Source organism: Molossus molossus, unplaced genomic scaffold (genome assembly GCF_014108415.1).
Source record: "Molossus molossus isolate mMolMol1 unplaced genomic scaffold, mMolMol1.p scaffold_m16_p_24, whole genome shotgun sequence".
Taxonomy (NCBI): domain Eukaryota; kingdom Metazoa; phylum Chordata; class Mammalia; order Chiroptera; family Molossidae; genus Molossus; species Molossus molossus.
This window is the reverse complement of record NW_023425360.1, coordinates 11,368,902-11,610,202: the sequence shown is the minus strand read 5'-3', so window position 1 is coordinate 11,610,202 and position 241,301 is coordinate 11,368,902. Positions and strand designations below refer to the sequence as shown.

General features: G+C 54.5%; 1 protein-coding gene across 1 annotated transcript; it reads left to right on the top strand.

The window, feature by feature from the left end:
- The first annotated feature begins 18,492 nt into the window (after positions 1 to 18,492).
- On the top strand, positions 18,493 to 231,802 carry ADAMTS17 (ADAM metallopeptidase with thrombospondin type 1 motif 17). Its single transcript, XM_036278118.1, has 22 exons — positions 18,493 to 18,640; positions 19,123 to 19,487; positions 27,252 to 27,417; positions 59,910 to 60,082; positions 69,592 to 69,675; positions 70,373 to 70,530; positions 74,875 to 74,918; positions 105,745 to 105,850; positions 124,520 to 124,660; positions 127,021 to 127,171; positions 140,248 to 140,349; positions 141,784 to 141,929; positions 153,387 to 153,553; positions 159,450 to 159,577; positions 166,114 to 166,234; positions 179,839 to 179,996; positions 182,791 to 182,950; positions 185,113 to 185,248; positions 215,139 to 215,343; positions 218,345 to 218,497; positions 230,243 to 230,420; positions 231,629 to 231,802. The coding sequence occupies exons 1-22, from the start codon at positions 18,562 to 18,564 to the stop codon at positions 231,799 to 231,801; spliced, it is 3,294 nt and encodes a 1,097-aa protein (XP_036134011.1). The 5' UTR covers positions 18,493 to 18,561; the 3' UTR covers position 231,802.
- Positions 231,803 to 241,301: the final 9,499 nt, after the last annotated feature.

The following is a 241,301-nucleotide window of genomic DNA, read 5'->3' as shown; positions in this document are numbered from 1 at the left end:
GTGATCCTTGCTGCTGGGAGAGCCATGCACCACGCGGGTGATGTCACGTCACCGAGGGCCTGGCTGCGGAGTCATCACGAATCTCTTATCACTGTCGTTTTGGTGGAAGAAGAGCCCACGGAGATACTGTCGTATTTTGTTTTCAGTTAGCAGAGTGTTTTTTCCTTTGGTTTATTTGGGTCTTGTCTCTGTACCCAGCGCCTTCTGGCTCAAGGTAAAACCGTGTTATTGGCTGCTCTCTCCTCCGGTTCTGTCCTCATTCGATGCTGCAGGGGGAGGTCAGGTGCCCTTTCCAACCATCCCTGAGACAGCGGAACGCAGACCGCTCCCAGGAGGTAGATGGGCGCACTTGTGACATCCTCTGGGGCTTCTGGTTGACGTTAAAGTGACCTCCACAGGAAACCAGGGCTCAGACTGTGCCAGGTGACTATACAAGCGCACTTCATGGTGCCACCAGAATTATGGTAACGGTCACGACTTACAGCGAAACAGACAGGATCCCGCGTGCGTGGGGCCTGGGCAGGCTCAGCACACGCCTTGGCTGGCATGGAACCGATCCCCCCCCATCCTCAGCAAGCGCCCTGCCGGGAAGCAGAGCGGGCGGAGCCCAGGGAGGGCATCGGCTGCTGGCCTTGGGTGCCAGCACCAGACAAGAGGCAGCGGGTTCGTCTTGACCGGGGTGAGCCTCTTGGCTCTGCACAGGGTGTAGACAGACAGACACTCACGGGCTGGGATCGAAACGAGGTGGCGGCATCAGCACCCTGTGTACCAGGCACTGCTGAGGTGCCAAGGAGGGCGGGCCCTGGAGGTGTTTTCTCTGCTGCCTTTCAACGGTAGAGGAGGAAATAGGGCCCAGGTCGGAGGTCGCCGGGCTGTCCTTCAGAACTACCCACGGAGCTGAGCGCACACCCTGCTGCTTCCTGCTGCCCGATGTGAGCCAGTGCCTCTGGGGTGAGACGGGATCTGCATCCAGCCACGTCTGGGTGCTTCCGAGAGCAGGGAGGACTCTGGGCACCCCCTGCTGCGTCCTACCAGTGAGGACAGGGGGCACCCCCTGCTGCGTCCTACCAGTGAGGACAGTGGGCACCCCTGCTGCGTCCTACCAGTGAGGACAGTGGGCACCCCCTGCTGCGTCCTACCAGTGAGGACAGTGGGCACCCCCTGCTTCATCCTACCAGTGAGGACGGGGCACCCCCTGCTGCGTCCTACCAGTGAGGACAGGGGGCACCCCCTGCTGCATCCTACCAGTGAGGACAGGGGCACCCCCTGCTGCGTACTACCAGTGAGGACAGGGGGCACCCTCTGCTGCGTCCTACCAGTGAGGACAGGGTCACCCCCTGCTGCGTCCTACCAGTGAGGACAGGGGGCACCCTCTGCTGCGTCCTACCAGTGAGGACAGTGGGCACCCCTTGCTGCGTCCTACCAGTGAGGACAGGGGGCACCCCCTGCTGTGTCCTACCAGTGAGGACAGGGGGCACCCCCTGCTGCGTCCTACCAGTGAGGACAGTGGGCACCCCCTGCTTCATCCTACGAGCCGTTTCGCACACTAGTAGGTGGGGACCTGCCATGACACAGAATATTCTATCCAAAAGAGATCTGTCACTATTAGGTAAAGCAGACATTGGACAGACAACAAAAAAGTATCATGGGTTACCTCACATCAATATATTTGAAGGTGTAAATAAAATGTATAAGTTCCTCCAAAAAATAAAACAAAACTTGTCAAAATGAGTTCAAGAGGAAATAGCTGTTTAAATAGTGTTCTCTATAAGACAAAATTAAATCTGAAATTCTGAAATTCACACACACACACACACACACACCCAAAAGGGTCTTCAGGCCCAGCGATGGAGAAGTGTAGTCATCGACACTGTGAAAAAATGCGTTGTCATCAGTTCCTGAAATTGGATATACGCACATGTTATAACCCTGCAGCTTCTGTCCTGGGAACACATGCAAAAGGCATGCACGTGGGTTGTCCCATCAGCAGTGTTCATGGCTGCCCAGCAGGACACTTCCCGAAGACGTATCAGCAGAAGACTGGACGAGTAAATTGTGGTATGTTTCTACTGTGGGCTGCGATAAAGCAACAAATGAGCTCGCTGGTACTTGCGAGTGTAGCTTTTTTTAACAATCATAATGTTTCGCCAAAGGGTCTCATGAAAAACGAAGACGTAATGATTTAAGTACTGTGATGGTAAAAGTCTAGGTAGTGGGTCACCAAGGGGAGAAGGAGGGACTGAGCCTGGGCCGAGCCCCAGGGGTCTTCGGGGTACCAGTGACATTCTGCTTCTTGACCTGGGTGGTGGTTACGTGAGCGTGTTCAGTTTGTGATAAATCATCACACTGTACCCTTACGATCTGCATGCTTTTCTGTATGTATATTATAATTCTTCCAAGTTAAAAGCAAAAGCTAGCGACTTCTAAGTCCTTACCTTCCTGAGATAGCTGGTGTTATTGACCACAACCTTTTCTTCTTCATAAATGCTTTTAATATCAAAAATGTCTTTAAAAGAGCCCATAATCTCACGATCGGATAATCCCTCTTGGCATTTAAAATAATAGTAATAATGGAAATACACATGCAGAGTCAGCACATTCAAATAATGCAAAAATAATGCGAAAAGCTCCCTCTGAACAGTCTTTCTCCCATAAGGAAACACTTTTTTCCTTAAATTTATCTTTATTGTTGAAAGTATTACAGATGTCCCTCCTTGACCCCCTCCTCGCTCCTACCCCACAACCCACCCTCCACCCCACCCCCACCTTCACAGCACTTAATTTTTTTCTTTATTGATTTTTTAGAGAGAGAGAAAGGCAGAAGGAGAGAGAGAAATAAACATCTAAGAGAGAACGTCGATTGGCCGCCTCCTGCATGCCCCTCACTGGGGATCGGGCCCACAACCTGGGCATGTGCCCTGACCGGGAATTGAACCGGCAACCTCTTGGTGGATGGGTCGATGCTCAACCACTGAGCCACACTGGCTGGTCTTCACAGCGCTGTTGTCTGTGTCTGTTGGTTATGCATAGAGGCATATAAGTTCTTTGGATTCTCTCTTCTGGCCCTCCTGCGCCCTTCCCGCTGAGGTGTCGGTCTGTTAGGGGCGCACTCTGAACGCTCATTGTCATTCCCTCCAGGTACATGCTTGTGCCTGTGTCGGCCTGAATCTGTTACTGAGCGCTGCCCCGCAAACATCCCCAGCTCGGCCCGCTGCTGGGACCGAGAGCTAGGCCGGCGGCAGGGCTCAGAGCGATAGGCCAGCCCGCACTGTCTGGAGAATCTGGGTCTGGCTCCTGGGTCTTTCTCTGCTAAGGTTCGGCTGGTCCGGACCAGCGCGGATCCTGCTGGCACCGTTCGGGACTGGCGGTGGCCAAGGCGCAGCTTTTCAGGGGAGGGGTTCAGAGAGCCATCACTTTCTTAGGAGGTACACGGTCTGGAAGGGTGGATGGGCCTCGTGGGAAGGCCCAGAAATGAACAGTGAGATAGAGCAAAGTTACGCCAATGTCTCAGTAGTTAGGTCATAATAATGAAGACAGTGGGCTGTGGGGGGTGGAGGTTAGGGTATATGATGGTGTTATCTGTGTATATATTTGCGTTACCTATACATTCTGCTCTGACAGAACCAGTGATGGGGAATGAAGGCATGCACACCCCTGAGCTGTGAACACCAGAGGGGGCGCCTGGGACTAACCTGCAGCAAAGCTCCCTGGAGACTGACAGCTGGGCCTGCACTGTGTTCTGCCCCTGCTTCTTCCTTATTCGTTACTGGGGAGATCTTCCCACCTCCACAGACCCCCTCAGTTCCCTGGGAGCTGCCCGTAAGCCTTAGAAATCTATCATCAGTGTTTGACCATCTGGCGTTGTTGGCCTGGGGTTTCCCACCAACCCTGGGCGGGCTCCCCACACTGTCTGCGGCCTTGGGAGAAGGCCGGGCTTCGTCCTCTGTCCCCACCAACAGAGGATTCGATTGGACTTAGGAACACAATGGGCCACCAAGGAGAAGGGTGGGGTGGATTTTTTAAAAAATAAGACAACTGAAGCCCAGCTGGATGAAGGGACTTGCCCAGTACACAAGGTCACAGTTGGTCATCTGGGTGCCTTCTTTTACCTTTTTTTTTTTTTTATCCTCACTCGAGGACATTTTTCCATTTTTGTTCAGATAGAGGGGGTGGGGAGACAGAGAGAGAGACAGAGACATTGACGTGAAAGGGACACATCGAGTGGCTGCCTCCCGCACGACCCGACCAGGGCCGGGAATGAATCGCAACCAAGGTACGCACCCTTGACCGGAATAGAACCCGCAACTCATTGGTCCTCGAGCCGATGCTCCAACCGCTGAGCCAAACTGGCCGGGGTTCTTTTACCTTTTGGTAAAGGACGCAGCCCCGTTGCTACGGCCGCTGGGGCTCGGCCAGGATTCATGGATCCTGCAAAGAGGCTAAAGTTTCCCCCTTGCAATCTGAACAGGAACCACGAGGCCTTCACCCCAGGCCCTGGCTCTGAACCCCCACACTGCATGCAGGCTGCTTAGTCTGGTGTCGTTTTGGCCTCTGCCACCCCACCCCCTGTGACAGCCCTGTCCCCTCAGACCTGCACCTGCTGACGACCCCCAGGTCCCCGTGGACAGTCCTGCTCAGCCCAGACTGGGAGCAGTAACTGCCTCAGCCTGTCTCGCAGGTGCAAAGGCTCCTGGCCCAGAGAACGGTCAGCACTGGGGGTACATCTGTCCCGGGGACCCCGTGAAGCAGACACACCTCCCCCCGGTCCTTCGAGCAGCTGCTTCCTCACACACAACCTGTTGCTTTAAAGAGGCCTTTTGCCAAGTTGCCAAACCCTTTGTCCTTGTGAATAGAACCTTCCCCAGCCTTCCACCAGGTGGCCCTCAAGCCCCGGTGAAGGAGAAGAGGTGCGAGGACAAAACTCCTAGGTGTGTAAGGGAGAGAGGCCAGAGGTGACCGAGGAGGAGGGAAATGACAGCGTCCCGACTAGGGCTGCTCTGGCAGACGCCTGTCCCTCGGCAGTTGCCTGGGGTGCCCGGCAATTCGCCTGGGATTTGGGACAAAAAGGCTGGGGACCCTTGGCCGGTCCTGCTTCCACTGGTCACTGCTGATGGGTCTGCCTTAGCACTTGGCTCAGCTGACCGGCCCCTGTGCCTGTGGTCTGTCTTTCCTGAACACCCATTGCTGATTTAAAAAAACAAAAAGCACTTAGAAAATCAGCAATTAAATTTCCTTACTCTGACAAAGTGCATCCAAAATGTAAAAATGTTCACCCAGCAGCATACGTGTTGGTGAAGTACTGAAAACGTTCTCCCTGGGATTCAGAAAGAGGCAGCCCTGCCTCCATCACTCCGTCTGGTCACTGTGTATGGAGGGGTAGCTAGCAAACGTGGTAACACTCTTACAGACGCCCAGAGACCGTGTTTCATCGGGGACCCCGTGGCCCGTCAAGGTTGACACGTGCAGTTAACCATCACGGGGACAGCTTGCCACCCTGCCTGACTGGTGCCCCGGAAGGAGACGTTACCCCTGTGATCCGGGGCAGCAGGGACATTGGTTGGTAGGCAGGTACTGTCTCCACCGTCCAAAGCTGTTGGCTGCACAGATGTCCCGGAAAAGACAGTCTGGGACCAAAGTGATCAGCGTCTCTTGACGACAAACACAGACATGAAAAGGCCCCTGGGAATCATCTTCCAACAACTCCGCTTAGCCCCAGAAACAAAATTATTAAGCATCCCATCTTCTTTTCTGCATCCTACCGAGGGCAGACCAGTGCCGGGCCACACCACCCCCGTGTCACCAGAACCTGATCATGATCTAGTTCTCATACCTTCCCGGAAAGGACCCCTGAGAGTCTCAGGTGAGCCTAAATCCAGCTCTGACCTCAGGACCCTGCGCGTCTCTTCTCTTGAAAGCCTTCCCCTCGCAGGGGTGTACTGCTTTCGTGTACACAGAAGTCAACCCTGTTTCGTCTGGGTGCGCTCTTAGGTAGGAGGGATCCGAGAGGAAGGCAGAAGGCCAGACAGTGGTTGCCTCTGAGTGGGGGAGGAGGTGCATGGATCTTGGAGCACGGAGGGGCTTCTGGGGCGCCGTGTCGCTCTGTCCCTTAGCCTGGGGCACAGGTCTGTGGGTATTCCTTTCATTATCGCATTCGCGCTCCGTATAACGATGTTGCAGTGGACGACAGACCGCGTGTGCGATGACAGTCTCATAAAATTATAATGGAGCTGAAAAGTTCCCTTAGTGACATTGTGGCCATAACATCCCAGTGCAACGCGCAGCTCGCCGTGTGCGGGGACGCTGGTGCGCACCGGCCGGCTCCGGTCCCGCAGAAGCGCAGCGCGCAGCCCCCAAGCGAGCGGCGCGGCCCGGTCCGGTCCGTGGAAGCACCGCCCAGACAGTCACCCAGGATGCACCTCTCAGGACGCATCCCCGCCGGGAAGCAGCGTGCGACTGTCCTTGCCGAGTGTGCGTGCACCTTGCGCGAACTCCTCTGTACACTTGGCGCGCCTCCCGTTTGGAAATGAAGAAGGTCAGAGTGAGCGAGGAGAGGTCTGGACTCAGGGAAATGGATGCCTGCTCCCCAGTGTCGGGGGCCCTGGTGAGTTCCTCTTGACTCTGCAGCTCAGCTTCTGTGCTATAAACTGGGGGTGATGGTGCATGCGGCACAGCTGCCCAGTGTGTGCAGTCAGGGACCCCGGGCACCGCGAGGCTGGGACCCCGGGCACCGCGAGGCTGGGACCCCGGGCACCGAGAGGCTGGGACCCCGGCCACCGAGAGGCTGGGACCCCGGGCACCGCGAGGCTGGGACCCCGGGCACCGAGAGGCTGGGACCTCGGGCACCGCGAGGCTGGGACCCCGGGCACTGCGAGGCTGGGACCCCGGCCACAGAGAGGCTGGGACCCCGGGCACCGCGAGGCTGGGACCCCGGCCACAGAGAGGCTGGGACCCCGGGCACCGCGAGGCTGGGACCCCGGGCACCGCGAGGCTGGGACCCTAGGCACCATGAGGCTGGGACCCTGGGCACCATGAGGCTGGGACTCTGGGTACCATGAGGCTGGGACTCTGGGTACCATGAGGCTGGGACCCTGGGTACCGCGAGGCTGGTACTCTGGGTACCATGAGGCTGGGACTTCCATGGCCGAGAGGCTGGGGTTCCGGCCACTGATACAAGGAGGTCTCTCCTGCCCCCTCCAGTAATGGCACTGGGCTCAGAGGGTGAGGACAACTGTTTTCTGGATCCCCGCTTCTATGAAATGGGCCGTGCCAACCATCTCATTCTACCCATCTCTAAAAGAAAACAAAAAACCCTGAAACCCTGGAACAATTTAATAAACCAAGTCAACGTGACGGGCTTTGGGTCCAGGGGGGCCATCCAGGGCCACAGCGGCCGATGTGGTCCCCCTGACTAGAGCGTCTCAGGAACACGCCTGGCCGGTGTCCACTGTGGGGACAGAGTCTGTGGCCTCTTGCAGGGCCCGGCTCGGCCTCCCAGGCACCCGGGACAGGCGCCTACCTGAGCTGCTCACACGGCCCGGGCCTGGGGGTCAGAGAGCGTGGGACAGAGGGACTGCCCGCAAGCGCAGTGACCAGGGGGAGCAGAGCAGACCAGACAGAGAGGGACAGAGGACAGAGGTGGGTGTGAAGAGCCAGCAGGTCTCTGAGCAGAGTCGGCAGAAGGTCCCTTTCCTCTTCCCCTTCTCCTGGGTCTTCCTACTTCTCCTCCATCCACTGTCCCTCCATCCCCACCCACCGGTCCCTGGCCTCCGCCCGTCCCCCTTTCTAACCCCACCCCCACCCCATCCCTGACCTACCCTCCCACCCCTTGTTCTCAGCTCCTTCCGTCTGTCCATCTGAAGAACCCCATGTGCGCTTGGTTGTCTGCCCCTTGGATCTTCAGTTCCTGGAGCCCGGTTTTATCATAATGAAAGATTTCCAGACTGAAAGGGTGTGGCCTGCCCATGCCGGCTGGAGCACGCACCCGCCAGCCAAGTTCGAGGCCCCCCCCTGCCTCCCACCCACACCCCCCTTCTCGCTCCCAGCACCCCCGCAGGCAACCCTAGCAGCGAGGCCTTGGCCCATGATGGGAGCAGTAAGAAGGCTCCCGGTGGGGAGGCTGCTTCAGGTGGTCCTGGGCTGCGACCGCCCTGCTCTTAGGACCCGGAGGAGCCAACAGGGTGAGTCAGGCAGGAGGGCGGCAGAGAGATGAGCCAGGGGGAGGCACCTGGCAAATAGAGGGGTGCAGGCAGAACTCCTCCTCCCCCACCCCCACCCTGCACCATTCGCTGGGGCGCTGGATGGGCTGGGCCCCCCAGGGAAGGGTACAGGGCCACCTCGGCCCCCTCTCCTGGCTGCATCCGGAAAGGGAGGGAAAGGAAGGGACCCTGTGCACCTGGCCTGGCCTTTGAGCTGAGGCTGCGGGTCCATCCCAGCCTTCAGGGTTCATTGTGAAACCCCTGGTCCTAACTCCCGTGTCCCACCCCTACTGCGGCAGGAGCTCGAGGGTCCCCGGGGAGGAATAAAGTGAGGAAACCAGGAAATCAGGTCCAAGGGCGAAGAAGAGCGAGAAAGGGATGGATTTCCCCCCCTTCTGTTCTTGGCAACCACTTCCAGGGGCTCCGGGGAAGGGGAATTTGATAACCATGTAACTTCACCCTTCGATAGCCCAGGCGCTGTCTGGCCCTCGGCCGAGGACGTGTGTGCAGAGTGGAACGGGAGAGTCATGTCTACAAAGTCCATTTGTCTTCCAGCTTGGTGTGTCTGTCTGTCCCCACACCCCTCTCTTTCCCCTTCTTTTCCTCCCTCCCTCCCTCCAGCTCTCTCCCACCCTTCCCTGCCTCCCCCAGGATGGATCTCACGTGGACTTGGATTTGGTCACAGGGCCACCCAGGGCTCCCCTCCCCTCCACTCCCCTCCCCTCTCTTCTCTTCCTCTTCACTCCTCCCCGTCCACCCCCCAGGAGGGGGATCCTGCCTCTACATTTAATGTCTGTCTCACTAGTCTGCTTTCTGCCTTCAGCACACAGTGTGGTTTTGAGCTTTCGTTACATAAAAATAGTGTTCAATGATTTGCATTTTAACTTTTATTTTATTTTTTTTAATTATTTTTCTTTCTTGATTTTAGAGAGAAGAAAGGAGAAGGAGAGAGAGATAGAAACATCAATGAGAGAAAACAACGATTGGCCGCCTCCTGCACGCCCCCCACTGGGGATTTGGCCCACAACCCGGGCGTGTGCCCTGACCAGGAATTGAACCGGCGACCTCTTGGTGCAGGGTCGACGCTCAACCACTGAGCCACATGGGCCGGGCTGATTTGCATTTTAAATTCAACATTGCCTTCTGCAACAACTTTATTGAGATAGAGCTGGTATACTATCTATGACTGGCGGCGGTACTTGAAGTGCACCATTTGGTAAGTTCTGACAGGTGTGCACTTGAGAAGTGATCACTGTGATCAATACAGTGAAGCCATATCGATCACCTCCCAAAGGTGCCTCCTGTCCCTTTTCCATTCCTTCAGCTTGTTAGTACTGTGAGCTGCAAGGGTGACTTTAGAATATTCATTAAATACCCCTGGCCGGTTTGGTTCAGTGGTTGGAGCATCAGCCCGCGGACCAGAGTTCCGGGTTTGGTTCCCGCTAAGGGCACGTACCTTGGTTGCAATTGGTCCCCGGCCCCGGTTGGGGTCGTGTGGGTGGCAACCAGTTGATGTGTCTCTCTCACATCGATGTTTCTCTCTCTCTCCTCCTCCCTTTTCCCCTCCCATTCTATCTGAAGATAAATGCAAACATGTCCTTGGGTGAGGATTAAAAGAAAAAGAATATTCAATGAATAATCTTGTCATGCACACGTCCTTGTGTGCACACTTCAGCTTAGTGAACTTCGGATGCTAGCAGCCCAGGGTTTTGGACAAATAGGATCCAGTTATTGAGATGTGGAAACACATCTGCCCAGCTTTGTATTTCAAACTTCAATGAGTCAAGAATGAAGGAATCGCCCTGGCCGGTTTGGCCAGCGGTCGGAGCGTCAGCCTGCGGACCAGAGTCCCGGGTTCGGTTCCCTCTAAGGGCACGTACCTCCGTTGCAGTTTGTCCCTGACCTTGGTTGGGTCATGCGGGTGGCAACCACTCGATATGTCCCTTTCACGTCGATGTTTCTCTCTCTCTCTCTTCCTCTTCCTCTTCCTCTCTCTCCCTCCCACTCTATCTGAACAAAAAACGATAGGATGTCTTTGGGTGAGGATAAAAAAAAAGAACGGAGGAATCTTGCACTGTGGGTGGTTTGGCAAATGTTTGTCGAGCCTCTGCTGTGGGCAAGCAGTGCAGGAGCTGAATGGCCCTTTCCTGAGCCTCGCACCAGCCAGGGGTTGTTGCGGACAAATCCCACAGTGACTCATGTAGCGGAGGCCTGTCTGATCCTTCCCCTTTCTAGCCCGCAGGAAACACTTCTTGACGTGTGGGCCTTTGTGTTTTGAAATCAGACCCCCACGAACCTGGTACGTGAGAAGTGTTCTGGGAGAGAATGCCAAAAGTGAACCCGCAGGTGGGGTGGTCTTGATGCTGTGTCATCTCTGACCACCCACCGCGTCTTAAAGGCTTTGGAAGCCTCTGATGTCATCCGATCATTCTCGTTCTTTATTGACGTATTCCATCAACACGATCCACTGCCCACAACATACCGGGACTCTCCCAGGTCCTTGTTTCCATTTCCCAGGGCTGGGCTCAGGTCAAGTTCAAGTTCGAGGGGGAGAGGGTCGAGACCGGAACAGCCGAAATCGGCTCACCGTGTTTCCATTATGATGGCTTTGTAAACACTGTTCTCTGCAGAGACAAGCGCGTACTCTAATGATGTTTCCTTCTTGTGTACCGGTTTGGGTGTTTTTAAAGTGTTTCTGCTTACCTTCTGTGTCCTGGGATTTTGAGGTTTTTCTCTTATGATGCCAAACACACGTAGGCAGGGATCCAAACTAATACACTCATTGCTCCCCTGAGCCTGGGCCAAGCCTTGGGGGAGGGGCCGTGCACAGGACCAACCAGCTGGCTGGCTGTTGTGTGGGTGTAAACCCCGCCCCCCCATCATCCTGCAGTTGCTTCTGGGTGTACCAAACTCCTAATGGCCACCCTCAGGCCGCCATCAAACGAATGTGTTCATAAAAATCTTGAATCTCTTGGAATTAATTTGAGTGTGTGTTATGAATCTGTATTCATTGCCCCCAAACTTACTGGCTTAAAACCCTAATTATAATTTCTATTCTCTTGGTTTTTGTGGGTCACGGATTCAGCCAGGGCACCCCAGAGGTGGCTTGTCTCTGCTCTTGATGTGTGGGATGGACGCTGAGGCTGAAATCATCTGAAGGCTTGACCGAGGCCGGGAGACCTGCTTCTGAAGTGGTTCATCCTGCCCTGGCCGGTTTGGCTCAACGGTCAGAGCATTGGCCCATGGACCAGAGAGTCCCGGGTTCAGTTCCCGCTAAGGGCATGTACCTCGGTTGCAGTTTGTCCCTGGCCCTGGTTGGTCGTGCGGGTGGCAGCCACTCGATGTGTCTCTCTCACATCAATGTTTCTTTCTCTCTTCCTCCCTTTCTCCCTCCAGCTCTATCTGAAGATAAATGCAAAAATGTCCTCGAGCAAGGATAAAAAATAAAAATAAAAACAAAGCGGTTCATTCACATGGGTAGTTAGTTGGTTCTGGGAAGTTAGTTTCCTTTCCTTGAGGGACTCTCCACACACGGGTTTCTCCATAGGGCTTCAGGGTTCCTGGTTTGCACCAAAGTAAATGATGAGAGAGAGAGAGAGAGAGAGAGAGAGAGAGAGAGAGAGAGAATTCTTTTAATGTCCGAACTCCAAAAATCACAAAGCATCAACGCCAACACATCCTATTGTTTTGGAAGCGAGTCAGTGATCTTTCTAAGAGGGAAATTACATTCTACCTGTGGAAAGAGGGTCACAATTAGTATCACAGAATCTAACTTAGGTTGTGTCCGAGTTTATAGACAGCCGTCCAATACCACATATTGAATACCCATCCCTACTGCAGCCATTGAACAATCACTGTGTACATGTACTAAAATCCAACGTGAATGTGGGTCAGTTCTGATTTCAGCCTGTACTTGCGTTACAGTCTAGCCGAGTGGATCCCTCCAGCTGCTCTCCCTGGGCAAGGGAACAAAATGAAAAGAACTGAGAGAGAAAGAGGGGCATGCAGGGGCATCGGGGAGATGGGAGAGATCTATCGGAGAAGGCCAAGGTGAGTTACTGAGCACCAGAAAAGAGAGTGCTTTTTTTTTTCCTTTATTGATTTTAAAGAGAGGAAGAGAGAGGCAGAGATAGAAACATCAATGAGAGAGAACATCGAGTGGCCGCCTGCTGCATGCCCCCCACTGGGGATCAGGCCCACAACCTGGGCAAGTGCCCTGACCGGGAATCGAACCGGCGACCTCTTGGTGCAGGGTCGATGCCCAAGCACTGAGCCACATCGGCCAGACTAGATTGCTGTTCTCAGTTGTCATTTAGGGACAGGAGTTGGTTGAATGGGATGCAGCTCTGTGCTCAGCCTGAACTCTAGCCCTCGTCCCGCTCATTCAGGAATGCAGGGGTTGTCAGAGGGTGCCCCGGCCCCCTGCAGAAGGGACATGCAGATACACTTGAATTGTCAACAACAGGAACGTTAGACAGCCATGGTGCTCAGCTCCACGGCGGGGGTATGAGTCAGGATGTTAGGAAAGAGGAGGGTTAGAGATACCTCCGTAGACACCCCGATAGGACTAGTAACAGCTAGACTGGAAAATCGGTGTGTTAAGTACTGTTCATCTGGGCTTGTTCCAATATCCCTACAAGGGCCCGACTGGGTGAGCAGGAATTTCCAGACAGTGGTGCTTCCCAGAGCCAGGCAGGGGTGGCTTTGGTGGCTGGGGCACCCTTGCATGGTGAAGCAGACCCTGCCAGCACCGTGGAAGTGGGGGTATGCGTGCAGACCCCACAGGGAGAGGTTGGCAAGATTCGCATGCTGGCCAAGTAGCTGCATTAAGGGCTGGGCTCCAGGCTCAACAGGGAAAGGGTGAAATGAAAAGCCGAAAACGCAGGCTTTTGGAGCAGAGAGGGAGCCGATGCTCGCGTTTCATAGGAGGTCTGGTTCAGGGAGACAGAACTGATGCCAGGCGCCCCCTGCTGGAGGGCATGTGACATCTCATGGGCTGGGTGGCTCAAGAACCCAGGGAATTTGCCTCCCAGAGGAGGTTGTCACAGGAATCCCCTCTTACCCTCTCTCCTCACCTCCCTCCCTGGACACTGTCTAGTGATCTTTAGAACATGGGACTTTTTTTTTTTCACCTATAAACGGATCAAGTGTACACACAGGTCTAGGCACCTGTATTCACCAATCACCAGCTCAAGAGAGCCCGGATTGGGGATTTAAAGAGGATCAAGTTTGGCCTAAGTATCTGCAGTCCTGTTTATACCACCCAGTCTGTGTTGCTTTAGGGGCTGTCTGTTTGCAATAACAATAGAACAGGGATGATGGCTACCAGCACCCAAACAGGACGGTCAGGCGTGAAGTGTCCAAGAGAGGCCTGTGACCGCCCTGCTGGTCAGGTCCAGCGACACGATGGGAGAGATCTCTGCCCACCGGAGAGAGTTGTTCACAAAACACAGGCCGGCCCGCTGAGAAATTGAGGAGCTTGGTCAACTGGGAGCCAGCAAGGAATTTTTTTTTTTTTAACTTTTATTATTATTATTTTTTTCACTTAGACCTTTGTTTATTGCTTTTGGAGCTCAAACTGAAACAAGTTCCCCATGATTTTTAATTTTTTTTCTTTATTGATTTAAGAGAGAGGGAGAGATAAACATCGATGAGAGAGAACATCAATTGGCCGCCTCCTGCATGTCCCCCACTGGGGATCAGGCCCACAACCGGGGCATGTGCTCTGACCAGGAATGGAACCTGCGACCTCTTGGTGCAGGGTCAATGCTCAGCCACTGAGCCAAACCCAGAGCCAGCTAAGGTGAGCGGCCCTCTCCTCACATTCAGACCTCTGCTGCCCCCTGTAGGGCTTCAATCTGCTTGTTTGCCTTGTTTTACATCCCCCGCCCCCAGCCTTGACTCCTCCATCTGTGAAATGGGTTTAAGCTCTGCCCTTCCAAAAAAATTAAGACGAAGCAAATTGTGTGTGTTAGCATGAAAGGAGATGATAGCCAATAGTGACTGACTGATTGATTTTTTTATCCACACCCAAGGACATTTTTGCATTCATGTTCAGATAGACAGGGAGGGAGGAAGGGGGAAAGAGAGAGAGAAACATCAATGTGAGAGAGACACATCGACTGGCTGCCACCCACATGACCCCAACCGGGGCCGGGGACAAACTGCAACTGAGGTACACGCCCTTAGCAGGAACTGAACCTGGGTCTCTCTGGACTGTGGGCCGATGCTCTAACCACTGAGCAAAACCAGCCAGGGCACTAGTGATTTATTTTAAAAGCATTTTTATTGTGGGAAAACGTATATAACATGATATTTACCAGTTTAACCATTTCAAGTGTACAATTCAGTGGCACTAAGTAAATTCACGTTGTTGTGAGACCATTTTCACCATCAATCTCTCCAGAACTCTTCATTTTCCCAAAGGCTCTGTCTGCATTAAAGACCAACTCTCCATCCCCTCCCCCAGCCCCTAGTAACCACCGTTCTACCCTCCATCTCTAGGAATCTAACTACTCTGGATAGCTCAGCTAAGAGGACTCATTCAACATTTGTCCTTTTGTGACTTAGTTCACTTAGCAGAGTGTCTTCAGATATATACACAGATGTAGAATTGCTGGATCACAGGTCGTTCTATTTTTACTTGTTTGAGGAGCTTCCATACTGTTTGCCGTAGTGGTTATATCATCATATTCCCCCCAACAGTGCACAAGGGGTTTCTTTCCCCACATCCTCACCAACACTATTCCTTCCTGTTTTTTCGGTGATGGCCATGCTAACAGTTGTGAGGTAGTTTCGATTTGCATTTCCCAGGTCACTGGTGAGGTTGAAAGCCTTTTCATATGCCTGTTGGCCATTCCTATATTTTCCATGGAAAAATGTCTATTCTGGTCTCTGTCCATTGGAGTTTGTGTGTGTGTGTGTGTGTGTGCGCGCGCTATTGAGTTATATGAGCTCCCTAAATATTTTGGATGTTAACCACTTATCAGATATGTAGGTTGCCTTTTGACTTTGTTGACTATTTCTTTTCCTGTGCAGAAGCTTGTAGATTTGATGGAGTCCCACTTGTTTATTTTGCTATGTGGTTGGTGCTTTTGGAGACACACACACACACACACACACACACACACACACACACACCATTGCCGAGACCAATGTCAAGGAGCTTTTCCCCTGTTTTTCCTTTTATGAGTTTTTCAATTTTAGGTTTTACATTCACATCTTTAATCTATTTTGAGTTGATTTTTTGTGCGTGGTGTAAGATACGGGTCCAATTTTCTTATTTTGCATGTGGGTATCCAATTTCCCCACTACTGTTTTTGAAGTGACTGTCCTGTTTCCTTGAGTGTTTCTTGGCTCCCTTGTCAAATATTATTTAATCACAGAGGCATGGGTTTATTTCTGGGCTCTTAATTCTGTTCCATTGGTCTACATGTCTGTTTTCACACTGTATACCATATGGTTCTGATCATGATAGCTTTGTAATATAGTTTGGAATCACGAAGTGCGATGCCTCCATCTTTGTTCTACTTTCTCAAGATTGCTTTGATTATTTAGTTTTTGTGTGTGTGTATGTGGTCCCATACAAATGTTTAGGCTTTTTTATTTTTCTAATTATATGAATAATCCCCATGAAATTTTGATAGGCACTGCATTTAATCAATAGTTCATGTTGGGAGGGAAGCTTAAGCTTTGAATGTGGACCGATGAACACAGGGATGAGGAGCAGAGAGAATTCTGACTCATCCGGGCCAGGTTAAGACCTCTGCTTAGAGGGTCTGTCTCAGCCCCACGTGTCTGCTCTTATGTTGAAGCTGTCTGCCTTTTTATTGTTGAAGCTGAAAGTCTGCAACCTACATGCTCTAAGTCTATTACATTTTTTTAGGCGTTCTGTTAGGTTCTGGTAGGACAATAGATGGCAAGAGACGGAGGTATGAGTCCAGGGCAGCAGGTGTTGGAAGTTTCTGGTGTGACCGTGGGTATGGGGTCCTGGTCAAGGTCTCACCTATGGTAGATTCGGAACCAACGTACAGTGGTTTCAATAGAGCAGCCGCAAGCACAGGCCTCTGTGGTTAAAACGCACCCCAGGGGCAGGGACGGCATATAATAGCTGAACCTACTCTTTTAGCCCCTTCCAACCTTTGTAATCAATTCTCTGTTAAATTTCCTCTGCTGGAGACACCTAGAATGCTTTTAGTTATCCTTGCTGGACCCCAACGAAGCTTCCTTTCATGCAATTTAATATAAAAAGACCACTAAATCTTAAACACGATGGATTTGTATCCTCTCTGACTTTTCTCTATGATTTTATCATGCAACTTATTTAGTATTGTGTGTTCGCATAAGTAGTATCATTTTACATTATTATTTTGCAACTTGATTTCTTTTTAAAAAATTGACAAATAGTCTTGGAGGTCTCTCCATGTGGTTATAAATAGGATATTACATTTTTATTAATTTATGCCTGATGTTCTGTTAGCCATGTATGTGATGATGGACACACAGGTCTTTGCAACTGTTTGCTCTGAAGAGTGTGCCGTGATTACCATTATTTGTACCCGCGTCAGTGTTTCTTCGTGGTAGTTAACCAAAAGGGGAATTATAGAGTTGCTGGCTGTGCGCATTTTTAATTTTACCACAGATTTCCCAATTGTTCTTCTAAGTGCCTCTGCCGATGTACACTCCCTCCCATGGGCCGAAGAGTGTCCGCTCCAGTATTTGATATTTCCAGGGTCTTTAGTTTTGCACAGTCTAGGGGATGTAATGCTATCTTGCTGTTGCTTTAGCTTGCAAGCATCTGTTAGGTTGACAATGACTACTTCAGGCTGACTTCAATGACAGAAGTAATTGTTCTGTGGCTTCTACTCACTAGCTTTCAGTGGCAGACCTTTGGAGTGGCTCGTTTGCCAACCAAGCTGCACCCGAAAGCTCACCATGATTTCTTGTGCCACCAGAAGGTGCTGCTGAGCCTCCGGTTGACTGAGGCTGCTGTCCAGAGGAAGGACAAAGCCCCAGGCTGGCCGTGAGCAGGTGTGCTGAGGTTTCTAGGAGCTGCAGGTGCCTAGCCGTGGCCAGCAGCTGCGGAGAGCAGAAGGGATTCCACCAGCCATGCCGCTGTTGATACACAGAACAACCAGTTTGCAGTAGTGAGTGAAAGTAACCGGCTTCATTGAGAATCAGTGACACAGCCCGCTCCCTGGGTTCATTGAACATCATGGAAGCTGGACAGTATTGGCTGCTTGATTCCTTCTGATATGTAATTCTGTGATGAGTTCGAGCCCCAAGCAGAGTCCAGTAGAAACGCTGTGACCTGTCTGCTCTGAGAAAACAGGATATAGGGCAGGTGACATAGAATGGTTACACTTTGATGAATTCGGTTTTGTTGTTTTACAAGATGCTCCTCGGGAAGCTAAAGAAATCACCTTTCCTGAAGACCTCAGTTATAATGGGGGTGGGAAGGACAAGCTCATTCTGTTGCTGGAAGAAGACTTGTGTTCAAGTTCAGGCCTTGCCACTTGGAACCGCAGCTTCCTAACCAGGAAAACCGGGCTAATATTCCCTTCTGCCTGCCTTCCAGGGCTCATGCTGTTCCCAGTGAGCAGCCCGGGGCTGGAAGTCAGCACCACTCATTCTAGCTCTTGCTCGAACAGCAGTTCACTAGGTAACTTCGCAAGCTCTTTAAACTCGCTCTCCCTCAGTTTCCCAATCTGTAAGAGGGTGAGATTACACGGGTTCCACTGTCCTCTGTGAGGATAAAGACGACAGGCGGTGTGTAGGGTTTGGATAAATACTGCTGTATCCGATGCAGCCGTCAAGCAGGTGCAAACACAGCTGTGCAAAAAAAGTGCCCAGCTGCAAACAGCCAAAACTAGTTTCAGTTCAGATGCAGAGAGAATGTGCTTTTATGGATGAAACGGTTGGCCGGGACGATTTCAGGCCTGTCTTCTTGTGCAGCTGGGCAGCAGGGTCAGAGAATTTCAAAAATGAGGATCAACTCCTGATGAATCCTCCCGGTGTTCTCCCAAGGTGTTCTCCCGGGTCCTCCGGGATCGTGCGCCACCTGGTGTCCGGTCTCCGCCACTGCCCAGAAACCACGTGTAAGAAAGTGCTTACAACCTAACTACGCACCCTGGTTTTGACCCGTCCTAGCCAATAGGGAAGGGGGAGGCGGGGCACGAGAAAGCAAGAGCCCAATCACCTCCTGCTCTTCGAGGAGAAGGCGGGGCTTGGGATTTACCACGTTGGGTTTGTCCGCAGCGCTAATTACTTTTTCCAAAGGCTGGAGGGTTTCACTCCGGCTGGCGCCGCCGCCTCGCGCGCTCCTGCTCCGCCGCGACCGTCCGGGAGGCTGCTCCTCCCAAGTACCATGTGTGACGGCGCCCTGCTGCCTCCTCTCGTCCTGCCCTTGCTGCTGCTGCTGGTTTGGGGACTGGACCCGGGCACAGGTAGCGCGCCCTCTCCCACCGTCCCTTTTCGCTGGTGCCTCCCGCGACCACCTTGCTTCTGCGCTCCGAGGCGTCCTAGCGGCCCCCGCCGGCCGGCGCAGCCCGGCTCCGGCGGCGCACGGCTGACAGCGCCCGGGCCGAGGAGGCGCAGGCCGCAGCCGCAGGACGGGGCTCCGAGCCGGGCGGCCGCGCGGGAGACCTTCCCCGGGTGGTCGGGCCCGGGCGGAGGCGCTGGCGGGCATGGAGGTGCCGGCGAGGGAAGGGAAGGGAAGGCAAGGGAGGAGAAGGGGAAGGAAGGAAGGGAAGGGAAGGGAGGAGAAGGGGAAGGAAGGGAAGGGAAGGGGGCGCCCGCTCGGGCCGCGTCGTCCCGGTGCTGGCGCGGCGTGCCCAGCGCTGGACCCGCGCGCGGCGGGCGGCCGGCCGGCGGGAGGGCGGGCGGCCGGGCGGGCCCCGCCGCTGACGCGTCTCCTCTCTCCCCTCAGCTGTCGGCGACGCGGCGGCCGACGTGGAAGTGGTGCTCCCGCGGCGGGTGCGCCCGGACGACGTGCACCTGCCGCCGCTGCCCGGTGTCCCCGGGCCCCGAAGGCGGCGGCGCCCCCGCGCGCCCCCCGCGCGCCCCCAGCCCGGCGAGCGCGCTCTGCTGCTGCACCTGCCGGCCTTCGGGCGCGACCTCTACCTGCAGCTGCGCCGCGACCTGCGCTTCCTGTCCCGGGGCTTCGAGGTGGAGGAGGCGGGCGAGGCCGGGCGCCGCGGACGCCCCGCCGAACTGTGCTTCTATTCGGGCCGTGTGCTCGGCCACCCGGGCTCCCTGGTCTCTATCAGCACCTGCGGCTCCGCCGGCGGCCTGGTACTGCCTGCGCCCCCTCCGGGTCTGCCTGTCGGTCTGTCTCGGCTCAGGGGGTGGTCCCGAGGAGGGCTGGGATTCGGTGGGGGCGCCTCGGTGGGAACTTCAGCCCCCAGGGGTGCCCCACCACAGACCTAGGGGGGACTTGCCTCATCCGGTCCCGGGCAGTGCAGGTCTAGCAGTACCTGTCAGGCCGCTAGGCTGAGGGGTGCACTTCGTCCAGGTGTGGAGAGTACACTGTTTGCATGTGCACAGGTGTGTATGTGTGCATGTCACGGGGAACACCTGGATGTGTGTATCTCACCTCTTCATGGATGAGGGGATGGGGTGATGGGCACTCACCTCCCTTCTGTCCTTTTGAGTCCTCTGTACCTGGGAAACGAAGTTTGGAGGGCTCCCCTGACAGCCCACTAATCTACTCTAAGTCTCAAGGTGAGGACCAGGAGGGGGAGGGTGTTCATACCCTTGTTCCCTTATGCTACAAGTAGGCATTTGTGTGGCACCCACCTGAGCCAGGCCTGAGGGGTGCTTAGGGGATAAGACTCCCTGTCCCCGGAAGCTCCCTTGCTGTGGCAGTAGCTCTTCCTGTGTCCCCAAGACCCTGCCCTGCTGCATAGGAGACACCTGTGACAGGTGTGCTGTGGGGCAGGGGAAGTCCTTGCGCACCTCTGCCCTGCCTGGACTCAGTCATCTCTCGGCTACGCGGGTGCCCAGCCGAGTGCTTCTCCGCCTCTCCATGGTGCCTCCAGGGGCGCACATGGTTGGCAGATGCTCTGCCCCAGCAAAGCCTGGTGTAGGCTCAGGGCATGGAACACACAGCTGTTTCTCTATTCACTGTCATGACTGACTGCTGCGGAAGCAGTTTCTGACACCATCTTCTGTCTGTCCTTCCCGGGCACAGGAAACTGCTGGTCCCGCTTCACCTTCTCTGGTTGCACCGTGCAGAATTCCCCAGCCCTTACCCACACAGTCTGCAACAAGTCGCCTAGACTCTGCAACAAAGCCGGAAAGCCTGGGGGAGGGGGTCCAGGTTTTTATGAGACTTCTGCTTTCTTCTGAGCAATGTAGGGGACCGTGGGGGTGATCCTAGGACTGGCCCTCGCCAGTGTCCCTTTCAGGACTTGTCTGTGTCCCGATCAGAATGTGATCAGCTGGGAGAAATTGATTTCTTTGGTTAAACTAGGGCAATGGACGGTGGAGGGGACAGAGAATGTGGGCTGGGGGTGAGGAGGCTTAAGTAGGAAAGGCTCAGATCACTGTCGGACTCGGGTCAAGGCTGTATCATGTTCTGGGAGGGACTCGAAGGCCCACATCATTTTTGCTGTTTTTGCCAAAGTGTTTAAAGTCTAGGTCACATCACTGTACTGTACATGGAAACATCTGAATCCCATTTGCTGCGGTTTAGTGAGTTTCTGTAGAGGTCAGAGTTTATACTTCTTGGTGTAAAGTTTCCAGCGAGCAGCTATCTGTGAAAGAGCCGGGGGTGGAAATCTGGATAACATCGATTTAAATCCCCACGGAGGGAGTGCTGGGCCCTCTCACAGATGGTATCTGAGCAGTGAGGGTTCACTCCAGGCCTCTGGGTTTTCGGGACTGTCCTTCCCTTCGGCGCCATGTGAGGGCGCTGTGCTTTAGATAAAGGAACCAGGCCAAGAGGCTGAGCTCAGCTGTGCCAGATGCGGGTGGACCTCTAAGACTGGAGATTCTGAGTTCTTGCTCGAGCAGATGCTTCTGTTGTTTAGTCTGCCTTGCTCATCCTGTCCCTGTGAGCTGGGTGTTGGGCCCTTCCGAAGTGCGCTATGGCTGCAGGCCGCAGGGAAGGGTGACCTGGAGTGGACATCTGGGTTGCGAGGGGGTCCTGGGATGCACAGAGAGAAGAGAGAACAGGAAAGTAGGCTCGCCAAGTTGGCATCGTGCTTGAGACAGTTCAGGTGGGTGGGCACGTGCTGGTCCCTCCTGACCTGGGTGGAAGCCTTGTGTGGAGCCGTGGGCTGTGCATGTGTATGTGCATGTGCGTGGCGTGTGTCAGGACAGGCTCCAAGGCGTGGGAGCCGGGCAATGTCACGGAGATCGTTTTCGATGGCCACCGATGGCGGCCTTGCAAAGCCTTCTGCATCTCGAGAATCCTGTGGAGCTGGCATGGCAAACTCGGTCTGGAAGAGGCCACACAGTCAGTATTTCAAGCGTTGCGGGCCATGTGGTCAACACCGTCCTTTTAGTGAGAAAGATGGACGTGGCGGTGTTCAATAAAACTTTATTTCCATGTCAAGTGTCAGTGAACTCCTGCCACAGCTAACCTCCCCATGCAGCTTGGAGGAGAGATGCAGGCTCGGCTCCTGGCGCCTGCGCGCCACCGTGCTGTCTCCAGAGATGCTTGAAGGAGGGGCATGGCTAGAAGATATCCTTCCGTCACCGTTTAGGGACATGAAGAGTAAACAGCAGGCTCCATTTTGCCCCCACCCCCTGCAGCTGGCAGTGGGCACAGGCGTGGGCGTATGGTGTTTCCTCTCTCGGCGTCTTATTTTAGAAAAGCTGGGGAAGCTGCACTTTCTGGATCTACAAAGACCACGGGCTCAAGTATTAACTGTTTTCTGTTTATGCTGCTGCTGCTTATTTACATTTCTGAGAGTCCTCGGATATAGCGTAAGGTTTTGGAAGAGTGTCTGCAGCAGTCATTTCAAAGCAGTGACGTTTGGGCATACGAGGAAGGTATTTCCTGCCCCCCAAAATTGACGTCATTCTGGGCCAGCCACCTCCTGTGAATAGGGCCAGCTTGTGGGATGCCAGCAGAACTGGAATCAGGGTAAACCGCCGCAGAAGTCGCGGAGGGGGTGGCACTTCAAGGGACAGAATGCGTGCAGCCTTGGAAAGGGCTCCATGCTACTTGTCTGCAGGCGGGGGTGAAGGGGCTGTTTTGCATCGCTGCCCAGGAGGAGAAGTGGACAGGGGAGGGCGGCTGACAGGGGCCCTTCTGCATTAGAGGAATATGGACAGACCAGGCAGTCCCCCCCTTCTGGGCCGAGGCCACGCCTGCCAGGGGCGTGCTGCGTGTGAGGTGTTGGACCAGACCAGACATCCAGGAGCTCTGGACTGTGGGAGGTTAAGGAGCTGTGCCCATTTTGCAGGCCACCCCAGAGGGACAGAGAGGTGGTCAGGGACGCTCCTAGCATGCCTTCTCTGGGGTCCCAGCCCCAGCCCACGGGACCTTTGCTTGGAGTCCCCTCATCCAGGCTGGTCCCTGGGGTTGACCCGATGGCCCAGCCCACCCGGCTCGGGCTGGTCACCCCCACGGCAGTGCAGGTGTTTTGGTAGCAGCCGTGGCGCTCACTCGTGGTTCTGATCGCTCGTTTGCAGAATGCTCACCTGTTCCCCGGGGAAGTGTGGTCCTGGGAGAAGAGTGGGCAGCCGAGGTCAGCCAGCCCGTGAGCAGGCAGCTGAGTTGGGAAGAGTTGGGGGACCTCATTCTCAAGAAGGCAGCCTTGAGTCCTATGATGAAGGGGCAGGTCTGGGCTGCTGCCACCTGTCCCTAGAGAGTTACCGGACTCTTGATTGCTTATAGAATTGCCGCTTCGTTAATGCAACAATCACTTGACGACACGCAGCAGAGCAAGAATTCGTCTTGGCAAACATTCTACGGTGTGGAGACCATTTGGAAGGGAACAGAGAGACCAAACGGCAGTAGCCCCCCTTGTTACACTGATGCAGGTGTTGGGAAGGTGCGTGGCCCTCCGTGACTCCCGCTCCGTGACTCATCAGTGACTGTTACATACGGGCAGCATGAATATATTTGGAAAATGCAAAGCACATTTTTAAAGCTCTGTGAAGAGGAGCCGGTGAGTGGAGGTTAAGGAAAGGAAGAAGAAGGCAAAGGACAGTTGTGAAATTTGGAAGGATGGAGGAACAAAAGGGAAGAGCTTGGATCAGAGCATTCTAAGGCCTCCAGCGTCCCGGGAAAGGCGTCACAGGGCCTCACGGTGACCGTCTACACCCACCACCGCTCCTGAGCCTCAGGCCGCCCGTGGCCGGCACGGAGGGTAGGGAACGAGATTCCCTCATTTGAACTTTTGCTTCGTTGGCAACATTTTAGAAAAGAAAAAAGGAGTTTGCGATGGGATGATGAACTGAAGACATCCTAGACTGATTGCATTCTTGGAGTTTATTTCCTGAACCCTGAAATGCTCCAGCTGCCGGACCTTGGATGTGTCCAACGGGAGATGTTTTTGCAGCCAGCACGGGGGAGGGAACCACGCGGCGCCACCCGTAACCTTCCCAGCACACGCTCCACGCACACGCACGTGCACACGCACACACACGCACAGTCACACTCCCGTTCTTTAGGAACAAGCCTGCTTACAGCGGGTCACTCAGCTCCTCGGAACCTCCCTTCCTGCAGCCCCACGGAGGGGCGGGGCAGGGGTGGGTGGATACCATCGGCCTCGCATGGCGGGTGACAGTGAAGTAGATGAAGTCTGTGAACTCATTAGGTGAGAGCTGGCACGTGGAGGCATGGGTGACTTGGCCAGTTACACATCAGCCAGTCAGTCATCACTGTCGACCGAAGGACAGGTCACTGTCACACACCTGCCGTGAGCAGGGCACCCTGGCAGGCTCCCATCAAGCCTCAAAGAAAAGCCCATGCACGAAGGACAGTCCAGACTGGCACAGGACAAAGGTGCCGTGTGTCTGCCGGGTGGCGGGGGGTGCCAGAAGGGTCAGAGCCGATGGGCTGGGTCTCAGGTTAAAGAGGGCGGATCATGGCCAGGTCCGCCCCCAGAGAAGGGCCCACAAGTTGGCTGTGGGACAGGGGTGGGGGGGATTCTTCTAGGAGCTGGCGGCAGATGAACAGGTGGACAGGTGGTGGACTAGGTGAGGCTGGGCCCTGGGTGCCAGCCTGAGGCACTTAGACCTTATCCTAGAGCAGCGGTGGCGTCAGAGTGCCCTGGAGGACTTGTGACGGGGTGGCCGGGCCCCACCCAGGCCTGAGCGCTGGAATTTCTAGCAGGTTCCCAGGTGCTGCTGGTCTGGACCTCGTTGTTGAGGATCACTGGCCTAGGGGCAATGAGGAGCCTTACTGACTATTGACTGGGGAGTCTCTGGTGATAGCAATGGGGGGGGCAGGAGGAGGTGACGAGCCAGCATGTGGGTCCCTCCAAACAAAACCTAAAGCCAAACCTCCCCAAGGGGCTAGACCGCGTGTTAGTGCCTGTAGGGTTTCTGAGCGGGGTGAGTCTCCCGATGTTGCGTTCCGTTGGAACTCCCTGCTGACTGGCCTTTCGCTGGGCCACCTGTGAATGCAAACGCTGGGCTGAAAGTGTGAGACCCGAGGGGGCCCTCGGCCTGAGCCTTTCTGGAGGGTCCGGCCCTGTTAGGGTTGAGGATCTCCTCCCCGGAGCACGGGCTCCTCCGGCTGGAACGCATCCATGCCTCCTGCCACACCTGCCAACCTGATTTGCTGGGGAAGTTTTCACCTGTGGTCACTGAGGGTTTCCACGTGAACTCTCTGCACACCAGCTCCCGTGGGCCCCCCGCAGCCCCCCTCTGCCTTCACCCCGTCAGGCTCCCCCGAGCGCTGGAGTGGACACACCCAGGCTGCCACTTGGAGGGAGAGAGAGGGCAGTAGGCCCTGTTCCCCTGCAGGTCAGGCAGTGCCACTTTAAGAGTTTTATTTGGGCAGTAAAACCTCTGAGTTGTTCTTGGCAGACGTTGTAATGAATTAGAAGCCTTGAAATCTGCTTAGAGCGGTAAGTGCAGGCTCACCCCGTGTCCTGAGGACTGGCGGTTATAGGCGATCTTCCCGGGTGATCTGATTGGCTTTCGAAGAGGCTTGGTGTGGATGCAGCCTTTCGGGAGGTGGAGGGGTCCGGACCGTGTGGTTTCAGTTCTGTGCCGGATACTGGAGGAATCACCACGGATGGAAGTGCTTCTCGACGTGTGGTCCCCCGACGGCAGCGTCAGTATCACATGGGGACCTGTTAGAAGGGCGTGTTCTGGGCCCCACCCAAGACGTCCAGGGGCTTTGATGGGCACTGGGGTTTGAGAAGGAGTGATGTAGTGTGTCATCGCTTTTAAACAACAGTGGTGGGACAGAGAGAGAAGGGATGTTTGGGACAGCCTAAGACTGACCCTCCTGCTCTGCTGAGTCAGACATCGACCCCGGCGGGGCATGGACGGCAGCCTGGTGTGCAAACATGAGTCCTCCCCGCCCGCGGGGTCCCTGGGGGAGGTTTCCCTGTCCTCTAGACGCCCAATCAAAGGGGAGCGAGCTGTGTACCCTGGGGAAGGACCCTGGGGAAGGACCCTCAGTTCCGAGCAAGGGGACTAGCTCTCTGCTTCATATGTACGGATGTATTTTTAGAACTAATAGTCATTCTACTAAAGCAGCCAATTAAAAATCCTAGTTCTTGCATTTTTCATTCCATTTATAAATCGCGTTTTCTTTATCATCTAGCAACTTGTTGCGATCTCTGTGAAGGAGTCTTGGGGCCCATTTACAGATTTGGTGATTAACAGCTTTTTCGACCCTTTCCAACTGCGTTTAGAAATTTAACGTACTCAACTTCATTTTTCAGTTCTTTGATTAAAGAACAAACCCTTGTTTGCACATACTTAAGTGATTCCTATAAACCTAATAAATTAGTCTTATAAACATGGGAAGTCTTAAGTTCTCTTCTATGTTCTTATAAACTGAAGTGCTGCTTATAATCCTAAGAAGATTTTGAGATCCCAAGTCTAAATTAGAGTTACAAATATCACCCATTGGATACTTTGTCTTAAATGCTACAATTTCTGGGGGAAAAAAAAAAAGTACAAACCCCCTATCATAGAGCTAGTGACCATGCAGGTCTGACTGACCATCTTCTATTTAATTCTAAATGTCCCCAGAGAGAGAGCCATTTTCTCATTAAGGATATAATTGTCATTCCCAACACGGTTAGGGTTGCCTCCTCAGGTGGACTTTTGGGGATGATTTAAAAAATTAATTTAAAAACCAAGTTTGGCCCTGGCCAGTTTGGCTCAGCGGTTAGACCGTCAGCCTGTGAACCAGAGAGTCTTGGGTTCAGTTCCCGCTAAGGGCACGTACCTCAGTTGTAGTTTGTCCCCAGCCCTGGTGGGGGTCGTGTGGGTGGCAACCACTCAACGTGTCTCTCTCACGTTGATGTTTCTCTCTCTCTCTCTCCCTCCCATTCTCCCTCCCACTCTATCTGAAGATAAATGCAAAAAAATGTCCTTGGGTGAGGATAAAAAACAAAAACAAAAACAAAAACACACCAGGTTTGGCCCTGGCTGGTATGGCTCAGTGGGCTGGGCGTCATCTGTGCACCAAAAGGTTGCCGGTTTGATTCCTGGTCAGGGCATGTGCCAGGGTTGTGGGTTCGATCTCCAGTAGGGGGCATGCAGGAGGCAGCTGATGTTTCTCTGTCACATCCATGTTTCTCTCTCCCTCTCTCTCAAAATCAATTTAAACAACCCTTTTTACAAAGTCCAGTTTATTTTAATGAATAAATATTCTAAGGCAAATCCGGAAAGTGGGTGCTGTTGCCCATCCCTGTGCCCCCACACCTCGTGCCCCCCTTCCCAACACAAGTGCTGGTCGGGTGCTTCAGGCCACGTCGCAGCTCCTCCCTGGGTGCGTGCAGCCTGCAGAGACAAAGCCCGGATGTGGATCCAGGCCATGGCCACGGGGCCTGGCTGCCCTTGGGCTGTTGGGGTCACGGGCGAGTGAGTGAATGAAGGTGACCGACACCCCATTTCCCTTTCTCTGGGCAGGTCGGCGTCATCCAGCTGGGCCAGGAGGAGGTGCTCATCCAGCCTCTGAACACGTCCCAGGGCTCGCTCAGCGGGCGGGAACACCTGGTCCGGCGCAAATGGTCCTTGCCACCCAGCCCCTCCAGCGAGGCCCAGGAGCCCGGGCAGCTGTGCCAGGTTCTAACAGGTGAGTCTGGAAGACGGGGTGACTGACTCACATTGGCACCGGCGCCTGTCCACCGACCACCCCCACTGGCGTGTCCCCAAATGCACCGAAGTCAGGGAAGCAAGAACTTAACCTCTTCTTGTACTTGGAAAGCTTTTTAGATTCCCTTACGGGCCTCTGCTCTTTCCTTTATCTGTGGATTAGTGTCAGCTTTTCCTGTGCAGCAGCCCTTTGAAAGAGGCATTTCTGGAAGGCACCCAGGGTCTCATGAATGCGGTGTCTCAGTTGCAGGTTGAGGCTCGAAAACTTCGATGGCTTATTGTTATCAGACCTCAAGCTGCTGCAAAGCTGAGGGGAGAGTCCCTCCCGTCGGTATCCTGGCCAGAGCTTGCTTTTCTAAGACAGTGGTCCTCAGCCCTGGCTGCGTGAATCAGTCACCTGGGCAACCCACGAAACAGTGGTTCTCAGAGTGTGGCACCTGGCCAGCAGCATCAACATCACCCGGGAACGTATTCTCAGAACCTGCTCCCCCATCAGAAACTGTGGGGGGGGGGGGGTAGGTCCAGTCACAGTACCTTCGCAGGTTGTCCAGGTAAATCCGATCACGTGAAAGTCCAGGAAGCACGGCTTTAAAAAATGCCACGCACTGACCTGTCCCCGGGACCCTGATCCGATTGGTCTGGGGGCAATGGGGTGTCAGTGTTTTTAAAGGCGATTCTAATAAGCAGCTTGAGGGGAGAACCCCGTCTTCTTACATTCTGGGTGTGCCTCTGTTTGAGCAAGCTGTGGTGTTTGGAACTTTTCATGGCACTGTGTCCCTCGTCAGCTTGCGACTGTCCCCTGATGAAGACAGACGTCCTGCTGCTCACAGGTGGCATTTCCTACCTGGAGACCACGGGACCCCGTGGCTGAGCTCTGAGTGCTGTGCTTTGTAGTTTAGAGACGTCTCTTTCTAGAAGGGTATAGTGTGTGTCGGTTTAGCATCCCGGTGATCCTGTAAATAATCAGAATCCTAAATAATCAGTTATGTGGCTCGCATTTAGGACGCTTTTTTTGTTCAGAAATGAGCTTGCTGCCCAGCTCAGCTGTTTCTCGGTCCTGATCCTGTGCAGGTGGGCGCCCTCCTTAGCGTCACCTGCAGTCATCAGGGAGGTACGGGAGGTGATTTTGCTGGACTCCGGCCGTCTCTGCAGCCTCTGGAGAGCTCGGAGTGGTCAGTGAAGAGGGGATGCCATTAAGCTTTGGGGTGTGCCTGCTCCTTCCCGCACCCTTACAAAAGCAGGGAGGATAGACCTCCGCAGAACATTACCAGGCCCTAGAACACACCATGGAATCCAAGGGCAAGAGTGTTTTCACCTCATTTCCCCTCCAGTCAAAGCAGCGCTCAGCAGTGGCCAGTCGGGGCGCGTGGGTGATGTCACGGCCTGTCTGTCTGATTGCCCGCTGCCCTCCTCTTGAGGGGGGGAGCGAGGGTTGCTGACACAATGAGACACTGCGCTTGCGTCTGCATTTTGGTCCCTGGGGTTAGTGGGCAGGGTGTGATGGAAACTAAGTTAAAACGAGCGGTCGTGCAAAGGTGCAGAGAGACATTTCTGCTGAGCCAAAGTTAGTTTTTTATCCTTACCTGAGGACTTTTTTTTTTGCATTTATCTTCAGACGGAGCAGGAGGGAGAGAGGGAGGAAGAGAGAGAGAGAGAAACATCGATGTGAGAAAGACACATCAACTGGCTGCCACCCACACAACCCCAACCGGGGCCGGGGACTAACTGCAACCAAGGTACGTGCCCTTAGCGGGAACCAACCCGGGTCTCTCTGGTCCGCAGGCCGATACTTTAACCGCTGAGGCAAACTGGCCAGGGTTTGAGCAACATTTCTGATGTTGCTTTAAAAATAATCTCCCATCCCTGCCCCCACATCTCACATCAGTGTGCTTTGCCACGCGGGAGACACAGGCCTGTGTGAGGCTCTGGCCTGGGCAGGAACGCAAACAGGAGAAAGGTATAGTTTTCCTTCTGGTCCTTCCTCCTTTGCATGAGGCACTGTGAGCTTTGTTGCTGTGCTCAGAAGGACATCGGGCCTCTTACTAGGCTTCGTGACTAATCATCGAGCATTGGGAGTTCAGAAAACTAATTTACTGAGACAACAGCAAAAGGCATTGTTGAAGTTTCCTGGAAAGATTACTCAGAGGAATCCAAGCTTCCCCGTGGGAACATGTTCCTTGTGGCTAAACATGGTGGCCATAGGGGTCACTGGGCCTTGTCCTTAAGTGTGTGTCTCCTCAGTCTTGGACATGGTGTAGGAGTAGCCAGCTGGCTCATGCAGGTGGGGGGTGTCAGATAACTCCTCCTCCTCCTCCCCTCTTCCTCTTCCTGCTTCTGTACCTCTTCCTCCTCTTCCTGCTCCTCTTCCTGCTCCTGCTCCTCTTTCTCCTCCTGCTCCTCCTCCTTCTCTTCCTGCTCCTCCTTCTCTTCCTGCTCCTCCTCCTCCTCCTCCTCCCCTCTTCCTCTTCCTGCTTCTGTACCTCTTCCTCTTCTTCCTGCTCCTCTTCCTCCTCCTGCTCCTCCTCCTTCTCTTCCTGCTCCTCCTCCTCCTCCTTCTCCTGCGCCTCCTCCTCCTTCTGCTGTCCCTTCCCCTGCTCCGCCTCCTCTTTCTCCTGCTCTTCTTCCTCCTGCTCCTCCTCCTGCTGCTGCTCCTCCTCCTGTTGCTCCTCCTGCTGCTGCTCTTCCTCCTCCTGCTGCTCCTCCTGCTGCTGCTCCTCCTTCTGTTCCTCCTCCTGCTGGTGCTTCTCCTGCTCCTCCTGCTGCTCCTGCTCCTCCTGCTGCTCCTCCTGCTGCTGCTCCTCCTGCTCCTCCTGCTGGTCCTGCTCCTCCTGCTGCTGCTCCTCCTTCTGTTCCTCCTCCTGCTGCTGCTCCTCCTCCTGCTGCTCCTGCTCCTCCTGCTGCTCCTCCTGCTGCTGCTCCTCCTGCTGCTCCTGCTCCTCCTGCTGTTCCTGCTCCTCCTGCTCCTCCTGCTGGTCCTGCTCCTCCTGCTGGTCCTGCTCCTCCTGCTGCTGCTGCTCCTCCTTCTGTTCCTCCTCCTGCTGCTGCTCCTCCTCCTGCTGCTCCTGCTCCTCCTCCTGCTGCTGCTCCTCCTCCTGCTGCTGCTGCTGCTCCTCCTCCTGCTGCTGCTGCTCCTCCTGCTGCTCCTCCTGCTGCTGCTCCTCCTGCTGCTCCTCCTCCTCCTGCTGCTGCTGCTCCTCCTCCTGCTCCTCCTGCTGGTCCTGCTCCTCCTGCTGCTGCTGCTCCTCCTTCTGTTCCTCCTCCTGCTGCTGCTCCTCCTCCTGCTGCTCCTGCTCCTCCTGCTGCTGCTCCTCCTGCTGCTGCTTCTCCTCCTGCTGCTCCTCCTGCTGCTCCTGCTGCTGCTGCTCCTCCTGCTCCTCCTGCTGGTCCTGCTCCTCCTGCTGCTGCTGCTCCTCCTTCTGTTCCTCCTCCTGCTGCTGCTCCTCCTCCTGCTGCTCCTGCTCCTCCTGCTGCTGCTCCTCCTGCTGCTGCTCCTCCTGCTGCTCCTCCTCCTGCTGCTGCTGCTCCTCCTCCTGCTACTCCTGCTGCTCCTCCTCCTGCTCCTCCTTCTCCGTGAAGCACTCAGTCTACCTGAGAGTTGGGGAAGGTAGGCTGCCATGCTCTCTATGGGGAGACCGACGAACACAGGGAAGGCCTCCTGGGGAACCACTGCCTTCTCTTGGGTCCAGCTGAGTATTTCTAGAAGTCTTTGGGGCTCCCAGAGAGGGGACAGGCTGGTCCTATTTCTGTTATAGCTCCTTATTTTTAGGACCTTATAAACTGATTCATAAAATATCACTCCAGTTTGGAAGGCTAGAACTTGGCAGGGAAGTATGGAGTCTGTGTGAGCCTTTTTTCCCCCTTTGGGTGAGAGCTTGAGTTTTTGAAGGTTTTTTGGCCACTCTCAACAACTAAAATGGTACATGGGATATTTTGAAATGTTTTTTGATTTTTAAGTGGTTATTTTTAGTTTAAAACTTTCTGTTTGTCCTGCGTGGTCATTTTAATTTCTCCTCTCGGATGCGATTTAGGGTCTTCCACGTGCATTTTCGTGGTCTCTTGTGGCCATCTGAACTTCGGTGTCTTCCTCCTCCACGTGGCAGAAGTGACACGTGATAGTAGCGCTAGATGGTAAAATAGTAAAACAAAATTGCATTTGAGTTTCTCTCGCTCTGTGTGTGTGTGTATATTTATATATTAATGCTCACCTGACGATATATTTTTAGTGATTTTAGAGAGAGAGAAAGGGAAACATCAACGCACCTCAACGGGGGATCAAACCCCCAACCTAGGTATGTGCCCTGACCAGGAATCTAACCTTTGACCTTTAGTGGACGGGACGACACTCCAACCAACTAAGCCACACTGGCTAGGGCCCTGTGTTACTATTTTTAGCATTTATTTTACATCAAAAATAATTAACTCCAAAAGCAGACACCAGTGTTTTAAGAGTTATTATCCCAGGAGAGAGGAGAGTCACACCGGAAGCCAGCTCTGTCTTCCTCTGTTGTGACCCCCTCTGTCTGAGTCTGCGACGGCTGTTGGAACAAGGTAACACAGCCTGGACGGCTGAAACAGCAAACATTTATTTACTTCTTCACAGTTCTGGGGCTGAATGTCCAAAATCGAAGTGTTGGCAGGGTTGGTTTCTTCTGAGGCCTCTGTTCGTGGCTTGTTGATGGCCACCTTCTCTCTGTGACTTCACAGGGTCCTGCCCCTGTGTAGCCTTCTGTCCTGTTCTTACCTGAACACCAGTCAGATGGGCTGATGGCCCACCCTAATGACCTCATTTTCATTTAATTGCCTCAATAAAGAGCCTATCCGCAAACATGGTCGTATTCTAAGGTGCCTGCTGATTGGGCACATGTTTCAGCCCATCACAGCCTCTGTTTCCTCATCTGTAACGCTGAGATGCTGCTGCTGGTCCTGTCTGCTTCTCGTGGTTGTTGCTAAGGAACACGTTACAGCTCCCAGCTGCACTGGGCCCGGAGGACGTGTTCACGAGACACCTCACACATGCCTAAAAGGTAAAACCCAAATTTAGAGGAAATTAGAAGTGGGTCCTATAGAGGGGGACTCTTCCTACAAGAATAGGTGTCGTAGTTGGCTGGTCATCTATTTCATTTTTTGTTGTTGTTGTTCTCTTGAGAATATTAAAGGAGCTGTGTAACTCTAGACAAGTTAGCAAGGAGTGGGCTACTCTGAGCTTTGGTTTCATCATCTACAACTGAGTAATATCGTCTGCCTCTTAGGGGACTTTGTGAGTTTTATTTTTATTTTTTTAACTTATCTTTAGTGTTGAATGTATTACAGATGTTCCCCATTTTTCCCCCATTGACCCCCTCTTCCCCACTCCCACCTCCCTCCTGCCTTTTCCCACACTGTTGTCTGTGTTTATTGGTTACGCATATATGCATAAAAGTTCTTTGGTTTGTTTCTTCCCACCCCCCTTCCTCCTGTGGTTTGTCAGTCTAACAACCAATTTGTACTTCTTAATCCCTTCACCTTTTTCACCCATTCCCCCAACCCCCCTCCCATCTGGCAACCAACAAAATGTTCTCTGTATCTATGAGAATCTTTCTGTTCTGCTCATTCATTTTGTTTGTAGATTCAATTGTCGATAGATATGTATTCATTGCCATTTTATTGTTAATAATTTTTATCTTTTTCTTCAAGAAGACCCCTCAGCATTTCATATAATAATGGTTTGGTTAAACTCCTTTAACTTTTTCTTGTCTGGGAAACTCTTTATATGGCCATCGATTCTAAATGACAGCTTTGCAGGATAGAGTAATCTTGGTTGTAGGTTCTTGCTTTTCATCACTCTGAATATTTCTTGCCACTCCCTTCTGGCCTGCAAAGTTTCTTTTAAGAAATCAGTTGACAGTCTTATGGGAGCTCCCTTGTAGGTAACTAACTGCTTTTCTCTTGCTGCTTTTAAGATTCTCTCTTTGTCTAGAACCTTTTGCATTTTGATGATGATGTGTCTTGGTGTGGGCCTCTTGGGGTTCATCTTGTTTGGGACTCTCTGTGGTTCCTAGACTTGTATATCTGTTTTCTTCACCAAGTTAGGGAAGTTTTCTGCCATGATTGTTTCAAACAGGTTTTCAATTTCTTGTTCTTGCTCTTCTCCTTCTGGCACCCCCAAGATGCGAATGTTGGCACACTGGAAGTTGTCCCAGAGGCTCCTTACACTATCCTCATTTTTTTGGATTCTTTTTTCTTTTTGCTGTTCTGTTTTGGTGTTTTTTTCTTCTTTATATTCCAAATCGATGGTTTGCTTCTTGGCTTTACCTACTCTACTATTGAATCTCTGTACATTATTTTTTATTTCAGTTAGTGCCTCCTTCATTTCTGACTGGTCCTTTTTTATGCTCTTGAGGCCCTCACTAAGTTCATTGAGCATCTTTATAAGCAGTGTTTTGAACTCAGCATCTGTTAGGTAGCTTATCTTCATTTTGCTTAGTTCTTTTCCTGGAGTTTTGTTCTGTTCTTTCATTTGGGACCTGTTTCTTTGTCTCCTCATTTTGGCTGCCTCCCTGTGTTTGTTTCTATGTATTAGGTAGAGTTGCTATGTCTCCTAGGCTTCCTAGGGTGGCCTATTGTAGTAGGTGTCCTGCAGGGTCCAGTGGCACAGCCTCCCTGGTCACCCCAGCTGGGCCCTCGAGGTACACCCCTCGTGTGGACTGTACACCCTTCTGTTGTAATTGAGTCTTGATTGCTGTTGGCACATCAATGAGAGGGTTTTACTCAGGCTGATCAGCTGCAAGGACTGGCTGTGCCCACTGGCCAGTGACCTCTGACCACCTTGGAGGATCAGCTGTGTGGGGGCCCACCACACAGAGCAAGACTTACTTCAGCAGGGCTCTGGTACCCACTGAGTCCACTCACTGAGTGTGTCACTTGTGGAGCTGGTTGGGTGGTGATGCTTCGACGTGGTCTGAAGCTGTCCACTGGGTGTGCTGGCTCAGGGACCACGTCAGCCACTGCCTGTGTTCTACCCGGGGCCACCCGGCATAAGCTACAAAGTGATCTGCTGATGGCTGCTTCTTGTGCTGGGCTTGGAGGTGCCCAGGCAAAGCCAAGTTGTGAACCAAGGCTGGCTGCTTCTAGTGCCAGGCCTGGGGCCACTTAATAAGAGGTCTGGGGCTCGCCGAGACCAGATGCTGCTTGTTTGAAAGAATTTAGGAAAACCTGAAGCAGGATCCAAGACAGGCCAATCCTATGGATAAGCAACTGGCAACAGCTTGGGTGGGCCTGAAAGTTGGGTGGGGCGGGGCCTCAGGGAGTCACCAGGGCGGGGCTACCAGTGTGAGCCAGGTTGCTGGAGTCCCAGATATGGCGGGTGTCTGACGCCCCAGGGGAGGGCTCACCAAAAAAGGCCTTTGATAGCAAGTCTGTCCAGGAGAAAGCTGCCCCTTCAGCCCACGCTCCAGTGCCAAACAGCTCAGTTTTTCCCTGTATGTCTCTGGTGCCCCTCGAGCTGCCTCCCCCATGCTGGACCCTGGAGGGTGCGAGTCTGAGTAAGTCCGTGTGCAGGCCCTTTAAGAGGAGCTGCCTGGGGCTCCAGCAGCCTTAGCCTCCCTCAGCCTCAGTTCCCACTGGTTTTATTTACAGCCAGAAGTTATGGGGATTCTCTTCCTGGCCCTGGAACCCTGAGCTGGGGGTCTGGTGTGGGACAGGGACCCCTCAGTCCTCAGGGAGGACCTTCCCAGGCGGGGTGTCCCCCTGATTTTTATCCACCACACGTGGGTGTGGGACCAGCCCTCGCACCTCCGCCCCTCCTACCAGTCTCCATGTGGCTGCTGCTTTAATTCCGTAGTTGTAGGACTGCCATTCAGCTCAATGTCAGGTGGTTCTGAATGATGGTTGTGTTGTAGTTTAGTTGTAACTTTGATGTAGTTGTGGGAGGACGCGATACCACGTTTACCTACCCGCCATCCTGACCCGAGGTCGACTTTGTGAGATTTAAATGAGAGAGTGCACACTTGTCACTCACCAGCTAACGCGTATCAGCTACTGTTGCAGCTGCTGTGGTTATAAATACTGTTCTTTGTACCTCCAATCTCCATCGACAGACCACTCGAATGTCTCCTCTGTTTTTAATTGGGAAAGAAAGAAAAACCCTGAAGAGACCTGGGAGCTGAAGGCTCTCGTTATTATTCCTGAATCCATCATTCTGGCCTCTTGAGCAAATCTGTAATGACATCAAGGGATCTGAGTGTTTCTAGATCAGAATTTACCCCTAAGGTCAACTCCTTGCATTTTCCCTCAAGAACCACGTACCCCCAAGCATTCAGACTTAACCCATGTGACGATTTGCTTCAGAATGTTTTTCTGAGAGAATCTAACATGCATGGATATGACTGAGTGTCCTTCGACTCCATCCCTAACTTACTCCCCAGAGGAAACCACCATCCGAGGTTGGGGTGAATCCCTCCTATCCACTTTTTACACTATGATAATGTTTGTGGTTTGGAGTCATAAACTGCGTCTTGTATTGTTTTGTATGTCTTAAAATGCACCTAAACGGTTTCGTTCTGTGCAACTTGCCTTTATTACAATAATATTTCCCAGGTTTGTCCGTGTTATTAGATGCAAATTTAGTCCATTAATTTCAGTTGTAGAAATTTGTCTATTATGTTAATCTTTGCAAAGCACTAGCATTGGTTTTCATTTTTTTCTACTGTTTATTTTATTTTATTATTTTTTTCTTTATTGATCTTTAGAGAGAGAGGAAGGGAGAGGGAGAGAGAAATAGAAACATCGGTGAGAGAGAACATCGACTGGCTGCCTCCTGCATGCCCCCCAGTGGGGATCGGGCCCACAGCCTGGGTACGTGCCCTGACCGGGAATCGAACCGGCAACCTCTTGTTGTATGGGTCGACGCTCAACCACTGAGCCACACTGGCTGGGCTATTTCTTTTGTTTGTTTGTTTTTCATTTCTTCTTTTAATTTCTATTTCCTTTCTTTTTTTAAAAACGTTCTCTGGATATAGTCCTGTTGCTTTTTTCCTGACTTCTTTAGTAGAATACTAGCAGATTAAACTTGACTCTTTCTTCATTTTTACGGTGCGTATTGAAGGCTATACATTTTTCTGGAAGCATACCTTCAGCTCCGCACACATTCGGATAGGTACTGCTTCCAGTACCCAGTTCTAGATATACTCGGATTTCCAAGAGAGTTGCTTCTGGCCAGGCAGTACGGTGCGGTCGTGAAGAACTTACATCTTAGCCTAGTAGGGTTGAATTCCTGACATCACCTCCTGGCTCGAGGGACTCTTTCGTGCCTCAGTTTCTTTATTCGTGGAAAGGGGGACAATTGCACGTGCGTTATGGAATTACTGGATGTCTGTATAAGTTAATCAGCGGTGGCACAGAGTGCTGTGTAGGAAGTCATCCTGATGCTTCTGTAAGCGAAATGCCTCTAATAACACCAGCTTTCCCACAGGCTGACGGACACCGACTGTTAAGTTTCCAGGCTGCTCCATTAGCATTAGAACAAAGGGATATAAACCTGGAAGGAAGGGTGTTATTTGAGGATGCGCTGTACATTGTCACCTGTCATTATTATTATACCTGTAAGCGATTTGAATTTTTATATATATTTTTTAGCATAACGGGTTTTTCCCACCGTTCACAGATTTCTGTATATAGGAATTTGGAGAATGCGGCTCAGAGGACATGTCCACTGGTCCTTTTGTGCAGTTCTAGTACCTGAGCAGCGAGTCCCCAGCTCTTTACCCGTCGGGTGCCTGGGGGGCACTCAAGCCTGAGGACCCCGGTGGTTACTGGAGTTTGGCCCCCACTAGGCTGCCTCAGCCCCATGCTGGTCTTTTCTTCCAGGTCCCCCTCATCTTCCTGCATTGCTCCCCCCGTGGGACACAGCAAAGGGGCCTGCAGGTGACTTGGCTGGGAACCCTGACCATCTAAAATGTTAACAAGTTAAGAAAGCTGGTTAACGTTCTAAAGATTCCTGCACCTCCAGTCATAAGAAATCTTTCTGCGTCAGCAGTCCGTCGATCTGTGCGACCTTCCTCCCTTCTCTCTTCCGTCCTTCCTTCCTTTCAAACCCTGGGTGCTTCAGCAAGAGTACCTTCGAGATCTCCAAAGGGGGGGCCACCTGGAAGGGGCTCCCGGTTGCCTGGAGGGACCCACCTGTGCTCTGTGCTTCCCTCTGGAGCCTCTGTTTTCTGAACTGATCACCGGAGAATCTGGGAAATTGGGTAAGCCAGGACCAGGGGCAGTGTGTGAACAAATGTTTATGTGCTGTTTATTATATTTTGTGTGCCTTTATGCTGTCAGTAACTTGGTGGTGTGCGCTTTAAATCGGCTTGAGTAGATCTTATTTTTAGGGCTCAGTATTTAAACTAGTAATACGTCATTATCCGGGCAGTGACTTATTCACCGGGCCCATGTTTGCTTCTGGCTGTGGCGGCCCAGCCCTGGCCACTGGGACTCCCTCAGTGAACCGAGACACACGTCCCTGCCCTCACAGAGCCCGCGTTCCAGGGGCTACTGCGGACACTTGGATTGAAAGCTGATTAACAGCCCAGACGGTGTGGCTCAGCGGTTGAGTGTCAACCCTGCACCAAGAGGTCACTGGTTCGATTCCTGGTCAGGGCACATGCCCAGGTTATGGGCCCCATCCCCAGTGGGGGGCATGCAGGAGGCGGCCAATGTTCTCTCTCATCGATGTTTCTCTCTCTCTCTCTCTCTCTCAAAAGTCAGTAAAGAAAAAAAAATCAATAAAAACATTTATAAAAAAATATTTTTTTAAAGAAAGCTGATTGACAGTCTTGTCCAGGATGCATTCTCGGGAAAATAGTCCCCAGTCCCCACATCCCCCCTTCCTCCTGTGACAGTCTAGGGGACGTGCAGGTGGGAAGGACTTTCTGATTCCCAGTGGCGTTTGCTGGGCCCATGGAGGGGGGAAGGGAAGGGAGTGAGGACCAGGCCACCAGATGGACAGCCGTGACTTTGCAAGATGAAGCAGGGGTGTCCAGACATGGGATGGGGTGTCCTGAGGTTGGAGCCCGGTGCCCAGGTGGGAGTCTTGCTCCCCACATGGCCTGCTCACCTGCTGGCTGCCTGTTCAGCTTCCTAGGACCCTTTCACATCTCTGAGTTCCCTTCCCCGCTGGGACCAGGTGGGCTCAGTGGGACAGGTGTCCCCTCAGAATCCCACCCCGGTCCGTGCCATCGAAGCATTTTCTTAGGGGCATTGCCAGCAAGCACCCCTCGCTCCCTGTGCTGTCTACTGGCATAGTGTCCCAAAGCCAGGCCTTTCCAGGGTGCCTCTGGGGTCACAGCTGCTCCTTTTACTCATCGCCTTGGGTCCTCTGCGTTTCCACCCTGGAGCGGTCCCTGTCACTGTCTCTAGCCCCTCCTCTTCCCGCGCTGTGGCATCTGTTAGCTTCTTCGTTTGATACAGTTGCAAAGAGCTTTGTTGTACCCATTACCCAAATTCATCAGTTGTTAACATTCCCCCAGTTCTCTTCCTCCACCATCTGCTTCCTCTCCTCCCTCCCCCTCCCCATCATCTTTCCTCCCAACTTCCCCAACCCTCCCCCCAAAACTCTCTTTTTTTTCTGAACCACCTGAGAGTAATTTGCAGACATTATATTCCTTTATCCATAGATACTTTTATGCATATTTCCCAAGCGTTCTTACTAACCGTCAGTTATTTATCGAACTCAGGATAGGAAATACTGACACAGGACTACTATCTCGCTTAGCCTTTGGATGTAAGTGTTGTCAGTGGTCCCAGTAATGTCTTCTACAGCCTTCCTTCCTCGCTCCAGAATCCAGTTGAGAAAGACACTGCCTTTGGTCGTCGGGGCCCCTTTGCTCCTCCAGTCTGGGTCAGATACTTAGTATTTGTCTTTCCTGACCTTCACAAGTCTCCAGAAATAAAGCACAGTCTCCTCCTTTTGTAGGAGGTCTCTCTAAATTTGGTTTCGTCCGATGCTCCCTCAGGATTGGACCTCGGTGAAGCCTTTTTGGCAAGAACCCCACGGAGCTGCGTGTTCTCCGTGGAGCTTACCTGGAGCCGCACGCTCTCATTTTGTCCGTCACGGGGGACATCAACTTTCGTTACTTGGTCCAGGTTAATCTGCTCTAACGCTGTTGTCTTCCCACCGATAGTCAGCAAGTGGATTGTGGGATCTTTTGAGAGCGTATACACGTCCTGTTTTGCCTCAACCTGTCACCCATGGGATGCAACAGCTCTTGATTCTCCGCAGACTCTGTTATTGTTGTAATGGCTTTAAGTGGTGCTTTCCTTTGAAATAATTTTTTATATTTTTTATTGAGTTTTTAGAGAAAAAGAGAGAGAGAAGCATCGATGTGAGAGAAAAACATCAATGGGCTGCCTCCTGCACGCCCCCCACCAGGCATGTGCCTGCACCCCGAGCATGTGCCCTGACCGGGAATTGAACTGGGACCTCTCAGTCTGTGGGACGATGCTCCATCCACTGAGCTGGGCAAATGGTGCTTTTCTAACTCCAGTATTTCCTCCACTTTTTTAATCGCAGTTCTCCTGAAGGAGCATGTCCCCTTCTCCCCCACTGACTTATTTATGTCTGTGTGGACTTGTAGATTCTTATTGTACCCCATGGATATTGATTGGTTGATTGATTGATTCCTTCATTTATAGGCTCAGATGGTCTCAGATTTGGCCATTGGAGGGTAACTTACAGAATCAGACATGGATTCCCTGAAGACTTTTGTAGCATTGTGGAGGCAGGCGTGCGAGCTCTCTCCTTAGATGTGTTAATGTGGTACACGATGTGAATGGACTTCCTAATATCACACCAGCCTTGAACTCCTGGTGTGAATTTCCTTTGGTTGTCATGTATCATTTCCTTAAAGGGATCTCACGTTCTGTTTGTTTGCATCCATGTTCCCGCGCCATTGTGCTCCGCAAGTTTCTTTTCTATGTGTGAGCCGTCCCTGTCCGTCGAGTTGGCACAGTTACACTAGTTTTCAAAACCTGTGCAGGTTTCCCTTTGTTTTCAGTGCTCTGGACGAGTGTGTGAGTCACTGAGGTCATCTGGTCCCCTGGGACTGTCTCTGCCTGGTGTGCTTGTGTGGTTGGCATGCTTTTATAACTCTCTCTGTTGTTTCTTCTCCAGAAGTTGGCCTGTGTAAGTTTCGTATTGCCAACGGGATCGATTTTGATGAATTACATAGTCCTAGTAAATTTCATCTAGATTTCCAAATTGATGTGCATAGAGTTCCCCCCTTACTTGATATGTTAGAACAGCGGTTCTCCACCTTCCTGATGCCGCGACCCTATAATATAGTTCCTCATGTTGTAGTAACCCCCAACCATAAAATTATTTTCGTTGCTACTTCGTAACTGTAATTTTGCTACTGTTATGTCTTAGGCGACACCTGTGAAAGGATCATTCGACCCCCAAAGGGGTCACAACCGACAGGTTGAGAACCGCTATGTTAAAGAATCATGATTTAATGTGGTTCAAACTAGATTGCAAATTCCTAGGTCATTGGTAAGGTAGACCTTGGCTTATGGAACTGTGTTGAATGACCTTTTTGTGTCTTTTTACTGCTCTTGAAATCTACTGTGTGGTTTGAGGGCCAACATAGATGCCACCTCTTTCAGGAAGCCCACCCTGATTGCCTCATTTGGTTTTCGGGAAATTTCAAGGTGCTTTGTCTACATTCTGAATAGTACACTTGTCCCTGTGCTGTTTGTTGTCTTAGTTGTGTCTAATGCACTCTGAGTAGAAGGCAAGACTCACAGGTGACCTTTCTGTTGCCACTGTAAGTTTGTGGTAACTTTTGTGGCTGACAGCAACAGAAACCTATTCCATTTCAGTTCTGGAGGCGAGTAGTCTGAAACCAGTTTCACTGGGCTACCAGGGTGTCGGCAGGCCTGCCTCCCTGCCACAGGCTCTAGGGGAGAATCCAGTACCTTGACTGGTCCAGCTCCTTGGTCCTCAGCCTCATCCTCCGGCTTCGAAGCTCGCACAGGGCGTGGAGTCCGGATGCATCACCGTGAGAGTTCCCTTCAATACTCAGTGCTCTCTGCATCCCTCAGAGGAACAGGAGTGGCTGCCTCAGGCCTGACTGGACTCCAGGAAGGTCTCCCCTTCTCTGGATCCTTCACTTAATCACCTCTGCAAAAGCCCCTTTTATTATCTAAATTAACATAGTCACGCAGTCAGGGCATCAGGACCTGGACGGACATCTTTGGCGGGGGGATGTTATACAGCCTCTCACATTCATAGATCTGTTTCCTCTGAAACACATTTCATAAATACGTTTCTTCCATAAATCCCAGCACCGTGAGCACAGCCACTATGTTATAATTAATTTGCTGTCTTTCCCCTCTCCCATGACTTTTGGGCATATCCTCTGCGAGAAGGCGGCAAAATCAGCAAGCACACTGGCCCTCTTCTTGAATATTCCCATTACTTGATTGAGAAAGAAACTCTAAAACCGAAGCGTGGAGACAAAAAGGGAAAAGACACCCGGCCGAGTGTGTGTGCGTGCGTGTGCGTGTGTGTGTGTGTGTGTCTGAATCTGAGTGCCTTTTCCCTCTGCCGTTCCCCCAAGCAGAGGAATTGGACGAGAAGCGTGTTGTCTCTTCCCAGTTCTCCCCTGTGCTCTTATGCAACACACACCCGCCCCACTTCAGTAACTCAAAGCAGAGCCGGCCTCCAGCTTAAATAGGAAAATCTGCCTCGAGCCGCAGACGGATCAAGAATGCACAGTTTATTATTTAAAGTGCACGCTGGCTGGGACTGTCCAGGTGGCTCAAGGAAGCTCCTGGCAGCCCGTTCAGCCCTGAAACGGGGAGGAGGGATTGTGGTCCCCAGAAGGCACGGGCCGGGTGGCCGAGGTGCTGACTTGGTGTTCCAGGGGTGGTGGGGGTGGAGAGCGCGGCCCCTGCCAATTCCGGCAGAAGTGTCTGATATTTGAATCAGCAGTGTTCCTGTTTCCTCCGAGGGGGAGAGCTGGAGAGAATGTGTGACTGAGCTCAGGAGCATGCCCGGATTCCCTCCCAGCAGGAGGACTCCGGCCAGAAAGCCCCACAGAGGACGGACGGGAAGGGGAGCAGACACCCCGTTGGAGTGACTGTTTGGTCTTTTTAAGAAAGGACTTTAGGGTTGCATGTCCCTCCCCCTCTGCAGAAAGGTCTGGCTTTCGCGGTCCACTCGTTTCTCATGGAAAAGCCCAGCAAAAAAAAAAAAAGTCTCATCAGGACATCTGCTGCCCAGTTTTCTTGGTGTTCCCCAGCCAGGAATTGGGGTCACTTTGCATACCCTTCCTCCAGGGCGAGGCATTTCTCAGGGGTTGGCTGGCTGGGCCCACGCTGCCTTTGGGCTGGAGGAGCCCGGAACTTCCTCGGTCCGTTAGCTCATAGATCGAGCCCCCTGTGGGTCTGGACAGACTGGACAGTGAGCCGTAGGGGAACAGCCCAGTGAGGCTGGGAGTGTGCCCGCCTAGTTGAACAGAAAATATCAGGTGTAATTCATTGGTGGCCCGGCTGTGACGGTGGTAGGGATGGAGCCTGGCCAAAGCCCCTGGGGGGGGGGGGTGCTGCAGGGAGACCACACCCACAGCTGCCATGGGCGTTGGTTGATGCTACTCCCTGCTCAGGACACTCAGGGGTTGGGGACTGGAAAAGGGGCTTTTCTTCTCTCCAAGGAGACAGGCATTATTGAGGGACAGAGCTTACGGCCAGGGCCCATGATCCCTCATGGAGTCCGCACTTGGCTGTCTGGGTGCTCATACCGGTAACGAGTATTCTCTGTGTCAATATTTAAAGAAGCACAACTTTCTCCCAGAAGATGGACTGGAAGCCATCACTGCAGGGCTGGCCGCGGCTTTTCTGACGCCTTTTCGGGGGACTTTTCGATCTCCCTTGACTGTCTCGGACCCCCTGACTCTGTGCGGGGCTGACAGGGGGCAGGGGACAGCAGCCATTTGGGCCTCGTGCCTGGCTTTCCTGGAGGGTATCATCCGAGTCCCATCTGGCCTCTTGGTTTTCTTTGTGGAGCAATTCATCTTTTTTTTTTTTTTTTTTGGTGTAGAGTGTTTGGAGCTGCATGGGGGCCCAGGCCCCTCAATTAATTTCTGTCAGGGGCCTGTTGGCTTGCCTCTGAGTTAGAAAACTGCCTCTCTCAGTACAAATGAGCGGTTCTTGGCGGCCAGGGTCGTCTCGGCCGTTCCAGCGATGTGAGCATCTGCGCTTCAAACCCTCCAGGAAAACGTCCCTGGTCAGCAAGGCATCAGCCCCCAGACCTCCCGTGATTTCCCTCCCCGATGCCCTTCCCAGAGGGTCTTCGGCTCCCTGAGCTTCCCCCGTGAAGACGGAGATTTTGCGCTCAGACGTCGCAGAGGAATCGCACAGGGGTTCTCTTCCCCGGCCGCAGAAGCGGCCCACGGGGCCGTCGGGAGCCCATTGGAGCTCATCGAAGATGCTCCGTTCCTCTCCCTGTGTGTCCAGGTCGTCCCGTGGGGCCAGGCCCTCACAGGCCACTGCGGAGGCGGGCAGGGTCCTGGGGAAGAGTTCCCAGAAACCACTGAGTCACAGGGGCTCTGGCTCCCTGGCCCAAGCTGGGCTGGGGCTCTGAGGGGACAGGCAAGGGCTGTGGGAGTCACTGGGCGTGAGGTTTGAGCTGCGCCTGAGCACTGTTGGACTTCAGTGGATTTGCAGGGTAGGCATTCCAGAGAAGGGGCAGGTCCTGTCTGGCCCTTTGTACACTGTCACATGCCTGGCACCTTCCAGGTGGGAAATCTCGCAGCTGGGGGCGTCGGGAGGGGCCCGAGGCAGAGCCTGGAGCCACGGAGGCCTGAGCGTGAGGCTCCAAGGGCGCACGTCCTATGTGACCTCGAGCGGGATGCTGCCCCAGGCCACCGTCTCCTCGGGTGGTGGCTGGGAAGGCTCCGTCCTGGTCACTGGCAGGGTCCCGGGCAGCGCTGGCAGCCGGGGAGGGCTGTTGGCATGCAGCTTCCAGCCGTGGTGGAAAATGGGGTCACGTGCTTAAAAACACAGCTTTCTTTGGGCCATTCGTGTTGTGAGAAATCAGTTTCCCAGCAAAAACGCCCTGCTGGCCTCGGGGCTGGGTTCAGGGACACAGTGACATGGGAAGGAACGAAAACGAGGACAAGGGTCCAGTGTGGCTTCCTTCCTGCCTCATCCAGCTGGGCGTCCAGTCCCTCAGGTGCATGCCCATGTGGGGAACACTTGTCCCTGCGTCTCAGGTACGTGCCACCGGTCAGGCCCCCCAGGGCTTCCTCGGTGGACCCTCCAGCAGAGAAAGCAAGGGGGAGGGGAAGCCAGAGCGAACGTGGCACCCGGGGTTCTGTTTTCCTTTCCCGTGACCCCTGCTCACGACTCCAGCGCCGGCCGGCGTGCCGATGTCTCCGTGAGACTCCGGGCTCAACCAGCGTGAAGGGTGGCTCGTGGGAGTTTCAGGCGGCCTACCTGACCGGGGAAACATTGAGCAACAGCCAGAAAGGAAGGAGACCGGTCACGCCGCAGTGACAGTGGAGCTGTAACCCCTGCTGGCCCGAGCCCCATGGCACTAGGTCCGTCACCCTGCCTGTGGGGGTTGGGAGACGCAGCTGTCATCACCTCCCTTCCCATCCTGCCGTCTGCGGCCACAGCCCCGAGCAGCCTGCGCTCCAGACAGCGGGACATCGCTTCTGGCCGCCAGATAAAATGGGATGCTTCCTGATAACTTTCTGACAAGGCTGTTCTCGAAGACATCTCTTTCACGCGCGCGTGTGTGTGTTGTGATGTTTTTGGTCACAGATGCCACTGAAAAGTCGTTTCAAAAGTACGATTGTTGCCGAGCAAACCAGATTTTAACTGAAACCTGTGAGCTTGCCATTGTAAGGGAATCTGGGGGGGGGCCTGTAAAGGGGTGACATTTTTAGCAGGAGACGTACCAGCTTCTCAGAATGTACTTCGCAGTGGTTCCTTGCTTTTTCCCCTCATAAAAGAGGATAATTGTGTGTCTTCATCAGACCTGTGATTTGGGGGGCTCTCCGTGTGGCACGTCTGTGGTGGGTACAACTTTCCCAGGCGTGGTTCTAGTCCGTGTGCATGGTTCGGGGCCGGGTTGAAGCTGTGGCCCAGGAGGCAGCCCTGTGTGCAGAGGGTTGTGGGAGCTCATACTGGTGAGCTGTGCACAGGACAGGTGTGCGGGTGAGGCATGTGCAGGTGAGGCGTGCACAGGACAGGTGTGCGGGTGAGGCATGCACAGGACAAGTGTGCGGGTGAGGCGTGCACAGGACAGGTGTGCGGGTGAGGTGTGCACAGGACAAGTGTGTGGGTGAGGCATGCACAGGACAGGTGTGCGGGTGAGGCGTGCACAGGACAGGTGTGCGGGTGAGGTGTGCACAGGACAAGTGTGTGGGTGAGGCATGCACAGGACAGGTGTGCGGGTGAGGCGTGCACAGGACAAGTGTGCGGGTGAGGCATGCACAGGACAGGTGTGCGGGTGAGGCGTGCACAGGACAGGTGTGTGGGTGAGGCGTGCACAGGACAAGTGTGCGGGTGAGGCATGCACAGGACAAGTGTGTGGGTGAGGCATGCACAGGACAGGTGTGCGGGTGAGGTGTGCACAGGACAAGTGTGTGGGTGAGGCATGCACAGGACAAGTGTGTGGGTGAGGCATGCACAGGACAGGTGTGCGGGTGAGGCGTGCACAGGACAAGTGTGCGGGTGAGGCATGCACAGGACAGGTGTGCGGGTGAGGCGTGCACAGGACAGGTGTGTGGGTGAGGTGTGCACAGGACAAGTGTGCGGGTGAGGCATGCACAGGACAAGTGTGCGGGTGAGGCATGCACAGGACAGGTGTGCGGGTGAGGCGTGCACAGGACAGGTGTGTGGGTGAGGTGTGCACAGGACAAGTGTGCGGGTGAGGCGTGCACAGGACAGGTGTGCGGGTGAGGCATGCACAGGACAAGTGTGCGGGTGAGGCGTGCACAGGACAGGTGTGCGGGTGAGGTGTGCACAGGACAAGTGTGTGGGTGAGGCATGCACAGGACAGGTGTGCGGGTGAGGCGTGCACAGGACAGGTGTGCGGGTGAGGCGTGCACAGGACAGGTGTGCGGGTGAGGCGTGCACAGGACAAGTGTGTGGGTGAGGCATGCACAGGACAAGTGTGTGGGTGAGGCATGCACAGGACAGGTGTGCGGGTGAGGCGTGCACAGGACAAGTGTGCGGGTGAGGCATGCACAGGACAGGTGTGCGGGTGAGGCGTGCACAGGACAGGTGTGTGGGTGAGGCGTGCACAGGACAAGTGTGCGGGTGAGGCATGCACAGGACAAGTGTGCGGGTGAGGCATGCACAGGACAGGTGTGCGGGTGAGGCGTGCACAGGACAAGTGTGTGGGTGAGGCATGCACAGGACAAGTGTGTGGGTGAGGCATGCACAGGACAGGTGTGCGGGTGAGGCGTGCACAGGACAAGTGTGCGGGTGAGGCATGCACAGGACAGGTGTGCGGGTGAGGCGTGCACAGGACAGGTGTGTGGGTGAGGTGTGCACAGGACAAGTGTGCGGGTGAGGCATGCACAGGACAAGTGTGCGGGTGAGGCATGCACAGGACAGGTGTGCGGGTGAGGCGTGCACAGGACAGGTGTGTGGGTGAGGTGTGCACAGGACAAGTGTGCGGGTGAGGCATGCACAGGACAGGTGTGTGGGTGAGGCATGCACAGGACAGGTGTGCGGGTGAGGTGTGCACAGGACAAGTGTGTGGGTGAGGCATGCACAGGACAGGTGTGCGGGTGAGGTGTGCACAGGACAAGTGTGTGGGTGAGGCATGCACAGGACAGGTGTGCGGGTGAGGCGTGCACAGGACAGGTGTGCGGGTGAGGCGTGCACAGGACAGGTGTGCGGGTGAGGCGCGCACAGGACAGGTGTGCGGGTGAAGCGCACACAGGACAGGTGTGCGGGTGAGGCATGTGCAGGTGAGCCATGCACAGGACAGGTGTGCGGGTGAGGCGTGCACAGGACAGGTGTGCTGGTGAAGCGCACACAGGACAGGTGTGCGGGTGAGGCATGTGCAGGTGAGCCATGCACAGGACAGGTGTGCGGGTGAGGCGTGCATAGGACAGGTGTGCTGTCCACAGGACACGGAGGACAATAGCCACACACCTGGCACAGTGCCAGGCACATTACATTCATTATCTCATTTTATCCTTCTTTTTTTTTTTTTTTTTGTTAATCCTCACCTGAGGATATTGTTTTCCCATTGATGCTTAGAGAGAGTGGAAGGGAGGGAGGGAGGGGGAGAGAGAGAAACATCGATGTGAGAGAGACACATCCACTGGTTACCTCCTACATATGCCCCAACCAGGGCTGGGGATCGAACCTACAACCTAGGTGTGTGCCCTTACCTGGGAATCGAACCTGCAATCCAGATACGTGCCCTTGACTGGGAAGCAAACCCACGACCCTGTAGTGAGCGGGCTGGTGCTCTAACCACTGAGCAACACCAGCCAGGGCAGTGTCCGCTCTTAAATGCTCAGCTGTTTCCATCTATGGGGTCCCACATCAGCTGCGCAAACATGAAAGAGCATTTAGGGACCAGATGCAGGAGGGGACCCTGCATTGGTCTGGCCTCTCTCTCTCTCAAATTAAGCCAAAAAAGGGAACTCATTGGCTCATTGAAAAGTCTTTCAGGTACTCTAAGCTTCAGCCCCATCAGGCTTCATCAAGTGGCTCGTGGTCCTGCTTGGGCCACGTGCCTGCCAGGGACCAGTCGCTCTGTCCACGTCACGTGGTCAGCACGTGGTCCCAAGGGGCCGAGTGTCTGTGGTCAGGATGGGGCAAAGCCACCCCTGCCCCCACGGGTGGCCTAGGTCATTTTGTCAATCTTGACCTTTTTCTCCCGGGCTGGCCTTTACCCAGGGGCGTCTGTGCGGTGCTGCGGAGTCTCCTGCACGGTCCCCACTTGGCCTTCTCCTCCGTGACTCTGAGGGCACTGGAAGAAGGAAGCCATGTCCACACTGGGGCTGCCCTCCGAGAGGGGTGCTTTGGGCCTGTGTCCTTGTAGGGCGCCCGGTACATAGGTGTCTGGGGAGCACAGCAGGGCATGTGCTTAGCTCAGCATGAGCGCACCCAGCAAATGATGGCCTTTACCTCTGTATCCGTTACTGCTGCCGAGCAACAAGCCGCCCCCGTGCTCAGTGCCTAGCAACTGCCGCAGGGATGCTCCGACCCCGAGGGCCAGCGCGTGTCTGCTCCGCAGTGTCTCAGCTCCCCTGGGAAGACCTGAGTCTGGGGCTGCAGTGATGGGACACTCCTTCCCTCCCCCCGGCTGGTGCTGGGCGGATGACTCGAAGGTAGAATGACCGATCGCAACACTGCGCCCGGCCTGTGCGGCACCCCCTCTCCTGGCGGTGGTAGTCAGCCTTCTTGCGTGGCATCTCAGGGTTCCAAGCGCAGGACTTCCAGGAACCCAGCGAAGCTCCCCGCCTTTGAGGTTCAGCCTCCGAAATCAGAGCATCGCTTCCCCTGCACTCTGTTGGCGGGAGCAGTCACAAGCCTGCCTAGGTTCAAGGGGGGAGGAGATAGGCGTCACCTCTCAAGGTCAAAGGATGGAGAGGCCTCATTCAAAACCACTGTGAACTTGCAGGAAGTCTGGACGCTGGTCCCCGTCCCTTCTGCAGGAGTCTTTCTTTACCGTTGGCTTGTTGGGTGACTCAGAGACTGTTTCCACCGAGTGTTGTTTCTCCTTGCAGAGCGAATCTGTTAGGGTTACTCCTTAGGAGTAGCCTCGGGCACGTTCAGTCACCCCAGGGTGGCAGCGGTTTAAGCAGGGCCTGCCTCTAACCGTCCCTTTCCCTTCTCCCTTGCTACGCCGGCTGCCTCATTTGGTATCGCATCCAACATCTAGGTCCTGCTACTTGCTGGCCGACTGCCTGCCGGGACCTCCATTGTGCCACAGTCTGATCCAACCAAATTCAGCTAGGGTAGTTTTTGTGACAAGTCCTTGACATGTGTCCTAACCCCGGAGGGCTCTCCTTTGCGGTCTGTCTTCCTGGTTGTCTCTGGGGGTCCGAGCTGGCCTCCCAGGGAGCTCACTGTGTGCTCGCACTAAATCCCCATTGTTCCGAAGAGAGGCCTGAGGCCTGATCTTTCCCACAGTCTGTTGCAAAGAAACCCAGTTCTTTGGGGGAGAACATAAGAGCTTTTGTTCCTGAGCCTGCCTCAGCCCCTGGGGAGGGTTTCTGAGCCACTTGCAGTGAGCAGGTCGATAGCCCCTGGTCTTTTCAGCTCCTCTCCTGGCGGGGAACAGGTGCCTGTGACCACGCCGACACGAGGTGGTTGGCCAAGTGCTCTCTTGGGGTGCAGCCTTCTTCCTCTGAGTGCGGGCTGGGTGAAGGAAGGGAGCCTCCGTCTCTCCGAGGCCCTCACTCATCAGGAATTTGCATTCTGTAATTTGGACTTGGAGGGGATGAGAAATACCGGTGGCCGGCCCCTCCTGGGGAAGTAACACTCTCTTCGATTGGCAGCTGAAGGACAAGGGAGCCCCATCTTCTTGGCCATATTCTGCTGGAGAGGGGCTTCCATCTGGCTGAGCCGGGGTGGGAGGGAGGGAGCGGTGGTTCTTATTCTTCCAACCCGGCGTCCGTAGATTTTCTTGAGTGACTGTTTCTTCATTTGCTGTATGTCCTTAGGAACAGTTCCAGCGACTTTCAATGGTTGTTATTTTTCTTCTCCTCCTCCTCCTCCTCCTCCTCCTCCTCCTCCTCCTCCTCCTCCTCCTCCTCCTCCTCCTTCTTCTTGTTTTTATCATAGAACTGCTCACATTCTCCTCCTGAAGTGGAACGTAACTAGCTGTTTCTAGCAGCTGATAGGTGGAAAGAGGAAGGTGATCACATGAGGAAAGTGATCACGTGGAGATCACAGTCGCTTGGCTCTCTGGCTGTGGCGGGAACGTGGAGGGTCAGGAGGTGGGGTTAGCTTGCCCGTGGCGGTTGAGCTGGGGAGGTAACATGGAAGCATACTTTCTGCAAGTACAGTGTGTGGTCAAGGATCCCTTGAAGGTTCCTCAGAGCGAGAAAAGCCCACTGTTGGTCGTGAACAAGGAACATGGGCTTTCACTACGGGTGTCTTGAAAGGGTGCATTCCAGAAAGAACACCCCCTGGGGTTGTCCCCAGAGCCGGGAAGCAGTTCAGCCCTGGGAACCAGCTGCTGACTTCTAGGTTTCCCCGCTGGACTCCACCCTGCCTCAGGCAGCGCCCAAGCGAAGAGGGGCCCGCCCGACCTGTGGTGGGACCAAGGGGTGGGCTGATGTGGCTGCTGGTGCCCTGTCCTAGGCTCCTGCTGGGACCAGGAGGCAGGCGTGGTTCCAGGCCAAAGGCAAACACACAGCTGGTCCCAGACCGCTGTGCTGATGGTGACCCAGTGTGGTCGCCGCAGGTCAGAGTCCTGCCGGAAGTGATCAGGATCCGTGGTGGCAGGATCTGTCCCGGAAGACGGCTTCCCGGGCCCCGTCGTAGGGTGTCTGCTCTCAAAGCTTCTAGAGCAGTAAGTCCGGGTAGTGGGAGTGTTTTCCAAGGATGCCGGTCACTTGAATAACGACAAAGAAATGGACTGGGTGCCTCCTGGAGGGAGGTGTCCCCAGCAGCGGGACGGCCCTGGGGCCGCTCGGGGGGGCCAGTTTGTGCAGTGGACAGCCGGCTTGGGTCTGCAGATCAGAGCAGAAGTCACAGGAGCCCGGCTCAGAAGTGATGTGCAGTGAATACGGGTGGAACGGACATGGGGGCGGCGAGGGAGGACGTGAAGGGGCTACCCCGTCTCAAACACAGGCAGACCACCCTAAAAAGAGCTCATCATGGCCTCAGGAGGTGCTGGGGCATCTCAGCTCCAACTGGAATTGCCTGGTGGGAATGTCGTCTCCTGGAGCTGGGGGCTCAGGCTCTCGGGCTTAGGGCTTCTTGGTCCTCTTGTAAAGGTGGGCGGAGCTTAGGACAGTCCCGAAGCGTATGTGATGAGCATCCGCACAGCAGCCGCCGATGCAAGTACCGCGCCCAGGAGGTGACACACGTGTGGAGTCAGAGGCCACAGGACACGGGCTCGTTGATCTCTGGACGACTCGGGCACGCGGGGCAGAACGGGGTCTGCTGGCGGCACGGTCTCTGGTTGAACACGGCGTCCTCCCCACGGCGCTTCCCGTGTGATGGTGGAAAAAGACAAAAACACACTGAGTGGAACAGGAACTAGGCGATCCGTCGTCAGAATTGGCGGGGGCGTGGATGGATGAGGGCACTCGGTGGCCAAACCCTGCCCGTCTGTAAAGGGCAAGAAGAAATACTTCCCACCTCCACCGGCTGGTCGTTGGCACTGAGTTGCAGAGGATTTATGATGCGTAGGAAACCGGCCACCCGTCCTCCTCGGCTTGGCGTTAGGTGGTGTTCTGTAGTCACTTCGCAGCCAACGCCAGGACAGCCCTGAGGCAGGAGGCATGTTGCTGGCATTGCCCTGTGGACAAGAGACCCGTAGATTCCGATTCCAGGGTTTCATCAGTGAAGAAGGGACGGTACCTGTCCCCATGGAGGTGACGCCCACCACAGCCTGGCCGAGCTGAGCAGGCATGTCCTACAGGACATGGCGCTTGTCCACCCATCGAGGGAGACCCCTTCAGTCCAAGTTGGTGCTGCCTCTCAGTAGCCCTGTCCTGAGTGGATGAGATTTGACAATAAGAAGCTGGTGCGATAATAAAAGCTCAGAAAGCTGGTTTGCTGTCGCAGAATGAAAACCCCCCAAGAGGTGATCCCGAGAGCAGATGACATCACAGCTGAATTGGTGATGTGGAGAATAAATGAGAGACGCTTCTTTAGGAGCAAAGGAAAGAAAGAAGACAGTGGCGAGAAATAAAGCAATGGAAAAGGGTTCCAGAAAATGGAAATCCGATTTGAGAATCTCTGGAGAAGGAACCCCTCCCCCCAAGTTAGAATAGGGGCATTAATCAAAGATTTATAATGAATGAAGACTTTCGGAACATTTAAAAAAGGTCTCCGTGTACAGGATAAAAGGCTTACTGTGTTCTGGTCAAAATTAATATACATAGACCCCGCAGTTATTTATTCTGGCAAAATTTGTGAATTACAAGAGTAATGAAAAAAAGTTGCACAAGAATTCAAGCAGACAAAACAGGTTACTTAAAAGAAGCGAGACTCTGGCAGGTCTCGGATACTACGTCCCCAAAGCGGGGGAACCGGACTGCGGTGTTGGTGGGAGAAATGGTTGGTCGGAGGATCTGACTCAGACAAATTGTTGGTCAGGTGTGAAAGGTGTTCTTAGATATGGAAGAGTTGAGGAACTACACACCCACTAGCCCTACTTCTAGGAGGAATTTCTGTAAGACAGGATTACAGTCGATTCTGGGCTGATGCAAAATTAAGAGGTTAGATTTGGGGAAGTCATGATATAAAGAGTTGATGTCTGAAACCTTTTTTTTTTGGTTAATCCTCACCAAGGATATATTTTCCATTGATTTTTAGAGAGAGTGGATGGGAGTGGGGGAAGAGGAGGGAGAGAGAGAGAAACATTGATGTGAGAGACATATCGATTGGTTGCCTCCTGCACGCCAGGGTTCAGACCTCCATCCCGGGTATGTGCCCTTGAACGAGAATCAAACCTGTGACCCTTGTGTGCGGGCTGACACTCTAACCACTGAGCCACACCAGCCAGGGCTGAAACTGGTTTAACATCGAGTTAAGCTCAACGGATGCAGATACAGTTACCAATGGAATGCAGTACTTTACAAAATTGGGGGAAGGGCAAAGACCTACATGTAAGAGCTAAAACTATCACGCTCTTAGAAGAAAACACAGGTATAAATCTTTGTGACCTTGGAATAGGCAGTGAGTTCTTAGATATGACAAGAAACATACAAACTACACACACACACACACACACACACACACACACACACACACGGATATATAGGACTTCATTGAAATAAAAAACTACTGTATTGTGCTTTTAGTTTTCCGTTAAAGCCACACAATAGAAGTTGGCCGTCCTGGTCCATGGAATGGCCTGCCCTCCATCAGAGTTGGAGGACACTCTCCAGTGTCTTGTGCTTCCTTGTCAAAGACAAAAGACCACCTGCTAAAAGCCACAATGCCCAGGGTCCCCCTGTGCCCTGGCCCCTCTGTTCTAGGCAGCCCTGCGGTTGTGAGGTCCCTGAGGGCTGGTCTGGGACCACGGATTCCCAGTGTCTCGCCTTTGTTCTGAAGCTCCAAGTCCACATCCAGCAGCCAGCCTGACCTCTCCACTTGGGTACACCAAAGCCCCCGCAACTTAACTAGGCCAAAACTTGCAATGCCTTTTTTCTTTTTTATAAAAGATCTGGTCCTTCCTAGTGGCCTCTGATTCCGTGGTCAGCACCACCGTTCACGCCGGGAGTTACCCTGATAGCCTTTCCTCTGTACTTACCTAGCTATTCCCGCACTGGCTCCTCCCGAGCCCCTCCCGAACCTGTTTGCTGTTTTCACAGGGACCTGCCCCCCTTGTCCAGGTCCGTCCTAAAAGGTCTGAGCGGCGGGAGGTCACATCCACACGCAAGGCCGGCGTAGAGCCAAATGGCTTTATTGCATGCGCCTGGGTGCAGGCGGGCTGAGCCAAGAAGGGGTCAGCCTCGAATTAGGGTTGGGGTGTCGGTTATATACCCTAATTCCAGCTTCCGGCAATTCCTGCCGACGAACTCGGCACGGCCCATTGCCCACCTTGCCGTTGGGCTGGTCTGGTCTCTCGTCTGGCACCTGCTGGGTTATCCACCGTCTCGCGGATAATCCAGATAGCCCTTGTCCGAACTCAGCAGTAGGCCGAGCGAAGGTCCTACAAGCATCACAATTTCTGTAGTTTCTGCCTTTTACAAACTTTTCCCCATTTAAACGTCACTAGCCCTTTCGTGTCCCTTCACCTGCGCTGCTCTCGTAGTCGTCTGCCCAGCGTGTCCCCGTTTCTGTGCCGGCCTCTGGAATCTGTTCTCCCCGCAGCAGCCAGGGCGACAGATCCAAAACCCAAGCCCTGGGCGGCTCCCCCGCTCCTGGGATGAGGACGGAAACCGTAAGCGTCCACGGGACCCTCCGTGGTCGCCCCTGCCCGATGCTCCAGTCTCTTCGCCAGGCGCACTTTCTCTGGCCTTCCTGCAGTTTCTGGAACATGCCCTGTTTCCTTCTGGCCCCGGGCCGGAGCACAGCTGCCCCACAGCCTGGACCGCTCCTCCCTCCGGTCCCTCCCCCACCACCAAACGCATCCTTGCGACCTCAGCCCACGGGTCACTTCCGACGGAACCTCACCGCCACGCCTATTCTTTCTTGCAAGCATGTGCTGCAGATATAACTCGTCACAGATCACCTGTTCATTTGGATAATGTCCATTCCTTCTAGATGGTCACGCACGCACGCTGTGGCCTCGCACACAGAAGTCCTCAGTCACTGTTGGTTGACCGAATGGAGGTCTTCGCGTCACTCATCGGCAGCTGTGCCCCGCTGCTCGGGGACGCTGTGGCTCTCAGCGTGAGTGGGAAGGACAGGTGGGGCCAGCCTGGGTCTGCTGCCCCTGGTCCTGCTGCGTCCTGGCCGGGGTAGGGGTCCTACCTCCTGTCTCATGCAAGCACTGTATTTTAAACTCCAGGTTGATTAGTTCTTCATTTGGGATCTTAAGGAGAAAAAAAAAAAAAAAAAACTCTTATTTTTTCACCTTCTTTTGTGAGGAATTTACATGCAAAAGATGCCTTTTGTGAAAATGACTTGGCCTTGGGGGAAGTTATTTAAAGAATTCATCCTTGGAGAGCAGAACTTTTTTTTTTTTTTCTTATTTTCCTTTTTGAAGAAAGGAACTAGAAGGCCATTATTTTTCAAGGATGCTGGATTTCTGCAGCTGCCGCAGAGTTCACCTGGCTGGGCACTCTTCCGTCCACGTGGAAACCCTCATGTCCAGTGGACAAGGCTGTTTTTCTATCAGCGAACCCTTTGCTTCGGCGGAAGAAAAAAGGTGGTCAGAAAATAATTTTGGAGGGCCTGAGAATTTTTTTGGAGAGCACGGTGTTTGTAAGTGCATGTGCGTGCAAACTTGAAAATGTCACCTGGTGCCCAGCCGATGTGGCTCAGTGGACTGAGCAGTGTCCCGTGGACTGAGAAGTCCTGGTTCGATTCCCGATCAGGGTCCATGCCCGGATTGTGGGCTCGATCCTCAGTTCGGGGCATGCAGGAGGCAGCCGATGGATGTATCTCTCTCACATTGATGTTTTTAATTTCTCTCTCCTTTCTTCTCTCTGTAAAAACAGTCAATAAAAACATATATATATATATTTTATCCTCACCCGAGGACATTTTTCCATTTTTTGTTCAGATAGAGCGGGAGGGAGAGATAGGAAAAGAGAGAGAGAGAAACATCCATGTGAAGGGACACATTGAGTGGCTGCCACCCGCACGACCAACGAGGACCGGGGACAAACTGCAACCGAGGTACGTGCCCTTAGCGGGAACTGAACCCGGGTCTCTCTGTACCGCAGGCCGACGCTCCAACCGCTGAGCCAAACCGGCCAGGGCAATAAAAACATATTTTTAAAAAATCTTACCTGGAAACCACTGCTGGCTCCCGGGGGCTCAGGAGTCTCCCTCCAGGACTTCCCCGAAGTTGACTCTGCCAGGCAGTGTCCCCAGGCCCTTGGCTGTGCAGGATCAGGTTGGGAGAAGCCTGTGGCCGGCGCTGGAACTTGCATTTCCCTCACGGGGCAGCCTGCGGATCGATTCTGTTGAGCCTGACTCTGAGGTTGGCCAACACCCTGCAGGTGCAAACAGGTGTCCCAGGAAGAGCTCCAGGCTGGGGAGAGAAAGGGGGGAGGTGCATTCCAGGACCAGGGAGCTGGGGGCCGGGGGCTGGGGGGCTGGGGCTTGGACCTCTCAGGGGGCAGATAACCAGCCTACAGGAAATGGCGACTGTTCTGTTCAGGGCACCTTGCCGGAAGGACATCACCATCAGGCCAGGTGAATAGCGAGTCCCCAGTTCCCAGCCTGAAGGTATTTTCATGACACCCAGGACTGTTTATTTAAGGGAAGTCAATGACAAAAGACACACTCGGACATACAGTTGAAACTGCGAGTCTTTCTGCTTCTCCTGCCGTGGCCGGCGTGGCCCGGCCCCAAGGAAGGGCTGGCGTGGCAGTGAGGTCTGTGTGCAGAAAGCCCCCCCGTGGCCACAGTCGGTCTCCCCCGAGGACACAGACGGTCTGCTTCTCATCTTAATGGAAAACACTCGCGCTTTGTTCTTCCACCTCGTGTGCAAGACCGTTACCATTTCATGGTTGAAGTCGCTGGTTTCGTGCACGGTCCTGTTTTATGTTCTATCATGTTCCTCGTGACGAAAGGGCTCCCCCTCGGGAATGTCGGGCGGTCTGCTGGGATGTGGAGCGAGAGTTGCAGGCCACCCCCCCCCCCCCACTCCCTCGAAGATGCTGTTTTCGTATAATTTCCTGTTGCGTGGTTGAGATGGTCTTAGAGAAATTCAGTGCCCACTGAAAGATTGATCAGAGACGGTAAGTGGATGGGGGAGCCCCTACACGAGGGTCTGGGTTGGAAAGAGAGCTTGAGAAGTCAGAATTCTGTAGGATGTGTCCACGCCTCCAGGTTCACTTTTTGGTCCTGGGACCATGCAGAGTTTTCAAACAAGTCTTTAGACCCTGATAGTTAACAGCAAGGAGAGTCACGTAATGATAAGGAAGGGTGACTGGCCGCACGATCGGGGTGTGTGATTATCTCCCCGGACCCGGATTAGAGGCTGAGCACATGTGTCTTAGGTGCTCCCTGCATCCACCCCCAGTGGAATAATTACCCCTTGTTTCATAGACAAGGAAACGCGCCCTCGGTCACCCTGGCGGTCTGTGGGCAGATTCTAAACCCTCTACTCTGCCCCAAACCACAGCCCTGTTTTCCATTCTTGTCGTCTGCTGCCACCCCTCTGGGGACCTCAGGGTGAAGAGCTCCCATCCCCCGCGCTCGTGCTTGGCACCCCGGGCTGACTGGCATAGCCACCCAGATTCCTGCCAGTGTGGGACCCCCCGCCCCACACCAGAAGGGACTCCTCAGCCCAAGACTTACGAAAGGTCTATCTCAGGGAACTGGGTGCCCATCCGAGCCTGTGCCTCAAGGTGAGAACAAGGGACAGGTGACCGTCCCCTGCCCACAAGTGCATTCTCTGCACCACTCCCAACGGCACGGAGGACTTCGGAGAGCATTGCCCTTCTCCTTCCCACAAGAGTGCTACAGAGAACGTCCGGTTCTGGAGTCCCCCCGTGGTCCAGGGTTCTGGCTGCCCGCTTGTGCCCTGCGGGGCACACTCCTGTATTAGACCCCGCAGGCTGTGCGTGGGAGACGTTTGCTTCTGGCTTCACTGACACTAACAGAGTGTCTTCCCGTCAACTCTCTAAGCGTGTTGGACACTGAGCTCCTAGGTCTTTGTCTGCTCGGGCTGAGGCCTCCGCCCCTTGTCTCCAAGTGCCCGGTGCCCTTGAGCAGCTGCTCCCCCTTTCCTCCGCCCGTCCTCTGCCCTGGCACAGAGTCACCTGCGGTCCCTCTGGAACAGCACTGCAGGCTCGGAGTAGCCAGGACCCTCTCCTGCACGGGCAGTAGCCGCTCGGAGACAGCTTCCGGCTGATGGACCCACATCACCTGTTTCGTGATCTACGCCTTGTGTTCCCCTCGTAAATGCCTGCACACTCCACTGCTTTTCAACGGAAGGAATATCTGTTGCACTTAGAGCTTGATAATTCCTAACGCAGACTTTCAAAGATGTTTCAAGTGCAAAGCTGGTAGCTACAATAACATGTTACGTACCGGTTCAGCATTTTCGGTAATCCCCAAACTCTTAGCATGAATAGTAACGTTGTTATTCTGAAAGTACAACATTTAGAATGTCCTTTGTTTCTTCCTTGCCTTTTTTCTCTTTCTCCAAAAAAACAAACAAACTGGGTTATCTTACATAAATACACGGGCTGTTCTTTCTTTAAGGGATAATTGCGGTAAAGGGAAAATAAATGTAAGAGAAATCTTAGGAAGCCAGAGACTGAAAATCGACCTCGTCAGCACCAACTCCAGCAACGTGTTGGCAAGAGAAACTGCTGGGCAGGACGTGGGGATGATCCCCAGTGCTGGGGACAATCGGAGAAGGTCTGGGACCTCCTGGGCTGAGGTCTGTTCTCATCCGTGGGGTGAGGGCTGGCGCTCTCGTTCCCAGAGCAGCTGGAGACAGCTGGCCGCTGAGCCAAGCTTGGACGGGTGCCCACCCCGCCTGTGCGTGGGCCTCTCTGGTGAGGTCTGACGTTGGCAGACATCTGAGCAGGGTCCCCGTCGCCGATGCTGCACCGTAGAGCTGCGCTCTGTCTACCTGGTCAAGTCCTACGTCACGCAGTAGCCAAGTCAGGTCATTGTGCTCAACACGGGGTCCTTTTCTGCAGTTGTCTGCGGTCCCTCCCCACCCTCAAGGTCAAGTTCACATGGCTGGAAGGCGGACTCATACACGGGGCCATGCAGATGTGGGGAGCTGCAGCGGGGGGAGGGGCCCTGGGAACTAAGTCTGATTTCAGCTCTTCCCTGGGAGATGGGGTTCCACGCAGCCACCACCCTGCGTGCCAGGGCCGGGCCGTGAACGGAAACAGTGCGACCGTCATCGTGAAAACCCTTGGCAGCCACAGGGCACCTGACCGCTGCGTCGTACCTGTTACTTAGGGTTCTGGGCATGTCAGCCCCACAACATTTCACCCTGCAGAACGTTCATTCGCTCTCCAAGGCCAGCAGGGAGGGCGGGGCAGGTGTTAGGAGTCCTGCTTTCTCTTCTTGGGAGACGGATGCCCCGCGGGGCATTTCGAGGTTTAAATGTCCCGGAAGGACCTGCTGTCCTGATCTGCGAGCGATGGTGACATTGCTCAGCTAGTTGAAACTTACATGTGAAACTCACCGTCTCCCAGAGAGACAATGAATAGGTCGTTTAGGCCAGGTCCACATTGCCGTGCGCTAACCGCTGAGCAAGACCACCCAGGGCAGTGTTTACGGCTCTTCTTTCATGACCCTCAGAATCGCCACGGGGATGCCAGCCTCCGGGGACTGTCCCGTCCGTGTCTCCCGGGTCTGTTTCCTTGGTCCCAGTTGTCAGCAGTGGGCGTGGCCCTCCCAGAAAGCCTTGCTAATTGTGTCCCTGACCCGAGGCACTCTCTGATCCCGCTGGGCCTGGGCTTCTCCCTCCACAGACCTCGTGCCGCTCCCCACCTGCCTCTTCGCGCTGAGTCCCATCCACCTGCTCAGCTGTGACGGTGGACACGCGAGAGCCGTGCCATCCAGCCTCCTGGCCCTCGCTCTGCCCCGTCAGCCAAGCCCCAGGAGCAGGGACCCGTGGTGCAGACCCACCACGGTCACAGGGCGCGCGGTGGAAGTCACGGCCCCAAGGCCTGCGCTCACGTCCTCCTTGTTTTCTAGAGAAGAAGAAGCCGAGGAAGGGCAAGCCCTCTCGGGACGGGCGGGAGCGGAGGAACGCCATCCGGCTCACCAGCGAGCACACGGTGGAGACCCTGGTGGTGGCCGACGCGGACATGGTGCAGTACCACGGGGCCGAGGCCGCCCAGAGGTTCATCCTCACCGTCATGAACATGGTGAGTCTGCAGCGGGGTCCCGGCCCCGGTGGGCTGTCCTCGGCCGAGCTCCGGGCGTGGTGCCGTGTCCTCGTCTCCTCCACGGTGTGAGCTCCGGGCAGCGAGCACCGCGGGGGGCTGGTGGGTGTCTCTGTGCCGGAGGGCCTGCCGCCGACCTGCATGCTGCTCAGTGGGTGGGCGCCGCCCCATCCTTTCCAGAGCCTCGTATGTGGGACCCTCCTGTGGGATCACAGCTGAGCGAGCTCTGAAGGGGTCCGGTCTAGTAGGAGAAGCCAAGGTGAAGCGTCAGTGCAAAGCAGCTTCCCTGTGCGGCGAGGCTGGGTGGGCAGTGATGACCCTCATGAGTGGAGTCCTGCAGCTGCGTCCTTTGTGACTGGCTTGTTTCCCTGAGCACAGCGTCCCCAAGGTCCCTCCACGCTGTAGCAGGGGTCAGGCTCCTTCCTTCCTCGGGCTGAAGGGTCGTCCACGGACGGAGCACATGGTGTTGACCCGTGTGTCCATCGCCGGCACCGGGGACTCCCATGTTTGGGCTCCCGTGAGCCCGGGTGTGCGGATGTCGGCCTGAGTCCCTGCTCTGGGCATCTTGTAGGTGAACATCCAGAAATGGAATTGCTGTTTTTAAAACGTAATGGTGCGTGTCCCTGGTCTCTGAGTATTTCTCTTTCCTTTGCTGGAACCCGGGTCCTGCTGGTGGCTGGGTAATGATGAGCTGTCGCTCTCCGGTCCGCCCCGAGGAAGCCTGGGAGGCGGCCGGGGGCCTGGCCCCGCCCCAGACTCTCCCATCTGCGGATGATTTCATCTCATTTATTTTTTAATTGTTGAGGGCAGGAGGGCAATGCATAAGCCTTCGCTACAGCCACTAGAGTAGTCGTAAGTCATAGCTCCTCTTCCGACATTTCTTTTATCATTTGTCATCAGGACAGGGGCAGGGAGGAGGGTGGACGTGGGAACCTTGCCCTCCCAGCCTCCACGGGCCCTGAGGACGAGGCCAGGGGCTGAGCGGTGGCAATGCTCGGCGTCCGTTCCACTGAGCTGTGCTTGTGTAAGTCGTTGGAAGCTCCAGGCCCAGGGCCAAGCACACTAAGCCGGGATGGAGATGTCTCCTGAAGGGGCCTATCAAACAGGAGCGCGGCCGCGGGGGTGGCACGCGTGTCCTCACCCTTCGCCCTCTGGTCCAGGGCCCCGGGGCTCCTTGGCGGGTCTGAGCCAGCTCGTGACTGAAAGCAGAGGCCTCACCCGCTCACACGTGCACCCCTGGGGGCTGGTCCTGGCGCGCTCGCCACGGGGCACCGTTCTGCACGTTGAAAAACAGGGTCCATTCAGACCTTCCCCTTGTTTTCAACAAGACCGCCTGTCACCCCCAAGTCCAATCCCTCACACTTGAGTTTTGCAAACCCAAAGGACTGAGTCCTGCCTGTGGCTGTTTTGGGAAAGGGGTTGCTTTTCGTTAGCAGGTGAGATCCTCTCTCAGGCGGAGGAGGGGAACGGATCAGACAAGGCCCCAGGTGCAGCAGGCAGGAGGGAGGGGCCGCCAGCCCTTTCCTGTCCCCTCAGTGTTTCCTGGGCCCCCGGGTCGGAAGTGGTTCTCCTTAGCTTCCCGGGATCTAGAGGGAAGTCTCGGGGGTAGTTGCCACCTTCATTCCGATGAATATCTCTCCAGGCGGCGGGAAGTAGCATCATCGGTGCCGACGTCCAGGCCTCCCCTGCTCCCCACCTCCCACTTGGGTCACTGTGGGCAGAGGCCACTCCCTCATGGGTGCTGCTCTGACCCTGAGCCTGAACCCTGTGGCAAGCCGGGGGGCTTTTGGGGCCTTGGTGGGTGACACGTGTCCCCAGCTGGGAGACCTTGGTGTCCAGTGCTTGCTCCCAGTTTTCGTAGCATCTCATGCTCGTGAGGTAGGAGGTCAGTGTGGCTCAGTGGCTGGTGCTTGAGGTGGGGACGAAGAGGATGTCTGTGACGAACCGGCCCCCCACATGGCAAGGGTGACTTCGTGTCAGTTCCTCTGCGCGCCGGAAGAAGGAAGTGAAGGCTGGGGGCAGGGACGGGGCCAGGGCGCCGAGCCTGTGACTTCACAGCAGGTGACCACCCGAACCCAGGGCTGGTCAGAGAACAGAGAGCCCAGAAATAAACCCTGACTTACCTGGTCTGGTGGTTTTCAACAAGGGGCCAAGGCCACTCAGTGGGGACGTGCCTGTCTTTCCAACAAATGGTGCTGGAAGAAATACCCACGCGCAAAAGAATGAAGTGGGACCCGTGCCCAGTGCCGGCAAAAATGAACTCAAAATACATCAAGGACCTGAGCATGAGAGCTAAAACTAGAAAACCCGTAGGGGGGAAGCTTCATGACATTGCATTTGCCCCCGAGCTCTTGGATGTGACGTCAGAGGCACGGCTGACAAGAGCAGAACAGATTGGACTTACATTTTAAAAGCTTTTGTGGCCCTGGCCAGTTTGGCTCAGCGGTTAGAGTGTCGGCCTGCGGTCCAGAGAGACCCGGGTTCGGTTCCCGCTAAGGGCATGTACCTCGGTTGCAGTTTGTCCCCGGCCCTGGTTGGTCGTGCGGGTGGCAGCCACTCGATGTGTCCCTTTCACGTCGATGTTTCTCTCTCTCTCTCTCTCCCTCCCACTCTATCTGAACAAAAAATGGAAAAATGTTCTCAGGTAAGGATTAAAATAAATAAATAAATATATAAATAAATATATAAAAGCTTTTGTGCCTGAAAAGCTACAACCAGCAGGGTTAAAGGGGAGAAAATACTCATAAATTACATATCTAATAATATCCAGACTATGTAGAGAACAAACTCAATAACAGCAACACATAAACCTGATTTAAAAATGGACTTGAGCCCTGGCCGGTTTGGCTTAGCAGCTGGAATGTTGGCCCACGGACCCAAGGGTGGTGGGTTCGATTCTGGTCAAGGGCATGTACCTCGGTTGTGGTTTGATCCCTGGTCCCGGTTGGGGTCATGTAGGAGGCAGCCAATCGACGTGTCTCTCACATCGATATTTCTCGCTCGCTCTCCCTCCCACCCTCCCATTCTTTCTGAAAAAAGAAAAAAGAAAAGAAAACAATGGAAATATATCTCAGGTGAGGATTAAAAGCAAAAGGACTTGAATAGACATTTCCCCAAAGAAGATGTACAAATGGCCAATGAAAGCCCATGGAAAGATGTTTAATGTGACTAATCATTAGGGAAACAAATCAAACCACAATGAGATGCCCTTACACTCAGCAGTATTTTAAAAGAAAGAACGCCCTAAAATGACAAGTGTCGGCGAATATGTACAAATTTTATAAACTAGGGACACAGTGTCCTCTAAGGAGCCAGCCCTGGGGAAGGGGGGCCGGGCCAGCCTCGCAGGCTGGTGCCCCAGGGCATGGGGCCTGGGCTTCCCTGCCCTGCATTGGGCAGCAGGGGGTCACATGCACAGATCTGAAGATTCCCTCCTGGCCCTGGCCAGTTTGGCTCAGCGGTTAGAGTGTCAGCCTACAGACCAGAGATTCCCGGGTTCGGTTTCTGCTAAGGGCACGTACCTCTGTAGCAGTTTATCCCCGGCCCCGGTTGGGGCCGTGTGGGTGGCAGCCACTCGATGTGTCTCTCTCACATCGATGTTTCTCTCTCTCTCTTCCTCCCTCTCTCCCTCCTGCTCTATCTGAAGATAAATGCAAAAAATGTCCTTGGATGAGGATAAAAAAAAAATGATTCCCTCCTCACCCTGGCTAATGTGCCCAGTGGTTAGAGCATCGGCTCGCACACCAAAGGGTCACAGGTTCGATTCCCTGTCAAGGGCATGTACCTGGGTTGCAGCAGCTTTGATCCCTGTCCCTGGTCTGGGTGCATGTGTGAGGCAACCGATTGATGTGTCTCTCACATCGATATGTCTCTTTTTCTCCCTCTCCCATCCTCCCTCCCTCCCTTCCACTCTCTCAAAAATTCAATGGAAAAAATATCCTTGGGTGAGGATTAACAAAAAAATAAAATAAAATAAAAATAAAAGGTCCCTCCTCCTGGCTCTTATCCGGGGAGGTGGAGTCCTGCTCCATGCCTCCCGCGAACCCGTCACCTGCCCAGGTGCAGGCAGAGGAGAAGCCCGGTGAGCCCGCGTGGTCCCCCATTGGGCAGGGAGCCGCAGGGCGGGCTGCTGTGGCCCGGCTTTGGACGATTTTCCAAACCTTCTGTGGTGTCTTTTTCCATGCGTAACTTGATTTTCCTCTGGTTGGGGGTGGTGGTGACCCAGGAGCCGGGATATTTTAAAGAACAAATTGTAGACGGGGACTGGAGGTGCTGACACCAGAAACCTGGGTCTGGGCAGCCCAGCTGGAAAATGGGGCCACTTGACAGAGCTTTGGTTGTTTTTAGCTTCCTTAACAACCACCGGGTGGAGTGAAACCCTGAGCCGTTCCAGGCCGGCTCTGTGTGGAGGGAAAATGACATCAGTTGTGCTCAATTACCATGCGAAGCAGACGCGCAGCCTGGTGACCAGAGGGAACAGTGGGAGTTAGAACACGGGCTGGTGCTCAGCCCCCGCAGCCGCCACGGGAAGCCGCTGGGGGGCTTGTGACGCGCAGGCGGTGGGGCCCACCCCAGGGTCTCTGACCTGTGGGCCTGGCTCGGGCTCCAGGCCATGTTGGGCTGCTGCTCCAGGGACCCCACTCAGAGGCTCTGTGCTGGGGTACACATCCCCGGCGGTCGGTGTGGGGTCTGCCGGGCGCCCTGTGCTGCAGCCCCGTCCGCCCCTGGGGGGCCCTGAGTCACCAAGGTCGGTGGTGCTTTTGTGAAAACCCCTCTTGACCGTGACCAGCTCCTCCCCAGAGGCCCCTGTCACCTGCTCCTTCGCTGCTCCCTGTCTGCCCCTCCCGGACCATGTCCCCGGTCGCCCGGCCAGCAGAGCCGCAGTGTGCTGCTGGAAGTGACTCTGCCCAGCTCGGCCCCTGGGCTGCCAAGGAAATGTGGCGCATGCAGCCAGGGCTGGACGCCGGAGACAGATTTCCAGACGATTGGCCGCACTGTTCCTGCCCAACCAGGTGTCTCCCTAAACATCAGATGGTCACTGCCTCCAAGACTTCTCCTGAGCATGAATTTCCATGGGAAAAGAGTCGGGAGGCTTGGTTACATGTCTGCTGCCTCCTGCTCTCTGCGTTGTGGCTGTTGTCCGGTCTGCGTCTGGCTGACCTGGCTGGTCGCTGGCTGGTCGCTGGCTGCCAGGGAGGTCCTGCGCGCCCGCCCTGCGCCCTGCTGAGCTAGGCAGGACGTGGTGCGGCTCACGTCAGGTGACGTGCCTGCTCTCCCGGGAGTGACCCCTCGAGGGGAAACGCCTCCCTACAGCCTTCAGACAAGTGCTGTTTCGAGCATGAAGCTTATTTTTTTCCTGATTCATTGAAAAGTTTTAATTTGGTCAACCACGCATGCAATTTACCACCTTAGTCAGTTTCCAGTGTAGGGTTCGGTTTGGATGAGCCTGTGCACATTGTGGTGTAAACCCCATGAGAGCTTTATCATCTCGGGGAGCATCTCTGCTCATCAGACAGCAGCTCCTCATCCCTCCTCCCTCCCAGCCTTGAGCATGAAGCTTTTTCTCCCCTTCAGCGCACATTGTGTGTGTGTGTGTGTGTATGTGTGTGTGCATGCATATGTGTATTTGTGCATGTGTGTATGTGTGCACATGCATGTGTGTGCACTGTGTATGTGTGCATGTATTTGTGCATGCGTATTTGTGTGCACATGTGTGTATGTGTACACTTGTGAGCATGCATGCACACGTGTGTATGCGTGTATTTGTACACGGTGAGCATGCATGTGCTCATGTGTGTACACGTGTGGGCATGCATGTGTATGTGTGCGCGCGTGTATTTGTGTGTGTGTGTGTGTGCGTGCGTGCATGCACATTTGTTCCAGGGAAGCTCTGAGCCTTTCAGGGGGTGCATGGAGTACGCAGAACCGTCACCAGCCCAGCGTGTGAAAGGGGGCGATTCGGACAAGGGGTTCGTTCCTGTAGTTGGTCCTTCCTGGGATATGCTGGTGCGGTGGAGGTTCTTTACACTCCTTTCTGGGCCCTGTCGGAACACCACGAGAATGCTCCCGCGTCGCCTCTGACCTCTGCAGCCTCCTCTCATGCCTTTGGCCGGTGTCGGCGCTACAGGCTGTTTGGACACCGACACCCCGTGTGGTTCACAGTTTCTCCCTCCCAGCTCCACGTTTCCATTCTGCCTCATTCTCATGTTTTGAATTGAGGTTTTCCAGTCTGGGCCCAATCCTCATGCTGAATATTTCTGGAAAAATTTGAATTACAGCCATTGGGTGGTTCTCAAAATATCAAAACATGGGAAAAGTTATATGGTGGGGTTTTTTTTTTTCTTCCTCCCCCTTCTTCACCCAGGTTCGGGGATGGGTAATTAAGACATGACCTCAGAATTGGCCCAGTGTAAAATATGACGGCTATTTTGTTATTGAGGAAAGGAAATTGAGGGAGGGGGGTAGTAAAAACAGAATAACTGAACATGTCCTGTTTTTTTCTCGTGGGAAAGAATATTAAATCACTCAGAGTTTTGTTTTTCAAAGGGTAAAATTCAAGCCATGACACGGCTAATTCCTTTGTCACAGACACTCAGACACCGCGCGCCTGGCTTCTGACATCTGTGTGCGGACGCGGTGCCCAGCTTCACTGGGCGTGAACGGACGGTGGCCACTCGGTCTGCTGTGGTCATCGTTTTACGTGGCTGCCATGTACCGATAGACACAGCACTGATGGGAGGAACTTTCTGGAACATTCTCCCTCTAGATTATGTCTACCAGAAAAAAACAAAATAAAATATTCCAAATCAAATTAAGTAAGTCAGAGAAAACGAAGAATGGATGCCATTTATGCGTGGGACCTAAAAATGATGCAGAAAGCAGACTGGCCGTTACCCAGGTCAGGGTGGGGGGTGGGCAAAATGGGTGAAGGGAGTCAAAAGGGATGAACTTCCGGCCATAAAATAAGTAAGACTGGGGATGTAAAGTATAGCATGATGACTATGGTTCATAATACTGTAGTTAATAATACTGTGACATGTGTTGACGTTGCTTACAGACTGGATCTTAAAAGCTCTCATTGCCCTGGCCGGTTTGGCTCAGCGGTTAGAGCGTCCGCCTGTGGTCCGGAGAGACCTGGGTTCGGTTCCCGCTAAGGGCATGTGCCTCGGTTGCAGTTTGTCCCCAGCCCTGGTTGGTCGTGCGGGTGGCAGCCACTCGATGTGTCCCTTTCACATCGATGTTTCCCTCTCTCTCTCTTCCTCTCTCTCCCTCCCACTCTATCTGTACAAAAAAAAAAAAAAAGCTCTCATCATGGGAAAAGAATTACAACCGTGTGAGGTGCTGGGTGACAGAGAACCTGATTGTGATAAACATTTCACAACAAATACATCAAATCAACGTGTTGTACACTTAGAACGAATAGTGTTACATGTCAGTTGTATCTCATAAAACTGAAAGCAAAGCCCGGCCGGTGTGGCTCAGTGGTTGAGCATGGACCCATGCACCAAGAGGTCGCGGGTTCGATTCCCAGTCAGGGCACATGCCCAGGTTGTGGGCCTGATCCCCAGTGGGGGGCGTGCAGGAGGTGGCCACTTGATGTTCTCTCTCATCGATGTTTCTATCTCTCTCTTCCTCCCTCTCCCTTCCTATATCTCTAAAACCAATAAAAAAAATTTTTTTTTAACTGAAAGAAAAAATAAAAACAGGGCATAATGAAACAAGTAAATGCATTTTCTAAAGAAAATACATATTTATGAGGGTCTCAATCCTGTTCCCACTATAGCCACCAGCTTCATCCCCTTCCCTGTTGTCCCCCCGTCCTCTGCCACCCCCCCCCCCGATTTCTCCATATTGTGGAAAAGGACTTGAGGGTCACAGTGACTGGAGATTGTCACACCCAATGGGCTTTCTCCCCTTGACACATCCATTATTTGAGGGTTCCTCTCTTCCCCCTTGAAACACTTTCCTTCGAGTTCTCAATATTGAAGTTCTAATGAAGTTCTACGAACAAGAAATGCAAAACTAGGAGGGACCTACCTTTCTCTGTCACTGTAACGTGATCTCAGTGATCGACGTTGGGTAGAATGAGGACTTCAGGGAGGGAAGAAGGAATGTGGTGGTCTCTCTGGCTGGATAATCCTGAGTTTGAATGGGAGTGGCCACTGACTGGCTGCAGGCCTGAGCAGGTAGCTCCATCTCAGTGGGCCAGGGTGGTAGATACCAACCTCGATGGGTGGTGGTGTGGGGTGGAGATCATACAGAGTGTCTCACGGCCGATGGCCACTGGCATAGACCCCTGCCTTCCCTTCAACCTCCGGCACGAAAGCCCAAGGCCATCCAACTAACATCAGCTTCTTTATTTCCAAAATAATCTGATCTGTACATTATTTTTTTTAATTGATTTGTTTGGAGAGAGAGAGAGAGAGAAACATTGATCTGCCGCCTTCTGCACGCCCCCTAGTGGGCATCAAGCCCAAATCCGGGCACATGCTCCGCCTGGAATTGAACGGGGACCTCAGTCCACAGGACAACGCCCAATCCACTGGGCCACACCGGCCGGGCTGTTCTATACATTATTTTTAACCAACTGATTTTCAGCTTAGCTTTGTGTGTATGCGCATCTCTGCCCATGGGTGTGAGTGATTCTGGAATTTTCTGTCATCTACATATTTCTTTTGGGGAATTCATATTTATGGGAGGCTTTTTCTTTTTTTTGGTCTCAGAAGGCCTTTTAAAATAATATCTGGATTATATTTTTCACATATGTATTTTTTGTTCCAATCAGACTTGATGAACCCTGAAATTTTAATTTCATGTAATGAGCCTTTCTTTAGGTCTCATTTTTGTACTAGAAGAGCACAAGCTCCTTTTTAAACATTAATTTTTTTTGTTGTTGTTATTAATCCTCACCCGAGGATATTTTCCCATTGATTTTTAGAGAGAGTGGAAGGGAGGGAGGGAGGGGGAGAGAGACCAACCTCGATGCGAGAGACACACTGATTGGTTGCCTCCTGCACAACCCTGACCAGGGCTGGGGATCAAACCTGCAACCCCAGGTAGGTGCCCTTGACCGGGAATTGAACCCACAACCCTTTGATCTGCAGGCCGAGGCCCTCACGGCTGAGTCACATTGGCCAGGGCTGAACATTAATTTTTAATTCACATCTTTTTTAACAAACAGAACTTACATTTTACGATTTGTTTATAAATAAATGAATTTATGTTTCATTCATTTATACTCTGTTTTAGATTTATAGAAAATTGGACACAGAGAGAGTTCCCGTACAGTGTCACCTGTCAGTAACATCTTATGTTAGCGTGTTTGTCGTAACTGATGGATCGGTGTTGACACGTTAGTAACTAACGTCCATGGCTTCTCAGATCCCCTTGGTTTTTACCTGACCTCTTCTCCGTTACAGGACCCCATCCAGGACCCCACTGTATTTCTAGGCATTTTTATATTTGCACCTTCATCTCTTCTCTCTCTCCAGGTGTACAATATGTTTCAACACCAGAGCCTTGGAATTAAAATCAACATTCAAGTGACCAAGCTCGTCCTGCTGCAGCAGCGTCCTGTAAGTCCCCGCGGTGCCCTGCACCCAGAAAATGTCACTGGCCTCGAAGCTGTCTAGTTGCCATCGGGGCTGAGGAGCCAGGGGGTTGTCTGCCTTCCCCACCCTCCTAGGCTTTGCGGATGGCAGCAGTGTGCCCGGGGCCAGGACCAGGGTGTCCAGGAGAGATGGACAGGCCCACCCCTGGGAGCTGTGGTGTGCGCGATCTGCTCAGAATCTCGAGGGCACCCTGAGCTGCAGGCCTGTGCACTCCCCTTCTCCACCTGCACCTCTCATCCATGCCCAGCGCCCTTCTGGAGCTCGGCCTGAGCTTAGCACAGACTTGGACGCACTCAGCATCATTCCCTGGGCGTTCGGTGGACTGCATCCCCCTGTGAGGCTCCTGCGTCCCCCTGTGAGGCTCCTGCGTCCCAGGCCGTGCGCATGACAGCCAAGGACCGTTATGTTCGGTTCGCCGCGAAGAACACTTCCTTTTTTTAAATAACGCCGTCTTCATTGAAATGTAGACGTAGACCCCTGATGCCGCCGTCTGGGCCCCTACACATACCGTCCAGCGTTAGATCCGTATTTGGGGGAGTGCGTGTTGAGTGAGACCCACTGAGCAGCTCTTTCCACCTGCACACCGTGGCCTGCGCATACGCTCTGGCCGCCCTGGGTCTTTGCTTCTCTAAATGCACCCCCTCGCCCCGATTTCTTGTAGGCCAAGTTGTCCGTTGGGCACCATGGAGAGCGGTCCCTGGAGAGTTTCTGCCACTGGCAGAATGAGGAGTATGGGGGTGCTCGGTACCTCGGCAACAATCAGGTCCCCGGCGGGAAGGACGACACGCCCCCCGTGGATGCCGCTGTGTTTGTGACCAGGTAAGGGGGGACTGGGCCCGCCCCTGACGATGCAAGAGGAGAGAGCCATTCGCTCTGGAGAGGGAAAAGGGCAGTTTGCTGGGAATCCAGACCTTTGGCCGCCTGTGAGCCTCGGTTTCCCCATCCGGCCAGTGGGGATACATGATAGTACCTGCCTCCGAGGTGTGAGGGTTCAGTGAGCTGGGAAGTACTTCTCGGAAGGGCACAGTGGGTATTAGCCAGTATTGCCGTTGTTACTATTTTCTAATCTAAAAGGACTGAAATCTAAGAGTGTTGCAGTGCCCAGGAAAATCCATTATGATACGGAACGGGAAGCGACCCAGGTGTCCGTCAGTGCACGAGTGGACGCACGAAAAGCCGTCATCTCTAAGATGGAAATGCCACTCGGCATTACAAAGGCAGGTGTTGTGACACCTGCTACAATATGGATGAACCTTGAAGACTCTGTACTGAGTGACGTAAGCCAGTCACAAGACGGGTGGTCCGTGATTCCACTTACGTGTGATGCCTGGCGTATTGGGATCCACAGAGACAAAGCAGCACGGGGTGGCCTAGGGAGGGGTCTGTTGTCGGGGCAGAGGTCCAGTGGTACAGGCTGAGAGGCATCGTGGACGCCGGGTGCACAGCCAGTCAGTGTGCTGGACTCGACGGACCCACGTACTCGAACGCGGCTCAGATGGTCCATTTCGTGTTCTAGCGAAGTAAAAGCGGTTGTAAGAATGTTCTTTTCTAACTGAGCACATTGCTGGGGCCCCGATTGCACTCTGGTGGGTCTGAGAGGGTGCTGGGGAGGGGAGTGACAGGCGGGCAGGGCCCAGGCCAAGGCCTCGGGGTCGCTGTGTGACCTGCCGCGTGCTGGGGAGCTGGCCTTCTCTTCCTCCGTTCAGTGCTGACACCTCGTGAGTACCTGAGCAGTCCCGATCCCCCTGCTACCGAGGGGCTGCGGACTGACCCGATCGGCCGGTCCCACCCTCCGTCCTCGCACGTGTTAAACCGAAAGACCTCCCAGCAGCACGGGGAGTGGGGGCTGGAAGCCAACTTGGCTGAGAAGCATTGTTTAATAATTAGAGGTTGAGAGCTGCAATTCCCTGGGCTGGGATAATAATGGGCTGATGTTTTCACACGGATACCGGGTGTGAAGCCGCTGCCGCTCCGGGGAAGGTGTTCTTTCCTCCCCGGGCGACCCCAGCCCAGGGCCACGCCGGGGACGGCGCCCTCGGGTCCCGGGACGGACACCGGCCCAGGTGCGGGTTTCTCCTCCTGTCGCCACCCCCACGCCCCGCCTGCTGGCCTGTGGCCGAGCCCGAGAGTGTGCGCTCCTGGACGCCCACCAAGCCTGCAGGCGGCCAGCCCTGGAGATGTGAACATGACATCATGTCCAGCAGGAGCTGCCGAGCCAGGAGCGGCAGGAGCTGGGGCAGGGAGAACCTCCGAGGGGACGAGTCTGGCTGCCTGGGGGCCACACAGGACGGTGGATCCAGGGGCTCCGGCACCTCACACAGCTGGATCTTTGCCGCCGTGTCTCTCTCAGGGAGCCGGGAAGGTGGGCCTTTCCCCCCACACCCAGTTCTGTGCTCTGGGGAGACCCCAGGAGCAAACAGTGCAGGGCTTGCCCCAAGCATGACCCCTGGGGATGCCTGCAGCCCAGCTGTTTGTCAGCCTTCCCTCCACATCACTCCACCCAGCTCCCAGGAACGACCTTCCTTCCGACCTTCGGACCACGGGCCTCCTGCAGGCTTCGCTCACGGGGAGACCTCCGTGCGAACCTGCTTTCCCGACGTGAAGGACAGACCAGGCCGCCTCGCCAGTGGGCTTGCAGGGCACTCCGAAAGTGGTCTGGAAACGTATGTCCACGGTTCACGACAGGGCCCAGTACTCATCACCCAGGTATCTGCCGGGCAGTCGGTTATGCCCAGGTCCAGCTACACAGCTGGCGGGGCTCAGTGCAGCATGAGAACGTGGGACCCCGTGTTCAGAAATTGTTAAGAATGTCAACAGCGGAGCATCGAGCCAGGTTCGGGGCTGCGGCTTCTGAGTGGGGGCCTGGACCACGGTCACACCCATGACGCCGGCCGGGCACGGGCTGCCGCTCGGTCATCTTTCTCTGGGGGAGCGGACGGTGGCCCCTGGACGGACTCAGGGACTGGAGATCAGCTTCTGGACCCTCGGTTTCTGTGTTTACCTGAGTTCCCCAAGTGAACCCCACAGCCTCCATCTGTGGGCCGTCGTGCGTTTGTGGCGGGAGCCGGCTCACCGGGAGGTGAAGCCGCCCCCCCAGGCCCCCTGCTGTTTTCTGAGAAAGGCGCTGGACCAGGAAGGACGGACAAGATGCCGACTTTTTGGCTGACCCTTCCCAGCCGGGCCTCTGGTTGAACGTGGTCCTCCTGGGCACACTGCACCTCCCTCCTCTTCCTCCAGGGGCATTGCGGGGTACACCTCTGGGGACCCGCGGTGACCTTCAGGGAGGCCGTGGGATGGCAGCCACGAGCCAGCAGAGTGGGGTTCTCCATTGGGGTTCAACACGGCGCCCCCTTCTGTCCCGAAGGCTCCGCTCCTTCTCCCTTTACCCAGGCGATGGGAGGGAACTCCCCCCTGCTGCTCCCTCCGCCACGCCGTGCGCGGGTCTCGGTCAGCCTGGTGTTGGTGTGTGAGCCGGAGGGCTTCAGATCGAGAACGTCGGGTGGGGTCAGAGGGCTCCCGGGCGGGGAACATGTCTGTCCCGGGGACTGTTCTCGCCCGCCGCCTGTGCTGCTTGCCGGTTGCGCTCTGCTCCCTGCTCACCGTCCTCTGAACGGTCGTGTCGGCCAGAAGACGTCACGTCGTGGCGGATCCCTTCTCAGCTCCTCGGCTGGCTCCCCGGAGGTCCCTTAGGTTCCGAGTGGGTGATGCCGAGTGTGGGGCCTCCAAGGCTCTCCTTGTCCCCTCTGTTAAAAATAGTTTTACAATTGATTGCCAAAAATATATGCTTGTTATGGAAAAGCTCGAAGCTCGAAGTGAGCAAAACCTCTGTGAGCTGCTGATAGGATTGGCCCTGGCTCCTCCTCACCGTCTCTCTGGCCAGTTTTGGGGTCACACCTTCCAAGCTGTCACACCTACCCTGGCTGCCTGCCCTGCCTTCCCTTCTGGGTTTGCAGGATGGTCAGGGCACCTGGTAGGACTTCTTTGGCCTGAGACAGTGGCCCTGGGCCTGGGGATCTGTACATCAGAACCTCCGATGGGATGTTTCAACCCTACGGACCAGCAATCTGTGGGTCTGAATGGGGGGTGGGATCTTTGATAACGCCCAGGGGAGCCCGAGGCCAGGCCAGGGCTGGGCGCACAGGCTCCGGGCTCCACCTACGTGGACGGCCACGCAATGCTGAGAGGTGTCCAACGTGGGTCGCGTCTTGGAGTCCACACAACGGAGCGTGCTGTGACTCGGAGTGGGGGCGGGGAGAGGCGACTTGAACACATCCCAGGGATGCCTTTGCATCCTGGGCCCCCGCCGGACGCCGGGTCTGCCGCTTGCTTTGAGAAGAGGTTCTGACGGGAGGGACATGAACACAATGGAGGGACATGGCTTCAGGACAAGCCTTTTTCACCCCGCAGCTGCTCCGGAGTGTGCTCAGAGAACCGCAGCTGAGGAGATGCTTTCTACCAGCCCCGGGGGGCCCTGCTCCCTCACCCTGTCCCAGGCGGGCACTGCCCCAAACTGCTCTGTTCCGCTCCTGCCTGTGGGGACTTGAGGAAGGAATCATGGGAAACTCCGGTCGCAGAAAAGGGCCCAGAGCCTGCCTTTCACCCCCGAGCGGCCAGAGGCCAGAGTGAGACTCCTGACCTGCAGCACGGGCTGGACCAGGCTTTGAGTCGCTTGCTCTCACGCGTCCACAGCCGTGTACCTGGGGGCCGGGGAGCGTCAGAGGAATGACATTCGGAAGCGACGTTGGCACTGTCGGACTCCAGCATGTAAAACCGGCTGCTGCCAAGCCAAGGAGCTCGGGGGGGTCCTGCGGGTGGATGATCGTGACTAGTAATTGTTTCTGATCCATGACTTGGCAAACAGACTCCTCCCAAATGTTTTCAGCTGTTGGAAGGAGTCCCTCCAGCCAGCGAGTGTTACGTATGGAAGAGTTTAGCTCTGACCCCGCGTGGGGTTAAGTGGGCGTTCCCGTTGGAGGCCCCGAGGGGTGCTCTGCTCCGGGCCAGCGCTGCTGGTCCTTCTTGCTCCCCGCAACCTGGGAGGGTCAAGCCAGAGCCTCGCCGTGGGCAGGACGGCAGGCCGAGATCCCCCGACCGTGTCTTCCTCTCCCATTCCCGGGGATACTGCGTCCACGTGACTTTTATTTTTATTTTTTTTCTTTTCAGGACAGATTTCTGCGTGCACAAAGATGAACCGTGCGACACCGTTGGTAAGTTCGGAGTCCAAACCGCAGTCGAAGGGGCTGAGGTGTGTGTGTGTGTGTATGTGTGTGTGTGTGTGCGTGCGCGTGTATATATATATGCCTTTGGATCATTCCTGCATTTTCTGTTGCCTCTTTTCTTGTCAAGTGATTCTTTGACTTGATTCTACTTAAAGTTTTGAGGTCGCTTATGGCAGAAGGCATGTAGGCCAAGGGTTAATAAGGAAGAGATGAAATGTCAAACTGGGGGAGGAGCCCCGAGGTACCCCAAATGTAGTCAGGGCGCATTTGTTTCTGAGACTCTTGTCACCAGTGCAGGAGGGGGACCCCGCCGAGGTATGCGGTTGTCACGAGACAGAAGCTTACTGGTTTATTCTCATGTGCCTGGATGGTTATTCGAGGTGTCCGAGGTGACGTGTGACGTTCTCCTCCACCAGGCTTGACACAGGGCTTACTGCTTTCCAGTCCAGTGGTAATACCACCAACACTTCCTGCTGGAAAAACACACTTCCCTCCCTCCCCTTCCCTCCTCCCTCTCCCCAACCCCTCTCCCCTCCTCATTATATCTGGTTTGCTCTTGACTTCTCCTAGGTTTCAAATCGGAACCATTCTTTGAACATCGGGACAGACTGCTTGGTTAACGGGACCCCCAGAGGGTTTGCGATTTGCTGCTGTAGCCCAAACCTTTCTTCCCCAAGAGGTCGAAATACCGCACCACCCGCGGCGAAATTCTGAATCCGATGTACTTAGGATTATAGGGAAATCGAAGGAAAACCGTACGGGACTGAAACCTATAGTCGTGGATTCAAATGCTTAAACCTGTGCTCCCCGTGGGGTCCTCATGGCAGGTCACCCCGAGCCTTCTCTTTGGGTAAACCCGTGTGATCCATAAAATGCTCCCTTCGGCCTACGTGGCTTGTAAGGCCCTTCGAACATCTAGCAAAATGGCAGCGAACAGGAAGTCATTCTTTGTGTGCTGTGCTGTATCAATCCTCTGAGCAAGTCTGAGAGCTGGATGTTCCAAATCGGCCCGCCAGCGTGTGCGTCCTCTGGGGGCTGCCTCCGTAGCGGAGTGACGGGTCAATGCAGTGCCGTGGGCCGCAGTAGAGGGCAGTGGACACACGCCGAGTCTGGGTGGGGTGTCAGTGACTAGTTCACGTTGACCTGTGTCCGCTGGCGGAGCTGCAAGGCAGGGGCTGTCTGGAGGAGCGGCTGCTCCTGCCCAGTGCCCACGAGTCGGCTTGGATGGCCGCCAGGAGGGGCCTCTGCTCCACACCCCTCTTCTCTGAGCTCGTCCCTGTGGAGGCACCGATCTGTCATGTTCCTCTGAGGACCGCACTACAGGGACATGGGCATTTCCTGTGTCTGTCCCTCAGCACCTGCGCGGGGTTTGAAAGGCTTAGTCCATGTGGTTGATGAATGATCAAATGATTGGATGAATGAATGAATGAACAAATGATTGATTGAAAGAATGAATGAGTGAACAATTGAACCAAGGAATGAATGAATGAGTGAATAATTGAATGCGTGATCTATTAAATGAATGAATGAGTGAATGAATGAGTGAATGATCGATCGAATGAATAAGTGATTGAAGTGAATAAATGAGTGATTGAATTGAATGAATGAGTGAATGCATGATTGAAAGAATGAACGATTGAATGAATGGATGATAGATTGAAGAAACAGCTGAATAAATGATTGAACTAATGAATGAGTGAACGAGTGATCAAATGTGTGAATGAATGATTGAATGAATGAATGAATGAGTGATTGACTGGATGAATGAATGATTGGATGACTGGCTGAGTGAATGAGTGATTGATGGAATGAATGAATGATTGGATGACTGGATGAGTGATTGATTGGATGAATGAATGATTGGATGACTGGCTGAGTGAATGAGTGAATGATGGAATGAATGAAGATGCAAGAACTCCCATGTTTCCCGCAGTGAGCTTCTACTTACCTGCTTTTCCTTCATGTGGTTTAGAGCGGGCTTTTATTTATTTTCTTTTGAGTCTATAACTTTCATCTCTGCCCTCCGTTTCGATGATGTCCTGTATTTCAGTGTCGGAAGGAACCCTCCCTAAGTTCCGCTTCTGCCGAGACTCTCTGGGTCCTGTCTCCGCGGGGCTGTGGGCCCCCCCAGCTCTCACCGTGCTGACCGGGCTGTCGGTGCGCACGCAGTCCTGTCCCTGTCCCCACAGTGTTCCGCGGGTCGAGTCCATGAAAATGACTAGATTTGGGGTTTTTTGAAGCCAATTCTACTTAAGACTTCCCCTTCCAAGTCCCCACTGCTTCCCTCTTGTCCAGTTCCATCATGCCCCGATGTTTTCTATTGTCTCCGTCTCCTGGACCCATGGTTACAAAATCAAACAGGACCAAACAGCTGTGCAAGGGCCGCGGCGGGGGTGCCTGGGGGCCATGGGGTGGCCTCTGCTCTCCACCTTGGCTGAGCTGCTGACTAAATGGAAGGGTTCCCGGAGACGGGGCGAGGGGACCGGCCGAGCCCCTGGGGCCCGCGTGCCGGGCTGGTCCGCAGGACTTCCTTTGCCACAGGGCTCCCGTTGCCAAGATAAACATCAGTTTTGAGATCAAGTGGAAACCCCAAGAGGTTTTCATCTTGGAAAAATAAATCCAGAAGTGTTGGGCCAAGAAGTCCTTTTCTTCCACGCCCAGATCTGCACAGGCTGCGTGCGAAGCCGGCGGGGGCGGAGAAGGAAGGGCCTTGGGCGCCCCAGCCCCGCGGCCGGTCACCGGGCACCAGGGGCTCCCGGCGTGTGACCTTGGGCCTGCGCCCTTCCCCGCCCACCCGCAGCACCGCGGAGGGACTTCTGTGCGCCTGCGGTGATGTCAGGATTGAGTACGTGAACAAATCAATGCACAGCGATTGGCGCAGCGCCAGCTGCCTCAGGAAGCCGCCGCTGCGGTTTTATTAGCTGCTCCTAGAAGCTGCCCGGCTGTTGGATGGTCTTCGTTTGGGAAGGTACCTGCCTGATACTTCTAGTCCATCGGCAGTTCTTGCCCACTCGGCCTTCAAAGTACAGTTAGCCCTTGGCCAACACTGCTCAAGGGTGCTGACCCTTGTCGTTCAGGTCAAAATCGGGTTATAACTTTTGACCTTGGGGGATTGGTTCCAGCATCCCCCCCCCCAGATACCCAAATCCAAGGTGCTCAAGGCTCCTGTGCGTCTGTGGGTCCCCAACTGCAGGTTGAAAATACGGAGTGCCGACAGCGTATTGACAAAATCTCCACGTGAATTGCCACACGGTTCGTACCCGTGTTGTTCAAAGGTCAACCGTGTGTTCTTAACCAGACCTCCTTCAGCCACACCTGCATTCCCACCTTAGTTCAGGCCTCTGTCACCCTACCTGCTGGTCCCCCGGCCTCGGTAAGAATGCACAGTCCTGGCCCTGGCCGGTAGCTCAGTCAGTGAGAGTGTCATCCGATGCACCAAGGTTGGGGGTTTGATCCCCAGTCGGGGCACATAAAAGAACCAACCAATGAATACATCAAGAAATGGAACAACAAATCGATATTTCTCTTTAAAATCCATGAAAACACATCCTTGGTTGAGGTTTTTTTTTTTTTTATAAAAAGAGTGGTGTTTCTCTGGGGGCTGACATCCAAAGTGGCTTTTTTTCCTGGGAGACCACGGACAGCGAAATGAATGTTCGCAGCCTCGACCACAGGTCCTGAAATGGAATCAAAACAGGGCCTGTGTGGATGGAACGAGAGGAGCCCGGACATGCTGCCTGCAGGGGCTGGAAGCCCGGTCTGTGTTCTCCCCCATCAGGCGAGAGGAGGGACCCCGTGTGGTGACCCCCAGTTCAACCCCTCCCCATGTTTCCCAGCGCAGGGAGGGAGGGGGTGGCCTGGACAGCGCCTGTGCCCCACCAGCTGGGTTTTGGTTCAGAAGAAAGTGGGCTTGTGGGGAGACCATGCAACCTCTCGCCCCGACTTGATGTTGGCTGACGGGAACCAGACTGTTTGTCCCATGCCTGGTGCTGTTTCCCTTCCCCCCAGGCTCCCAGAGCTCACGCATGTGTCCACACCCAGGACTCGGACATCACCTGTGCCTTTGCGGGGTGACCCAGGTTAGGGGGTGGGAGGGGCTTGCGCCCTGACTGCCCTGCCGGCGGTCCCTGGAGACACCGGCTCCTGTGCCGGTGGGGGCTGTGTTGGCTGTTGGGACAGTGTGTCTTCTGAGATTTGTGACGGACTTTTGGCACTGCCTCTGGCCTGCTGTCCCAGCCCAACCCGGTTTTTCTGCCTACTGGATTCTGACCGGGAATTTCTTCATGACGTAGGTCTTGACTCTCAAGACCATCCAAGTGGGGCGAAGGTCTCCTTGATTCACTTTTGTGAGCCTGTCCAGTTCTGGAGTAAGTACTGCGACTGAGACCGAGGTGTGGGAATTCGAGGTGAAGACCAAGGAAGGAAGGTGACGCCAGACGCTTCTGTGTCTGTGCACAGCCCACATTTGGGCTCAAAAGAAAAAAAACAAACAAACGACGAAGAATGATTACGCGGCATTGACGTGTCTGGGTCCTGCAAGGTCACGCAGTACACTGTGGGCGCGTCCGAGGCCAGAGGTTGCGCACTCAAAGGCCGGGAGAAAGCGGCCAAGAGAAGACCCTTTGGACAAGATTTAATGAGTTGAGGAAAATCTGGCACCCGAGTGACCAAGGCCGTGACCCAAACACCTCTGCCCTGAGCATGCCAGGGGCATGCTGGGAAACGGCTCAGCGTGTGACCCCCGCTCCGGGAGGGCTGTTGCATCCCAGCTCAGAGATCTGCTGGTGAAATAGGTAGAAAATGTGGTTTGATTGCTCGTGGTCCATGCAGAAGGAAGCAAGGACCCCGGCCAGGGCTGAGGGGTGCCGGTCATTCCTGTAAGGAGCAGTCATCGTCTGTGAACTTCCAGTGGCTGGTCCCTGAAGTTAGAAGCCAAGGCACCCTGGGACGTGTCTTTCATGAGATGAGAAAGACCAGGGAGTTAGATGGAGGAGAGGCATTCATCGCACTGAAACCCAAATTAAACCTTTCGTTGGATTGTCGGAGGATAAGTAGTTGCGCCTCGGGGATGTTATTGTCTTTGATGAACGGCAGGGGTTCAGAATGGAAAGGGGGCCCTCACGAGATACAAAGCCACTTAAATTACCCCGCCGGAAGTATTTACCTTGAAGCCTGCTTCCGGTTCTTTCTCCCGAAGATGTGTGCGCTCCGCATCAGCGCTCCGGCGGGAAGGGCTTCCAACCGCGAAATTCCTCTCGGTGCCAACGGAGTTCTTGGCGCCCGGGGGAAGGGTGGCCGCCTTCCAAGGCGTACCTGTCAATCTCTCTGCCTCCCCACAGACCAGCCTTGTCCCCTAGCTGCTGGGAGACAAAGGGATGGCCTTCTGCCTGGGTCAGCAGGCAGGGTCAGAACACCTGTGTCCGGTGGTGGTCGGTAAAAACAAGGCACTGTGCTGCTGCTGAGATCCTTCCCGTGCTGTGTGCGTTTGCGCACAGGTGTGTATGTGTGTGCATGCGTGCACATGCGAGCATGCATGCACGTGTGTGCGTGTGCATGTGCACGCTGCATGTGTGCGTGTGTGCATGCACGCACGAGTGTGTGCATGTGCACGCTGCATGTGTGCATGTGTGCGTGTGTGCATGTGCACGCGCATGTGTGTGTATTTTTAAACTGTTTTTGTAATTACCTTTCTTCCAAGTGTTATTGTTACTCATGGCACACCTTCATTTAAACAGTCAAACCTTCCATCCAAGATCCAGTACTTCCTAAGCGTTTGCAGAACGGCCAAACGTGAGGGAAAGGGCAAATACCTGTGCCAGCTCTGGCCAGCCCGGGGCAGACATGAGGTGCCACTGGGCAGTTGGGCTCTCAGCCCCAGGCAGGCCTCTGAGAAAGCAGGTGAGGGCCGGGCCTGCTCTGCAGAGGGGAGCTGGCCAGCACAGCTGTGCGGAAAGGCTGTGCAAGGCGAGAAGACCCCTGGGGAGGGCCCGGGCAAGAAGAAACTGCTGCATCCCAGGGACCAGAGGAGCCAGATGGTGGGAAGTAAGGTTGAGAGGGAGGCAGGGCCATCCCCACAGGGGGATGAGTGGGTGCTCTTACTCTGTGCAGAGGTTCGTTGTTAAAGAGCCTGGGGTTGACCTGGTTTACTTTTACAGAGGAGGGTGGGCGGGTCAGGAAAGGAAGCAGTTGTTCTGAGATGATGGTGAGTGTGGCTCTGTGCCTGACGGCCCTGCTCTTTCACACCTCATGGGCCTTGTGCCCTCCTGCAGTGAGGGATCAGTCATGCCCATCCATTTTCTTTGCCAGACAGTCACTTGCCCAGTCTCCTTTGAAACAATGGTCATATGACCCTCTTTGTCCTGGGAAACCTAAGGAAAGGCCTGATCTCCAGAGAAAGCTTCCGCCTCCCTCCTCTGCCCGGGAAGATGCGCGGTGAGAACAGTGTGCGGAGCAGCAGCAACCACCTTGGCACCATGAGGGAAAGGCCAGCAGTCACAGACTTGCCCGTCCAGAGCTGCGCCGTCACAGGGCTACCTGATTAACCCGCAGCTCCCCTCCTCCAGACCCCTGTTTTGTGCAGTAGCTGTTGCCTGTCCGATTCAGCCACCGTTAGTAGGTTTTCTATTATTTCCAGCCAAGTGTATGTAAGGGAGACAAGGAAAAGAAGGCGGATCTGAGAGTTCCAAATCCATCTGGTTTCGTGATGAATTGAAGGGGCGTGGGGAGGGGCCGAGAGGAGCTGGTGAGGACCCTGGGGTGAGCAGAAAGGTAGGCGGCAGGGGGCACCTGTTTGATTCTCCAGCCAGCACCGAGCATGGCTCCCAGCATGGTGGGCAGTAAGCGTCTTGGTTGAGGGGTAACAGCTTTGATGTGGGGCTGGGACTGAGGCGTGGTTTAGTTTTAGACCCTGTGAAATCCAGGTGGGCGTGTCAAGGAGGCATGTTACGTGGGTCTGGATTTTCCAAGAGAGGCCTGGCTGGACGGCGGTTGGGGCTCGGTGCTCAGACGGGACTGAAGCCACAGGGTGGAGGAGGGGACTGGGGCACCAGAGGGTGAGAAGGTGGCCAGGCGGCTGCTTTTCTGACCAGCCCAGCCGGCATTTTCTATTTTGGCATCCTTTGGAATAACAGACATCATATATTTGTCACTTACTTGCATTGAGTCACGAAGATTAGGTTGCATCACGTGACATTTGTATTTTTGCAGGTGACGACCATGGACTGTAGGCAACTTTAGATGATTCAACCTAGTACAGTTAACCCTTCAACAGTGTAGGGCTAGGGGTGCCGACACTCCTGCAGTTGAAAATCCACATGTAACTTATTTAAAAAAATTTTTAAAGTTGATTTTTAGAGAGAGAGGAAGGGAGAGGGAGAGAGAGAAACATCGATGAGAGAGAAACATCGATGAGAGAGAACATCAGTTGGCTGCCTCCTGCATGCCCCCCACTGGGGATCGGGCCCACAACCTGAGCACATGCCCTGACCGGGAATCAAACCGGCGACCTCTTGGGGCATGGGTCGACGCTCAACCACTGAGCCACGCCGGCCGGGCTAATACACAATTTTTAAAAAATATGTTTTAATTGATTTTAGAGAGAGAGGAAGGCTGAGGGAGAGAGAGATAGAAACATCGATGAGAGAAACATTGATCAGCTGCGTCTTACTTGCCTTCTACTGGGGATCGAGCCTGCAACCCAGGCATGTGCCCTGACCAGGAATCGAACTGACGACCTGTTGGTGTGTGGGACTCTGCTCAGTCCACTGAGCCACACCAGCTGGGCATGCATATAACTTCCGACTCACCAAAAACTTAATACAGGGAGGGCAAAGTAGGTTTACAGTTGTTCATATGGAAAATAATACAACCATTAATAGATGATACAGGAATAAACTCTTTCATGGACACACAACTGTAAACCTACTTTTGCTCACCCCTGTACTGTTGGCACTTGGTGTCCTTAGTAGTTTGGCTCTAAATGCCCCGCTTGATGCCCGAACCTTGGTGCTCAAGCCCCTCTGTGCAGTGCTGTGGGACCATGCACACGGTCGAGACGCCACGTCTGGATTCCCAACCATGGAGAAAGAATGTTTTCAGTCCGAGGGTGGTTGAATCCACTGTTGCAAAACCTCGCCATACGAGGGCTCGGTTATGTGGTTACTGAAAACACTCTGTGTGGGCGGACCTGTGCAGTTCCACCGAGATGGTCAAGGGTCAGCTGAGCTTCCTGCCACCAGCTCTGTACCAGACACCGCGGGAGGTCCAGCCGGCCAGTGCGCGGCGGCTCCCGCCCCTGCCTGAGCCTCACCCCTGCATTCCTCCCCCTCCAGGGGCAGTCCCCACTTCGGTTTTCCTCCGAGGCCTGTTATCATCTCTCCGCACCCATCTTTCCAGACTCTTCCTCTGCGGAAAGCCTCCCCTGCTCCCCACTGCCCAGCAGGTCGAGCCCAGGTTCGCCAACGTAGCTGTCGCGGGATTTCTTCAGAATCCCGTCTCCGGGGGCATCTGCCCGGGCATCTCCTCCCTCCACCAGCTCAGTTGCACTGAAGGTTTTCACCTGCTGATGCGAATGGCCCGGGGTGGTGCTTCCAAGGGAATTGTGGCCCCGCGAACTCCACTTGTTTCCATGTTTTGAGTTTCTGAGGTTCAGGCCTCAAAAGCCCTGGCCCCCCTTCCTCTGGCTGTTCTTGTCCTCTGTTCTTGGACTCCCTGCTGGGTGGACACCTCGCCCAGCCCGAGTGGCCCCCGGGGCACAGTGGCTATTGGGTTTGTTTCCAAACCAGCTGTGAAGCGATTCGGGTCCCTCTGTTGCCTTTTGAGTCCTAATATGGGCCAAGCCTGGCCCTCGGTTATTTCGGTTCCTCCCCAGCGTGAATTTCTAAAAGGGTTTGCTGAGATGTTTGGCTGCGTTTCCAACCGGGGAGCAGCAGGAACTGCTTGTTTTGCTGCAAACGGAAGAAAACGGATTTCTCGTGGAGTTTGGGCTACAAAGGACAGGTTCCCGTGGCCATGACGTCGGTGCTAGGTTTTCTCGTGGAAGTCAGGCGACAAAGGACAGGTTCCCGTGGCCATGACATTGGTGCTAGGTTTTCTAGTGGGAGTCGGGCTACAAAGGACAGGTTCCCGTGGCCATGACGTTGGTGCTAGGTTTTCTCGTGGGAGTCGGGCTACAAAGGACAGGTTCCCGTGGCCATGATGTTGGTGCTAGGTTTTCTCGTGGAGTTCAGGCTACAAAGGACAGGTTCCCGTGGCCATGACGTCGGTGCTAGGTTTTCTAGTGGAGTTCAGGCTACAAAGGACAGGTTCCCGTGGCCATGACATCGGTGCTAGGTTTTCTCGTGGAAGTCGGGCTACAAAGGACAGGTTCCCGTGGCCATGACGCTGGTGCTAGGTTTTTCTCGTGGAAGTCGGGCTACAGAGGACAGGTTCCCGTGGCCATGACGTTGGTGCTAGGTTTTCTCGTGGAAGTCGGGCTACAGAGGACAGGTTCCCGTGGCCATGACGTCGGTGCTAGGTTTTCCCTACACGAATCTGAAAGGGATGATTTGGTCCCAACAAGGCCGCCTTGTCACCCCACACCCCAGCCGGAGCCCAGTAACTGGGTGCCCTGGATCCACGTGGAGCTTCTCTGGTTACGTTTGTGGGTTTCGAAGTTGCCTGCCCAGCTTCCCTGGCTGTTCTCTGACACCCGTGGGGGCCCTGCCCTGGACAGAGGGTAGGAGTGGCTCAGTGGGTTCTGTGTCCTTCCGTGCACTAAAAGGTCGCCAGTTCGATTCCCGGTCATAGCACATGCCCAGGTTGCGGGTTCGGTCCCTGGTCAGGGTGTGTACAGGAGGCATCTGGTTGATGTTTCTCTCTCACATCTTTCTCTCTCTCTCCCCGTCTCTCTCTAAAATCAGTAACATAAAAAAAACAACTCAGTGCCCAAGGCAGCCAGTGCCGGACAAAGCTTTCTGTGTCTTTCTGTGGCCGCTTCGGAAAATGTAAGGCTCGGAGGAGGTTAAGGCAGATCAGAGGGGACCCCGGGAAAACAGTGCCCTTTTCCAGCCTGCGCACTTGGGGTGAAGAGCGGGGACCTTGTAAGACAGGGGTCTTGCTGCTTCACAATCGCGAGCATTTTCTCTCTGAGATCAGATCCCTTCGAGCCCCCTCCTTGGAATGTGTGCGGCATAGTCACCATGTCTGCATCTCAGCCAGCTCCTGGCCCCTCCTCACCATCTGCGGCAGAAGTCACACGGCTGCAAAGGGAGCAGTCGCACCCTGAGAGCCCCTCATCGGCGGCAGCCCCTGAGCTGTGCTGTGTGCCCCTCACCGGGACACTCGCGTCGGACGTGTCCGTGCTGGGTGATGGCCGAGCAGAACCCGAGGGCTGTGGTCAGGGTAGACAGGCGCACGCGTGGGTCACCGCACAGAAGTCCCGCAGCTCATGTGCGTGTGGGCCCTGGGGGCTGGGCGCCTGTCTTCTCTGCCTGCTCCTGGCCTGTTGGAAGGCAGGGTCCAGGTTCAGGGCCAGCACAGGTGGACAGCTCTGTGAAATAAATATGGTCGTGTCCCCATGCAAGACGTACAGACTCGTTACCTAGGGACTGTCTGGCCTTCAGTAGGTTTTGTTTTGTTTGTCTTATTAGTTTTCCAAAATTTCCATCTCCCCAAAAATAGACACCGACCAATCAGAAAAACAGAGCACCGTGCGTCTCCATTCCCTGACTCTGGCTTCCCTGGGTGGGTCAGCCGACACCCCGGCAGGCCGCGGTCTGCTGGGCAGTGCCGCCCCCTTTTGACGGTCCCCAGCTCGCCGCCGTCAGCAGGCCCTCTTGTCTGTCTGCTCCGACGCTGCGTGGCACGTGCCCTTCCGCTAGGGACCTCTGTGCGGTTGCTTTCCTTCTGGCGCGTTTGACGGGACGCGCACGGGTCCCTTCGCGCACGTCTTGGTAAAAGAGGGAGCGGAAATGGGGTGAGGAGACCCCGCATTCCGAGGAAGACCACGCGGGACAGTGGGTTTCTTTGTGGAAGTACATTGCAGAAAGCTCCCCTTGGTGGTCGAAATGCCAGCAGAGCGTGTCTGTGTCGAAAGAACACAATTCAGCCCCGGCTGGTGTGGCTCAGTGGTGAGCCTCGTCCGGTGCCCTGAGAGGTCGTGGGTGCGATTCCTGGTCAGGGCACGTGCCGGGGGCTGCGGGCTTGATGCCCAGTGGGGTGAGCAGGAGGCAGCCGGTTGACATTCTGACCTCACATCATTATTTCTCTCTCTCTTTCCCTCCCTCCCTCCCTTTGTCTCTCTCTCTCTCTCTCTAAAAATCAATAAAAAAATATTTACACCCCTCCCCTTGTAAAAGACCCTTATAAGGGAGCCTGTCTCACCTGTCGGACACCTGCCAGTCTTCACTGGTATTGAGTTTGTGACTCTTGTCCTAAAAGGGCCACTTCTTGGTGGCAGCCAGATGGCATCGTGGACAGAACGGTTTCTTGTTGAGCGGGACCGTCTGCTGGGCCTCGGCCCCGGGGGGAGCCCTCAGTCACGGCAGCCGTGATACCCCCAAATGTTCCCGAGGTGGACGAGCGCTGCCCTCCAGGGTTCACCCCTAGAAGGGGCAGAACGTGGATGGCTGTGCCCTGGGGTGGCCGTGGGCAAAGGGTGGGCAGCCAAGCTCATGCGCTTGGCATAGGTGGGGAGGGCTCGCAGGGTGCCTGGGGGCCCGAGCCGCCCGAGCCCTGTGCTCTCCGAGCTCCGCCGATGCCGGTCAGGTGTGCCTCCTGCAGCAGCGCCCCAGCGTCTCAGAAGATCCGGCAGCACAAAGCGACGCTTGTTCTTATCACGCCTTCTGTTCAAACGCGCCGCGTTCCCTTCGACCTGAGTGAGCTGGCAGGAGCAGCTGGCTTGTTTGCCAGCGTGGTAAGAAGAGCGACCCAAAGCCGGATGGGTGCCAGACTCAGGCAGAGATCTGTCGGCACAACTGGCTCCTCCTCGTAGCTGCCCCGGCGTCTGTTTCGGCGTTCATACCACGGCGGACATCGTTCCATGTGGGTGGATCCCCAGTAGCGACAAGGAAAAGGTCACAGTGCACGCTGTTGGCTGGTGGCGGTGGTGAGGTCCAGCTGCCATCCAGACCCTCTGCAGGCTGAATGGGACAGTTTGGGGCGCACGAACCCACCCGGCTGACTAGGTCGCAGGCTGTGTGAGGGTCTCGACTGGGCCCGCGTGGTGGGCCTGGAGCATCTGTAAGGGTCTGGATGGTGCCTGCATCCTGCTGGGGGACCCAAGCCGCGAGCGAGGTGCTAGGAGGGCTGCAGGCGTCTCTGGGCTACGCGTCCTGAGCACAGGAGGCCATGGAGGGGCCTTAGGTCCGCTGGTGGGAGCTGAGCTCCTGAGAAGTGGACGGAATTCTGGGCGTTTTCTCACCAGTTCTCAGACCATCCCACAGACCTGCACAGAGACCCGCCTTCCACCATGTTTTAGAAACAGATTCCAGAAGGTGGGGATGTCCCGAGAAGGGTGGGGAGGTCCCGAGAAGGGTGAGGAGGTCCTGAGAAGGACGGGGATGTCCCGAGAAGGGTGGGGAGGTCCCGAGAAGGGTGGGGAGGTCCTGAGAAGGACGGGGATGTCCCGAGAAGGACGGGGATGTCCCGAGAAGGGTGGGGAGGTCCTAGAAGGACGTGGAGGTCCCGAGACGGACAGGGAGGTCCCGAGACGGACAGGGAGGTCCCGAGAAGGACGTGGAGGTCCCGAGACGGACAGGGAGGTCCTGAGACGGACAGGGAGGTTTTGAGACGGACAGGGAGGTCCCGAGACGGACAGGGAGGTCCCGAGAAGGACGTGGAGGTCTGAACACTTGCAGGGCCTCAGCAGACAGTTCGGACGGACTGGTGTGTGACTGGTTTTAGGACAAGTCGGAACTGATGTATCAAAGGGGCAGCTGTGAGGAAGTTGGACGGTCTGCTGTCTGGGGCAATAGTCTCTCATCTCTCAAGGGGAATAGAAATGTAGGAGAAAGATCGATAATGGCCGATTGTTCAGAGCGACCAGAATCACAAAGAGTTTGTACAAATAATTAGATTGTCGCCTTATGTGACTAACAGTATACGCTATTCATTGCTACAGACAAATATTCTGTATTTTCTCTCCTTTAAAACACACATGCACTTTGTTCAGAATTCAAATGTCTTCCGGCAGCTGAGCGACCTTGCGTCCCTTTTGTGACAACCAGGCTAGAAGGTTGGGTTCCGGGGCCAAAAATCCTTTCCGGCGCATATTTATGCACCTCAAGATGCTGTCTGTGTTCTTTTCCCTGAGAACATTTGTGAGCATCTCCTAAGCCACTGTTTTCAGGAAAACATCAGTATTTGCCCATCAAATTGGCATTAAGTTGGAGATCGAGAAGCTTACGCTGAGCTCCTCAAAAATGTAAATGGAGTTACACTATGACCCAGCAAGTCCATTCCCAGGTCGATACCCAAAAGAATGAAATTCGTATGTCCTCACAGAACGTGTGCAAGACGCCCACACAGCAGTATTCATAACTAGCCCCGGAGTAGAAACTCCCCTACCTGTTGCAAAAACAGGTGTACCCATGCCGTAGGATACTCGGCAGTAAGAAATGGTAATACAGGCCACAGCACGGATGAATCTTGGAAATACAATGCAGTGTGGAAACAGCCAGGCACCAAAGGTGACATATTGTGTGACTCCATTTCGAGAAAATGTCCAGCATAGAGACAGTAAGTAGATGGGTGGTTCCCTTGACCTTGGAGGGAAGGGAGGCCGGGCAAGGAACTTCCGTGTACAGATATTTTTTTTGCGGGCGTGATGAAAACGTTCTAAAATGAGATGATGGTGATGGTTGCACCACTTTGTGAGTATACCGAAAACCACTGGATGGCACACTGGATGACACGTGAATGATGTCTCCGTCAATGAAAGGCGAGGTAAAGCAAATAGGAGAGAATGTTATGTTATTGACTCTAGTAGAAGGAATAGGACTGATCGTGTTATTATTATTCCGGCTACTGATGGTTCCGCCTTTGTTTTTGTGCCTTGGGGTCAGTCTGACCCTGTTTGCAGAGTCCCCTGATGTTGACACATGTCTGCTGTTTGTGATGAAGAGCGTTCAAGGTCAAGTTTTCCGTTCCTTGCTTTCCTATTTCTGATGGACTAATCAAATTAGTCATTCTGCAGTGGTGTTTTATTTGGATTTGCATTTTTGTGATGACTAAGGACCTTGAACGTCTTTTCATATGCTTATTAGCCATTTCGTTCGTGGGTCTTTGAAAAAAGGTCTTTCTAGATCCTGTGCCCATTTTTCAAATTGGCTTATTTTCTTTTTCTTCCTGAGTCATAAGGGTTCATTATCTATTCTAAGTACAACTCTCTTACCAGATATCTTCTGCCAGTGTGGGTAGTCTTTTCACTGACGCGTGGTCCATATGGAAATGTGAACGTTTTTAACGGTTTTTTAAATATTTTTTCTTGATTAATTTTTGGAGAGAGAGAAGGAAGAGGGAGAGAGAGAAACATCGATGAGAGAGAACATCGATCGGCCGCTGAACCAGTGAGCTCTTGGTGCCTGGGTCGATGCTCAGCCCCTGAGCCACGCCGGCTGGGCTAAAAGTTTTTAACTCTGATGAAATCCAGTTTATTCGTCTTCTCTTGTCACTTGTACCGTTGGTTTTATACTAAGAAATCATTGCCTAATCGAGGGCCGTTTAATCATTCAGGCCTATGATCCACTTTGAGTTATATGTCTGATGAGAGGTAGGGATCTAAATCCATTTTCTTGCATGTGGGTATCTAGTTGGTGCAGCACCATGGACTGAAAAACGATTTCCCCCCATTGGTTGGTCTGGCCTGGATGACAGTTTGGTGGGAAGACCCAGGAGGGATTTTCTCCCCTGGAATACAAGCTCTCTATCGTGTTCCCGTTCAGAAAGAGGTTTTCGGAATATACGTCCACTTCCAGGACTGGCCCATTGTCTGGTCACAAACTTACTGTCAATGCTTCCTCTTGCAAACAGTATTTCCTGCCTCAGGAAAGCAATCGCGTTAATTTTTAGGGCCGTGTAGGAGCAAATCCATAGGAAGCCAGGGGCAAGGGCACAGCATGACCTCGGCGGGACCCAGAAGAGCAAGCTGGTAGGGAGCATGTTCAGCGTGTGCTGTGGGTTTGGTCTTAGTAAACATCTTCATTCAGCGTCATGAGTGCACCTGTCTCTCTGGCTGAGAACGTTTTGCAAAGGGTTCTTTCCGCTTGACACCCGATGAGCTATTAGTCATTCCGGAGCCCCGGGACCCCGCAGAGCCGGGCTCTGGAGGCATCCGGACCAAGCCCCCAGCGAGCTTGGCGCCAGTGTCAGAAAAGGGTGCTCCTCGAGTCTGTCTGAAGGGAGTCACCCCAGAATCCAGGTGGCAGCTGGGTTCGGGGAGGGAGACCAGAGCGGAGTGAGGACATACAGTGCGGTTGCCACATTGTAAGGGCACAGGATGGCTCTCGCTGCCCTGCCACAGCCTTGCCCCCAGCACACGTGAAGAGGGGGGCCCCGAGCCCTGGCTGGAGTGTCATCCCGTGCACCAGAAGGTGGCGGGTTTGATTTCCCATCAGGCCACATATGCAGGTTGCTGGTTTGATCCCTGGTCAGGGTGATCAATGTCGTCCCCCCCCACCCCCCACAAATCAATGAAAAGCACATCCTTGGGTGAGGATTTCTTTTTAAATGAGAGCGAGCAGCCCCGGAGACCAACAAAGACGAATGAACTTTCCAAGCCGCAGCGTTGGCTCTTCTGTGTTCAACCTCCCACACGTCACGTTAACAAACACATCGAGAGGCTCAGCAACTAGAGCCATTAATTGTGAAATAATTATATGCTTCTTGGCAGAGTCTTTGCTTGACAAATACTTTTTGTTAGCCTTCCCCTCCCCCCATGGGGACATGGTCGGAATGATTCTAATGATAGGTAATTCTGTCCCGTGGTTTCTACGTGAAAAGTGCTTTTCTTGCATTATTCACTAATCCTCCAGCCCGTGAGGCAGGCATTAGTCTCCTTTCACAAGTGGGGAAGAGGCTTAAAGAGATTTCATGATTGCCACAGTCACCCAGGTGGGGAGGGCAGAGTGGGATTATGAACCCGAGCTCAGAGCCGGCCCCCCTGCCCCCCAGAATCTGCTGGCCCAGGAGAACTCCGCCATGGCTCACCCCCCCAGGAAGGGTGCCACTCTGCATGGCACTGGCTTCGGAGTCAGCCCTGTTTGAACCAGCACGATCCTGGAGCCCTCGGAGCAGGCCCCGCCACACCCACAGTCGTGAATTGGTGACTCCAAACATGAGACGCGTCCCCAGAGGGATGGAGTCTCTCGTGGGGTTGACTGGCCACCTGTGGCCGGCTCCTGTGTCTGATGGAGGTGAACTTGGGCAGGAGAATGGAAATACACCAGGAGCTCCTCTCAGGGAGCTCGGGGCCTCATGGAGCATCTTTCCACCTGCCGAGGGACCCAGCTGCCTCGGTTACCCTCACCAGGTCGGCCGGAGCGTCCCTGGCAATGAGAATCTTTTGGCAGCTGCTTAGCCAAGGGCAGCGATGACCAGTGTGGGCCTCCTGCAGTCCTTCGAGTCCTCGATGTCTGTGTAAAGGTTCCACGTGGTGTTCCCTGGACCGGGGAGCTCGGGTGCTGCAGGAGAGCCCCTCAGAGCCTACACGGAGGCCAGAAGTCAGGTCCCCGCCGCCATGACGGCAGGGCAGCTGCAGGTTGCAGTTATTACAGGAATGCCGGCTATTTGGGCCGGACTCCATCTGGTCGATGTTGCAGACGAGACCCAGTCGTGAAATCTGAAACGAGTCCAGGAAAAGCATCGCCTCATCTCATGAGCAGCCGATCCTCCCCGTCAACAACTTGCTTTGCTTTGGGACACGTGCCCCCTGCCCCCCAACCTTCTTTCCGCATTCGCCAGTCCTTCCGATTGTCCTTGGCTGTCCCCAGAGCCCGCTCAGCATGGTCCCAGGGCCAGGGAATAGCAGTGAGCATCCTTGGGTGACTGTGTTTTCAAAGGCAGGAGCTGATATTGAGGGGGGGCGGAATGAATACGTGTTTCGTGATACCGAGCTGAGGCACAAAGGTTGATGGGACGACAGGATGGAATGTCCCCTAAGAGCCAGTTTGTCTTTGCAGGGCAACAGTGAACTTGTCAGGAGACAGTCAGACAGGTAACCTCCCTGTCCCCGTGCCATTGTTCCAGTGTCAAGAACCTGGGCCCGTCTCCGAGGGGTGTCCCTAGCGTGCGTGGAATGGGGGTGGCTAGCTAAGGGAGGTCATCCAGGTGCCTTCATGAAACAATGTTAGCATGCCATGTGGGTGGTGGGCTGGGCAGATGAACCTAGAACATTCCAGGGTTTCTAGTACTGGGAACAGAGGACAGTAGTCAGGACAGCAGTGTGGTTAAGAATTGGCTGAAACCCTGGCTGGTTTGGCTCAGCCGTTAGAGCGTCGGCCTGCGGTCCAGAGAGACCCGGGTTCGGTTCCTGCTAAGGGCACGTACCTCAGTTGCAGTTTGTCCCTGGCCCTGGTTGGGTCGTATGGGTGGCAACCACTCAATGTGTCCCTTTCACGTCGATGTTTCTCTCTCTCTCTCTCTCCCTCCCACTCTGTCTGAACAAAAAATGGAAAAATGTCCTCGAGTGAGAATAAAAAAAAAAAGAAATGGCTGAAAGAACGTTGGTGAAGTTCTGGACTCTCAGAAGACAGTCCTGAAGGACAGAGCCCTGCCCAAGGGACTCTGCCTGCCGCTTCTGGAAATGCTGTTGGTGGCGGACATTAGACCAAGACCGAGGAGGATGTATGCGGAGGGCCCGGTGTGGGGTGTCCTCAGAGGGTGTGTGCCGTGGACAAGACGAAGCAGGAAGGCTCCCTTGACCTTGGACTTGACTCCGCCAGAAATGGACGTTAACACAATTTTCTGAACAATAATGGCAGTTTGTCAATATCCTTCAAGTGGAGAGCAAACTCAGCAAACAGCTTTTCTATCCGGTTTTTCCTCTTACTAACCCAAACAAGTCCGCTTTTTAGAGATATTCATTTGCAGAAAACAATGACAATTTATTCCAAACATCAGTGTCTGTTAATTTCCGCATCTTGATTAAAAAAAACCCCAAAAAACTCCAGGGTACAGTCAAAGTCCTTACAGTTAAATGTAGTTCCAAGGAAAGGGGAGGGGGCTCCCTCAAAACACAATAGAGTGGTTTCTCTTCTTTATTTTTATTTTTATTTTTATTTTTTATTTTTATTTATTTATTTTATCCTCACCCGAGGACATTTTTCCATTTTTTGTTCAGATAGAGCGGAAGGGAGAGAGAGGAAGAGAGAGAGAGAGAAACATCGATGCGAAGGGACACATCAAGTGGCTGCCACCCGCACGACCAACCAGGGCCGGGGACAAACTGCAACCGAGGTACGCGCCCCTAGCGGGAACCGAACCCGGGTCTCTCCGGACCGCAGGCCGACGCTCCAACCGCTGAGCCAAACCGGCCAGGGCTCTCTTCTTTATTTTTAAACATTTTTTTTTTCTTTATTGATTTTAGAGACAGAGGAAGGGAGAAAAAGATAGAAACATTGATGAGCGAGAACACAGACTGGCCGCCTCCCGCATGCTTCCCACTGGGGATCAGGCCCACACCCTGGGCATGTGCCCCGACCGGGAATCAAACCTGTGACCTCTTGGTGCCTGGGTTGACACTCAACCACTGAGCCACACCAGCCAGAGTGGTTTCTTTGAAAAGTTCATGCATATATTTTAACACTCAGGATTATATATTTATAAATCACATGCATGCAGGAATATGTGTGAGTGCCTGCCTCTCACCTTTCTTTTTTATTTTCATTTCTACATTCCTTCAGCAGTGTTAACATACTGGTTAGTGCAGCACTTGATTCAAGGGGTCTTCTCAACAACGCGCTTGCGTCTCATTGACAAACCCACAGTCTCGCTTTGCATCCCTCGGCCGCCCCTTCGAGAGAGACCTCGCCGGTGGGTGATGGCAGCTACACCCCGTCTGCTCCACCCCGTGTCAGTCCGCGGAGATCTGGCTCAGGCTCCCAAGCGCTGTTGGTTATCACCTTCCAAGGAATGCTTGGCAGATCCCTGAGGGCGGAAGGGTAATGTTCCCAGGATCTTTGGGTCTGACTTGGCTGTGCAGAAAAAATTTTTTTCCCCTGGGTCATGTCCTTGATTATAGTCCGAGATTCCTGCGTTGAGTGCGTTTGAACTTTTCCGAGGTGATGGACCCTTTTGGAAATTCGATGAAAGCTATAAACCTTTATGCAAGGAACACACACATGGATAGCGCCTTTTGCACAGTTTCAAGGGTTAAAGACATCTGTGCTAGAGTCTTTTTGGTTTATATTTTAATAGAAAACTCCCTGGACTTTGAACAGTAGTTGGCAGACTGCTCGTTCAGTCCCTGGAAGGAGTTATGGGCAGACCTGGCTGTGTGTCTCCCCTGCCTGCCTTCCGTTCCCCAGGGCGAGACCTCCCTACCTCGGCCATGCGGAGAGGAACCCCCAGCCACCCCGCCTGTGTCAGAGTTTCTCTTTGGTTGCAGCACAAACCTGGGGAAGTGACTCTGGTACCTTGAAGATGACAAGTGTCTCTTCAGAGGGTGGTAGTGTGTGTATGCACACGAGCATGTGCCTACATGTGGACACTGTATGCATGCACGCTGGTGAGTATGCATGCACTGTGCACATGTTTATGCACGTGTGTGTTGTGCACACGTGTGCATCTCAGGGGCTGCAGGCATTCCTATGACAGGGCCAGGCAGAGGTGCAACCCAGTTCTTCCCAGGGCGTAGCCACTTCTTGGTGCCTCCAGCTGTCAGGTCTCCAGGACAAGTGCACTTCCCCTCACATGGCCTTCATATCAGCTGATCCTCTCTCGAACAGCATCGAACCGTCTCTCATCCTGACGGCCTTGCGAGGTTTATCGGCGTGCCGCGTGTGAGCTGCTGTCTTTCTACTGATTTCGCTTTGCGCCGCTCTGACTGCCGGTGAGGCGGGGCCCCCTTCAGGTCCTGGTTCTGTCATAAATCAAAAATGACTCTGTTATGTCTGCCTTTCGTCTTGAACTCGTTTCTGATGCCCGTCACGCAGATGTTTCTGTGGGCATTTAGCCGCATCAGCTCAGTCTTTTCAGTTGGGATTTCTGCTTTTGAGGCCTTGTTTAAAAACGTATCTCTTCTTACTAGTCTAAAGTTTTAACGACATGTCCCGATGTTTTCTTCTGGCAGGTGCAAAGTTTTGTTTTCACAGTTGTTTATTTAATGTGGTTGGAGTCTCTGTGTGTGTGTCTGGTTTGAGGTGGGGAGTTTCATTCATTCATTTCCGTGAAGATCACCCATTGTCCCGGGGACATTCATTGACTAGTCTGTCATTTTCTGGTTCACTAGTATTTCAAAAAAGAGACAGGAAATCTGGATTTTATGTAAGTTTTCCTAGTTTTTCACATTGATTACTGATGGGCATTTTTTTTTATCCTCACCCGAAGACCCCTTTGCATTTATTTTCAGATAGAGCGGGAGGGAGAGAGGGAGGAAGAGAGAGAGAGAGAGAGAGAGAGAGAGAGAGAGAGAAACATTGATGTGAGAGAGACACATTGACTGGTTGCCACCCACACGACCCCAAATGGGCCGGGGATAAACTGCAACTGAGGTACATGCCCTTAACGGGAACCGAACCCAGGGCTCTCTGGTCCATGGGCCGACACTCTAATCGCTGAGCCAAACCAGCCAGGGCAACTGATGAACATTTTTATTCATGTCCTGAGTGGTCCAAACAGAACACTTCTGCAGTCCACATTCTTGTGGTCCCTGGTTTGGAGCCTTGGGCTCAAGACATGGGACCAAGCCCCAGCTCCATCACTCGCTGTTGACCTTGGGCCAGTTGTCCTTGTTCCCTCACCAGTACCATGGGGATAAAAATAGTACTTATGTCACCAGGTGACTGTAGTATGAAGTGAGGTAATGCATGGGAATCTTCAGCACAGGGCCTGATACGCACATGGTCAGTGTTTGGTAAACGTATTTCTCTTCATCGTTTCTCTCTCCCTGTCCTGGTCGCCTTCTTAGGCCGTCGAGGGGATGTTCTACGAGTAAGTTGGCAGTGTTGGTATGCATTCATTCATTTGTGGACCTCATCAAGGATGTTTTACCTGCACTGTGGCATGTCGGTCGAATTGTTGTGGGTGCTGACGCAGAGATGCTCAGTGTCTCTGCAGACATAGGGTTTGTTCAGGTGCCTGCACCACAGTGAAGACGGGGTCCAGGCTGCAGGAAAGCACCTGGAGGAGGGCAGGTAGTGTGTCCTGGCAGGACTGGGGAAGAATCCAGGGAAGAGCCTGGATTTGTAAGACTAGTTGGGGTGGGAGAAACAAGGGATGGCCACTGAGAAAATGTCACAATAATCCAAGCTGAAAGTGCTGACACAGTTCTGGGCCTGGAACCAGAGGAAAGGACCAATCCTGGAGTCTCTGTGCAGCAGGAAATGGCTGTGCTTGATGGTTGCTGAGGAGGGAGTGGCACATTGAGGGAGAGAGAGGGTGACTACGTCTGTGAGCTTTGGAACTCGAAGAGAGGAACACTTGAGAAGGCTTCAGTTTGGGGTAGTGAGTCTTGTTTGGTACGGCTGAGTCTGGGGTGAGTGTAGGGCAGCCAGGCCGGCCAGCCTAGTGCCACAGGAGCATGCCAAGAGAGCCTGCCCCCGGGGGTGGAACATTCGACCATCATCCACACAGCGGTGACATGGAAGTACGTGAAATTGCTTAAAAGATAAAACGTGTTATTCCCTGCCTTTGCCATGTCAATGGTAGACATCAACATTTACATGATTTCTGTAGCCTGGGACAATCTTAAAATCCAAGGTAGCTGCTATGGTCTGAATGTTTCTGTCCCCCCAAATTCCTATGTTGAAATAATAGTCCCTAGTGTCATGGTGTTGGGAGGTGGGGCTTTGGGAGGTGATTTGGTCAGGAGGGTGTGGCCATCATGCATGGGATTAGTGCCCTTATGAAGGAGACCCCAGAGAGCTCCCTAGCCTTCTCTGCCATATGAGAACACAACAAGACACCCAGAGGAGAGCCTTCACCCTAATCTCAGATTTCCAGCCTCCGGAACTGTGAGCAGTAATTCTCTATTGTTCATAAGCTACCCAGTGTGTGGTGTGTCGGTGCAGCCACTTGGCTGGGACTAAGACGGGCCCTAGGTAATGAATGAGCTGTATCCATAAGCATAGAAGAGTGAAATGACTTCAACCCAGAGGCTCACCATCCACATGTCCCGGAGACAACTCCCCGAGGCTGAACATCTTCCCCAACTCCCCCCTTCCTGCCGCAGATCGGCCTGCTTCCTCTCCATGTGCCTCAGGCCTGCCGGCTTCTTGGGGCAGCTCTCAGCAACATTCCTTTCTCAGAGGCTGGCTTGTGTTGTGTCTGTTTTTAATGGGAGGTTCTTATTTTTGCATCCTGTCAGCAGAGGTGGGCCCCTCGCCCCCGCCTCTCTAGGCTAGCAGAAGGGAGGGCTTGTCGTGGTAGGTCGACTTTAGCTCAGGAATGCAGAGTCGACATCCACGTGACAGCCAGCTCCCCGGGGTGGGGCTACCTCTTTAATTGAGGGGCGGTTGTGTCCTGCCAGGGGAGTGTTTATGGCCTTCTGCTCAGGAGCTGGTACCCAGAGCTGCCCGGGCCCTGGCCTGACCTTCCCGCGTTCCCACGCACAGCCCGAGAGCCAGGCCCGCCCTCGAGGGGACCCGGACAAAGCGCAGATCAAAAGTACCCTTGGTTCTGCTGCTGACCCTCACCCTGGGTCTCTGAATTCCACATTTCAGCCCCAGGAGAATGGCTTTGCTGGGCTAAGCATTAGCAAGAAATGTGGTCTCTTAATTCTTCTGAGAAAGCTTTTTCTTTGCGAACTTGGCACGTGTCTCCACGCGTGGCCTTGCATTTTCTCCTTCCCATGGAAATAGAGCTGGTAGTGTGAGCCGGAGTGACGCTGTACGTCAAGGTCATCTCAGACCACTTTCCAGAACGTTCCGTCGAGAGGGTCCTTGGAATAGAGTAAAGGTAAATTCTAGAAGCAGCTCATGGGGTCCAAGACATACAGGTCGAGTCAAGGGATACGGATAAAAGCAGACCTTGAATAATTAATACCACTCGGACTAATAAACTAATTAATACCATCAGGACTTCACTGACTTATGACCCTGAATATTCTTAAGACAAACTCTTTATTTCTAGGTTTACTTGCCAAAAAAAATTATGAGATATTTACACTGTACAATGTAATAATTTGACATATGTACATTTTGTGAAAAGGACACCTCCATGGACACAATGGGTACATCCATCACCTCACATATTTTCTTCCTTTTTTAAAAAAATGCAAACATTTAAGTTCTACTCTCAGTAAATCTCAATTATGCAATACAGTGTCATCAACTATATGTTGTACATTAGATCCTCGGAACAGACAAACTATCATCCAAATTGACTCTCAGATCCCCTTTGAGGACATCTGTCCCTAAAAGCTCTAGTGAGCTCATTCCCCACACACAGGAGATATTTTTAGGCAAAATATATCCTACCTTCTCCTAGCCTCCCTACCACCCAAACCCCATTTTCCCTGCGGAGAGGGAGGACATTCTAACCCACCAGCAGAGGGAAAACATTTATGAAAAGGAGAAAACAGGGCCCTGGCCGGTTTGGCTCAGCGGTTAGAGCGTCGGCCTGCGGTCCAGAGAGACCCGGGTTCGGTTCCTGCTAAGGGCACGTACCTCGGTTGCAGTTTGTCCCCGGCCCTGGTTGGGTCGTGCGGGTGGCAGCCACTCGATGTGTCCCTTTCACGTCGATGTTTCTCTCTCTCTCCCCCCATCCCACTCTATCTGAACAAAAAAAAGAAAAGAAAAGGAAAAAAGATAGAGGAGTCTTTCATCTGTGAAGTCAGACTAGCAAAGTTCCTTTTTATTTAATTTTATTTTTCTTTATTAATTTTAGAGACAGAGGAAGGGAGAGGGAGAGAGAGAAACATCAGTGAGAGAGAACATCGATTGGCTGCCTCCCTCATGCCCCCCACTGGGGATCGAGCCCACAACCTGGGCATGTGCCCTGACTGGGAACCGAACCGGCGACCTCTTGGTGCGTGGGTCACGCTTAACCACGGAGCCACACCGGCCGGGCCAAAGTTCCTTTTTAAATTCTCGACAAAGATAAATGCTGAGCGATGCGGTTGGTGAGAGAAGGCACCGGTGCTAACGCTTTCGAAAGCCACGTGGGTCCATTGCTGGGGGAGCTGGCATCACCCTCAGAGAGCCGCTGACGGGGAGCCTGTCCCGCGTTGTCGCCCAGGACCCCATCCACACACCCACACTCCGTGTGCACACACGGAAGTCCACGCGCGTGAGATCACAGCGCCACACGCACTGGCCGGGCTGGTGGCGGTCACTCTTCCGGCAAGTCAGACAGGCTTCCTGCCTCTGCCCCCCCACAAGGAGCTAGCTGCCCGGCCCTGGGAGCCCAGGCGCCGTAGCCACGCGACAGGAGTGAGGACGCGGGCGTGGCTCTGCGAGGTGGCCACTGCGGGGACTGACCTCAGGGGACCCAGAAATGCAGAAGCAGAGAACAGACACCAGGGGCTCAGATGAGGCCGGATCTGGGAGCCCTCCCAGTCTATCTGAAGATAAACAGAAAAATGTCCTCGGCTGAGGGTTAAAGAAGAAAAAAAGCTTTGTCTGTCCCTCTGCAAATACGGGGCTCTGTCTCCTCTGAGTAGAACCCTGAAGGGTCAGTGACCTAGGGTGCAGGTGATGGTCTCTGTGGACCATGATTTCAGAGAGGACATGGAGCTGCATTGCAGAGGGGGATGGACCGGAGTTAGTCCAGTATCATCTCGATCCATGCAGTTAGGAAGTAGAAGCAGCCCCTGAGTGAACACAGAGTTTCCTTATTGTGATCGAGGACTTCAGTGTGCCTGTGGACAGGACCTGCTTTTTCCAAATACATTTGAGCCTCACCAGTCACAGACTCTGCATTGGTCAGCTTGCTGACTCGTTGAGATTTATTTGCAGCTCCAGAACCAATGCTCAGAGCACTTCTGTGGTCACTGGCAGACACGTGCAGGGAGGAAAAGTGCCCGACAGACAAGTTCTCGGATGAGGCCGGACAAGGCAACGCTCTGTCTGTTTCAGCTCTCATGGTCTGTCTGACGCCATGCTTTTCACAGTTTTGTGCTTTGTTTAAAAAAAATGGTTTTGCTGTTGAGAATGGCCTCCCAGGAGGATGCTGAAGTGTTGGCCATGAGTTCTGTGCACGTGAATCAATAATAGATGTCAGATAAGACGTCTTGAAACAGCCCACATAGGACAAGGTCACGTACTGATCGGTGGATGGATGCAAACGGTGTGACTTGTAGGAACCTGGCCTGGTATTCCCTGTCGGAGCAGTGGTCCCGGAGTTGTGAACGCAGTGTTCACGGTGACTTTTAAACTCTAACTACCCCAAATCATGAGACCTGACTATGGTTATTTTTCATTTGTCACACCCTAGTCTCTCAGACATTTGCTTTCATTTTCTTACATATGTTTTTATTGATTAGAGAGAGAGAGAAAGGGGGAAGGAGGGAGGATGAGAGAGAAACGCTGATGAGAGAGAGAAACATTGATCGGTTGCCTCCTGTAGGGGCCCTGAGCAGCGATTGAACCCCCAACCCTGGTATGTTTCCTGACCGGGAATCGAACCGGCAACCTTTCAGTGCACGGGACGATGCTCAGCCCACTGAGCACACCAGCCAGGGCAAGGTACTTGCTTTCAATGGTGGTTCACACATTTCAATTGCACCTCATCCACTTAGTGAGGTTGACAGGGGCACAGGCCTTTCGAATGAGCCCGGCCATGCGACTGATCACCACCACTGTGGTTGCCAGGGAAAACATGTAAGTTACTTTCTGGTACTTAGCACATGGTGCCCCGTGATGACCACGATGGCGCTGGTACCTTGAGCCCAAGAAGGCCCGCGTGATGGGGCCAACAGCCGGGACTGTTTACCCAGGGCCGTTTGCTGGCTCAACCAGCGCTAACACTGCCGTACGGTGTTTTCTCCTTCGATCGGGCATCGCATGGTCAAGTCCGAGTTTGAGAATTACATGCTTACACCATGCCGTTTTCTACTGAAGAAGAAAATAATGAGCCCTACTCACCCGATTTCCTCACCGAAATTGTTCTCCTCCCAAGAAACAGAAAAGACGGGAGGAAGGTGGGTGTCCTCAAGGCTGGAGACGGGTTGGCGCTCTGGGGATGTTGTCTGCGTTCTGGATGGATTAACTGTGCTTCTCCAGGCATCAGAAAACCTCTCTCCAGCCCTTCATTTCTGTCCTCAGCATTGCAGATATTTTTGTTGTGAATCCTCACCTGAGGATATTCGTCCATTGATTTTTAGAGAGAGTGAAAGGGAGAGAGGGAGGGAGGAGGAGAGAGAGAGAGAAAGAGAGAGTGAAACATCGATGTGAAAGAGACACATCAATTGGTTGCCTCCTGCACGCGCCCTGACCAGGGCCAGAGAGCAGACCTGCAACCCGGGTACGTGCCCTTGACCGGGAATTGAGCCTGTGACCTTTCAGTGTGCAGGTTGATGCTCTAACCACTGAACTACACCGGCCAGGGCAGCATTTCAGATTTTAAAAATATGTTTTGCTTCCTGAATCTGTGCCAGGGTGTGGTAGAGCTGGGACCAGGATGTAAGCACACCCTCAGCGTGTGTGGACTGTGAGCTTCCTTCATACCAGCCTCAAAATCCGGAGGATTATGATTTTTTTTTTCGTTTTTTGGTGTTCCTCCTTCTGCCTCTGCTAAGTGTCACCTGGGATAAATGAAATATAATCAGTAATTTTAGTTTTCCTAACAAGTACGTATTCATTATATTAGGTTTAATCCCCCCGCCCCCCCCCAAAAAAGAAGAAGAAAAAGGAAATAAAAGAATCTATAATGACTTCACCATGTCTTGGAGGTAACCGCTGTTAATATTATTGCATCATCCCTTGAGTCTTTTTATCTGTAGGATTAAAAACATTTGGACTTAACCATGTGGAAGCTTCACTGTATCCCACCCACCTCTCTGTATAAACACATTAAGATTTAGGGAAATCTCCTAAGTCCTCGAAGATTATTCGTTGCTGTTGGTTATCAGAACGTTGGTGAGGGAGGCCCAGGGTTCGCCTGGTGGAGTGTGTGTGTTTGAGGAGAGCCCTGCCTTTATATCTGAGTCTGGTACTGAGCCTTCATTTCCCCGTCTGTGAAATGGAGCCATGGAACTTGCCAAGGAAGGGAGGGCCAAGCATTTGAACAACGGGTGCCCATGGACAGGACCCGAGTAGATGCTAGTTCCCCCCTGTTTCCCCCCGTGTTCCAAGGAGCTCCGCAAGCATGTGGGCTTGATGTTTGTAAAATTTCAGAAATAGATTCTGCTATGATTTCTCCCGGGAAAATTTTAGATCATGGAAGACGGAAACCATTGAAAGCACCACCGTGGGGTCTAAGAAGCCCCGGCCGTCTGTGTAGTGAATCCCAGTTACCTCGGAGGGACCCTCAGGTCCCACAGCTCCAGCCGGAGTTTGCAGATTTCAAACTCAGAGAACAGTCGTGACCAGCCTGGTTTGCAGATTTCACTTTTTCATGAAAGAAATCAGGAAAACTGGGCTTTCCTCTTTCCTCGAGAAGCTCCGATGTGGGGGTCGGGTGGGTGTTCGCTGGTTGGCGCCTGCGCAGCTGGAGGTGATGGGGTGTCTCCGGCCTCCGGCTCTGCCCCCTCCAGCCGGGCTGTTTCTTTCCAGCAAACACGGAACAGTGACCTTTGTTTCCCACCGAAGCTCGTGGCTTCATTGCCATTTATTTCCTGCAGCTCTTACTTTTACAACAACCTGGGGTTTTCTCCAGACTTGGCTGTGGGAGTTCTACACGTGTCTGCACCTTCGCTCATGTATGCGCTCGGGGGCCGTGTGCTCTGGTGTCCGGGCCCTTTGCACGCCATGGCTCACGTATGCACTTGGGGGCCGTGTGCTCTGGTGTCCGGGCCCTTTCCAGGCCATGGCTCACGTATGCACTCGGGGGCTGTGTGCTCTGGTGTCCGGGCCCTTTGCACGCCATGGCTCACGTATGCACTTGGGGGCCGTGTGCTCTGGTGTCCGGGCCCTTTCCATGCAATGGCTCACGTATGGACTCGGCTGCCATGTGCTCTGGTGTTCAGGCCCTTTACACAGTAACGCTCACGTATGTACTCAGGGGTCGTGTGCTCTGGTGTCTGGGCCTGTTCCTTCCTCTTTTCTGCACTTTGCGTCGCTCGGCTCTGAGACCAGGCTGGTCACGACTGGAGGGAATCATCCAACAGCACTGGACCCGCGTCCAGCCTAGTGTGAGAGCATTTTTTTTTTTTTTTTTGGTAAATAAACTGATCCTTTGTTTCTAGCTTTCAAAAAATCATCTGTGCCTTGGAAAAATTAAAATGCAATTATTGGAAGGCTCTCTGCTTAGCTGTTTCCTCAGCGTTGTGTGTTACCTAATCACAGTGGAAACTCGGAACTGCCCGCTCCGGGCGCCGAGTGTGACAGAGGCCGGGGACATGTCTGTGCGGCATATAAAGTCTGCGGGGCAGCAGACACTCTCGGGACAGCAAGGTCAGCCCAGCTGGCCTTGGCTGTCTCTTTACCCCTCACCGGACGACTTCCCCCGGGAGGGCTCATCGGAGTGTTTGTAATTGATTTATGGGCGCAGGAGGCTGGGCCCCGCTCGGGGGGTACTGCTGGTGTGGGTTTGAGTGTGGGTGTGCGCACACGGCACGTGCACACCCGCGGGGCTGTGTGGGAGCGTTCCGCTGACTGACTGCTGGACGCTTTGCAACAGCCCACAAAGCATATTTTAAACAGAACCAGAGCGATGACCTTGAAGGCACCGAGAGACCCGGTCGCACCCTTTCCGGATGCCTTGTTTCTCCTTCCAGTCGTCTGCATGGCTGGGCTATGCTGTCCACGTGCAGAAGAGCATCGTGAGGCCAAAAACACATTTTTCCCCCCCTTTCTTCAAATAGTTCTTCATCCTCGGCCAAGCGTCTTGCTTGTTTCTGGATGAAAATAGACACGGTGTGGTGCCCAGCTCAGTGTGCCCAGTGTGAGCCGGCCCCCAGGTCCCAGCTCGGTGCAGAGCGGGGGTGGGGGGCGGGGAGCTCCTGCGCTCCGCCTGGGCCTGTTGCAGGGGCTCAGGGTCGTGCAGGAGGAGTGCCTTGTGTGTGGCTGAGGTCCGCCCCAGTTTGAAATTGATGTCAACAAAGAACATGTTGATTTAGCTGTTCGGGAGCAAGGAGGGAGGTTCGTTTTAATTAGTTAGTTCACCCCGTCCTGCTCACCTCGGCCAGTTCCTTCCCTCTGCGTTCCCCGTGCCTTCGAGGTCACCGCCAGGTCCTCAGACACCTTGTGCACGTTCATGCAGGGGCCTCCGGCCAGGGCAGTGTGCCGCTGGGTGGTGGGACAGGCACCCCTGGAGCGGTGGCCACAGCCCCTCCCGGCACAGGGCTGGGCTGGCAGAGCCCCCGCCTGCTGCACACCCCTCTGACCTCATAGCAGGAGGAGCACTGAGCCACCAGCCACCCGGGGCCACCGCCGGCGTGGCTCATTGTTCCCACAGACTGTGCTGGGGAGTCAGAGGTTTCCCCTCCTTGGTACCCCAAACCCCAGTGGGGTCGGGGTTCACGGACTTCCTTGAGATAAGCCCTTTGGTGGCGAGGGTTGCTCGTCCGTGGGGCAGAAGCTCAGAGGAAGCAGTGCCAACCCCGGAGAGTCGGTGGGAGCCCTGGCTGGTGCAGGGCTGGCTGTGCCGCATTCCTCTGACGTGTCCTCGTCGGTCCAGGGCCCCCGTGTGGGTGACACACATGCCTCCGCCCGATGAGCCCCTCACCCCTGGAAAACCACCTGTCCTCCAGGCCTGGCAGCCTCCGGGCCTCTGCCCTCAGCCCTGGCCCTCACCACCCGCATCCGTCCCTCCTGCTTGCACCGGTTCCGTTCCCTGCTCCAGGGAGGGTCTCCGGGCCCCGGGCAGGTGTGCGCGGAGGTGGGCGAGTGGGCGGTGGGCTCCCCCTCACGGATGACTTCCAGGCCCTTGCTCGCAGCCTTCTCTTGCTCCCTCCGGGTCCCGGTTGTGTCTGTCTCCCCTGAGCATTTGGGGAACCTTTTACACAGCCTGCTCTTTGTGCTTAGCCCCAGCCTGCATCCAGGCCCACACCCCGAGAACACTGAGCCGAAGAGGGCCAGGACTTGGTGAGGGAAGGTCCCGCCCAGGGCTCAGAGCTCCGGGAAGCGCGTCCTCCCTCTGGGGGACACGCAAGCTCAAGGTCAGCTTTCAGAGGGGCCCCTCCTCACATTTGCACGTGGTGCCGACCTGCTGGCCTGCAGTCGGACAGCCTCCCAGCACCCGGAGCCAATGCCGCGGACTTTGAGAAAGTTCCCTTTCCTCCTTGAACCTCAGTTTCCCTCTGTCCCTGCCGCCCTCGGCGACGAGGACTAAAGCAGAGAGAGCGAGCAAGCTGCTCAGCACACGACTGACGCCTACGAGATGCCTGATGGGCCTCGGTGGCCTTTGCTCTGATGAGGCCAGCGCATGCCGCTGACCCCCTCCGAACGGCAGGTGCGGCCCGTGCTCACCGTCACCGCAGCTCACCCCTGCCGGACTGTGCGTGACGTGCGCCCGCGGGACCTCCGGGCGAGGTCGGGCCGCCCGCGTTCTGAGGCGGATGTGTTTGTCTCCGCTGCAGGAATTGCTTACTTAGGCGGCGTGTGCAGTTCGAAGAGGAAGTGCGTGCTGGCCGAAGATAATGGGCTCAACCTGGCCTTCACCATCGCCCACGAGCTGGGCCACAAGTAAGTAGCAGGCGCTGCCCGGCTGAATTCCTTTCCGAGCACGTCTCTCCGCACGGGGGTCTGTGCATTCGGAGGCAGGGCTGCTCAGTGGCTCTGCCTCTCCCCCGCGGGGACCCCGATCACCCTGCAGACAGGCCGGGCGGAAACACTGACTCCGGAAATTCCCCGTAGTGATGGGAAGGTTCTTCTCTCTCAGCGTAGCATTCAGTAGCGGGATTGCTTTATTCTGGTCCGTTGGCTTCCTGTTTACTTTTCAGCCAGTTTCGAGGCCCAGCTATCTGAACGTCAGTGTCTTCGTTTTATTTTTTTTTAATTTTATTTATTTTTTTTGTTATCCTCACCCGAGGACATTTTTCCATTTTTTGTTCAGGTAGAGTGGAAGGGAGAGAGAGGAACAGAGAGAGAGAGAGAGAAACATCGACGTGAAGGGACACATCGAGTGGCTGCCACCCGCACGACTGACCAGAGCCGGGGACAAACTGCAACCGAGGTACGTGCCCTTAGCGGGAACCGAACCCGGGTCTCTCAGGACCGCAGGCCAACGCTCTAACCGCTGAGCCAAACCGGCCAGGGCAGTGTCTTCGTTTTAAACCACGAACAGCAGCCGCCTCCTGCCTGTGAAATTCTCCCCTTTAGGAGAAAAGAACCACAGGCCCCTAGAGCCCCAAGGCGGACACTGAGGCAGCCTCCTGGCCTTTCAGATGAGGACACAGAAGGTCAGAGGGGTCGAGTGGCCGGCCCAAGGTCAAGGTCACCTGCAAGCCGTCTCAGGTGGCAGAGAGGGTTGGCACTTGATCCTGGAGCAGGTGTTTTTTATGTTTCTCTGGAGGAAAATTGTGATACAACTGCCCAAGAACTTAAAAAATAAATACATTGAGGAGGGCAGAGCACGAAAAATAATGGGAAAATTTATTTTGGCTTGAACGGGACAAAATTCAGTGTAAATCTAGTTCTTGGCTGGGGAGGAATATACGGTAAAAGTTTTCTAATGACCTACACGGTAAGATGCTTGGGACCCGAAATATAAACTCAAGCTTTTGCAAGAGTGAAACCGATGTATTAGGAAAAGGGTTTTCCTCTGGTGTGAGCCACACCTGTGGCTTTGTTTCTTCCTTATTTTTCTTTGGTTACCTGGTCCCACTTTAATTTTTTCACCTCTGTGTTCGGTTTGGTAGCTGACTGTTCTGTACCTGCTGGTTATCATGATGTGAGTACAGTGTGTGAAAATAATCTTGTGAATGTTTCCTGGGATTAGGAGGACCAACAGGTTCCTGGCCAAGAGAAGGAAGATGAGCCGTTGTCTCTATACAGTTATTCCATTGTGACAGAGACACATTTTTTTTAATTTTTATTCCTCACCCGAGGATATTTTTCCATTTCTCATTAGATAGAGTGGGAGGAAGGGAGAGAGAGAGACAGAGAGAAAGATCGATGTGATAGAGCCGCGTTGACTGGTTGCCTCCTGCACGACCCGACCAGGACCGGGCACGAACCGCCACCGAGGTCTGTGTCCTTGGCCGGAATCGAACCTGCGACTCCTTGGTCCTCAGGCTGACGCTCTCACCGCTGAGCCAAACCGGCCAGGGCGCGACAGGATTTTTTAAAAAACTGGTGACCGCACGTGGCCCCTTCTTGCCTCTCCTACCAGAAAATAATTTTTAAATGAATTAGAATCAAACTGGTTTTGATATCTGCGATTGGTTATGAGCAACCCCGTTCCCAAGGGTGGGTGCTGGAAGGAAAACATCCATTGATACGGCTTCGGCAGGCATCTGCTCGCTATCAAAGCCCCCCCCCCCCCCTCCAGCGCCTTGGTTCCTCAGAATCAGCTCCCCGATGGCTGTGAAGTGCAGAGCTGTCCAGACTCTTCCCAGCATGCAGTTCGCTGGGGGCCTCTGAAAAGGCACACGGGTTGCGTTGCCCCACGGTAGCGTCCAGCACCAGGGCACACACAGGCGAGCTGAGCGCCCCCGCGTGGGATCCCCCACGTGCGGCCCAGAGGCCTCTCCCCCTGGACACTGGGAACACAGGGGGCCCTCTTCTGCCCGCTGACCTGTGGACCACTGTGCAGCATCAGAGACTGGCGACTTGGCCCAGGGGGCCTGCACAGATGAATGGAGAGATTCAGTCGGGCCGGAGTCAGCCTTTAGCTACAGTCTGTTTAGAATTTCTTCGCGGACTCTTTATAGCTTGCTGTCGAACTCTAATTACCTACAAAAACAAACACCTTATTGTTACATAATCAAAGCCAATAAATCCTGCTAGCCTTCGGCCCTGCCCCTTGTTAGGTGACTGCGGTTTTCCCCGGGGAGTCTGTTGTCTCTGATTACTTCCAAGCCTTGGGAAGGAGGCGGCCCGAGGATGAAGGCACAGCCGCTGCATTCCCAGTCGCTCTGGTGCGCTGGGCTCGCATCAGCAGGCAGGGCCATGGGGGGGCCTGGGAAGGTCTAGGCAAGCCCTCGCTCTCAGGGGTGCTGCTGCCCGGCTGCTTCACAGACACCCAGCTCGGAAGCTGGCCCGTGTTTTGGAGTGGAGTGGAGCCGCTGAACCCCACACGCCTCAGGACCTGTGAACTAAGGATGAGCTGGTGTTCTCAGGGGACCCCAGCCTGGTCCATGCCCGCCAAGAAAATCCCTCGGTGAAAGTTTAGGAAAGGAAAGAGTATCCCTCTGTGCACCCTTAAACAGTCCCCAGGGGCTCGCATGGGCGTGCGCAGTGCAGCTCCTCCGCCAGGTACCCAGGGTTTCTGACGTGACGATCAGTGTGAGCCGTTATCCTTAGATCCCAGTGTCAGGAGGAAATTCCCTTTCCGTGTGGGGGACACATTGCGTTTATCAGACCATGAGTGCCGCATAAGCTAACGCTACCGTCTTTCCGCTTCGGCCGTCAGAAAACACAAAGCGAAGTTTCGGGTTCATTTTTAGCAGTTAACTCATCTGAGTCCTGGAAGGGTGTTTTTCTTCTTTCCAGTGTCTCTTTGTATGCATGGTGTTATTTGATTTATGTTATTTATTTACATGTTTTTATCAGTTTTTTAGAGAGAGAGGAAGGGAGACAGAAAAACATCCATGTGACAGAGAAACATCAGTTGGCTGCCTCCTGCACCCCCCTGTACTGGGGATCAAGCCTGCAACCCAGGCATGTGCCCTGACCAGGAATCGAACTGGGACCTCTCAGTCCATGGGATGATGCTCAAACCACTGAGCCACACTGGCTGGGCTGTATGGTTTTCTTTTTTAAAAAATTACTTTTTTATTTGTTAATTTTGGAGAAAGGAAGGGAGAGGAAGAGAGAGATAGAAACATCACTGAGAGAGAACATGGATTGACCACCTCCTGCATGCCCCCCAATGAGGATTCGGCCTACAACCTTGGCATATGTCCTGATCGGGAATTGAACCAGTGGCCTCTTGGCGCACGGGTCGATGCTCAACCACTGAGCCACCGTCCAGGCTGCGTGATTTTATTTTAAATATTATAGTTCATCTCTGGCCGGTTTGGCTCAGCGGGTAGAGCGTCAGCCTGTGGACCAGAGAGTCCCAGGTTCGGTTCCCACGAAGGGCACGTACCTCGGTTGCAGTTTGTCCCTGCCCCGGTTGGGGTCATGTGGGTGGCAACCAGTCGATGTTTCTCTCTCTCTCTCCCTCCATCTCTCCCTCCCACTCAATCTGAAGTTAAATATTATAATTCAGAAATAATTAATTTGGTGCCTTAAACCAGCTCCATCCCAATTTGCAATGAAATAGGTTCTAAGTGGCCAAAGAGATGGAGCGTCCCTGCCATGGTGATGCCGGCTAATAATGCTCTGATACTGTTGAAGTCGAACGGGCTCTCTCCTTTATCGAGCCCCTTGGTGTTAGTTCTGTGCACACGCTCCTGTGTCAGCCCTAGCAGGTGGGTGTCAGGTAGGAAACTGGTCTGACTGTTTGAAAAATGTCTACTCTGTGAGGAGGGCAGGGGCGTGAGCAGGGCAGGGACCTGATTCGCTCGCTCAGTGCTACAAGGACAGAGGGTGTGTGGATGCCACCACCTGCCCTGAGGTCACAGCTGGTACCCACAGCCCCAGGCAGGTCACGCGAAGCTAGGGGCCCTCCAGTGCCTGGAAGTCTCGAGGTTTCCGCCCCGGATGGGGCACCGTGCAGGTAGAAGTTCAGGACAGGGGGCACTGGAGCGTGTCCTGCTGCTGCCTGCCTGGGGACACACTTGCCTGGTGTGCAACACAGAACACGGGCCAAACCGTGGCCGCTGGGCAGAGGGTGGGTGAGGATCTGGGGAGCGGAGGCAAAGGAGGGGAAAGCTGTTCTGGGGGACACGTTCTCATAATTGGTGTCGACACCATTCAGAGGGAAAATAATTGCCTGGTCCCAGGACAGGAGGTTAGGAAAGTGATCCAGACCTGTGAAGAGGGGACTTGTCCGTGGTCCCTGCTGAGGAGGAGCCGGCGGAGATGTCGCGTGAACTCGGGCCGGACGGCCGGGCAGCCACGGCTCCTGCCTGCGCCCTTGGCCTGGTGCTCAGCTCGGCGGGCACAGCACAGGCATCGGGTGCGCTGGCTCTATGAGGAACACACACAGGACAGAGGGTTGGGCACATCCGTAACTGTTCAGAACTCCTGGAGGAGGTGTGTGGTAGCTGGAATTGGGCAGTTGCATCACAGATGGTTGGTCTTTCTTGCAGAACAGAAAGGGGCTCTGCAGGCAGGGGTGGTGCCCGGGCTCTGGTCTCGGCAGGCAAGTCCATGCTGGATTTCAGCGGGGCTCCTCCCTGCTGCCCGGGTCCGTCCCTCCATTCGCACTCTGCTCGCACGGCCTTGAGCAGGCAGACCTAAGGGCAGCTGGGCATGCTAGCCGGGTGCTCGGGCTTCACCCCCAGATGCTCAGAGCGCTTCCGGAGGACGACCTCCTTGGTGTCCGGCCCGGTCACAGTCTGTGTGTGCGCGTCCTCTGGGCCACAGCGGTCTCGTCCAGATTCCAGAGCCGTGCAAAGCATTCGGGCCTCATTTCCTGGTGGTATTGTTGTTGCGATTTGCTGCTGAAAACGGCAGGGTCTTGCACGTTCACTGACAAGCCTGGTCCTGTCCGCCCCAGCCTCCTCCCTCCTCCTCCGTCTTTGCTGAGCGCCCCCGGGGGTTGGCAAGGCCAGACGGCACCCAGCATGGCTCCAGCCCCCCAGATCCCCCCAGTCTCATGCTTCACAGCAGCCCCCTCCTCGCCCCCCCTCTCCCCCCCACACCAACAAAAGCAGAATTCCCTTCTGCCCTCCCAGGGGGGTGATTTGGAAGTGCGTGCGGGAACCTTGTAACCTTGGCCCTGTTTAATGGGCCTGTCCGCCCTACGCAGGAATGTGTCGCTGCCCGGCGGTCCCAGGAGTTCCAGGGATACTGCCCTGGCTTCCTCTGGAGTCTTCTCTGGACTCGGGGTCACATGTGAGGCGAGAACACGTCTAGTTCCCTGGCCAGCCTGGAGCCTGTCCTGATTTTTTTTTTTAAATATTTTTTCTTTGTTGATTTTAGAGAGAGAGGAAGGAAGAGGGAGAGAGAGAGAGAAACATCGATGAGAGAGAACATGGATTGGCTGCCTCCTGCACGCCCCCCACTGGGGGTTGGACCCACAACCTGGGCATGTGCCCCGACCGGGAATCGAACCGGCGACCTCTTGGTGCAGGGTCGACGCTCCACCACTGAGCCACACCGGACGGGCTCAGAGCCTGTCCTTAAGAGGACCTTGCCAACAGCCTCCCCCACTCTGCGCCGGCCGAGGGGACACAGAGGAAGCCGTGGAAAACTCTTTAGGGTGGTCCCACCCGCCTCTGAGGAGCCAGGCCCAGCAGCTTGATGTTCTCCCCGGGATGGTACCCCAGCTGGATCGGGGGCGTGTCCGCTCCCTCAGGAGCTTTCTTTCTGTGACAGCAAAGGTCACAGCGGCAGAGCTGTTCACCTTGAGTCCCCGGGTGGCCTGCCTTACCTAAAACGACGTCGGCCGAGATGGTGTTGGAAGAGACAGGACAGAGGTTGAGTTGGGCTGAAGAACCAAATTCTGATGTCCCCTCAGAACCTCCTCACAGGACAGACTGTTCCGGGCATTAGCCGAGAGCCAGCGCTCTCTGTAGCCTGCAGACCTTCTGGAAGCTTCGCCAAAGTGGCTTTTCTCATGTTGTCGAGCCGGAAGGGATGTGTGAAGTCGTCTTGGTCTCCTGCAGACGGTGAGTCAGCCTCCCTTCCCACGGCTGCACTGGCCGAGTGGAGACACGGACCAGAGCCGCAGGCCGTGGTGCGGGGTCCCCGGCACGCGGGACCCAGACCTGTGCGGAGGCCGAGCCGTCCCCGTGTGGCTCTCCTGGTAACTGTGTCTTCCTACCCGACCCGGAAACACACCTTCTGGCTGAGGTTTGCGAAGTGTGAGCGTTTCTCCACTGAAGTGCGCTGGTATGGACTGAAAGTGTAAGTCCCCTCAGAAGCCACAGGTGGAAATTTAAGCCCCATTCGGGGCTGAAGGTTGGGAGGCGATTAGCTGGTGAGGGTGGAGACCCTATGAATGTGATCAGTGCACTTGAAAGAAGAGGCCGGGGAGCTTGCTCCCCCCCCCCACCCCGTGCGGATACAAGGAGGCGACAGCCATCTGCAACCCAGGAACGGGCCCTCACCGGAACCAACCATGCTGGCACCCTGATCTGGGACTTCTGGTTCTAGAACTATGAGAAATAAGCCTCTGTAGGTGATAAGCCAACCCGTTTATGGCATTTTATTATAGCGGCTCGAGCGGCCCCAGACACGCCCCCATTCTCTCAAGGTATTTGGTAAAATCCTTGCTCATCCACCGCCCGGTGCGGGTGGGGAATTCCAAAGCAGAACCTGAGCGTGGCGGCACGTTCTCTGGGACCCTGGGAACTGGGCAGGGCCTTCCTCGCCCGTGTCCATTCGCGGGCAGAGGGCACTCGCTCACGCTGCCCCGAGGGGGCGGTGTTGCCGATGGCTGTGGCAGACGGGACCAGCCGAAGGGCTCGAGGGCCCCTGGGGGGGGGGGGGGGGCGTGCAATCAGGCACTTTGCTCCTGACATCAGAACAGGGCACCCGAGTTGGCAGGGACCCGAGTGAGGATCTGGCTCCTGGGGAAAAAAACCGTAACTCATAGACGGACCGAGAGCAAGACGGTCATCGGATTCCCAGCAGGTTGCTGGAAGCATCCCACAGACCTCATCCTGCTCACCAGAGCTGCACTCTGCGGGGTAGAGAAGGGGCAGGTGTCAGGTCCGCCTCGTGCTTCTCCGATGCTCGCTTATGATTATGGTCAGGAGCAGAGAGAGGAGAGGGAGGGGGTGGGTCAGCTTTGAGCGGAGCCGGGAAGAAGCCCGGGTTGTCGAGGTCCCTGGAGGTGCCGATGCTGTGGGGCAGGGCGGGCAGCCACCGGGAGACACGGGGCCCTGTGATGCTGGGGTGTGCTTTTTGGGGGGCTGGACGGTGCCCACGCCATGGCCCTGGCTTCCTCAGCTTACAGCCAGGTAGACTGTTGAAGAGAAGGAGGGACAGAGGAACCCTGATGGCCTTTATAAATGAAACTTGGTAACAGTGCCCCCCACACCAAGGAGATGGTGGGTCCCCTAGGATCCCTGACATGGGGCAGCTTTACGACACACTGGGGAGCACATGACAGGACCCTTGCCTGTGGCCCACCAGCACATGCAGGCTGGTCTCTTGTCAAAGGGGCCTTCCAGGAAGGAGCCTCGCTTCTTGGGGACACTCCTGGAAGACCCCTCTCCTGCCCCAGCCCAGCCTGACGTGTCCTAATTGACGTGTCAGTGTCCCTCGAGCTCCCCTATCAGAATCCGGCAGGGAGGAGTTTCACAAGGGGCAGGCTGGAGGGACACCATAGAATTGCATCTAGTGCCTTGCTCTTCGGACCGTGGTCTGAGGACCAGCAAGTATCACATCCCCTGCGAGCCTGTTAGAGACGCAGGGTCTAAGCCCACCAGGGGACACCTGCACGCACATCAAAGTGGCAGCCCTTTCCGCTCACCTCATCTCCGTGTGGTGCTCACTCCTAGCTGTATGCTGCCACAGTATACATATGTGAATGTGTGTACATGAATGTGTATATGAATATGTGTATATGCATGTATATAAAATGTGTACACCTATGTTTACATATGTGTACGTGTGTATATGTATACGCATACACAGACAGACCGTGAAGAAATTGCGCGATCCATTCCACAGCACTGCAATGAAGCGAGTGGTGGTCTTTTTTGCGGGTGGAAGGTGTTGCCTTCAGTGTGTAAAACATGCAACATCTGTGCGGCACCGTGAGACAAAGCGCAATTAACTGAGGCATGTCTGTGTGTACGTATGCGTGCCTGACCTGGTGGGGTGGAGGGAAAACCTTTTGCCTCGTGTTAAAGCTTTCTTCCCTGGGAGAGTCTTCAGAACAGCTTTCTTGCCCTGGTTTTGGCCTCTCTTGTTGTCACCTGTGCATTACGTCCCACCAGCAGGCTCCGGGGGGCCTTTGAGCAGCTTCCTGAGTTTGAGGCTAGGTCTCACCGGGCCTCGGCTCGGCTTGGAGACTAGATTCCTGCATAGACGAGGTTGGAGGAGCCGCCACCCATCCTTCCTGCTGAGAGACCCCCGCTCTAGTCCAAACGTCTAACGACACATCATGCAATCTGGGCCATTTGGGGGCAAACCCCAGAATGTCGACTCTCAGGTCCCGGCACACCTGCCGAAGAGCACGTCGCCCTGGGAAATGGGGCTTTTCCGTGTAGGACACGGGAGGAAGCCGCAGAATCTGAACACTGACAGAAATGCACAAGTCCGACAGCAGCATCCTCCTGGGGTCCTCGGCCTCCAGCCTCGAAACGCTGGGGTTCCTGCCTCGCCATCTCCCACTCGGGTGTCTTTTCCGTCTGGAGGCAGAAGCTGGTGTGTGAGGGGCTGTTTTCCCCGAGGGTGGCTTCCCGTCCACACTGCCCGTGACCTCTGTGTGCGCAGCCCAACCCACGGCCGCCCCGCTGGGGCAGTTACGGCGTCGGCACGTCAGCCCCTTGGTGGACGTTTGGATCCGAAATGGAATCATTTTCTATTTTCACATTTGACATTGCATTGCCCACGGTCTGCAAGACCAGGGCAGTTCCCGGAGTTGTATGGAAACTGCCGGAATTGGAGGGTGTGGAAGGAATCGACGCCTATGTTCTGAGCAGCTGGTCCACCCATGGGGCTGAGCCTGGAGGCTGCCTGGTCTTGGCCGTCGGTGGTTTTGATCTCTGACCCTTGTGCGTGGAGCTACTCCTACAAAGCGACTACAACACTCATTTCCTTGTGGAATAGGGCTCAGGAGAGCAAACGATGATGGCTGGTTTCCAAGGGAGAAAGAAAAGGAAGAGCCCTCCACCCCCCCAGCGACCCTGTTTTAAACTTGTGGGTTTGCAGGGGATTGTGAAGCCAGACGCCTTCATCCTGCCTTTGGTAAGTGAATTGCCTTCATCACCAGGCTACTTGTCATGACCTGGGTGCCTGACACTCGCTTCCTATGCACCCTGCGGCTGGGTACCCGTGTGAATGAAGACCCAGATAACGGAGGAGATCCTAAAGAGCACACGATTTGGGCTCTGTGCACCCAGATTGAGAGGATTTAGCAAACGAGCGTGGCAGCCCATCTTGATCATTGCGGAGGAAATGTACAGAGCGGTTGAGATTGAAAATGGGCAAATGCCGTCTTGCGAAAGGGAACAGAGACCAAAGGCATGCGAGCCAGACTTACACCAGGTGTCTGCAGGAAAGACACCAGAATTGGGGTGCTCGGGGTGCAAAGAGGCAATCCTAGAGCCCAACCAAGAATCCACTGGTGACCAGTCCTGTCCGGCAGATGGCGAAGAGGCAGGGAATGTGCATTTCACCACGGTTTCTGCAGACTCTTACAGTCCTAACGGGAAACTCCGGGAACTGTGGACAGGGACTGACGCAGTTAAGGGAGCTTGTGACCGTTGGACAACCTTCCTCGCAGCGTGATCATTGGTAGAGAGAGGTCTACCTGGGACGGAGGCTTCCCACCTGCCACGGGCTCCCTGAGTTAGCATTTCAGTCCTGACTGCACGGGGAGGGGACTCCGTGCGCATGGGTATCAGGCGTCGAGAGATGGCACACGGTTCTTGAGCATGAGGCTCATCAGTGGTGCCTCGGCAGTTCAGACCAGTTAGTCTGCTCCGTCAGGGTTGCCAACTTGGACACCAATTTCTTCTGCAAGCTTCAGTTGAAAGCAGACCGTTCCATAAAAGCCATCAAAATTATTTTTTTAAAAAGGAACGAGGAGGGGGAGGCACATGGCACATTGCTCTATCCAGTTTCTCTTCTGCTCCCGGAGCACGAGAGTCCACCAAGCTGGGTCGCACGAGGCCAGTGGCAGCCGCCGCCCTGGGCTTGGGGGTGGAGACCCTGACACCGGGATTTCTCTGCTAGGACCACCGTGCTGAGAGGCCTGCCATCTGGAACACTTTCCTTTGACCTAGCAGGTGGGATGCTCTGGGGAGGGCCTCCCTTCCGGTCTTAATAACCTGTTATCAACTACGAAGTTGCCACTGGTAAAAACATCAGTTACTGTTTAAGCGATACTCTGGCACCGCTTGAACCACATCCCACCCTCTGAGCACGAGACCGGCTCTGATCCACCATCCAGAGAGGCTTTGGGGAAGAGCCGTGTACACAGTCATTAAGGCAGCCAGAGGAAGGTATTTTTATCCCGTAAATCGGATACCAGTTAAGCAGCAGTCATTACTGCAGAAGCCTGTAATTTATACCGGAGGAAGTGAAGATTTCTTCTAAAGATAAAAAGAATTGCTTAAGAAGAGCCTCAGAGAAGGGGGGTGGGGGGTGAAATGGCAGGAACACAGCCTCCAATGTCCCAGCGGTGGGGAAAGTCCAAAGACAAACTCTTGTTGTCCGAGAAACGGTGAGTCCGAGTACGCAGGCTTCACTCGAAGTGGCATTTAATCGTTTAGCGGTCGTGGGGTTACCGTGTCTGAAACCCCCCTGCTCCTTAGCCTATCCCCCTTCAGGATAGACTTGGTGGGTGAACAGGCGGGCCTTGCACCTTGCGTGTGCCCAGAACCTACCAGCGGCTGCTCCTAAACTTGCCCCCGCGGGGTTGTCTCATAACATGATTTTAACGTTGGCTTGAAAACAGACGAGTGTGTGGCCTTATGTGTCATTTAAAAAAAAAAACACAACAATGAAGAATCCAGATGTTCGGGTCACACCTCGTACCAATGAAATCGGAAACGGGTGGTAAAGAGCCAGGCATCAGAACTTTCTAGAACCCTCCAGGAGATTGCACCGTGGGGCCACCTTTGAGAACCAGTGCTTCACGGACACCGAACCGTGTCCCTTTTGGAGTGAGGATTCTAGAGTCTGCCTTTGCAATTCTGTCCTGTCTCATCAGGCAGGATGCCACTTGCCACAGAGCTGGGCAGGGATGGCAGAGTCCCCCCTGTTCCTTGTGGGAGCTGTGGACTCAAGACAAAGGGTGCCCAGGATGCTCTCAGACCCCCCATCTGCCTCCTAAATAAGAGGCAAGGAGACCATATATCCGTGAGGGTAAAATCTTGGAAGAGAAATTCTTAGATACTGTCGAACTGGTGTTATGTAGCTCAGCCGGTTCCGTGAACGTACGGACACTTCTCAGTGCCATCTGTGGGTGGCGCTGGGCCAGGCTGTGGGCAGGTGCTGGGCTGTGGAGGTGTGCGGAAGGGGGGCCTCGAGAGGACCCTGGCGCTTGGGACCCCAGGCAGGAGGGATCTCTCTCAGCCTGAGAGGGTCTCGGTTGCTGCTGCAACGTAGGAGTGACCAGCAGTCTGGGCCTTACAGGAAGGGGAGGAATTAGGTGGTGGGATGGGCAAAGGGGGTGTCCAGATAGGAGCTGGTGAAGGGCAGGAGCAAAGGCACTGGGGCAGTGAGGTCTGGTAGGAATTGTCCTGCAAGTACTTGCTGTGGGGCAGTGGCTGGCACCTCCTGGAGCTGCACCCCTCTTGGGCCTGGTCAGTGGCATGCACCTCACAGCTCTGGGAGTATAAATGCCAACTCCCACACCCCCAACCCACCCACCCTCAGCCCCCTGGGCAAGGTGGAAGAGGCGGAGCATAAATAATTGGGCCATAAAGCCCTCCTGGTGTGTGGTTTCTAAGGAAAGGAGGAGGGGCTGGTCATTAGGGGCTGGAAGCAGCCTGTCCTTGGGTTTCTGCTGCCTGGGGCTGCCTGGGGCCTTTGATGTCCCTGAGGGGCCTTTGAACTTTGGGAGCAGTTGGTTCTCGCTCAGCATCAGCTCCCTCCTGCAGGTCTGCCCAGACCCCTTTGAAGGGAATAGGAAGTGCTGGGGGCCGCTTTCCAAAGCCTATTAAAACAACAGCCCTGGAAAAATTGGGGGCAGAGATTGCTTCCGAGGGGTGGGTGGGGGGCGGGGACGTCAGAAACTGCCCTGTGTCCTGCCCACATGAATCCATTTCTTTAGTGCAATCCTGAACTACAAGGACTTTTTATGGGACGTGACAAGCCCACATCATAAGGAAAAGTAAAGTTCTCAAAACACCGGAGATCCTTTGGGAACAGCACTACCAGTGAAAAGGACCAGGGAGCCCTGGCCGGTTTGGCTCAGCGGTTGGAGCGGCGGCCTGCGGTCCAGAGAGACATGGGTTCGGTTCCCGCTAAGGGCATGTACCTCGGTTGCAGTTTGTCCCCGGCCGTGGTTGGTCGTGCGGGTGGCAGCCGCTCGATGTGTCCCTTCACATCGATGTTTCTCTCTCTCTCTCTCTCTCTCTCTCTCTCTCTCTCTCTCTCTCTTCCTCTCTCTCCCTCCTGCTCTATCTGAACAAAAAATGGAAAAATGTCCTCAGGTGAGGATAAAAAAAAAAAAGAAAGAAAGAAAAGGACCAGGGAAAGGAGGGAAGGCGTGTCCCTTCCCCGAATTCTGCTGCCTTGTCAGAGGTAGCGTTTCTTCGGGACACCCTGCAGCCTTTGGATCTGAGTCCGTGTGGTCCTCTCTGGAATAGTCCCTCACTTTAGGAGGCTGTGTCCTGATGCCATCCTTCTAAATTTCTCAGGAACCTCTCCCCGGAATCGGCTTCAGGTGCCCCCTCACCCCACAGGTGAGAAATCAACACAGCTTTGTGGAATGTTTTTGGTTTTTGGTGAAACTTTTACATCTCCTTTGCCTCCAAGTCTGTCCGTGTACTGATGCCCATGTTTGCACGGCGTGGTTCTGCATGGACTCGCTGGATGCTCCGAGCAGTGAGGACCTGTGGGGAGAAGGCTAGGAGCCTACCAAGCAGCTGCCACTGACTTGTCCACGTGTTCACGTGGGGGGCCTTCCCATCATGGAGTCGCTGATGAGGCAGTGGGAGGAAGGACCCCGCAGGTGTCCCCTCTCCTGTGTGTCGTGTAGACCCAGCTGTCTGCTTTCATTCTGCACCGTCACTGAGCCCTGCCTGTGCCCAGCCCTGTTCTGTGAGCAGAGGAGAGTGAGCGAGACCGTCTTCGTCATGTGGGCACAGGGCCAGGGTCGGACGGCTCAGGCAGCAGATCTGTCAGAGCCAGGGAGCAGCTGTTCCCGGACACGCAGTAGCTTCAGCCCCGTGGGCCTGGCTCTCAGGCCTTGACCAGCCCCAGGCTGCCGGGAGAGAAGAAGGAACAGGAGGCTGTGCCAGGGGCCGGCATCTCTGTTCCCTTCCTGTGAACCGCAGCACATGGCACAGGCCAGTGGTCACAGTGCCTCGGGCTCCTGGGCGTGTCCGCAGGCCTGGGGAGTTGACCACCTGCCGAAAGCTTCTAATCAGGGGTGTCCCATGCGCAGCCCTGGGCCGCATGCGCGAGAACAGGCAGGATCTGCCCGTTGAGCTCGCTGTGGCTGAAATGGAATTTAGAGGCATTTGAACGGCAGTTCACCATGAGCCCACCTTCCCGTGTGCGTGACTTCTCCCCACTCCCTCATCCGCTTTGCAGCCATCCACGGGCATCCGCGTTTGCAGCTTGGGGCTGAGCATCTTCACTCGGGCGTGTACTGGGAAGAAAGAGGAGAGGCCATCTGCCCCCAGCCCACTTCTTGCCAGGCCCCGTGGTGCCTGCCGCCCCTTGTAACCTGACCTCCGTTCCTTTAGGACATGAACTCCATGGAAGCAGGGGCCTGGCCCGGCCAGCACCCAGGAAAGTGTCTGGTCATAGAAGGCATTTGACAGATAACTGAGTGAATGAGTGAATGAATGAGTGAGTAAATGAATGAATGAGTGAATGAATGAGTGAGTGAATGAATGAATGAGTGAGTGAGTGAATGAGTGAGTGAGTGAATGAATGAATGAGTGAGTGAGTGAATGAATGAGTGAGTGAGTGAATGAGTGAGTGAGTGAATGAATGAATGAGTGAATGAATGAGTGAGTGAGTGAATGAATGAATGAATGAGTGAGTGAATGAGTGAGTGAGTGAATGAATGAATGAGTGAGTGAGTGAATGAATGAATGAGTGAGTGAATGAATGACACTCAGCACAGGTTTGAACTTCCCAGCTCCACTTAAACACATGGACTGTTTTCATTATAGAGATTGAAAAAGTTTTTGGAGATTTGCGACAATTGGGAAACTCACGGAGGAACCTTACGATTTTCTTGGTAACATTTTCTTTCCTCAGCTTACTTTGTTGTAAGAACACAGCGCATAGAACATATACAGACTGTGTGTGAATCGGCTGTTTATGTCCTCAGCAGGGCTGCTGGTCAACAGTAGGCTCTTAGCAGTTCCATTCAAGGGGGTCGCCTGGCCGGTGTGGCTCAGTGGTGGAGCATCGACCCTGCACCAAAGGTCGCTGGTTTGATTACCGGTCAGGGCACATGCCCAGGTTGTGGGCCCGATCCCCAGTGGGGGGCATGCAGAAAGTGGCCAATCCATGTTCTCTCTCGTCGATGTTTCTATCTCTCTCTTTCTCTCCCTTCTTTTCTCTCTAAAAAATCAATAAAGAAATAAACATTTTTTTTTTAATAGATTAAAATAAATTCGAGAGGGTCAGATGTACATCCGGATTTTTGATTGCACAGGGGTCAGCACCCTTAATGCCCTCAGGTCAAAGGTCGCCTGCATTATTCTCTCCATTTTGTTGGAGAAGAGAAACAGGCTCGGGTATGACATTGTCTCTCCGAGGCAGGGCTGCGATTCTCATCCAGGCTGACCTCACGCCACGGCCGGGACTCAGAAATGTCACGCTCTGCTTCTCTGTGAGAAGGAGATTTTGTTTGTTTGTTTGTTTATTATTACTTTTTTTTTAATCCTCACCCGAGGACATTTTTCCATTTTGTGTTCAGATAGAGCGGGAGGGAGAGAGAGAGAGAAACATCGATGTGAAAGGGACACATTGAGTGGCTGCCTCCCGCACGACCCTAACCAGGGCCGGGGACAAATTGCAACCGAGGTAAGTGCCCTTAGCGGGAACCGAACCCGGGTCTCTCTGGACCGCAGGCCGACGCTCTAACCACTGAGCCAAATCAGCCAGAGCAAGAAGGAGATTTTATAGCATCCTCATTGGCGGTTCACGTATTTTCATCAGGACTCTCAGAAAACTGGGGTCTGGCCGGGCCGCGGAGCTGGCCGCCGTATGTGCGGGGAGGTGGCACTCACCGGAGCCATTTCCCTGGGCTCTCATCCCACCCCATATGTTCATGTCACAGACTCAGGCAAGGCTACTCAGGAGAGGGGACCTGCTTTGTAACCCTGACATCAAATCCCAAAGCTCGGAGAGGGACACCCAGGCTGGGAGTCCAGGGAGAACTGGCGTGTTACTTGTGTCAAGATAAAATCAGCTCAGGCCCTTAGCATCGTGTCTGATGAATCTCTGGGCCACACGTGACATGAGAGGCCCGTCTGTGTCCTTAATCCCACAGTCACCAAAAGTTAAAATTACCGTGTGTGCTTAACACTACTCTTGTCTGTTAAATACAATGTTGCCAGCAGTAATACATGGCCTGGGACAGAAACCTACACTCACATGAGTTTCTCCGTCAAGTAGTCCTTACTGTAAACTAAAAATAGCCTCCACGGTAGTTGATGTGAACCGCAAATATCGAGGCTCCCAGCCCCGGTTCAGCAAACTGGAACTTGATGAGGTGCTTGGTTAGCCTTGCAGGAACAGGCATTGCTGATACGCGTGGGTTTGAGAGTGAATAAGGGGATGCTCTGTAAGCCGCCTTCAGCTGATGGGTGCAGGGTGGGTGATTCCGGATGGAGCAGGAGCACCAGGCGCTGTGCCCACAGAGGACGGGAAAACTCTAGTCAGGGATGGTGCGCTGTGGACCGTTATGTCTTCTAGTCCAGCCCTGGCACATGGGAAACTGCTAATAAGTATTTTTAGCCCTGGCCGGTTGCTCAATGGTTAGAGCATCAGCCGGTGAACCCGAGGGGCTCGGATTTTATTCCTGGTCAAGAGCATGTACCTGGGTTGCAGGTTTGATCCCTGGCCCCTGTCGGGGTCGTGCAGGAGGCAACCAGTCGATGGTTCTCTCTCTTTCTCTCTCTCTTTCTCCCTCCCTCCTTTCCATTCTTTATGATAATCAGTGGGAAAATATCTTTGAGTAAGGATTAACAAAACAAAAAAATTTTTTTAATGCATGAAAGATTCTCCCCCTACTGGGCTGTTGATAAAGAAGGGTTTCTTGTCCTGGCCGGTTTGGCTCAGCGGTTGGAGCGTCGGCCTGCGGTCCAGAGAGACCCGGGTTCGGTTCCCGCTAAGGGCACGTACCTCGGTTGCAGTTGGTCCCCGGCCCTGGTTGGTCGTGCAGGTGGCAGCCACTCGATGTGTCCCTTTCACATCGATGTTTCTCTCTTTCTCCCTTCCTCTCTCTCCCTCCCGCTCTATCTGAACAAAAAATGGAAAAATGTCCTCAGGTGAGGATAAAAAAAAAAAAAAAAGGGTTTCTTTCGCACATCAGGTCTCTGCCCTTAAAGCCACAGGCCGCCCGACCTGGTGTGTTCTGTGTCTCAGTTTACCCCAGTGACAGCCTGTGTGTCACTAAGGTCAGTGGTCAGCATATAGCGCGTGGTCGGTCACCCATGTCTAGACGGGCATCCTGGCATTATCAGTACCTCTGGGCAGGGCAGCGACAGGTGTGATCTTGGTGGACCCAGGTGCTGATGTGAAAGACTGAGAGGCACATTTTTAATCCTTTTGATGATTCTGCACAACGACATCCTATAAATCGAAGTCTTGCATGGTTCCTACCAGCCCTTCAGAGTGGCATCTCTTTAAGGCAACAAAACACGTAGATCATGAACTGTGGGGTATTTTATTTTAGTGCTGAAAAGCAATCCTGATCATCGGAAACTCACAGTTTAGGAACGATAGTATCACAGTTAATACACAGGGGAACCTCGGTTCTGGAACTTAATTCGTTCCGAAGGCTGTTCGAGAAGCGGTGTGTTTGCAAACCGAAATCATTTTTTCCCCTTAGAAATAATGTCAATGGAATGAATTTGTTCAGACCCCCGAATGATTCCCTCTTTTAACCTTTCTTATATACAGTACATGTCCGATGTACTGTTTAATCAATAGACAAACACTTCTTTTTTTTTATCCTCATCCGAGGACATTTTTCCATTTTTTGTACAGATAGAGTGGGAGGGAGAGAGAGGAAGAGAGAGAAACATCGACGTGAAAGGGATACATCGAGTGGCTGCCACCCGCACGACCAACCAGGGCCGGGGACAAACTGCAACCGAGGTACATGCCCTTAGCGGGAACCGAACTCGGGTCTCTCCGGACGGCAGGCGGACGCTCTAACCGCTGAGCCAAACCGGCCAGAGCAACAAACACTTCTTAAATGTATCGAACCACCCTGCTCGCCCTCCATGAGCTGCTTTCAGCCCTAATTCCAGGGTGTCTTTCAGGAGGTGAGATGTGGCCTCTTCGCTTTTCACATGTCCCTGCCCCCGAAACGCTGTCACCGGCTGACTGCTGTTCGCTGATCCAAATGAGCAACAGCTTCTCCAGCCTCTTCGATGGCCCGTGGTGATTGTTCCTTTCACACGGTTGGCAGCATCGTCACTCTTGACGACCTCTTTGTGTTTTAAAATTGTGCTAACTGTCCGTGTCACCAGCAGCAAAAGCGGAAAAGAAAAGAAAAAAAAAAGCCCACGAAAATATTCACAGTACAATTTCCTGAGACATTGCCAACGTGAGAGGGTTAGCGGTCAACTGACCTACATTCTCTGCTTTGTGGCCCGAGAGACACTTGTCATGCCGATGTATCCACATGAAAGGAAAGGTGGTCAGGTTGGGAGCCACCGATGTTTTGCTCAAAAACCGAGACAGTGTTTTTCGGGAACAACTTGGTCGAGAAAGCAATGGTTGGAGATGGGAGGCCTCCGAGAACCGCGGCCCGACTGAAATGTGTTCGTTCGTGTATCATTTGTTGTTTAGCAGATGCTGCCGTGCCTTTGGCTCTGTCTCCATTCACTGAGTAAGCAAAGCATCACCCTCCTCTAGCTCCCTGGGAGCTCGTGACGATTGGTCTGCACTGTGAGGACAGCAGAGTACCGACCAGGTGTCACACCTGTCACTTGTGTATTCAAGACTGAAGTTAAGAATAGGTGCTAGACTGGAAGTAGAGATGAGAAGTCTATAGTGTAAGTGTCCCTGTCTCCTTTTCCTTCCTTCGGGCAGCTTGGGGATGAACCATGACGATGACCACTCGTCCTGCGCCGGCAGGTCCCACATCATGTCGGGAGAGTGGGTGAAAGGCCGGAACCCCAGCGACCTCTCCTGGTCCTCCTGCAGTCGAGATGACCTTGAAAACTTCCTCAAGTAAGTCCTCGAATCGTTCTAAACCTTCCATGCAGTAGAAAGTACTTCCAGAAGGCCTAGCAATTGGGTCTCGGCAAGTATGAGAAAGGGAAATGAATCTCTGAGAATTTTCCCAGCTGGCCTAAAGCAGTGCTCAGTGCAGGGTCTCCTCGCTCTGCCAAACTTCCTCCCACATATGCATCGGTGTGACGTGGGCACCTGGTGTGACGTGGGCACGTGGTGCGACGTGGGCACCTGGTGTGACGTGTGCACATGGTGTGATGTGGGCACTTGGTGTGACTTGTGCACATGGTGTGACGTGTGCACGTGGTGTGATGTGGGCACTTGGTGTGACTTGTGCACGTGGTGTGACGTGGGCACGTGGTGTGACGTGGGCACTTGGTGTGACTTGTGCACGTGGTGTGACGTGGGCACTTGGTGTGACTTGTGCACGTGGTGCGACGTGGGCACGTGGTGCGACGTGGGCACGTGGTGCGACGTGGGCACCTGGTGTGACGTGTGCACCTGGTGTGACGTGGGCACTTGGTGTGACGTGGGCACGTGGTGTGACGTGTGCACGTGGTGTGACGTGTGCACCTGGTGTGACGTGGGCACGTGGTGTGACGTGGGCACGTGGTGTGACATGGGCACGTGGTGTGACGTGGGTACCTGGTGTGACGTGGGCACGTGGTGTGACGTGGGCACGTGGTGTGACGTGTGCCCCTGGTGTGACGTGTGCCCCTGGTGTGACGTGTGCACCTGGTGTGATGTGTGCACCTGGTGTGACCTGTGCATGTGGTGTGATGTGTGCACGTGGGCACCTGGTGTGATGTTGGGCACCCAGCTGGTATTCATAAATGCTTGTAGGTTGATTGAAATATCAACACAGTGACCATGTCTTGAAGCCTGTTTCATTGCTCTGTGGTGTTTTGACCGTGAGTGACCACCACAGTGGTGGCTGTGGCTGCTCTAGAACAGACATGTCCTCAGTGCTTAGGCCGCTCACCTCTGATCGGGGCGTGCACTAGCTGGGGACACGGGCTCGCCCACCTCCCTCACGTGCGGGGAGGTTTGTGTCACTGACTTTTCCTAGAATGCGTCTGCACATTCTCAGATTCCTGTGGGAGAAACGACCCTCTGATTGTAGATGTTTGTCGAACAGAGTCTGTGCCCATGTACAACGTGGGTCCCTAGGGTCAGGACCTCAGGGCTGGACGTACAGTTTTGATGGCAGAGCCCAAGCTTCCCCACTTGGCTGCATTCATGCGTACACCCCGTGGAGTTGGAGGGGCCTCGGTGAGTCTCACCACGGTGGAGCGCAGGGGCCAGCGACACGTGCAAGTCCCCGGTGACTTCGGGTGGACCAGCCACGGCATTGCCTGGCTTCTGTCCTCATCCTGGGTCTTTCATGGTGTTCCCTGTAGACAGGACAGTTCAGTGGTACACGAGGCTTAAAAACGGACTCATTCATCGAATACAGTCTATTTCCTACCGAGTGCCTGAAGCAACAGAGTCTGAATGAAATGCCGTAAGACACTTGACATTTCATTTTACCCAGAGGGTCCATGAAACAAGGCAGGAGTTTTCACGTGTTCGTACACCAGCGCTGGCCCCAGTGCCTGTAAGTGGTATGTGTGGGGGTGAGTGTGTACTCAGGTGCACGTAACTCTCCTCCCAGGCTCTCCTCCCAGGTCTCAGCAGGAGGCTGGCTTTTGTTTCTACTGCCTTGTTTTAGGAGGGAAACAAATAAAAGCATTCGAGTCTTTACCATCCTAATGGAACTACAGCTCACAGCCCCGTTCAGTTTTCCGGAGATGTTCTCAGCATCTCCGCATGTCCCCATCCTGGGTGAAGTGTGGAGGTCCTTTGCGGAGTGTGTCCCCGGGCCCCTTTGGAGGGATGCAGAGGTGTCATCAGGTGGGACCCCCGGGCCGGCCAGTTGCCACAGCCCTCCAAGCCCTCCAAGAGCATCTGCAGACTTGGAAACAAGCGCTTTGTTTTTATTTAAAATAAAGCAAAACAACCCTGGCTCCTAATGAAGAAAATTTTCTTTTCTTTGTGGTAACTTTTGCTCAAAGCCACAGCGTAAGGAAATATCAGAGGGATCTGTTTCAAAAGCACTTTCATCCAAGAACATGCTCAGACTCCCCAGGAAAGTACATGAGCCTCCTGGGTGTTCTTCCCAGGTCTTTCCTAGTTGCCAACCCCTCGCTGCCTTTCAGTCAGGATGCCCCCCAGCCACGTGGCAAAGGAGGGAGTCTGTGTTTGCCGCCTGGTTGTCTCCCCATGTAATGTGGAGGTGCACCCTTCTTGGTGACCGAAACTCAGAGCAAACCCCGAGCAGTGTGTTTGCAAGTCGACTTGCCTCTTGGCTGTTTCAGGTCGAAAGTCAGCACCTGTTTGCTGGTCACGGACCCCAGGAGCCAGCACGCGGTGCGCCTGCCTCACAAGCTGCCTGGCATGCACTACAGCGCCAACGAGCAATGCCAGATCCTGTTTGGCACCAATGCCACCTTCTGCAGAAACATGGAGGTAAGTGGCCCCGGGCGGGGGGGTGGCTCAGGAAGGAGCGTCTGGCTTCTGCTGGCGAGCACAGGTATTCACACTCCACACACATGTGCACACACACACACATGTGCACACACACGTGTATATGCACAGACACACACACACATGTGCATATCATCCACTGCCAGGGAAATTTGCACAGTGCATGCATAGAGGGCTGCATATACACACACACATACATTCACACACACGCACGCACACACACATGTATATGCACAGACACACACACAGACATGCATATACATCCACTGCCAGGGAAATTTGCACAGTGCATGCATAGAGGGCTGCATGCACACACACACACATACATTCACACACACACATGCACACATATACATACTTGTGTGCACTCTCATACACACAGGCACACATACACACACACAGTCACACACACTTGCACACTCATAGGCAGCGTGATGTTTCAGAATTACTACCGACACTAATACTTGTTTTGTTTCGTTAATCCTTACCCAAGGATATTTTTCATTGATTTTTAGATACAGTGGAGTGGAGGGAGGAGGAGGAGAGAAACATCAATAGGAGAGAGATACATCAATTGGTTGCCTCCTGCATAACCCTAACTGGGGCCAGGGATCGAACCTGCAACCCAGGTAAATGCCCTTGACTGGGAATCAAACCTGTGACCCTTTACTCCGAGGGCCGATGCTCTAACTGCTGAGCCAAACCGACCAGGGCTTGTTGTTGTTGTTTTTTAATCTAAAGGTATTTCTTTCTTTCTCTTTTCATAGCCTAATGTCTTAACATGAAAATTTTAAGACGCTAGGGAAAAGAAAACTAACCCATCCTTCTTTGGGGGCCGCTCTGCCCACGGTGCCACCGTCCCAGGGCTGGTGGGATGTTGCAGGCCCAGCTGAGCTGACTACAGGAGCAGGATTGAGGAGCAGGATTGGTCGGGTGGGGGCTGGGCAGAGACTGCCTCGATCCTGAGAGCTGCGGCCATCCTGTCTCTGGAGGCCAGGTGACTGTGCACCAGCTGGGCGTGGAGAAATAGAGTCAGGGGGCCACACAGGCTGGAGGGGCTCACGGTCCCTGGGCCGTCACAGGGAACCGTGACTGCAGCCCTCGAGATGGAGCTTCAAACCCCACTTAACAGATGAGAAAAGAGAGGCTAAGGGAAGTTAGGTAACAAGTCAGGTCACCCAGCCAGAAAGGGGTGGTCTGGAGACCACGGCCCAGCATGTCTGTCACCAGGGGGGACAGTCTTCCCAAAAGAGACCCCAAAGGGCAGGAAGGTGACCTGGTATTTTATTTTCCTTCATTCGTATCTTTTTGTTTGGCGGGGACAATGAGAAGTCAACACTAATGACCAGCCCAGCTAGCAAATATATAAGCTGAAAATACAAATGTATATATAAATGGAGATCTTCCTGTTTTATAAGTTACAATGGAGCTGAACCCTTATTCCTACAGCTCACCAGAACCACACAGTGTTTTCCTGTCTGCCTTTTCTGTGAGTTTTCCCAGGGCTAAAGGAAAATTGGCATATCCTTCCTCTTCATTTCACATGAAGACAGTGAAAGATGGATAATAACAGTAAACCAACCAGTAAATAATGCAACAGAGTTACAGCTCGTAAGTCAACAAAGGAAATACATTGTTACCCCTGTGACCCCTTAAGCCCATGGAAGGATGGGTTGAAAATGCGTATTAGTCATTTATAGTCTGTGTCACTAAGAAAGCGATACAACTTACATTCGTTCAGGGTCTTGACATATTCTATCTAGATGTTGGCTCCCTTGGGGCCCCATGACCATCCGTGTCTCTAAATCAACAGCCCTGTCCCATTCTCCACATCAGTAATCACACCAGTGACATGACGCTTTGTGATGTCTCTCGTTGTCTCAGAGAACCGTGATATCAGGTGCTCCACCAAATGCCCCAGCTCCCTTGCAGGGCCTTTAATAGGAAGAGAAAAAAAAAAAAAAAGATACTGCCCACTAGATGCCATTAAAAAGAAAGCAAAACACTCCTAGCCAGGAGGTTGAGGGGAATGGATAATGTGAAGGCATTACAACTCCAAGAGTCTGGAGGAATTTCTTACAAACCCCTCTCCGGCCTGGTAATTAGGAACGTCATGCGTGTTCCCAAATCCTGGGCTCCCCGAGGCTGTGCTGAGAATGTCACCGGCCAGGCGCTTGGCCGGCCTTGCTCCGCGGAGCTGTCAGGGTGGCACCTGAACCTTAATGAGGCCGGTGGAGCATGTCCGAACCTTTTGTCTTAACATTTCCTAGACCTTTAAGCCGATTACGGAACAGAAAATAGTAATGAGCTAGAACAGAGCTTGGACACCGCCAAAGGAATAAGACCGCGAAACACACACGTCCTGAGGAGCTGAACCATTTCTTTTCCTGAAATGCAAATGATAAACGCTAAGAGGAAAAGAAACCGGTTAGGCTGTGTTTTGAGGAAGACTAACCAGCATGGCTGCTGGTGGGCAGAATTTAGCTTTTGCTGCTGCCCCTTGTGAGCGGTGGACGGTCGGGGCACAGCGTCTCAGGGCGTCACCTTTCCCGGGGACGCGTCTTTGTGGGTTTGGAGGATTTGTGAGCAGGAGTAGGAAAGACATCGCATCTTTATTCTTCTCTAAGCTGTAACTGACATGAGCATGTCCTTCCGTCATGAATGTCGGCATCAGCCACAGTCACATCACCGCATCTGTGATTGGGGACCCCTGATTTTTTTTTCATATTGCATGACAGTTGTGATCAATATCTCCAAATGTCACTCACCCCCCCCCCCCACTTCAAAATCAGTCCTTACTAGACGTGGGGCCAGATCTCGTTATGTCACGTGGTAGCCAAGAAACACTTATGAGTGCATTAGGCATTTGTAGTTATTTTTGTGTTTTGAATTATACTTGAATTTCGTTATTTCCTTGGTACTCGTATGGACTTTGTCATTATGCACTGACAGTACCCTGAGAAGGTGCTCAGCGTCTCCCCCCGATGTCCCCTAGCAGAAGGCCAGGTGCTGTCCCCTGCGGCAGGCGCCGGTGTGCATGTTATCACTCTTCGTTAGGTGGGACCTCGAATACAGCACCTCCTTCCACTGGACCCCCGTGTACATTTTTCTTCTGGCACACGCCATTGGGAGCCTAAATGACAAGCCGTTCCCTCGCTCGGAAGGTACAGGGTCAATAACGTTGGGAATCTTACTCGAAGTAGGAACCGCACGGCTGCAGACCAGGGAACCAAGAAAAGTCAGAATACAGTCCCTTCCCGTTCCTAGGGCCCTGAGAGCCCACGCCACCACCGCCGCGTCCCCCTAGCCTGCAGAATGCTGGTGTTGTAAGGCTCAGAGCTGCCCGTGGAAATCAGAACCAAAAAACATTGGCGACGGGCAGCTGGCATCTGCTGCAGGAGTTGTTGGCAAATCGGGCTGTCTCCTCTTGCAGCCAATGGTAATGTGGTGTTTTTAATTCAATAAAGCGTTTCAAGAAAGTCCAAACCTGAACGGTATAAACAGTGGGTAGTAAATATTTATTAGAAAGGGGAAATGAACTTTATGCAATTAGCCCAATCCATCTTTTTTTTTTTTATGACTACATGTTCCTCCTGTCTTGGTCAGCAGTCGCTGCAGAGCGGAGTCACCCTCTCGGGAGACTGTGCTGGGCAGTGCAGACATTCTGCCAGGTGAGGCGGGGGTGAGTGTGCAGTGTCAGCTCAGAGGAAGTGTGGTGTTGCTACCGGAGACAGACGCGGGGAGGTGGGCCACATTCCGGCCGGGACCACCGCGTCACAAAGCCTCCAGCGCTTCTAACCACGAGAGAGAGATGGATCTGTCTCCTCCCACATCACCCTGGTTTCTGGAGAGTCTCCATTGAAAGGTGCTAGTAACGACCCCCACCCACCCTCCCTGTTCTCCGCAGTACATGCCACCATCCTTGCTCCGAAGCCCACGCGTGACGGTGGGAAGTGATGGGCCTTGTTAGTTGACTTGAGCACGAGTGTGTCTGTAACCGTGGCAGTCACCAGGGACGGAGGTGTTCTTCCTTTGCTGTTGTATTGGGCACAGAAGCTGGACGCCAACTGTTTCAGGAGGCCAACAGCAGCCGGGATGGTAATGGGCATTCGAGGGTCTTATGCCATTTTTCTACCCACCGTCTGCTCCATTCCACTTAATTCTCCTGGCCTTCCCGCGTGGCCTGGAGGCATGTCCCTCGTGCTTGGTGGAGAAGAAGAAGAGTCTTGAGTCATGCAGCCCAGGATCCTGTCCTGCCTCTTGCGCGTATTACACAGTCTCTCTGCGCCTCAGTCTTCTCATCTGCAAAATGGGAAAATAATTCTCCTTACCCCTCCCGGGGTTGTTCTGAGGGTTCAGTAACACCTGAGAGCGCTCAGCGCACAGCAGGACTCAGCCAAGCTGCTAGTGTGGTTTTCCCACCGTCTCGCTTTGGGGAGCCAGTGGGAGAGGAGACAGTTGTGCCGGCAGCCGAGTTGGCCGGTCCCTCTTCTCTGCGTCTTTCCCGGCGCTGCCCACACCGTCCCTCCTGCTCCTGTGGGCGCCTGTAACCCCCAGGAATTGCACCCCCACATCATCCCTGCATCACTCTCTCTCGGCACACCGCCTGTCCCCAGGCCGAGAGCCTCTTCCTGTCCTTTCCCACGTCCCACAGAGGTGCCCACATTTTTTTTTAAGTTACAGTTTACATTCAGTGTGATTTTGTATATACTTCACAAAGTGTTCCCCCGATATACCCAGTACCCCCCTGGCTCTACGCGAAGTTGGTACAGTATTACTGACTGTATCCCCTGGGCTGCACTTGTCCCCGACGATTCTGTAATGCGATCTACACTTCTTCATCTCCTCCTGCCCTGAGCATCTTGAGCGATACCCCGGAGGTGCCCAGGCAGCCCAGGGGATCAGAATTCCACCTCGAACAACACGGGTTCGCGTCTCTGACGGTTGTTTCTAAACAAGGCGGGGAGTTAGCGTCTCTGCCAGCGACAGCCAGCAGTTTCTGTGCCTGCTCAGATCGTCTGTTAGTCCCTGGGGGACGGGCTTCCCCAGGGTTCTCACACGCGGCCTGGTCTGGGAACTGCTGATCTCGGTGAAAGCCGCCCCTTTAATGCCCACATACCTGGCCGAGCGGGCGGCTGGCCGGCCCGGGAGCCTCGCCCTGTCCTCAGACAGACGGGCTGTGTGGTGGGACGCCGGTTGGACGCCAGGTCGAGAACCGTCTTGCCTGCCTCAGCCTCAGCTTCCTGCCCAGCAGCTGCAGCCTCTCAGAACTGTTGGACTTTGGCAGCAGACGGCCCCAATTTTCCAGGAGCGTTTGAACGTGTACCGTGGGCTCCATCCTCAGAGATCCCGGCTCTCTGCAAGGCTGTGTTCGCCTTCATTGCTGGGCCCCTGTGCCAGCGCCATGCCTGGGCCCCCTGGCCCTGCCCTCACCTAGAAGCAGCCTCCCCCGGGGGGCCCCGGCCAGGCGATGGTCTCCGCAACCTCCAGGAACATGGAAGGACTCACGGAATCTTCCAGAAGTGGAGCTGGCATGCCGTCCTGGGGAAAGGCTTCAAACTGCAGTCGTATGTGTGGAAAATTCAGATTAGTCACTTTTTCATCCAGGGCTTAGCATTTTATTGTATCTCCCTCTTGGCTTGTGTTATCAGCAACATATTTCCGAGGGTTTTTACATAACCATTCCGTTCAGCGTCGTTTCGAGTCAGCCGGTGCCCCGTGAGGAAGAGGATCAACATTACCTTGAGAAAATTCAGAGGGACCCCGCCAGTGCCAGGGACACGCCCTCCAGCCTGGGATGCCTGGGCAGTGGCACCTGCTGAGGACCTCACACCGTCCCGTAGTTCCGCCGTGGGCCCGGGAAGGCAGCTTGGCGCGGGCTCACCCGTCACACAGCATCTCAAGGAGCTTTGTGGCAAAATACACTGGACACTCAACTTTCACCTGCCAGGCATTAAAAGTAGCTGGTGAGGGTCCCAGGAGCTGGAGCGAGGGAGTGGTGTCATTCTCTCGCTCTTTGCCCTGGATCGATGGCGTTCCACTGCTCCTTAACCGCTGCTCGGGCGGTGCTGTGGACACCCGGGCTGGGTCATTTGTGGCTGTGGGTTGTCTTCCGCGCTGTAGGATGCTTGTTGTCATCATTGGCCTCTACCCACGCCAAGTCAGGAGCCTCACCTGAAGGCTCAGCTGGAGAGACATTGGCTTCTAAGCTCACTTAATGGTTGTTGGTAGCACTCAGTTCCTTGCAGGTTGTCGGACTGAGAGCCCCGAGTTTCTTGCTAGCAAGCTGGTCAGAGGCTTCTCTCAGCCTCTGGTTCTTTTCGGCACAGCATCTTGTCTCATCAGAGCAGACAAGCCAAGGAGGCCACGGAGGACAGAAATCACCGTCTTTTACCACCTACTCATGTACGTGAGGTGCAGTCATCTTTCTGTATTCTAGGGATTTAGAGCAGATCAGTAGTTTCATCCCATGTTCAACGGGAGGGTGTTACACAAGAGCATGAATAGAAGGAGACAGGGGTCATTGGGGCCGTATTAAAAGACCGCCTCCTACTACCAAGTGGGGAATCTCTTTCTTCTACGTGGTACGTGTTCTGTATCAGCTGTTCTCAAATATTGCTTTCGTCCCATCCTTTCTATCACCACCTTTTTGGACTATGATTGGACACCTAAAGGAATATTCCTCACTCTGTCTTCTGTATACAGTTCGTAACCCTTCATTATCTGTATTTCCCACTGGTTTTTGCTCCATGCCGCATTCTTTGTTAATTTCTTCAAGTCTGCTTTCCGGTCACCAATTCTCTCTTTCGGTGGTGTCAAAATCCATTGATTTTTTTTTTTTCCCAACAATGATCTATTTAATTTTTTTTTTTTTTTTTATCCTCACCCAAGGATATTTTTCCATTTTTTTGTTCAGATAGAGCAGGAGGGAGAGAGAGGAAGAGAGAGAGAGAGAGAAACATCAATGTGAAGGGACACATCGAGTGGCTGCCACCCGCACGACCAACCAGGGCCGGGGACAAACTGCAACCGAGGTATGTGCCCTTAGCGGAAACCGAACCCGGGTCTCTCTGGACCGCAGGCCGACTCTCCAACCGCTGAGCCAAACCAGCCAGGGCTGATCTATTTAATTTTTACAAGTCCTTTTCTAGTTTCTTTTTCAGATTTACCCGATTCGATTTCATCATGTCTTATTGCTAGCTTGTTTACGTGAGCTCCTCTCTTGGTTCTCCAAACATTTTATAGATGGTCACCGAGTATCCTGAAACTGATCATTGGGAATTTAAATCTTTTCCTTGTTGTTTTAGCCGACCGTCACTCGTGTTACTGTGTTCGTGAGTTCCTGTTTTATGGAACACAACCACGGAATTCTGAGGGCCCGCGTGGAATAGTGGTTGTTCTCCTTCAGGGAGACTTTGTATCTGGATTCAACCAATTCTTCTAGAACTGCTAAGCACCCTTCCCGGTTCCCTGGGTGTCTCAGGTACCTTGCTGCCAGTCCAGGGGAAGACGTGTTTTCTTTATAGCAGTGTGGAGATCATCTCAGGCTCTCGGGAACTCACCCCGAGTGTGCTCAGCACAGATCGGAACATGCTTGCATGTATGCATACATGTATGTATGTATAAGTACAGTTGACCTTTGAACAAGGTGGGGTTAGGGGTGCCACCCACCCACGCAGCCAAAAATCCACGCATAACTCTAGCTTGTATATGCAGTTTCCCAACCACGGATTGAAAATACAGTCGCCCCTTGAACAGCACTGGGTTGCACCATGTAGGTCCACTTCTGCCCAGGACCACATACCCACAGGGTTCAAGGCTCCACTACCCCTATTTTGTATTTACTTCTTTGACTCTTGCCTTGACCTTCTGGTGAGCTCGGCAATAAGAATGAAGTTTCCGCTGTTTCTGTAATGGACGATCAGCCCTGCCTCCTACGGAGTTTTCACTCTGCCATTGGCTGGAAGCAGAAGCTGCCTCGGGTATACTTCTGTTCAGAGTTTCTCCCGTGTGCTAGCTCCCAGAGCCTGATGAAACAAAGGCATTTCCTACTCCCCTCTTTCCATTCTCTCCACCACCCCGTTTCATTATTTTCATGGTGATCGATGTTACCTTTCGGAGCCCTTCTAGCACCATTTATTTCATTAATCTGTTCTGTTTTGCACCTCCTCCAGCTAGAAAAGAAAGATGAAGGACTTGGTGTATATAGAGACACGTGGCTACTTCTCCCTCCCCGACCCCTTCTTGTCTCTGTCTTTCCTGGGGATTCAACTCTGAGTATGTTCAAAATGTTTTTCTGTTACCGAAATACTTGAGCCGCTATTCAGTCGACATGAGCATCTTGGATCCCATTGATTCCTAAGTGTTGTTCCATTGCCTCTGGTGTAAACGCTTCTGTGGGGAAATCTGTCGAAGCCTGGTATCTCTTCCCTTTATCGGTGACTGGGATCTTTTGCCTGGGTCCCCCAAATATTTTTCGCTTTTCCTATCAGATCCAGTGACTGTCTCGGGGCTTGCTCTCATTCTTGGCCATTTGTCCTCGAGCAGGGCTTTATTTTCCAATCTGAGGGTGAGATCTTTTTTCACTTTAGGATATGGTCTTGAATTTATATCCAAGTGCCTTTTCTGTGACGTTACTTTAGTACCTGTCCTTAGGAGTCTTGTGCCTCTAACCCAGCTCAGAGCCCTTGTTTACAAACATCTGCCTCCTCATTGGAAAAGCAGGCAGAAAAAAATAGAAACGGCCCCATCCTACCTGCCTCCCACATATGCTTAGGTTAGATATCCTTTGTGTGTCTTTTATATCTGTCATTTCCTCTTAATTTTTTTTTTTTTTTGGAATTATTTGTACATTTCCATTTTATTCTATTTACTTTTTTAAAAATCATCACTTCCATCTGTTCGCCTCCCTGTGTGTTTAGTGGGGTGTCTCCACGCTGCTTTTCATGTTGACCTCATTGGTCATCTGGTTTTATTTTCTCGACCAAGTTCTGATCATTCAAACACTTTGACTCGTTCATCTTTCCCCTGAGTTCTTGTGTATTTGCTTTTTTTTTTTTTTTTTTGCAAACACAAAATAAAAGGACACAGTTACAATGTTTTTTTTAGAAAAACGAATGCACACTATTTTTAGCCATTCCATGACCATGTCTTCTGGCGAGTGTCCCCACCTGTTTTCTTTCTCTTCCCCACCCCCCACTCTTTCTCCCTTTTTGGTTTGTACTGTCTTAGTATATAGATCCTGTGCTGATTACTTGTTTCTATTGTTTACCCCTGAGTTATTTCTGGACCAGCTAATTACAGGATGTTCGTGTTGGAGAGAGCCAGGGCTGTTTCTAAGCTAGCAGAAGTTCTTATGGGGTGTGTGTGTGTGTGTGTGTGTGTGACTGCAGAGACTCCTTGCCACACAGAGGGTCTCTCTTACTCTGAGATATGACTGCCCACACATACGGTCTATCCTTGTAATCTCCTTGTGCAGTCCTGATATTTCTGATTCTACCTTATGACAAGTCAGGTTCAGAATTTCCCATCTAATCATGCATTTCCTTCCTCCCTCCCTCCCTCCCTCCCTCTCTCTCTCCCTCCCTCCCTTTCTTCCTTCCTTTCTTTTTTCCTTCTTTTCTTCCTTCTCCTTCCTATCTTCCCTCTCCCTCCCTCCATTCTTTATCTCCCTCTACTTTCTTCAAGTAAATAATTTAATTGAAGTATATAATACGCATACAGAAATGTGCACAAATCACGCGTTTAGAGCTTGCTTCATTTATTTTTAAATGAGCACACCTATGTAACCACCACATACCTCAAGAACCAGGATATGAACCTTGGTAAGTGAACTCCCAGTCCTGAGCTGCTGACCTAGATCAGGGCCCTTGACTTCTGCAAACATCTGCCTTCTCGTGGGAAAAGTGGGGGGAATTTGACAAAGCCCATCCTCCCTGCATCCCACGGATGTCAGAGCGCTTTGTCATTTGTAAAGTGGGGCACAAATGCCAACTGTGCATCTAAAAGGCATCAGAGGAGCGAGCATTAGTAAGTAGTCTGCCCCATGTGTCCAGTGGTGAGAAGGGTAACCACTTGGCAGGGGCACCAGCAATGCCACTGGCCAAGCTTGGGTCAGTGGTTGTGGCTCTGAAGTCACATTTTCTGCTCATGCCCCGTGTCTCTGCTTTTGTACTAAACAAAGAGGCACCCACTATCCTGACTCCTACCACTATAGTTTTCCCTTGCTTGTTTTTGAACATCATATAAATAGAACCATATAGTATTCCATTGTTCTAATAGACCACAATTGATCTGTTCTGCTATTGATGGGTATTGGGGTTGTTTTCAGCTTTGGGACTGACACAAATACTGTTGCTGTAAACGTTCTTGACAGTGTTTTTGGTGACCATACCCACATGTTTCTGTTGGAGCGGAATCGCTGAGTATTGCAGTGTGCATGTCTTCAGCTTTAGTAAGTCCTGTAGTCAGTTTTCCAAAGTTTTTGAACCAAGTTAGAATCCCATCATCGGTTTGAGTTCTTATCATACTGCTTCCTTGCCAACACTTGGTATTCTCCATCTCTCGGTTAGCCATTCTTTCCAGTGGGTGTGGAGAGGTATCTAGAGGTGATTTTAATTTGCCTTTCCCTGATGACCGCTGAAGCTGGTCACCTGTTCCTAAGTCTGTTGGCCATCTTATATGTTTAGATATCCTCTTTTGTGAAGTGTCAGTTTAAGTCTCTTGCCTATTTTTCTACGGGGTCTTTTTCTTTTTCCTTTGTTTTACTCTTCATGCAAAGATATGTTTATTGACTTGAGAGAGAGAAAAAACAATGTGACAGAGAAACATCGATCGGTTGCCTCCTATACATACCCTGACCTGGGATCGAATCTGCAACCTAGGTTGTGCCCTGACCAGGAATCAAGCTCGAAACCTTTTGGTGCAGGAGATGACGCTCCAACAAACTGAGCCACCCAGCCAGGGCTGGGTCTCTTTCTTAACTGATCTGCAGGAGATTGTTAGAAAAATATGTATTCTGGATGCAAATGTTTTGTGGGTTCTATGCAGTACAGATCTCTCTCCCATGTACTGTGACTATCTTCCCACTTTCTTACAATTGTCTTTTGGGAAACAGAAGTTCTCCATTTTAGTATAATATAATTCATTAATGTTTTCCTTTATAGTTCATACTTTTTGTGTTCTGTTTAAGAAATCTTTGCCTTACCTCATTCTCCTGTTTTTTTGGTGTGTGTGTGTGTGTGTATTTTTTTTTTATGATTAGGAAAGTTTTATGGGAAAGCGCTGTCTATAAAATTCATAATAAACAGTTTACGCCACCTTCTTCCCCTCTCTCCTGAAGCGCCCCCACCCCATAAATTCACCTCCTGGGTCAACCTTGTCCCTGGAACATGTGTCCACACACTGACACCACCCTTTCAAAGAGCCCTTGGGTCAAAGTGCATGGAACCAAACACTTAATGAGGTGCAGCTGGCTTTATGGGACCAGCCGGTACTGCGCTCAAGACTCTCTCTCATCTTTTTGTCGTTCTAATAGGGACACGGGGGCTTTTCTGACCCCAAAGGCGCAATATTCCGCTTGAATCATCAACTTCTTTCAGGGCAGAGGGCGGCCCCAGCACACTTGAAAAATGAGAAAGCGCTGCGGGCTTCTCTTAGCTCGTTGTCAAAGCCCCTGCAGCCCCACGTTCTCCCCTTTTCTCCTTTGTTTCTGTCCCGTCCACTCTGGAACAGTTCTGACATGAGCCGGTTGTCAGCGCCTGTCTTCTGTGCAGATGTTTGAGGTGACTCGGAACGGCAGACCTTGAAACTGAGCAGGGCACCCCCTTGGCGAGCCCCGCTGTGGCTACCTTGAGCTGTGCACAGGGACCTTTGACCCTCGCCCTGCCCAAACTGCACCCCAGGTCCCCGGCCATGCCCTGGAGGGTGGCATTTCCCCACGCCAGCTCCAGCTCAGGTTTTTGTTTTTTTTTCGCCATGGTTGGGTTCGGCGTCGTGGAAACACTGTGTCTTTAAAAGAGCCTTAAGTACATCTGGTCTTAATTTTCTGACCACGAGACGAGGATTTGGGTGCAAGCAGTTTATCTGGGAGGTGATCCCAGGAAGCATTGTGAGGAGGCAAGAAAGTGGGAGGAGAGAGTCAAAAGAGGTGCACAGATGGGCAGGCGACCACATGGATGGAGGGGCCGTCCCACGGGACTTGAACACCTGTGGCCCTTGCCTCAGAGCCGTCCCAGTCCAGCTCCCGTCCCTTGTGGTCCGGGTTTCTCCGTGGCCAGGGTGACCTCCAGCAGGGAGAAATGTGTGGACACTTCCTGCCCTGAGTCCTGCAGGGGAGACCGGGGCAGCCAGGGAGGACATTGGCCGTGTCTGCTTTAGTCATTTTCGTAAATTGTCTGATTCTGAGCACTTTTGTCCACGTCCAAGTTTCCTCTCCATGCAAACGGGAGTCTGTATTTTGAAATGCCTCCTTTGGCTAGTCGAGCTATTTTAATTGCATCGATGGGCACGGTAAGCAATTCTCTAGGTGAAATGCTGGAAGAGATGGTGCACAGCTGAGCCAAGCTAGGAGGTAGCGACCATGGGAGGAACTGAAGGGTTGTCTCTTTAATCCCTTGGGGGGGTCCCTGAGTCCTCGATTCTGCAGCTCCCAGCAAGTTCCCTCGAGGGGGCTGGGCTGGCGGGCTTCCCCTGTGTGCCACACACAGATCTCTGCAGTATACCTGCCCATGTGAAACACCAGGCCCCCCGCCTGTGCCCTGCGTCAGACATCCTGGGGCCCAGAATGTCTAATGCTGGGCCACTGAACTGACTCCCCCCCAGAGACGACCCTCCCGGAGTAAATGCACAGAATTTTGCATTTTGCTGAGCTAAACCAAAAAGTTGAAATGATGCACCTTTTTTTTTTTTTTTTTTTTTTTGCACATCCAGATTCATGACCTTCCTTCTCCTCCTCCTATTGCAAAGCCCAAGTTCAGACCAGTCACAGGGCCCCCTAGCGACCCCGCGGCGCCCGCTTGCGGTGTTCTGGGCAGTCACGTTCCTTCCCTTGTTAGCAGCACTTGATGTGTGCCGGACTGTGGTGCCTGGTGGAAGGAGATGCCTCCTGCAAGACCAAGCTGGACCCTCCCCTGGACGGTACTGAGTGTGGGGCCGACAAGGTAACCCCGCCCCCACGCTCCCAACAGGCAGCCCCGCTCCTGGGCATTGGGCACGGCTCCCAAGAGACTGTCTGCTCTGTTCTCAGGAACCTCTGGGGAATCCCCTGGGCCCAGGGGCCCACTCTAGGCAGAGGGCCACCTCCATTCTCTCTCTCTCTCTCTCTCTCTCTCTCTCTCTCTCTCTCTCTCTCTCTGGTTACAGAGCGTCTGCGGGTGTGATGGGGTCTCACATTAGTGGATTTGCTTGAGAACTTTTACGCCAGGAGACCATAGCCCAGAAAGTAGGATCAATGGCCATACACGAAAGGGGATCAAAGTAAGATGAGTGAGCGCAGGTGTCCCGTCCCAGGGTCTCGTCCGCGCTAGAGGCCGCCAGACGAGCCCGCGGCCTTAAGGTCACCCCAGGAGGGAGTGATGCGTGTCAGAGACGGGGGCGGCCAGGGCCAGGCTTGCTCCTTAGTGTCTGCAAGAGTGAAGGGGATGCGCGATCGGGGCCCATGGAGCCGGCCTTTGTGCCCCACATGTTGGGAGATCCTTTCAGGGGCTGGCCTTCTCACCCTCTGTGGGAACCACGGTTCACCCACGTGAGGCCGGCTTGTCCCCTCGGAGCACCAAACCCAACCCTGGCGTCCCACGCCCCAGAGCCGGGACACGGGACACGCCGCCTTCCAGGACACGCCCGCACACGCAGTCACGCTTGCAGAGCGCGGGTCTCTTCGCGGGCCCTGCGCTTCGCCCTGGGTCGGGGGACATAGCAGGCCGCAGGGGAGCACGTGCGAGTTCAGGGCAAAGCCCGAACCCTGGGAGGCTGTCGGGCCACAAGTGCAGGGTTAGCAAGCGCGTAGGTACAGGGCGTCTGGGGTGTGACGGGGTCTCCCACGCGGAAGGTTAACAAGCGCGTGAGTTACAGAGGGGTCTGCAGGTGTGCCGGGGTCTCCCACGGGGAAGGTTAGCAAGCACGTGGGTTACAGAGGGGTTTGCAGATGTGCCGGGGTCTCCCACGCGGAAGGTTAGCAAGCACGTGGGTTACAGAGGGGTTTGCAGGTGTGACGGGGTCTCCCACGTGGAAGGTTAGCAAGCACGTGAGTTACAGAGTGCCTGCGGGTGTGACAGGATCTCCCACGCGGAAGGTTAGCAAGCACGCGGGTTACAGGGCGTCTGCGGGTGTGATGGGGTGTCCCACGCGAAGGTTAGCAAGCACGTAGGTTACAGAGTGTCTGCGGGTGTGCCGGGGTCTCACGCGGAAGGTTAGCAAGCACGCGGGTTACAGGGCGCCTGCAGTGTGCCGGGGTCTCCCACGCGGAAGGTTAGCAAGCACGGGTTACAGGGCGTCTGTGGATGTGCCGGGGTCTCCCACGGAAGGTTAGCAAGCGCGGGTTACAGGGCGCCTGCAGTGTGCCGGGGTCTCACGCGGAAGGAATCGCTGTGTTTCAGTGGTGCCGAGCGGGGGAGTGTGTGAGCAAGACGCCCATCCCGGAGCACGCGGACGGAGACTGGAGCCCCTGGGGCACCTGGAGCAGGTGCAGCCGTACATGTGGGACAGGAGCCCGCTTCCGGCAGAGGAAATGTGACAACCCCCCGTAAGTGCCCCCTGAGCAGGCCTCCCCGGCTGCGTTGGCCGGGCTTTCTGGCCTGCCGTTCTCCATGCCTCCTGCAGGGTCTGTCCCCCGAAGAGACTTAGCAGAAGGAAATGAGACGCACCGCGGGCCGGGAGTGGGGGCATGTTTGTCAGAGGGCGTCCCTGCTTCAGCAGCGCTCCTTGGGGACCTGGGTGCAGGCAGGTCTTGCCCGAGCCTCCGTGGGAGGGTTTCCAGTGCCGGCTGGACCCTCCTGGCAGCCTTCGCGGACTTCCTTCGTCCAGGGTCATTCCGGGGAAACCTGTCGACTTTGGGGGGAAAGAGGTCAACCTTCCAGCTGGCTGGGAGCTCACTTGGGGGCTGCTTCACTGTTGATGAGTCACAAAAGCCCGGTGGGGTCAGCTGTGTTTTTCGTCCCCAGATTCTGAAGCCGTCCCTGTGGACCTGCTTGGCTGGAAATGGGTATTTTTGTGCAAGCTCAGGGCTAGATTGTGCGCACCATGAGGAGTCCTTTGCCACACAGGTTGCTGTCTTCTCTGCGCATGTCCCGTTGCTCTTGCTTCCTCCCAGGGTCTGGTTTCTGTCTCCTGTGCCTTCGGCTGCATCCCCTTCATTTTGTAAATGAGCAAGTTATGAATTATGACTCAGTAGAGATGCCTTGTGTCCACAATTAAGTCATGTTGATGAAGAATTAGCAAATCCCTCTTGGGTTCAAAAAATCCCGATGCCCTGGCCACATCCCAGACCAGATAAATCACAAACTCCGGGGTGGGACCCAGGAATCGGATGCTTTAAATCTCTCTAGGTCGTTTCACTGGCCGACGTTGAGAACCTCCGGATTAGAGGGAGATTTATGCTCAGACTTCAGTCAGTGCCAGGAACACCATTGGTTTTTCTTTCTTTCTGGGAGTGCTGTCGGAATTCGTATCATGGGTTTTTGTCTCATTAAAATATTTTCCTCTGGCACCTAACAGAGTGCCCAGCGCAAGGAGGTGTTTCATCTTGTAGGAGTGACTTCTTAATAAAAAGCATTGATGGGGTATTAGGATTCCCCAGGGAAACAGAACCAATAGGAGATAGATGATAGATAGACGATAGGTAGAGGCTGAGATGTCCCAGGACTGCCATCCGGGAGCTGGAAAGCCAGGGGCGGAGAAGATGAGAGAACGTGAGGCTGGAGGACCAGTCCCTCTGCCTTTTGTCCTAGTCAGTCCCCCAATGGACTGGACGGTACCCACAGCCTTGGGGAAAACAGTCTGCTCTACCAGGTCCACCCATCCCAATGCTAATCTCGCCCGGAAAGACCCTCCCAGACACAGCCAGAATGAGTGTGATCTGGGTGGCCTGTGGCCAGTCGAGCTGACAGACAGCTGAGCGTCACAGATGGCTAAGTGATTAGATGCCCTATCCAGCTGAATGGTGAGAACTTACTACGGAGGGGATTCCATGTTTCCATCGCTCTGTGCTGAAGTTAACATAGTTCCCCCTCTGGCCCGAAAAGAAAGCTCTGGGTTTGGAACCGTGGTTCGGAGATCGGGGCTTGGCGTGATTGGTTGTTATTGGTCATGTGACCTTTCTTTTCTCTAATGGGGGTCCCCCCTATTAGAAGGAGCTGGTGTGGTATAGTGAGAAGAGCCAGGCTTTGAAGCCAGAGCAGGTAAGACTTCATTGGGGACTCCATTGGCAAGTGGCCGCTGTTAGCCGTCTCTCCGTTTAATTAACTCACGGGGCTGCGTCTGTTACATGTTCTGGGTGAACGCGGCCCCCTGTCTGTTTGCACTAGCAGAGGACTGGGGCTGAGACCCCCGGCCTGCCCCCGGTAGTGCTGTTTCGAAGCTCAGAGGAGGTTGATGGGGTGGAAGGTTTGTTCTGCACAGAGCACAGTGTGCTGTGGCTCTCATGAGTGTCCCGTGCTCTCCACGGGAGCCAGCGTGCCCGGGCTGAGGGCTGGTCTCCTTTTGAGATGGTTTCAAACGGACTGCGTGGAGGGGAGGGCAACGCATGTGCTGATACAATGTTACCGATGCTGCGCAAATACGCCGAGCCCAGTTTTTAAGGGACCTGATTTTGTCTTTTGTCTTAATGTGATGTTGGCTGAGGCCGTCCCCGTGCCTTGGCTGTCCCCACTCTCCCCACCCTAGCTGTTTTCTGCCCTCGCTCTCGGGGTTGCTCGGGACCCCTTAGTGCGTGGCCCGGCCTGCCGTGGGAGCCCACGTGCTGAGTCCACCCCACCCGGCTTCCGGCTCAGTGGTCCCAGGAGAGAAGAGAGACTGTTCTGGAAACCCCAAAGTAGCTGTAGAAATCTGCCATTCCTCTTCTGTGTTAGACGCCCCCCACTGGTGGTCAAGAACTTTCTCCTTGGCTCCTCCCTATCTCATCACTGAGGATGGGAATTCTGTAGGACCGGGGCACACAGGCAGCTGGGGGTTGTGGTCTCAGCCCATCGGATGGTCATGGGTGCTGGCGGCCCCGAGAGAAGTCTTCATGTGCAGTGGCTCACCCAGCAACACCCCCTGGGGCGGGGCACTGGCCATCTCCCAGAGATGCCCTTCCGACAGTGCCCTCAGCAAACCTCCACAGGGCCCTCAGTCTGAGCCAGGGACCCTGCAAAGTGTAGGCTGATAGTGACAGGCAGAATCAGGTGAAGTCCCTGCCCACCCCAAGGGCCCAGTCCGGGTGCTCTCAGCTGTGATCTCTCCTCCCCAGCTGTCCCAGTCCCCCCTCCCCTCGGGGAACAGCACCACCGCATGGCATTGCTCCTGTGCATGGACCCTCTCCTCCTCCCCATCTCTGATCCTGGCAAGAATGGCACATACAGCCCTGACTGGTTTTGCGCAGCGGTTAGAGCATGGGCCTGTGGGCCTAAGAGTCATGGGTTCGATTCCTGGTCAAGGGCACGTACCTGGTTTGATCCCTGACCCTGAGGTCGTGCAAAAGGCAACCAACCGATGTGTCTGTCTACCCTTGCTGTTTCTCTCCCTCTCCCTCCCTCCCTTCCACCCTAGAATCAAGGGAAAAGTATCCTCGGGTGAGGATTAACAAACAAACAAAAAGAATGCAGATGCAGGGGCCCCCCACAGGGCAGTGTCCCTCCAGGCGTTTACACGGACTAAATCATTTCCTGGGAGAGGTATTCTCCTTCTCCCGCTGCACAGGTAAAAGCTGAGTCCTAGAGAGGTGAGGTGACTTGCCCAAGGTCACACAGCCGGAGTGGGGCCAGGTTCGGGTCAGAGCCCAGGGCTCCATTGCCCTTTGGGACCTTCTTCACTGCCCTCCCTGCCGCCACCTGCTCCCTCCCCCATCCGTTCTCTAAGCCAGCGTGATCCGCCTAAGCATCGCCCCAATTATATCTCCTCCTGCTTCCACCCCGTCTGCACTGAGAGCAAAGTCCGCGCTCTTGACCATGGCCCGTAGCTCCCACAGTGAATCCCCACAGGTGGTGTCTGGAAACAGCAGGCGGCGAGCCCTGGCCAGTTTGGCTCAGCGGTTGAGCATCGGCCTGCGGACCAGAGAGTCCTGGGTTCGGTTCCCGCTAGGGGCACGTACCACAAAAAATAAATACATACATAAATAAATAAAAAAACAACAGGCATTTCTCCTCTCCTGGTGTTTGGAAACCAGAAGTCTGAAATCAAAGTGTCGTTAGGATTGATTCCTTCCGGAAACGCTGAAGGAGAATCTATTCTATGCCCCCCACCCCCACCCCCAGCCTCCAGTGGCTGCGTCCTCTGGTTTCTGTGCCTGGTAGACTTCTCTCTCCCATCTCTGCCTCCATCTCTGTGTCTTCTCTTCCAAGGACACGTGTCATGGGATTTGGGGCCCACCCTCATGCAGGATGATGGTCTCTTATGATTAAGCGTCCCTCGATCGTATCAACCAAGACGCCTTTTCCCATCACGGTCACATTGGCAGGTTCTGGGTGGAAGGACCACCCTTCAACCCAGCAGCCCTACAGCTGCTTTCTGTTTTCAGGCGGCTCCAACCTCGGGACCTCATTAGTGCTCCTGTCCTCCCCGCAGCTCACCGTCGCCCCACACTGGGTCTCGTGAGTGTCTTCTCCTCAGACGGGCTCCTCCCCGAGCACCTCAGGGCCCGTGGGCAGCTTGCGGCACGCCCTCCCTTCGAATGGCTGTGTGTGGTTTCTCGTCGGTATTTGCTTGTTTTTGCTTTGTCCTCCCCTCTGGCTGTTGAGCTCCAGGGAGGCCCCACCTCCTGTGTGGGCACCGTTCTGCCTTCCTGCACCCAGCATTGTGCCCTTCGGTCGTGGGCGCTGGCCACCTCCCTGCTCCATGCCGCCTGCGGAGAGTGAGCAGCCTCCCGCTGTTCCCATGCCCCCGGCGCACCCCCTGGACACTGAGGCTGTCGCAGATGATCAGGCCCAGAAGGTGGGTCACCAAGGCCCAAACGCGGGGACCAGCCAGGGATTGCTGAGGGCCGGGTCCAGGTCTCCCTGCCCACGAGGGTCACCTTCGCCGGGGCCCACCCTGCGACTAGCCGGTGGCGAGGGCGCTCAGTGCCCTCAGGACCGGCTCTGGATGCTGACGCGTCTGGTTTATCCTCGTGAGAGCAGCAGTGTGGTCTGGCTCCTAGAAGCTGTGCGCCTTGGTATCTGTCCGACCTTCTGCAACAAAGCGGGGCTGTGCTCCCTGTTCTGAGGAGCCCTGGCGGGCGTCTGTGCCCTGGGGGTGTCCCACGGGGCTTCTCGCCTTCACGGATGGGGGAGACGGGAGGCCTCCGAGGGCTGGATCGGCGCTGTCCGGGCGCCTCCCGGGAGCTGCAGGGCCCAGGCGGCCGCTGTCCGCCGCTTTTGCAGAAGGACCTGACGTGGTGATTGTTACAAAACACAGCTGATCCAGGCCCCAGCGCCAAGTTCTGACCAAAACAACATTCTCTCCCCGGCTCAGTCCTGAAATCACCAGGCTCGCTGCCTCGAGACGTCCAGGGCTGTCCAAATCTCGCTGCTGCCGCATCTCGGCCCGGGGCCGTTCCCACCGGCTCCCCACCCCCCCGAGCTCCTGGCCCCTTGCCCGTCTTCCGCAGCTGGTTTACTCACTGTCCAGAAACACTGGCAAGAGGCTTCCCCCTCCCCACCCTCCTTTTCTCTGGTCTTGGTCTTTACAGCGATTGGAATTTTCATTTCTTGCCAGCTGACAGCAGGGCCTGGGGGATCATCCGTGTTTCTAGTCCGGCTTCCTAGGTGCACGCTTTCCTGCCGTGATTTGTGTCGCTAACCTGCCATAATTTGAAAGACTGCAAGGCAGGAGGGTCGTCTGTGATTCAGATGCTGGTACCCCAGCGGAGGGCTGGGGTGGGGGTGGGGGCTCAGCCAGCTCTGTGGGAGTCCAAGAAGAAAAGGACGGTGGAGGCAGCGGGGAGCCAGGGACACGTCCGGGTCACCCCCTGAGCAGCAGAAGGGGAAGCAGCCTGTTTCCTGCGACCCGATGGGGGGAGGGGGTTGGAGGAGTGGAGTCATTCACCTGTCACTCCTTTTGCTGCCCGTGGGTGTACTTTCCACACACCCCTGACCTGGTGGTGTGCGCACAATGGTTTTGGAAACAAAACCATCTTCAGCAGAGCCTAAGTTTGTGTGGCTTGAATACCTTTCAGGGGTAAAACTAGGGCGTCCGCTGCCCTGTGGGGCGTTAGCAGCCTGTCCCATGGCTGAAGTCCTGGGACTGTGCCCTGCTGCCCGGTCGGAGCTCCTGGTCCAGAGACGGGGCAGGACGGCGGGTTCCCCGCCGAGCTCCCGCATCTCTGGATGGGGAGCAGATCTGCACAGCACTGTGACTCTGTCCTCTGACCTTTCTTCACTGAGCAGAGCAGAGGAGAAATAATAAGTGCCACTCAGCTGGTATCTTTCGCTTCCTCTCACCTCCTTTTGACATGTCTGTCCTCTCCCAATATCTGACCCTGTTCATCTCTGCGAACCTTCGCAGCCTCCTGCTCTGTGCCGGGGTGTGCAGGGGCTTGGGGGGAGCTCAGTGTTCTCTTCACACTTCGAGTGTCCCACCAAACCCGTCCACCTTCTTCTCCGCCTTGTTCTCAAACGTCTTCATCACGGTACGACACAGAAACGGGCACCCGTCTGGAGTGTGGCTCCCTGCACAGGCCTGCTCCTCAGCGTCGAGCGTGTGCATCGGGCACCCGCACGGGGGCGTCGGCTCTGTGGGAGGGTGGCCCCCGTGTGCCTGTCGCCAAACGAGGACCTGGCTTTGCAGAGCGGCCGTGCCGTCGCCACTGCCCTGCGCCGCGGCGACCTCCCGCTTGCTGTCTGTCCTCGCCACGCCCATGTCCTCCGTCTGCTGCGCCTCCGCCTTCCTTGTGGGTGCAAAGCTGTGGCTCCCCGAGGTTCTGTTCACGTTTCTTTGATAAGCCACCAGGCTGAGCACCAGCGTGTGTCTGTCTTTGAACATTCGTTCTTGGGCTGTGCCTGTTCAAGTCATCGGGTTTTATATCGAACCTCCCACTTGACTCGTGTTTAGGAAGTTCTGTTAAGGCCCAGCCTGTGTGGCTCAGTGGTTGAGCGTTGACCCTGCACCAAGAGGTCGCCGGTTCGATTCCCGGTCAGGACACATGCCCAGGGTTGGGCCGATCCCCAGTGGGGGGCATGCAGGAGGCGGCCAGTCGATGTTCTCTCTCATTGATGTCTCTCTCTTCCTCTCTCTTCCTCTCTTTCTAAAATCAATAAAGAAAAAAAATTGTATAAAAAAAGAAAGCCCTGTTAGGGTAGAGATAGAAACGGCACCTTGAGCCATCCATCACACCCCGTGGCGGTGGCCGAGGGCCGGCCCCTTCCCAGCCTGCTCCTGCTGTGCCCGGCGTGCCCGAGCTCGGTGCCAGCATCTGAGGGTGCAGTCAGGCCCCCCCGGGCGCTCTGGGCAGTCGGGCCCCCGGGCACTCTGGGCAGTCGAGCCCCCGGGCGCTCTGGGCAGTCGGGCCCCCGGGCACTCTGGGCAGTCGGGCCCCCGGGCGCTCTGGGCAGTCGGGCCCCCGGGCACTCTGGGCAGTCGGGGCCCCCGGGCGCTCTGGGGCAGTGGGCCCCGGCACTCTGGGCAGTCGAGCCCCGGGCGCTCTGGGCAGTTCGGGCCCCCGGGCGCTCTGGGCAGTCGGGCCCCCGGGCGCTCTGGGCAGTCGGGCCCCCGGGCGCTCTGGGCAGTCGGGCCCCCGGGCGCTCTGGGCAGTCGAGCCCCCGGGCGCTCTGGGCAGTCGGGCCCCCGGGCGCTCTGGGCAGTCGGGCCCCCGGGCACTCTGGGCAGTCGGGCCCCCGGGCGCTCTGGGCAGTCGGGCCCCCCAGGGCCGCTCTGGCAGTCGGGCCCCCGGGCGCTCTGGGCAGTCGGGCCCCCCGGCGCTCTGGCAGTCGAGCCCCCGGGCGCTCTGGGCAGTGCGGCCCCCGGGCGCTCTGGGCAGTCGGGGCCCCCGGGCGCTCTGGGCAGTCGGGCCCCCGGGCACTCTGGGCAGTCGGGCCCCCGGGCGCTCTGGGCAGTCGGGCCCCCGGGCGCTCTGGGCAGTCGGGCCCCCGGGCGCTCTGGGCAGTCGGGCCCCCGGGCGCTCTGCAGATTTCATGAGGGCGCGGGCACGTCCGCTCACTGTCACTGTGAATGGCTGAGACGGCGCCTTTGTCCTCCCCGTGTCTCACCCTTGTCATCGCTTCAGGATGAGATCCCCAAGGCCTGTCACCTCCCCTTCCAGGCCTTTGGAGAAAAAGCTCCTTCTTGGCCATCCTGCCGGCCACGGGGCCGGGGCACGGGGAACAGGTCGCCACACCGAAGACGGGGACTGACCGAAATCATTCAAGCCGACCAGCCAGGCTTGCCCTGGAGGCTGCGGCCTTCGGAACAGGCCCGGCTGTACATGGTCCCTGCGCACACCTTCGGCCAGTGCGGGTGTGGAAGAGGAGAGACGGGTTCCCGCTGCCTCCTGCCCCACTGCCGTCTTCCCTGACCTCTGTCTCCCCTTTGGGCGTGTTAAGGTGAATTCTGCTGCTATAGTTCCATCCATCCTGACCACTGCTGAGGCCCGGCCAGCCTCTGTCGATTCCCTGTGGGGCTGCAGGGGACCAGAAAGAGGCAGGAGCCCAGGTCAGCATTTTACAAGGCTGGCGGTGAGCCACGTAGCAGAGACCCAGGCAGGGGCAGGAGAGGCTCCCGGTAGGAAGGAGAAATAGGCTTCCAGGTGAGGTGGCCTTTAGGACAGGCGGAGAGTTGCGGGGTGCTGGGGCCGTGAGCTGGATCGGGGCTGAAGGGAGACTTGCCTGTGGAGAAGAGACAGGGTAAGTGGGGTTCAGGAGAGAAGCCCAGGTGGAATCCCACAGGCCCCCTTTCTCTGGATTCAGAGTTTGTCTGTCTGATCCCTCCCCCACCGGCTGGGGACTTCATGGTCGTTGGTGGACAAGGGTCAGAGAGACGTAAATCTGGAAAAAATCAATTGACAGAGACGATGCCACGGAAGCTAAAATAAAGCAAAACGACTCAGAGTGAGTTACGTGAGCAGTTCTCACCCTCAGGGGTACAGGAACACAGCGTCCTTTATTTTTCTAGAAACCAACCTAATTTGTGTTTTTTGAACTCCATTCTAGTCCACATAGGGTCCCTAACCACTGGGAGATTTCACCCCATGTCCCCCGGGTCTGCCTCGTGGCTCAGCGAGGGCGTCCGGCCCTGGGACATCTGGCGCCGTCACCGCCCAGAGCTGCATACAGACTGCCCGTGACTGGGGGGTGTAACCAACAGAAATGTACCCCCATCACCTCGTGGAGGCTGGAAGTCCAAGGTGAAGGTGTGGGAGGGCGTGTTCCTGGGCCGCGCGGGGGCAAGTGTCCCATCCCTGTGTTCTGGCCGCGGGTGGTTTGCGGGCCATCGCTGGTGCTCCGTGGAGGAGACAGGCACCGCCCAAAAGCCATCTTCACATGGCACACTCCCTGTGTGCCCGGGTGGTGGTATAAAAGGTCTGGAAATAGACTTTCCCTTTTTATAGCAACACCCATTGTGTGGGGTTAGCTCACCCTCCACCAGCATGACCTCATCTTCACTAATTACAGCGGCACTGGTCCTACTTCCAAATAAGGCCACATTCTGAGGCCCCGGGTTAGGACTTCGGCATAAGAATTTGGGGAGGGACGCAGTTCTACCTGTAGCTCTCGCCGGACAGCACCTGCCGTCCCGCCCGTCCCTTCTTGGGTCCCGGCTATGGGAGCTGGCCTGCGGCAGAGACATCGCTCCTGCTGGTCGATGTGTGTGCTCAGCCAGCCTGCCTCTGTTCCTCCCACACTGCGCTTTGTGGCACAGGAATTTCTTCACCTGTTTGCACTTGGCACTTGGGGCCAGAGCACCCGGGGAGCCTGCCCGAGACTCCACCGCCCTAAAGGGGCCACCCAGACATTTCTTTGCGGCCCCTCTGCCTCGGGGGTGCTCTGGGCTGGCAAGGGAACAGGGCCCTCTGTTCTCAAACCCCATAAACCTCAGAGAGGCTTTGTTGCTTCCTAACTTGAAGGTCAAACTTAGAGCCCCCTCCCTGGGGTCACCAGTTGTAGAATCTCACAAGGCAGCCCCCACCCAGGCGACGGAGGTGCCGGGGGTGCGTGAGGTGGACGTGGGGGGAGGGCAGCCTTTCCTGCCCCGCCAGGTGTTTTCTCCAACACATTTCCTAGGCCAGGAGCTGGCAAGCGGTGGGCTGTGAGCCACACCTGGCCTGCTCCCTTGCTTTGTAAATAAAGTTTTATTGGCATGTCCTCTTGTTCACACACTGCCCGCGCTGTCTTTGGGGAGTTGAGCCGCTGCAGCTGACCACCCGGTGGCTCACAACACGTGGAACAGCCACCGCCACGCTTTTTGCAAAACAAGCGTGTGGTCCCGGTGCAGGCTTCCGTGGCGCAGAAGTCTGAAGACCTCTGCCTCACTTCCCTTTGCTAAGGCAACAGCCTCAGGGTGGCGTCAGTATCTGGAACCGAGAAATGGCACAGGAAGGAAAAGAAATACAGTTGAGCCCTGACTGGTTTGGCTCAGTGGTTAGAGCATGAGCTCTCTGACCAAGGGGTTGGGGGTTCGATTCCCGGTCAAGGGCACATACCTGGGTTGCAGGTATGTTCTCCAGTCCCAGTTGGGGTCGTGCAGGAGGGAACCAATCGATGTGTCTCTCTCTCATCAATGTTTCTCTCTCTCTTTCTCTCGTTTCCTCCCCCCTCCCTCCCTCCCTCTCTCTACTTCCCTTCCACTCTATCTAAAAATCTATGAAAAAGTCCCCTCCGGTAAGAATTAACAACAACAGAAATGCAGTTGATCCTTGAACGACACGGGTTTGAACTGCGGGGTTCAGCTTCCACATGGATGTTTCTTCAGTAAACACCTAGTTGGCTTCTGTACCCTTGGGTCTCACATCTGTGGATTCAGCCCGCTGGGCACTTTTCATACATGGTCAGGACACCTGCAGATGCGGAGGGTCAGCTTAAGTCACATGTGGACTTTTTACTGTGCGGGGGGTGGGGGTCGTGCGCCTCACCCCCATGTTGTGCCGGGGTCCGCTGTGCTTGAAATGGTCCATGTGTCAGAAATATCCCCCTGCCGGCAGGCGGGTGCAGTTCGTGGAGAGTCATTGGGCAGGGCGGCTGTGATTTGAGCTCCTGTCTCTCATGTGCTGAATTCCGACAAGAAGTGCAAATGGGTAGCGACCTCACTCCATCGTGATACTGGCATCGTGGAGATGAAGGGAACCGTTGCGGTTGCCCAGGTCAGGGTCCTGTGGGCACACCCGGGGCTTTGGGGAAGAGCTGGGCAGAGACACACTTCAGCCAGCCAGACCAGTGCCCTCCTCCTCCTCGATGCTGCCCCTCCACGTCGACTCGGCCGGAGAACACAGCCGGGTCTCCGGAACTGCTCCAAACCCCCTTCTCAGCGTCTAGGGCCCACGGCGACATCAGTGACCACGTATGGTCTCCCACTTGCCCGGGGAAGGGTTTCAGACCAGAGCTCTGACTGGTCTCTCCCCAAAGCCCATGAACAAGCGAATTAATCATTCTGGTTATTTTCATTATAAAGTAAATGAAAACGATTTACTCGCCCTGAAACTTGGCTACCTCGGGAGTGTACCTAGGAGCCACGTAAAGGTCTGTTTTATAGAAGACCAAAGAAAACAAAACCCCCGCACACCCAAAATTTCCCTTGGGGTTTCCTTGGGACAGATGGCCAGGTTTTAAGTTCAGATGAAAGACACAGTTTGGGGATCTTGCTGAAGTGATACTCACCATATTGCGTTTCCAGATGACCTTGATTTATGGGCTCTGGATGCGTTTTCCGGACGGCTCGCTGAATCGTGCGTCAGTGTGAGCCTGGGCTGCTGGGGTGGGGTGTGAGAGTAGGGGGTGCTTTGGTGACCTTGCCCGGACCCTCCCCTCCTGGTGAGACCGCAGAAACGGACGCCGCTCCGTGCCCCGCTCCGCCCGGTAACCCGCCGCTCTCTCCCCTCTAGCCCCGGGCCTGGAGGCGCGCACTGCCGGGGTGCCAACGTGGAGCATGCCGCCTGTGAGCACCTGCCCTGCGCCAAGGGCCTGCCCAGCTTCCGGGACCAGCAGTGCCAGACGCAGGACCGGCTGAGCCGCAAGAAGAAGGGCCTGCTAACGGCGGTGGTGGTGGACGGTAAAGGGAGAGGGCGCGTCCTTGTCCCCCCTTCCTGCCCCGGGGACATGTCACCTCCTAGGGAAACCCAGAGGGCACCCCGACCCGCCATCCACCCAACCGGAGGCTCTGGCCCTCCTGCCCGAGTCAGCCTTGGACCCACTTCTAGAGCAGCGGGTTGAACTTGGATGACCCGGCTCTGTGCGATTTCCCAAAGCAGCTGTGAGGCGGGCAGCGGCCCAGATTCCCCCGGCACCCCCATTTGCAGCAAGGCGGGGTGCTGGCCGCTGCTACTCCCTGCCATGTGCTGAGGGGCCCAGGGCCAACTCCGAGGGGAAGGAGGCCGTGCGGGGCGGGCCAGTGGGTCTGTCTGTCTGCGGATTCCCTTTCCCGTGTTCATGCTGTGTTGCCTCCTCCCAGTTCATTTCGGGTTGGTTCTTCCTCTGTCGCTGGAGTGTGTGGGGAGAAGCGAGAACAGTGTGCAGCTGGATGAAGGTGATAATAAGCACAAACATTTTCTTTCTGAGATCTTTCTCCCAGATTCAGGGACCCTGGCCACTGGGCTGTGCAGTTATCTCCGACGCGGAGAAGGTTCTAGGTGGCGCATCCCGTCCGTAGCATTGGTTTACCGTGGATCTGGGGAAGTGTCTTTCACACTTACAACGGTTCGTCTTCGGGAAAGCAGACGGTGTCGCAGCGATGGGGTGCAGCCCGTTTACCCAGCACATTCGGCCCGGCTCACGGTAGCTCTGTATACGCCGTCTCACTCCACGTGCAAACAAGCCGTGCAGAGCCGGAGCCCACGGGTTCCGTGACACGTCTGCGCTCCTGGAGCCGACAGAAAGCAGAGAGGGCGCTGACCCCAGTTCTGGGGGAGCTCACTCAGGAAACCGGCAACTGTCATCTGGCTCCCGGTGCCCGCGTGAGACAGGAAGCATGAGTTCGTGAGTGCCGCCTGAGGGGCTCCCACGGGGATGGAAGACAGGGCCCGGCTGTGTGCAGCCTCCGGGACCCTGCAGGGAAACGCGGGCCTCCCCAGGTCTTAGGTTTCTTCCCTGTGACACGGGACCTCTGCGGTCGACGCCGTACGGTCTGCGCGACACGCTCGCGTGTCCAGAGCTGTGCGGGGACACAGGCCCGGACATCACAGGGAGGAACGGCCTCAGACCAGCAGCCCGACCCGTCCACTCTGAACGGACTTTGTAAAGTGACCTGGGGTGTTCAGTCCTGCCACGTAATGCCCACCCACCCGGCCGAGGGCTTCTTTTAAAGCATCGGGGAGCGCCCCAGACGTGCTGGAAAAAGAACACCACCTTGGGGAGCTGTGATTGTAGGGGCACTGGGACCCCCCCACCCCCACGGACGTCAGACGTGTGGCCTAACCTCAGCTTTCCCAAAGACGAGGGAGAGGAGAGACCGCCTCCCCAGGGGACCGCGTGCGGCTGCAGGCAGAGGCCCCCACACGCCCTCCTGCTCTCTGATAGACAGACGCTGAGGCCCTCTGTCGGGTCCTCTCCCACGTCTCGGGAGCAAGAGGAGGTCAGAGGTCGGGCTGAGACAGACTCCCCCGGTCTCATTTCCACTCAGCTGTGTGCCCGGAGCTCTTGTTATTCTTTCCCCCGTCTCTCGATTTTGTTTTCGGTTTCCCTGCCTCACTCAGGCAGCGCAGAAATCCCGCTCACATGTCTGTTTTTCCAGCGATTTCTCCAAGCCCAGATTAAACCTCTGTTTTACTTCTAACCGCTGCGAGACGGCTGACCCCCTCGGCCGCCTTATCATCCCCGCGGCCGAGCCTGCCGGCTGCCCGGAGCCCCTCCCAGAGGCCCCACCGCGGGCTATTTGGGGAAGCTCGTGGCCTTCGGTTGCTTTTTGCTCTTTTTTTTCTCCCAAAGCAAGAAATAACGAGAGCCAGAGTGCCACCCACCGCCCTGCATCCGATGAGGACAGCCAAGTACACAGTAAGCACTTTGCCGGTGAAGAAGAGACCTCGAGTTCAGGGCTTTGCAAGGGGCTCCTCCCGCTCCGGGGTGGAATGGTCAGGACTTGTCTCCTGTTCGGTTTCGTTTCCGTCTCCACTGTACACAGAAGCCAGCGCTTTTTAAAGGAGCATTTCACCAGGATGAAGACCGAGTCAGAAACGGCCAATTCAGAGGGGCCAATGCAGATGAGAAGCGCCCCTTGGAAAATGCGTGCCCTGTGTAAAGGGCACAGTTGCGGCTGGCAGCGATGGGCGGTCAGGCCCCAGGCTCCTCGGTCCCTGGCGACCGCCCTGTCCGCGGCCCTGCTACCGCTGCCGGATTCCTTGGCGGATGACGCACAGTTCAGAAAAGGAGAAGCTATATTTTTTCTCTCATTGAAAAAAAAAAAAAAGGAAATTCTTGCAGAGGTAGATTTTCCGAGGGAGGATTCAGGAACACAAATCCATACCACCTCCCACAGAGGGCAAAGGCTCTTAGAAAAATTTCTCCGTGGAAAAGCCTTCAGACAGAGCCCGTTGGGGTGGCCCATTGCCAAACCCACCCCATTTCTGCTTTCCCCGTGGAATCTCTAAGTGGAAACCTGCAAGAGTTCAGGCCTCTCTGTCCAGGCCAGCAGGCCACGTGCTCACTGAAGTGTCGGAGGGCTTGGCAGAGGCCATGTCTGGACGGAGAAGAACATTCCCAGCTTCTTCTCCCCAGTAGGGCTGAACCCCTGCGGTCTGAGCTTTCCAGGGGACCGGGAGGGTATGATGGTGAGGGCTGTCTGTCTCCATCTCAGCCATGCCGGCTGGAGTTGCTTAACGAGAAAGAGGGAAACTATTTTAAAGATACGGGTGTCTCACTGGCCCAGGGACCAGGGGGAGGGTCCGAGGCCAGGCCTCTGAGGATATCAGGAGCGCTGTCCACGTCCACCACAACTGTGTGTGTGTGATCATGTCTTCCTGCCGCGCTGCCGAATGGCCCCCTCACAGCCGGTGTACGTGAAGCTGGTGCGTGGCCCACAGTGCCTTTTGTGTGTCTTCATCCCCTATCCAAATCCTTTGGGTCCACATGTCATTCAGAATTCAGAGCGTTTTACGCGTTAGCAGGTAACAACAGTGCAGCAGCCATAACCACATTATACTCTCGGTGGGGTTCAGAGGAGCACCCCGCAGTCAGACACGCGGACATCTCTACCAGGTAGCCCATGGACAGCAATTCCAAGTGGGGTACCGAACAGTACCCACAACCTCGCGTCAGCCAAGGCTGGTTTCACTGGCAAATGTGTTGGCCATAAATGTAAGAAGAGGCCATTTTCAGAGCTTTGTGTTCCTGGATTGTGGATAAGGTTACCTAGACTTCTCTGGGGTGCACCAAGCATGAGTAGAGACAACCTCTCTATCAGGATTGCAATACTGGTTTCCCACGAGAGAGACTCTGGTCCAAATATGGTCAGGTGGCCACTGCGAGTCCAGTCAGCTGAGCCCTGACTATGAAGTCATGGTGGGGAAAGAGACTCTGATTGGTGTAGCTATGGTCAGGTGGCCTCTGCTGGCCCAACCCACTGAGCCCTGATTATGAAGTCATGGTGGGGAAAGAGACTCTGATTGGTGTAGCTATGGTCAGGTGGCCACTGCTGGCCCAATCCACTGAGCCCTAACTATGAAGTCACGGTGGGGAAAGAGACTCTGATTGGTGTAGCTATGGTCAGGTGGCCACGGCTGGCCCAACCCACTGAGGTCAGGCTGCTGGGTTGTGCTGAGCATCTTTGGGGACAGTGGCCTGAGCAGCCTCCTCAGCGTGAAGGGCAGGCAGGGCATAGGTGAGCATTTGACACGGTCTCAGAATTAAGTGGTGTCTCCACCGTAGTGAGAACTGTAACTACTGGTAGACAGAGAACTAAGTGGGAGTGCTAAGCAACCACCACTGTCCTCTTCTCCGGGGGAAACCCTCCAAGCATCTACCAAGCAGATGGGCCGTGTGGCCCTCAAACCCCTGGGTCTGTTTCCCCTTCCGCGTCTCTGGCTTCCGCATCCGAGCCAAGTCCTGACAGCAGATGGGCCAGTGGTAGCGGGGACCCACCCCAGACCGTCCAGCCTCCATCAGAAGTTCATCTGGGCATGAGGAATGCTCCAGACTTCTTTCCTGGGACGGGTGGTTGTGTAACTTACAAGATGTGACCTCCTTCTGGGCTACTCAGTCTGCAAGAGTGTTGACACTGTCTGACGCGGAACCCCAGAATGTCACGTTCCGCACTACGGTCTTTTATCCTGGAGAAGATTCACCCACCCCAGGCATCCCGGAGAGGACTCACCCACCCCAGGCACCCTGGAGAGGACTCACCCACCCCAGGCATCCCGGAGAGGACTCACCCACCCCAGGCATCCCGGAGAGGACTCACCCACCCCAGGCATCCCGGAGAGGACTCACCCACCCCAGGCATCCCGGAGAGGACTCACCCACCCCAGGCATCCCGGAGAGGACTCACCCACCCCAGGCATCCCGGAGAGGACTCACCCACCCCAGGCACCCTGGAGAGGACTCACCCACCCCAGGCACCCTGGAGAGGGATCACCCACCCCAGGCACCCTGGAGAGGACTCACCCACCCCAGGCATCCTGGAGAGGACTCACCCACCCCAGGCATCCTGGAGAGGACTCACCCACCCCAGGCATCCCGGAGAGGGATCACCCACCCCAGGCACCCTGGAGAGGGATCACCCACCCCAGGCATCCTGGAGAGGACTCACCCACCCCAGGCATCCTGGAGAGGACTCACCCACCCCAGGCACCCTGGAGAGGACTCACCCACCCCAGGCACCCTGGAGAGGACTCACCCACCCCAGGCATCCTGGAGGGACATGTTCAGAGACGTTTGAGGGCTGAGTCTCTTCCAGTTTTATGAAGGTTTTCCTGGGACCTCTAGGAGATGGTGCTGTTCCTTCCCAGGGCTGTGGGATGCCCTGGATCCTGAGCAGAGGGCTCAGAAAAGAAGATGATAAAATGCAGGGAGGGAAGTGCCCCCCATGGACTCTGCTCCGGGATCTGGGGGCCCTCAGACGGCCTGAACCATGGAGGACAGTGTGGAGTGGGAGAGTCGTGCAGGTTGAGTTGAGCGTATCGTCCTGCCTGGAGTCAGGACCACAATCCCTCCATCAAGGTGGGGCCCCTGGATTTGGAAAGTCTCCTCTTTTCTGATGCTCTTTCTAACTTAGCTCAAAAGCGCCTTTCGTTTTCTACCCGAATCCCATTTCCACTGAAATCAGGGTCTACACTCCGAAGCCAAAACGTTCCTGAAACTGGTGGTTTGTTTTCAGCCAGCACCATTTTCCCTCGGCATTTTTGGCCCCCCAAGTTCTCCATCGGAAAGAAAATGGGGTTGGTGGGAAGGAAAGCAGGAGGACCCACAAGGCCAGGGTCCGACTCTGCCCGTCGAGGGACTGGTGTGCCGGTCTGTGGAGCCAAACAAGGACAGCGTTCTCCCGAGACGCGTAGACACCACTTAGCACGCCACCCGGCTCATGGTGGACACGAACTGGTATTTAGTTCAGTCACCATCCCTGTCGGCATTTCTGCTGCTGTTCAGTGAATCGCCTCAAAGCCCAGCTACTCCACGTATCGAGACAACCCTTCAGTTTACAGGTTATTAAAATCCGCCGTTTTCAAACTGCTTAGGCCAAGGGACCCTTCCTTGTCACCTAGGAACACCCTCTAACCGTCCGCCGAGCACGTGCATCAGAGCCCCGGAGAGGTGGTGCGTGTCTGCTCTAGCAAGAGCTCCCTCGCTCGGTGTCCAGGTCCTCGTGGGTCACACCAGCTCCGGGAGGCAGAGGGCCCGGCGCAGGCGCCACACAGGTGCCCGTGTCTCTCTCTGGAGGTTCCCGTGCAGAGCAATCACCGCGCCCTGCATGGCCCACGCACCCCTTCTCATGTCAACGTTCACCCCCTTTCCCTCCGCAGATAAGCCGTGTGAACTGTACTGCTCGCCGCTGGGAAAGGAGTCCCCGCTGCTGGTGGCCGACAGGGTCCTGGATGGCACACCCTGCGGGCCCTACGAGACCGACCTCTGTGTACACGGCAGGTGCCAGGTGACGTATTTCCTCTGCGTCCTCGGTGGGGCTCTGAAGAGGCTCCCTCCCCGCAGAGGGGCCCGGCACGAGGTGGGGGCCTCGGGAGGCCTGGGCAGTGGGTTCCTTTAGGTGCAGGGGTGCCATCTCCCAAGCCTGGCACCGTTCCTGCAGGCCCCTGGGAGTTGAGGTGGCTGGAAGAACAGCAGTGAGGTGGTGTTTAAATGTTCAGAAACGTTTAAATAACTTGAGCCGTTCGTGACAAAGGGAAGAGCAGCCTGAATGCTCAGGAGAGACTGGACGGTGAACGTGAACATGTTTTTGCACAAGCTCTGCCCTGATTGGCCGCAGACGGTACAGCACTGAGCAGGTTGGTCTGCGGGTGGTACCCAGGGAGAGAAACATGCCCGGCTTTGGGGGACCGCTCGCTCCACCCACAGAAATATACCCCCCAAACCCATCCTGATGTTGGAGGCCTGACTCATTAGGACGATGAGAAATGTCATTTAGGAAGACAAAGGAAAGGCCTGGCCAGTTTGGTTCAGCAATTAGAGCGTCGGCCCACAGATCGGAGAGTCCTGGGTTCGGTTCCCGCTAAGGACACCTACCGCAGTTGTAGTTTGTCCCCGGCTCCGGTTGGGGTCGTGTGGGTGGCAGCCACTCGATGTGTCTCTCTCACATCGATGTTTCTCTCTCTCTTCCTCCCTCTCTCTCTCCTGCTCTATCTGAAGATAAATGCAAAAATGTCCTTGGGTGAGGATTTTTTTAAAAAAAGAAGAAAATGACAAAGGAAATAGAAAGGAAGGAGGGAGGCTCAGCGGCCACCTGCACTGTGTCCCTGAGCTGGGGCCCTCCTGTGGCCAGGTCCTCCAGGCCTGACGGAATGGAGGTGACTCTGCTCCTGTCTGTCCATCAGCACGGGCGCCCTCCTGCTGTGGGGGTGGGGTAAGAGGCGGCCCCGCTCCGGTGCCTGGAGGGGCCACAGGTGCCTCATTTCCTGATGACCCCGTTCAGTCTGAGCCTGTCAGGTGAGAGCCCCAGACAAGCTCTCCGTCAGCCTCAGACCCACCCTGTCATTGGCCCTGTGTCCTCAGCTGGTGAGCCGCCAGAGCTGGAGGACACGGCGGGTCCCCAAGCCCTGAGCAGGCAGGTGGGTGTCACTGACGTGCACTGGCGTAGAAGGGAAACCAGGTCTTCCCTCTGGCATTTGCTGTCCCCTCTGTGGCCTCTCCACTGTCCTGTGTGAGACTCAGCGAGGGGGCTGCTCACTGGGGGCCACTGAGCGTCTCCTGATTTTACCAGGGGCCGTGTGGCTACAGATGCGTCAGGGTCCCCACACCCTAAGTTGACACCCACCTCCAATGCTCAGTTTTCGCAAAATACTAAAGTACTTGAAAAATCATAAATTCTGCCCTGGCCGGTTTGGCTCAGCGGTTAGAGCGTCAGCCTGCGGTCCAGAGAGACCCGGGTTCGGTTCCCGCTAAGGGCACGTACCTCGGTTGCAGTTTGTCCCTGGCCCTGGTTGGGTCGTGCTGGTGGCAGCTACTTGATGTGTCCCTTTCACATCGATATTTCTCTCTCTCTCTCTCTCTTTTCCACTCTCTCCCTCCCACTCTATCTGAGAAAAAAATAGAAAAATGTCCTCGGGTGAGGATTAAAAAAAAGAAAAAATCATAAATTCTGGGGGGCACGGGGTAGAGAAGCTGTCGTCCCCTGAGGGCCACAGCTCCCCTTCATTCTGTCCGCGTCCCGCTGCCTGGCCATGGCCTGGGTGGCAAGGTCTTGGTGAGTGAGTGTAAAGGGACAGGACGTCACAGACACAGAGACAACTTCTGGAGCAATCCCTGCAGCCAACCATTTCAATCCTCGTGAAGGGATTTTCCCTGCAAAGTCCAAACGCTTCCCAAACTGGGAGTTTTCGGGAAAGCTTGATGCTATCCAGACTTGGTTGGCAGAGACTGGCCCTGTTCGCCGATGCGACGTGTGAGGGTAGCTGGACGCTGTGCCCGAGTTGTGGCCGGGCATCCTCCCAGGGAGGGCGGTAGTGGCCGGCGAGTTGCCAATGGCCCTTGGTAGACCTGCTTGCAAACCGACCCCAGGACTGGTTTTCTTCCGCAAGGACACACATGCGTGGGCCATCCTGCAGCCCAGTGGCATGTGTTCCTCTTGTGACAGTGTCCCAGGTAAAGGCACGTGCACCCTTTGGAGCAGCCGCACTCAGCTACCTGCAGCCTCTGCCTTTTGGGTTAGAACCCCCATCCCCTCCGGACCTCTACAGCCAGGTCTCAGCCCTTCAGTCTGTGCAGCAGGGATGAGATGCCACCCAAGGCATTTTAATAGCCCGGTGTCTGTGGTCAGAGGGCACCGTGGACCAGAGCCTGCCCTGCACTGGGGTGTGGTAGGGATGGCCTGGTCCACTTGCCTGCCCAGATGTCACCCATCTCCGCCCTCCAGTCCATCGCAAATGCCCCCATCGCTGTCATCGTTGTACTGACTCACCCCTGCACTGACTGCTGCTCTAACTAAACGCGACCCCTCGAGGCAGGGTCACAGGGCGCAGGCAGCTGTGGTTGCTCTACGGTGGGTGGAAGGGCGCCCTTGGAGCCGCCCTGCTGACGGGACACCCCCACCTGCCAGTTTTCAAAAGTACTGTCTCCTCTGCATGCGTGCACCCCCGTGACCCGCCGCCTCCAGGCAGCCCACCAGTCCTAGCAGAAGGGCCACCGTCCTGGTAGACAGCGACAGCACCAGCCTGGAAGCAAGATGAAAACGTGGAGAAACAGCTCCCTTTCTGAATAAGGTTAAAAGTACCCTCTGTCATTTTCCTGACAGCGCTCCTTCCGAGAGAAACGAGAAAGGTTAACACCAGCCCGGCTGCTAGGTCAGTTCGCACGAAAAGCCAAATTGGCCAAGTCATCGTTAATGAGTGTTTGTACTAAAAGCGAGCACACTTAAGTACGACGATGGGGGAATGAAGTACAAATACGGTATTTATCCCAGTTACAGTAACTGCCAAAGTAGAATGTTCTGGGTTCTCGTGCTAGTGACTGAGCGAGGCCAGGAAAACTGGTTAGCGAGAAGACCAGTAAGAGTAATAAAATATCGTTTTAGCGAGAAGACCAGTAAGAGTAATAAAATATCGTCGTAGAGGTTTACGAGCGGAGGATCTGTAGCTGTTCATTGACACAATGTAATTATAACGGGGAAGAAGTAGAAAGTATCCACGTTTCACGTCGGGCAGCACTACATAAATATAGTGCGGTTTACTCACTGGCTTTTCCTTCTGTCCCTTCAGCTGTAAATTCTGCTATTTTGGGGTCGCAGGAGGAGTTCTGGGAAATTTTGAGGAACCCAGTGACTAGCTGGCGGGGCGGGGAGGGGGACGAGAGTCTCCAAAATGGCCCGCTGAGCAGATTCCAGTAAGCTCCAAATAGCAGACTGATTCAAACCATAACACGAAACATGGAAACACCACTTTGTGCTGTTTTTATGAGGCCTGAGTGAAGTTTCATTACAGTGAGTCACAAATTACTTAACATGCTGAAATGAAACTCAACAGCGCTCATAAAAGGGAGAGCGCGCAGGGGCAGGAAGCACAAACATTGTCCGTTTTTTTCAGCAAGTCCCTATAAAGAGGAGCCCTCCAGTCAGGGGTCCTCCTGTCGGCCTCCGGAAGCAAAGATGTCAAGTCCCCACGCCGCCGATGTCCCACCTGCGTCGGACCGCTGGCCTCCCGTGGGTGCGTCAGACGGGGGGCAGGTCGGAATACACCTGGAACCGGACGTGCTTGGCTTTCCTTACAGGCCTGAGCAGCTTATTTTCACTTGCAGCCAACTCCCTCCCTCCGATGAGGGTCACACTGCCTCGGGACCCTACCTAGTGCACCTCTCCCAGGCTTGATGGACACCACACCAAAATGAAACACCTTCAGGGCCCGGAAGCTGCTTCGTGGAGGGACTGTGTCTGATTCCCTGTGTTCCCCCTGGAGCTGGTGCGAAAGAGAAGCAAATGAGCCCGGCCAGTGTGGCTCAGTGGTTGAGCATCGACCCATGCACCAAGAAGTCACCGGTTCGATTCCCGGTCAGGGCACATGCCCAGGTTGTGGGCCTGATCCCCAGTTGGGGGCATGCAGGAGGCGGCCAATCAATGTTCTCTCTCATCGATATTTCTATCTCTCTCCCTCTCCTTTCCTCTCTCTCTAAAACCAATGAAGAAAAAATTTTTAAAAGAGAGAAGCAAATGAGCGGATGCATGCTCTTAGGACTACAGTGCTTTTGGGATCTGACCATCCCCACAGGCCATGTCCACCGTCCAGAACTCACTGGCCTCCCCGTTTGTGCACGGTGACCTGTTGGGCAAGTCGGATTGCGGGTGGGATTTCAGAGAATTGTAAGCGACTCTGGCCTCAGAGCCCCCCGGGGACAGGTGGTCACAAGCACTGAGGCCAGAGAACCGGGTGTTGAATGCCTGGCTGGGCCCGTGTCCCAACAACGCCCTTCTGGTCGCTGCTTTTCTTCACGTCGTGACCCTGCCGCTGACATCTCCGAAGTGCCCGTGCCAAAGCTTTATTGGTGTCAGGCCTACAAGTCTGAACTTGTCCCCTGCACTCTCTCATCTAAACCTTTCCACCGACTTCTGGGTTTGGGGGCCGACTCGCCCGTCCTACAGGGAGACCCGCCATGGGACACCCCCCTCCTCAACCCTAGCTCCCCCGGTCGGTCTTTCTGCGTGCCTTCCTCCAAGACGAGTGGTCAACCAGCGATGATCTGCTTCTTGAAGAAAACCAGCAGCTGGGATGAGGAAGACCAAGAAAAACAAACAGAAAAACTCACCCTGGCAGAAAATTGCAATAATTACAGAATTCTGCCGCCAACTCATCAACCAAGCATGCGAGCAAAATAAAGTAATTTTGCGATACGGAAGAACTCAGAAATGTTATTTTCCAGGCCTCCATGCTGGGGAAATTGCGTGGAGTTGAACCAGACAAGGGTGAAGTCGAGAAAGGAGGAGCTCAGGAATGGGCGGAACTGACCAGGAGCCCAGGAAATGCCCGGATGAGGCTGTGCCCGGCCTGGACGCCCTCAGTCCAAATTAAAATAAGTCAGTGGTGTCCTCCATGGAGAGAGGATGAGGCAGTCATTGGAAGAGAGCTGTTAGGTTGAAAAAAGCAAGTACCTTCACCCGGCTGGTGGCGCTCGGTGGTTGTCATTTGGATTCCCGGTCAGGGCACATGCCCAGGTTGTGGGCTCAGTCCCCAGTGGGGGTCATGCAGGAGGGGGCCGATCGATGTTCTCTCCCATCGATGTTTCTCTCTTTCTCTCTCTCTCTCTCTCTAAAAAGTAATAAAGAGCCCTGGCGAGTTTGGCTCAGCGGTTAGAGTGTCAGCCCGCAGACCAAAGAGTCCCGGGTTCGATTCTGGCCAAGGGCACGTACCTTGGTTGCGGTTGTTCCCAGCCCTGGTTGGGGTCATGTGGGAGGCAATCGATCAGTGTGTCTCTCTCACATCACTGTTTCTCTCTCTCTCTCTTCCTCCCTCTCTCCCTCCTGCTCTGTCTTGAAGATAAATGGAAAAAGATTCTCAGATGAGGATTAAAAAACAAAATAAAATAATAAAAATCAGTAAAGAGAAATAACATTTTTTAACAAAGTAAATACCTTTCTTTCCAGCCAGGAAAATTAAAAACAAAGACCATCAAGAGCTGTTTGAGAAAGTCTCGGTCTAATTACAAGAGGACTAAACTGCTCTGCTGGGGAGGGTGGGGTGGGGGTTGCTGTCAGGCTGGGGTACAGCAGAGAGAGGCCCAGGATGCACAGTGACAGCCAAATCTCCTATTCCCACCCTGGCCAGTTTGGCTCAGCAGTTAGAGTGTCGGCCTGTGGTCCAGAGAGACCCGGGTTCAGTTCCCTCTAAGGACACGTATCTCGGTTGCGGTTTGTCCCCAGCCCTGGTTGGGTCATGCGGGTGGCAACCACTCGATGTGTCCCTTTCACGTCGATGCTTCTCTCTGTCTCTCTCTTCCTCTCCCTCCCTCCCGTTCTATCTGAACAAAAAATGGAAAATTGTCCTCAGGTGAGTATTAAAAAAAAAAATCTCGTATTCCCAATTTTGCCAGGGCCCAGCTGGAGAAGAGGCCATCATTTTTATGCCTCTATTAGACACGTATTCTGGGATTGCGTGAAATTGTGGCCACACCGGGCATGTATGCAGCGGCCACCCCTACCCATGACCTCTGGCTCAGGTATCTAGAAGGTGCCAGGCGTCTCAGGCCTCGGTGTGACTTTGTGGGGGCACTTTTGCCTTCCTGGGCCCCCCTTTTCTATAATAAATACTCAAGAATATATTGGATGGCTAAGTGGGTATAAGGACGGACATAATACAAGCTGGATTCTATTCATTTTTTTTTCCTCTTCTGATTTCAAAACACATTATTTTCTCGAGCCTCGGAAAGGATCGTGGGCCCCGGCACCGTGCCTGCTGGCTTCATGGGAAGTCAGGGAAGCCTTGCTGACCCCCCTGAGTCTTAAACACAGGATAACCCAGCTCTCTGGTCATTTAGAAAATCGGCTGTGATGGCATCATCGGGTCGGCAGCCAAGGAGGACCGGTGCGGGGTCTGCAGCGGGGACGGCAAGACCTGCCGCGTGGTCAAGGGCGACTTCAGCCACTCTCGGGGGACAGGTGAGTGCCAGGTTCGAGCCAGTGTTTTATGTGGATCTTACTCCCTTTGTCCCACAACCAAAGATGGTGTATTTCTCATGGAAGGGCTAGTTGACCACCGATCGGGTGACCTGCAACCTCGGTTTCGTGATTTCTGAAAGGCAAAGAGAGGTGTTTTATCCACCACGGTGCAGGTGTCCAGTCTGTGAAACGGAGCCTGTGTGAGAACCATGCCTGCCCCGTGGCTCCTGCGGTAAACCGAGGGGCCGTCTCGTCCAGCAGGCCCCTGGCCACTGGTTCTCTGCAAAACGTAATTGTAATCAATGACAACGAACCACATTTGAAAATTGAGGCCGTGGTTTCACGAGCCGCATTTCAGCCTGTCGCCACCTGTGGCTAGTGGTGCCGGGGTTCGAGAGCACAGAGAGGGGACCGCGCTGCCGCTGCAGAAGTTCTGGACAGCACTGGTGGTGTCGGCTGTTGGTGCTGACACATCTGATGCCGCTTCTCTGTCTGGACCCCAGCATGAGACCGTGACCTTGAGCAGCTGTGCCTGCAAGGGCGGTTAGGAACAAACCTCTGGCCCTGGCCGGTGTGGCTCAGCGGTTAGAGCGTCAGCCTGCGGTCCAGAGAGACCCGGGTTCGGTTCCTGCTAAGGGCACGTACCTTGGTTGCAGTTTGTCCCCGTCCCTGCTTGGGATCGTGTGGGTGGCAGCCACTCGATGTGTCTCTCTCACATCGATGTTTCTCTCTCTCCCTTCCTCCCTCTCTCCCTCCTGCTCTATCTGAAGATAAATGCAAAGATGTTTTTGGGTGAGGATTAAAAAAAAAAAAGGAGCCCTGGCCAGTTTGGCTCAGCGGTTAGAGCGTCGGCCTGCGGTCCTGAGAGACCTGGGTTCAGTTCCCGCTAAGGCATGTACCTCGGATGCAGTTTGTCCCCGGCTCTGGTCAGTCATGCGGGTGGCAGCCACTCGATGTGTCCCTCTCACATCGATGTTTCTCTCTCTCTCTCTCTGGTCCTCTCTCTCCCTCCCACTCTATCTGAACAAAAAATGGAAAAATGTCCTCAGGTGAGGATAAAAAAAAAAAGGAAGTCTTGGAACCCTTTCCTGACCCTGGATAGTGGTCTGAGCCCTGCTGGACGAATGCACCGCCCCGTGAGGAAGGCCCACAGCGCATGGCCACACCCACATCTCCCTGGGCAGCTCGGGGGACGTGGAGGGAGGTGCACCACACACCTTTGCAAACCTCCCATTTGGGACAGAGCAGCTCCCTTGTGGGAGAACCCAGATTGGGGTGGAGGTTTGTCTCTTTCCAGCATCTTATCTGTTTCGGGGCCTTTGGATTTGGTGCAGGCGGATCTGGTCCTCCATCTCCAGGAACGTCCATTCTTTCTGCTCACCAGTTCTCCGCCCCATCCTGTGCCTAGCCCCTTGGCACACAGGGGGAGGTGGGCATGAAGGTGCAGCCTTCATCCGGGGGGTCGGCCTCTGGCGGTGGTGGCCAGTCCCCCGTGGAAGGACAGACAGCCGTCGGAAGCCTCCCAGGGTAGCTGTCCCCACCATGGCTTGCGGCGTGGCTTCCTTCCAGCTTCTGGGGCACAGAACCCTTAGCAAACCTTCAGAGAGACGTAAGCACAGGTCGGCCCCAGCCACCTGCCAAATGTCTGTCACTCTGAACCGTTGCCAAATGTCACACCTTGCGCTTCAAGCCCAACGCTGTTTTTGTCCTCTTCCTCACGGTGGGGTCTGTGAGCATCAGCTCACATCAGTGGGGATTCTGTGCCTTTGGAGGCGGGCGTGGAATTCACTCCCATGGGGATGAACTGCTGGCTGCCCCTCTCCTGCGGTTTCAGCAAACAGGAACCTGTAGTCGTGGTCGGACATTCTTCACTGCACATGACCAGGGACACTGGTCGCCCGTGAGTCTGTTCGTGAAACAGCGTGAGTCCCCGCGTGATGCAGAGGCAGCTCAGTGGGGTGCTATGGAGCCCCAGTTCGGGTGGGCACCTCACCCAGGGCTGCAGGCAGAGGAGGGTGGCCCCTGAGCCCCCAAGAACAAGTAGACATTCACTGTCAGTGGGGGCAGGGCAGGACACGTCAGGCTGGAGGAAAAACCCGACTTCGAAATGGTATAGAGCCCCCAGGGTCAGGTGACATTGAGGTGGCCCCAGGTGTGGCTGGATGGACTGTCAGCTCACAGAGGAAGGTGACTTTCACCGCTGCCCAGTTCCGAAGGAGGACTGTCCTACCACCCTGAGGGTGAGTATCAGAGAGAAACACTACCAGAAAGATACAGAGTAATCACGTACAGGCTTTTTGCCCAGTAATGTGAAATCCTGACCCTTCTCTGAACTCTTCTGGTCCTTTTACCTTGAATACTGGAGCTGGGACTCCGATGTCCACGCCCTCTAAGACGTCCTCGTGTCCGAGAGGGGCCCAGTGTGGTGACAAGGGACACGGCATCCTGAGCGAAGGTCCCTACGGCCTTGCAGCTCTGAACAGACAGAGGTCCTTGGCCACTCAGCCCGGGAAGGGATGGGCTCGGACTGGCCACCACGCTGCCTTGTAATGGGTGGGCCCCGTCTTCGGTTGAGTTGAAACAGCGAAGTTTTCAATTGAATGATTTGAAAGTTCTTGGCATGAAGCTGTCCCTTTCATTCATTAAATTGTCATTTTTGTCTTTATTCTGGGCTGTCCTTGGCGCTAGAAAGGTGACTGGTGTCCACCGGGAACCAACCACGGTGACCCATGTGCCCCTTTGCATTTTGTTCTTAAGGAGAACCTTCTTAAACAATCTTTTTTTGTTGTTGTTAATCCTCACCCGAGAATGTTTTTGTTTTGTTTTTTCCTATGGATTTTAGATAAAGTGGGAGGGAGGGAGAGAAGGTGAGACAGAGAAACATCGATTGGTTGCCTCCTATACAACCCCGACCGGGGCCAGGGATTGAACCTGCAACCCAGGTGCATGCCCTTGACCAGAGTCCAACCTGTGATGCTTCAGTACATGGGCTGACGCTCTAACTGCTGAGCCAAACCAGCCAGAACAAGAATCTGTTCTTAAAAGGGAGGGTGGTCCGGCTGGTGTGGCTCAGTGGTTGAGCATCGACCCTGTACCAAGAGGTCACCGGTTTGATTCCCAGTCAGGGCTCATGCCCAGGGTGTGGGCCCGATCCCCAGTGAGGGGCGTGCGGGAGGCGGCCAATCGATGTTCTCTCTCATCGATGTTTCTTTTTTTTGACCCTCACTCGAGGACATTTTTCCATTTTTTGTTCAGATAGAGTCGGAGGGAGAGAGAGAGAAAGAAACATCCACGTGAAAGGGACACATTGAGTGGCTGCCTCCCGCAGAACCCAACCAGCGCCAGGGACAAACCACAACCAAGGCACGTGCCCTGAGCGGGAACCGAACCCGGGTCTCTCTGGACCGCAGGCTGACGCTCTAACCGCTGAGCCAAACCGGCCAGGGCTCTCATCAATGTTTCTCTCTCTCCCTCTCCCTCTCTCTCTCTCAAATCAATAAAGGGAAGAAATATTTTTTTTTTTTTTTTTTTTTTTATCCTCACCCGAGGACATTTTTCCATTTTTTGTACAGACAGAGTGGGAGGGAGAGAGAGGAAGAGAGAGAGAGGGAAACATCGATGTGAAAGGGACACATCGAGTGGCTGCCACCCGCACGACCAACCAGGGCCGGGGACAAACTGCAACCAAGGTACATGCCCTTAGCGGGAACCGAACCCGGGTCTCTCCAGACCGCAGGCCGACGCTCTAACCGCTGAGCCAAACTGGCCAGGGCGGGAAGAAATATTTTTTAAAGAAAAGGGAGGGTGACATGGTCTGTCCTGTTCGTGCGGACGGGTCCCTGTGTCACACACTTATCCCAGTCACCTTTATAATCCCTGCCACGGGCCCGGTTCCGGGCTGCAGTCTCTAACCGGAGGTGCGGCGGCTCCGTGGGGAGGTGACCTTCCATGACGAGGACATGGAGTGACACTTGACTTTTCACTGTGACTGAGAACCGCAGTTGCAGCTCCTGAGATGCGTACACGAACCCCCGGCGATGTCTTTCTCAGTCGGGAATAATAACCTTGGCACGCAGGTGCCCACCTGTGTGGCGGCAGGGCTGCGGCCCCGTGTTTCTCGTGCACGATGTCCGGACGCCGTGTGTGGTCCCGGCGGTGCAGCGTCTGGGTTCTCGCCTTGCTCACGGGCTGTGCGTCTTCGGGGCAGAGCGACGGGAAGGAGCCGTGCGTGAGCCGTGGATACACACGGAGGCCACCAATTAACGTGTAATTGATGTGGAGGACCGATTGCCAAAAAGAAAAACTATAGAATAAAACCAATTTGAAAGCTATAAAAAGAGAGAGAGTCACGGGGTTGGAAGCCAGACAGAAACCTGTCAGCGAGCCAGGGGGACGTTTTTGTTCTCAGCCACACCTGGCATTTTGGCAGAATGTGCTGGGACACGCCGGAGAATGCAGCCACACACAGATGGCACTTTCGTGCGCGGGGAAGTTTCCAGATTACAGGGCTGGGGTTTCCAAAGGACAGCGGGCACTTGGTCACCCCCGCCTGGTTGTCAGGCTGAAGCTCAAGGTCACGGCCTTGCTTTGGCCCATCTGCACGGACCTCACGTTCAGAGGAGTGGACAAGAGGATTAGTCCAGCCTCCTGGGCTTCCCAAGCAGTGAGTTTGTTTTTTTCTTCTTAATCCTCACCCGAGGATATTTTTCTATTTATTTTCAGATAGAGAGAGAGGGAAAGAGAGAGAGAAACATCGATGTGAGAGGGACATATCGACTGGTTGCCTCCCGCACAACCTCAACCAGGGCCAAGGACGAACTGCAACCGAGGTACGTGCCCTTGGCCGGAATCGAACCCGAGACTCAATGGTCCGCGGGCCGACGCTCTAACTGCTGAGCCAAACCTGCCAGGGCAGTGAGCTCTTTCTCATTTGACCTTGAGGAAAAAATACAGACAGTAATAGTCTCATAAACAACTTTTGTAAAAAGGGAAAAAAAATAGGAACCTACACAAAAACTCTCTGATTCTTTTCTGAGTTGATTACCAAAAAAAGTAACTTTGATTTATTTTTATGTATGTTTGATACAACCCCGGGGGAAATCCAGTTCACATAGCCAGGGTTTTACCTGTGTTCTGTCATGGTGCCTCACCAGCAAAAGGGGTTTCTTCAAAAAAAAAGTTAAGGCTACTGAAAACACAGGGGAAAAAATTTGACACCCCCCCCCCCCCCAATCATCGAGCAGAGCAAATCTGCCTGGGCAGTTGACACAAAAATTCCTTCCCAGGGACATGTGCTCGTAGCTTGGGAGCATCAGTCTTCCGAAGAGTTGAGGCAAGTTTAAGGTCAACATCACCTTGAAGTTTGTTCAAACCGCTCGTCGTTAAGGCAGGGATCGGCATTTTTCTGCTGGAACGTTGTCAGGGGCCTTGAGTTTGTCCATGGCTCCCTCACGAAACCAAACTGTGTCCCTCGAACTAGATTTCTCTTAATAGCACAGACTAGGTTGGAAAGTTATCCCAAAGATCAAGTCTTACTACCTTACCTAAAAGATGACTGTGTCTCATGAATTCTTAGAGTAACTCTTCCCTTTAGTTACGGTCCATGCCCAGACCACATGATATGGCGTCTGCACTGGGGACATCTGGTCTGAGGGACAGCGAGGCGCTTTTGGAGTTGGTGACGGGACTCTTTCCCTCCTGGTGGCTCCGCGCCAGCCTCGGGTGGCCTTTGAGCTGTGGCTGTTGGAAAGAAAGCAGTGAAGCTAGAGATGGTGCCCTTGCTTTGTGGACAAAGGACCGTCTTTCATGCCTGGGGTTTAGTCTTCATTGGTTCTGTCCACATCGTGGTTGGAGGGACTCACCTTAGAGAGTAAGGCCAGCCGAGCCCATGCACGGCAGAGACTCCCCGGCCCCAGTCTTCCAAGGTCCAGTGACAGTGAGCCAAACCCGAGCTGCGCCTCTGCTCCCGACTCTACGCTGCCCATCGGCCTCTGCCCCACCCGAGGGTACGCGAGCAGGAGAGGAAACCCGTTGCTTTTCAGTGATGCTCCTTGAGCCAAGGTTAAGCTTAAAAATGGGAGTGGGAACCCCGCGTGGTTTGCAAGGGCACCTTGCCGAGGATGGTGGGGAACGAGCTACTCTGGACCTCGGCGGATACGTCTCAGCTCGGACTGCAGCCTGGTGATGCAAATGTATATGCGGTGATAGTTGCAGAAATGACCAAAGGGCTGTGGGGGCAGGACATGGTCCGCAGGGTCTGGGCAGTTGTGTTGTCAGAGGGGACGTCGCTGAGCTCCTGTTGTGATCCCGAGGGGACTTGGGGGGAGTTCACACTACAGGGAAGAGTGAAGGAACCTCCAGGAGAGGACCGTGCTCAGAGGGAACCCCACACCCTCACTCCCAAGAGGCACTGTCTTGCTGAGTCCCAGCCGACCTAGTGAGCTACCCTGGGGTCCCACGTACCGCAAACTGGGTGGTGTCAGCAGCAGATGGGAAGTTTGGAGGGAGGAAGACCGAGATCACGTCTCAGCAGGGTGGGTTCTGTCTGAAGGCTGCGAGGAGGGATCTGTCCCAGCCCCCGTCCTAGCTTCGGGTGCTTGGAGATGCGTCACCTGATCTCTGCTCCATGTTTCCATGTTGTCTTCCCCTTGTGCTGTGCCCAAATGTTCCCTTTTCATAAGGATAGCTGTCGTATTGGGTGAGGGGCCCGCCCATCGTAACTAATGACATCTTCACTGGCCCTATTTCCAAATAAGGTTGTATTCTGAGTACCCGGGGTTAGGACCTCAACAAATGGATTTTGGGGGACACAGTGCAATCCATAACTCGTGCAAATGGTGCCAAGGGATTCTGGCCATGGAAGCACGCTCGGAGAGCTGACCCTGGATTTGTCCGGCTGTGCCAGCTCGTGGGCTCTGAAACCATAAGGGGTCGATGAGGCAGGTGCGGTTCACCTCTGTCCCTTGTCGCTGCAGGTTATATCGAAGCGGCTGTCATTCCTGCTGGAGCCCGGAGGATCCGCGTGGTGGAGGACAAACCCGCCCACAGTTTTCTGGGTAACGCAAAAATGATCTGACTCATCATGCACGTCCTGGGAATGGAGGTGGACGACCAGGCTGGTCACTGGGTTCAGCATCCGTCTCCTGGGCTGTCGGATTTATACCCATGTTTTAGGTGTGCTGATGTAGGAATCAGAGTGATGTCATATTTGGATGAAGAGCAGCCACCCCCGAGGTGGAAGAGGTGAGGGGGGAGGGCCCAGTGGGAACCACAGCCAGCTTTAAGCATGAAGGAAGCTGGAGGACATGCATCCCCCAAAGTGACCCCAGGAAGCTCAGAGAGTCTTAGCCGGGTCAGTATGGGAAGCACCTGTAGGGTGTCAGTGTTTCTGGGGGTGACGCCTTAGCCGGAAAAAAGAATACCAGCCCTAAATCTCATGGAAACCCAAAGGACACTGATTTCCACTAAGTACCATGTACCCCAAATTCCTAGTGGTCAACTCCAGTGACTTGAGGCACTACCGTTTTTCTATGGAAGAACGGGGTTCCATTCCAGACTGGTCTTTGCCTTCAGCAGAACTATGCCTAATGCCTAGGAGGAATTGTTTGAACCCCTTCTTAGCCTCAGGAGACCCTCTGAGCCTGCCCTGGGCTCAGGTCCTAGCCTCTGCATCCTGGCATTGGGTGCCAAGGTGGTCTGAGTGCCGAGTTGACACATGTGTGTTCTTTATGCTTATTCCTGGGATGGGACATGCAGTGACCCGTGTCCTCCCGACAGCCTTAGTCCCCTGTTCCTGTCCTGGGTTAGAGTTCAAACCGGTGGTGGCTGAGAGCCTACCCAGGTCACCTCCTCTTGGGCTTCCTCATATATAATCTCTCAGTCGACGTTGCAAGGTACTGGTTGAGATTTTTAAAAATAGGTAAGAGGCAATCTCTCTCTCTCTGTCTCTCTCTCTCTCTCTCTCTCTGGCTCCAAACTTAAGAATTAAATCATTTTGGCTACAATGGAGTTACCCGTGAAATACTTCTCTTTCAACTTTCATCCCTGCTTTTTAAAAAGTATGTCGTTGTCCATCTTCCTGCCGTTGCAGACTACACAAAACTATCCAGGTCTTTCTTAGAAATGGTGTCTACTTGAGAAACCCAGTCTGATGAGGCAGACAGAAAACTAGGCAAGTCTACCATGAGGACCATCACCCTATTGTCTAAGTTAGGAACCACTTAGATAACCTTACACACCTGCCTGGGGGACAGGCAGAATTGGGGACACTCTTGTTTCTAAGCAACCATGCCAGGGCTCACCAGTAGACAGTCCCCTGGGGTCGCTCCTGTGTCCCAAGCAGCCCTGCCACCTCCAGAGGCCTCACACCCACAGAGGTCTTCATCAGCCCCGAGGTTGTCCCCGCCTCCCTGGTGTGGACATTGGCCTGTCTTGCCTACGTTCCTGGCCCCAACTGTCACTCTACAAATAGAACAACGCCTGTAAATGCTCTCTAACATGAGTGGTGGCCTTTGTCCTAAATCCTCAAAGAGTCCACCCCCTCTCTTTCTGCCCACCTAAGGAACCCAGGTAAAGGTCACCAGCATCTGACTCGGAAGCCCCATCACCTAGCGTTACCCCCGAAAGTTACCTTTTCCCACGGGGACATCGGTCCTCTCCTACCTATATGGATGTTTCTGCTCCCCAGAGACCATGGGCCTCCCAGGGAGGCTGACGTTGCCTCCGACCCTCATCCTGTTCGATGTATATTCACATCCCAGTGTTCCCGGAGCCTCTGGTTGGCTCATTGGTTCTCCCAGAAGGACCAGTGGTGCCTGCCATTAGTCCCTTGGCTTCTGAGACGTCCCAGCACCATGCCTTCCCTGACCCCAGTTCCAGGTATTTAGCCAAAATAGGAACATTATCTCCACTTTTCTGTGGCGGTACCGGTAAAAGGGACAGATGGATGCCAGGGTCCTATATATTGCTCAACTTCTGATTCCCCCATGAAATGGGCCTTTTCAACTGGAGCCCATTTTAGGGCCAGCAGGCAAACCCCCCACCCAAGGAGAAGGGTTCGGTGTCACAGGATGACTCCTCGGCGCCCCAGAGGCACGGGACCTCCGTGGGAGGTCGGAGCCTCCTTGGCCCCTCATCTTACCCGCCGGGCGCAACGCCGGCGTTCCAGGGCCTGGGGTGCGCACCAGGGCGAACGCGGAGGTGGTCCGCGCTTGTTACGTTTCTCAGGTTGGTTCAAACAAGCCTGCTTCCACTTGGGGCTGGTGCTGGGGAAGGCAGGCGCGTGTGACTGAGTCCCTCTCACATTTGCTGGGAGCAGAGTCTGGAGAATTTCACCCCCGCCCCGGCCAGCCCACGCTGCCTGGCGGCCGGCTCCAAACCACCTGGAACAGGAAACGCCTCTGCACTTCGCATCCACGGCTGAGGACAGAGCTGCCAGGACTCCGAGTGGAAATGAAGTGGAGCTGAGTCCGTGCCAGGAGTGGAAGTAGGTTGACTGCGGGTCAAGCCGTCCAGTGGAGTCCGACAGGGAGAAGGACGGAAAGAGCCCATTCGGCACAGCACCACGCAGGGGGGCCCGTGGACCAGCCAGACCTCCAGCCGGGCCTCCAGCCAGGGATGCCCCCTCCTCACTCCCCAGAATGGCTCACGGTCTTTCCCCACAGTGCCCGAGTCCAGGGACAGCGTGTAAATATCTGCAGGAAGAGAGAGGAGCCCGGGTTGGAAGCAGACGTTTGCCACGTGACCTGACCTGCTGGGCCATTAGGGAGGTGTCGTCTGCCGCAGGAGCAGGGGGAGCAGGTACCCACCCTCGTCTCTGGGGAAACCTCTGTAGCTGCCGAGAAACTTCTGACGGCTTCTCAGCACATACACAGAGCACTGGTCTGTTTCAGACAGTGGATGAAAACATCCGACCTCTGAGCCAGGCGGAGCAGAACTACCCTCCCCGGAAAATCCAGACATCGCCGATGGAGTCCAGCCCCTCCGGAGTCCCCTTTGCTCGTCGCTAGTCCATGGGCTGTTGCAGCAAAGCATTGTGACTGTCGTAATAGCCCCAGCTGAGTTTCTGGGTCTCAAAATCGTAATTTCACACGCAAACGAATCTCCAAATGCTTGCAGACAAAGGGAAATTGCCTACATCCATTGGTGTCCAAGGATCGAGACGGGTGAGAACTTGTGGGGCCCCACACTTATTTAACTTGGGGGCCTCCTTTAAGGAAAGAGTAGACCCCCTGGCCGGTTTGGCTCTGCGGTTAGAGCGTCGCCCTGCGGTCTGGAGAGACCCGGGTTCGGTTCCCGCTAAGGGCACGTATCTCGGTTGCAGTTTGTCCCCAGCCCTGGTTGGTCGTGTGGGAGGCAGGCACTCGATGTGTCCCTTTCACGTCGATGTTTCTCTCTCTTCCTCTCTCTCCCTCCCACTCTATCTGAACAAAAAATGGAAAAATGTCCTCGGGTGAGGATAAAAAAAAAAAGAAAAGAAAAGAGTAGAGCATGGTGGACAGGGCCTTGGAAAGGATTCATGCCCTCAATGGACCCTGGAGCTCGTTCCGACCCCCCCCCCCCAGCTCCCACTCGGGGGTCAGGCTGCCACAGAAGCACCAGGAAGGGACCTCCATTCTCGATCTCTGGGCTGATGTGGCCTCACAGAGCCCTTTCTCAGTGGGTACCTCCCCCAATCGAACCATTGTGTTCAACTCTACATTTTAATAGCTGTGTGACTTTAGGCAGCTCATCTAACCTCTCTGTGCCCCTGTTTCCTCATTTGTGAGAAGAGGGAAATACGGTCACCCCTCAGTACCTGCGGGGGATTTGTTCCAGGGCCCCCAGGATTCCAGGATCCATGGATGCTCAAGCCCCTCGTCCAACACACGTAAGGTGGGGCCCTCCCCATCCGCGGACTCCTGACTGTGAAGCAAAAAATGCTGTTTTTTTGCACCACAATCCACCGAATCTGCAGATGCGAAACCCGCGGATACAGAGGGCCAACGAAATTCTTCGCCGAGAGGGTTTGGGAAGGAGGGTTGGGCGAAAGGAGCTAGAGAGGGAGCCCCGGAAACGGAGAACCAGGAGCAGCCATTGTGGGTGTCCCCACATTCTCGCTTCCTCTGAGTGGCCGGGAAACGTCAGTGGTGGGTAGAATTTCTCGAAGGGAAGCGTTCGAGTCCAAATGATGGAGCTTTCTCTCTCCTAAGCTTTCCCCAGAGCCCTGTAACCTCGGTGCTCTGCGGGCAACCGTGGGTATGAAGCCCCCACTGGACGTCGCTGATGGAGATCAGCCCCTCCTCTCTCTCTCTCTCTCTCTTTCTCTCTCTCTCTCTCTCTCTCTCGGTTCCTCTCGGCAGCTGCCATAAGCAAGGGTCCTGAGCGTCACCTCCCGTGTGCCCCAGCAGAGCCTGCAGGGCCGACACCAGTGTCCTGCAGTCCCCGCAACTGCTGGGGGGCTGACCAGGGCTGACCCACCGGCGGCCGGCCCAGTCTGAGGCTCATGCACTGGGGGTCACCCCAAGCCCTTTATTGGCCTCGGCTTTCGGGATCCGACGTCGGTATTAAACGCGAGCGTTTTCTCTCTGGCCTTGGAAAGCAGAACACGGAGCATGGACGAGATGTGGTTTCACCGAATCTGGATGGAGCTGAGTCCCGAGGCAGGGGCAGCGTCGGGGGCGTCCAGCCGTCCTGCAGGGAGTGGGCGCAGGGGTGGGCTGGGGTATCACTTCCCGGACTGACATGAAGAGGTGCTGCCGCGCCCTGGCCGGTGCGGCTCCGCGGTTAGAGCGCCGGCCGCGGACCAACGAGTCGCGGGTTTGATTCCGGTCAAGGGCACGGACCTCGGTTGCACTTTGTCCCCGGCCCTGGTCGGGTCATGCGGGAGGCAGCCAGTCAATGTGTCCCTCTCACATTGATGTTTCTCTCTCTCTCTCCCTCCCACTCTATCTGAACAAAACAAAACAAAACAAAAAAAACGGAAAAAAAAAGACTTGCTGTTACTTCTTGCCATCCACCACCTTCTCCTTAGTGCCAGGAAAGTCCAGTTGGTTTATTTCTTTCTTTCCCGGCTAGCACAGCGAAACCAAAAATGACAGAATTTCCCCGCGGAGGGCTCTCCTGCTGGGAACGATGTGATTTCACATCTAAGTGAAGAGACACAAAACGTCCCTGGTAGGCAGTCGGAGAAGAACTAGGGCTTGTATGGGAAACTCAATTTCTGCTTTGGGCCCATCCGCATAGTGTTGATTCTCTCTCTCTTCTAACACCTGTTGTGCGGAGCGGAGGAAGCAGCAACATGCACACCCGAGGCCACGGAGCCGGGGTGTGGGAGCCCCCCAACCTGGGGCCCACGCATCTGTGGGCAGCTTGGTTTCCCAGAGTAGCATTCAATAGAATAATGCTGATTTCTTTTTTTAAAAAATTAATTTTTTCCAAGTACTCTTGACATGCACTATTATATTAGTTTCAGATGTACAAAATCATGATTAGATATTTATATACCTTATGAAGGGATCCCCCCGATAAGTCTAGTACCCACCTGGCAACACACATAGTAACTACAGTGTTATTGACTGTGTTCCCTATGCTGCACTTTACATCCCTGTGACTGTTTTCATAAATGGCATTTTAGCCCAGCCTGTGTGGCTCAGTGGTTGAACGTTGACCCATGCACCAAGAGGTCGCCGGTTCGATTCTCGATCAGGGCACATGCCCGGGTTGTGGGCTAATCCCCAGAGGGGGGCGTGCAGGAGGCGGCCAGTCGATGTTCTCTCTCATCGATGTTTCTTTCTTCTCTCTCTAAAAATCAATAAAGAAAAAATAAAAATAAACGGCAATTTGTACTTCTTAAGAATAATGCTCATTTCTTTTTAATTTTTTTTTCTTTATTGATTTTAGAGAGAGAGAAGGGAGAGGGAGATAAAACATAGAAACATTGATGAGAGAGAACATCAGTGGGCCACCTCCTGCATGCCCCCCTCTGGGGATTTGGCTCACAACCTGGGCATGTGCCCTGACCGGGAATCAAACGGATGACCTCTTGGTGCCTGGGTTGACGCTCAACCACTGAGCCACACCGGCCGGGCTATAATGCTCATTTCTTAAGGAACATCCACTTTCCTAATGTAGGGCTATCAAATCCTCAAGAGATGTTGGAGTTTAGCTGCCTTCCTTCAACAGAAGCCCCAGAGAGGTAACTGTAGAAGGAACCCAAGTTGCGCTGAAGTAGCAAAACCCGTTTTGTAGCCTTGGGCGCATTAAAATAGAATTCATTCATCTTCGTCGGGCAGAAGACTCTATTTAGTGAAAAGCACCTGGACTGTGGTGGTCTCCATCTCTGCTGCTGCTGCGGGACCCTCACTGTGACTGATGGGAGGCAGGGAGCCCACCCAGAGATGGGTTTCCAACAGCTCTCTCTCGGAGGGTCCTTGGGGTCTTGAGTTGTCCGCTCCCTTTGCCCAAGGTTTCTGTTCTCAGGGCACAGAAAGCCCCCCCTCTCCCACCTCAGGCCTCCCTCCTGCCCCCGTGGAGGGGGGGGCCTGGGCCCCATCAGTCAGGACACCAGCTTCCCTTTGCAGACATCCTGGTGCCCTGGATCCCATGTTGTTCCATTTCCTTTCCAGCTCTCAAAGACTCCGGCAGGCGGTCCATCAACAGCGACTGGAAGATAGAGCTCCCCGGGGAGTTCCAGATTGCGGGCACGACCGTGCGCTACGTTCGAAGGGGCCTGTGGGAGAAAATTTCTGCCAAGGGACCAACCAAAATACCCCTGCACTTGATGGTAACTCGCTGTGCGCTTGCGTTCGGGCGGAGGTGGAGGCGGAGGCGGAGGTTTTGAGGGGTCTCCCGGTTGGCTTCTTCCCTGGGGCCCCAGTGGCAGGCAGCGCCCCCTGATTCCTGGTGGTTTATCTGGCCACTCGCATTCGGGCCTCTCTCTTGGTCTTTGCTTATCTAACCTCTTGCAGCAGACTTGAGAATGCGCCCCTCTGGAAGCTTTGCCCTGACTCCTTGCTGGCAGTTCTCCAATCTCTTTTCAAAAGGAGCTGCCCCTGGGAAGGAACTGCTCAGCCGTGTGGCCGCCAGGGAGACGTGGCCTCGCTCAGCAGACAGCCCCGCCCGAGTCTGTTTTCCTATCAGATGGCGCAGACCCACCCCGCAGTTTGTATATCCACACTGGAAATTACCTTTTGGAAATGAGCTGTTGACTCCGCTTCCTTCCAAACCAACATCACTCAGATTTTCCAAACTCAGCGCGCAACAAGCACTCGGGAATTGGGGGTGGTGGACCCCGTGCTAGGGGAATATTGACTCCCCAGGTGGTCTCGAGAAACCTGTGTGGTCAGGTTAGAGCCCCCGTCTTACCTCTCAGGGAGGACCCCCTGCAGCCTGCTGGTGCGTCAGTTTAAGAATGTCAAAGCTCTCCTAAGAAAGGGGTGCCACTGTGTCCTTCCTGGGGCCCAGGAGCTCTCGTGGCTCACTTCCGATAGCTGGTAAAGACGGACTCTGGGTCTCCCTTCAAAGAACTGTATTGTGGCGGCTTGTAAGTCTCTAATCAAAGCACCTTTTGTCCTTGGTGCTCGACCAAGTCTCTGCTCAGAAGTCCTTTGCCCCCATTAAGCCGTGGTTTCTGGCCACCTGCAGCCACTGGCGGGTAGGTGATACCCAGAGAATTCCCTGGTCACCTCCAGGGAATCTCCTGAGGGGACGGCTCTGTCCATGAGCGCTGGCCGCCAAGACGGCACCACCCATGATGGCCTTACGCCGTTATAATTTTGGATGAGCTGGTTTCCACGCGTGACATCAACTGCCTGGAGATCTGTCATTGCCACTGAGCCCGCAAAGTCTGCTGCAGGTATAGCTTTGCAGGTTGGTTTCCAGGACCCAGCGACCTGTCCCCAGGCCATTTCTCTGTGATAAGATTATTTCCTAGTCTGTCGTGAGAGAAAACCCTCCTGTCCACGTTGAAAAGCAGCTATGCAGAGGGACAGGGGCTAAACGATGAGACCCCACCCCTACCCTACTAAAACGTCACTTGTTAGTCCCAACGTCACCTGTTTGCTGTCTCTAGCAAACGCCAAGATGGGTCTATTTCCCGTCTTTTCTCAAAGCTTCCACGGTTGTCAGAGCAGCCTGGCTTCATTCAGCCCACGGTAAACGAAACTCAGAGAAGGCCGCAGCCGCCGCAGCCGGAGTCCCAGCCCTCCTTAATGTGAACCGTTCCTCTCTCTCGAAATATAATTGTGACTTCGAGTTTTTCAACCTGGGAATGAGAGGTACCCCTCTGGCTGCAAATGGGAGTCCTTGTCCCCAAACCAGGATGCACGCATTGCTCGTAGGGTCGGGCACCCCTGGAGCTACGGGGACCTGCATTTGAAATCCACTGTGCACACGCACACACGTCATACGTGGCTGCACAATTGCGTGAAATTGGTTTCATATGGATTCTCCATTCACCAGTCTAATTCCCATACTGAGATAATAAAGATCTCTTTTAAAGAGGTTCCCCCCCCCTCCTTTTAAACCGGAGGCACGTTTCCAAATGTGTTACTGCGAGTCTGTTTCTTGGAGAAGTGGATGTTTATGCACTTCGGGCTGCTCTCGGCACCCCACCCCCACCCCCGCGTAAGCCCTTGGAGGGCTGGGAGGCTGGAGAGGGGAGAGGGCTCCTGTCTAGCACTGTGCAGTCAGCCCTCCCCAGGCCAGGCAGGTGGGCCCCTCTCCTGGACCCTCCCAGCCTGGAAGCGAACTTGCTACCTGCTTAGACCCAGGAGGACCCACTGGGCTTAAGCCTCACCTGAGCGCACCTCCCCTACAGCCAGGCCCCTTTAAGCGTGTTTGGTACCGTTAACGGGTACCATTTGTGTACAGCCCAAGGCAGGAGAGCACCTCTGTCCTCACAGGGCGTGTCACGTGCCCCACCAGGCAAGGAGGGGACACGTCCATGTGCTCACGCGGCAGGATTTCAGACCCCGCCGTCCCCACGCTGCAGGTGGCTCCCGCTGCCCGCCGCTCTGTGGGCATCATCACTATCCCAGCTCCCTCGCCGTGGGCAGCCTCACGCATCCTTGGGCTCCCAAACCGACGTCCCCACGGTTCCCCTTGTGGCTGCGTTTGCCCTCAAGCCTGCCTTGCCCATAATGACGATGGGTGCCAGGGGGTGAAACGATGTTCGCTTTGTAAGGAGGAGAGGAGCCCCACTCGCTCGGATGCCCTGTTGGGTAAAAGCGGTGTGTCTGTGTCTTTCTCGTCTACGGGGGCAGCTTCGCGGGTGAGTCTGTGGGAACAGGGAGTTTACATACAGCTGTTCTCCGGTAATGTACAGACTCACTCGTCCTGAATTCCTCGTCTGCCCTGGCCCCCTCTCCCGTGGGAGAGCAGAACCTGCTGAGAGCTTGCGTACGCCCCGTCCAGGCTGCGAGTCTGTGGCACCCCGCACTGCAGGGAGCAGCACCCCAAGGCTGAGCCTGCTCCAGCGCCCCCCGGCAGAGACCACACGGGGGGCTCCCCTTGCGTACTCAGCAACCCTGGACCATTGCAGGATTTCAAAACGCCCTTTTCTTTTGCTGCCCATGCAGGTGTTGTTATTCCATGACCAGAATTACGGCATTCACTACGAGTACACCATTCCCGTGAACCACACGGCGGAAAATCAGAGCGAGCCCGAAAAGCCCCAGGATGCCCTGTTCCTCTGGACCCACAGCGGCTGGGAGGGGTGCAGCGTGCAGTGTGGAGGAGGTGAGCCGGGGCCCGGGCTCACGGTGCCGGTTGTGCAGGAGGAAGGAGACCGAATGCCGGGCACTCGGCAGCCAGTGCGCAGAGCCTGGGGCGGGCTGGCCACGTCACCGGTGTTTGCCTGGGACGGAACCACGTCCCACTCTGGGTCTGTCTGCAAATGCTCGGCCAGAGTCTCCGCCCCGTGGGTGCTGTGCCCACACGGCCGCCTGCCCCCCGGCTCCGTCACAGGTGTGACAGTGACCCTGGGATGGACAGGACAGGTCTCCCTCTGCTGCTTCCTGGGGGCGGGGCACCCGAAGATGTCTCTGCCCCCAAATACCCTTTCCTCTTTGCCACGCTGACCCCACTCTCGGGCACGAAGGAAAGAGAAAGCCTTCCAAGTCCGGTGGCACATTCCGGGCGAGAGTCCTGGCTTCACGGTTTGCCGCCGGGTTTTAGCTGATGACTTGCCCACGCTGGGACCGAATTCCGTGGTCTCTGAAATAGGACCACCGGCATCGCGCCCACTGCTGCCCCTTGGTACAGTGTACCCGGTCACTCTGACAGGACACACTGTGGGAGGTCAGGACGGAAGGCTGACCTGGACTCTGGAATGCCAACCCAGAGAGTGGCAGGGCAGGGGGAACCTGGGCATGACCCCCTCATACCCAGGCCTGCACAGCTAGGGACCCTTTGCCGTTGAAGTGAGTCGTCTCGTTTCTAATGGGCGGGGATTGTAGTCGGAGCATGACTGGGCCCATCAGACGCTGCCGGGTGACTGTGAAGTCCTTCCCCGTCCTGCCTGCCTCGGGTACCGCCCTCCCTGTGTCCTCAGCCCCTCACTCAGGCAGCCTCAGGGTTCCACTGTCACACTGCTGTCCCCTCTCCACCCTGCACCCCTCCCCAACAGTCCCCCCGCCCTCCGCCGTCCCTCTGTGCTGCTGCCCTCCAGACTCCGGATCCAACCAGCGCCCACACCCTGGCTGCACGAGGCTTTTCCTCGTGGGTAACTTGCGGCAAACCAAGCATGGGGACCCAAGCGGACCAGGGAGCAGGCTGCCCTCAGCCTGGAGGGTGCTGCTCTGTCACCCCTGGCCCCGTGGCATCCTGTCGTGACACCGATGACTCCCAGCCCCCTGGCACAGTCGTGAGACCTGCAGCCAGAGCTGAAATCTGGCTCGAGGTCGCTGCAGCTGTGGGGGAGGAGCTGGCCGCGCAGCTCAGCTCTGTCCCCTTGAGTCACCCCTACGCGGCTGATCCCGGAGAGGCAGACTGAGCGGCCTGGGCTCAAGGACTTGTGCCTAACATCCTGTTATTCATCTTCTGTGCCGCGCTTCCCAAATAACAGCAACAATAGCAGGAACAGAGCCGCCGTGAAGTGTTAACCCCTGCCCGGCTCTGCTCCAAGCCCTTCATATGCATCCGTCCATGTTAACCATCTCTGACGCACCCTGCGGCCCAGCAGGGGAAACTGAGGCACGGAGGTGTGGTGGCTCCTTGATACGACGGTCACCTTTCGTGACCGAGCCAAGTTTGAACCCGGACAGCCTGGCTCCAGGGGCCAGCAGTCGTTTGCTCCCTGACAAAATCAGGACCAAGCCGTGCTTGGGAACACCCAAAAAGTTCACCGCCTCCTGCAGGGGTCACAGGCTAGTGCGACCTACCAGGAGCAGGTGACGCCGAGGTACGAGGAGCAGTTGGGCGGCTAGACGACTTCTCAGGTCTGCGCCCGCGTGCCTGCCTGGACGCCGCCGGTCTGCATCCTTCAGACCCACCTCCCCGCTCACATCTGCCCAACACGTAGGAATTCTGCAGTAGGAGGCCGTGATCTCGGCTGAGGGCTGATGTCCAGGTGTTTCATCGAGACCAGCCCTCCATCGACTTGAAACATCAAATGCACAGATAAAGAGATTGGCCGTCATTGGTAGAGGTTGAAATGTTGGCCTCAAAGAATCCCTGTTACCAAGGACGCACCTGATCGGAGGGGTTGCCTCTTTCGCGTCCTATTCTAGAATTCTGTCCTGCCGCACACTGCCCTTACCGTGTCGTACACACCCTCACCATCACCCTCACGCCCGCGACAGCCAGGGCAGCGACTGGCTGACCCCGGAGGCGCCCGAACGCTCCTCTATACGCAGGGCCTGCAGCTGCAGCCTCTCAGTCCCCTGTGCTTTGGTTTCCAGGGGAACGCAGGACCATCGTGTCCTGCACACGAATTGTGAACAAGACCACGACTCTGGTGAACAACAGTGACTGCCCGCAAGCAAGCCGCCCCGAGCCCCAGGTCCGAAGGTGCAACTCACACCCATGCCAGTCACGGTAAGGGGCGGGGTTCTCCAGCTGGGGCCTCCGGAGTCGGGGCAGCAGCGCCCCCGGATGGGGGTGGTGGTACACAGTCAGCACCACAGTGCCGCTCTCTGCCGCGGTCCCTCGTGGGTGCTGAGGGGTCTGTGCTGGCTTGAAATACTGACTCTCTGGCTACGAAGCCGGAACTCGGGGGAAATGTACAGTCCTAGCTGGGGGTGCCCTACAGGAGGCCGTGAGGAGCATCTCACGGAGAGAAATAGCCGTCGCTGCCACCTGCTTGGGACCAGTGAGTACACATCAGCTCCTTGTGTCTAAAGGAGATCAACGTGGTCCTGGCCAGTTTGGCTCAGTGGTTAGAGTGTTGGCTCCTGCCCTGGCCAGTTTGGCTCAGCGGTTAGAGCATCCACCTGCGGTCCGGAGAAGCCCGGGTTCGGTTCCCGCTAAGGGGATGTACCTCGGTTGTAGTTTGTCCCCGGCCCTGGTTGGTCGTGCGGGTGGCAGCCACTTGATGTGTCCCTTCACGTCGATGTTTCTCTCTCTCTCTCTCTTCCTCTCTCTCACTCCCACTCTGTCTGTACAAAAAATGGAAAAATGTCCTCGGATGAGGATTAAAAAAAAAAAAAAAAAAGAGTGTTGGCTCCCGGGCCAAAGCATCACAGGTTCGGTTCTGGTCAAGGGCACATACCTCGGTTGGGGTTCGGTCCCCGACCCTGCTCAGGGTCATGCGGGAGGCAACTAATCGGTGTGTCTCTCTCACACTGATGTTTCTCTCTCTCGCTCCCTCTCACTCTATCTGAAGATAAATGGAAAAATATCCTTGGGTGAGGATTTAAAAAAAAAAAATTAAAGGACATGGACGTGAGAGTGTGTGCATGCCCACGAGCACCTGCACACAGGTTGGTGTGTGTGGTTGGCCTGGTTCAGCAGCCGAAAGTAGCGCCAGTCGGTGCAGACTTGGGTGTTGGCTGAGCATCCATTGCGCCTTCTGCGCCAGCCCCAGCTCTCAGAGTGCGGCGCCCACTCGCTCTGAAGGGGTTCTGGGCTGGCAGCAGAGATGCACCATGGGAAACGTGGTCAGTGGTTCGGAGACTTTGCATCGGACCACGGCTGTTTTACGTCGTGTGTGACCGCCCCGGCCTCCTGTCCTGCTCTGCGTTCAGGAGCTTGGTTTTTGTTTTGTGGTTCTGTGAACCGGGTCGGGGCCTCTTTGCCTTCTGTAAAGAGACCGGACCTTCGACGCGGCAGTGTTGGGGTTCCGTAAGCTCAACCTTTACCACGGGCCTGGTGCCAGAGTTTCACATGGCGTTTTATTTTTGCACCGACACCCTTTGCTTTGTCAAACTGGTGAATGTGTGTGTAGGGGGGGGCGGACAGGAAGGGAAGCAAGGAGGCGGGATTTGTTTGATGGATTGTACATGTCCCTTGGCAAATTAAGAATGAAGTTCTACACGTCTACTTAGTAGACAAGAATTTCAAAGCAGCTGTTACAGTTACACCCACGCCCACAAGGAAAAGTCCGCTCATAATCAGTGCACGCATAGGAACTCGACGCAGAAAAAAAGGGAGACATTTGAAAGAAGAACCAGATTTTAGATCTGAAAAATACAGTGTCTGAAAATTTTCTTCTTCTTTTAAATCACTCATTGGGTCCACCAGCAGATTAGAGACGACTAAATAAATATAAATAAATAAAAGCAGCGCATTCGAAGATAGAAGACTAGAAATTCTTGGATCTGGAAGAAAACGATTGTCGACAATGACAGACTCAGTGACCTGCGGGACAGGAAATGGAACAGAAAATAGTCATTGAAGAAAGGATGACCAGACATTTCTGGGATTTAATGAAAGACAGACGAGAGGTAATCAGATCACCTCTTGAGTATTTCCTGTAGAGTCCAGATGACTTCAAAGCTCCATAACAGAGCCCCGTGATCCTTCCACCAGGGGGACCAAGGTGGCACCCTGTGCAATTGCCACCCACCGAGCTTCTGGGAAGGGTCTTGGTTGCATTCCAAAACTCGAACCTGAAAATCATGTGGGAAACACCTACACAATACGTCACATAAGTCAGCATGAGTCAACAAAGGTGAGTCCCCTGTAAGTCCCTGCTACGGAGCGGCTCTAAGCCTGGACGATGTGTGTGTGTTTGGCTCCGGGATGCTCACAGAGCGTTCCGACCCTCTCCAGTCTTGCAGTCACGTTGTATTTGAACAGAAGTCCAAGCCAAACACGCTTTTGACTAAAAGGAAGCACATTCTTAGTATCTTCTTAGAACAGGAACCAGCAAACTTTGCCCGACCAGCGTGGCTCAGTGGTTGAGTGCCGACCCATGCCCCGAGAGGTCACTGGTTCGATTCCTGGTCAGGGCACCTGCCCAGGTTGTGGGCCTGATCCCCAGTGAGGGGCATACAGGAGGCAGCCATTGATGTTCTCTCTCATTGATGTTTATAATCTCTCTCTCCCTCTCCCTTCCTCACTCTCTAAAATCAATCAAGAAAACAAATAGAAGAGATAGCACAAATTTTTGGCTTAGCAGGCCACATACAGTCTCTGATGTCTAATCTTCTTTGTTTTGGTTTATAACCCTTTAAAAAAATGTGAAAACCATTCTTAGCCTCTGGGCTGCACAAAACTACCTTCAGGCTGGTCTTGGCCCTTGAGCGATGGTTTGTTGGCCCTGCCTTGGGGTATTACTGTTGTTCTGCTCGCTGAGATGTCAGGACCACTACCTCAGCATGACCTCCGGAGGTGCGTCCCCACAGAATGCGTTCTCTTACCATACACGTCGTTACGTGGGGTTACTTTTTATGGCTGTTCAGGACTCTTTCCGAAAGCATCCAGCACGGCCCTGAGCACACAGTCCGGCATCAGTAATATCATTCACTCCATGTGTCTTGAGGGAGCACCTTCCCTTCACCAGGCCCTGTTCTGGGTACCAAGGTACTTAGGGACAAGAAAGACAAAGTCTTCATTCTCCTGTAACTTGATGTATATTAGGTTTCTCCCTCTCTCTCCCAACTCTCCTTTCTGTCCCACTGTTTCCTGACTCCGTAAAATCATGTGGCTCAGACTTAAAGAATGAGTGTGCCCTGGCAGGTTTGGTTCCTCGGTAGAGCATCAGCCCGCAGGCCAAAGAGTTGTGGGTTCGATTCCAATCAAGGTCACGTACTTCGGCCGTGGTTCAGTCCCCGGCCCTTGGTCGAGTCGTGCGGGAGGCAACCAGTCGATGCGTCTCTCTCACATTGACGTTTCTCTCTCTCTCTCTCCCACTCTGTCTGAAGATAAAAATAGAAAAAAGTATCCTCGGGCAAGGATTTAAAAAAAAAAAGAATGAGTGGAATTTGTAAAAACAGAAGAGAGAATAAAATTGATAAAAGAGGAGACGGCACCTGAAATTAGCCTCCGAGTCTAAGACAAGACGTGTCCAGATGCCTGCTCGAGGCTGGTTTATTTTGTTGGTTTATTTTGAACCATTTGATTTTATACTGTTTGTTTCTCTTTCTTTTTTTGATTTAATTTTTTGTGTACGTTTTTATTTTTCATTTACAGTTGACATTCAATATTACTTTAGTTTCCAGTTTTTCGCACAGTGGTGAGACATTTTCATATAACTTACAAAGAAATCCACCAGAACTGACGCATGAGAAGGGGGGGCCACGGCCCATTAGAGAGTAGGTATTGTTTGGCTAAAGAAATGTGAGAGCGCCCTGGCCAATTTGGCTCAGCGGTTGGAGCATCGGCCTTCGGTCCCAAGAGACCCAGGTTCGGGTCCCGCTAAGGGCACGAACCTCAGTTGCAGTTTGTCCCCGGCCCTGGTTGGGTTGTGCGGGAGGCAACCACTCGATGTGTCCCTTTCATGTCGATGTTTCTCTCTCTCTCTCCCCCTCCCACTCTATCCGAACAAAATATCAAAAAATGTCCTCGGGTGAGGATTAAAAAAAAAAAGAAATGTGTGAGCTGATAGATCTTAACGCTCTTACAGATCCTAGTTTTATTTATGTACACACACACATATACGCACACAATATACCTATAGATGTATAACGATTATGTATAGATGTCTTATACACATATATACACACTCACATATTTGGACAACAGACCTTGAATTATTGCACAGTGTGATGTAGTTGTCATGAGTCCTTCCTTTTTAAATTTTTTTTCTTTATTGATTTTAGGGAGAGAGAGATAGAAACATTGATGAGAGAGAACATCGATTGGCTGCCTCCTGCATGCCCCCCACTGGGGATCGGGCCCACAACCTGGGCATGTGCCCTGACCGGGAATCGAATCGGCGACCTCTTGGTGCAGGGTCGACGCTCAACCACTGAGCCACACCGGCCAGGTGTCATGAATCTTTCTTAAGAACCAACAGTAATATGGACTCTGGCTGGAGAAAGTGGAGAAAAGCGAAGAGATTGACCTTAGAAAATGAGTTCTAGGTCATCAGAAAGAGAGTTCATCCATAAGTACAACCTGAATGTGGATAAGGCATAGGGTTGGCGATGCTTAGATCTGGAGAGCGAAGGGCCCTCCAGGTAGGGTGGGCTGATGGGAAGACAGCACCTGTCACCTAGACGAGGAGCCCACGACCCTGATGGTGCAAACTTGGCCAAAGAGGCACAGTGCAGCCTCCTGTAGACCTGGTCAGGTGGACGAGCCCGTGCCTGCTATCATTCCTCTTCGACGTTGCAGACAACAGACGTGGCGTCTTGTTTTCTCGTGTTTCCCTTTGTCTCCCCTGCTCACCCTTTAATTCTCTTCAACCCTCTTTCCCCGTCCAGTTCCCGGCAGTTCCCTTTCCCTTCCCAAACTGCGCACCATTCGCACCTCTTTATTCTAATCCTGCCCCCAGCTCTGCGGATACGCCTCCCAGCCCCCACCGTAAGCATCTGGGATCTGGGCTCTGACACACAGAGCAGATGGCCCCTCTCCAGCATCTCGCGCACCAGTACAAACACATCAGCAAGCCTGGCCCCGTATTGGCAGGAGAGGCAGAAATCACAGGTCGGCTCAGCTGCTGCGGCCGCGGCCAGCAGCCTCCACCTTGCTGCCCACAGTCTGCAGGGACCAGGCCCCACCGTCATCTGGTCTCTGAAGAGCCACCCGGTCCCCTAAGTCCCAGTCCCAAGCCGCCTGGAGCCGGGAGGTGGGGTGTGACAGAGACAGGTTCCTGCTACAACACCAAGCTCAGTGGCACCGGAGTTCATACTTCTGCAGCCTTTTGGAGCTTATTGGCCACTTGAAAAGTTAATTCCAAGCTATTAGATATTTCCCTATAGTATTTATGACTTGAACGCCTTCCAGGCAGTACATACTGTACTGTATATTGAATTAGGGTGATTCAGAAAAGAATATTAAATATCTTACTGGCAATTGAATTGAATAGTCATCTGTAAGGAAGTGTATTTGGATTTTAAATTTGTCCTCTTTGCTCAAATATCTTAACCAGGTTTGCCTTGTTTGGGGCTAAAATTGAATGGGATCCCGTATGTTTTTATGAAAGCATGTTCCTCGTGTGTGTGTGTGTGTGATCATGACTTGAGAATGAAGCCCAGAACATTGTTGATATTTCGATGCAAACACGATGTGAAAAGATATCATTGTTTAATCCATTCAAGTTTGTCTTTCCTGCTTTCCTCTGAAATAAAATAGGTAAATTTGATGGTTACTCTTCTGTCTACCAATCCTGGGAAGCAGGAGGCTGCCTGAGACACGAACCCCACCCCCACCCCCGCCCCCGCCCCCGCCCTGTGCAGAAAAGGAGCCTGAGACTCAGGACCACTCATGGTGGGAAGGACAAAGCCTGGAGCTGTACATTCCTGCAGGTCAACTGTGACGGTCCAGTGACCTTCGGGGTGGCTCCCCTCTCTCAGGCTTGGCCCCTCTCCAAACATCTAGACGTACGGCCTCAGGGCTGGGATGAGGGGCACCCCACAAGCCACGTGAATACAGCAGAAGGGCCTGGAAGATGAGGCGAGTCACACTGTCGGTCTGTTGCACGCCTTGTGGATGGCACGTGAGTGGTGCGGAGCTGTTGAGTCGAATTCCAGAACTTTCCCTGACACTACCCAAATCCCAGAACCTTCACTCGTATTGAAATAGTAAAGTCTTGAGCCTTACTCGTTTGTCTAAATTAGGAAACATTCCAGATGGAGGAAGGAAAAGCATTTCGGAGTGGTCTTGAGTTTAAAACTTCTGTTTCTTCGTTCTCTCTGGATTTAACCCTTGGGCTATTTGAGCATCTCTCCCTTTGATTATTATAGAATACAAAGAGACTCCCAGGTACCGTTTTTTACAGGTAACAAAATTCTCCTGTCAAGAAATGCTTTGCATGTAGACCCCGAGACCAATGAAGGGGCCCTGCTCTCTTTCTGGATTTTCTGAGGAATAAACTATCAAGAACATTGAGCATTTGATGTTTGCATTTGATTTTTTTTTTAATTTCTTTCTTTATTGATTTTAGAGAGAGAGGAAGGGAGAAGGAGAGAGAGATAGAAACATCAATGAGAGAGAACATTGGCCGCCTCCTGCATGCCCTCCTCTGGGGATCGGACCCACAACCTGGGCATGTGCCCTGATGGGGAATCAAACTGGCGACCTCTTGATGCATGGGTTGACGCTCAACCACTGAGCCACACCAGCCGGGCTGTATTTGATTTTTATGTCACAATTACAGGAAAGAAAACATAAATGGAAAGGTTGACACCCTGTCTGAGGACCAAAAAATCAGAAACAACCAAGATCACTGTGATCTATCAGAAATGAAGGGGACATAGGTGTTCCCTTGGCTCTGGGACAAAGCATAAAACCGTAGAAGGACTGACCCTGCAATTAGAGTGGACAATGAAGGGTCCCTAACTTGTAGAATTTCTAGGGATGTTTGAAACATGAGCTTGGGGTGTTCTTAGTTGAAGCCTCCCAGGACAGTCCCTTCCCCTTGGAGGCTGGCTCTCTTACAGGGGTGATTGGTCCCCAGATAGGAGCAATTTGTCCTGGGGAAGGAGTATTCTTTTTTCTTCCAAGTACCTATTTATATACCAAGACATTGAAAGTAAAAGGATGGAAAAGATAACACCATGCAAACAGAAACCACAGAAAAAGCAAGAATGCCTGTACAGATATCAAACAAAATAGATTTTAAAATAAAACAAAAGTTGCTAGAGATAAAAAGGAACATTTTCTACTGAGAAAATGGCAACCCATTAAGATATAACAATTATAAACATACACGGACCTAATAACAGAACCTTAAAGTACATCAAAATCTGGCAGAGTGAAGAGAAGAAGAATTCAACAAGAACAGTTAGAGACTTTCATACTCAACTTTCAATAATGGATTTTTTAATCTAGAAAGAACATCAGCAAGGAAGTGCAGGACTTGACCAATACTATAACACCTACTAACAGACGTAGGAAAACACTCCGCCCAACAACAGAATAATATTCATTCTTCTGACGTGCATTCGAAACATTCTCCAGGATGGATCATATTCTAGGTCATTAAATCAACCTCAACCAATGTAAAAAGACTAACATAATGCAACGTACATTCTCTGATCATAATAGAATAAAATTAGAAGTCAACAATGGAAAATAATACAATAATTAATAAAGAATATACTCTGTGTTGCACGTATTCAAAACTGTAAATGTACTTTTTCTCTGTCCTGTGTGTGGAAATTAAAACACCTCCTAAATAACCAGTGGGTCAAAGAGAAATCATAAGGAAATTGAGAAAATGCTGTCAGATAAATGAAAATGGAGGTCTAGAGCTGTAAACATCTATATTAAAAAAGAAATAGTTTAGCCCTGGCCAGTTTGGCTCAGTGGTTAGAGCGTCGGCCTGCGGTCCGGAGAGACCCGGGTTCGGTTCCCGCTAAGGGCACGTACTGCGGTTGCAGTTTGTCCCCGGCCCTGGTTGGTCGTGTGGGTGGCAGCCACTCGATGTGTCCCTTCACGTCGATGTTTCTCTCTCTCTCTCCCTTCCTCTCTCTCCCTCCCACTCTATCTGTACAAAAAAATGGAAAAATATCCTCGGGTGAGGATAAAAAAAAAAAGAAATAGTTTAAATTAATAACTAACCTTTTACATTAAGACACTGGAAAAGAAGAGCAACTACCTAAAACAGGCAAAAGGAAATAAATAAAGATTAATGTAATAGAGAATAGAAAAACAATAGAGAAAAATCAATGAAACCAAAAATTAATTACATGAAGAGAACAAAACATGGACAAACATTAGATAGCTTGACCAAGAAGAAAATGAGAGACACTCAAATGGCTAAAATCAGGAATGAAAGAGGGGACATTACAACAGAATTTGCATAAATAAAAAAGACAGTAAAGAACTATGATGAACAGTTGATTGTATACCAGTGAACTGTATGCAAGTAAATTAGATAACTAACATGAAATGGATCAACTCCTAGAAAGTTGCAAGCTACCAAAACTGATTCATGAAGAAATAGAAACTCTGAGTAGACCTATAACAAGTAAAGAGATTGAATTACTCATCAAAAAACGTCCTACTCACACACCGCCCAGAACTAGAAGTTCTTCACTTGTGAATTCTACCAACTGGTTAAAGCAGAATTAACACCAATCCTTCATTGACTCTACCAAATAATAAAAGAGGAGGGACCACTGCCCAACTCGTTATGTGAAGCCACTGTTACCCTGATACAATTGTTGACAGCGTTGTTATTTATAAAAGCCCAAAGGTAGAAACAGGTCAGTATTTACCCACTGAAGAATGGATGGACAAAATGTCGTCTCTCCACACAATGGAATATTATTCAGCCACAAAAAGGAATGACATATATGAACTTTGAGAACACTATGGTACATGAAAGAGACCTCACACAAAGGGCCACATATGATATAATTCCTTTTACAGGAAATATCCAGAAAAGGCAAGACCAAAAGGCAGTCAGCGGTTGCCTAGGGCTGAGGGGGAGGAGGGAAATTGGAAGTTGATAATAGCTAAAAGGTACAGAGGTAATTTTCTTTGTTGTTGTTGTTATTTTTTGGCAAAATGAAAATACTCTAGATTGTGGTAAAGGCCATTGACGTGTACACTTTAAATGGCTGGATTGTGTGGTGTATGAGTTATAGCTCAATGAAGCTGTCAAAAATAGCCCTGGCCAGTTTGGCTCAGCGGTTGAGCGTTGGCCTGCGGACCAGAGAGTCCCGGGTTCAGTTCCTGCTAGGGGCACGTACCACAAAAACATAAATAAATAAACAAACAAACAAACACAGCCCTGGGTGGTTTTGCTCAGTGGCCAGAGCGTTGGCCCCTGGACTAAAGGGTTGAGGGTTCGATTCCCAGTCAAGGGCATGTACTGCGGTTGCAGGTTCAATCCCTCACCGGGGGGTTGTGCTGGAGACAACCAATCAGTGTGTCTCTTTCACATAGATATTTCTCTCTCCCTCCCTCTCTTCTCCTCTATCTAAAAAAAAAAAAAAAAATCAATGGAAAAATATCCTCAGGCGAGGATTAATAAACACATAAATAAACAAATAAACACAAAAAGAAACATACCTTTATTATCACAGCCTCTTAGGGCTGTAACCAGCGGCCTCTGGCAGACTCCCCTGAGGACTGAGCCCGGGAAGCCAGCCCCCACCTGGAGCCCAGGCATCTCAGGACACAGCAAGCTGAGGTGGCCTCCAGGAGCATCGGTGGGAAGCTTTGAGGGTCCCTTCCCAAACAAGCATCATCAGGTCTCATTTGAAGGGCCACCCTACGCCCTCCCTGCTCCCATACAAAAGCCAGCCCTCTCCCTGGGCCTCCGATGGGGTTTCTTAGGTCAGAGATTTTTGAGGGGTGCGTCAGTCACCCTGCAATTGGTCCTGTTAGAGTTGACCTTTCCCCTTGGCTGCCTCCCAGACCTCCTCAAGTCCCCCATGCCCGTCCCATGGAGGGCTGACTGGTCACCTAATTGCTGATCCCCAAACTCACAGACGAAGGAAGCTGAAAGTCACCCTCTCATGCCAGCCGTCATTCTGTGGCCTCAGAAAAAAAGCCACCCACTGGCATCTGATTAGAGGGGCCACCACCCCACAAGGTGAACTGCTTAGTGACCTTACACCTCCAGAAAAACCCACTCGGTGGACCTCTTCCTCCCACTGGAGAGACAGTTCTGTGTGTCGGGGGAGGGGCAGGAGACCACCCAGTTAGCTCAGGGTTGCTACAAGCGGAAGCCCTGCTTCGCCAGCCCCCCACGTGCTCTGAAGCCGTGGCGAGAGCGTGGAAATGCAGAGGAGGCGACCGGGACCTCACATTGGTCAAGCTCTCTGAGCCTTTGTCTTTAGTGAAGCAAAACGCTGGATTCAAGAACCACAGGCGTCGAGGTGGTTTGATCCCGGGCAGCAGGAACTGAATCTGAAAATGCACCGAAAGATGAGAGTACACACGCAGGACGTGGCGTGGCCCCAGACCCGAAGAGATGCCATAAAGCAAGTCTGGGGTGCAGATCTTGGTGCCAGCCCCTGGACAGGCCCTGCGGGGTACTGTGAGCAGCGTGTCCCCCACTCAGGAGCGGCTCCACTCAGAGCCCAGGTCCCTGGGGAAGGCCCATCCGCCGGGCTTGGCTCCCACGCCCTGCAGGGTGTGGTGAACATCCAGGGGAAAACCCACGTGTTCCTACTGGAAGAAGGAGGCGCCATGGGCAGGCGGAAACCGCATCCACCTCGAACACAGACACGTGCGGATGTCGCGAGCAAACCGAGACTGGGAAGGCCCGTCCACAGACCCTGTCCAGCCGGGATGAGAGTGGCCAGTCTGTTAGCAGGAAGACTGCTGTGCTGGAAAATTCCTGTATCTCCGTAAGAAAGGCAGCCCGACGGGAATGTTACTCTTGGACGTGAACTTCCAGCATCAGCCTGAGAGTTTTCTTCCCAAACGCCTCGTGCCTGGGTGCGGTACACCCTGCTCCCAAACCCAGGCTTCTCCTGGTCCTTTTGACCCCAAATTATCCCAACATGAGCGCCGTTTCCTGGAGTGTAACCTGATCCCTGTCAGAGCGGAAAACAAGTGTCGCTGGGTCTGATGACATCACAATGTCACTGGGTTCAGTGATGTCATCAGCTTCCGGTTCAGCTCTGTCCACTTTCCTACTTCCCGACTGAGAGTTCAGGTCATTCCTAGAAATCCCAGAGAAGCTTTTTTGTCCCCTCAAAGAAATATTTGAAAATGACTATTGTAAAAGCGGAGAGGCTTCTAATCATGAGCTTGTGTTCTTGATGAGATATAAATGGTGCAGGCGGCAGAAATCCCAAGAGGGTAGGAGTGGGCCAGACCGTCTGCAGGAAGCAGAGAAGGGAAGGGCTGGGACACTGGTGTCATCAGCCCATTTTACAGATAAAGACACTGAGACCGTTAAGTATCTTACCTGCGGTTGTGCCCGTGGCAAGTAGAACTCAGATAGCACGCTCGTTTTGAACAATACAACCTGCTGCTACCGGGGCATGAAAAAGAACTCTCTTTGACAAGGACACCTACATAGATAGTCAAAGGTGGGACAAGGGGAGTCAGCAGGTGGCATTGCAAGGGACTTCAGTGCAGAGGGGGATTGAGAGGAGGCTGTGGTAACCCCACTCTCTGAAAGTGAAAGTTTGAAGATTTAAACACTAGAGCCTGGCTGGTGTGGCTCAGTAGAGTGTTGACCCAGGCACCAAGAGGTCGCCGGTTTGATTCCTGGTCAGGGCACATGCCCAGGTTGTGGGCCCGATCCCCAGTTGGGGGCACACAGGAGGCAGCCAGTCGATGTTTTTGCTCATCGATGTTTCATTTCACTAAATGCTGTAGTTGGTCAGTTTTGCTGCTTGTTTTGTTTGTTTGTTTGTTTTTATTCCCACCCAAGGACATTTTTTGATATTTTGTTCAGATAGAGTGGGAGGGAGAGAGAGAGAGAGAGAAACATCGATGTGAAAGGGACATATCGAGTGGTTGCCAGCCACACGACCCAACCAGGGCCGGGGACAAACCGCAACTGAGGTACATGCCCTTAGCGGGAACCGAACCGGGGTCTCTCCAGACCGCAGGCCAACGCTCTAACCGCTGAGCCAGACTGGCCAGGGCAGTTTTGCTGCTTGTTTTAAGTGTTATCTGGACCCATGCTGGCAGAGAAGGTAAATTCGGGAACTCAGCCATCTAAGACGAGGGTTTCAAATATGAAGGTGGTTTCCCAGGGGGACTGTGTGCAGAGTGTTGGCGGGCAGTGGGGGTGCTGCGGGGACCCTGCCTGGGAATAGCGGCATAGCTCACTCTTGCTCCCCTGCTCGCTGATGTCGGGCTCGGCGGGCTGGGAGGGACCCCCACTCTCCCTCACTCTGCCCCTGGTGAGCAGTGGCATTAATTACAGGGACTGGACAGGTGACAGGCCATCTGTGCCCAGCTCCAAGATTTTCTGGATACAAAGCTAATCCTGCACCCTGAGGGGTCAAGCCCTAACCTCTGACACCACCAATGTGTCCACTGTGGCCAAACAATGAATTCGCCTGGCCACACACACGCCAGGGAAGGAGGGTTACGTGTCGCTCCTGTTACAGTCATCTGTGTGGCTCCGTTATTCCTTGGTTTATGGTTCCCCTTCTTTCTCCCATTCTCTTCCCCACAAGGGCAAAGCCCCACTCAGCATGTATTTGTAAAGCACCTACTGAGTGCCGGCTGGGCTCTCTCTCCAGAGCCCAGCTGCGCCCAGAGTCGTCTGAACTGACAGACGGATTCTTGTGGACGGGCGGGGACAAGCCTCAGCCATCCCAGAATTCTTATTCTCTGTGGTCAGCGGCACCGTGTCAAAATGGGGGTTCATACTAGCCCCGTGAGCACTTACCCATTGGGGGACCCATCTGGCCTGGACAGATGCCCCATTACAAAGGCTGGAACTGAGAGGCTGGTTGGGGAGCCTGGCATGAGTTCGATTGTCCTGTTAAATCAGTCACCTTCCCCTAGTTCAGTCTGATGGGCTTTATCTATGCCCTGGCCTGCCCCTAGCCCACCTTGACGTGACCTTGACCTGACTCTGACTTTGATCCGCCCCGACCCCTCCCAGTAATGCATCTCTTCCCATCCTCTCAGCATCAGTTCCTACAGAATCACTTCCTTCCTCCCCTTGGCCAGGCTGTACCATGGCCTGGCTTTCAGTAGACTTGCCTTAACGTTGGGAACAAAGGACCATAAATCCTTATGATGTCAAGGCCCCAAGGCACACAATTGGTTCGGCTTGGTAGCCAATCAGAAAGAGTGAAATGCCCTCCGTGTCGGACCGGGGGTTATGGATCACGGCCCCGGTTGAGGTAATCATGGGTCAGGCCCCAGCGGCACCACGAGCTGAAGGCGAACGCACAGGCACATGACCCGATCTTGCTGTCTATAAATTGGGAAATTAGAACGTCTCTCATGGAAGTCTTGAGAAGATGAGGTGAAGTAATGCCTATAAAGTAAGCACTCCGTGAACGCTAGCCAAAACCATCATCACTGCTCAGCTACAAAACTATATTAATGATAAACATCAGCCAGCTGTTGAACCCCAGCGTTTTATGGGTTATCCATCATTTCTTAAGACGCTGCGCACACACACACGCACACACTCACACATGTAACTCCGTGTATAACTACCTAACTTAAATAACCTTTGCTTGTATTTCCCAGGTAATAAAAGGTTGGGGGAGGGTCCTAGGATATGCCAATGTTCCCTTCCTCGTCAGAACAAGTATATATAATTTATATGTATTTCGGGGTACATTGAAAGAGCAGAAAGGTCCCGAGTGGTTCATTTCTCACATCCTGAATGTTGCTGAGCTCTGGATTTGTGAACCTCAGATAATAGTATCGGCAGGATGGGGGCAGGACTTGGGGAGGGAAAGGGATTACGAGAGGGTTTCAGGGTCATTGACACCCCAAGATCGGGTTACGGGCCTGGGGTGTGCCTGGAAGTTTGGCAGGTGTGTGGTGTCCAGGGGGCTCCTTACAGACGGGGCTGGAACAACAGTGGGAAGTTGGGGTGATGACCGTCCATTGGATGGGGGTGAGTGAGAAGGCGGGATCGCGCCCCGCTAACCCGAAGTGGATGTAAATCCCACTGAAGGAAGGAGACTGGCGAATCGAAGGACGTAACTTCCCAGAGGAGTTGTTCGTGGTGAAGAGCAGCAGGGGGCGCCGTGGCGGTGCGAAGGTGCCCTGGCCCACACCAAGCGCACGGCTCAGCCGTGTTCTTCCTTCCGTGACTCAGTCCACTTCCCGGGAAGGAGAACACGTTCAGTGACCCCCGCCTGCCGGGCTGTCAAGGAAGACAAAGGGGGACCCGAGGGCCTGCCACTCTTGGAGAGCGGTCGCCCGCCAGACGTGGCTCGGGGGTCCGTTGCGCAGCACCTGGGGTCCTGTGAACCCCCGGGCCCGCTCTGAGTTTCTGACTTGGGAGCCAGGCAGGGACCTGAGCATCGCAGGCCAGCCAGTGCCTCGGCCCCACTTGCCCTTGTCGCTCAGGAGTGTGGCCAGAACAGGAGGCGTGGGGGAGGGGCCCGGGCTTGAATCCTGCGTTGATGCAGGGACCCTCCAGTGGAGGCCAACCCAGGACGGGAAGGCCGCCAGGGATGTTGCGTTCGCTGAGGACTCGAAGGCCCAGAGCCCAGGCCTCTGGGGGAGAGGGCGCTGGAGATGGGGAGACGGTCACCCAGGTCCATATCCTCTGCTCTCGGAAGATAAAGATGCCTTGAGAGGGTCCATCACGCAGACTTGAACCCAGGATGGAGGAGTCAGTGCCGAACCCCTGGGAAGCGATGGGCGCCCGAATCCTTTTGAGCCCTCCACCGTCCGGAAGGGGGCGACTGAGCACGCACCCCTCAGCTTCTAGAGAGCAGGAAGGTCAACGCAGAGTCAGTTCTGATCCTGCAGCGAAAGGAACTGTTGATACGGCTCCGCTGGGAGGGAAGTTTCAGGAGGTTAGATGTCGCCTCCATCCCCACGGACAGGCCGGAGGAGGCACGAGAGGGGAGGCACAGGCAGGACCAGGGAGCCACCCGCAGCTTCAAGTGGGCCGGACGGGAAGGTACGAGGCATCAGGGAAAGGGGCGCATGTCAAGGGCAAGTAGGAGATGGTCGGAACCTCAGCCAGGCAGGCTGAGTCCTGCTTACGGGGACTCCACCAAGACAGCCTTCTGCTGTTGATTAGAGGAACGTCGACGTCCTCTAATTAGGGAAACTGGAAAGGAGAAGCCCAGCAAGACCAAATGCTGCTTCGAGTCACCGCTGCCTTTCAGCAGGGTGACAGGTAGGATAAGCCCACCGTGTGGCAGCCACGGAGCAGAAGTTGAGCACGAGCCGCAGGAAGCAGCGTGCGTCCAAGTTCAAGAACAAAGACTCCACCGCTGGGGTCCCGTCCCAGCTCCGCAGTCACCGCGGGGGCACCCCAACCAGGCAACTCAGCCCCCCTGAAACAGGGAGGCAAGAGAGCACCCACCTCGGGAGGCCGTCGGGAGGAGACTGAGTCAGAAAGACTCAGTTGCTGAGGACCGTTCCTGGCTCACAGGAAGCGCTCAATATGTCATTTTTACGATCACTGTTATCATGATTTTTTTTAGTTGTCCAAAGCCCCATTCCAGGAGGAAATTCAATCCAGGATGTTACAGAACTCCACAGCTGTCCCCTCCAAGGCTCTGCTGGTTGGCTCTGTGACACAGTGGCCAGAAGTCTCAGGTGGGCTCCAGCTTCCCACGTGGATTCACGGGCAGGTCCCAGGAAGGCAGCCTGCTGTCGACCCCTCGCACACCTGAGGACAGGTCGATAGTTTGGACAGGTGGCTCGTGTGTGCCCCGAGCGAGGGCGGGGGCGGGGTAATGGGAACACTGCGTGCCTGACAGACAGTGTTGTTAGGGTGGTAGGTCAGGTCTGGAGCTGGGAAACAGCTCCGTCCAGGTCTCCTCCATTCATGTCCAGGAGGCCCTGGGGGTCTGTCTGTAGCTCTGCCTGTGGACTTTGTTACCATCCGATCAGGACTGCTCTGGGCAGGGCTCCATGGTGGGGCCGGCCGCGGAACCAGTAAGCTGCACTGAAACTCCTGGCGGTGAAGTGGTCGGAGTCCTCTAAGAACGGGGTCACCCACTCTGCCCTTCCTCGCTTCCCTTCCCCCCACGCTCCTTGTCATTTCAGTGAGTGACACACAGACCCCCAGGTCTCCATCGTCACAAGGGTGCGAGTGGTGTCATGACAGAACAGCAGACCAGCAAGGAGGGTATGAAACTGAGGGTTTTATAGCTAGCAAAACTGTCCTTCACGGATCGAGGCTTTACACATGTACTTTTGAATATGCAAGAGTTCAGGAAACTGTGCCCATGAGTCCTTCTTGAGGAATATTCTAGACCAGAACTCAGAAAACTATTCTACAAAGGGAAAATATTAAATATTTCAGCTCTGCAGGCCCTACACCCTCTGTCATAACTACTCTAACATTGCAGCACAAAGCAACCAGAGACAATATATAAACAAATGGGTGAGGCTGTGTTGCAATAAAACTTTATTTACAAAAACAAGTGTCAGAAGGGATTTGGCCCTGAGGCCATGGTTTCCCAGCCCTTTGTGATGGGACACTCTTCATGTAACCAGGGTGACTAGGGACACATTGGTAAAGAGACTGATGGTGAACATTTTAATATGTTTAATTGTAGAGCTAAAACGTAAAGCAAATGTGGAGATAAGAGTATGTAACCATGAAGATATAATAGTTATGAATATGTATGCCCCAAATAATAACGCAGCAACTACTTATGTAAATCCAAAACCACAGGAGATTCGAGATGTAGGTAGAAACTTACTGGGTGCAAGAGACATTAACACACCACTCTTTTTTTTAAAATATGTTTTTATTGATATTTTAGAGATAGAAAGGAAGGGGGAGAGAGAGAGAAACATTGGCTGCGTTCTGCACGCCCCCTACTGGGGATGGAGCCTGCAACCCAGGCATGTGCCCTGACCAGGAATCGAACCGGGACCTCTCAGTCCATGGGACGACGCTCAGTCCACTGAGTCACACCGGCCCGGCACACCACTCTTAATATAAGACAGATTAACAATTTAAAAATGGGCAGAGGAGCTGAATAGACACCTCTCCAAACAGGACATACAAATGGCCAAGAGACATATGAAGAAATGCTCAACATCACTAATCATCAGAGAGATGCAAATTAAAACAACGAGGTATCACCTCACACTTGTCAGAATGACCGCCATCAACAAATTATCAAACAAGTGTTGGCAAGGGTGTGGAGGAAGAGGACTCTAGTACACTGCTGGTGGGAATGCAGACTGGTGCAGCCACTATGGAAAACAGTATGGTGTTACCTCAGAAAATTAAAAATTGAATTGCCATTGGACCCAGTGATCCCACTTCTAGGAATATACCCTAAGAAACCTGAAACAACCCTCAGAAAGAATATATGTATCCCGCCCTGGCCGGTTTGGCTCAGCGGTTAGAGCGTCGGCCTGCAGTCCTGAGAGACCAGGGTTCGGTTCCCGCTAAGGGCATGTACCTCGGTTGCAGTTTGTCCCTGGCCCTGGTTGGGTCGTGTGGGTGGCAACCACTCGACGTGTCCCTTTCACGTCGATGTTTCTCTCTCTCTCTCCCCCTCCCACACTCTATCTGAACAAAAAATAGAAAAAATGTCCTCGGGTGAGGATAAAAAAAATAAAAAAAAGAATATACATATCCCTATGTTCATAGCAGCACTATTTATAATAGCTAAGATCTGGAAACAGCCCAACTGTCCATCAGTAGACGAATGGATAACAAAGCAGTGGTACATGTACACAATGGAGTACTATGCAGCTGTAAGAAAGAAAGATCTCTTATCCTTTGAGATGACATGGAGGGACCTGGAGAGTATTATCCTAAGTGAAACAAGCCAAGCAGAGAAAGACAAATATCACATGATCTCACTTATTTGTGGAATATAATGAACATAACAGTCTGAGGAACAGGGTAAACCCAGAGACGTGGAAGTAGGGTACAGACTGACAACCCTCAGTAGAGGGGTTGGGGCGGGAGGGAAGAGATAAACCACAGAACTTATATGCATATACACATAACCAATGGACATGGACAACAAAGCCGGTGACGGGGGTGGGGGGTGGGAATGGGGAAGAGGGTGTCAATGGGGAAAAAAAGGAGAAACATCTGTAACAAAAATAAATTAATTAAAAAAAAAAAAGACAGATCAAGTGGCAAGTAGATAAAAAATAAGGAAAGATGTAAAAGACCTAAATGATACAATAAGGAAAGTTATATATAGCAGACCTTACATCCCAATAACAGGTCAGGCACCTTTGTTCTCAAGCACAGGCAGAACATTCACAAAATCTGATCATGTGTTTGGTCACAAGGAAAACATCCATAGGTTCCGTGAAATAGAAATAGCACAGGCAGTCTTCTCTGATCACTGAGCAATCGAGTTAGAACTTCATACCAAAAACTTTTTGCATTTTTTTTAAGTGCAAGAAGTTCCCTCTCCCCGGATGTAGAAATACACAGGATACGGCAGCCACATTTGGCGGTGGCTGAAACCTAAGGATTTCCACTGGCATTAAACTCAGCCTGAGCATTTAAAGCCGTTGCTTCATTCACTGATTCAACAGGATTTAACTGAGCACCTACTCTGTACAGATGTGGAGTCCGACTGAGGCTCACCTCAGATAAAGAGGTTCCAGGATCCTGTTTTTCAGAGAGTCCTTTGGGTGGGGCTGACCGACGGAGACAAAGCTTGAGACCTTTGGGAAGAGCCTGTGTCTGGGGACACGGGACAAATGTCCTCCTAGAATTTGTGCAGGTATATCATAGCCCCAGGACGCAGTCACGCCTGGGCTGGGTGGAGTGTGTGGGAGAGCCCCCCCCCCCGCCCCTTGCTGTGTGACCCTGAGCAAGTGACTTCCCAGGAGCCTCCTGTTCCTCATCCATTCGGGGATCACGAGAAGACGCAGGCATGTAACATCTGCCCATGGAAGGGTCCAGTTTGTTTCATCCTCCCTCTTATTGACTTGAAGCTGGTCGGGTTATAACGGGAGCACGTATTCGTCGAGGCCGAATGCTAACAAAACTCTGGCCAGCTGGGTGTGCGCACAGCAGGAGAGGAGGGTTACGGGTGAGAGGCTGGCTACTGCTGCCTCATGAAGAACAGTTGAAAGGCTGTGTGCACTGGAAGACTCAAGAGAGACCTTCTTGCCTCTGTGCCTTTCCACCCTGAACGCATCACCATCTAGAGAACAGGCTAGCGTAGCCTACAGCACCGGGCACAGTGTAATGAGCTCCCTGTCATGCACAGATCCGAGCAGTCTTTCTGGTCTTCTGAATGCATCACTCATCACCTCGGACTCATCCAGGGCTTCGGTTTCTTCCCTTTGGAAACCATCCAAAACATGGACAACATTGGCAACCACCCAAACGGCCAACAACCGTGCGCGCGTTGAGTAATTTGGCTCCATCTCCACGCCGGAGTGTTACGCAAGCTTTAAAAAATTAGCCCGGAGAAAAGGTTTTCGATCACGTAGGACTTGCTTCTGCTACAAGAGTGAAGTGAGCAAAATAGAGAGTGATTTATTTACAGTAAGACTTCAGGGCTGAAGAAACCATGTTTAGGGGCGAAAAAGATAAGGAGCGTGTGTGTTCTCTTTGGTTCTCTTGTTTTGTGTTTTCTACAGTGTGTATGAATGATACTTAGCATTTCTACTAAGTAAGCAAAAAATACGGCGATCGAATACATTGCTAAAATGGTGAACGTACAGACAGATTCCCTGGAGTCCAGCACAGAGGTCGTTCTAGGAGGCTTCACGACACCTCTCCGTTTTCTTCATGAACAGCCATGGGATCAGATTTTTAAAAAATGCCTGTTGGATCCCCAGCAACCACAAGGCTCTTTCGAGAAACTGTTCTACACCAGAGCTGGGACGAAATCCAGCACTTGAAGGCTCGTCCACGGCAAAGTGTGGCCAGGCCTTTGGGGATGGAGGAGAGACGGGGCTGGACTCTGCATATTTGATGGCCTCCACAGTTCTCTGAATAAAATGTTCTTCTGTTCACCTCAGAGCAGAAACGGACAACATGCAACACTGGAGGAGGAGGGAAAAGATTTCACAAAACTCAAAGCAACGAGATGTAGAAAGAAGTCTCTTCTCTGAGGTTCTTGAAGGTGGAGTGGAAGGTGGCCAGGGTCCTGTGTCCCTCTTGCTGGGAAGTCCTTCAAGCCCAATCAGAAGGAAACACCTTTGCTTAATAGATACACAGGAAATCGTTCTTAACATCAAGGAGGAGAGGCAGTGTTCTAGCGAAAATAGCTCGTTCCGACACAATACTTTTTTGAATCAAAATCTGAAAGGCATGCAGGGTGACTCAATACCCTGGACCTACGAAGGCCAGAAATAAGATGGATTTCTTCCCTTTCTGCTTGGAGGACTCATGGACATGGTTTCTGTAGCTTGTTAGCTATTAAAATTATTAACAAATTATTATTTCCAATCGACAGTGGTTATGGTATTCATTATTTCCTCCCCTGCCAAGACTGTGCAGTTGACTCTGAACGTGAATTACCCCAAGTTTCTAAATAGGTTTGGATGAGGTTCGCTGACTCTGGCCCAGCAAGCTACTCAGGGCCGAGTGGCCAAAGGTCCCCGCTCCATAATTTATTGGGAACTTAATGGAGACTAATTATTGTCTCTCATTCGCTTGCCCGAGGAACATCTGCCGAACATCTGCTGTGACACCGTGTGGTTGGGATGCTTGAATCGTTCTGGGAAGTGCACTAAAGGGCATGAATACTTTACTGTGGATGTATCCACTGTAACTTTTTATAGGGAACTCCTCGTGGTTTTATTAGCCCGCAGTGTTAATATGCAGTATCGCTCCAGCGTGCCGGAGCCGGGGCTTGGGGTGTATTCAGAACACGCTGCCTCCGTGCACCCCACCCCGAGGAGGAGGCGTGCAGGCTGGGAAGGACGGGGCAAAGCTGATGTGGGGGGGAGGGGCGCAGCACCTGGTTGAGCCAGAAGGGGATACGCAGGTGATAACAATGCCATGTATGATCGGGTGTTGGCCCAGAAACCAGTAAGTCGCGTGTCACAGATGGACAAATGGAAGCCGGGGAAGACTAGGGGGCAAGGGCATCGGAGACTTTACCTGTGAGCCTCCTGGGAGGCTCTGGGCTGGAGCGAGGTGAGGATGGTCTGGGAGAAACTGCCACTCGGACAAGGGGAGTCGCAGGAGAGCCAGACGTGGGGAGGGCACACCGGGGACCTACTGAGGAGCTCCTGGGGGGCAGGCCCTTGAGATCAGCCCAGGGAGGGAAAGGGGGGTGTACCAGGCAGGGGGAGCAGTGTCTCATCTCCGGGTGACGAAATAGCAAACGCCACAATCTATCCTGATTATCCTTTTACTTAGTTCAGGGTCTTTGTTTGTTTATTTGTTTATTTTTAATCCTCACCCGAGGACATTTTTCTGTTTATCTTCAGATAGAATGGGAGGGAGGGAGAGAGAAACATTGACATGAGAGAGACACATCAACCAGTTGCCTCCTGTACGACCCCAACCAGCGCCTGGGACAAACCGCAGCTGAAGTACGTGCCCTTGACCGGAATCAAACCCTCTGGTCCATAGGCCGACGTGCTCACTGCTGAGCCAAACCGGGCAGGGCCCAGAGTCTTAATTTTATTTGCTTGCATACATTCCCGACAACGTCTGCAGTCCTTGGTTGAATTACGGACGAGCATGGGCTGAAGGAACGACTAAATGACCAGACGGGGCCTTGAATGCCAGGCCCAGGGCGGGGAGGACAGGAAGCACGAGGGAGCCATCGAAGGTTCCGGAGGAAGAATGTTGCATGACTGAGGCTGCGATAGAAGCACACAGATGACTTGGGAGGGGAAAGCAATCACGTGGGGAGCCAGCTGGGAGGCTGCTGGCGCCCCAGCCAGGAGTGGCCACGGCGAGGGGAACGAAGGCAGATTTGAGAGCCTTCTGCGTGGGCGTGGCTCGGGACAGTCCCAGCTTACCTCCGGACCTGACCCTGCATGGCTCATCTCTGGAAAACGAGGGCCCCTGGACTTCAGCAGTGGGGGGAACGGAACGGTTTGTGACCTCAGCCACCCAGAACCAGCGGCGAGGTGGGCTCCTGCTGTGCTCTGGGCTGTCCGCCTCTCAGACCTGGGGCTCCCGGGGTGGAGGTCGTGTCCCCTGCATCAAGGTACCCGTGGAAACCACGGCATAGGTTCAGGGCTGCCAAAAATATTAAATAAAGATGAGCCATAAGAGCAAAAGAGCCAAACTGGCCCACGGACAGGGCCGAGAGACACAGAAGTAAGGCAGGGGCCACGGATGAGCTAGAAGGCCGGTGGCAACGGCTCCCAGCTCTGGGGACGAGGGGGCAGGAAAGGTCAGCGGAGTGGCTGTCAGCGTCAGGCTGTGTGTGAACTCGGGACCGTGAGGCCAAGCGGTGCTCACTGGGCGCCCTTGTCATTTTAGTCCGTGCAAGCAGGCAGACACCGCAGCGCCCGCCACTGAGCAGGGCGAGGGTCCTGTGTCGCTAGCTCTCTCGGGCCCGGATGTTTGTCACCCCTGAGACATTATAAGTTCACAGGGGACATGATCCCTTACCAGCCACGGCCAGCAGGGCCCCCACTTCCAAAGCCCAGCATGTTAGGGGGCACCACGGGTTCAAAATAGACCACCAGCATCACCTGGGAGGTTGTTGTCGGGGGGCTGGCTGGCTCCCGTCTGCTCTGGGGACTCAGGGCGTGCCCTGGCAGGCGGGGTTCAAGGAGCAAATGGGAGGCTTGTCCCTAAAGGTAGCCGTGGGTGGGGAAGCGGGCAGGACTGCAAACCCCTCGCAGAGCCAAGTGCCGGCAGCCTCGTGGGACGGCGAGCTCGGGGCGCACTCAGCCAGTTCTCCAGGCGGGTCATCTCGGAGCCCGGCCTCTGCCCTCTGGGGACAGCGGGCCAGGCCTTGTCCTCCGCTCCCTTCTCCAGAAGCGGGCTCGCTCTGGCTCTGGAGAACTCCCCCAGGAACACTTTCGAGGGCTGTTGTGAAATTCTAAGCATCTTCGTCGCCGAAGTGGGCCTGCGGTTGCGGGTGGAGTGTTGGGGAGGTCGGTCTGCGGCACAGTTTCATCTTGAATCATTTTCTGGGGCTGGGCAGCCGGGCAGGGGTCCCTGCTGGTGCTCATTAGGGCTCTGGGTGTTCTCTGCGGCCGGCGTGGGTCAGGACGTCGGGGTTCGTTGCAGACCGGCTCCGCTCACACAGGTGTCTCGGGAGAACGTGCCGCATTATTAACCTGGAGCGGTCTTTCTAATTGTTTTCGGACAAAATGTTTGGGACTCATCTATTAAGGCAACCAAAACACAAGCTAGTGTGCACACACGTGTGTAGGGGGTGTGTGTGCACACGTGTGTGTGCAACAGAAGCATGGGGACCAACGCAAAGGAGACAGCAGTGACCAAGTGCCCAGGTGGTGAGCAACGGTGCCAAGTGGCCTCTTTAGCTGAGAGTCAGCGGGAAACACACGTGGCCACTTGGGCTCAGGTTCGTTCCCGGCACAGTGGCCCCCTCCGAACACTGAAGTGTGACGTCCCGGACTGGAGGCCGGGGCTGAACCCACAGCAGACCGGGCTGGGCCCACACAGGTGTCTCAGGTGTTCAGAGATCATTTCCAACATTTTAAAATCGGGACGTTGCACCAAGACTCTGGGTTTTCAGCTTTACTTTTTATTTTTTATTTATTTATTTATTTTTATCCTCACCCGAGGACATTTTTCCATTTTTTGTTCATATAGAGCAGGAGGGAGAGAGAGGAACAGAGAGAGAGAGAGACATCGATGTGAAGGTACAGACAGAGTGGGAGTGAGAGAGAGAGAGAAACATCGATGTGAAAGGGACACATCGAGTGGCTGCCACCGCACGACCAACCACGGCCGGGGCCACACTGCAACCGAGGTACATGCCTTTAGCGGGAACCGAACCCAGGTCTCTCCGGACCGCAGGCTGACACTCCAACCGCTGAGCCAAACCGGCCAGGGCTCAGCTTTACTTTTAAAAGGGAAGATGTGGAAACAGGTGACCCACCAGGCAGCAGGGGGCCGGAACCCACGGCTGCCCCCGAAACTGGCCCTGTGTTCTCAGTGGACCACAGTCACCATCACTCTGTGGCGACAGCCAGTCCAGGACCTGACTCTGTATGTACGGGCCGGACGCTGACCTGTGTGAGGACTTTTCCTATAAAATGTTTCATACCTACAGAAAAACAGATGAACTAAAACACCCGCGTCCGAACCGCCCGTTTGAACAAACCTCAGCGGTTGGACTTTACTTCACATCTTTTGAGGAATAACGTAGTGCAGAGCCATCGGAAGCCCCTTGGGCCCCTCCCCGGCCAGCCCCTTTCCCTGCCCCGTCGCTGTTTTCTTCCCATTTCACACCCCTTAGGCTGGCGACAGCCGGGAAGGGAGACAGCAGAGCTAGGTCTGGGGACGGAGAATTTGGACCTGCGTGGCCCTGTGGGAACGCAGGATGTGCGGCTACTTGGAAAACAGCTGTCCCTCAGGTCGCTGAGCACGGAGTCAGCATGTGGTCCAGCATCTTCGCTCCTTGGGACGTCACCCGGGTGTCCATTGTAGCGTTATACTCCTAAGAGCCCAGAGTGGGCTGATGAATAGAATGTGCTCCGTCCACACCGTCGGATGTTCTTCCAGAAGAAGGAAGTGCCGCCTCATGCTACAACATGGATGACCCTTAAAGACGACATGCTAAGTGACCTCCGGTCAAGAGGGCCGAGTCGGTCAACGCTGGGCTCACCTCCTCCCACGACCCCATCACAGTTACGACGAAATCGTGCAACAACCACCGTTCGGAAGCACCTGAAGACCTGCTGAGCGCCCGTCTATCCACGGGACTGCTCCCTACTCCACAGAAACTGCGAAGTGGCAAACCCAGCCCCGAGGAACCACGCGCATCCACCGAGGCCAGTCTGTGGATACAGGAAACAGGGCAGCGCTGGCCGGGGGCTGAGAGCGATGGGTGGCGGGTACTGGGAGGTGACAGCCAGGGGTGTGGGGTTCCTTTTGGGGGTAACGAACGTGTTCTCAAATGGGTCGTCATGGGGGTTTCGTAACTCTGTGAATATATTGAATTGTACTCTTGCCATGTACATGTAGGGCATGTGGATTATATCTGAAGAAACTATTGAAATGGTTCTTCCACAAAGTCCCTCTCCTTCACCCTCCTTCAGCTTGGCCCTCACAGCACTGGCCCCCCCTTCTCCCCGAGTCCCTTCAGGTCAGCAAGGTCCCTGTCCCTGTCCCTGGATCCAGGGAATGCTTGGCAGGCCTCGTCCAACCAGCCTCTCCTGCGGCCCTTGCCGGGTCCTTCCGCCTCCCGAGCCTTGCTGGTCGCCCCTTCTCTGTCTCCTCCAGCACCTCCGTTCCTGATCCGAGCCCAGGTGCTTACACCCCATCCTCTTTTCTCCCGGTGTGAGCCCCGGGGTGAGTTCTTTACCCTTGTTCTCTGCCAGCCCTGTGACCCCGCCCCAGACCACACCCTGAGCTCTGAAACTGCACCTGCAAACCTTCCCAACACCACTCGGGCCGGAGCCCCCTCGATCCGACCCTCCTGCCCCAGCTGGCTCCTCTCCCGGCGTTCCCCTCCCCCCACAGCCGAGGACTGCGGGTGTCCATTGGCCTGGCAGAGTCCTGACCTGGACCCTAGCTTCCTTTGTCTTCCTGACCCCCTGTACCCCAAGCTCTGTCAACACCACCCTTTCATAGGATCATGGCAGGACCTGTTTTCTGTCTCTCCACCGCAGACTTGATGAAAGCCCTCATCCTGCCCCAGAATGCGTGGTTATTGGAGACACACAGGCAGGCCCCTCCAGCTGTCCTTCAGGGCTGAGGACTGGCCACGCCCAGCCCAGCAGCTGCACCTCGCTCGCTCTCCGGGGCTCCGTGGGCGGGCTCTCTGCATCAGGGCTCTGCGCTGCCGCTGGGGTTGGCCAACGTCCCCCTGTCCTGCAGGACCTAACTCGGGCTTCCTTTGCTGCACAGCACTTATCAGATGCTAAAGAAATTCTCTGCTGATATGTTCCCCTGGCTCCTAAGGGCCACACACTTGCCTGGGCCTCAGGAGGGTGAGGCCACCGAGCCCAGCCCCGGCCCTTGGTTCCCAGCTTGGCGCACAGGTGGCCCCCACGTGTGTGGGGGACGGAGAAGCTGAGGTTAAACAAAAGGAACCTTCCCCGGCGCTGTGCTCTCTTCAACTTTCCCCCGGAGCTCCTGGGACTTCGGGGCTGCTTCCCACCCTTTTTTATGTTGTGATATTTGACATGTGGCTTATTGGATGCTATGCCTGGAATTTGCAGATGCTCAGAAAATTACACACATGCATCCTGTTTCCTTTGGTTCATTTCGCTAATGTGGGGACTTCCTGGCACACAGATGGGCACAGCTGAGGGCTCCGCCGGCACCAGATCTTCCTACGGACGTGCTGTGGGGATGGATGGACTTGGCCCTGACCCCACAGACGGGGCGGCTGTCGCCTGGGCACTGTCGCGTCGGAATACAGCATCTCACACCGCTTTGCACAGTCCAGCTTGTCGGAAAGAGCTGGCTACAGCGGGGTTCCCTTTCTGGTTATCTAGACCTGGGGTTCGCTTTCTCTCCAGCGTAAAACAACTGGCGTGGAAGAATGCGATCCGAAGACGCCAGTGTTTCTTTGTGACAACTAAGTCACGTCTCGGCATGTTCCCCTAGCCCTTGGCCCGTTTACATCTCGGCCAAATTGAGATTTGAATAGAAACTGGATTTTGAAGAGTCGTTGAAATGTGTCGGAACAGTGGACGGGATGGGTCTGTGGTTGGCAACATGACGGCCCCCAGGGACGCCTGTGTCCTCATCCTTGGCGTTTGTGAAACTCTCAGGCTGCATGTCAAAGGGAAGTTCGGGTTGAAGATGGAACGGAGGTTGTACGATGGGTTGAATTGCGTCCTCCCTAAAAGATGGTGAAGGCCGGCCCTGGCCGGTTTGGCTCGGCGGTTAGAGCGTCAGCCCTCGGACCAAAGAGTCGCGGGTTCGATTCCGGTCAAGGGCGCGGACCTTGGTTGCATGGGTCCCTGGCCCTGGCCAGTGTCCTGCAGGAGGCAGCCAATCGATGCGTCCCTCTCACGTCGATGTTTCTCTCTCTCACTCTCTCTCCCTCCCTCCCACCCTATCTGAAGATAAATAGAAAAATATCCTCAGGTGAGGATTAAAAAATATAATAATAATAATAAAACACGTCAAAGGCCTGAGCCTCAGCATCTCAGAGTGTGACCTTGTTTGGAAACGGGGTCAATGCAGAGGTCATTCGTTAAGATGAGGTCATACAGAAGCCCCCCATCCACTCTGACGAGTGTCCTTATAAGATGGTCTCGTGAAGACAGAGACAGAGATCGGAGCAACGTACCTACAAGCCAGGGAACCCCAGAGACTGCCGGCTGTCACCAGGACCAGGGAGGGAGGCGCGGAAGAGACTCAGAGCCCTCAGAAGAAACCACCCCTGTGACACTTTGACCTCTGTGAGCGGACACTCCCTGTGGTTTTCAGACACCCAGGTCGTGGTACTTTTCCGGCAGCCGGAGCAAACTCACGCGGGTTTCCAACCATCTGGCCTTACCCGAGAGGCTCTCCTGGGCTTACCTGATGGTGCAGCGGAGTCACAAGCGTGATTTTGTGGGAGAAGGACTCGCCGACGTGGCTGGCTCTGCAGAGGGGTGGACGGCCCACCAGCCGGTGAGTCGGGCAGCGTCTTGAAGCTGGAGAAGGCAAGAGGACGCAGCTTCCGGAGGGTTCGGAAGAGCCCCCCCTGCCAACACCTTGCTTTCAGCCTGGTGAGACCCGTGTCAGCTTTGCCACCTCCGAAGTGGAAGATCAGTATCGTTTTGAGCTACTCCGAGCTGATGGCAGTTCTCCACGACAGCAGTGAAGAAGAACACAGGGCCCTGGCCGGGTGTCTCCGTTGGCTGGAGCACCATCCCGAACACCCAAAGGTTGCAGGTTCGAGTCCTGGTCAGAGCACATACCCGAGTTGCAGGTTTGATCCCCAGTTGGGACGCATACAGGAGGCAACTCCACGTTCTTCTCGCATATTGATGTTTCTCTCTTTCTCTCTCCCTCCCTCTTCCTCTGTCTCTACAAATCCACTAAAAAAGTATCCTCAGGTGATGATTTGAAAGAAAGAGAATACAGGTCTCTGGTCAAGACCGAGCCGCTGGAAGTACCTGGTCACAATGACTGAACTTAACGTAGGCACAGAGGAGCTGGGTCTGTATGGACAGACCCGAGGCCTCCCGACTCCAGAGGGAGGGGGATGGGCGTCCCGAACCCAAGGTGTTAATGGTGGCTTCCTGGAGAAGTACAGTTTTACTGCTTTTAGGAAGAGCTGCTAAATCAAACTTGGCTAATAAATGTTGCTCTTAAGGTTTTTAAGGGACACGAGTAAAGAGAAAAATCAGGCTTAAGTTATAATTGCAATAGACTTTTTTTTTCTTAATAATGGGACTGTAGTTTTCTTCCCAGTTCCTGGGCGTGCAGTAAACGGCACTGTGCTCTGACGTCCAGTTGCACCAGGTCCCGTAGGTGCCCCTGTGTCCTTCCAGCCCTCACCTTCGCCGGGTAGCAAGCCTCGAACCCTGGAGACCTGGCTGTTCTGGGTGCTCCTTCTATCAGGTTGTGTTCCACTTCTGTGGGTCGTTGCTTTCCTGCCCGCCGCTGTTGGAAGGGTGCGATTCAGGGGGCGGGGCTTGTTTTGGCCACTGCCCCGTCGTCAGAACCTAGAATATTCCGAGCAGGGGTGGGAAGGAGCTATTCAGCTGGAAGTGGAGAGAGGGGGAGGTGGGCGCCGTCCGTGTCCACTCAGAGGGCCCTGCCTGCGAGAACGCAGACATTTCTGAACAGTGGGTGATCCGCTGTGGCTGCTGTTGGAACTCGGCTCTGTCCCGAAGAAGGAGGACAGACGGAATGGTCATCATAGCGGGCCGTCCGAGCGGAGCCCGTCTGCCGGGTGCTGAGCCCTGCGGAGCGAGGCGTATTTGAGGTTCGTGCAGGGACCGGAGTAGGAGGGACTTGCCTAGTGTCCCCAGAAGGGCATCCAAAGCTTCATTTGTGTCCTGCGGAATCCTGAGTCCCAAACTTCTCAGATTCTTTCCAACGCCTGGAGACCCACAGGGACTCAGAGAGTGGGGTCACTGGAACATTGGGCAGGTGGGTGACGTTTTAGGGAACACTTTTAAACTGGCCGCCTTCGGTAGCTGAGTCCTCAGGAGTGACAGCCCCCACTCAGGAGGGCCTCCCACTCTCTAGAATGCTGGGACCCCCTGGCCCTGGGTGTCCTTTGTCAAGGGCTGTAGCAGTCAGCTTTGGTGCGGTGACAAACAGCCCCGTGACCGCTGAGGTGGTGTTACAGTGCTCACTGTTGGAGCATCCCCTGCACGGGACCTGCTGTTTGTACAGCAGAGGCAGGACACCAGGGATGGCCAGGCCACACAGTCACACTCAGAGCTTCTGCTGGGACACGGCCAGCGTCCCGCCCACTCGCTCCCTATGGAGCCACGTGGGCGATGCAGTCCCACGACAAGGGGAGTGACCCGTTGGGGACCACAACTCAGTCTGCTGTGGGAGTGTTGTGCGCAGAAAGGTGTCCGTGCCGAGAAGCCCACTGAGCACTCAGCCCTCCTGCCCCCTCTGAGCCACGGGGATTATTTCCACCGTCTGCTGTAAAGTTCCCTGCGTCCGTCTTCCTCCCTCGTTCCACAGGCCCAGGTCCCAGGGTCTGTGCGGAGGGCCCTCTGGGGGAGCTGGCTTCTCCCCCGCTTGTCTGACTGTCTTCCCTCCTCCGGGCAGGTGGGTGGCAGGCCCGTGGAGCCCCTGCTCGGCGACCTGTGAGAAGGGCATCCAGCACCGGGAGGTGACCTGCGTGTACCAGCTGCAGAACGGCACACACGTCACCACGCGGCCCCTCTACTGCCAGGGCCCCCGGCCGGCACCGGTGCAGAGCTGTGAAGGCCAGGACTGTCTGTCTATCTGGGAGGCGTCCGAGTGGTCGCAGGTGGGTGCCGGGGCCTCTGGCCCTTGTCCGCGGGGACCCCAACATGGTCCCTTCCCCGCATCGTGTTTGTGACACGTCTTTGTACATCACGGTCCTCGCCAGCGCCCCGGATGAGCTCAGCGCTGCATTCTAGCGCACTTACTCGTAAACTCCATCCAAGATCACGGCGTGGCTAAAAAAAACATGCGTCGTGTGTTATTGCTAATGGAGAGGTTTTCGATAGTAAGTACCCCAGTCCATTTATTTTCTTATTTATTATTTTTTTGTCCTCACCCGAGAGGATATTTTTCCATTTTTAGTTCAGATAGAGTAGAAGGGAGAGAGAGAGAGAGAGAGAAACATCAACGTGAAAGGGACACATCGAGTGGCTGCCACCCGCATGACCATCCAGGGCTGGGGACAAACTGCAACCGAGGTACATGCGGGAACTGAACCCGGGTCTCTCTGGACCGCAGGCCGACGCTCTAACTGCTGAGCCAAACCGGCCAGGGCTATTTATTTATTTATTAATCTTCACCTGAAGATAGTTTTCCATTGATTTTTTTTTTTCTTTTATTCCTCACTCAAGGATTTTTTCCCATTCATCATCAGATAGAGTGGTAAGGAGAGAGAGAGTGAGAGATGGAGAGAAACATCGATGTGATAGAGCCACATTGACTGGTTGCCTCCTGCACGACCCGACCAGGGCCGGGGACGAACCACAACCGAGGTCCGTGCCCTAGATCAGACAACTCACTGGTCCACGGGCCGATGCTATAACCGCTGAGCCAAACTGGCCAGGGCAGTTTTCCATTGATTTGTACAGAGAGTGGAAGGGAGGGTTGGGGAGGAAGAGAGAGACCCGTCGATTGGTTGCCTTCCACATGACCCTGACCCGGGCCGGGGATCGAACCTACAGCCCTTTAGTCTGTGGGCCGACACTCTAACTGCTGAGCCAAACCAGCCGGGGCCACACCACAGTCCTTTTAGATCCCATTTCCTATGAGAATGCTCATGTGAGTCTAGATGGGTGGGTAGATGGAGAGAGAGAGACAGAGAGAGATCGGACTGCCCTCCCTGTCCTTGGGGACACTTGGACTGTAGCGTGATGAGATGGGAAGGTGGCTTCGCACGCCCTCGCTCCACTGAGACAGCTTTGTGGGCGGCGAGAGGCGGGCAGATGCCGGACAGAGAGCTGTCGCTGTGCTGGTCCAGGTTCTGAATCTCATGCCATAAGCGCTCTGGAAAGAGGTCAGGGAAGCCTGAAGTTTTTAATTTCGAGGACGGATCATGCAGACGTCATTTTATCTTCGGTAATCGCGTCCTCCGAGGCTTTGCGTTGACTCTGCAGTAATGATTTTGATTGTTTGGCTGTAAAACAGAAAAATAGCTGCATTAAGGGCCAGCTTCCCCCAGGCCCTCCATCAGATGTGCCCTAGGAAAGTCAGGAAGGCTATAGATCCAAGACACTGTTCAGTGCGGAAAATATTTTTAAAGTTCCTGTTCATTGCCAAACAGTTGGAATTATTTTGAATAAGAGAGTGTTCAGCCCATTCTTAATGAATGAAAAGTCTGCCCTTGGTCCTTCTAACACTGTTTATTTTTCAGGCGGATCTTGACATGCATCCATTTAAAGACCCGTGTGTTTTACCTTCCCGTTATGATATTTTAAGAAAAGAAGAGAGTTAACCTTTTTGTTTTTTGTGTTTTTTTTAAATAGGCTTAAGTTTGTAGGTTTAACATTCAAGGCACTGCCCTGGCCGATTTGGCTCAGCAGTTAGAGCGTCGGCCCCCAGAGCAGAGTTCCGGGTTCGATTCCAGTCAAGGGCACGTACCTCAGTTGTGGTTCATCCCTGGCCCTGGTCCGGTCGTGTGGGAGGCAGCCAATCAAAGTGTCTTTCTCATATCGATGTTTCTCTCTCTCTCTCTCTCTCTCCCTCTTTTTCACTCTATCTAAAGATAAATGGAAAAAATATCCTCAGGTGAGGATTAAAAAAAGAAAAAACATTGAAGGTACCTTTTGGGGGGAGGGGCATACTTGTTGGAGGGGTGGGGGCAGCCTACAGTCTCTCTCCCCTCCCCCACCTCCCATGAGCCTTCAGGCCTTAATCACCTGGCTTTTGATCAAACAAGATTTATGCTTTAATCAGATCAAAACCATAAATTTTCCATTCAGATTTTTTCTTAAGGGGGAAAAAAAAATGCCTCTTTACCAAAATAACCAATCCTGACATTATCAACTATCAGCATGAGATGAAAGAGTCCCATGGGGAGAACACGAACCCATCGGACAAGATTGATGGACACCCCTGTGTCTCTGTGTGTGTGTGTGCGGCTCCGCACGCCTGAGCCTCCTGACGTCGTGTCCGCCCCGGTCAGTCTCGCCCACGCGCCACCCAGTCCAGCGCGGAATGCTTCGTTCCAAACACTGACCTTGGAATCTTGTGTCCCCCACGACATGCTCAAAAATGCAGTTGTGCCCCTGTGCCCGGTGCTGCGCCCTTCAACTGGAGACACTTGGGCTCACATTTCTCGTGGGAGAACGAGGCACCCATGTCGAGGGGGAAGAGAAAGGCAGTGACTGTCCCCTGTCCTCGGCTCCCAGGCCCCATCCCTGGATCCAATGCCAAGAGGGAAACTGAACGTCGTCTTCCAGGTCCCTCCAAAGGCCCGTGGGCTGCTGGGCAAAGGGCTGTGCCAGGGATCCGCCAAGAAACAGGCTAAGCAGGCGGTGTTTGATGTTCACGAGAAGGGACAGAGCGTGGAGTGGAGTCAGGCAGCGGAAAGTCAGGAGAAGTGGGGAGCAAGCTCCTAGTTCAAGGAAGAGCAGAGGTGTGAGCCCCAGTGCCATGGAGGGGCCCAGGGGTCACACCGACAAGAAGCCCAGGAGGTGTTGAGGACAGAAACACGGGCCCCTCGTCCCTGCCTCCTGAGCACGGGTCTGGCGCGTGGTGGGGCCCTCGGGGTGGTGAGGGACTCGAGTGAACCGGCCCAGGTCCAGTGTCCGAGTGGTGTTTTGCAGTGTTCTGCCAGCTGCGGTAAAGGGACGCAGAAGCGGACGGTGACCTGCACCAACTCCCAGGGGAAGTGCGACGCGTCCACCAGGCCCAAAGCCGAGGAGGTGTGCGAGGACTACTCCGGCTGCTACGCGTGGAGGACCGGGGACTGGTCCAAGGTGAGCCGGGTAGTTCCACTGCGCGGCCGCGGGGCAGGGCCTCGGCTGTCCCCCGGCTTCGTTCGAGGAGGTGGTCTCTGTGCCGGCAAACTCACTTCCTTCCCAAGCTCCGCACCTGCCAGTGGGCCACGCGGCGCGAAAGGGACTGAATGTCCCCCACAGTGCCAAGCGGGGTCCTCGGATGGCAGTGGGCCACGCGGCGCGAAAGGGACTGAATGTCCCCCACAGTGCCAAGCGGGGTCCTCGGGTGCCAGTGGGCCACGTGGCGCGAAAGGGACTGAATGTCCCCCACAGTGCCAAGCGGGGTCCTCGGATGGCAGTGGGCCACGCGGCGCGAAAGGGACTGAATGTCCCCCACAGTGCCAAGCGGGGTCCTCGGATGACAGTGGGCCACGCGGCACGAAAGGGTCTGAATGTCCCCCACAGTGCCAAGCGGGGTCCTCGGATGGCAGTGGGCCACATGGCACGAAAGGGACTGAATGTCCCCCACAGTGCCAAGCGGGGTCCTCGGATGGCAGTGGGCCACATGGCGCGAAAGGGACTGAATGTCCCCCACAGTGCCAAGCGGGGTCCTCGGATGACAGTGGGCCACGCGGCGCGAAAGGGACTGAATGTCCCCCACAGTGCCAAGCGGGGTCCTCGGATGGCAGTGGGCCACGAGGCGCGAAAGGGACTGAATGTCCCCCACAGTGCCAAGCGGGGTCCTCGGATGGCAGTGGGCCACGCGGCGCGAAAGGGACTGAATGTCCCCCACAGTGCCAAGCGGGGTCCTCGGATGACAGTGGGCCACGCGGCGCGAAAGGGACTGAATGTCCCCCACAGTGCCAAGCGGGGTCCTCGGATGACAGTGGGCCACGCGGCGCGAAAGGGACTGAATGTCCCCCACAGTGCCAAGCGGGGTCCTCGGATGACAGTGGGCCACGCGGCGCGAAAGGGACTGAATGTCCCCCACAGTGCCAAGCGGGGTCCTCGGATGACAGTGGGCCACGCGGCGCGAAAGGGACTGAATGTCCCCCACAGTGCCAAGCGGGGTCCTCGGAAGACAGTGGGCCACGCGGCGCGAAAGGGACTGAATGTCCCCCACAGTGCCAAGCGGGGTCCTCGGATGGCAGTGGGCCACGCGGCGCGAAAGGGACTGAATGTCCCCCACAGTGCCAAGCGGGGTCCTCGGATGGCAGTGGGCCACGCGGCGCGAAAGGGACTGAATGTCCCCCACAGTGCCAAGCGGGGTCCTCGGATGGCAGTGGGCCACGCGGCGCGAAAGGGACTGAATGTCCCCCACAGTGCCAAGCGGGGTCCTCGGATGGCAGTGGGCCACGCGGCGCGAAAGGGTCTGAATGTCCCCCACAGTGCCAAGCGGGGTCCTCGGATGGCAGTGGGCCACGCGGCGCGAAAGGGACTGAATGTCCCCCACAGTGCCAAGCGGGGTCCTCGGATGGCAGTGGGCCACGCGGCGCGAAAGGGACTGAATGTCCCCCACAGTGCCAAGCGGGGTCCTCGGATGGCAGTGGGCCACGCGGCGCGAAAGGGACTGAATGTCCCCCACAGTGCCAAGCGGGGTCCTCGGATGCCAGTGGGCCACGCGGCGCAAAAGGGACTGAATGTCCCCCACAGTGCCAAGCGGGGTCCTCGGATGCCAGTGGGCCACGCGGCGCGAAAGGGACTGAATGACCCCCACAGTGCCAAGCGGGGTCCTCGGATGGCAGTGGGCCACGTGGTGCGAAAGGGACTGAATGACCCCCACAGTGCCACGCGGGGTTCTCGGATGCCAGTGGACCACGTGGCGCGAAAGGGACTGAATGTCCCCCACAGTGCCACGCGGGGTCCTCGGATGCCAGCCTGCCGTCCCTGGAGCATGCTGGCTGTGCCCTGTACCCTGCAGGGCTTTGGCCACCCACTTGTCACAAGAGCCTCCCAAACAGGTGGGAGCCTTGGCCGAGACACCCCGGGGCTGGCAGGCCAACGGCGCTCCCGTTGTTGCCGGGACCTGGGTGTGGGCACAGGTGAGGGCACAGAGTGTGGGCACAGGGTGTGGGCACAGGTGAGGGCACAGGGGCGGGAGGAGGCAGAGCACCTGCCAGGGCCGGTCCTTGCTCCTGGGGTCAGGATCGGGCGCCGAAACGCTGCTTCGCCTGTCTGCCGTTCACCCGATGTTGGCGGGTGCTGTTGACCGGGAGCTGCGGTCAGGACTGTCGTCGCACGTGAGACCCCAACAAGCAGTCCCTCTAGAGAGCCTTTTCCCCCACACTATAAAATGTCAGATGAGATTTCTGAGGTCCGTCTTTCTAATGACAGTGTCCGAGGACCACCGTTTCCCGTTGTATTTTCCCTTGGCCTCGGCAACCAAGAACGCCCCTGTCGCTTCTCCTGGTGTCTCCGCACACGGGGCCTGAGAGTCGCCGGCTGTGTGGTCGGGGCTAGTGGCTGACGTTGGAAAATGGGGAGTTTCACCTGCAGGTCTGGCTTCTCTGTGGACAGCTGCCTTTTGTCCATGTGTGGCCGCTGCGACCCAGCTTGAGAGAGGTCACCAGTGTGTCCCCGAGGCCCAGGGAGATGGCGGCGAGCTGTCACTGGCTGAGAGTCTGATCAGAGAACGTTCTCAAACGTTCTGCGGCAGCGTTGTCGTCGGGTCCATGCCGACAGGCCTCTGAGGACGTGGAGGGAGCTGTCCGGCACGGTGACAGGGACAATGGCCCTGTCTGGGCCGCGGACATGCAGGTGGAGTGGGGACAGTGGAGGTCACACGCTCAGTGCAGCCTGTGGCATTGAGGGGCAGCCCGTGGGCACGGGTGGGGCAGGAAGCAGAGGGGAGGCCCGGGCGGCCCGGTCTGGCAGCCCCCGGCACCGTCTCCCGTGCGCTGTGTCCGGCCCCTCCCGGCACCAGGCTCCCCGCCCAGCGCTATCCTGTGAGGGGGGCTTCCCGGGCTGAGGGTTTCGAAACAGTGAGAGCGGCCCCTGCGGTCTCCTGTGCTCCCGGCTCTGGCTTGCCCCCCAGAATCCAGGGCTCTTGGGGTGACCATCTCGTCATCGGGGTCACCTCGGCTTTCTGGTCCCCCGGCTTCAGTGTCCCAACCAGAGTCTGCAGTCAGCAGGCTGCAGTCAGAGAGACAGGGGCCCGAAGCCAAGGCTGAGGACAGGAGGGAACAGCAGCTCGAAAGGGAGGGTGTGTGTGTGTGTGTGTGTGTGGTGTGTGCGTGTGTAGTGTATGAGAGTATGGTGGTATATGTGTGGGTGTGTATGGTATGTGTATGGGGGTGTGTGTATGGTGGTATGTGTATGGGGTGTGGGGGTGTGTGTGGTAGTATGTGTATGGGGTGTGGGGGGGTGTGGGTGTGGGTGTAGGGGTGTGGGTGTGTGGGGGGTATGTGTATGGGGTGTGGGGTGGGGGGTGTGGGTGTGTGTGGGGTGTGGTAGTGTGGTGGTATGTGTGTGTGTGTGTGTGTAGGTGGTGGTATGTGTGGGGGTGTGGGGGTGTGTGGGGGGGTATGGGTGTGGGGGTGTGTGTAGGGGGTGGGTGTGGGGGGTATGGGTGTGTGTGGGTGTGTGTGTGGGGAGTGTGGGGTGTGTGTGTGTGTGGTGGTATATGTGTGGGGACTGTGGGGTGTGTGGGTGTGTGTGGGGGTATGTGTGTGGGTGTGTGTGTGGTGGTATATGTGTGGGTGTGGTGGTGTGGGGGTGTGGGGGTGTGGTGGTATGTGTGTGGGGGTGTGGGTGTGGGGTGTGTGTATAGGGGTGTGGGTGTGTGGGGGGGTATGTGTATGGGGTGTGGGGTGGGGAGGTGTGGGTGTGTGTGGGTGTGTATGTGTGTAGGGGTGTGTGTGGTGGGGGGTATGTGTATGGGGTATGGGTGTGGGCGGGGCTGTGTGTGTGGTGGTATGTGTGTGGGGGGGGTGTAGGTGGGGGGGTATGGGTGTGTGTGTGGGGGGTGTGGTGGTAGGTGTGGGGTGTGTGTGTGTGTGGTGGTATGTGTGTGGGGGTGGGGGTGTGTTGGGGGTATGGGTGTGGGGGGGTATGGGTATGTGTGTGTGTGTGTGTGTGTGTGTGGTGTGGGGGGGTGTGGGGGGTATGCGTGTGGGGGTGTGGGGGTGTGGGTGGGGGTGTGTGTGTAGGGGTGTGGGGGTGTGTGGTGGTATGTGTTTGGGGGTGTGGGGGTGTGTGGGGGTGTGTGTGTAGGGGTGTGGGGGTGTGTGTGGGGTATGGGTGTGTGTGTGTGTGTGTGTGGTGGTATGTGTGTGGGGTGTGGGTGTGTGGGGGGGTATGTGTGTGGAGTGTGGGGGTGGGTGTGTGGTGGTATTTGTGTGGGGGTGTGGGGGTGGGGGTGGGGGTGTGTGTGTAGGGGTGTGGGGGTGTGGGGGTGGGGGTGGGGGTGTGTGTGTGGGGGTGTGGGGGGGTGTGGTGGTATGTGTTTGGGGGTGGGGGTGTGTGTGTGTAGGGGTGTGGGGGTGTGTGGGGGTATGTGTGTGGGGGTGTGTGTGGGGTATGGGTGTGTGTGTGTGTGGTGGTATGTGTGTGGGGTGTGGGGGTGGGTGTGTGGTGGTATGTGTGTGGGGGTGTGGGGGGGTGAGTGTGGGGTGTCTAAGATAGCATCTCCAGTTTGGAGGCTGGAGCAGACAGTGGGGATTTTCATTATTGCTTAAATATGCTACTTCAGGTCCCAACAGCTTCCGAGGTTTGCGGTGCTCATGCCAAGTTGGGGGTAAATCTGTCAAAAATGCTTTAGACATTTCACGAGTCAAGTCCCTTTCAGGCACAAACAGAAAGTGGCGTTCCTCTAGGTGTTTTCTCTTTCCCCATCTCCCTCCCTCCCTCTCGTTCTTTGTTACCCAGACCTGCCCCGGGCAGGCTGGCCCCTCAGAGCAGGGGCTGAGGGTCCCTGCTCCCCCCAGCCCTGCACGGCCCCACCTGGCCCCGCTCTGGAACAACCAGAGCTCACGCACACGTGTAACATTCCTGTAGCATTTTCCTCTTCCTGAGACTTTTACAACCTCCTTGAGCTAATTCTCAAAACATCCCTTTGGGATCTGGTTATTTATAGTCGTGACTTTGCAGGGCAGGCGGGAGGAGGACAGGGAGTTCTCCCTGGTGGAGCCTGTCCTTAGGGCCGGCCTCGGTGTGAGGACAGGGACCTGGTCCCCCCCTGCCGGGGGTGGTGTGGCCGGGAGCGTGGGCCTCAAGGAGGGCGGGCCGGGTGGGAGGCCAGGTCACTGGGGAAGGGTTACACGATGCCCTGAGCCTCAAGCTCGCCTCTCTGAGATGCCATCGGGCATCTGGGGTGTTTATTGTGTCCCTACTCTGCCCAGCACTGCTCGGCCACAGCGGCTGTGAGCATCGGGCTTCGAGGACGAAGGCCAGTCCACAGCTCAGGCCGGAGCGCAGGAGTCGGGCCTGCGGCCGCTCTCGTCACCTTATCGTACGATTGTTCCCAAGAAGCCAGGCCAGGAGTGCTGGCGGAATGTCCCGCCTTCGCCTGGTCAGGGGACAGAGGTCTTTCTCCCCCGTGCAAGAAGCACTGGTCTACCGAGAGGGAACCTCCCTCCCTGTCACTCGTCATTGGTACCCCAAGGATATCCAGCTCAGATACTTCTCTTTCCTTGGTTGGCACGGACCTACGGCTCTCTCTGCACCACAGTTTGATTTCACTGTTGCTTTTCCCGGAACTTCCCCCCAAGTGTCTTTGGCACCTGCTCCAAGCTGGGGAAGGGCCCCTGGGGTGGCAGGTCACCAGGCCTGTTGGTGCTGCGTAGCTTTAGGTACTTGCTGGAGAGGGGCACGGGGGGAGGGGGGGGCTGCACTTCCTTCAGGTCCTCCAGCGAGCTGTCCTGTGGATTCATGGCCCACTCCCTCCTGTCTCAGTGCTGTGTGTCCGGGAGCCCCACCGAAGGCTAACGTAAGGAGGACTTGAACATACCACACAGCGACGCGGGGAGGGGGCGGTTTATAGATCTGTTTGCTTGGATTTTAAAAGCCTGAAAAATGACTTCACTCCCGTGCTTGGGGCTAATTTGATGCTATCGGGCACACGGGAGGTCTCCCCGCTGTTTAATTAAAGCCCGGGCTGGGTGGGGTGGGGGTGGACGGAGGTGGAATGTGTTGCTGTGCCTCTCATCCTTAACGTGGCAAGCTCAGGTGACAGGAGGTGGTCGCTCAAAAGCACCCCTCAGACCTCCCTGGGCCGTGTCGGCCTCTGATTGGGCCCCCACGGTCGCGTAGCTGAGCTGCCAGGTCAGTGCTGGGGGCCGGGCGAGGATGGACGTCCACATCCATCAGAGGCCTGTCTGGCGACGGGCCCGGCCACCTCGGAGCGCTCGGCCAAAGGCCAGGTGACTCGGCGCACCTTCCTGGGTGCCAACAACTCCCTGTGAGCCCTAGGCCCTGGCCTGCTATTGTTAATAATAATAATAACAGGGCTTGCTGAGGGCCCCTCCACCCCAGTCTCCCTGCTAGGCACCTGCTCTGCGCTGTCTCGACTCTTGTAAACCATTCTGCAAGGAAGGCTGTGTTACCCTCCGCTGCACATAAAGAAACTGAAGCTCAGAGAGGTTAAGGAACTTGCCCGAGGTCACACAGCCAAGAAGTGGAGATGCAGCCTGCTGACAGGTGGCCCTGCCCCCACTGCTCCTTCCCTGGTGAAACTCCGGTCAAGGAGGACGTGGCTACGTGTGGAGCTTAGGCCAGGGGCAGGGAGGCGTCACCTGAACTCAAAGGCAGACGCAGCCAGGGCGGACGGCGGAGGCTACGTCAAAGGGTCACTGGTGGAGTGTTTTGCTCTTGTTTTCCATCGCACAGGTGATTCTGTCTCACTGCAGAAAACACAGAAGAGAAGAGAAGCCCCCACCAACCAGACGATAGCATGGTGGGCTATTTTCGGGGGTGGCCGTACCAGTTTCTGTATAGGCACACACACGAGCCTTGAGCAAGAGTGGGGTGTTTTCTGTTCTTGCCACCTGGTACCCTGTGTCTTCTCCCTGAGCACACTGGCCCGGCGCCGCCTGTTCCCGGTGGGTAAGCAAACACCCACGGTTCTCAGACGTTCCTCCGTGGGTGTGCAAACCATTCACAGGCTGCGTGCGCCTAAAACTTAGGACGGCCCCTAAAACTTAGCAAAACCGACACCGAGACAGCCCGTAGAAGGGGCAGGGTCTGCAGGGTCCAGAGGGCCCCCCTCTCCTGGCCTGGCGCTGCCCCCCGGAGGTGTGTCTCTCTGGAGACACTATCCATGATCTCATGTTCTCTTTCCAGACGGGAACGTTAAAAGCCGGTGACCCCCGCTAGGAAAACCAACGAAGAAATACACCGTGGAGCCGGCAGTGACCTTGTTTGTTTTTTGTCTGTTTCTGGCCCCCCCCCCCATAAAGCGCCATCCAGTGCAACCTCTAAATCATACAGGCAGCTGGGTCCCTCCTTTGCCACTCACTGATTCTTCTGTGACCTTGGGCACGACACTGACCCCTGCTGAGCTTGGTGGCCACCGTCAGCCTCAAGATGATGGTGGAATGTTCCACCTGTCATGGAGTCCTACCAGCAGCCTGCAGGACATCGGGACACAGCTCCCACACCTGCGTGGGATGCTGTGCATGAATGCTGTGCACCCCCTACCCCACCCCAGGCCCTAAGCGTGTGAAACAAGACTAAACATTCAGAGAGAAAACGGGGCCTCAGGGCCACCCCAGCGCACACCTGAGCTTTCCGACGGTCACGGACCATTTCCGGGCAGAGACCTTGTCGATTTTGCACTTGGTTTTAATAGACCCACAGGACTGAGGCCTTGCTTGATTTCTCACCTCCATAATAATGACACCTGCAAAAGACATCAGAACGCTCGCTGGCGTTCCTGGCCAGGAAGTGACTCAGCCAGGCTGACTGCCCAGCTGGCAGGGCCTGGGTACCTTGTGGCGGGCACCATGGGAGCGAGACAGGCGTACCACAGGCGTCTTCTTTGTCAGCCTGTGCAGTCTCCTAGGGACCTAGGAACCCAACCACCGCCTGTCCCATGTTCCTCCAAGGACTATGAAGATATGTAGTTCTGCCCTGGCCGGTTTGGCTCAGCGGTTAGAGCATCAGCCTGCGGTCCACAGAGACCCGGGTTCAGTTCCCGCTAAGGGCACGTACCTTGGCTGCAGTTTGTCCCCAGCCCTGGTTGGGTCGTGTGGGTGGCGGCCACTCGATGTGTCCCTTTCACATCGATGTTTCTCTCTCTTCCTCTCTCTCCTTCCTGCTCTGAGTAAAAAATGGAAAAATGTCCTCGGGTGAGGATAAAAAAAAAAAAAAAAAAAGATATGTAGTTCTTCTCCTGGGCGTGTCTCCTGCAGCAGGTGGTACCAGGGCCAATGGTCCAAGTCAAGACGTGATGAGAAAAGGGATGATGTTTGGTGGTGCTGTGGGTCCCTCTCCTCCCTAAACAGGTGTTGTTAGTGCCAATGGCCCCAGAAACAAGGCCCTGTGCACAGGGCAACCCCCCATGTTCTGAGGCCGTCGGCTGTGCTTTGTGATGTTATGAGCCCTTTAGATATAAAAGTCTTTGATAGCCCTGGCCAGTTTGGCTCAGCGGTTAGAGCGTCGGCCTGTGGTCCAGAGAGACCCGGGTTCGGTTCCCGCTATGGGCACGTACCTCGGTTGCAGTTTGTCCCCGGCCCTGGTTGGTCGTGCGGGTGGCAGCCACTCGATGTGTCCCTTCACGTCGATGTTTCTCTCTCTCTCTCCCTTCCTCTCTCTCCCTCCCACTCTATCTGTACAAAAAATGGAAAAATATCCTCGGGTGAGGATAAAAAAAAAAAAAAAAGTCTTTGATAGCATAGGTGGACTAGTCAGACGCCTACTTAACATACGTACCCTGCTCCTGGAGTTATACGTTCGTAACTGAGGTTACGTATTGGACCTGATAAAGTCGCTGCCTGCGCGGGGTCAAATCCGGTGGACTAGAGGCCGTCCTGGAAGGTGCACCCTGGTGTCGTCCTGTGTCCTCATCCCTTGCCTCCTGAGTCACCTGCTCAGTGTGCCAGGTGTGCCAGGCACTGCCCGCTGAGGTCATGAGTGCCACTGGTCTTGATGTGTCTGGGCTGCTCTCTTGGGCTACCCACTGGCAAGCTGTGGCATAACATTGCACCGCCTTGGCATAAGATTTTTCCGTGTTGGCATAACCTTGCACCGTGTCGGCATAAGATCGCGCCACCTTGGCATAACCTTGCACTGCTTTGGCGTGACTTTGCTCTGCGTGCACAGGATTTCGAACTGTGTAGGGCCCACCCTACCCTTGCTCCCCTGTTGGCCTCTCGCCCGGTCTCCGGGTACCCCACTTACCCGACTGCTCCTGTGAGTGGTCTCGAACGTTTCTTGCGCCTTCCTCCCTCATTTGTGATTACGAAGTCCCGCCTCCGGGAAAAGATGGTTCTATTTCTTTGCCTCCTTTTTTTTTTCCCACCCTGGTGATCTTGCTACGAAATAATTCAGGGCACCCCTCACTTCTGCCCCTGAACTGTGAGAGGTTTTGTCCTTACGTCAATGTGACACAACTTACATTTCTCCAAGAGTGATTCTGAGCGAAAGCCTTCGCCCCCTGTCTTCGAGCGCGCCTGTCACCTGGGTATCGGCTGCGGCCAGATGCCGTGCTGGCTTCGTCACACACACTTGTATGTAAACACTCAGCCGCTGCCCTGTGAGAAGGGAGCCCCTCACCGCCTGCACAGGGCCCTGGGAAGACGTGTGGCGAGGTCCGAGGGTCTCTGCCCTGGCGGCACGTGGCGGTCATCTGCTGAGCTTGGGAAGCAATGCTGCTGGTGCCCCTCCACGGGGCTGGTCTGGGCCATCACGCCCCGTAATTCCCTGTGGCAGCTTCCAGCCTGCAACCAGCCCCCCCGGGCGCCACCCCCACCCCAGCAGAGTCACCATGCTGTGGCAACTGTCCCTTGTTCAAGGCCTCCCACTGATGGCCGTCCCCTCACGTGACCTCATCCCTCCACCTCGGCAGGTGTCACACTTCCCTGTGGTCCAGCGCCGACCCCTGAGGTCTGCGGGGGCGCCCAGGACGCATCCGTTCGCACCGGGCGTGGCCGTCACAGGGCAGCCCCGTTCCCCTCCCCCACGCCGAGCTGCCCATGTGGACGCCAGCGTGCACTCCGAACCCCGTTGTGTGGGTGCCGGGGCCACCCCATGGAGAGTGTTCCCAGGGACCTGGCTGTCTGGCTGGAAGAGGCCAGATGGATGGAGAGACAGTTCCAAGGGCTCCAGGGAGAGCAGCACCCGGTGGAGTAGCTGGATGTACTTGGAAAGAGGGCAGAGACGGAGGGAAGAGGGACAGACGGCTAAGTCTGCAGGGCGTACTGTCCACTCGCTGGGGATGTGGGGCGGTCTGCTCAGCTCCGTCGGCCGGGTTTGAGCAAATCCAGGTCAGGAACTGATGGAGAGGCCAGTCACGAGGAATTTGGTGTCGAAATTAAAACCGTTAAGCACAATGTTCGTCCACGAGTCTGATGCAATGCAAGAAAGGTTACACTTTGTCATCGTCTGTAACTCTACTTAATGCTGAGCCCCAGCCCTCCAGCCTTGTGGGAATTTCCACCCCAGTCATCACTGGGCTCCTCTCCACACCCAGGCTGGGCAAAGGCCGTACAAGGCGTGGGGAGACCCCTGTGGCCATCAGTCCAGTACCTCCGCAATACCAACAGGCCACCCTGCCCCATGTCTCAAGAATGGCAAAGGCCAGCTCTGCTTCGAACAGGAGTGAGAAGTAGGAGGTGACACACCATCAGCGTAAATGAATATTTCAGTAATGATCTTGTCTGAGTCCGCCTGAGCTGCTGTAACAAAATACCTTAGACTCGGGGCTTAAACAACAGACATTTATTTCCCACAGCTCTGGAGGCTGAAGTCCAATGTCAGGGTCCTTGGTGAGGGCTCTCTTCCTGGTTTGCAGGTGGCTGCCTTCTCATTGTGTCCTCATATGGTGGAAAGAGGGGAGTTCTGATCTCTCTTTCTTTTGTTTTTTCTTTATTGTTGAGAGTATTACAGATGTCCCCCATTTTCCCCCCATTGCCCCCCATCCCAGTTCCCACCTCACCCCAGACCTTCACCACCCTATAGTCTGTGTCCATTAGTTATGTATATAAGTTCTTTTGTTAATATTTTCCTGCTCCCCTCGCCCCCCCTCCCTCTGAGGTCTGTCAGTCTGTTCCATGTTTCCATTTCCAGTCTGTTTCTGTTTCTATTTTATTCATCAATTTATTTTGTTCATTAGAATCCACATGTAAGAGAGATCATGTGATACTTGTCCTTCTCTGACTGGTTTATTTCACTTAGCATGATACTCTCCAGGTCTCTCCATGCTGCCTTGAAAGGGTGAGAAGCCCTTCTTTTTCACAGCTGTATAGTATTCCACTATTTAAAGATGTTGTGGACTGAATGTTTGTGTCCCCCTCCCCAACATTCACATGCAGCCCTAACCCTCAAAGAGATCTCTTTTCTGATAAGGACACTGATCTCATCATGGGAGCCCCACCCTCATGAACTCATCTGAACCTATCACCCCCAAAGGCCCTACCTCCAAACACCAGCCCACTGAGCGTTAGGGCTTCCTGTAAATGTTGGGACACACATTCAGTCCATACCACCTTGAAACTGTCTTCCTTCGGGCAGCTGGTGCGCAGCCGCGACCTCTCGTGCTGTGGATGACAGACAGGGTGCCGCGTCCGGGGCCAGGGTCCCGCCCCAGCCCAGGTAAGGCCTCAGCTCAGCTGTCCCTGTCTCCCGCAGTGTTCCTCGACCTGCGGGAAGGGCCTGCAGTCGCGCGTGGTGCAGTGCATGCACAAGGTCACCGGGCGTCATGGCAACGAGTGCCCCGCCCTCTCGAAGCCAGCCGCCTACCGACAGTGCCATCAGGAAGTCTGCAACGACAAGATCAACGTGAACACCATCACCTCCCCGCGCCTCGGTGAGTGCCGCCGCCGGCCCCCGTCCGAGGGGCGCGGGGTCCCCTGCCAGGAGTCCCCCTGCAGTGAGGGCCATGAGTCCGCAGGCGCCCTTCTTGGGTCCTCTGGGAGCCCAGGGGAGGCCGACGCTTGCCTGTTCCGTAGCAAATCAGAAGTGTCAGAGGTGGCATTTCATCCCGTTGTGAAAAAGACACTTCGGTCTCAAATGCGGCACCTTGAGCATCCCATTAACCCCTCTGCCAGCAACTGGGGACACAGGAGGCTGTTCTTCACATGTTTTAGGGTTCCTGTGGAGGGGGGGTGGCAAAGGGAGGTGCTTGCTTCTGAAAAGGAAGGGTCTGGGGGTGTCACCTGTGAATCCTTGGGGACATGAGCATGAGAAGTTCCTTAAGCTTGAGAAGGAAGAGAAGTGTTGACGGGTGTGGTCTTGAGTTCAGCGGGGGCAGGGTGTGAGCAGCTTGGCCCTGAGCGCTCTGAACCCTGCCGGTGGCAGGCCACACGCCGGGCCAGCAGTGCCAACAAGGAGAATGATACTTACCCCGGAGCGGGTGACCCCTTCGCGCAGAGTTCCCGCTTGTCCAAATAGAAACCCCCAAGGAGTATGCCCACCCAGAGCCCCCTCCCTCATGCTGAAATGCCCCCAGAATGAAGGGGCTTTCTAAGATGGTTCACTGGGGGGGGGGTCTTTGAGCCTGCTGAGCTGCACCCCAGGCCGCTGCATGCACCAGCCCCCTTGGGGTCCCCCAGAGACCTCCCTCAGGCAGGACCTTCTCTGCAGAACCAAGACCCTGAAGGTGATCCGGGCCACTTGCTGTGCTGTGACCCTGTGCTGTTTGGTGCCCTTCGATCTGCAGTGCCCTGTGCCCTTGTGCTTCATAAATGCCAATAGCGATGACGTCTCCGGCCATAAAATAGCACGAAGTGCCACTTAGCTCAGAATCAGGGTGGGTAGTGCCCTCGCCCCAGGGAGGCAGCCAGGCCACCCAACTCCACCAAGTGGTCAGGTTGGACGCAGGGGTGTGTCCCCTGTAGAAGAAAGCAGCAGCCACAGTGTCCCCGGCAGGGGGCTACTTGCCCAGTCTCTGCCAGGCTCCAGGGGGCGCTGGTGAGGGCAGCCCAGCGTGTGCCAGGCCACCTCTGTGCATGCATCGTGATGTCCCTGTGCCCCCTCTGTAACCCTGGGCTCTCTCTCTCTCCACTGTCCCCCCAGCGGCTCTGACCTACAAATGCACGCGGGACCAGTGGACCGTGTACTGTCGGGTCATCCGAGAGAAGAACCTCTGCCAGGACATGCGGTGGTACCAGCGCTGTTGCCAGACGTGCCGGGACTTCTATGCCAACAAGATGCGCCGGCCGCCACCACTGCCGTCACCAAGCTCATGACGCTCGCTTCCGCGATCCCGCCACGCCCCAACGCGACGTCGGAGTCCCGACGACAGGGCTAGTTGAAAGCCCACCCACCCAAGAGCACAGTCCTGCAGCTGGGACCCCCCAAAGCACAGCGCCGCTCCCCCACAAGGCTGCCCCGAGAACCCAACCCCCGTAGAACTCAGTGCGGACTCGACGTTTGCCCTTAGTGCTTTTATACTTAATATATTGTTCAGAGCCACTGGATGGCTTTTCTGCAGCGAGGACGAAGTAGGCACGACTCCCAGCTCAGCGCAGTCTCTAAGGTCCCGTGTACCTCAAAGGGAGCACCCCGGCCACTGTCGACAGAGACGTCGCAGGCTCCTCCGTCCCGGCCTCCTGCTGACATGAATTCCCAGTGCGTCGTGTACCACGGGGGGAATATCCGAAATGAGACGTGACATTGGAGCGGGCTTTATTCTGAAAGCCAGCGACGCCCTAGTGGAAGGACAGGTGTCGGCGAGTCTGTGCTGGTGGCTTCTCCGGACAGGGCCCTCGCGACAGCACGGGGACTCTACCTTTCTGCCCGTCACTTCTGAGCCCAGGGGCTCTAGAGTCCGAGCCGGGCCTTGGGCCGTCTTCCCTCTGGAGTTTGGATCTGCATAAACCGAGGAGACCAGGGCCAGGTTCTGCGTCAGCCACCTGGGGGAGAATATTCTCGAAGTGCTTGGGTTCGGGGAAGCGTCTCGTTTTCAGATCTCTGCTGTCCAGCAGATAGGGGAGCGGAAGAGCCCTCCCTTCACGCTGCTATGAAACAGGCCACGTGCTCATTTGGGTCATGAGATCGCTCCCTGGCCCCCAGGGAGCTCAGGGCGGCCTTGTTAGGGGTGTGCGGGGCTCCCCTCTGCCTTCTGAGGACCTCTCCTCTAGCCAGAGCTTCGTAAACTTTGCACCGTAAGGATGGCTTCCCGGTGACCTTGGCCATCGATCGGAAGTTGATTATCTATCTCCAGAACCTCCGAAGACTCAAGCTCAGGCCTGGCTGCTTCGCCCATCATGGGGCGGGTCTCCTCCAGGGGTGCTCAGCCTGGGGTGCTAGGGTCAGCGGAGAGCCACGTGGCCGGGGTCGCCGCATGGCCATCAAGCCTTCCTGTAGCTCAGACCACGTCATGCTGTCATTATTGACCCGTCTTCCCAGTGGGGCAAGAACAACACTCAGAAAAGCACGAAGTTCTCTCCCCGCTTCAGCCCCTTCGCCCCTGAGAACAGAGCTGTGCCCTCTCTGGAGGGGAAATGACCAGAGTGGGCTCTTGGGGCACACCGAAGGTGACAGGCTCTGCCTGCTCTGGGAGCCGGGAGGAAGGGACCCTAGCCTGGGAACAGGGACCCTCGATTGCAGGAGGCCTGTTCTGCTGAGCAAGGTGGTGGGTGTTGGGTTGGTGCTAACGTTCGAGGACTCTCCATGAGAAGCCCACCTTCTCCTCCTTGACTCCGGGGGATCGCCCTCAGCCTGCTCTGCGTGGGATCACCTCCCAGCTCTCGTCATTCATTGGTGCTGCGTTTGTGTGTCTGTGTGCTTCGGATGTCACACCTTTCGGGTCAGCTCAAACCGCAGTGACGGAGACAGCCCTCGGCCGTCGCCAGCCTGCCCTGTGGGCTGGGTGTTGGTTTCAGAGTTTTGCCACCCCGGAGACGAAGGGTTAGGGACAGCCAGGACTTGCAGCCTCGCCTGATTCATCGCAGAGTGTGGAGAGACCTCCTCCGGTGCTCTGCGCAGGGACACGACAGGATGCCAGGAAGGAGCGGCCACCCTGTCAGGTCCCCGCCAGCTCCTGCCCCAGGACCTATGCAAACTGCTGCCCTCCCAGGCTCAGGCTGGCCACCAGCAGACACCCCCAAGCCCCGTTTCCACAAAACCCTTAAATACTGGGGAGCTAGGGCTTCATTTTTCCTCAGCCCTGAATGTTCTGTAGTTCAGCACAGATGGCCAGGGTGGGGGCAGCCAGCGAAGGAAGCCAGGCAGCCAAGGTAGTTTCTCTGAATTTGTTGCCAGTCACCTGGACTGTATGAGCTGGATACCCCTGGCAAGGGTCTCGCATCCTCAGGGTGCAAACAATTGATCTGGTTATTACAAAACAGCCCCCTGGCTCCCCAAAGTCCACGCCCCCCTGAGCTCCTGCAGCTCATGCCAAGCTCTGCGGTTCACCAGCGACCCTCAGCTCCCAGCACAAGCCCCGGGCACCTCGGGGCAGCCACCTCTTTGTTCAGAAGACACTGAAATCCCGGGATGGCAACGGTGGCTCCTCTTTGCTGTTAGCAATGCCCTACGCTGTCACTCATGTACTGTACCTTTGCGGTTGCACACACGTGTCGCTGACGACACGGTCTTACGGTCTCATGGTGCTGTTTTCATTGGTGCGAGCGAAGCCGGCTTATCGGCCACGCGTGAAGGCTCTACACGCAGGGAGAGACCCCAGCGGCAACGGTATCACTCCCTTGCTCTCCTCAGAGTCCGTGTATATAGTTTCCACTAGTTAACTTACATTATGGACTGTACCCATGGTATTTTTGTTTGATGTTTTGGTGCTGGTTTTGAAAGATGAAGAAGAAGAAGAGAAAAAACAAAACAAAAAACAGAAGACAAACGTTGGACACCACTGTAAACGAGAAATTAATCATTTCATTGGAAGTGAGCTGAATATGTTTAATAAAATGTTTTTCCATAACAATGTTAAGCTGTCTGTGAAGTAAAAGACAAAAGCCAGTCTCCAGGGGCGGAGGGAGGGAGCTGTGTCCCTTCCTTCGGGGGGCGGGGGGGCGGTCGCGGAGCTGGCCTGGGACTTGGCTGCCTACCCAGCTGTGGTGTCAGAGGTCACTGGGGGGTGCATTTCTGGCAGGGGGGCTGTGTCTCCCCCAGGCCAGTGCTAACAAATCATTCAGTCCTGGACCTCCTCCCTGTTTGGTTGCAAAACCCTAGGCGGGGACGTGACTGGTGGAGTCGCCCCTACTCCGTGGCGGCGCAATGACCCCTGGGCCGGGGGCCCCTCAGACAGAGCTCAGGCCCCCATCTGCCAGAATGGGCACCGTCTTGCCTCTCCAACAGTTAGCCCCACCCACCCTGCCGACCGCCCAGTCTGGGGTCGCACAAGGGGACCACACTGTCACCATTGCAGCTACCGCAGCTAGTTGGACCCTGCCTGGGCCTGGCGGGGCAGGGATGTCACAGCTCCTGCTCCTGGGGGGAGGGGGTTCGTCTCCTCTTGGCATCAAGAAGGAAAAGCTCCCTACCCCAGAACTTGGAGCTCCATTAGACGAATGCCTCCTTTTAATGTTGGAGCAGCACCCCGAAATGTCATGAAAAACCGTTTGTTTACTAGACAAGGAACTACTCACAGCCTCCGGTTGCCAGGAAACCTGTAGCTTGTTTTTATTTTCAAGAATAATCAGCCACCTGCCTCAGGGAACAAGTGGAGTCTTCTCCCTTCCCTGGGAGTTCTGATCTCTCTGGGGGGTTAACTTCAAACAGCCCCCACCCTGCCGCATGTCTTTATAAGCTGCTCAGATCCCTGGGTGGCCTGGTGTGGATTTCCCTTTGCAGATGAAATTGACAAGCTGTCCATCAGCCAGTGTTGAGTGGACTTCCCTTAGGAACCGAGCACTTCCTGGAGACCACTGAGAACACAAAGGAACCAAAGACCTGCCCGGGACCCCACAGCCCCATGGGACAGGCTGGGAGTGCCGGACTACAGAGAATGAATGAACGGGAGCCCCGGGGACCCCAAGAATGGAAGGTCAGCGCTTCCTCTTCCTCTGTGGGGTTGTTAATGGCCTTCCGGACATAGGCTAGGAGGCTCAGGGGTGGAATTGTTTACAGGGGTGCTTTGCTCTGCACAGGGTTTTGGCAAAGCCCTAACGTTTCTACTGTGGACATAGATCTACCTGTATCCTGATCTGTGTGATGAGGAAGTCGCAGCCCTTCCCTCCCGGAAGTCCCGCCCTCACGCCTGCAGCTCACCCCAACAGTTCGCTGCATGCTGTCCTACACCCTACTCGCGCATCTCCGGACCATCCCCCTGGCTTTCGCAGGGATACCATTCTTGATGGGTCACCCGTCACCCCAGGGTATCAAACTGTAGAGACATCTTTGGGTCCTGTTGTCCAGCTCCTGCAGCTGTCCTTGGGTCAGCCTCTTCTCCCAGCTTCTAGAACACTCTCCTGGCTTCTCTCTTTCTCCCCCTTCCGCGGTCCCCCTTCTCTGGGAGGGGTGCCCCAGAGCTCAGCGCTACACTGCCTTCTCTCTGTGGACTTCCTCCCTGGGGCCTGTCACCCAGACCAGACTTCAAACCTTGTACATTCTAGTGTTTCCCGAATGAACATTTTTGTCCTTGACCTCCATATTCCCGCACGACCTCTCCACGTGTGTGGTCGATCCCCCCGGAAGCTATGGGACCGGGATGGCCCTTCAGAATGGTCCCAAATCTGGGATTTGGTCAGGAAGGCTCACCTCTGTTCCCCAGGGCCTCAGCTGGGGTGGCTTTGAGGACAAGGAGACGCCGGGATGATCAGAAGGCTGGTAGTTAATGTCAGCCCGAAGAACCTCAGCTAGGACTCGCGGCCACCCACGAGTCCCCTCTCCGATGGGCTCCTTGACTCCCCTGAAGCCTGCAGGCAGGGTTTCAGTGGCAAACACCCCGAGAGAGTGACAGACACCTCCCAAGTGACAAGCATCGCTTCTACCGTCCTCTAATAGTTGAGGCAATCACCAAAAAGCTCACTCACGTTCAAGGGCAGGGGACAAAGCGTCCACCTCTTGCTAGGGAAGTGGCAAGACTGGGGAAAGAGCGAGATGAGGGATGTCACCGTGGCCACGTCATAGAGGCATCGCACACCCCCATATGCAAAACTCACTCACCCTCCTCCCACCCCAAAGTCTCATCCGTCTGCAGCATCATGCCCAGGGTCACAGACCAGGATCGCATCTCCTAAGTCAGGGTGGCTTCCTCTGTGTGGTTCCCCAGGTGTTAGCGCCTTGGATAAGAAGACCAGTGAACTCAAAGGGTCTCCTCCCAACACCCGAGAGAAGACGAGAAGACGGCGGGGCATACATCATAGATACTTTCTATTTAAAAGGAGGGGTAATATATCATAGCCGCTTCCACAGGAGTTCTGTACATGGGTTTAATGTAACATTTTTACTTCCATTGTTGCCTGTTTTCTCATCCAGAAAGTAAGTTGCATCATTGTGTCACTGGATCCCCAGACATACATGCACCAGGCAACCGCGCTCTGCCTTAGCTGGTTACAACGTATATTGTTCAGATTCTTTTCAGATAGGTTCAGCATTGTACCAGAAAATGTTTATTCTGAGTGATAAAAGTGTCCTGTCAATTCGGTGATTTTTTTTTTTTGTTGGCATATATCTTAAGTGATATAAATATTTGGACAACTAGCTGTAAGTCAATGGAAAGACGTTTGCAGATGTCCACGTTCTTCCCCGTGTCAGCCGCCCTGGCCCAGAGACAGGTGTCTGCAGGTGGTTTCCACAGTGGTCCAGAAAGTGTTGCTCTCATTTCATGTTCTCTTTGGAAGAGGGGTTGACAGATTCAGGAGGCAGAGAAAGGAGGTTTGGTGAGCATCTTTGTACAGCTTGTTGGGAGCCACCGTCTGCTGTTTCTGTCATAAAAGTTGAACCACTAAGCTTATGGCGTGGTCAGGACAAGTCTGTGTGCGTGACATGGGTGCCCACTGGGGGACTTCCTTGACCGATGGCCACTCTTGCTACTCCCCGGCACCGTGGACTTGTCATCCCTTGGCTGTGAAACCCTTCACCTAAAAACGTCCCCATTCAGATTCTGAGCAGCTTCAGCATTGCGGGGGCTGGCATTCAAAAATGACCTAGAGCCCGGCCCGTGTGGCCCAGTGGTTGAGCACCGACCCATGCACCAAGAGGGCGCCGGTTCGATTCCTGGTCAGGGCACATGCCCAGGTTGTGGGCCCGATCCCCAGTGAGGGGCATGCAGGAGGCGGCCAATTGATGTTCTCTCTCTTCGATGTTTCTCTCTCTCTCTCCCTCTCATTTCCTCTCTAGGAATCAATAAAAAAAAAAAAAAGATTTTTTTTTTTTAAATCTTTATTATTGGATGTAAAATGTATTCCAGCCCTGGCCGGTTTGGCTCAGCGGTTAGAGCATCGGCCTGCGGCCGGAGAGACCCGGGTTCGGTTCCCGCTAAGGGCATGTACCTCGGTTGCAGTTTGTCCCCAGCCCTGGTCGGTCGTGCAGGTGGCAGCCACTCGATGTGTCCCTTTCACATCGATGTTTCTCTCTCTCTCTCTCTGTTCCTCTCTCTCCCTCCCACTCTACCTGAACAAAAAATGGAAAAATGTCCTCGGGTGAGGATAAAAAAAAAAAATGTATTACAGATGTTCCACATTTTTCCCCCATTGACCCCCTCCTCCCCACTCCCGCCCCCCTCCCACCTTTCCCCACACTATTGTCTGTGTCCATTGGTTATGCATATAAGTTCTTTGGTTTATTTCTTACCACCACCACCCCCATTGCAACTAAACTACAGAACAACCATCATCCAGATTTTTTTTTTAAATGACCAAGCAGTGAGAAGGTTTTCCTTCTGGAATTTATAAGGAGAACACTGGGATTTCCCATGGAAAAGATAGATGCTCAGGGCTGGGGGGATCCGTGCCACTGGAGAAACAATGTAAATGGCCCGTTGACCGAACGGCCCCGTGGGAGAGAGAGCGCAGGGAGCCGGAGCAAACTCCCTCCCAGCACAGCAGTGCAGCCTGGGACCGGCCGGTTCCTGGCAGTGACCATGATCCAATGCGCTGACCGGGGTGGACCTCACCAGGCTGCCCTGCCGGTTCCAACAGGCTCCCCCACGTTCTTCCATATTCTCTCCTCCTTTTCTCTCTCTCTTCACCCCTGTCATTGTGCAACCTCACTTCTTGTCTCCACCTCCTGCCTGTATTTCTTTTTTTATCCTCACCCGAGGACATTTTTGCATTTATCCTCAGATGGAGCGGGAGGGGGAGCAGGAGGAAGAGAGAGAGAGAAACATCGATGTGAGAGAGACACACCGAGTGGTTGCCACCCACACGGGACAAGCTGCAACTGAGGTACGTGCCCTTAGCGGGAGCCGAACCCAGGACTTTCTGGTCCGCAGGCCGATGCTCTATCCGCTGAGCCAAACCGGCCAGGGCGTGCCTGTATTTCTTTATTCCCTATCTCCCTTCTCTATCCCTCTCTTCTTCCTTCCCTTTCCTCTCTCTGCATTTATCTCACTCAGATGATTTTCCACATCTGACTTTAGTTCCCTGTCAATGTAGACATACCCACCGAGGGCCCACTCGTAGGTCCCAGGGGACAGCGAGTTCCTCTAGGGGCTGCGTCTCCGCTGAGGTTTTAGACGAGCAAGTCCGCTCACCTGGGGTCCTTGCAGACGAAACCTTCTCCACAAATTGCAGAGGACTCTGGGTGCTCACTTCCAGCTTAATCCCGTGTATGCCAATCACGCGTCCCACGGTCCTTCCACTAACGATGTTTCATCTCTAGCAATTGGCTCTCTTGCCCCTGAGCTTATTGGCTTTCATCTGCCAGCTGATAGTTATAAAACAGCCACTCTGGAAGTCTCGTCCACATCATTAAAATAGAACACTGCAAAGTCGACATGCGATTGTAATTATTGACCTGGCAGAGACCGCGCGCGGGGGAAGCCCTAGTGGAACCAAACACGCTTTATTAAATTGGGATCCAGTCTCGGGAGGGGGAAGGTTGCGGATGTTGCACCAGGGTTGGTTTGATGTGTTAATGATTTTTGCCAGCATTGCGTCTTACAAAGTAAGTGTATGACATATCCACAGATGTTATATTGTTTCATTTCTCTGTATATTTCTGTGGTTTTTTTTTTTTTTTTTCGTTATCCTGGAAATGTATTTCTTTATTTTTCCCTTGATTGATTCTAGAGGGAGAGGAAGTGAGAGGGAGAGAGAGAGAGAAACATCGACGAGAGAGAACATCGACTGGCCGCCTCCTGCACGCCCCCTACTGGGGATCAGGCCCACAACCTGGGCATGTGCCCTGACCGGGAATCGAACCAGTGATCTCTTGGTGCCTGGGTCGATGCTCAACCACTGAGCCACACTGGCCGGATCCTCTGTGTACTTCTAACTGACATGCATGCCATATGCAATGCGTACCCGTGAAGTGTGACCCTAGGGTTAACTTGGGACAACCTATTGTGGCTTCTATGCTAGAGTAATTCCAGCAATTCCTGTGTTCTTTGGAGCGGTGGACAAATCACTCCATGAGGACAGAGACTCCCACACCCATCTGAATGTTCCAGCGATGGGGTGTAGAATCCATGTCTATCCCGACCCGTGATCAATGGCCACTTGACAGTGCCGGTCAGTCAACATTGACTGAGCAGTGGGGTGGACTTGGGTGGAGAGGGATCGATGAGGCACAGTCCTCGTACCTTCTCTTGGCAAATAGTGACTCTGCCCAAATGTGGAAAAATGTTTAAGTCCGTTCAAAACTAATAGCGCCGTTGGCTCTGAAGTCAGGATAAACAAACCTCTGCCCAGGGGGAAATAGGATCCACACGGTTTCTACGGCTCCAACTCGGCAAAGCCAAGTTCTCGACGTTTGAGCGGCGCCCTGCTAAGCAGCCTCGAGTGAATTCTGCACCTCCGACATCACACGGATCACAATGTCTCTTCAGAACCACGTCGCCAAGCGTATCAATGGGTCAGACCACAGTGAGCAGTCCTGCCTTTGGACAGAGCTGCCTGGCCGCATACGTGGACATGTCTGACTGCACGCAGCCGGTCATAAATACCACCTGGACTCTCACATGGCTCTTTTAGGAGGTCAAAAGGGATAATCCTAGGGGTACAAGAAATCTTGAAATAGCCCTGGCTGGTTTGGCTCAGCGGTTAGAGCGTCGGCCTGCGGTCCAGAGAGACCCGGGTTCAGTTCCCGCTAAGGGCACGTACCTCGGTTGCAGTTTGTCCCCAGCCTTGGTTGGGTCATGCAGGTGGCAGCCACTCGATGTGTCCCTTTCACGTCGATGTTTCTCTCTCTCTCTCCCTCCCTCCCTCCCACTCTATCTGAACAAAAAAATGGAAAAATGTCCTCGGGTGAGGATGAAAAAAAAAAAGAAATCTTGAAATAAAATCCAGTCGATGGGAAGAAGAGCCAACAAGAAAACTCAGACTTGTCAAGGTCCTTCAGATTAAAAAACTCAAAACACTGGGTAGACTCCAGAGATAAAGGGGTCAAAGGGCAGTCTGGGTGGGAGCGTCATTAATTGGAAGGTAGGGTAGAAGAGTTTGACCCCAAGGCAGTATAGAGAAGCAGAGGAATTTTTTACAAAAGTGAGCGTGTGGGTGAGAAGGTGACACTTGTTCGAAGGGTATCGACTTTCCTCTAATAGAAACTCCAGCAGACATGAAGCCATGTTCAAAGAGATAAGGGCTAAGGATGTCCAAGAATTGAAGAAAAACACGCGTCCTCGCAT

Bases quoted from the DNA above. Each gene is read 5' to 3' on its own strand.
- ADAMTS17 (XM_036278118.1), top strand. From the start codon at position 18,562: ATGTGTGACGGCGCCCTGCTGCCTCCTCTCGTCCTGCCCTTGCTGCTG. The intron at 153,554-159,449 runs GTAAAGGGAGAG...TTCCCTCCGCAG, and splicing joins AACGGCGGTGGTGGTGGACG to ATAAGCCGTGTGAACTGTAC. The intron at 215,344-218,344 runs GTGGGTGCCGGG...GGTGTTTTGCAG, and splicing joins AGGCGTCCGAGTGGTCGCAG to TGTTCTGCCAGCTGCGGTAA.